The 284677-nt window shown below is 41.6% G+C and overlaps 10 protein-coding genes and 18 non-coding genes across 39 annotated transcripts; 15 read left to right on the top strand and 13 right to left on the bottom strand.

The window, feature by feature from the left end:
* The first annotated feature begins 8849 nt into the window (after positions 1–8849).
* gata2a (GATA binding protein 2a) lies at positions 8850–22050 on the top strand. 2 transcript variants are annotated; one of them, XM_073469285.1, is made up of 6 exons: positions 8850–8914; positions 13274–13704; positions 14477–15049; positions 17595–17740; positions 20055–20180; positions 20835–22050. In XM_073469285.1, the coding sequence occupies exons 2-6, from the start codon at positions 13476–13478 to the stop codon at positions 21132–21134; spliced, it is 1374 nt and encodes a 457-aa protein (XP_073325386.1). In that variant the 5' UTR covers positions 8850–8914; positions 13274–13475; the 3' UTR covers positions 21135–22050. The 2 variants fall into 2 exon arrangements, with proteins under 2 accessions (XP_073325386.1, XP_073325385.1); XM_073469284.1 differs by lacking the exon at positions 8850–8914 and adding an exon at positions 12951–13017.
* Positions 22051–83431: 61381 nt separating this feature from the next.
* LOC140997984 (inter-alpha-trypsin inhibitor heavy chain H3-like) lies at positions 83432–97909 on the bottom strand. 4 transcript variants are annotated; one of them, XM_073468082.1, is made up of 27 exons: positions 95849–97585; positions 95071–95106; positions 94671–94951; positions 94412–94535; positions 94162–94319; positions 93975–94079; positions 93734–93896; positions 93375–93485; positions 92579–92707; positions 92217–92333; positions 91962–92130; positions 91592–91717; positions 91216–91397; positions 90904–91089; positions 89554–89693; positions 89255–89415; positions 89087–89116; positions 88932–88976; positions 88655–88687; positions 88506–88550; positions 88248–88277; positions 88122–88145; positions 87603–87716; positions 87325–87526; positions 84780–84955; positions 84559–84670; positions 83432–84442 (listed from the first exon to the last, which is right to left on the bottom strand). In XM_073468082.1, the coding sequence occupies exons 5-27, from the start codon at positions 94317–94319 to the stop codon at positions 84301–84303; spliced, it is 2700 nt and encodes an 899-aa protein (XP_073324183.1). In that variant the 5' UTR covers positions 94412–94535; positions 94671–94951; positions 95071–95106; positions 95849–97585; the 3' UTR covers positions 83432–84300. The 4 variants fall into 4 exon arrangements, with proteins under 4 accessions (XP_073324183.1, XP_073324184.1, XP_073324182.1 ...); XM_073468083.1 differs by having other exon boundaries at positions 94412–94495; XM_073468081.1 differs by having other exon boundaries at positions 94412–94747; positions 94928–94951.
* Positions 97910–98110: 201 nt separating this feature from the next.
* On the bottom strand, positions 98111–110387 carry itih3a.1 (inter-alpha-trypsin inhibitor heavy chain 3a, tandem duplicate 1). The gene is made up of 22 exons (XM_073468084.1): positions 110069–110387; positions 109708–109737; positions 109047–109070; positions 108094–108254; positions 107826–107930; positions 107543–107705; positions 107314–107424; positions 106995–107123; positions 106691–106807; positions 105801–105969; positions 105577–105702; positions 105274–105455; positions 104972–105157; positions 104718–104857; positions 103268–103428; positions 103013–103039; positions 102844–102912; positions 101858–101971; positions 101471–101672; positions 101179–101351; positions 98868–98979; positions 98111–98760 (listed from the first exon to the last, which is right to left on the bottom strand). Exons 1-22 carry the CDS (start codon positions 110180–110182, stop codon positions 98622–98624), a joined length of 2754 nt encoding a protein of 917 aa, XP_073324185.1. The 5' UTR covers positions 110183–110387; the 3' UTR covers positions 98111–98621.
* Positions 110388–113005: 2618 nt separating this feature from the next.
* Positions 113006–113077, top strand: trnae-cuc (transfer RNA glutamic acid (anticodon CUC)). Its single transcript has one exon. It is a non-coding gene; the product is annotated as a tRNA-Glu (tRNA).
* A 3360-nt stretch (positions 113078–116437) lies between these two features.
* On the top strand, positions 116438–116509 carry trnae-cuc (transfer RNA glutamic acid (anticodon CUC)). The gene has a single exon. It is a non-coding gene; the product is annotated as a tRNA-Glu (tRNA).
* Positions 116510–116563: 54 nt separating this feature from the next.
* Positions 116564–130107, bottom strand: stimate (STIM activating enhance). The gene is made up of 8 exons (XM_073467469.1): positions 129035–130107; positions 126897–126945; positions 126698–126793; positions 126452–126573; positions 126005–126117; positions 123936–124013; positions 123292–123435; positions 116564–118643 (listed from the first exon to the last, which is right to left on the bottom strand). The coding sequence occupies exons 1-8, from the start codon at positions 129258–129260 to the stop codon at positions 118530–118532; spliced, it is 942 nt and encodes a 313-aa protein (XP_073323570.1). The 5' UTR covers positions 129261–130107; the 3' UTR covers positions 116564–118529.
* trnar-acg (transfer RNA arginine (anticodon ACG)) lies at positions 119683–119755 on the bottom strand. Its single transcript has one exon. It is a non-coding gene; the product is annotated as a tRNA-Arg (tRNA).
* Positions 121959–122030, top strand: trnae-cuc (transfer RNA glutamic acid (anticodon CUC)). The gene has a single exon. It is a non-coding gene; the product is annotated as a tRNA-Glu (tRNA).
* On the top strand, positions 124684–124755 carry trnae-cuc (transfer RNA glutamic acid (anticodon CUC)). The gene has a single exon. It is a non-coding gene; the product is annotated as a tRNA-Glu (tRNA).
* trnae-cuc (transfer RNA glutamic acid (anticodon CUC)) lies at positions 125643–125714 on the top strand. The gene has a single exon. It is a non-coding gene; the product is annotated as a tRNA-Glu (tRNA).
* Positions 130108–130133: 26 nt separating the features above from the next.
* Positions 130134–149168, bottom strand: sfmbt1 (Scm like with four mbt domains 1). The gene is made up of 21 exons (XM_073467467.1): positions 149078–149168; positions 143398–143455; positions 143200–143294; positions 142562–142805; positions 141401–141489; positions 140346–140598; positions 139102–139199; positions 138859–138960; positions 138375–138528; positions 138146–138228; positions 137201–137327; positions 136533–136646; positions 136338–136380; positions 136182–136243; positions 135920–136059; positions 135133–135242; positions 134544–134719; positions 133650–133828; positions 133300–133524; positions 132066–132194; positions 130134–131912 (listed from the first exon to the last, which is right to left on the bottom strand). Exons 2-21 carry the CDS (start codon positions 143420–143422, stop codon positions 131772–131774), a joined length of 2589 nt encoding a protein of 862 aa, XP_073323568.1. The 5' UTR covers positions 143423–143455; positions 149078–149168; the 3' UTR covers positions 130134–131771.
* Positions 149169–151116: 1948 nt separating this feature from the next.
* Positions 151117–172027, bottom strand: LOC140998294 (protein kinase C delta type-like). Of its 2 annotated transcripts, none has more exons than XM_073468534.1 (17): positions 171867–172027; positions 161427–161557; positions 160125–160397; positions 157761–157944; positions 156356–156387; positions 156161–156246; positions 155656–155785; positions 155425–155525; positions 155191–155272; positions 154833–154960; positions 154316–154489; positions 154004–154095; positions 153802–153864; positions 153509–153647; positions 153019–153207; positions 152713–152841; positions 151117–152574 (listed from the first exon to the last, which is right to left on the bottom strand). In XM_073468534.1, the coding sequence occupies exons 2-17, from the start codon at positions 161533–161535 to the stop codon at positions 152416–152418; spliced, it is 2070 nt and encodes a 689-aa protein (XP_073324635.1). In that variant the 5' UTR covers positions 161536–161557; positions 171867–172027; the 3' UTR covers positions 151117–152415. The 2 variants fall into 2 exon arrangements, with proteins under 2 accessions (XP_073324635.1, XP_073324636.1); XM_073468535.1 differs by having other exon boundaries at positions 157761–157941; positions 171867–171952.
* On the top strand, positions 159628–159699 carry trnae-cuc (transfer RNA glutamic acid (anticodon CUC)). The gene has a single exon. It is a non-coding gene; the product is annotated as a tRNA-Glu (tRNA).
* Positions 172028–179183: 7156 nt separating the features above from the next.
* On the bottom strand, positions 179184–213800 carry fgd5a (FYVE, RhoGEF and PH domain containing 5a). Of its 3 annotated transcripts, none has more exons than XM_073468104.1 (21): positions 213549–213800; positions 208985–211703; positions 201648–201765; positions 200303–200361; positions 199892–199922; positions 197082–197233; positions 196127–196283; positions 190930–191020; positions 190362–190412; positions 190092–190150; positions 189298–189369; positions 189049–189117; positions 186121–186204; positions 185927–186006; positions 185684–185780; positions 184738–184875; positions 184327–184429; positions 183924–184060; positions 182805–182933; positions 182294–182448; positions 179184–180757 (listed from the first exon to the last, which is right to left on the bottom strand). In XM_073468104.1, exons 1-21 carry the CDS (start codon positions 213556–213558, stop codon positions 180721–180723), a joined length of 4548 nt encoding a protein of 1515 aa, XP_073324205.1. In that variant the 5' UTR covers positions 213559–213800; the 3' UTR covers positions 179184–180720. The 3 variants fall into 3 exon arrangements, with proteins under 3 accessions (XP_073324205.1, XP_073324206.1, XP_073324204.1); XM_073468105.1 differs by having other exon boundaries at positions 182832–182933; XM_073468103.1 differs by lacking the exons at positions 179184–180757; positions 182294–182448 and having other exon boundaries at positions 182468–182933.
* On the top strand, positions 182138–182209 carry trnae-cuc (transfer RNA glutamic acid (anticodon CUC)). Its single transcript has one exon. It is a non-coding gene; the product is annotated as a tRNA-Glu (tRNA).
* Positions 183295–183366, top strand: trnae-cuc (transfer RNA glutamic acid (anticodon CUC)). Its single transcript has one exon. It is a non-coding gene; the product is annotated as a tRNA-Glu (tRNA).
* A 24529-nt stretch (positions 213801–238329) lies between the features above and the next one.
* Positions 238330–243951, top strand: uba3 (ubiquitin-like modifier activating enzyme 3). 5 transcript variants are annotated; one of them, XM_073467405.1, is made up of 18 exons: positions 238346–238404; positions 238527–238565; positions 239242–239362; positions 239465–239545; positions 239647–239729; positions 239831–239911; positions 240113–240156; positions 241081–241145; positions 241307–241462; positions 241576–241678; positions 241810–241923; positions 242243–242296; positions 242471–242507; positions 242601–242682; positions 242774–242874; positions 243018–243081; positions 243233–243287; positions 243385–243951. In XM_073467405.1, the coding sequence occupies exons 1-18, from the start codon at positions 238385–238387 to the stop codon at positions 243471–243473; spliced, it is 1389 nt and encodes a 462-aa protein (XP_073323506.1). In that variant the 5' UTR covers positions 238346–238384; the 3' UTR covers positions 243474–243951. The 5 variants fall into 5 exon arrangements, with proteins under 5 accessions (XP_073323507.1, XP_073323506.1, XP_073323505.1 ...); XM_073467406.1 differs by lacking the exon at positions 238527–238565 and having other exon boundaries at positions 238330–238404; XM_073467404.1 differs by lacking the exon at positions 238346–238404 and having other exon boundaries at positions 238431–238565.
* A 905-nt stretch (positions 243952–244856) lies between these two features.
* tmf1 (TATA element modulatory factor 1) lies at positions 244857–255968 on the top strand. The gene is made up of 17 exons (XM_073468216.1): positions 244857–245418; positions 245511–246922; positions 247974–248077; positions 248289–248415; positions 248560–248665; positions 249290–249432; positions 250595–250761; positions 251267–251423; positions 252188–252280; positions 252381–252537; positions 252647–252839; positions 253898–253967; positions 254048–254140; positions 254281–254403; positions 254498–254656; positions 254881–255006; positions 255111–255968. The coding sequence occupies exons 1-17, from the start codon at positions 245283–245285 to the stop codon at positions 255249–255251; spliced, it is 3507 nt and encodes a 1168-aa protein (XP_073324317.1). The 5' UTR covers positions 244857–245282; the 3' UTR covers positions 255252–255968.
* Positions 253519–253591, top strand: trnar-acg (transfer RNA arginine (anticodon ACG)). Its single transcript has one exon. It is a non-coding gene; the product is annotated as a tRNA-Arg (tRNA).
* Positions 255969–257672: 1704 nt separating the features above from the next.
* Positions 257673–282891, top strand: eogt (EGF domain-specific O-linked N-acetylglucosamine (GlcNAc) transferase). Its single transcript, XM_073468479.1, has 15 exons — positions 257673–257884; positions 259052–259152; positions 259456–259564; positions 259809–259903; positions 259998–260102; positions 265228–265334; positions 265559–265662; positions 266661–266753; positions 267503–267574; positions 268327–268413; positions 280055–280123; positions 280468–280529; positions 280712–280831; positions 281197–281299; positions 281485–282891. Exons 1-15 carry the CDS (start codon positions 257681–257683, stop codon positions 281629–281631), a joined length of 1578 nt encoding a protein of 525 aa, XP_073324580.1. The 5' UTR covers positions 257673–257680; the 3' UTR covers positions 281632–282891.
* trnae-cuc (transfer RNA glutamic acid (anticodon CUC)) lies at positions 260209–260280 on the bottom strand. Its single transcript has one exon. It is a non-coding gene; the product is annotated as a tRNA-Glu (tRNA).
* On the top strand, positions 261114–261186 carry trnar-acg (transfer RNA arginine (anticodon ACG)). The gene has a single exon. It is a non-coding gene; the product is annotated as a tRNA-Arg (tRNA).
* On the bottom strand, positions 261973–262044 carry trnae-cuc (transfer RNA glutamic acid (anticodon CUC)). Its single transcript has one exon. It is a non-coding gene; the product is annotated as a tRNA-Glu (tRNA).
* trnae-cuc (transfer RNA glutamic acid (anticodon CUC)) lies at positions 263449–263520 on the bottom strand. Its single transcript has one exon. It is a non-coding gene; the product is annotated as a tRNA-Glu (tRNA).
* Positions 269233–269304, bottom strand: trnae-cuc (transfer RNA glutamic acid (anticodon CUC)). Its single transcript has one exon. It is a non-coding gene; the product is annotated as a tRNA-Glu (tRNA).
* Positions 271728–271799, bottom strand: trnae-cuc (transfer RNA glutamic acid (anticodon CUC)). The gene has a single exon. It is a non-coding gene; the product is annotated as a tRNA-Glu (tRNA).
* Positions 276430–276501, bottom strand: trnae-cuc (transfer RNA glutamic acid (anticodon CUC)). The gene has a single exon. It is a non-coding gene; the product is annotated as a tRNA-Glu (tRNA).
* trnae-cuc (transfer RNA glutamic acid (anticodon CUC)) lies at positions 277414–277485 on the top strand. The gene has a single exon. It is a non-coding gene; the product is annotated as a tRNA-Glu (tRNA).
* Positions 282892–284677: the final 1786 nt, after the last annotated feature.

The raw sequence follows: 284677 nt of genomic DNA, 5'->3' as shown, positions 1-284677 counted from the left end.
AATAAAAATCGGCTACATTTGCTCTGTGACTGGTGCCCCCTTTTAAACTGGCACCTCAGAGGGACTTTCCAGCACATTGTTGCACTCCTTGTTTCAGATAACCCCACCTATCAGCCTCTCCTCCCCAGCAGTCGACCTGCCTCGATCACAGTCTGAGCCCAGGACAAACATCAGGGTCAGACTGAGGTCATCGCTTTCCCTGTGAGGTCACCAGGGGTCCTGGCAGGTCATTTCCTGCTCCATAATAACAGGCCCCGCTGCCCTCACAATGATAATGTTAACATATTGTATGTGCCATACAATAATCATTCTGAAAATACACAGCAGGGGGAAAGCAAAGACAATGTCTGTTAGCACTGATGCTCGGTGCTGGTGAAAGGCCACACAATGGCATTTTTGTTAGAGTGTTTGGACTTGAGTGGAGATTTGGAGCAATGAGAGTTTGGAGAGCCACAGAGTCTCATTCTCACAGCAGAGCACAGCAGGCAGACTGCTGCCGCTCACACACGTCCACCTCGACACCAAACCACTGAGCTCACGTCTGCTCGCCACTCAGTAATGATGCTATCAGGTCAGTCTGTGGGTTTCAATGTTGGACTGACTGGTTAAAGGCTTCCTTTGGGGACTGGAAACTCATTTAAAATATGTGGATTTGAGAGATTTTATAGAATGAATCATTGGCTTTGAAAATACTTTCTTTAAGATAATGGAGAAATTGAATTCTTATGCTTAAGCTCTCTGGCCTTCTGTCCAACTGAGGAACAACGCTGTGATGGAGACTCATAGGGACACCGCAGCAGTTTGAAAAAGTGTGATGTCACCAGGATCTTTGGACACTACTTGTGTCTATCAAATTACAAAAAAATTAAATTTTGGACTAAGATAAAAGTAAAATCTTCCGTTTTTTTTCTTCTACTCATACTCTAAATACGTAGAAAGATTAAAGAAAAATAGCTTTCAATCAAATTTCTAACTTAAATTTAAGACAGCACCATCAGTCTTGAGCTGGTTAAGAGTAGGTGGCTGCAGTCCAGAGACAGCTGAACATTCAGCTTCTGAGAAATGTTTTGGAATGACTATAATATAATGTTGATCATGATGACCAAAATGTCATCTGATTCTAAAGCATAATGTAAAATGTATAAAAAGGTAAGGAAGAATTACTCTTGTATTACCCATATATTTTCTCTGGTGTAGGCCACCCCCTCTATAAAAAGCATCGCCCCGCTTGAGTTCTTGTATTAAAAATAATTCATATTTTAAATAATGATAGACAGCAGTCACTTCAGAAACTGAACTTAAGAGACGAGGGTTTGAAATTTTAAGGCTTTTCATCAAACTGAGTGACAGATATTTCATATATAGATAGATAAACAGATACAGATTAAATTAAGCCTGTTCATAAGCATTGTCACAGTCCTCACATAAGACCTTAAAAGTTTTGAGCATTTTATCTAAACAATACAGCATAGGAAAAATACAAAATACGTTCTATTCATTTCATCAACTCCCTCATCCACATGAGCTAATGAACTAGTTAAATAAGTTTTATTTATTTATTTAAAAGAGACATAAATATCACCTTTTGGTGCCCCTTACCAGATTAGCTTCAGGTCATTCGCATCTATTCTGTAGTCCACTGGCAGGCCAGGGTAGAGAGACAGTACCCCAACAAACACTAGAGACCAAACATAACATATAAAGTTATACAAAAAAGAACAGACAAGACACACAGTACAAAAACTACAGACAAAATAAATCATTTTTTTATTAAATATATTAAGAAATGTGATTTGCAGGGAGCTTAATGAAATCAGATAAATTCCATCTAGACTGCAGTTAGCCTACTGTTACTCTGCTGAGCTAGGTTTGTTAGCTTTTAGAGGGACTGATTTGTCTGGTATTAGTATTTTTATCTATTATGATTTTGCTGTTTAATCTATATGGTACACCAAAGTGACTTACTAAGATGTTGGAGCATCAAAGTTCACAATTCAGTTACAGGAAAAAAGACAATGTGGGTAAATCAGCTTCTTAGCTAAGGCTGTCTCCCCAGCTAACTTTTACTAGCTTGACTTTAGTTACTACAGTCTGTTATGTAGCTCTTGCAAACAAACAAACAAACAAATAAATAAATAAATGTTTCTAAATGCACTCCTTTGGCATATGGTAATGTATTTTAATATGGTAAAACAGATCTCAAAAAGTCTGATAATGGACTTAAATTTGACCAAACTCATTTCTCTCCTGTCATGTGTTCCACTGCATCATGTGTGATCCCATCACAAGATGGTCTCTCGTAAATCAAGTGATCATCTTTAAATAGGAGAGAGTCACTTTATGAATGTGTCTTTCAGTGATAAACTTGTTTTTACTCCTTAGCTGTGTCTTTAGTGTGTTCTTCAGGTTACTTTTTACTGGTTAAATAAGCCAGAGAAAGGTCTGAGCCATTCAACTTCGTGAAGCCACTGGGAAATGTTAGAATGTTAGCGACTATCATACTGCTGGACCTGCTTCATGAAGGGCATCACTGAATATGGCTTGACCTTAATTCTTGTGTCATCACATATGGTAAGTTTATGCACTTGCTTCTGTGTCTTGTGTGGTACTTGTGTTTAGTTGATTGGCCTTTCAGTCTCTTCAGTTCCAGCCCTGCCCTCTGTCCCAGGATGTGATTACCCGTCGCAGAAGAACTGCGGTTTATCTGTTGGCGTAAGCCGAGCAGAATACTGTTTAAACCGGAATTCATGTGCAGCACTGTATCCTGATGTGGCAAACCGTGTGTGCGAGTGTGTGTTTGAGGTGGATGAGGGGGTTTGTGCAGGGGTGCTGGACTGGTTGGGCCATGTGGTTGAGCTGTCATGGTCCCCACTCAGGCATGAAGTTGATTATTATCTTCCTTTCCTGAAGTATAGTAAAGATGCAGAGTGTGTTCTTTCTTTATCTGCCAGGAAAATAATGAATATGCAAAAAAATGTGGAGTCAAACCAGGTATCAGTTGAAGGGGTAATCCACAAGCCCTGGGTCTTGTGACGTGGTGGTGATTGATTACATTGAGGGCTCACCTGCGGTACTCTCCCTCTTAATCTTTCTCGCTCTAAAATACACACACACATACACACAAAGAGAGAGGCAGAAGTCACCAGTCAGGGAACAATATCCTGCTTAGAAGACCCTTCACAGCACACTCTCATAAATCACTGAGACAGAGCCACCACCCTCACTGTCAGCATGTTATTATGCACGCACACACACTCAGGTCCACGTTCCCCACGGCAGACATTCATTCAATCCTGCTTCCATAAAAGGATGTCATCGAAAAGAAGAAATCTAAACTCAGAACTCTTAAACACACCTCACCTGCACTGATTCCCTCTGGCTCTGCTTAAAACACACACATCCTCCCAACAAGCCGCTCTGTGTCCCACTCCGTCCTGACCCTCCGCACCGGCCATTCCTCAGTGACAGGGTGCCAGGATGAGGGGATGAGAGGCTCTGAAGGGCGAGGTGAGGGATGGATGAAAGCCTCGGCGGGTAAGGTCCCGGGGCTGCGTCCTGTGCAGGTGGCAGGTGTGATCTGGCCGGGTGCAGGGGCGTGAGGGTGAGGAAGAGAAGGACAATGAAGGCGTCTGTGGCCCTCGTTGCAGCTGCAGGAGGCGGGGAGGAGCGGGGCTGACAGATAAGACGGAGGAAGGGAAGGACAGTGCAGGGAGCAAAAAAAGGTGGAGATGGGACTTCAAACAGAGGATTGGGCCACGGGTGCAGAGAGACACATTCTTGTCTGGCATGGACGGGGTGGGGACGGAGGGAGAGCAGGAAAGATGGATGGCACAAGAAAGGCGAGCATCAAAGTCCTCGCTCGTACTCCTCTCATGCAGATGTTTACATCATGCACACTTTTGCTGTGTGTGCGCTGCCTATATCTGTGTGCATATTGATGTCAACCTCCCTCTCTGTGTGGATTTGTATCGATGAGACAGTAATCCTCTTCCCTTGCCGCCCTTGTGTGCAACTGTCCACAGCTCCCACTAAGACCCACTGATCTCTGCCACATGGCGCTCCATCAAAGCACTGATGGTCATGCCTCTCAGGACAAGTTTTTGCCAAAAAACGCACCAGCGTGGCTCATATATGTCCCTCATTGCAGAGGATCAGCGGCTGATGAAGGTCTAACGCTACTTTAGACTTTGTATCATCTTGGATCACATGAAGGCGAGCGAAACAAAGCTGCTCTCTGTTAAAAAGCTCTCCCGTCTGAGCGCGTGCATGGACACGCACACACATTTCCTACTTTCTCTATCGGACCTGATTAGAGTGACAGGGGCACTTCCCATTGGCTGTGAGAGTGGCCCTCTCCTTCCCAGGGCAGCCAATTTCCCCTGCTCCAAAGCTGATAGGAAACTTTGATTGTCCACTGAGCTCAGGAGAGACAAAGAGATTTTTCCTCCTGCAATCCACATATCACTCCATCACATCTCCACCTACAATCTCCCTCCCCACTTGCTCCTCTCCTCTCCTCTGCTGTCTCTGCCTCTTGAATTCTCTTCCCTTTTATTTCCATGCGTTCACTTTTCGTTGCGGGCTGCTAAATGCGAGTCCATTAAACTGGCACTGACTGCTTTGATGGGCAGGAAGTCTCACTTCATGTGGTGACATCTGCATCCTGTGACACAATCCTACCTTGCACACATCATCTACTGTCTTGGCTTACCACTGTCCTCTAATAGCATTCCTATAGTTTAACACTGCGAGCGCAGGCGGATGCTGCTACAAGCATTTTGCATACTGTTTTTGGGTGTGAGGTGAACCGAGAAAGAGGGAGGGCGGACAGAATGAGCCAGGCGTCTAAACATGTGGAAAGAGCCAACAGGAAACATCACCCTCTCTCTCTCTCTCTCTCTCTCTCCCTCCCTGAGAACACACTTCCTGTCAGAGCTCCTCTTACTTCCTGTCCAGCCACCGGGAATCCCAGCTGGAACATTCCAGCTGTGCGCTGGTCTCCCTCCCTCTCTGGGCAGCTTGATTAGCACAATTACTTACTTGCTCAATCCCTCATTCATGCAAATATAAGCAGCACACACACACACAGACTCACACACACACAAACACAAGGAGGGCTGCTATTGTAGCGCTATTGCATCTTCTCGTCGCCAGGGGTCGCTACATAACAGCACATTTCCTCCTCGACTGCGCCTCTCCTGCAGTGAGAAGCCTCTCTGCTGTGAGGATACTGGGCTCCCCCATCTCCTCAGGAGCCTCTCATTTATATTACTAGTGTGTGTGTGTTTTTTAGCGCAGGAAAAATGCGCAGTGCCATTAGCGTAATGGCATCAAATGAAATGGCACATGCATGTTCATAAGTGCGCCTTGACGCGGCTCCCACACGGCCTGGAAAACAGCAGGTTTGGTGACTTTGTGTATGACCTTTTCGGAAAGAGAGCTAATCCCGAGCTATAATAGACTCCGGGACCGATATGGAAAACTGCTGCACCGTTATCTCGGTTGTCTAGGAGACCATCAGAGCACCGGGGCCGGTGGAGATGCCACGGTATTAAAAGGGGAGTGTGCGTGTGTGCGTGCATGTGTGTGTGTGTGTGTGTGTGTGTGTGTGTGTGTATTGGAAAATGTTCTCTTTTTTTGTCACAAGTGTCACTCATAAATACTGCATTGTGGACGTACAACCACTTTTTTTCCCTGCCACGTTTGGCCCGCAGCGTTGTTTCTTTTTTCAGCATGTTGAAATTATAAATTCAATTTTGGAGACATGAGGAAAAGGTCAGTCATGGGGGAGGTGGATGAGGCTCGTTATTAGCGCATTTAAACTGCATTACAATTTTAAAAATACTGAAGGTCTCTTGTGCTCTAAATTATATCAGACAGGCTGTTAACCAAACGCCACAGCGGTTGATGTTAATGATAAGACGGGCCTTAACAACAACTCAACAGGCCTACAACTTACGGTGCGTGTGAAGCGGCTTGTCCTGTTGTGAGACTGAAGATAATGCTGTCATGTTTCGATGTGTTTATTGGGAGGGAATCATGCACACAAGCACAATTATAGTTACAAATGGAGCTTATCGTGTTATCTGCATTTTATGCTGTTATCTAAAGATATCTTAAAAATATGAAGAACAAAAGGGCCCACTCAAAAATGTGTACGTCTAAGTTTGTAAATGTGTCAAAAATATAGTGGTATTTTTGTAAAAAACTCAAAATGAGCTGAATCACACAAAGGCTGGCACACATTTAAAGGAGGGCTTTACATCCCAGGGCTGTGATGGGACTAATCAGACAGATAGGCATCATATAACAGTGATGTATGTTTAATACAGCTTGTATTGATATGTAAAGTGTGTGTACCAATAATCAGGCCAATAAAGTCCCTCTAGTGCCAAATATAGAGCCCATATTGGCTGCGCCGCTGCAGCGCGTAAAACGTGTAAATATTTCTCATTCCCTGCGCCTATCTGTCTCTATCAACCTGCGGGATCCCCCCAGCCCTCCCTACAAATGATGCATTAGATGCATTGAATGTATTTGTTGTGCAAGTTTGAAAAGGCGGCGATAATCTGGGAGTGAGAGATAAGGAACACCAATTTATTCAGCAGCACTTTGGACCCCGCTTCCAGCCTCGGTCGGTGCTGACACCCCCAGCAGTTTGCTGATAACGATTAGGCCATTTATTATCTTCACAGAGAACAAAGATTGCGTGGTGCCGATGAAATATTACCCCTGGTAATAATCAGAAGGAGAAGGGCCCTGGCATCTAATGCAGTGTGCATATAATATCGTCCCTGACGAAAAGCCTGCACGCACGCACACACGCACGCAGTCTCGTGCAGAACATGCAGAAAAATGGTTCATTAAACAAGTGAACGTAGATACAAATATAACATAAGTTATAATGTTAAGAATTAATTTTACTCTAAGTGATAATCGGTTTATTTTTCATTTATAATAATAATAATAATAATAATAATAATAATAATAATAATAATAATACTATAAAATTTGGTGGTCGTTTTTTCAAGTGGTTATTGTTCCCTCACAGTGCCTAAAATAAAAATGTTGATGGAAAAATTTTAAAATAGCATTCACTTATTTGACCCTGTACTTTTAACATGATTGAAAGCTGCAGTGAATTGTTGTCAGACGGATCACAAAAAAACACATTGTCATAACTCTCAACTAATTACCTCATTCTTCTTCTTATTCTAACCAACAACTAATTTAAAAACTCAAATGTATGTATGTTTGCATAGTCTAGTATCAGTCAACTATTTTAATAGCGAGTATAGAATATCCTAAATGTTGTTAGTAAAAAATGAACCTCGTATAAATCGACCAAATAATCAAATGAAAAACTAATAACGTTTCTTTTAAAAAAATAAAAAATAAAGGAAGAATCCTACAAATCTTTCACCGTTCAGACCTTCACAACACACTGGACTTTTTTCATCTCGAAAATCTTGTAATTGTTTCCTTCATGAGTCAGAATTTCTTGAGAGACCAAAAAGCACTTACAAGTTATTCGTTACTGACACTGAACAAACTTTGCGTCCGTGGACGTCCATTATGTGCCAAATATTCTAAGCTCTCACATCTTTGCTCTGCTGATCTCAAACACTGAAACAAACGTTATTAATTCAGTCAGACTTGGACTTCACAATCCTTTTTCTTTTCTTTCTCTTCTTTTTGTGTGCGTGTGCACTCTGGGGAGCACGAGCCCCCGAGTTGCAGAGGTCCTCGCGCCCCTTGCACCTGCCTGGCTGCAGCGCCGCGCACGAGCCCTGGTCGCGTGCAGGAGATTTTAGGGGCTTTGCATGTTTTACAAAGTTGTTGTTACTGTGTGGGACATAAAGGGCACAGAAATACGAGGGAGGGGACCGTATTTTTCTTCTTTAACACGTTTAACACAGGGGGCGGGGGAGGAGCGGGGGGTGAGAGTCATGAAGCAAAATCTCCTTAAGTCAATTAGGACCCTGGCTGTCAGTCTTACACAACAATTTAGTGAAAACACAACTGAGAAAAAACACACAAGGATGACAAACATGATAAACAAGGTGTGGCTTTGCTATTATATATAATATGTAACTGATGCACGATGATCTGGACTGTTTTCGTGTTGTAAACGACAAAAGTTGGTCGTTTACAAATTACTTCTGCTGCCCACAATGATTGTGCATGTATTATCTTGCACCTGGGGCAAGAGGAGACCAAGCAGGGACACCCACTGGCCCTTGAAAGACCCCAGGGAGTCCTCAACCAAACGCAGTTCCTTAGTTTCTTTATTATTTTACATAGAGAAGTGAAAGACGTGCGTAAAAATGCGCTAATATCACCATTTCTAGCTTGTGTGCCTGCGCAATTCTGCATCCATTGATAACAAACACTCTTATCAGGAGGGTTTTGCAGCTGACTGTAAAGCTGGATGCTAAACCATAAAATGTTGAGATCCTCTCCTATGTAAGGGCCACGTTATTGATCACCTCTTGGGAACAGGTATTGCTGCCAGTTTCTGTCCATTTAACCGGGACCCGGAAGACAGGGCTGCTGGCTGACGTGCCATTACGTTGCTGTGTTGCTGCAGCCTCTCAGACGAGCCGCTGAAGTTTTTTGCTCATATTCAGAGAGGTTTGGATACAGCCAGCGAGAGAGGAGACACGGACACACAGAGCGCAGACACACACCGCTCTCTGCCGGCGGATGAGACACTGAGTACCGGTTGTTCCTTCCTTGTTGTCTCGGCAGCATCTTTAAACAGCAGCTTTAGGCTCAGTCCGGACATCTTTACGCCTCATAGGTCGGTGATTTTGCGCCGTTATTTTGGAGAGAAGCGCCGGGTGGAGGTGTGCGGTGAACCCGATGGAGCCACTTTCTCTGGTTTGACGAAAGCGCAGCCACTCTGGAGCAGGTAAGTGAATTATTGATATTTTTACACTATCTCCCATTTTTAAATATGCTTTGTAAAATGTTTAAAAAATAATAATAATACGCACCAAAATAGGCTACAGATAGCATAGGTTGTAATAATTGTTAATAATTCTGCTTATCGGGCGTTATTAACATTAATGAAGGGGAAAAAGGTTATTTTTCTGCAACATTTCTTGATCTAAATCGTTCGTGTCTGTTAAGGAATAAGATTTGTTGTCTTTCTTCATTATTTCTGTTTATATTCACCTTCATATTCAGCCTTAGCTCGTCACGGTTGTTTATTATTAACTGTATAACCTCCATGACATCTGACAAGCGGCACAATAGTGAATCAAACGTGTAAAACACACCAGTATTCAGTCTTGTACACTGTAAAGATGCAGCATTAGATATTTTTCTTTTATTCACATTCCTTTTTAGGCCTCTATTATCTTTTTTTTTAAATATATATATATAAATGAGCAAACAAAAAAATAGGACAAAAGAAAATTATAATTTACGCACATAGCAGTAATAATACTGCGCACAGGAGACGTACAATATTTCGAAATTTTCGAAAAATTCACGCGTTCACATAAATACTCAGTTGTGATTAATGTAGTCCAGTTCATGCTGCCGTGGGCAAGGTGTTCCCATTCCTGGGAAGAAGGGAAAAATCCCCGATCGCGAAATGGATTAGTGTATCATCAGCGTGATATTAGTGACGACAAAAGTATTCAATTGTCACGCTTTAAAAACGCATAATGACTCGAGCAAAAAGTCTTTCATCAGCAGAGAGAGCAATCACATGGGCACAATGGTGGAGCAGAGACAGGGGCGGGCCGGGGTCTCCACAGGCATGCAGGAGCTGGAGTGAATACATGGCACCTTTTACACCAACCTCTCCCTCCACCTCTCTCTCTCTTACCTGCATGTGCTGCTGTTGTCTGCTGGATGCTTTAATGTTTGGGGTGTGTGTGCATGATTCAAATAACATTAAATGAGTGTGTGAAGCTCTCTCATTTTCTCTCTCTCTCTCTCTCTCTCTCTGTGTGTGTGTGTGTGTGTAAACTGCATACAGATAGATTAAAGGAGTGGGAGTAAGAAAGAAACCTGTGTATTTTTAATGAATGAGTGACTGAATGAATGAACAGATTTTAACACTGCTGGCACTTTTTTTTTTAATCAAACTATCTTTTTTTTTAATCAGACTTTCCTTTTATAGCTGAGAGGTTTTGCCTATAAACCTCAGAATCATCTTGAGTGCAGTTGGTGTGTTTGGTGCTGCTCTATCCTGAAATGTTATTATTCTCAGCTCAAACTGCATAAATGGGGAGCGAGTGCTGCTCTCATCGCAGCATCCAGGCCCCTCTCCCAGCAGTTTTATGGTCTTGTGTCTGGGTGCTTGTGTCTATAAAGCCCCCCAGTGCCCTGGCTCGATCTAATTAGCCGTGAGTAAAGGGGACAATAATGCTTCAGCTGGTTTGTGTCATTCTCTTCTCTCTGGCTCTGCTTATCTTCACAAGCCCCACTGTGGCTCTTCACACTCCCCCCTACCCCACCCCTCCCAAAAAAAAAAAAAGAACACACACACACACACACATTCGCACAGCCACACACCTCCACTCTGGATAATGATGGATGACCGTGCCCAATGGGAACAAACAGGTAGATAAAGCCAATCCCATTTAATAACAGCATGGATCGGAATGATAATCTTGTTGTTCATTAGCCGCTGTGGCTGCACGGCGATACAGTTGTTGCTCACAGTTCTCACCCAGCACAGGAGGTGTTGTGAGAGGGATAGTGTTCTCCAGTCTGGGATAGCATCCCTGCATGGTGAAACAATACTGCCGTGTCCTTGAGAAAGACAGAGGGAAAGCAACGGCAGCACCCCTCCTTCCCCACCACCACACTCTCCACTAACACCTCCGTCACATCTTTTGTTCCAGCACAGATACAAATGGGATTAATGAAGGTATAAATTACAGAGGGCTAAATCCTGCTGAGTAATCCATTTGGCAAACATGCAAACAACAATGGGCATGCTGCAGCAGCTAGCCTGGGCCTGACCCTCTCTCCAAGGCCCAGTGGTGAGCACAGCCAGAAACACATGCAAGGCTGACCACTGCAGGCTATGGAGACATGCTTGGGGGAAAAAAAGTCCTTTCAGAAGAAAAGCATCACTGGTCATCATTCATGCTCAGACAGAGGCAGTCCTTGTTGTTTCAGATTCAAGCAGCATTTATTCTAAAGCATGAAATCGCTTCTTTTTATTAAACATAAAAATAGTGTGTGGTTGATGATTCGTTCATTGTGCATTATAGTACAATATTTATAAAAGGGCATGTTAAAGGTGAGCACCTTCTCACTCCATCTGAGCTCCTTCTCCTCACTGGAATCTCAGTAATTCAGGTGGCTGCTCCTCTTCTCCTCTCTGCTGCCCCACATGCACTAATTTGTTGATTTTAGGAGTTGACAAGCTCAAAGGGCTGAGCTCATCAACCCACCACCGCTGGCAACATGCCACTGATTTAATGACTGATGACTGACACACACACACACACACACACACACACACACACACACACACACACACACACACACACACACACACACACACACCTAAACACACACTTACCCAGCAGGTATAACATCAGATCAGAGCATGCTTGTCGCCCTAATGACCTGAACCGTGGAGGATGCCGTGTCATCGGAGTTATGAGGGCAGTTCATTTTACCTGCAGACAATTTGCCCAGGTATCAGAAGCTTCACGTGAGACACCCTGCAACCCTGTGATCTGTGACGTCAGGAGCAGGCGTCAGCGTGGCGGCCAGTCTAGGCTCCGACCAATTATTCCCTGTCAATCACAAACATACACACACACACACACACACACACCAATGCGTGGATTTGCGCGCACGAGGTAATCTTTTTACGCACGTACTGCTGCTAATTCTGCAATTAGATGTGAATAGAACAGAATATAATAGAAAATAATATGATTGGATTAGAAATTCTTAACTTTTATTTTGCCCTAAACGCTATCCACCATAATAGCCTTTTTTCTTAACCCACACTGGCAGATAATTACCTGCAAATTCTACAAGGCAACAATATTATTGATAACAATAATAAAAAACAACACATCAACACGCCTTTGTTTAGGTTTTTTTAAATTTGTATTGTGTTTTTTTTAAATGAGGGCGTTTGGAGACACTTTGATGATCACCAACTGGTATTCTCAGGTGAGGCCTTGCGCCCATCCCTGGTGCCACCAATTGAGAAAGAGGCGCCATTAGTATGCAAACTGTGTTTGATTGCCCTGTCCCCGAGACAAAACCACTGTTTTCACAAGAGGAATGCCCTGCCAGTAATTAAAGACAATTAGGCGCTCCCAACAATGGGGCCAATTTCGGGGTCATAAATCGACTCCTCCTCTGTTGGTTTTAGAGGTGCTGAAAACGCTGTTTATTTACATAACAGCAGTATGCGAAAAACAAAACCTACAATTATTGTTGGTGATTACAAAGCTCCGCCAGAAACTTTAATTGTTAAAGACAGAAAAAAGGTTTGAAAATGTGTCTCTGGTCGTTTATATTTTTTAAAATATTTCTGCAGATGAGTTCATACAGGCGAAAGCGACGTACAACAGCTTCTCTGTCCACAATCATTATAATAGTAAGCCACGTATTGTGCAGAGTGAATTTCCCTTCATGTTAGATGTCTGTCTTTAGGCTTATAACTGCCGCTAAAAAAGCAGATTATCAGGGCCCGATTGCTCATTCAGTGTGAGCTTCATGAGAGAGAAAGACCCCCGAGAAATTACCCTGCTGATTGATAAGTCTTTTAGTTTTTCGGTGCAGAGAAAATGGAAATTGAAAGAAGGAGAGCAGGGATGCAGCGAGCCAATTGCGGCCGGGGCTGACTGTGATTGGCTCAGAGCGAGGCCCCGCCCCACGTGGCTTGATATGGGAATTTACTGGCGCCAGCCGCATCAGTCTGCGCCACATCTCATTAATGAGCCTGAGCACTGCATGGATCAGGAGGTTTACACATCACACCGAGCTCTATGTGCCGTCAGCTGATCGAAATTGCAACAGGTATCCAGATGAGACATTTGTGTTTTTATGTTTACTTTACGCGGAGGAGGGACGCAGCGCTTCGACACTGAATCAGCTGTGCACTACTTTGTTTTCGGGCTTTAGTCACTAGGAGCGTAATGTGCGCACAGATTATTATATCATGTTAACTGTGATGATTAGATCAAATACAGAGGAAGTCTCAACTTTGCATGGTAAGAGGGGGTGAGCGGTCATGTTGTTTATGAACTAACATTTTGTTTTCGTCTCATTGCAGGCAAAACTGAGGAGAAACAGGAGACCGGCTTATTTAAGGATTCTATTTCTGAAGTAAATAAACAGGCGAGACTTTCACGGCTCAGGAACTATATTGTAAGGAGGATTTAACTCCCTTTACCTCGGAGGTAAACATAGCCTAAAAGTAGCTCGACAGACAGAGACGCCTTCAGAGGGAAAGCAGAGACGATCACAGCTCAGCCATGGAGGTCGCAGCGGCCGATCAGTCTCGATGGATGGCCCACCATCACGCAGTGCTGAACGGCCAGCACCCGGACTCTCACCACCACAGTCTGAGCCACAACTACATGGAGCCCATGGCGCCTTTACTGCCCCAGGACGAGGTTGACATGTTTCTGAACCACTTGGACTCTCAAGGGAACCCTTACTACACCAACTCCCGGGCAAGGGTCACATACAGCCAAGCACACGGTAAGATGCGCTCGAGTGTGATGAGATCTGAGAAACGAAACATGTTTGGGAAAATTGGCATTTTATTAAGGCATTATTTATGTTTTTATATAGGTGAAAATGATCAAACAGAGCGTGCATTATGTGTGTGTATATATATATGTGTGTTGTCTGTGTGTGTGGAATAGGTCTATTAATTAAGGAAGCTACAGAAACTATGAGCTTAATAATTCTTGCAATGTGTAGTGATGTGCGTAAAAAGTTCGTCTCGACTTTTCTAGGACGTTTGAGCAACATAAAAGGAATTTCTAGCAAATGACAGCGAGAGGAAAGGGAAGTATGTCATTTAACCCCTCAGTGTTGGGGCAGGGGTTTCTGGAGGGAGAGAGAGAGAGGGGGGAGAGAGAGAGAGAGAGGGGGGGAGAGAGAGGCACTTCCCGGATATAAAATAAAAACCGCAAATTTACTAATAACAATCTTTAGTCCGAGAGCTGCAGCCGATGAAAAGATACTGGGCCGACGATAAGCTACTTTAGGTGTGTTTCCAGCGGTCAGCAGGCCTTTAGAGCCTCTGTCTTAATAAGACAAGAAGCTGCTGTCATTCATGGACAACATTTTTGGATAATTGAGAAACAACATCTATTAATTTAAATTAACTATTTAATCTGCATCTGGAGCTAAATGTCGGACTCGAGTAATTCTGAGTATTTCACAGGTAAGGACTTGATGTTTTGCGCAGGCTGTTGTGTCAAGAAAAGTTTAAATATATCAAAAGCATTGTTTTGGGTTCCAGCTCGCCTCACTGGGAACCAGGTTTGCCGACCACACCTCATCCACAGCCCCGGTATTCCCTGGCTGGACCCCGGGAAAGCAGCCCTGTCCGCAGCCCACCACCACAACGCATGGGCGGTAAGCCACTTCAGCAAACCCAGCCTGCACACCACCGGCTCCGGCTACCCCTGCAGCAGCAGCACCGGCACGGCCCCGGTGTCGTCGCTCACTCCGGCGTCCCACTCCAGCCCGCACCTTTACAGCTTCCCCCCTACCCCTCCGAAAGACGTGTCCCCGGACCCCGGCCCTACCTCTCCCACCTCCACCTCGACCAGAATGGACGAGAAGGAGTCGATCAAGTACCAAGTGTCGCTGGCGGACGGGATGAAAATGGAGAGCTGTAGTCCGCTGCGCAGCGGTCTGGCCTCGATGAACGGCCAGGGCCCGGCCACGCACCATCCCATCCCGACCTACCCGGCCTACTCCCTGCCTCCTCACGAGTACGGCGGCAGTCTCTTCCACCCCGGCAGCCTGCTCGGCGGGTCCTCCTCCAGCTTTACACCCAAATGCAAAAGCAAAGCCAGGTCGAGCTCAGGTGAGTCCACGTGTGTTTCTCCCTCATATTGCAGATGACACTGATAAGGCCTAATTAAAAGGTTGTGGTTTATGTAGCTGAGCGATGAAGCGTTACACACTATAGCTCACCCATTATCAGTTGATAAATGTTTCATATAGTAATATTATCATACCCTGCTATTGTCTTATATTTCGTTTATATAAGTCTGTGGAAACTTTATAACAAACTTCAACGGGAAAAAAATTACGCAAGTGTTTCATTTAGTTTTTATTAATTTTCAATGCCAGCTCTGTCTCGCGCTGACCCAGTTCTTAAAGTGGAACTTGTTGCTCTGGCGGGTTAACTCTCCAAAAGCGTGATCATTGCCACTCAAAAGCTGACAGCTCTTATCTTTGTCCCATCGCACTCCTCGCCACTTGTAAGCTCCTCCACTTAAACGGGCTCCAACTTTAAATGAAACTCATCACACTAATCGGGGTCAACTATTTACCAAATGCAGAGCCAGGGCCATTACGCGTCCGATTAATGGAAACTTCAAATAATGGAAAGTGGGATTAAACCTAATTAAATATAATCAATAATTCATAGAGGCTATGTCTTTATTTTTTTGTTGATTTGGAGGAAAATTAAACGCGATTTTAGTTTAAATATTGTTCCACCATTTTCACAAGAACATTACATCGACTCATTCAACAGTCACCTGACTTCTTCTTCGTGCCATTGGCTTGTTTTCTTTTGAACGTGGCCTTTATTGCACTTAAAAAATGAAGGAGTCACGACGCCCTGGCTCCTGCCATATCCTGTATACCTCCAAGTGAACAAATCACGACCTCCACCCCTCCCACAGCTCTCCCCAGTACTAACAAAGCACAGGCGACAGAGCCCTGCTGTTTGTGTTTTTAAGCATGGCCTTGGCCCACTGCACCGACACGAAGTGGAGGCAACACGGTAGATCTGCCTCTATGTGCAGATGAAAGTCTGTTTCATGAAACCATTAAGCTGAATGCATCATCTCAAAGTTTGGAGAAGACTGGAAAAAACACATAATTGGTTGTACTCAAAATTGTTTATAATAAAAGGCAGTCTATTAATTGAATGTCTGGACAAGCAGCTGATTCAATAGACTGCATGTGCTGGGAGTGATATTTAGACTTTATGTCTGACATTAATGTGCAGACATTTGAAAAACAACCCAGTCTGGTAATGGCTCTGTAATTTCCCTACATTGTTCCAGCTGTTGTACTTTGAATTAATGGACAAAAAAATGACAACAAAAAACATTGTAGGCTGTTAACAAGTTTGCTCCAAATGTAGTCGTGTAATTATCCGTATTGTTATCCATTGTCTTTTTTTTTTACTACACCTGGGGAACGCTCAGTGGCTGATAATCTGAGTGAATGTGAGCTGCTGTTGTAGCAGAGAAATGTTATACTGTGACATTTAAAAGAAGCTGGCCAGACTGGGCCTGAATCAGTAACACAAACATATCAGCTCCGGCATTAAAAAGCCTCTTATCTATCAAAGTTGGTGTCCAGTGCCAGTAATGCTGATTGATTGTTGTACCAAATGCCACAATGACATTTCAGCTGTCAGCACATATACCTTACAGTAGTGTGGCTTCCTGCTGAACCAGCCTCAAAACCAGACCTCCACCTCCTCTCTAACATACCTTTCACATCAAGCTTCCCATTTCTTCTTATTTCAACACCAAACATTGCATAAGACGGAATGTATCAGTCATTGTTGGTGAATATTTTAAGTGTTAATGAGCTCGCTTTAATGTGGTCGCTGCATTGCGAAACGCTTAAGAGGAAGAGAAAGGGAGGTACAAAAAAATGCGGCGAGGTGCATTTCAAAAGGAACATAGCTTTTTGCTCAGGTCAGATTCCATTGTGGAGCGAGGGTGGGACTGTGGGTGTCGCTGGCATTATAACAGGAATAATGAGATGATGCTCTAGGGAGAGAGGGATACTTGAATTAAATGAATCGGTCGGTTTAGCAACAGGCTGTTTGAAGTCAGTCAAACCTGAAAGGGCGAGGAGAGCGTGTGGGAATAAGTTAAAAAGCAGGGTTTTTTTGTATAGAAGAGCACAAGGAAGTCGATTTCAGACTCAGTCACACTTTAAGGCTAATAGGATCAAAATAATGCTAGATTGATTACTATGTTATTAACTGACGCCAACTGGCATGCAAGCTTGTCATTAAAAGGCTGCAACACTGTTCGCCACATTTAATACCAACACCACACACTTATGTTTCCTCTCATCGGTGCCCACTGAGACGATGAATAATGTAGTTCTAATTTGATGGTGTGTCTCAGTCTTCTTGTTGGACACCTCTGGACATGTTCTGGCTGTCTCCGGCCTCCCCACTCTGGATCGGTTTACATAGAGGTGTCTGTGTCCATGACAGCCGTGCACACACCTGCACCCTGATATGAGACAGATTTTGACTTCATATTACATACTGAGCTGGACAGCTGCTATGTGTTGCATCTGACAGAGTGTGAATTTTTTAATTATATAAATTTTTTTCTCCTCTTCCCCTCTTGAACTATATGCAGAGGGCCGTGAATGTGTAAACTGCGGTGCCACCTCCACCCCTCTGTGGCGACGGGATGGTACCGGCCACTACTTGTGCAATGCCTGCGGACTGTACCACAAGATGAATGGCCAAAACCGACCGCTTATCAAGCCCAAACGCAGACTGGTGAGTCCTACTTCTTACTGCACAGCAACACTTTGAGAGAAGGCACCCAAATATGCACAAAGCACAGGCCGGCAGCACAATTCCAGGAAAGTTATATTTTCCCTATGATCTTCCTGGAATTGTTTGTCCCTCTCACCCCCTGATGATCCGCCTTCATGGCCTGTTACAAAACTGCTACTATTGCCATTGTTCCTGCTATCATTATTGCTGGTACTTCTGATACTGTTACTGATACCAATGCCCATGCTGCTTTAGTTAACACCATGCTTGAGTAAATGAAAAGCAGCGTGGACATGTAGCCTGACATTCTTGTGTTGGATGTAGCACTGCTGCAGAGCTGCACAGACACTTCTGACATTAACCCTTCTAAAGCTGGACACATTTATCTGTGTCATGATTTAACTCCTTCTAAGGATTGCATAAATTAAAGTATTTAAATGATCTATCTATCTATCTATCTATCTATCTATCTATCTATCTATCTATCTATCTATCATTATTTGTTTAAGGTTTGCTATTTTACTATAACTGCAGAAATAACAGTTTAATTTTTATTTTGTGTGTGAGGGGTTAATTTGTCAACAAACAAACACATCAAGGCACTTCTTTGTCTAAAAATTCAGAAATAGCCACGAAAAACAATAAGTTTGTGTAAATTAAAACTATTTTCTCTGTTAATGGTTCGTTAATAGTAGAAATAAAAATAAGCATTATAAGATAGTGACTGGCAGAAATAAATAACAACACAACACAACACACACAACTACAATTAATAATTATAATAAAAATAAAAAGTAGTGGCTAGATTAGGAATTAATTTAACACTAGCTTTAACACTAAAAATTAAATTAGTTTTTTGGTAGTGTAGTGCTGCCTAGTCTAACCTTTTCCCTTTAATAAAAAGGGGTCTGTGCTATCTCATTTACCCAGGCTAATTATGATTGCGCAGGCTGTAGCCCGGGTCTAATGGTCTTCATTAACATTAGCTGGTAATTTGGCTTGCAAATAAATCGTCCGCTATCAGAAGATCTTCAAGATATTTTTGGATTGGCTTTTTTTTTGTTTCAACACTAAAGTCTTTATGATGTATTTTCTGGTGATATTTTTTCGGGTCGTTCCTTGACCACCTCCACGTCTCGTCCCTCCTCGTGAAAAGTCCCATTACATTTTCCACTGGGGTCGGCCCATGTGGCTGCAGCTTTTTGCATTTTCAGCTCAAGTGTTTTTCAGAGTTGTGTTCAAAGGGGCATCCAGTTGTTTCCTATCCGGATATCTGCCCGGCCCAGATAAGGAAGTCAGGCTCCCGGCTGTTTCCGCCTTCAACCAGCGCGCTGCATTCTCTATGGCCAGACTGACATATACTGTAAAGAGATTATCACAACACTGGAGGAGCCGCTTATGTGTGAAGAGACAGAGCGTGAGGGGCGGGGATTGGAAAATAAATGGATTTATGTTCTTCTCTTGTTTGTCATTCTCTGTGCTCCAGCCTCAACGCGCAGCGGCTTTTTATTTTAAAAAGATAGACTCCATTTTTTTTTTTTTTTTTATTTCGCGAAAAAAATAAAAAATGACCAGAGTTACTGAGGCTCTCCGGGTCAACAGCAACGAGCGCACCTGAAATTAATTAAAAGAAAAACCTGGATGCTGCCTGCACAGCACAGGGCCGCGGGGTTCTTGCATGTAAAGCTAATGTTTCTTATTATGTGTGAAGAATTGATCCGCAATGGACGCAGGAGCACATTGCCAGGCAGGACACTGGGTCTTACATGACTTTGTAGTCCAGTTTCCCTGGATCAGGATAAATAGAGGGTTTACACAAGTCCTGCTTTATAACCTGTTAATACCAGTGTACTCATTTTTAATTCATTAAATATGATAATTACCGGAAGGCGTGCACCGCATCAGGCATTCTCCATAAAAATATCCCCATATCTTATTGCGCAAATTAGAAAATTTGATCATGGTTGTAGCGGTCTGCTTACATGCAATTGATTTAATAGAGGAGTTAAGTAATTTTTCCAGTCTGAGTGTCGCTTCTTTTGATGCCTCTCTGCACATGGTGCTGCGGTCAAAGTAGAAACCTCACGAAGTTCCACGTGCCGAAGTCTATTTTAAGAAAACGTTCATGTTTTGAAATCTGACATTCATAACATGCAATGTTAAAGCTGTGGCTTCAGTGACACAAATGTTACATGATTAGCCTCGTAGGTGATGTTTAGTGTTGTTTTTGCGCAGCTCGGTGTCCGCGCTGACCTCTCTGCACAACACGTGAATGGGTCATTATTCATGATGTATTTTTCTCTGCTTCCTTCAGTCCGCAGCTAGACGCGCAGGCACCTGCTGTGCAAACTGCCAGACCACCACCACCACCCTGTGGAGGCGCAACGGGAACGGGGACCCGGTGTGTAACGCCTGCGGCCTTTACTTTAAACTGCACAATGTAAGTATCCTGAAAAAAAGACAAAAAACAAGTCAAGTGCGTTTGTTTTGGGGGAGGGAGGGAGGGTGCTGGTCGTTAACTGGTCAAGTGGGCGGACAGCTCGTATCGATTTAGAAGCAGAGAAACTGTGAGAGTGTGGAGGCAAAGCCTGCTCACCCTGTCGGGCAGAACCCACCGGTCGTCTTTTTTTATTAATCCATCGTTGTTTCAATGGGGGGCGTTACTCCCCGGAGAGGCTGCAGGGTGGGACTGTCATTCAGTGTAACGGCGTCGGTTACACTGATGAGGATTTGTCTGAGGCTGCTCCTTTCAGCTCCAGCCAGCCCTCATCCCCATGTATTCATATTGACCAGGACGGTTCTGTTGGGCTTTAAATTAGACAAAAGCTCAAAAACGCCCCTGACTCCCTTATAATGGAGCTATATATGCAAAACAGCTGCTCATTATTTATTGCATATATTTCACACTGGTGTAACTCATAATATTGAGCTGAGGTGCATGTAAATCCTAACTGGTGATGCAGCTTGTGACATATTTTAAATTATAAGCTGGTTAACAAGCTGGAGCTAACATCAGACCATTATAATGTGCTGTTCACACTGTCAGTGAAGCTTTTGTGTGGTTTGCCTTGAGCTAATGTGCTGCTCTCCACAGGTCAACAGACCCCTGACCATGAAGAAAGAAGGTATCCAGACACGCAACCGCAAGATGTCCAGTAAGTCCAAGAGGAACAAACGAGGAGGGGACGGCTTCGATGAGCTATCCAAGTGCATGCAGGACAAAGCCTCTCCCTTCGGCGGAGGACCCAGCCTCACCAGCCACATGGCCCACATGGGTCACCTGCCCCCCTTCAGCCACTCTGGACACATGCTGCCTACTCCCACGCCCATTCACCCTTCATTCGGTCACCCCCACCACTCCAATCGCTCGCCGGTGTGGGCCGAGCCTCACTGAGAGGCCGCTCCACACCCAGAGCTCCTCCGCCTGTAGGAGCCACCACATCGCCATTAACACTAAATGGCCCTCTACATTGCGTCGAAAAGGTGAACAGACTTGTTGCGTCATGTACAGTGGTTGGAGGGGAGAGACTTTCAGTTGGACTTAATGACTGAAGGTCGCATCATGCCTGACCTCACTGATGGGATGCTGCAGAGCAGGACTTTAGTGGACTCTGAAGAGCTAATGTGATGAGGGGGTTTGTGAGTCTCTGTGTGACTGAGGCTTGCAGGAATGGAGTGAACGGAGACGCCTGTCGTTCTTTTTGCTTATTTTTACTAAGTCACTTTGGTACCCACCTCTCCTTGACCCTGTAACAGGAGACTCACGAGAGGTCTTAAAAAGAACCGCTGTTTTCACCTCACGACCATCTCATTATATACTGAGATACGTGCACCCCGTCCATCCCTGGGCTTTCGTCCACAACTGCTGTGGACAGACAGACAAAAGCGCTGGAAGTCTTACGACTGGCTCACAGCTACAGCACCCGTACCAGAACCAGAGAACCAGTCAGACTACAGTACCCACAAGCCAGTGCTCTCCTCACATGCTGGATTGTACACCACTGCAACGCTCACCTGTTTTTAATAATGGACTTTTATGGAAAAAAGACACAGTAAATAGAGTGTTTATAAATGCTTAATTGCTATTATTGTTGTTATATTTGATGTTATAATTATTGCTACGATAATTTATTTTCACTCTTTAAGCTTTCGTCAAAGACACATGGAAACTGTTATGATTTGAATTTCATGGTTATTACGTAAAGAAAAACACTGACCTATCTTAGATGAAAAGTCCCTGAGCTGTATGTTTTTATCATTTTTCCATCTCACAAAAAGTAAAGGAAATAAAGTTTAATACTAAAGTAAAACCTGTCACTGCCTCGTGAGTTTGGTCTGTCTCTCTTTATCAACCCTGCAGACACACACACACGCACGCACGCACGCACACACACACACACACACACACAACACTGGACTGAACTCTCCTTGTAATGAAGAGTGCTTGATTATTAACATCATAAGTGATATCAGATGCATCAAGGGAAGCTCTGTGATCCCTTGAGCGTGGTAATGCTTTGGTCAGGCTCCGCCTCTATCTGTGATGGCGCGTTGTTAAGAGAAGGCCTCTTTGTGGAGCTGAGGCCCCAGGCTGGACCATTGTACCCAGACAGCAGGCTCCAGCGAAGGGCTCCGGAGTCACACACAGTCATACATATGTTCGTACCCACATGCTCACACACACTTGGGGAAAAAAACAAACAAACACAAACCCTAATTCACACCCTTATTTAACCAAGAAACTCTTTCAAGCCCTCTAAACAGGCACATTTGTGATGATTTGGTATCTGGCAAACACTGAGTCATGGGTGCAGTTCATGCGGGAGCCTCTCTCGCTTCCCTGTGTCTGTCGGAGTGGCCCTCTCTCTTGGCTATGGTGATTGGAGTGAGAGGAAGGACAGCGGGTCTTTAGTGTGAGAGAGAGGAGGAAGGAAAGGCAATCAGGCGACCTGAGCAAACACGTGGGGGTCTGTTCAGACCCTTCGCACACAGATGTGCACGCAGCTGAGGCTGCCAGGAAGCAGGCGTCGACTCTGCTGCTCCCTCATCTCGACCTTTTTTTCTTTCGCTTTGTTTTGTTTATCTTTCTTCACTCTCCTGCTTTCTGCTCTTTATTCTGTTTGTCTTTTATTCTCCTTCGTTCCCTCTATGTTGGTCATTCTGTCTCTCCCTCCCCATTTGGACGATTACAGTAAAATAAAAAAAGAACTTTGAACAGAGCCAGCCACTAATGAGTCTGCTCAATTAGGGCCAATTTGAGGTCATCATCACCGAGTTCAGCATACCCTCACACACCCACAACACAAACCAGCCGATTAAACAGTCCAAGCTAAAAGTGGACTACTACCCCTCCCTGAACCCTCCACCCAGCTCACATCTGCTGGACTGCTGTGGAGGTTGATCTGCTGGGGTTTCCCAGAGGCTTGATCTGTTCAAATTGGAAATAATATTTGTCCAGGGATAACTATAGGTGCTGTTTTGTTATCCAGTGTGGCTGGAGCACTGTGTCGTCAGCTTATGCTACATCATAGCACCCTGAACAGCACTAACCTGGCTGCACACATGGATACAGTACTGCAGCACACTGACAGAGTGTATGTTTTCAGAGCGGGGGTGGGATCCCCCTGATCCACTTGCTGAGCACCAGTGAAAATGTAACGCTCGGCTGCCAATAAGCAGTCCAGCCATCTGTGTGTAGGGCAGTGCCGTGGGTGCTGAGCCGTGTACAGGCCACGGCTCCAGCGGGGTTGTGTGCTGCTGCTGCAGCCAGCGAGCCTGCTCGGCTGGGCTTGGCCCGACTCCCGGAGCCTGAGAGGGGGAGATGGAGAGAGCCAGCGCTCTTCAATGAGGCCCTCCAGAGGGAAGGGGCAGCCCTCCCAAAAATAATACAGCAGTCTGCCAGGCCAGTGACTCCCAGAGCTGCCCTCGCCTAAACACACACATCCAACTACATATATGCAGACATGAACATGCATGTGAACATACAGATGGCCAGAAGGATGGTGTGTAACAAGCTTCTCATGGCTGATGCAGAGGCACTGTATGTGGAAAGCAGAGCAGCCTGAAGAGACATAAGGTAGCAGGCACATGACATGTACACTTACTTAATTGTTTTGGTAGTCAGCATGTGTCTTCGTTGCTGCCCCAATAAATTCATACAGACTCTGAATTTTAAGGGGTATGTCTGCATTTTATTTCGCAACTGCTACATCGAAAAAGACACACCCTCCTAACTCGAATCATGAATTATGTGACATGAAAAGAGACATAAAATAGGATGTTACTTATCTTCACTATCAAAGTAGCGTTCCTTAGAAGTGATGAAGAGAACTTGGACGAGTTGGTGGGGTGAACATGGTGGCCACCTCGATCAGAGCACCGCAAGCTTTACGACTTCAACCTGGACCTGAATGTCATCTCCACTCCCTACCTCCCTCTTTTTCTCCCCTCTGCTTTCCGTTTGCACTCACCAGCCTCCCCACCACCTCCACCAATGCTCATTCCCTCTCTGAGCTCCATGAAACTCTCCATCTCTTCATTCTCCCCCTCTCCACAACCCCTAATACTCCCACTCCTTCCTTGTCTCCCACTCCCCCAGTGTATTTGTTTTCCCATCAAATTGAATTAGCGGAATCAAAAGGTATCCCGACCATCCCCTCACAAAGTTGAGTTAGGGAGAGAGAGACATAGAAGATGAAAGGAAGTGGAGCGCAGTTCAGATGCAGGTCTCTTCATGTGTGTGCTGCACTGGGGGTTGACCTTTGCCTGGGCCTAACTAAAAAAGAATCCCCTAGAAGGATATTAAGGCTGTGAGATGGGACAGTATTTAGATAATAAAAACACAGTATCTCTGCCTTTACCCGCCATCAAGTTCAGTCATTCAGTAAGTTACTTGTTTACTGCCATGGAGCAAAAAGAGAACTTGTGCTTTGCAATGCCATGATGAAGCTTCAACTTAGCTCTGAACTGTCTAAATTCTAATGATTACAGAGTCATAGTGAGTGTGCTATGTTAAGACCCACACGTGAACTTCCTCTTTTCATGGACAAATTCATAGAAATACCCCTGACAGGAAAAGGTGGGTACATTTAAACACCTGGTGAGCGCTATTCACAGAAACCATTTGACACTCGAATAACTCTTAACACTTCTAAGATTAATCAACCATACCACGTAGTGATGATGCGATGATGCGACGATCTGATCTGCACAGCTTTGACAGGAATAACTGTCACTCAGTGAGAAGCAGAGCTGACAGCAGATAATCAGTGATGACCTCCGTTGACAGGAAACAACCGCATCCTGACCTGCCAGAATGCCAAATCTCACTGATGATCTCTCCAAATGTCAGAAATTACCCAGAAAGAGTCAGAAGTGTTTTGATGTTGCATCCTTTTTGTCTCCCCCATGACCTATGTGGACCTTGAACGGCCTTCTGCTAGTTATAGCTGCATACCAAACTTGACTGAGGACATGGCTTTTCAAAGCAGTGAAAAAAAAACAAAAAAACAGGAAGTGAGAAGTTCAAACAGGAAATACTTATGTTGTGCTATTAGGAGCAATTGAGACCATAGAGGTCTGACAGAGACAGTAAAAAGAGATTGATTGCGGGGTTTTTACAGTATTTAAGTGTAATTCTCTGCAAGGTTTCATCCTGTATGCAGTAAGAGCCTGGCTTTGTTAATGTTAATCATTTGTTGAATTATTTGGGCTATTGCAAAGAAGGTCATGTTTTCATCTTTGTCTGTTTGGTTTTTTTTGGTGGTTGGTTTGTCAGCATGACAAAGAAATTACTGAATAGATTTCCACAAAACTTAGACGGAGGATGGGTCCTGGCCCAGAATAGACCCCTTTAACTTTTGGTGCGGATCTGGATAAAGGAATGGATACAGGAATTTTTCCTCACTTTATTTAACACTGTGATGTATGGTGTTTTTGACATTTTTATGAATTTCTCAGGGAGTAATGCATGAATCTTGAAAATAATCAGGCACGATTAGGTGGCTGACTGAGTATAATTTGATAAAAGAAAAATTTGGATTTAGTGAATTTAAATATATTTTAGTTGATATTGGCGGTCATGTCTGCTCGGTGAACACACAGAGAGCATGATCCTCCTGTACCAGTTCCTACACCGGCAATAGCAGAACAGGGAAAGCTACCAATTCCAGCGCTCCAGTGTGACGGCTTATACTACCAAACAGGCCAGCTGATGAAAAATGCTTGAAAAAAAGGAAGAGGCAAACAGAGCCTCGAAATAAAGAAAGGAGTCATGCAAGTGTGACGACGTACAGAGGAGATTGCTAACTGCAAACAACAACAGTGCTTACAGCAGCTTTAAGCTTGATTGAATTAAAGGGGAATGTTGGGCCTTGGCAGAGGTATGCGCTCTACTGAGTGCCATTCTAGTTACTTAATAATAATACATTTTACAAAAAACTTTTAAAAAATGTAAATGTCAAAAAACTCAATTTGTCAATATGTTTTTACCTTTAGAAAGACTACTGTGAATATTTTACCAGCATCAATGGGATAGCGAATATGAAAGTAGAGAAGTGAAAGAGGGAAAGAAACAGGGAGAGTGTTTCATATTAGTCATCAGTGGCTGTAGATATACCTCATTGCCACAGTTTGTGGTTTTAAAAAGGTTTCTGGGTAAAGTGTAGTAATAATGAAAGAGGTTTATGAGTGCATAGAGTTACAGGTATTTGTGGCTGCTATGTTGTACTCCCAGATGATTACGTAACATTAAACTAAGACCATTATGACTTAGCATCACTCTTCTGGCCGGTCCACACGTTCTTTTCTACGGTAGTCAGGGCATGATCTGCTAAAGAAGTCGCTGTCAGACACAGGGTGTGGACATGCAGGGCACCCCTCCCTCAACTCACCCTGAAAACGAGGTCAGTCTCCTCTCACCTGGGACAGGGAGCATTCAGGATGTTCACCTGGGACAGGTAGTGTTCAGCTCTCATTCATGCCGTGTTCTGCCGGGCTGAGGCCCTCCTGCTCACCTGCTCCGACAGACAAATTCATCCCCACTGTCTAAGGACAAATGAGCCCATTCATCTGGAGGCTCCCATTGAAAAAAGCGGGGGGCAAGTACAGTACTAATGCCTGGGAGGGCTCAGGGGAGTGGGCGTCTGGACCTGCCATCCTCTTCCGCGCCCATATAATGTCCCTTGCCATTCCCAGCCCCCGCCCCGCTCCACTCGCTTTCACTGGCAGGTAACTGGAGAAAGGCGTGAGTGGGGGAGTCAAGGGCACCTTGGCCCGTGGCCAGGAGTGAGAGGATGGGGCCCAGGTGCCTACCCCTGGATGGATCCTCTGGACACTCCCACAGGGACTGATGACCAGACAGGGAACAGGAGGACTGTGGAGGACAGTAGAAGCCCACAGAGACCTGCCGAGCCCTGCTCAGAATCTCAAGCTGTTCAGCTTGCTATTGTAGCCTGACGATGGTTGCTTCTGCGGTGGATTAAGTGACAGCGTTGCTCTCTGGCTGCCCTGAATTCACGTTGAAGCCTACTTAATTCTCATGGACCAGGTTGTTCACACAACAAAGCATAGCTGCTCTTAATGCATTGAGGTATTCAAGTGCTAGATCACATGCTTGCAGAATACACTCCTGATTATAACAAGTTTGCCTGTATGCGGAGTACAACAGCAAAATGCTGACATGACTGCTAAATCTCAAAGAAGGAGCCAGCTGGCCAGGCCTCATTTCACTTCTGTGCATCTCTTCACTCATGCAGAAACAAGGTATGAGGTGAGGGCATTCCTAAAACCCTTTTCTCAGTGTTTATCTCCAGTAGGAGTTTTTGTTGTGTCTGGCTTTGTTTATCCAATACTTGTCAGGTTACTACAGATAGGCCGACATACACACACACACACACACACACACACACACACACACACACACACACACACACAGAGGACAGTTTTAAGGAGAGGTAACAATAAATGAAACGCAGTGAATTGCATTTAAAAAAAACCTAATATGGTGAAATTATTAAAGGACCACAAGGACATTTCAGAGGGAGATGAGAAAGATGATGATGATTATTTCTTTTCTGAGGGGCAAAATTGTGGATGTGAGGAGCTTTATTAGATCCAAAGAGCTGATAAAAGAGAGAAAGAACGTTTTTGATATTAGTGAATCAATGTTTTATTCTTTTCTAAAAGTAAGCAGACAGTTAGCACTTTGTAATTGAGCCCCTCCTATTTTTTGATTACTAGGTCAGTAAAATCTGTTGCATGCATTACCTCAGTCACCTTAACATGCACGCCAGGAGAGACAACCTGCTCTTCAACCGTCCCTCCTTATTTAACTTTTGTTTTACTTTTTCAGGACAGGAGACATGTGCAGACCTGCAACCATTACACAGTAGATGCCAGAATTCAGTGGAGACAGAAATTATCAGAGACATCACACACGCATACACTCGCACACGCACTACAGGCCTATCTGTTGAGGATCGGTATGAAAAAGGCGTTGTGCTCACTCATTGGCTTGGTGGGATGTTGCAACCCCAGCGCCTAACTGGTCCTTATCTCCCCTGAGCAGACTGCGCAGCTTGATATGCATCTGTCATATTTGTCGGAAAGAAAAGACACCGCTGTGAGAGCACGATGAGTCAAAAAAAAAACGGGCCAGCGACATAAACTCACTTCCCTGCGGTTTCTGCATGACCGTGATCATTTGCTTGACGACTCCCTGGTTGAGGAGACAAACACGTCCCAACGTAGTTTTACGAACGCATGATATTACGAACTTGTCTTAAAAGTGGATATCGTAGTGCACCTGATCACTCTGTGCTTTACATGCCTGAACAGGTGTACATTTTTATTGTCCTGTAAAAAATACACAGCCAAGAGCAGATTGTCATCATTCCATCATGACTACAGATAAGGCCCTGTCCTTTCGTCGTCACAGCGGCCTTGCATCGGCTCCATCAGCTGCTGTGGCTAGCGAAGCCTCTGACTGTGCGGGTCGGAGTGTCTATCTGAGGGCTATCTGACCTGATAAGAGCTGGAAAGAGACGGCAGAGCGACACGTTCACCACCGAGCTGCTCACAGCACTAAAGGCTGCGAAGAATATAGACAGAGTCGATGGTGATGGTGAGTGTCAAAAACAGCTTCAACGTGCAGTGAACATGCAGGCAAACAACAAGAAATGCTCAAAGTGATCCTTACCTCTCCTTCCAGTGGCTCAGCCTGTTAAAGGGGCCAAAGGTCATGTGGACAGGTATAATCTCTGTTCTCTTGCTCTGGTTGTGTTGAATCTCTTTCTCTGTGCTACATTTATGCCTCTGATTGACTTTTAGCCTGCCAAACCATCATTAATTGGCATCACACACACACACTCATACAAATGCATTATATACACACGCACTGATGCATGCACACACACAAATATAGAGCATCTAATCCAGCTAATCCACCCTGCCAGTTGAACAACTGGTAACATGTTTAATCACCCATGTAAAAATAAAGACAAGACCAAATTGACTGATAGAATTATTCCATTTACCCGTCTGATTAAAACATTTCACCACTGCCATGGTTCACTGGAGATCATCTGGAAAAAAGAAACAACACATGAAAATTAATTAAAAGTCAGCGATGTAAACGGCTTCATTCAATTACTGGTGCAAGTAACAAGCTCTGTGGCATGATAACTGGCACGTACAGACGCATCAAATTAGCTTGGAAGAGAAATAGGAAATTGGGGAGCCACTTTAAAAACTTGGGGAAACTCTTTAAAAGGCCAGGAAAGACTTCTTGAAACAGGAGACACTTTCTCCAAACAAGGGAAGCACTCTCTGAAAGCGAAGAATGAGAAGTTTACGACACCCAGATATGTGTGCTGGACACAAGCCTGTTCGACCCTGGGTCATTTCCCAACAGCCTTTGCTCTCGATGTGACATCATAGGCCGTGAGGGGGGAGGTCAAAGTGAAGTGTGCTCAGACAGTAGGGTGCAGACCGAACTACGAGCGGACGGAGGCAGAGAAAGGCAGAGTGAGACAAAGGAAAAGTGTGGTGGCTGAGAGAGGGCTCTCTGATTCGTTTCCTTGGCAGGATGACAAAACCGTGCGGAATGCAGCGGAGAGGGGAAAGAGAAGTGATCAAGAGCTCAAGAACGAAAAGAGGGGGAAAAAATAGACGACAGACGAGGGGAGAGAGGCCTACTGAATAAGCCTGGATGGCAGGGCCTTCCATTCATTCATTTCCCCTTTCCCACCCCATTATCATTCTCTGTTTCTCTCTACCACTCTCTTCTGTAACCATACAGCCATTAACTACAAACCTACTGTTCCTTTCAGCATTAAAAAGCATCTTTCTGACCTTGTTGGGGGAATAAAATCAAGGTGAGTGGTTGCTCTCCTTATATTGACACATAGACGTCTGTATATTGAAGACAGACGAAATACGTACGTGCCCACATGTCAATGAAACCTACAAACAATTTAGACACACCAAAGGAGTGCACAGACTGCACACACACACAAAGACACACACAATTACAGTGGAGAGGGCAACAGGCTGCCTCTGTCAGCCACATTTCACAGTGGCGTATCATGGCCAGGCGTACCAGGCCTGCGGCCAACCGCTGCTTATGCTCTGGGTAAACACTACCACCTCGCCTACATGGAGTCGCGCACACGCACACTCCCAACAGTGCCATCCAACACGCAAACCCAGTCACACACAGGATGTGTGATTAATGGAGTGTGAGCATTAGATATGACAGCATCACTAAGCCTCTGTGATAAAGAGCCACACACAGACACTGTTTCCTTTTTGTGCCCATCGCTTGTGTCCATCCTTTGTCCGCAGACTCTGGACTCCTGTCAAGCCACCTAGGGCATTTTGCTCACAAATACCACCTTGGCATAATGTTTCATTTTTAATTTGACAGTGATGAAATGCTCTGCCTCGGCAAAGTATTTTTAATACCTCCATTATACTTTACAGGCACCATACTGAATACTGGCAGCAGATCTAAATATCGAGGACACACACACACACACACACACATAGTATCAAAGGACAGTGAGAAGTTCAAAATCTGTGTCCAAATTCCTCAGGGTGCATTAGATTTTTAATGGGTGCAACTGTTAAGCTCACATCGATATACTCTGTTCAAAGCCCTGACAGAAATGTTTCCTCTGATATGTCGGTTCGCTCAGAAGACTGAACATTAGCTCCATGTTTACACAGTGCTAAGTCAGGTCATGAGTCATTTGCGCAGTTATCCAACTGTTTGAATGTAGTTTGGCTTCATTATATGCCCCTCATGTGACAGCAGTCAGCCAGAGTGCCCCCCTCTGCGGCTCCATAGCTCCTCTTCCCTCTTCTGCATCTTCTCATGTCCGTGTCTCGCCCCCACCCCCCCACCCCCCCCACCTTCCACTGGCGCCTGTACGGTTAGTTAGGGATTGCCACAGGACATCATGTGACAAACAAGCAAACACACACAATCACGCCGCTGAGTGTTCGCGCACGGGCACGCACACACACAGCAGCAAGCATACAACCATGTAAACGACAAGCACCCACACATCCATTCGTCATTCTCCCTTCCATTGACTTTCATGTGGGCTAAGTTGAATGAGCAGTAGAGCGCTCCAACAATAGAATCCATTCTACTGGCAGCGGCGAGGCTGTGCGTCCATGAGTGTTAGTCCCAGCAGTGGCCAGACACACCTTGAGGCTAAATGTTATCACTTACTTACTGTAGTTATAGCCTTGCCAAATCTAGGATTTGTGACTTGTTTTTTTTTATGTCAGTTAATTTATGCTGTAATGAATCACTGTTTCAGAAGTATTTTTATGGTTTGTCCTTTAACGACTCCATTGCCATTAGTATTTCTGAGAAAGAAGACAGTTCAGGCTTCAAGCACTTTGATTTATTGGGGGAATTTCTCCCCTTTTTGTGACGTATGGTTGTTGGAACAACAGGAAATATTAATATCTTGAAAGGAAGCCATTATGAGGATAACACCCCCTTGATCCCCACACTCATTACTCGACCTCCTTACCTATAGTATCCAACGCGGCCTCCACCCACTACCACCACCCCTCCTCACTTTCCCTCCTTGTCTGGCAGACCTCCAGCGTCTGAAACTCTAGACAGTGCTTGTTCTGCCCTTTCTACAAAATTTAGGAAGCCATTAGCAACATCAAATCATTACTTCAGGAAAAGGGAGAGAGCAACGACGAAAGGGAGAAAAAGAACAAGGGAAAGAACAAGACACACACACAAATGGGGAGAGATATCAGATTTCTCCTGCTCTCTGTCACTCCATTACAATAATGTGTAGGGACCCATTTTACTAATACATAATGGAATGATACCCATAAAAAACAGTGAACGAAAAATCCCTGACTAAGAGGGTTACTGCATGGGTGCAACAACACACACTCCCTGAAGGTAGGCCACATGTACAAAACTAAAAATAAAGTCACACACCTCAGACGTTTTAATGGAGTAACTGCAGAAACAACATCCTCAACCTATCACAACCCTATGAAACACAAAAGAGATTAAAGTTGCAATTAATTTGAATTAATCATCAGCATAATCGCTAACTGCAGCTCACTATTTTTGGCTGTAGCTAGCTGCTGTTAGCTCATTAGCTATGGAGCTAGTGGCCTAATTAGCTGACTGCAGTTTGCCTGGACAGTGACCTTAGATCATGGGGGAGTCACCACAGGCAACAGGGATCAGCTTATCCGGGTCCAGTCACCACCCAGTGAGCGTGGCTGGACATCGAACTGGGACTGAACACAGCCTTGCAGACCAATGGATGCCAGTTTGAAGACAAATGATACAGTAAGGAGGTGATTTACAGCAGCTTGGATCAGGACTGTGACTCCTAAACTAGCAGTGATATTGGGAAGACAAACCAAGACTGTTTTGGTGAGTTTTATTACCTCTACCAAGGAGGTTATGTTTGTGTTTGTTTGATGGTTTGTCAGCAGGATTACACAAAAACTACTGAACAAATTTCCACCAAACTTGGATGGTGGATCGGTCTCAACCAAGGATAGACCCCATCAACTTTTGATGCCGATCTGGATGAAGGGACAGATCTGGATTTTTTTGTACTTTCTTTAACATTGTGAGAGAAGTCATTTTTCAACATTTTGTTAATTTCTCAGGGAATAATGCATGTATATTCATTTTGATGGAGTTATACGCTCTACTGAGTGCAACTGTAGTCTTTCCTAATATTTTAAACTACATTTTTGGCAATTTCTTACACATTACCCCTTTAAATAAAAAAGTGACAGAAACACAAATGAAACACAAAGTGATAGTACCACCTGTTACATTTACAATAAAGGCCACTGATTCCTCTTTTCATGCCCTCCAATACTTCTGCTTTCCCCGACTCTCACTCTCACTCTCACTCTCTCTCTCTCTCGTTACTGCACTGTCACCCCAACTCTAATCCAGTTCAAATGTAAACAGGCTTAGGTCTTCATTCCTCACTTAAACCGTATCAAATGTATCAAAGCAGAGGCTCAGTGGTGTCCTTGGCTACAGAGGGGTCAGACCGGGGCCACACGGGGCCACACACTCTACTCAATTAGTCCGAGAGCCAGTTAGTCTGACTGACCGACACTGTGTGCGGTTCTGCTTGTGTGTGTATGTGTGGTACATGGACACAGTACGTGAACGTCCATAACTCTGTGTGTCTACATAGTGCAATATATAAGTGTGTAATCACATGTGAGTGTGTGTGACTGAATGTAAATGGCGCTGTGTACTGGGTTAATAGGTCAGTCCACGGTTATAAGGGGCATGAGTATGTGTATATAATCGAGTGTGTGTGTGTATGTGTGTGTGTGTGAGAGAGACTGTGTGAGTCTGTGTCGAGCAGAGACATGAAGTCTCAAAGCTGCATCAACTGAAAGGGGAAAATATGTGAAAGGTTGTCTGCAGGCTAAGAACAATAATGCAGTTTGTGTCTGCAGCAACATTATTTCTCTGGTTAAGTCAGCAGCCCTGGAGGAGTCCTCGATGGCCTTGAGAGCACATCGCCTTTGTTTTCCAGCTAGCCTGATTATTCTTCTTCTTTTTTTTTCATTTTAAATATAACGCAGAATACAATCCCCTCTCAGTTGAGATACATATCATCTTACAATCTGATTACATCTTCTGCCTTTAAATTACTATTTAAAACAAGTGTCTTTAAGTAGGAGAAACCAGTTAATCACAAAGCCACAACTTGTTACCAGAGTTTACAAGTTTGCTTAAGATGCATAACCAAAGTAGTAAATATTCCATTTTGTTTCTGATTAAATCTACCATTGGTGACTCATTTTAAGAGATAATTTGGCCATTTATTTATTTTTCCTCAAGGGTAATTCTCGCTTCTCACATGAAATGGTTTTCCCAAGATAAAATCGTTGCATCTACCCTTTGACCCTTCTTATAGCATGTTGATGCATCCATGGTTGATACATACGTGGGAAAACTCTCATTATCTTGTTTTATCGTGGAACAGGAGGAGGAGAGGAAGGGTCCCAGGGGACTTTAATTACAATCAGTTTCCTTGTCAAGCTGCGATCTCATCAGCTACAAATATCTTATTGCTCACATCCACAAGCTTGAGCCAATTGGATACAATCAAACTAATTAGCAAGAGTGAAACCACAGTTCTGCTCCTCAATAAAATCCGGACTCACTGAATAAAAATAAAGTCTACATTTTTACTGAATCGTCACCAGAGCGATTTCTCCCTAATAAAATAACCTGTATCATTACACTGAACATATTTTCTTGGCTCTGGAGGTCCCTGAGGGGCCCTCTGGTATAAGGGACCCTCCTCCCAATCTCAATCCCAAACCCATCACTCTTCCTCAGGCACTCAACTGTCAATCTGACCCTGATCTGGGAACCCGGTCTTATCTGATCCCCCAGGGCTCCCTGGGGGGGTGCAGGGGTAAAGGTGGGTCGTCCCAGCCAAGCCAAGCCAAGCCATGTCTACATACCTCCCCATAAACAATTAAACAGCTACCGCAAAACTTTGACCCGGAGATGTGTGCGACCTAAATGTGAGAATGTGTGTTTAATAGATGGTATAAAGTGGAGACATCACACAAAAGATGGGCACAGGGACCAAAATATGCTGCAAAGGTCAGAAAATTGGTGTAATTTTGTTAAGAAATGTATTAGCTTCTAGCCAGTTATGCCTATGAACTATAGACGACAATTATTAACCTGATGTATGACTGTTTAAACCATGAAGAGAAAAGAAGCGGCATCATAAATATAAAAGTGGACCCCCTTTTATAGATAATATTTTCAGAACCAGAGGACAGGCATTTATCTGCTGCTTCAGAAGTAGAAACACATTTTTGATGGTAAAAATTATTTAAAGCGTTTTCTTTTTGATTGAGTGTTTTTGTTTTTATTCTTTTCAGCAAAATAATAATGCAACAACAATTCAATGACATTCTGAAACAGGTACTGATACTTCAATGCACCAGTGACTTCAGATGTGTCAAATTATTGAGACATGACTGCTTGTACTTAAAAGGGAAATTTCTTGAACATATTTTTAAGTTGCTAGCAGTTACCAGGGTAGATTCAGAGAAAACAGTCTCATCATATTAAATCCATTCTGTAGCTTTCAAATGTAAGAGGATATTCCTCAAAGGTGGAGTTTGCCGAGCTGTCGGTATCTAAAGTTTTGTTTTCTTTCATGTTGGCAGCGCATAGATTACATTTGTTTGTAGTATTTTCATGAGGGATGAAATGATATGACAAGCATAGCAGACACACACCATGTATTTCCAATGCTACAAAGTCATCTTCCTTGTTCTCTTTCCCCATTTCTCCGATCTCCTGTATCTCTACCATCAGCTGTCAAATTGAGGCAAAAAATTATCTTAAAAAAGCTGTATATAGAAACTATTCTCTTATGTGATATTGATATTTGTGATATCAGGTATAGAGCATTAATCTTTAAGTGAATGCTTTGTCAGTGTGTTTGTCCGCCTCTCAGTGTGTATGACATTGTATCAGTGTGTTGACTTGTCTCCTTCTCCTTTATCGACAGACTCCATCATGCAGAAATAAGCTCTGTCAGGTCTTGTAGCTAATCGTCCCGAGGCTCGTCCATCAGACACAGATTCAATTGGAGCCTTTTAATTAATAATGCCGTTTATCGGGGGGGTTGGGGTGGGGGCTGTAATTGGGACGTCTGATTAGGCTCCGGAGGAAGCTTTTAAGCCAGCAAGGTTATCAGTGCTCCTCCCTCCGCCTGTCATCATCTCCTCAATGTGGGCTCCCGTTTTCCGTCGCTCTTGTCTGATCACTTTTATTTTATTATCTTACCCTGCTGGTTCCTCTGTCTTTCCCTATTCCTATCTGCTCTTTGCTGGCTTCAACAGGTGTCTGACATGAAATTCCTTCAGTGTATTATACAAATCAATACATCATTTTTATACATCATTTTAGCGCTTCCCTGCAGTCTCAGCCTGAGTCCGACTTAATGCTGCAGAAAGTGAGGCTCAGCACTCAGAGAGCTGGACAGCTCCTGTCTAGCCTGATGTGAATGGAGACTTATTGATCCCAGCAGGCTGTGGTTAGGGGGCCCTAATGCATTTACACCCTGCTATACTCCCTCTACACATTCTGTTTGTCCCTCTTAATTACAGCGACACCATAACAGATCTATACAACTCCCCTGATACTCAATGACTTTCTCAGAGCTCTCCTTTATTCCCCCCCACCCCATCCTATTCTCTCCCATTTTTCTCATTTTCTCCCCCGCCCTCAGTCACTCTGTCCTCTGGGCTCCCTGGGGTATTATCTCTAACGGTAGTGTTTGTAAGGCCAGTCTGCTGTTGGCATGGCTGATGTATTTTGGTGTGCAACGATGTGTTCTTTCAAATTGATTCAAATTGACCAATAGTGCATGGCGTCAATGAGGAAACACCCACAACTGTCAACTGAAGCTCCAAGTTGTTGTGGGCTGACTTGTTTTTACTAGGTAATAAACAATATTAGATACTATGATTCATATAATAGGATTCGATTCAGCGTCTATCACATTTCACTACCATATCACACATCTTCATTTATAAACTGGCCAAGATAAGTGAGTTCAATAAACAGTACCATAATTTAAATAATCTGAATTTCATCATATAGACATTAAAGCACCCCGATGTAAACTGTGCCTAAATTTAAAGGCTGCCGACCTCTAAAGGAACGTCAGCAAGGGAACTAGAGAAGATCTATTTAGGTATCAAACTAAAAGGAAAGCGAGGCGAAGGGAGATGAAACTGTGCTTCAGTTTATTGTTGAGAATTACTGCTTCTGACAGATCAAACAACATTTTTGTTAGTATAGGACTAAAGCGTGCCTCCCTCCCTCCCTCCCGCCATCTCTGTCTTCCTCTCTCTTGGTATGCTGTGATCTCTGAGGAACGTCCCACCCTGTCTCTGTCTCCGACTCTTAACCCCACCTTTACCTCCTCGAAACTTTGTCTTAAAAACGATTTTCTGTGCTGCCCTGACCTTGCTTTTACTCCCCTCATCAGAGGAGCCCTGTAGTGCGTATATGGTGTAGCTGAATCAACAAAAGGAGAACACCAGGTACACTAGCGAGAAAAAAGTCTGATCGTTGAAGTTAGTTCTTCTTAAAGAAACCAAAAGCACACATTCAGATGACTAACAGCAATAACAAATGAATCATTGTGGATAAAAACAAACTAAGTTTCTTTCCATGTAATAAAACACTTTAATGTCCCATGTGACTAATATCTAGCAGGGAGATAATGGTGTTAGGGGTTGTGCTGGGGAGATCTGTGATCTTTGTCTGCCTGTTTAGAGAAGACATGTAAATCATCAGAGAATAGTCTTAAAATGTGACACAAGAGAGAGCCAGATAAGAGAGGTAGGGAGGGAGGTAGGGCTGGGACGATGAGAACTTACATACCAGTGTGTTTATGACAGTGATCATTCAAACACTTAACCTGACACTTTGAAATGGCTTTAATCCTCTGTAACACCCATCTCACATTGTATATAAATGCATGATTCTATTTCACTATATAATAAAGTGCTTGTAATAACTAAAAGTCCTTGTCAGTACGTTATGTACTACCATGATTTTCATGACATGCTAACAAAGAATTTCTTTATGCGTACATATATTACATTATGAACTGGCAAAATGATCTTGGTTATACTGAAATGTGGCGACTCTGAAGTAAAGACCAGTTTGGATTACACATACTTAAAGTTAAGAGAAAAGGTTGTATTTTAAATGGCTATAAATTTTGGTATTTGTTATTGTTTTGTCTATGAGGAAGCACACTGTGAAGGAAAAAAAATGGGGCTTGTAAATCTAAGGAGGAAGAAGGGGTTTTCAGGTGCTCATTTCTGTGGTGTTGTTGTACTGCACTTCCCTGAAATCATTTGCCATTAAATCATTTTGTCTAGTAATTTCACAACTTTGGGTTTTTGTGTCTTAGTACTATGTTATTTATCTGTTGAGTCAGTAGATCAGTAAATTAGATTATCTCAACTGTTCTTTTGTCAGCAAAGTAAAATCAATTTGAATACATATAAAACTTTCAAGGCCCTGACAACCTATTTCCTCAATCAACTTCTTAATATGAGTGATGAGGTTCCAACATAAATTTTGGTTATTTCATATTAAAAAATCTCTGTATTTGTGTGTCTCTCAGTGCTGGTCTCACTGGTTGGAAGTGGGCAAGGCACAGCCTGAACTCTGTCACACGCACCAATCAGGATTCAGGAACATTTAAGTCAGAATGTTTTGTGGCTAACTTAAACTTCTGATTGTAGCTGCTTTAGTTTTGAATATTTAATGGATTGTACGTTTTCTCCTGTGTAAGTCAGCATTTGTTTATCGTTCACAATCATACATAGGCTGCCCCTACCCACTTTACTTTAAAGTATGCTAACAAGAAGGGGAAAAAAAAGTGAAATAGAGAACAAAAATAATATAGCACCTTTGACTGTATGCCCAGAGGGATTTGACCAAAAGTCCAGGAAGATAGTAAGTATTTCTATGAACTCCAGGGTGATGTATGAGTTGGTGGAAACTCATGGTACAGTATTAACTCATCTATTTTTCCCCTCACATCCCACTTCTCTGTTTTGGTGTGGTGTGGTCTTAAGTGGTTGGACCAGGGAGTTCTGTCCCGCGGCCCATCCGTTGGCTGGCTCTTAATCCAGTTAGGGCTGAGGGGGTCTGGCGTTTCCCGTCTTGGCTGAGCAGGCTGCGCTAAATGAGGTTTTTACTTGCCCTGGGGGAGCCCAACTTTAATGGACCCGTGTAAATGAATACATGAAGAAGAGAGGCAGAGCAGTGCGGGGAAGGCTGCTCGGACCAGAGGAGCAGGAAGGACAGTGACAGTAATTAACAGGTAAAGTGATCAGACAATCCACTGATCAATCACATGTGAGTTTGTCTCTCAGATAATCAATGACAAAACTGCATCTTAAGGACAAGGAAGCAAACGAACGTACAATCTACCGGCAGCTATGGTTATTAAATAAGTTAAATAAGGCTGTGATGATGCAGTAAAGCTCTTGGTGACTCAATATGGAGGCAGCAGAGGTCCATACACTGCTCAGCGCACTTCCTCTCTCCCACTACTGGAAAAAAAACTATTGTGTGTATGAATGTATTTATAAGCTGTAGCCAGTGTTGCTGCTGCTCTTTGGTACAGTTAGAAAATAGCTCCATCTATATCCCTGCACCCTTTCTCCCTCACACATACACAGACTCACAAACAAACAGCCCTCTACTCCACCCTTTCCCACTGGGTCCATGGGATGGGCAGTGGACTCAGGGGAAATGAGGTAACACATACACACCCACACACACACATCGAAAATACAGTGGCAGTGTAGCGCCATTCAGGCCTCTGTTCTGCTCTGTCCATCAGAGCTGTCAATCTCAGGGCATTTCTCATCCCCCCCACCTCCACAACCACCTCCAACCAACCAGACCTCGACCCACCTTTTAAGGCCCAGAATATTTGGTCCTGTCGGTTGCCATGGGAACCATCCAGATGTTGGCCTCTGATTAGCTGGCGACGGTCAAATGAAATCAGAAGAGGTGTGATAAGATCGCAGGGCGACAGAGACTGGGAGAGCGGTGGCCGCAAGCGGGAGAGGGGTGAGGGGAGGGGGGCAAAGGAAGTCATAGAAAAGGGGGGAGATGGGCATTAGTGAGGGGTTTGCGCACACATTCACACACTTTAATGCAATTCACTGGGGAGTGCTATTTTTTCCCCACCAAACACTTCCATTTTCAGTCAGTGTAATCTCTGCTGCATGTAAAAGATTTTCACTCACGCAAAACCAAACAATCACGCTGTGTGTTTGTTTTCTGAAAGAGAATGTGTCGAAAACATTTGTACTGAGAGACAACAGAGCACCTTTGATTCTTCGTATTTCTTCTGAGAGAGTAAAAAACAGATTGGGATACAAAACATGCATCAGGGCGATATGTCGCTGGAATTGTAGCCGATAAATACACCTGATAATACGAAGCAAAGCTGCTTTCATTGACTTAAGCGCAGCATCTACACACTCTGATACAGTAGGTGGTGTGTGCATCTTTAAACTGGGTTTGTGATCCACCAAACACAGAGAAGAAGGAGAAGGAGAAGGAGAAGGAGAAGGAGAAGAAGAAGAAGAAGAAGAAGAAGAAGAAGAAGAAGAAAAAGAAGAAGAAGAAGGAAAGAAAAAGAGGAGAAGAAGTGCTCATAGTCGAACTGCTCCAGCTGGGTAGAGCCCCACAGTGTAGACTACAGAGCCAAACATGTCATTGCCAGTGTGGATGTTCTTTTACAGTTTCAGAGTAAGACAACACAATTGCAATTTACAATACATCTTTTCAAGGGTTCGGAGAGGAGGGAGAAAGTTAGGGCTGTAATCTCCTAGTCGACTGGTCGATTTATTGGTCGATACGTTCTGGCTCGACCAAAATTCTGATTGGTCGATTTTTGGCGTGTTAATTACATGCTGCTATGGCAGTGCGTAAACACGCAGCGGGTCATCACCCTGGAGTTCCATGCCATATGCTGTGTGTCCTGCATATGGCATATTTGACTTCATCAGGAGGAAAGTACCAAGTGCTAATGGGGGGTGTTTTCAGAGCACCCCTGTTTCACAGGTAACAGTGTGTCTTCAGAACACCCCCCTTGTTTTCACTATTTTTAGCCCAACCCACTACAGACAACAGATTGAAGAACGTACCAGAAGGCCTAGGTCCGGTGGTTTGTTAAATATTTATTTATTTTTAAGCGTTTCATTTACAGTCATTCCTATTCTACCATGTCAAAGACATTAGCAGTGTGGCAGCATTTTATAAAAATAGAAAATGGAAAAAAAGTTGAATGCAAAGTTTGCAAACAACAGTTTGTATATCACAGCTCGACTACAAACATGGCATATCACCTAAAAACGGTAAGCTGACTTGTCTGCGTTAGGTTGCTCCGTCCGTTTTAAGTATATGAACATATCAGAATTGGCATATTTCAATGTTTTAGTCTAATAATCATTTTATTACTGCAGGCGCACCCGCCCGCAACGGCAGCATCCCCTAGTTCGTGTCTCAGCCACGAAGCTGAGCTCCTGTGTTCAGTCTCGCTCTGTGCGAGGACACACATAGAGCAAAATCATAGCGTCTGTCAATTATTATAACATGACAAAAACAATTGTCTAAATATTCCTCAACAGTTCTTGTGCTGATATCACGAGTTGACACAGTATATTTTCGGAAATCATGGGCTATGATATTGCGCAGATGCACGTGATGCAAAACGCTGTCTACCCCCCCCATTAGTCGATTTTTAGTCGAAATTTCACGGCTTTGGTCGACCAAGGATTTCTTTGGTTGATTACAGCCCTAGAGAAAGTCTTTGAGTCTTTGTTTTGAAACAACAAATCTTACTAGAGCTATGGAATATTAAACCATCCATCTTTACTGTCTACATTTTAAGCCCTGTAAAGACCAAATATTACCAGCGATATGAGTTCTATCTTGAGCCTACTTGCTATTTGCCAGTCTGCAAAGTTCTGAAAACCTTCTAGTTCACACAAATGCGACTAGACGAGACAGTGCATCATCTCCATAGGCAAGGCAAGTTTATTTGTATAGCACAATTCAGACACAAGGCAACTCAAAGTGTTTTACAGGGGTATACAAATTACATTAAAAGAAATTAAAAATTGCATCTAAAATACATTAAAAACAAGTAGGAAGACATCAAGAAACAAAACATTAAGACAAGTTAGAAATAGAAAAGTAAGCTTAAATAGAATGGGTTTAAAAGAGACAAGACTAGAAAATAAAAGTCACAGTGCAGTTCAAAGCCTTGAAATTGCTTCAGTGAAAAGCAGTGGCAAACAGAAAGGTCTTCAGCCTTGATTTAAAAGAGGTGAGAGTTGGAGCAGACCTGCAGTTTTCTGGGAGATATGTGGCGCATAATAACTGAATGCTGCTTCTCTATGTTTAGTTTTGACTCTAGGGACTGAAAGCAGACCTGTACCTGACGACCTCAGAGGTCTGGATGGTTCATAACGTAGCCGCAGATCAGAAATGTATTTTGGCCGAAACCATTCAGTGCTTTATAAACTAACAGCAGGATTTTTAAATCTATTCTTTGACAGACAGGAAGCCAGTATAAAGATTTGAGAACTGGAATGATGTGATCAATTTTTTTGGTTATGGTTAAGACTCGAGCAGCAGCGTTCTGAATCAGCTGCAGGAATTTTTAGAGAGTCCTGTAAAGACAGCGTTACAGTAGTCGAGTCTGCTGAAGATAAATGCATAGACAAGTTTTTCCAAATCATGCCGAGACATAGCAACGACTCGTACCTCTGTTTCAACTGCCAGATTTGAGTTGCATTTCTAGCCTTGAAGGAAAAGTGAGTGAGAAAAATGACAAGATGACAGTTAGTAAAGCACTGTTCAGACCAAAGATTCCTGATGAGTCAAACTGAAACTTGCAATTTGCCCTGCTTGCAATATGACTGGCTGCTGAAATAGTTGACGTGCCTTACGTTCTAAAACCAGTCGCCAGCGACTTGACAAACAGTTGCAGGCAACATCATCATCTGCATGAGTTGCACTGAGATGGAAGTTCACGCTGCTCTTTTCCCCTGCAGCCTTCTGCAGTTTTGTCCTGTGGCAATTCTTTGGTCTTAACTGGGCTTAAGTCTTTCTACCCTCAGGTGTGCATAAACTACAGGTTCTGAAGTTTTTTTTAAAATACAAAAATTATTTGTTGTCAGTATCAGCCATTAGAGGCAGGTAATCATTAGTTATAAGCATCAACTGAAAAAACTCCCTACAAACAGCCTATTAATTCTACAGAGAGGTTGATGTTAAGTGACCTATATGACTTTGAATTGGCAGTCAACTCTGTGCTTTCTCTCCAATGAGGCTGATCCACTGATGATACGAGGGACACGAGCTGCACAATCAAATGGCCTTTACACAAACTCCAAACAGCACTTCTCTTCTCCCCTACCTGTCCCGCAAGTACCTAATCGCATCCAAAGTCCCATTTCCTGTCAATGAAATTACATTAAACATCTCCCTTTAGGTCCTTGTCCAAAGTGACCCCAAACTCGCTGAGACTGATAAGGGTGCTAACTAGGTAAAGGCTGAAGCACTTCCCAGTGTTCGCTCAGTGAAAAGAGCTACAGTGAGGGGAGCGCGGGGCAGAGGGAGGAGGGGGAGGCACTGCCCCTGCTCGCTCCATTTTCCAATAAACTCCAGCAATCAGATCAGCGCTGCTTTAAATGGACGACTTGATGGCAGCAGGCTGCATTAGCCGCTGGTGTCCTCCCAATCCGATTAGACGGAGACAGTGACAGTTTCCAGCCAAAAGAGACAGGTAACACACACACACACAAACACAGATACAGCAAAGACTACACTAACTGCAGTTAAAATATATAAGAGCTCACACATGCTGAACTTAAGTTTGAATGAAATAGCAAGTTGTGAACATGAATGGGGATCACACACACATGCACAGTGACACATGCAGGCAGGACCTCTTGTGGCCATTTGTGGTGCTAATTGGATGGTCTGTGGCAGATGTCATTATTGTTGAGCAGTCAGCCACTCGATGTTTCCAAGTTGTTGGGCAGTTATTTGGGTGTATTAGCAGCTCCTTCAGTGCAGAGGTCACGCCCTGGGGCTACATTTCGTGTCTGTGTGTGTGCTCTTGTACGGATGTGTGTGTGTGTGTGTGTGTGTGATTTATGCATGTTAAAAACGACTCTCTCTCTCTGTCTAATGGCTCCCCTGCTATGAGGACCTGCCTTTTACGGTCACATAATTACCCCAGATTGTTTTTATGTCCACAATGGGTTACTTTTCCCCTGTGCACGTGCCTGACATGAGAACCTGGCAACAAGCTGCTAAGTGCAACAGGCAGTGTCATAAAAATGGTTGCCATACCTCAGATAGCTAAAAGCTCTTTCAGGACGGCTGCTCCTCCTCCTCAGGACCTACGGCGGAGAGAATGGTCCCTCAGTGTGCTTATCAGGTAAAATAAACCTCAATGATGCAAAGTAATGGCTGGGTTATATGAGAATGCATGTGTGAGGTAGAGACTGGAAAGTCTGCTCCTTATCACAGGGCTAGACAGAGAGGAGTGAGACTGTACTTAACAGATTTAGACGGTCAGTGAAGCCCAGCACCTGGACAGACAGAAAGAGGGGAGGAGAGTCTTACTCAGGTTACAATGCAGGCAGCCCAGCCTGAATCTGGGAGGTACAGAGGAAACCTGGACATGTCAGGAGTGGTCAACAGGTCAACTATAACTGAGAAGGCAGGCTGAACAGCTGTTGGTATGTTCCCTTCGCAGTCCGCAGTTTCTGTCAAATGAAAAGCCTTTTGGAACAAAGTGCCACAAAACAGAAAAAAAGGTGGATGAAGATGGAAAGATTTAAAATTAGTTTACTCATGCATAACCTGCTGATAACAGCAGACCACCGGCTGTTTTTTAGTGTTTTATGTTGGAAAACACATTTGTGCAGCGCTGCACTACCTGACGCCTTCTGATCCCATGGCTGATGACGGACTGCGGATCAGCTAGTTAATTTAGGCCAGATAAAAGCCTCTCATCTCCGCCGAGGTAGATTACTGTAATAGCAGCCTTTCTCATCTTTTGATCTTTTTTACTGCTGCGTCGGTTCATTTGCATGTGTCAGAGATACAGCTTTATTTAGGGTGCTTATTAATGGGAACAGGAGGGATTCTAGATACTAAAACCTGAGGCAGATTAGTACTGACCCCCCTGGATCTCACATGCTGTTTCTTCACATACATTTATGAGCATATTATCTGTGCGTGCAGGTACACACTTGCCTTTCTATAATACTGTAAATACACACACACGAATATGTGAGTAATCTAATAACGCTGTGTGTGCACAAACAGTGTACAGAGAAGAACACAAACTCATACACACAGCACAACAAGACACACACTTAAGACAAACACAAATATTCCTTCATGCCTGCCCCTCACTGACAGCATGTTGGACTTCTAAGAGTTCTCTCAGGCCTCGGTCTGTCATCCTCCTGTCTCTCCCCGGCTGCTTCGCTCCGGCAGATATGGTCGATGTGGACGTGTACTTTGTCCAGATCATCCGTGAGATGAGATGAGAGGAAGTGGGAGGTATTGTTCTTCCTGTGGCGCTAAGCCCCTGGGCGATTACCCTGTCAGGAGGGAGAACTCAGCGCCGGCGCCGACTGCCACAAACCAGCGCTAAATCCCAACTGATCGCAAAAGAGGCCGATTTTACACTTTAGATTCCTCCCATCTCTTAATGCGGCCGATGAGGCAGAGGATCTTCGCCTCTCCCTCATCTTATCCGCTGCTGCTATCCTCCTCAGCCGGTGGCGTCAACCCCTAAGCTTGCGCTGCGGGGATAAGACTCAACGCCTTGTCAGGCCAGATCAATGTGATTTTACAATGCAGTCCGAGAGTGGGGCCCATATAGCCAAGCATGGCAAAACAACAGCACGTAGCCCCTTCCACATGCTCGAGCACTGCTCACAGTGACTCTTACCACCTCCGTGTATCTAACGCGCTCAAATAAGATACCACAATCTAACAACAATGTTGTACACAAAACCTGCCAACTGCATCTCCTAAATCTGACTACCTCACACATACCTGCACTATCTCTCCCCTCTCCTCTCACTATCTTTAGGTTTATCACAGGGGTTGATCTCTCTGAATGCCTCATTGAACTCCTGCATCGGTTTATCTTATCTGTTTTCTCAGAAACACTCCTCAGGACAGTTCTTCAAATTCCTCCTCAAGTCGTCAAAGCATTTCTTTTTTTTTCAGAGTGAGATCTCCTGAGGACACCTCCCCTGAAGATGACACGAAGGATGACACTGGGATGTTTATGTTGGAAAAGAATTAAAAATGATACAGCAATTATGGTATTGCACAATGCAGCCAGTGATGGGAGTCAGTAACTATTATTATTATTATTAAGGTTTTCTTATTGAATTTCCATCTGTGTAAGACTGAAAAAGAAAAAGGTTTGTTGTTGCAAAAAGGCTCGGGGGCAGATTGACTGAAGGTGAAATGAGAAATAACAGAAATATCGTTCACCATCAGAGCATCCAGCTGCATGATGACATCCTCCTCTCTGCCAAGTCCTTCGACTGATTTCCTGTTTGGGTTTGATTATCATATAGGGCCGCGCTAGTATATCATCCCCTCCCTCTCTTCTGCTCTCCTCTCCTTTACTTTTACGAGTGACAGTTGGGAATAAAGTAGAGCGTAAATCTCTGGCAGTAATAAAGCTGCTCAGACCAATGTTCCTTCCTAATGCTGGTTCGTCTCTCCCTCATCACAAATTTGTTCTTTTTTACAAGACGAGCACCGACTGCCTTTCATTGCTCCCACTAAGTCATCCTCAAGTGTCAGCTCTCCATCCAGGTTTAAGAGTATTGGGACATCCACAGTCTAGCATGTACACATCTGCAAGAGTAGCAACACACATTTAAACACATATAAATGCAGAGAGCGCTCACAGGCTAGATCCTACACACACATTCACACCGTACCCTCTGCCTGACCACATTCCTGTAAAGGGCGATCATGAATCTTGGCCAGGAATCTGAGTCCCGTGCTGGTAAAGCAGCCTGTGGCAGCACTCCTCCTATCCCCAATAAAGTCATCCCTGGGTGGGCAGGAGAGCCCCACACCTCCCTGATCTCCATCCATCAGCCAGGAGGGAGTGCTCGCCTCTGCTCACCGACTAGAACCTAAATCCATCTCCCGGCATGCAGCACCAGCCTTCACACACACACACACACACACACACACACACAAACCCAACACATGCCCTCCAGCGGCATCTAACCTGTCCTAAGCCCACAGGTGTCAAAACATGCCCTAACAGCTCCAAACACACAGCCCACAGCCGTCTAATCAGTCAACTGTTAGATAATGCTGTCAAGTGGTCAGCTATTCAACGCCTGACTTATCACTTACAAATCCCCTTTCTACTCCTAATTTATAGTAACAAATAGGGCAGATTGCTATCCATTTAGGAAAACTTAACAGAGATCACAAGTGAAGCATGTGAATGATCTTAAAAAGCAAGTACATCACATGTACTTAACGCAAAAATTCTGATTCTTGGCCGAGAGATACACAGGCATGCCCCTGCAATCAGAGGGAGCATCAACAGTCAGAGCATCCGGTTGCCAACAGGTGGGACCGAAGTAATTCCCCAAATCACTGCAGAATATAATTAATAGAAAACTGCAGTCAGATTGGTGCTAAAATTACTCACTGTGCTCAGCATTATTAAACAACACAGCAGGGTTCACTTCAAACCTGAGTTCAATGGTTCCCCAAGTCCCCAGTCGTCCTTGATCTGTTTTTCTTTGATACTTTTCATAAGTCTGCTGATCAGCAAGTTTGGCTTTAAAATTTGGCATTAACAGTGATTCAGTCAAATGCACCAAAGTATATTCAGGAAAATGGAGAATAATACACATCTTGTGTTAATGGCAAAGAACCAATAAAAGAAGAAAGGTGTCATAGGTGCCAGATCTGTTCACTCTCAGTGAATAGGCAGACCACTCCATCATCTCTCCCCCCTTAGTTTCACAGGTTATCAATCTGGGTGTTGGGAGCATCTGTTTTTTTGGTGTGGTGTTAATTAGCTAAGGTTTTATGTGTTTTCAAGGGACATTTGATTTGTATGTTAATTCAATGATTTATTTGCATGATCTTATGGTTGGACAGAGGAACTCTGTTAGCTGAGTAGAGTAATCTACAGTTTTTGATATGTGACCAGGGGTTAGGTATTAGCCAAGTGTTGATTTGATCATGGCAGAGACTGCTTCATTCATAGGTTTGTAAATGTTTAATTTGAGTTTGTGATATTCCCGTAACATTAGCTATTATAAGCCCTGTCAATCATTGTAAAGCAGCTCGAATTATAAAGGAAAAAAGAAGGGATAAAAAATATAGATTTGGCAACTTTTTTTTATTTACCAGGGTGAGCATTTCCATTTGACTTGCCCTACTGTAAAGTATGTCTATGATCATGTTTAGGTAGTATTTGGAGACCACAGCATATATACAATTGTTTGCAATAGAGCCTGACCAATATATTAGTTGGCTGACAATATCGGTGGATACTGGCCTATCACGGATGCATTGGTATCAGTTGGGCTCTAGTTTGTAATGTTTTTCCCTCAATGGAATTTCATTAAAAAATACACACATGGCATGACAAGAAAACACATAACCAACAACACAAAACAAAAACACAAATACATTTTTTTTTAAAGTACTATAAAATCTCAACAAATGGCACCTGATATCTCGTGATAATATGCTTCCTGACTCTACAAAACCTGGGAACTTCCCTGATTCACAGGCCCTAAACAAAGCCCTCACATTACCAAACTGTGATCTGGCCTAGATCACCAGTGAAAACTCTCTACCACAGTGGTGTCCCACAGTGGCTTATGCCCAGAAAAACCAAAAAAATTTTGGGAGCAACTCTATTGCCCCGAGCCCCAACAGCAAACAACATCTCACTAAAACTAGACAAAATCAACCCAGGGCCTGACAGGATTCTTTCAGTAAAAAATGGATCCCTGGAGTATAAGCATGAAAAACACTGTCTGATGGTCATTTGGCCAGTTAGAGCGTGTTAGGTCAGACAAACACAGACCCCGAGGCTGCCACAGTGTCAGAGGCCAAAGACCGAGAGTCCTAGTGGTGTGCAGGAAAACCCTCCCTCATATACTTACAAATCAACAACAGAGTGGCTCAGTAATATGGGGTTTGAATAAAAAGGAATACATAACACACACATGAAGACACACACACACACACACACACACACACGAAGACACACACACACACACACACACAGATGTCTGTGCTCCCCTAGTTGATCTGACTGTGTTTCTCACAGGGGTGGGACTGTGGGAACCATGCTGTCACTTCCTGTGCCCGCGGGCCTCGGCCAATCGTCATCAGATAAGAGCCACGTCTCTGCCAATCAGAACTCAGCCACAGCTTCACATGATGGGGCAGGGGATGCGATAAGGACATAACTTGCCAGGGAAAATGTCTTGATCTCAATTGTACCCCCCTCAACCCTACCCTCGCCCCCCTTCCCACCAAAATAGTTGTTTGGAGACAAGGTTTCTTTTTGTCTTTCGCCCATAATTACGCTCCCTTTCATCTTCCTCCCCTGTTCCCCTTGACCCCTACTCTGGGGTCAGTGGCCAGGATATCCCACTCTCCTCGGGCCAATAATGTGCCTTTTAGGGTGGATGAAGAGGGGCATTCATGCCAGGGCAGACAGGAGAGCAGCGAGGAGAGTAATCACTCCATCACACTCTGCCCCCGTCTGTCCCAGCTCCTGCCCAAACACCCAAACAGCTCGCCTCGCTTCTTACATCAAAGACCTGGACCCGGACTGCAGCCTCAGCGTCAGCCCTGTGCAGCACAGAGGGTGACTGTGTCACCGAGCAGGGAAAAGCACAGTGGTTCACCGATGGGTCTGTAATCACAGTGGAAACCCCCCTGAGAATTTTTACAATCATAGTTGCTAAAGTGGAGACGAGTGTTAAGATTCAAAGAATTTAACTCACACTTGTTTTCATGGAAGCACACTTACTGGACACACATACTTGAACACATATCCTCATCAAGCAACCTTTGATGAAAAGGGTCTGAACAGCCGGAGACCTGCACAATGAGTCATTAAGGAAGTGTGTGAATCTTGGGGAATTTTCCATTACCAGACGTCAAGCAGTCAGACCTTACATACATTAGCATTGTTTCTGAGCAGCTATCACAGGTGGTGGTCTGGCTTATGAACTGGTCCCTGGACACTGTCTGAGCTGCACTAGCTGTAGTCAGGTTATATCAACATTACAAATGTATTTTAAAGTGGAGTACCGCCAAAGGAGTGTCACCGCATGTCTGTGTGTATCTGTCTGCTTTTACTTTACTGTAAAATATTGGAGGGCCTGTCTTGACCCTGCATGCAAAGAACAATAAGCAAAATGTAGGACAGTATCTTAAAACATTCCTCAAAAAGAGCTGAAGAATGACTGGAATTCTGCCAAAATCTTCCATTCTGTCAAAAGCCCCGCACCCTCACTGATACATAGACCAACTGTACTGAAATACAGCAAACTCAACTTTCAGGTTTTACACGGCACAGAGCTAATACTTGCTTTTCCCTGTTGCATAAAAAAATTAAGTTTTATGAAGGAGATTTATTTTCTATCTTTAGATCATCTGCAATATTGTTAAGAAAAGTCTAAGTCAGAAATGGAAATAAAATACAACAGAAAGGACCACCGCACTGGCTGTGATGCTCGGCTTCATCGGCAGCCTGACCCCATGCAGCCACCGGCCTGAATAGACCTTAACCAGTCTGCCTGCAGCCTACCAGCCTTTTAGAGTTTTACTGTGATCAATAGCTGGATTAATTGCTGAAAGGGCAGGGGGAGGAGGAGGACAGCAAGGAGAAGGAGGAGGGAGGAGGTCGTCAGAGCCTCAGGCAGGGGAGGGCTTCAGAAGGTGGGGGTTAAGATGGTGCTGACAGGCAGGGAAAGCTGAAGGGATTTAAAAGGCGAGCGGAGGGGAGCTAGAGTTGGAGCAGTAAGAGCTGGAGAGAGAGCTTCAACCACCCCCCCAGCCCCTCTCCACCATCCACCCTACCCCACCCCAGGTCACCTGGCAGCGTGCAGGGCGGCGGGCCGTCAGATTAGGATCTGAGAGGGTGAGATAACGAGTTTATTGCCCCCTGGACGGGGCTGTTGGAGCCAGGGAAGGAGGAGGGCAGGCCAAGCAGGCCGGGGTGGGAGGCTGAATGGTGGTGGTGGGCGTTTGTGTTTGTTTTAACCTGGGGAGATAGATGCAGCCAGGCAGGGTCTTTATGAAAGAGCATCCCAGCAGGGCAGTAAAACACAGAGGCAGCATGGTTAGAATACCAGCAACACAACTCAACACACAGTTACAGTGGCTCATCCATCACAGCCTCGAAACATACACACACACACTTGCATATGCGCATTGCTTGGAGGCACACACACCTTATCATCTCTGCACGTGTGTGTTTTTCTGTGGCTTAGTGAGAAGTTGCACAAATTGATCGTCAAGTGCTCAGTGAATGACTGACATGCAAATAATTATAATGGTTGCCATTTCCACCACTATCCTAATTTGCGTGAGTTGAGTAAATTCATATCCGAGGGAACGTTAGGAGCTCCACTTTCTCATTGATCAACAATGTGTACTTTCATTTTATCTCCTGAGTTATTGGAACTGGGATAAGCGCGATCCCATTACAAGCAAACACAGAACAACGCATGAAATCTATATGTATTTCACACCTCTCATGAAATCTATATGTATTTCACACCTCTGATCTCTGGTCACTGAATTCTGCGCACGTATTGGGAGGCTGTATTAGCTTTGCGTGTCTGGCCCAGGCGCTGGAGGAGAGATAAGGGGAGCGGATATGAGAAATATGAAAAATAGCACTGTGATAGGATGATCAGTGAGAATGAGCAATACCGGCTGTGGTGACAAATGGGACAGGGAGCCAAAGAGGAGAGCAATGCAAAAACGGCATTAGAGCCAAGGACAGAATGATTTTCCAAGTCGAGTGGAGATGAAACATACTTTCTTAGAACGAACAGGTCAATAATAACCTCCGGATATCAGTCATTTAGTCATTTATTCTATTTCACATTTTTCCAGTGATCTGTGAGAGTCTATTTAAAGCTGAAACTGAAACACACTCAGGAGCACAGGTGCTACAATGTTGCTGCATGGATTACGGTGTAATACTCTGGATTTTAACAGTCTGCCATGTAATAAAGTTCTCAAATTAAAAGAATATAAGCAAAAACACTGGCAGCACCAGAAAAGCCCTGCTTTAACTCTTGCTTCTTAATATAATCTCATTTTACAAAGACAAGATTATGCTACATGGTATGTTTGGGTGTTTTTCAGGGAACAATCCAACCAAACAATTGAAAATGGACAGACATCCGCAGCATCAAGACAAACAGGATGAATAGCACAGATCCTCCTCAAACACACAAACCCCCACTTTCTCCTCAACACTCACTCTTGTACGCACACTCAAAGGGATTTTGGGGCCCTGTGGAGCGGCACGTGAGTGGCCCTCTGTCAGCTGTGTTTGCAGTGAGGCAGGCGAGGGGCACCCGGCACCTCCAAAAGAGAGTAGCGACCCAGGGAAATGGAAGAAAGGAGGGGTGCCCTGTGGAAAGGCCAAGGCCCTGAGTGGAGAGAAAAGAGTGGCCACAAAACAGCTTTCCTCCAGAGAGAGAGAGTGAGAGAGGGGGGAGAGAGAGAGAGACACTGTGAGACGGAGAGGGAGAGAGAGGAGGGGGGCTGTTGGAACAATGCCCCTTCAGCTGCAGGTGCAATGGCTAAGGCCGTGTGTGTGTGTGTGTATGTGTGTATGAGTGTGTGAGCAGAGAGCACTTTCTTTTTTGTGTTAATTGAGCTGATCTGTTGTCTTTTCTCTGCTGCAAGTTTAACTCACAGCTGATTAACATGTGGCCTTTTGCAGCTCCCGTGTGTGTAGTGCGTGTGTATGCAGAGTGTGTGTATGTGTGTGTGCAGAATTACAAAATGAGCTCAGTTGCCAATGTGAGCAGAGTAATGACACAGGCACTGGGTGTGTAGACACAGGCGAACACACAGTGTTAACTCGATTTGCACTTGTATAGCGTACAGAGCAATGGTTAACACATCTGAATAAAGGCTTTATGTGCTACATGTCGTACAATTGGAAGTGCACAGAGGCGTCACTCAGCCACTAGATTAAATAGCATACTCAGAGGATTAAAGGCTTTATACCTAAGAACAGTAATGCAGTATAACAACAGGGCATTCAGCTCACCTACTGTATTTACTACCGCAGAGTCATATCACTATTATAACGCTGCCATACCCTCATGATGCAGTGACTTTGCACTTTTCTTGAAAAAACATAAAAACTTTATATAGGAAGGCCGTTCTGACACAGTATGTAATTTCTGCTGCTTGGGGTCTCTAAATCGACACAAAACAAAAGACTTAACAAGCGTGGGATTGTGGGAGGTGTTTTTTTCATTGTTACACCACTACCATCTATCTACGTGACTTTGGTAGAAATGTCCACGGATGAGGTAATGTACTTAAGTTTTATTAACACTATGTTTAGTCACGTTCACCAACTTCCTTCCTCATTCTCTGATGCATCATCTGATGCTTTCCCGGAAGCTCCAGATGACTAAATGAAACGCACCATTACCTTGAATAAAATTACAGAAGTACACAAGCACACAACTCAAAACAACATACAACAAAAATTTCGACATTTTCTGACAAAAATATTGTATCTTTAAACAAAGACCACTTAAATCTTGTTGATCTTGACATCAAAACACTTTTGCGACTGAACTTAATGAGGTCCGGGGTCCTGACGCCAAGGGTCTGTCCCTGAGAGCCTCCCTATGGTGAGGCATCCTGATATTCAGCCCCCACCAGACTGGACGGCCCTGTTTGGACAACTGTTTCCCATCCTACACTAACATGAGGCATTGCGGCCACAGGATGATGGCCCTCAGGCGGCTGGGGCCTCAGCGCTAACACTCTGGCAGAAAGGTGCCTGTGTACCACCCGCCAGGTTTAGAGGTGGTCCTCACCTACACACAGGAGCAGAATCTGCGTGCGTACACAATGGACACGCACATGTCGATTCTAACTCACACACACTTAACACAGCTCAAAGTGAGAGCCCCGGGGCCATCGGCGGGGCGCTCATACAGCCCCAGTGAGGCAGAAACACAGAAACATGTGTAAGGCCTTAAAGAAGACACTTACTTCACAGAGGAGTGTGTCCCCTGTTCCTCCCCCATCCCACACCTCAGCCCATCCCTTTCATAGGAGATTATTGGGAGAGAGAGAGGAGCAGAGGGTAAAGATGGGGAACCGTGATATGGAAGAGAGCGAGTGAGAAAGATGAAGACAGAAACAGAGAGATTTGCTCTCCACCCCTCTCCGCAGATATTACTGCTTAATTAAAAGGGCAGCATGTGCTAAGTATTATTCCAGCTGAGATCTCTATCTTCAGCCTATGTAATAAGATCTTCAGCAGGCTTACAGCTAAATTTTCGAGCAAATTTCCTTCCTATTCTTTGCCCTTATTTCCTCTCGGCCTACGTCTGTTTTGTGCTGTCGCTGCAATCTTTTTTTGCGTGCCTGCGTTGCGAGTATGTATGTGTGCGTGTGAGCCGAGCGGGACTGTTTTGCATGTTAATTAATGTAATATTTTGTACACCACTCGGGAGCCTGTAAGTGTTCTCTTGAATGTGTTCCAATTAAGAAACATCCCTCAGGCACAAATTGGTTTGGACACACTGAAAGTGTTCCCATATTTTTACATTATTTGGGAGACCATGAAGAACGTGAACAAAATGCAGAGTTTACATGCCGTGTAAGTGTTGAAAAGATGTGTGGTTTGTGGAGTCTGACAGAGGAGCTCTCTTCTCTCTAACTGTCAGAGCAAAAGCCAACTCTCCTCGTCTCCATCTGCTCTATATCTCGATGATGATTCACGTCTGCTGCTAATGCTGCAAATCCAGAGATGGTGGCGGGTTGAGTGTCAGACTGCCTGCTTTTAAATGAACATTTTCAAAACCTTAGTTGTGAAACAACATTTAGAAGTATTATTAAAAACATGTACCTAAAATGCTGAACACCTTCAAATCAGTTCATCAAATGGTGAAAAAACTGCAGATTTACATACAACACAGACTTGCATATATGTACACACACAGTAAGCATGATTGCCAAGTCATTCATGTATCATGGCTACTGGAGAGGTGGGCTGTGAGCCCCTTTTGCATTTTTTCCAAGAGAGTGGCTTTGGACTCACATTCAATCATCTGGTAAATTAGTTTAATCCTGCAGCAAATCTGTCCCTCTCCTGGGACGTTTCCAGAGGTGTCAATCGGAGATAAGGCCTGTGTGACAATAAAGCCACCAAACCACAAGTTGGGGAGGGGGGCAGCAATGCTCTTTAACTCTTCCATACATTCAATGCAATTTGATTTATGGGATCAGAAAGAAAGACAGCCCTTTTCTTTTTCATTAACCTGTTAAAGGAAAGATACGATGTGGACAGTCAGTGTTACCTTTAACAAATGAGCTTCTGTCTGCCAGATGTCAGAGGAAAATCTGTTCAATTAAAATCACTGTAATACTGCCAGAATATACCTTTGGAAATATACTGAGGGTCTTCATAAGTATTTAATAATTAATTAATAGGGGCCAATAGAGTGTTTTCATATTTTGTAACTGTATTTGAAATGGTACCACTGTAGATTAATATTGTTTCTATCAAAAGATCTTTACACTTAACCACTTTACATTCATCAAAGACTAAATAGGCATATGTATCAGACCCCAAAATGACAGGCAGATGAGCACACATGCACACTGACATGGTTGAACACACACACATACACACTTTAACTGTCTCTGTCTTCCTTCCTATGAAGTCCAGCCTCTGCAGATCACTTCTGCCCTCTATTGACTATGAATGGGACTGCAGCTGCAGAGATGTGGAGTTGGAAGAAGCTGTAAAGATTAAGTTTTAATTCAGCGTGGCTTGAAATACAGTATCAAGAAAGTCAAAGCACAACCCCATTAACTGGTAAATTAGTAACGGACACCTGGTATTGAGATCATTTTAAAAGAGGAACAGAAAGAGCAAATGGAAGTTGTCTGTTTGAGCATTAAGTATTACTAAAAGCATTTATATTTATTATTGAAAGTGTATGATTTTAAAAGTGAACTGTCATCACCGTTGTTTAAATTTTATATTTTTACATTTAAAATATGACCGACAACCAAATTTAATTTCAATAATGAAACTGGGGAGCAATTCTGAAGACAGAGACAACAGATATTTAATCATTAATTAGTATTATAATAAATAATATGGATACTCACTTTCACAAAATTTTGTGTTATTAATCACAAATCAAAATGTTCTTTAAACTACAAGGTTCACATTAATCATAATAAAATCAGAATTTTGGTTCTCTTAGACTCCAAATCCACTCCAGTTTTCATCATCACAACAAATCTGAAGCAGTAACTCAAAATACTCGGAAAGCAATAAAAGAAAACTCAAATCATCAGCCACTGCATTTTTTTGTATTAAAAAAAATATTTTAAAAAATCTGTATCCTGTACGTTGTCTTCACCACTACTTCTGCTGAGTAATCCCTTATGGAAATTTTCCATGGGAATTCCTCATTTTCACACATTTTCACATATAAATTAAAATTTTAATATATGAAAATAAAATAACGTCACATATGAAGTGGGCATTTTCCCAAGTGATTGGCTTTTTTCACATTGCAATTAAGATTTCCATATAAGGAATTACATTTCCACATGTGAATTACAAATGTTTATATATAATTAGCTTTATTTAACATGTAGATTCGAATTTTCACATGTAGATTGGTGGACGCCATCAACCTCAGTGTTTCACATCGTTCTCTAGTATACAAGATCACATCTTCGCAATAAAAATACTGTATTCAAACATGCTCTGTAAACCTATAAAGGTTTCCACAAACAGTGAGCGGAGAGCTAATGCGATGCAGAATGGCATAACGGAGCGGGGGTGAGTCGACCGAGTGATTTAATGTGAGTCATTTTAACATTAAAACAAGTGGGACACAGAGGAAACAAAAAGAGCAAAAGAGGAAAGGAAACTTCAAAATGCTCTTTGAGGAACATGAGATCACAGGCTGCAATTATATAATTCTTGTCAAGTGATGGTGGCGATAGCCTAAGAGGAATGCACGCACGCACACACAGACACACATGCACAAATAAACTCCAGTGGGAGAATAGCCTCCTTGACTGCATTTTTAAATGTTGGAAAGTTATGGGGGTCACATGTGGGTCAGATACAGGAAGAGTGTGTGTGTGTGTGTGTGTGTGTGTGTGTGTGCGCGTGTGTGTGTGTGTGTGTGTGTGTGTGTGTGTGTGTGTGTGTGTGTGTGTGTGTGTGTGTCAGGCCCTGAACACTGGGCCCCTGATAAAAGCACTTCTTCTGATTTCCTCCTTTGGTTTCTCTTTTTGTCCATTTGGTCCCTCTCTTTCTAGTTATGATGAAAGTCAAAAAGCCAAGCGTTCCCAAGTGTTCCCTGATGCCAAGTGCAGATTTGAAGTGGGAGCATGACTTATGGAGTGTGTGTGTTGTATGTATGTATGTTTGTGCGCTTCAGGGTCTCTGTGCTTTGAAAAACAGTCAATCTTGATATGAAACCATCACATGGACTACAACACAACCACATAAACACAAACATACATAATGAATAGTCAGTAACAGTACAGTGTGCAGCTTCCAGATGAACACTCAGAATAAACCAGGCATTCATGCTGTTGCCTACATATCATGGACGCTACACATCTCCATATCTCCCAGTTTACAAAACCCATTTACAACACCGGGACTGGAATACAAAGGTTCCAGTCTGAGCCCCCCGTCATTCACATGCGCACACACACTCTGACACACACACACACACACACACACACACACACACACACACACACACACACACACACACACGCACACACACACACACACACACACACACACACACACACACACACACACACACACACACACACACACACACACCACAGACTGGTGGTGGGGCCAGGGGGTCTGCTGCTAGGTTCCCAGGGAGCCTCACTGGTCTGATGGAGGCACTTTGTCTGAAGCCGGGGCAGACTGCAGCAGACTCCAGAGGAGATGCCTATCAGCTACTGGCTATGCTACGGCCTGGAGGAGAGCGGGAGGGAAAGAGAGAGAGAGAGGGAGAGAAAGAGAGAGGGGGGACTACAATACAGGATGCTGAATGAAAAAAATGTCAGCATCAACACAGAAATCAAAGAAAAACCTAATTGCGCACTTAAGACAGAAATAAAAATCCCACATCAGCTTGAATTTTGAAGGAGTTATGAGTTTAAACAACTGACAAGAAATAAACATATCCGATGAGCTGTGTATGCCATATATTGACATCAGCGTTTTACTGTGCCGGTCAAGCGATTGAGATAAATCCCTCAACGGGCAAATCAAGTTAAGGAGCCCAACTGCTCTCCATTGCAGATAACGGTAGCAGTGGAGGCCATATGTGAGTGTTGACAGGCAGAGTGATGTATAGTGAAACTGAGGGTGAGTCAGGTCGGTGGCACACTAAAGGTCAACAAGGAGCGCAACCTCTCCAGGTGTGGCCTCCTTGCTCGGATCCGACAGAGCACACACACCTTCACACTTTCTTTCTTCGTCCCTGTTTTTATCCTCCTAAATGATCACTCACTGGTTTAAATATATATGCAATATACAGTTAGTCTTTCATGCTGACAGGAACTCTGACAGGCATTGTAAGGTGCTGAGCAACGATGGGAACAACAAAAAGCGGATACGAGGATGAATGCAATTCCTTTCTGTCATCTTTTTTCTCTAATCTCTCACTCTGATTACCAAGGCAGTGCAGGGATATGGATCGTAGCGGTAGACAGATCTAATGTGCGCTGTCTGCTGCATGGCGACTTCTTAGTTAGAGCGTGAGGGCGTAGGGTAGGGGGGCTGGAGGGACTCGCACCGTGACCCAAGGATCTCCACGGTCTCTGTCAGCGGAAAATTAGATTACAACAGTCGGACCAGGGGGAGGACCTGAGGAGGGGGCGTCAAGAAGTCTAAATATGGAGGCCTCAGTATGTCCGTAATCACTTTATACAAGTTATATGAATCAACAGACTTATCTCCTTCTCGCTGTCCATACTGCAGATGCTGGTGTCAAGCACATGTGTGTGTGTGTTATGAAACCTCTCTGACATAGATCCGTACATCTGCGGTGTCCTTTTACAGCGAACTGGACAAAAAAAGTGTACAGTGGAGCATAAATGTTAAAAGAAATGTCTGAATGAAAGGCAGCCAAAACAGGCCAATTGAGATGGTGCCATTCTGAGAAACAGGCACAAAACTTGTAGCAGTACGACCACATGGATTAACACTCAACATAACGAAATGATCAACCCGAGTTGAAAAAAATCTAGTTACTTTGTGTGATCTTGAAAGCCTCAGAAACTTTTTGTTTTCACTAAGTCAGCAAAGGATAAAAAGTGGTGGCTGCTTATGTGAAGAAAGATGATCAACTTTGCTTTGATATGAATCAGTCACAACACAGAAAGAGACAGAAAGAGGAAAAAACAGGAAAGAAAAGTCTGGTGGACAGACACCAGCAGTGACTGTGAATGGTGGCAGCAGACAGCAGCGGTGACGAGAAAGGGAAGGAAAAGAGCGGCGCGGGGGGGAGAGGGGGTGATGGACAGAGACAGAGCAGAAAATTGAAGTACATGTAACATGACACAAATGGACAAAAGTATTTAGCTAATGATTTATTATTAAACAGAGCAAGCAGCCCTCCCCAGCCCGATCCCCCCAGCCTTGCCCAGGCCCCGGCCCTATTGTAGGGAGATGGAGAGGCAGATAAGCAGGGCTGTAATGGTAGTCAGATGGCAGGTGGGCCGGCCGAATCCGGGGTTAATCACTGCTAAGTGCTGTGGAGAGGGGAGGACACGGGGCCTGGCTGAAACACTGTATCCTGGGGGGCATTGGGAGGACAGGTAAGTCAGCCCAGGTAAGTCACCTCAGAGAGACAGCTGGACTAATGGTGTTAACTCAGGAGAGTCGCCACAATGATATGTTACATCAATACACTCTCCTCTGTCTCACTCTCTGTCTTGTGCTTTCAAACCATGTTAGGCTCTTTTGTACGTGCTCCATCCTGCCTTATTGCTTGGAGCATTTCCGAGTAACACAAGTGATTTAATCTTTCGGAGAGGAAGGAAAGAACACTTTGTAACAGAGGAACAAAACACAAAGGTCTGTGGACCTCTAGACGGAGCTCATCTGATGCAAAATTAATTTAACATATTTTAAACAGGTAATTTTATTCACAGATTGATGAAATGAAAGGCTAACATTTTGCATGTGACATTTTGATTTATAACGTGATGATAAAATCCTCAGATTTTAAATCATACAGACAGACCAAAAACAACCTCAAAACCAACGTAACTATGAAAATCATTTAGTTTTGTCCCTCTCTGGTTTCAGTTCATTCATGTTTTTCACTGAGAGTGGCCCCTATCGGCTGCTGTCGCTACACTCTGAGCTGCGCTCGCCTCCAGCGGAAATCAAACTACAGTGGCCTCTCCTGCCACAGCATGAAATGCGGCCCGTCGTGCGTCTAAACAGCGGATGACAAACCCATAATGAAGGCAGTAATTGGAACAACATTTTAGGTCCACTGTGCACGTCTTGCTCTGGTATCCCTGCCGCCATCAGGCCCTTCTCCTAAATCATTCCCAAACGTCCGGCAAATCAAAACAAAACACGGGGAAAGGAACACAACTTTACAGAGCAGTGACTTCTGATGGGCCATTTCTGCTGGAGACTCCAGTCTGCGCAGAGGTGGGCCTTACTTAGCCCTTAACGTGAAACAGGCTGCTACTCTGGGCTACATTCAGCTGGAGCCATCGGATGTACCGGTGCACTGTTACTCCAACACACATGAGCTGTTGTTGTGTTTGAAAATAAAAGCTACGCAAAATAGAGTCTGCACTACACGCAATCTGCCCTGCGATAACAGATGTGAGGAGAAACAAATTGTGCACATACAGTACATGGGCCCCCACAATTTCGACTTTAACACACACACACACCTTAAAACACAACCATCAACCATATAGCTGAGCTTATTCCTCTGCCTGCTCCCATAAAATGGAGTCGTCGTAAACAACAGATGAAGTCATCTTGTTTTAGAAGAAGAAAAGAGGAGAGGTCAAGTTGAACAGAGAGCCTTAGTTAAATCATCTGCTTGCAGTAAACAGTTGAGAGGAACATCTATCAGCCAGGCACGTGCTGCTGACAGTATAATAATAAGGTAGCGAGAGCTGGAGCGTGCACTGAAAACAGATGAAGAGAGCCACTTCTCTCCAGAGACAGAGAGCGAATGAGGAAAGAGAGGACAAATAGAAAGAGAAAAGTAGCTCATCACCTTCTCCATCAGCATGGCGGGTGGCGCTGCTGTGACTGAACACAGTAACACTGTTCATAATCACAAGGTTACTGTTCATTGTTGGATGTGACCTGGTGGACATGAGTGACAAGGTGGGCAGCCGGGCTCTGTGCTACTGTGCGGATAATTAGCTCATGACGACAAAGTGAACTTTGATGTACAGTCTCTCTTCTGTAACGCTTTAATGACCTTAGAGCTGGTATTTGTGCACGTCTGTGTATGTGTTTGTGTAGAAAATGCCTGCACACACTCAACACATGCACACTAAATGAGCACACACACCCTCTCTCATACACACTCGGTTTCAGCCAGCCAGTAGGCTTGATGTCAATCAAGTGGGTGTCTAATTAAAAGTAACAGGAGGAAGCTGCTGGGGACAGCAATCGCTATCGGACTCACATTTTCATATGAATGGCCTTTTTTAATTAAACTCAACAGCTAATAAGCCTCAGTATCCAGACCATGTAGCAGTTTAACAGACAAAGAGCCACAAAGAAAACACACACATACACACACGTGCATAGAAAAGAATGGGGGATGAGAGGTAAAGACAGAGGGATGAATAATGACAAGTCAGAAGCAGAGTGATGCATTGCCTTTGAACCTGTTGGCTCTCCTTTGTTTGTGCAGGCGCTTTGCCAGCAGCTATTGTTGTCAACAAAGTTTATTTAGCGTTGATGGTATTAAAGAACACAGTCGGACAGAATTTGCCTTTGCCATGAGACGGGGAGAAATGAAAAAGAGGTACAAGAAAGAGCACAGAAAGAGCGCTATCTCTTCCTCAGATGAAAAGGAAGAGTCTACAAACAATTTGGGCACGTGTGTGTGTGTTATTCTGTCCCACAGCTAAAGGGTAATTATAAATGTATTTGAGTTATGGTGACTGGATCAAACAGCAACAGGACTAAACCAGCTGTCTTTATTCAAGCCAAGACAGGCAGAACAATAACAGCATTTTGCTAAATGATTTGGGGTATCATAAAATGAAATGACACAAAAGTAAAACGTCAGTGTAAAATCCAATCTTATTTCCATCAATGGATTTAGCAGCTATTGAATTGGAAAAAAAAAAATCCTGACAGCATAATTCAATGACATGAATTTAATGCTTAGCAGCGTGGTTATATGATGTTCAGAGCTTTACTGCCAAGCTCTAACAATTACATTTAGCAGCTCCAAAAAAATGCTTTGTTCATGAGCCAGACATAATTAATGTGTTGATCCTCCTCTATGTGAAATTAGCAAGACACTCAAACCCGGTAATTCTGAAAAAAACAATAAAAAGGACAGATTTTCTTCCTCGCCATCCCTCCCTTCTCATATCAACGGTGTGTCGGCAAACATACATAATCACACCAGGTTGCCAAACATGTGTGCGCAGAGAGAATAGAGACAAAAGGCTAAATAAATGGGATGTATGATTCCCATACTGCTAAAATTTCTCTGTGGAAGAGATTATGGTTCCGTTCTAACAAACACGACAAATCTCCATTTTCCCCAACCTTTTACAGCAGATAAAGGCCCTTGGATCCCTTTTCCACACTAAATCCCAGATCAACTTCTCCTTAGCTATTCAAACCACCCAGCAGGTTGTTTCTAAAAGGCTTGAAAGTGAGCCTAGAGATAGCCAGCTCTGGCATCTCAAATGAGCTCTCCGTGTCGCCGTGATGTACGTTCGGCTCACTAATTCTCCCTCTTTCTTACTTCTTCAGAAACTTTTAACATCATGACCCCGAGAAACATTTGCAAACTATAACAATAAAATTAACTTGTAATGAGCAAAATAATTGCACATCAAACGCTGCTCGATGGTGGAGCGCGAGCTTGGAAGAAAGAGCCCAATTTACAGATTACATGGCTCATGACTACCGAAGTTCAAAACACAGAAAAATTGGTTGTGAAGTGAGAAAAAAGGGCCCTTCCAAAACGACTCCGAAGCATTCTTTAAACTTGTGTAATGGATACGCTGCGGGCAACTGGGCAAATTCACCATGCAAAGAATCTCCATTCTGCACGCAGCACTTCAAAGGCGAAAAGGAACGGAGTTTCAGTGAGCCAGTGGGCACAGTGAGAGGGGGGAATGAACTCGAGATGCACATTTGTCTCCCGGAGTGACAGAAATTGGCGGGGGGTGTTCAAAATGAGAGATTTAGCTGATCTAGGGCAGAGTAGTAGCTCAGTCAACACCACAGTGCTTCCTCAATCTTCAAAAACAGAGGAAAATCATAATACAGAGAGGAGAAATGCTGAGAAAGTTAAAATGGATGGCAAAGACGCACATCAGACTCGGAGGGGACTGTGGAGATGTTTTTCTTTCCTCTGCTGAGAGAGAGAGCAACAGAAAAGAAATGAGAGATGGAAGATAGGGAGATAGATAGTTGATGTGTTATATTTTTCTCTAAGAGGCAGCAACCTTTTATGTTGTGTTGGTAGAGGAAGTAGAGCGGAGGAAGAGATTACATTAGCAATGATAAAGTGACCAATGCCATGCCGTGTCTTACCATCAGATACACATACACACAACACGGCAGATTACGCCGAAAAACACCTAAAACCCAGATACACTCTGGACTGCGGTGGACAGCTGATATCACCTCTACAAGTCCACATGTGGAGGGAAAATGTCTGATTTACCAAAATAAAAGCCTGGTGCGAAGGGCTAAAGCTACACGGTCATCTTCCTTCACAACCAAACCGAGTAAATAGTGTTTTTTATGCCTATAAAACTTGTGTATTTTGTAAGTTTTTCGCTGAAGTTGCTATCAGTTGGAGTTAAATATACTGAAACAAGGTCACAGAAGTTTTATGCTAAATTGCTTAAAGGTCAAATAAAAAGCCACAAAAGCTCCTCAGACAACAGTGTTGCTATTTATTTAGCTGTCACAAAATGTTCAAAAGAGACATTTTCTTGGCCAACATGTCTCGTGCTCATTTCTCACATTGCCTTGGCTCTCACCCCTCACTCATTCTGTCTCTCCTCCAGCCCTCTCTCCCTCACAAGGCACTCTCCTTCCCCTGTTCTGGAGCCTTATCTGATGGGAACCCTGCCACTGTTTGCATAAAACACTGTTTATAAGGGGTTGCATATGTTAAAACATTAAAACTCACATTAGAGTGCGTGCACACACACACACACAGATGCTGCACACATGCGCACACTGACAAGTTGAGCTGTTCTGACCTTGGTAAAAAGCTGTGCAAGTGACGTGCAGTGGATTTGTTTAAATAAGGATTTTCCTTTTACATATCAAGGAGAAGAAAAAAAAACTAAACACACACACACACACACACCACATTTAAGTTGTTTAACTGCAGTTTGATAGCATGACATACACATTAATAACATGATTTATTAAGCTGTCATCCTAATGTTTTAATGGTTTCAAGTTAACTGATTTACTCAATTATTATTAAGAATAACATGACAATCCCTAATATTTGTTATTAATTGGTAAAGGTATGATTTACTAGCAATATGACAGAATAAAAGAAACAGCACTATAAGAAGTCAACAAAGAAGAAGTCAAGAAACCCACAGTGTCTTCTACAACTTTTTCACTCACATGTATCAAGTTGATCAGGCACATTTTAGAGGATTTGTAACTACCAAGAGGAAACCACGTTATCATAAATAACAATCAGCTTTTTATTCATGTTTATTTATTTTGCCTTTATTTTATCAGGAAGTCCCGTTGAGACCAAAAATCTCTTTCACAAGCGAGACCTGGTCAAGGGAGCAGCCGTAGAAAATCACAACATATTAAAATGTAACAACATGATATCAAAAAATCCCAAGTAAAACAGAAGAACAGCAGCTATTCAAACACAGTGGCCTCTCAAGAAAAACAACTGCATGCCTCCTTCACCACATTCTTTATGATGACCTTTTGGCAGATTAGGGCTGCAACTAACAATTTTCATTGTTGATTAATTTGTCGCTTATTTTCTCTATTAATCGATTAGTTGTTTGGGCTGTAAAATGACGATCAGTGTTTCAAAAAGCCCAAGATGACGCCCTGTAATATCTTGTTTTGTCAAAGACCCAAAGATATTCAGTTTGCTGTCATAGAGGAGTAGAGAGACACGAAATAAATCACATTCAAGGAGCTTGAATCAGAGACTTTGGACTTTTTTATTTAATTACTCAAACAGATTAATACATTATCAGAGTTGGCGATTAATTCAATAGTTGACAACTGATCAATTAATTATTGCAGCTCTAGATTATTTGATGCCCAAGGTGCGTAGTAGCAAAATGCAGTTTTACCCAGATCTGTCAAAACCAGGGATAAATTTAAAAGAAACCGCTTGGAGGAGCATAGTTGATAACTACCAGAGCCTAGACATGTAGATAAGACAAGAGTTTATGAAGCATTTCCAGCTTGTCGGCCCCTCAGAATTTGAAGAATGAGTCCTGTTCATGTCCCGCAGTACTCCAAGCAAAGCTCTAGCTGCTCTAGAGGCAAAGCCATCATGAGGTCTGTATGTTCTTTTGCATTTTTATTTACTATCATACACTATTTAGATACTTATCTGAGATTTAACACTAGAGCATAGCACTCTTCCTTTTCATCTCCACTCCACAAGACCATCTTTAACAAAGTAAAGTGTAGTGTGATAATTGCTCTGGCAGCAGCCTACATAAACCATTAGTCTTTCCATCAGTCTCGCTTCATTTCTGCCTGGTAACTTGGCCACTATTGTGCTCAGTTAAAATCCTGCCATTTGTTTTCTCAGAAAATTAGGTTACTTCTGCAAATTTACACTAATTTACTTAACTTACCCAAACCTCAGACTCCAGCCGTTCAAAAGGCCACGCTGTTTGTTTAACATGCAACTTGAACTCCGTGACTTTTACGTCAACCCTTCCTCCACCCTCAATGCTCCACTTCTCCATCCCTCTCTATTCTTAGAGCCTAAAACATTGATCGATGGTCCACGTGGTTCAAGCCAGGGACACCTTTCCCTGTCTGGGATTAAAACTGTAAACCACAGGGGGTTTTGACCTGCGAGATACATCAAGATGTGGTTTCGATTAGTCCACCAGCACTTCCTGGGGGAAGTTTTCCTCTAAGCTCACACCCCTAGAAAATGGCTCCTTGATATCCTAATTCTGAACAATGGCTCTCTATTCTTTGGTCAGTCACGTCAGCATGTCTTTTCCTGTGTGCACAGAGCCCTTTAAACTGAGCAGCCGGGGAGTACGGTTCCCAGGAGGTTGAGGAGTGAGAGTTGTGTATAGATTGGAAAGGGTGCTGTCAACAGAGACGAGCCTTTTGCCCTGACATATGACCCGAGTACTTCCGGGTCATGTCGTGATAGCCTTCCTGAAGGTTATTCAGAGTGCCAGCGGTGTTTCACATGACCTCCAACACATCACATTCCTCAGCACTAATATCACGAAGCTCTTTTCCTTCCTCTCCCCAACTCCCCACACACACTTTCAGACACCACTTGCCCACCCGCAGCCCTGATGTCATATCCCATCATGTCAGTCTAACCACAGTCTGAGTGTGTCAATCGTAGACGTTTAATGTGTGAACATTAGACTAGGATGGGGTTGGTGTCAACAGCTGAGTCATGGGGGTTAATAGAGACGATGGTGAGTGCAGGGGTCTTAAATGCAGCACGCTCTTTCTTCGGCCACGCATGACTGAAGATCATCATCATTAGAGCTGAAGGCACACAGTGATGAGCTCATCACAAAGAGATGATGGTGCTCATTTGTCATGTCTGTGATGGGGAATAACTCATTCAATCCAGGAAAGTGTTGCAAAGGTTGTGAAATAAATCAGGCTGTACATATTTATAGAGAAGAATGTTTTTGAAGTCGACTTCTTAAAGATTCAAGAAGTGTCAGTATCTTGTCTATGCACTGAAATCAAGTAGTTTGCTGTTAAAAGGTCAAGTGGTGTGACATACAGATATCTAATAACTAATTTTGCTGATATTTTAAGGGGACTCCACTAGACTAAAAGTGAAAAACATTCAGATGACAGTCAAAATCGAGCCCAATTTTATCTATGAGGTTAAATGCTGTCCCAAAAAATATTGCGCACATTACATCTTACACTTATTGGATGCTTGTTTTTTTAATAAAGCAACATTTGACTAGGAAGACAAGGCATTTCAGTGCAAATAATGTCAATATGTACCTTAAAATGTAGATTAATAAAATAATATTAATCAAAAGTTTAACCTACTAGTATTTGTGGTGCAGAGTAGATAGGTTAAAGGTTAATGGAAGCAACATTTAATCAACTAGTCAACACATTACTAGTTTAAATATGGATTAAATCCCCTGTCATGGATTGTGTAATTTTGTATTACAAAGTGATAGTACTGTATACCATAATAGCAACTTTTCTAAAAAATTCAATTGAAAAAGTCTTTATAGATAAAACAAAATGACGTCTGATTTTGATTAACTAATTGAATTACATGAAAATCAATACTTAAAAAAATCCTGTAAATCCAGATTTCAAAAGCTGTCCTGCTCATTGATTTTCAATATGTCCTAGCAAATATAGAGATATTAAATAATACACATGAATTCTAATTTAAATAAAGAGCTCAGACGATTAAGTGATTTATCGATTAATCAGCCAACAGATTATTTTGACGATTATTTTTATGATTAATTAATTGTTTCAGCCATTATTCAAACTAAATTTTCTGGTTGCAGCTTCTCCAGTTGAGGATTTGCTCTTTTTTTATATTTTTGTAAACTGATAAACCTTGGACTGTGAGTCATGTACTGGAAACCATAAGAGACTATTTTCACTATTTTGTGACATTAAACAAATTAAATAAAAGACAAGTAAAAATAAAATACTGTTTTTAAAAGGCTTTCTTTGTATAAATGATATTACAAAATGACACCTACTGACAAATCATCTGAAGTTATATTACTTTGTCAATATTGCCTAACAACAAATAAAAGCCATAGGACCATATATTGGAGAGGCAAGCTGACAAAAGGAGCATGTTTTTTTTGTTTTTTTTTACAATTTATGGAGTAACCAGTAACTACTTAAATAAGTAGCCAGTAAAATTAAAAAGCCATTGTTTCTTACTGCAAATGTGTCAATTACATTCTGTTTTATTATATCACACTACAAAAATTACATTATATCACTTACACTTACGTATACAATGATATGTGACTCAACGTCTGCCTGTGTACAAACTTATAGTTTCAAACATTTTATACCTTAATCTGCTTCCAGACTCGCACAGAGCCTTTAAACCTTTGAGTGAACCCCGGCTCAGTACGCAACTCTCTGTGGATACACAGGGAGTTGTGTCTGGGCCCATTAGGGCAGGCTGGGGGTATTCAAAGGGTGCGCCGGAGTCACGTGACGGGTTCCCACAACTCAGAAACTCTGCTTCCCTGTAGCTACAACAGGAAGCAGAGTTTAGGGACAGACTAATGGACAGTCATTATGCTTTCTGGCTCCGTTCACTCTCATTTGTTCTACTAGTGTGAGAACATAGAGCCTCTCACCCCGCGGCACAGAAAGACAGTGATATCTGCACTTTGTTCATTATGCCGCACAAGTGATAGCCCATTTTCCCATTTCTTGGCTTTTATTCATTTTAATTCATCCTCTAGTTGAGCCATTTCCCCGGCCGTCCTGCTCTGCTCAGTCTCCTGGTCTCTACTCTATCTCTTAATTCCCCTCTGATTGGTGGAACTGAATGAAACACTGAAGAAATACAAAAAAATTGCCTCTCCAAAGTTTCCTCCTCACCAGAAGCATCACTAAATTTCACAGTCTTTGAAGCAAAAATCCTCATTCATTCTGCATTGCTAGAATCTCCCTGTTTCCTTGTGTTTAACATGTGGAGAAGTGGCGTTGACGTAGGGGACTAATCAAAGCATGTTATTCTTCAAACACAAGACAACTTTTACTCCCACCGTTCTCTTCTGAAGTTAGATAACCCAATATTGTTTATTACAATGGCTGACAGCATTCTGTCTTCCTGTCTCAGCACCTGTCCAGTCAGACTCCAATGGGCCAGAATGGATAGAAGAAAGGATGGGGCACAGGCAATATGGCTGCAATTGTTAAAGTGTGCTTGAGAGACAGCCAAAAGAGACAGACCCACCAAACTGGGCCAAAAGGGAGCTCGCTGAATGGTGTGTGCATGATGTGTGTGTATTTAGGGGGCAGCAAGGATGGGAGATGTCAACACTTTTTCTTAAGAGTGCCCATCTCCATTTGCATAATTTCCATTCCACATGGGCAACAAAGAAAAGAAGGAGATGCTCATACAAAAACCAAATTGACGAGGGAACAATGGTGGCCTGAAGGGTCATTTTCAGGGGGCTAAAATTTCCTAAATCATGGTTTAATACTTTGTCAGGCTAGTTTTGGAAAATACTATTTTGCCAAAGCTCAGTCAAACCTCTGCTTTGTATGATTTGACAAGCAAAATACATCAAACCCTGAATAGTTCTCAGACAATCAAAAAAGAAATAAAAAACAATGTCTTTCATTTCACTTGTCAGTATCCTTTGACTTTGCTGCAGACTAAAATTGAGCAGATAAAGGCACAGAGGATGGTGGACATATCAATGATTAATGCTCTTTGTTCCAAAGTTGAGTTTGTGATGCATAATTCACCACTAGCCCACAGGTCACTTTAACAGAGTGGACAAGTGGCCAATAATCCAAGGAACTACAGCTTGGATGGACGGTTGCACCAGCAGCATGTATGTTCACCAAAGGTTTGAGTTAACTGGAGATATTTACAAACTAGGTCAATATATAAAGGAGGTAATGAAAACCAGAGATGCAGATCGTTGTGGTTGCTGTATTAAAAGTTTTGTGAAAGCTCTGATGGGTAAAGGCGCACACACAGCTGGCAGAGGGGCAGGTGTAGGGAGTGAGAGGCCTGACGTGAATGAGCGGGCGAGCAGGCAAAGATGGATGATGGATGGTGTTGATACAGGAGGCAGCAGCCCGGCTTTATCTTAGCAGCACAAGCCAGACCTGCCGGGGTGATGGGTTGGCTGTCAGCCCTTTGTTTATGGACCACCACCCATCTCCCATCTCCTATATGCCCCAAAAGCCGAGATCACTCAAAAACAGCCACTTCCTCACCGCTCTTTGTCTCTCCATCTCTGACTCTTGTCTTTTTTCATTTTCCTGGCTAACAAATGGTATTTTGTCTTCCCAAGTTTGCTTCAGATGTACAGTAGCAAAGGAAGAACCTTATAAAAGTGTCTATTTAATTTGTCTCCATTGGTTGGCAAATATGACAAAATAAATATTACATTAATTGTAATAATTTTAACTGTTGATAATGAAGTGTGTCTTCCAGACATTTAAGTCCATGGAGGAGGAAAGAGAAGAAAGAGAGCAGAGGAAGACGAGACAGAGAGCAAAAGGGAAGAAGTGAACCTAATCCAACCATATCCCCACGAGTTGCACGCTTCCAATTAACGACTGGTTGGTTTATCAGTCTCCGACGGCTGATTGCTGTTTTTAATCATTTTCTTTCTCTACACGGTTTCTCCCTCTCTATCAGTTCTTCCCACTCTTATCATCTAACCCCCTCCTCGCTCTGTCTCGCTTCCCATCCCTTCTCTGCTCAGCGCTGCCTCCGTTTCATCATGTTTCTCATGGAGCTGCACTCTCACGCTGTGTCCGGCATTAGAGCCCCTTCTGTATGTTAAATTAAAACTTTGATGTGCATGTTTAAAATCCATCCTATCCTATGGTCGTTCTTCGACCACTGACATAGCACCTTCTACAACAGATTATCCAGATCCACGCACCAATCTGAATTAAAACTCCAAAATTGTTGTTTGATCAAGAAACAAGAACACTAGCCCTAATACTAGACAGTAAAGTCAAACATAAATAACACAACAGAGATACATGCATTCACCCACAGTGCTCGAAGTTAGATAAAGTTTGAGTTTTTGGGTCAGGACAACAAAGGGTATGTTTAGGCCTTTTCTCCTGACTCATCCAGGAATGCAGCTGTAGTCCTCTAGAAAAAAAAAAAAATAACCACCTCCTTTTTCACCTGCCTTTGTTAGTGTGATTGATTTGGAGACCTGAAATGTGCCTGTCACATTGATCGATCTGTCCACTTGATGGGAGGGGTTTATTCCCCCCGCCCGTTGGCATGGTAATAAATGGGGGATGACGGGCGGTTGACGGAGCAGCAGTTATGGCTTCTTTAATTTACCCGACGCCTCACACTGACAGAGACTCATAACAAGGTGACACGGCGCTGTAATGGTTACGCTCAGTCACCTCTTTGTCGGGCAGAGAGAGGGAGTGGGGGTGGAGGTGTATGATGTGTGTGTAGATTTTTAGGTTTGTGTGTGTGGAGGCTCACTGATTCGATGTTGCCTCTCCTCCCTCTGGTCAAGGTGTTATTGAGAGTGGGGCTGTTATCTCTGTCCATGAGGTCGCCCGCTGCCTTACTAACAGCAGTACACCGTCCCTACCAATCCCAGCGAGCTGAGCAGCGTGTCCGGGTGGGTCGTTGCTAGCCACATCCTCCTGGGTGGGCTATAACTCATCTCCAGACGGGGATAGGGCCTTATCTCAGTCCCCCTCCACAGGCCTGCCCCTTGCCTGCTCTGTCTTAGGGAAAAGATTTTCTGGTGCCCCAGTGTGTGAGTTATAGTCAGGGTTAAGGTGACTGAATAGGCCTGTCTGTTTGGGTTGTCTTAGTGGATTTATGTCTGTGTGGCCAGAGGAATGTGAAGGTGCATGTGTGTGTGTGTTTATACACTATATGTATGTCTGTGAAACTGAGATTTATTTACCATGCAAACTAGCTGTGTGTCTGCTCATCTTAATGTATCCTATCCCATAAGGCGAAACACTATTGTCATAAGTTATTTAATCATGTGAAGGGCATCGTTACAGTTGCATCTGAGGGTTGCCCCCCCCCCCCCCCCCCCCCCCACCTCCACCCCCTCCTTGCACACACACATACACACTCCCCTCCACCCACCTACCCCATCCACGCCGCCTCTCTCTGTCATCTTGGCCTATCAATCAAAAATGTATTAAGTCCAGAGTCGGGGCCGATCAAAGGCAGAATTCCTGGGAGGAGAGCAGATAAGGCCTATCTCATTAATAAGTGCTTTACCATCGTAGGGGCCCGTGCGCCTCGCCACACCCTGCCTGCCTCCCTTTGATATCTAATTATCCATCCGTTTCATTCTGTCAGAGAGGGAGGAGAGGGACGACTCGTAGTGTCATCACAACCAAATACTGTTGCGTGTGTGTGTGCGTGTGTGTATCAGGATCTGGGCAAGGGGCTGCACCAAAACATTATGACATGCAGCAAATCCAAACGTGCAGAGAGTGGCACATGTAAACAAATGCAAATAAGATGTTGTTGCAAAGGCAACTGGGTTCACATTTGTATGGCACCACTCCTGAAAAGCTGTCATGCATATAGTGTGAGGCTGAGATGGAGAGAGGGATCTATTTTACAGAGTGTAACAGCAAGCTGCTGCTACTGAGACTCAGTGGCGGCTTACAGAGCTACCTTTTAACAATCTGTAGGGGCAATGAGCTCTAAGAGTGCTGTAAAGAGCTGAAGACGGATAAGATAGTAGAGGGTGAGGAAAGAAACAAGATATTAAAACATCAAGGTAAGATATTGAGGGATGGGAACAATGGAAGGAGTGCAAGGGTTAAGAGGATTTTTAAGAAACGCTGGGTAAGGACTGATGGACAAAAGAGGAAGAAGAAATGAAGAAGGAAGGTAGAGGCAGACAGAAGAAATGAGAGAATGGGAAATGGGAGGGAGAGAAAGAGCAGGGCATTCTTTTCCCTTCTCTCCTTGGTTTTCTGTAAGAGTAGCTCAGGAAGATAAGGCTAAAAGGTCCGTCAGTCTGTTGTGGAACAATCCATTCTGTGTCTCTCTCTCTCTCTCTCAAGATACTGCTTTTCACTCCGTCTAATGGCACAACTCAGATTTCTAGCGATGCCTCTCGTGATATGGCTCATCTCTGGTGGCATGGTTTACTGACATCACTTGTCCAATACAATACACTCTCATCCCATAAAGAGCAAACCAGCCCCAAGTCTAATGCGGCAGTAAAATTCTGCAAACACTTTGGGCTACTTCTCTTTTTAAGAACAAACCTTCAGTGTGGCTAATATTCAAACCAGTGTCATTTATTGATATAAAGAACGACTATTCAAAGCCACAATAAAGGGCTGAATTATGTCTTCATTTAACTGAGCTGTTCAAACCCTCGTCCCTAATCGCTCAAAGCAGAGCTCGGAGACAAACACAAACCGAGGAGGATTTAGAAGAACAAAACCCAAGACAAAACACAAGCCCACGTGCCTAACAAAGACTCCAAAGTCTGCCTCCCCATCCCATGTCCCTCTTTTAAAAAGAGACCTTCATCTCTTGGCGTGCCTGTTATGTAGAGACTTTCTTCAAGAGGAGAAAGGAGGTGTGTCAAAGACATGGGTCACAATGTTTACGAAGACGACTTTTAATCCAATCACAGTATCCCACTGCTTTTATTTCCTGTTTCATGGGATTAAAAATTAAATGAAACATAATAAAAAACAAAATTAATTTATGGCTGAATAACACATTTTTCTGTTTTAAAGGCATGGGTTTAAAGACTGAGAGGAATCTACAAAGGCAATAACTAAAGTCAAAGAAGCTAATTAATTTCTTAGACTTTTTTTTCTTAAATTTTATTTTGTATTTTTATATTTCTAAAGGAAATTTTGATGTAAATCCAGCAAACAATGCCCAACATTCATTGAATATTATTCTAAAAAGGCTCCGCAAAGTCTCAGTTCTTTCTATTCAAAAGTAAAAGTCCACCTCCCCCATATGACGCCAAGACACCAGTTAATCAGTAAATTATCAGCTGAGGATACATCTCTCTCTCTCTCTCTCTCTCACTCACTCTCTCTCTCACTCTCTCTGTTTCTGTCTCTGACCTGTAGTGAAGCTGCCTGAGGGTTTGAATAACTGTCTGGTGCCAGGCTGCCTCACCCCAAGGCCTTGTGGGAGATGAAGAAGAGGTCAGAAGAGGTGGGGGTGCTGTGTGTGTGCATGTGTGTGTGTACATGAGAAGTTGTCTGCCCTTGCCTTTCCAACAAGCCTGAGAGACAGATACAAGGAAAGGCAGAGAGATGGGAAAAGTGTGTCCATGGAGAGACATGAAAATAGGTGGAAAAAGAGAAGAGTGTATGGCAGTCATGGGACCTATAAGGCTACACAACGGAGCACAAACAGAAGTAGAAAATCATGTGGATAGGACATCCAACTGGCCACTTCAACAGGATATATTTGGACCTACATTCAAGTCAATAACAGATTCCCAATAATGAACTAATTTTAATCAAATTTAGATGCCACACAGGAGCAAACCTCTTCCCTTAGCTAATATGTTGCCCTTGCAGCAGTGCTGGGTGTGAGAGAACATCTCAGACCCACGATCAGATGAAAGAGAGGTCAACCCGCTGGGATGAACCTCTTCTATGGCGGACCAGGGCTAGAGGGGCTGCCTGCCTGGGTGGGCACTGCCTACACCCCCGGACGAACGGGTCTGGTTGTGATTTGGCTCTGCGGACGCTAAGACGTAGCAGAGTCTTCCTTCATTTTCTTTCTTGTTCCCAGGATGCCTTGGCTAACGTGGGTTAGGAAGGGGTGACAGAGAGGTCAGGGGGGCTCCAGTAGACTGTGCCCTGAGGGTGAATCCTGGGGAGGGATCGCAGAGTGGTAGTTGAGAGAGAAAGAGAGAAAGGGGGGTATCCCTCAGGAGCCTTGCCTCTCCCAAATCAAAACAAACAAACAGAGTGGTCCTCTGATCTAATCTGGCTGGACTAAAGCCCTCCAAACAGACCGCCTGGAGCTGCTACTACACTGGACTGTAACTTGTCCTGTCCCTCACAGTAAATTAGAAGTACTGTAACTGCAATGACTTCATTTTACAGGATATTTCCATTGAGAGTTAACAAGCAAAAATGTAATGAAACTCATTTACATTAATGCCTGCAACATATTGGTGGGTGGCTGCAATATTCTCTGCTCTGAAGTGGAGATAATAGTTAAGACGCAGAGCATGTCCAACTTATTTACAGATGTCATATCAACTATTACTGTAAGCGCTGTACTGGATACATGAGTTTATATTTACTGACATCTATTTTACACACCAAGGAGGGGATTTCGTTGGCTACTGCCTGGGAAAGCCAACATGCTCTTTGAATTCTCGCCCTAAACATTCCTTCTGTCTCTGTGTTTTGAAGCTTTGCTTTGGTTTAGACAGTAGACTAAACTTCTCACTGGCTAACTGTTACCCCAATACAATGCTAAACAAATTCCTCTTCCTCAGCAGTGCACCCACCAATCGTAGTGCGGCGTTTTGTCAGCTGACCAGCGAGCGAAGATGAGGGCGAGATTAGCCCAATCAAGGGTCAGGCCGAGGTTATCACAACCACTCCAAAACTAAAACAGATGGAGAACGTAGTGCGGCACGACTCAACATCTACTGTCGGACTCATATCTTCAGGCCATGTATTCTCCTGCTCCACCGGACTGGAAGAATGTCAGACTTAGGTTTGAATTCTCAGTCATGTTGCTTTAACAAAACAGACTGTGGATCAGCAAGTCTGAGGCGTACGATACGACACATGATAAGACATGTTAATTTCACACATGCAGTGGTTAAAGCTCTCTGTCCCTCACAGGAACAAACAGAAACAACAAAAGAGGCTTAATAAAGCCCACACATGAACAACGTTCAAATGCCTCATGATCACGTGCATACATTTTCAGATAATTGTACTGAGGTGTATTATCATTACCATAACACACACCTAAAACAAGTTCACTCATATTTAAAGTAGACTGGGATCACCCACCTCTTTGGGTTGAGATTAACATTAGGGGCCTAATTTATGAAATACTACATAAACAACACCACAACAAGGTTATCTGAGAGGAAAAACATGTTCTAAATAATTGCTGTGGTTGTGAGTGTTTTACCCGTTTTTACATTACTCACTGATTTTATCTTGAACTCTGTTTGGGTGTGTGCATGATTTTTATTGTCTGCTCTGTTGACCTTGTTTTGCCTATGTTTGTAAAGCTCTTTAGTCTACTCATGTTATTTAAAATGTGCTATAAAAATATATCTGACATGACATTACTTATAATTATCAGGGCTATCCACCTTTTTTTTTATTAGAGTCATACAAACCTGCACTCATTATTTTCTCTTGCTTTCTGTTGACAATGTAGACCTGTCTTGAACTGGCCTCCTCAGAGTACAAATAAAAACTTGTATTGCACAAATATAAAGTTTGCCCCAAACATCATTTCTGTCGTCTGTCAGTCTGCTCTCGTTTTTTTCTCCATTTTGTCTATTTTTGCATAATTGTTTGCTTGTTTTCTTCATTATCTCTCCATCTGGAATTCAACTCCCTACAGTGATAAACATGCAGCCCCTCTCAGTCTCTTTCCCTGTCATTCTCTCTCCAACTCCTTGCACCTAGATGAGATGTAATTGTGATTAACAGCACCGTGACAGGAGGACACAAGACTTTAGTCGTGATGGAAAAACAAACAAACAAAACCGACGAGATAAAATGATGGAAATATGTACAACGTCTTATCACAGATGCTAATTGTTTCCGTGTGGGAGGGGAGGGTGGCCAACGGTGGAGGGGAGCGGTGCACGTGAGGGAGGGAAAGAGGAACTTGAGAATATCCTCCCTGTGCGTTTGGCCTGCGCCTGACTTCAGAGCTAAGCCCTCTCTCAAGAGAAGGTCAACACCAGGTTCAACTTTTCACCTCGGCAGCCTGAGAGAACACACTAAATACCAAGGATTACACCACAGTGCGCTGCAATATCGCCTGGCCTTCACTGCAGAACCGATCTACACAGCACATTTCAAAACCACAATTCAATAATGCATATTTCGATGCAATATAAATACCACAACAAAATGTCTGTTACAATAGGGTGAAACACAATTGGAACATATGTGCTGAAAAAGCAATAGTATAATCTGCCTCAATATTAACTGCAGCAGTTATGCAACAGCTGTAATTTTTAAATTATATCTAAATCATATATATCAAAATGTTTAAGTCACAATAATTGCAAACTACATTTAGATTAAATATTGGTGACATCCATCAACTCACACAGTCAGCAGAACATTAAAGGCGACACCACAGCCACATGTCAACCTCCTGTACTGAGGGGACCAGTGAACAGACTACAGTGGTCAGGAGTTGATGAACCAAAACTTTTGGGCATCATGTCTAGTAGTGCAATGTATATGTCAGTGTGTATATGTGCACGTTTTTCTACGTGTGCGTGTGTGGGTATGGCGATGTCAGCATCGGTCAGGTGTAACTGCACAGACAGAGAGACGGGCAGGCGGCTGGCTGGCGTCAGCGGCCACACGCCTGTCACGACACACCACACGCCGGGGAGCCGCATACCGCAGCACCCACACTGTGTACACACAATGAGCGCTCAGTCCCCTGCATCACGCACCAGCGGCAGCAGCAATGTGAAATATTCACACAGGGACAAAAGGTAGAGGGACAGGCGGGGGAGGGAGGGAGGGAGACCTGGGAGGTATGGCCAGAGGAAAGGGTTCAAGAAAGTGGGGTTGAAGTATCACAATGAAATAAGAACTTGTGATAAACTTGAGCGTTCAGACAAATGTCTCACTGCACAGCTGTTTGAGAGCGGGCATTTTTGCATTGTCTTGCATAAGACAAGAAAAAGGTTGTGGAATAGCTGTTTCAAATCGCAACATTAATTTTGAGATTCACCACAAAAAATATCAAAACATTTTGTCACTAGGAAGATGATACTCGTAAAGGGCTGCACAATATGATAACAAAATCATATTGTGATTATTTTAACAGCTATTATGATTGTGCTATTATTTACGATTAATGGGAATGATCATTTTAATATATTAAAATCATAATGATCTGACATTTGTTGGAGTCTGTACAAAAAAACATGTTTTCTTACATCTGGAGAACAAAACTTGTAGGACAAGCAGAGCATTGCTGCAGCACTACAGTACTTCATTATAATGCTGTTTGCCACACATTTTACCTTTATTAAGAATCATTTAAAAACTACTTAACTTTCATCTAATCCTTTGCAATGATCATAAGATAAGAGGCAACATTAAACTTAGTCAACTGGCATCAACAATTTGAAATCAAGTATCAAGCAGTAATCAAGCAATCATTCTCAGATGTGAGGATTTCCTTCTCTCCTCTCTTCTGCATAATTTTAAATTAAATATCTTTGGTTGCTGTCTGTTGGTTGGACAAAATGACCAGTCAATGTCACTTTAGGCTCTCAGGACAGTTTAAAAAAAATATATATATATTTTCTGACATTTTATAGACTAAATAATATTTTGAATAATTAAAAAGGGATCAAGAGATTAATCAAAATTGAAAATAATCCTTTGTTTCAGAAATAATCACAACTTTGATTCAGTCACCTCCTCAAAATACTGCAGTTGTTTCTATGTAGAATTGTCTAAATAAACTATTTCTCTTTCAAATGTAATTTCAACACAGTAATACATTACTAAAACATGTGATGACCTTCCTGCGCTTTACATGAACTGAAAACTGCAAAGATCCTTGGACAAAATTATTATCCCACAGTAGTCAAAGCTGACAAGACTGTGGGATCTTAGATTAGAGACAGGACAGATGTTTCACAGCTCTCTCCCGCCCTCTGGTGGAGCAGCAAGAGACCAACATCCACTCCCTGCCTGTACAGCACTATCTCCTTATTAAAACTTCCTTTAGTTCAGTCTGACCTGATGTTTCTAACCTTGTGGGGTTCTGAGGGATGAACAACAAAGATATTAATGTCAGCCATGTGTGAAGAAGTCGCTGGAGCATTTTCTGCAACCAGGGCCGAATGGAGTACAGTGGGGCCCTCTCAGCTATTGCAGACACCCTGAGCCCCGCACATCTGGTGTTAATCAGCAAAGCTTACACAAACACACATATATACACACATACAAAGAGACAGACACACATAGGCAAACACTTCAGCAAAGATCCCCTTAAGAAAATCCCTCTCAACTCCTGAACTTCCGACATGACTGGGGTCAACACACTTGCCCTGGATCTATTAGTACACACACCACAGCCATGTAATAAGAGCTGGTGAGTTGTTACAGCACAAGGAGTTCTGACACACATGCATGCACACACATACATAATACATTTCAGACTCACGGTATGGGGCAAGTGCAGCACATAACTAGCCAAGCATGCAAAAACACACATACACTCAAATGAGGGGTATAAAAGGGGGACAGAGACAGAGAAAATGTACGTTCTGAGCTGTCGATGATATAAACATAAAGATAAATCCCACCGGTCTCTACTCCATAATCAGAGGGACTATAGTAGAGTTGCCCGAATAGTTTGAAGCTTCATTCATAAAGTTGACATTCGAAATATAGATCAATGTTAGAATGCTATGCAGCATCGGGGTAAGGATCATGTCTATTCTATTCTGTTTAAATCTGGTTTATCTGCACAGTTGTTGATAAAGTGGCTACACTAATAGTATTTGTATTATACCATTTGTAGAAGCAGATTTTGGTGGTGGCTGCATATGATTGTTTGTGATTCATGTAAGCCAAACATTTCTATTAACTCCAGACTGCACCTTTAACTGGCCAATTTAGCCACAATTTAACAGTGTATGCACATCAACAAAAAATCTAACAAAAAAAGAGGAATTATTTTATTTTGGTTGATGACATCATGAGATATGATGACTGACATTTGAAGCTTTATTCAAGAACCTCAGTAGAAAGCTTTGAATATGAAAAAGTGGCATTCGGTACAGTCCTATACAACAGTACAGTGCAAAACGTCATGAAAGCTCAAAAAGAGGAGCTCCAATATTTCAAGAGGCAGACTTTCCAAAATCACATGAAAAAACATACTATTACCAATGGCATCCATGAACATCTGGTGAAATAAAGTTTAAAAAAAAGACTAGATGTCTAGTGAATGCTGAAATGCTGAAAGCTATAGTAATCTTTCAACAATTACATACTAGAAACCCAACAATAGTAACTGGTGTCTTACTATTTAATGGTCATTATGATTGGATGGATGTCCCTCTCAGGTGTTTTCATTTAGTATGTAGAGAATTTGGTAATGTCACCATACTGTCGGTACTAATATGACTGATAAAGTTCAATGCAGCAGGCAAAACAAAGCTAACAAGGAGAATGAGGAAGATGTCAGAGGACAGCAGGGATAGCACAGGTGTAAACAATACAATTAACGATGGCTGAATTCTATTTAGCTTTGTTAGTTTCTGGCTCACTTTCAAGGCTGACCAGTACACTTGAGCCATCATTAATGTCATTAGTAACACCTGTGATTTTCCCACCATTTTGAAATATAAGCTGTGAAAAAGGCCACAGTCTGCAGTCTGTACAAGCCACACACGTCCAGAGGAGACTAATCTAACCAACAGCCAAGTGAAATCACCCAACGAGGGCTTTATATTAAAACATAGCAGATCTGTTGCTTGGTTTTGAAAATAAATTAAAATAATACACTGAATCTATTTTTTATGAAGCACCCAGATGACTTTTTTTTTTTTTTTGAAAGAGAAAGCATCTGTTTCCTTTCCTGACTAACTGCATGTAGCCGTGCCTGGAGTACGTGTGTGACAGAAATGTAGCTTTATCTGTCAAAATTTGACATTGAATTTTCCCTTCAATAATATGTACACATGTAAAGTAACATAAATGAACAAACGTCTCATTAAAATAGCACAAAAGGCAGGCTTAGTAAGCATTGACACAAACAAGCATGAAGCTTACCACAGCCGAAATCACTGTAGTCCTAAACTACTGTATAGTAACATACAGTATACTATCTAAAGTGTACATTATCCAGAGTGAAAAATAACATACCTCCGTCCACACAGTAGAAGCTCGTTATTACACCTGTCCTGTGTCAGCTTCATGTCACCCGCCTCTGGTCTTCTCTGTCCAGGTGAGGAGCAGGTGCAGCTCTGTGGGCGATGACCTGCCAACAGACAGTTCACTGACCCATGAAGGTGCTTATACATGTAGGACTGCACATACAGTAAATGTGAGGTCACTGTAATATTAACCCGGCATGAGGAGTCAAAGTCATATATTATGTTTAGCTCATTTTAAAATTCGGCCGTGCGTTGTTGTGTAAGTTAATGAACATTAGCTAGCTAGCTTGTGCCAGATTAATGTTAGCTAGTAGCTACAGGATAATTGACAGTTATCTTATTTATGCAGCTGAAGAAGTTTACCTTAGGTACATTTTCCAAACTCATTGGTTCGTATTCTTGTAGTGTTTTCGTTTGTTAAAGGGAAAAATACCGCAGAAAAAAGCACAAATTTCGTCTAAGTGTGACTTGTCAATATGTTTTCAACGGCGGCATCTTCTTTACGTCGGGTTAATGACGCAACAAGCCGTAGAGAGCTCACTGCTGCCCCCTGTGGCCATAAAACTGTGGACAAGTCCCTCTCTACACCTGCCATTTCATTAAATTAACCACATGGAAAAGGTAGAAATACTCAACAAAATAAATACCAACGTGTATATGTTCAATACTGCATTTAAAGTAGTAATATGATTTCCGATATGCTGATATTTTCCATCTTATTTTGGCTGATTGTCCATGCCGATACCAATGTATGCACATATTTTTTCCACCTCGTTCCAGAGAAAAGTCAAGTCTCTCCCGTTGCAGAATTAACATATTATTTTTATATTTTATATATGCTTTTTAAAATGCATACACTGGGCAAAATAAGAAAAAACTACTTAGTCAACAGTTAGTTTTGCTGAAGTATACTTAAGGCATCATCTTAAACGGTCTGTAATATAAGCAGAAATGTTCATTTTGGACCGATGCCGATATTTCATTTAAAAGTCCTGCCCGATACTGATGACGAGCTAGTATCATTGTGCATCCCTAATTTAAAATTTGCTAAAGTAAACGTGTCAAAGGCGTAAACCCTTGCCCTCAAGGTACCAGCTCTCACCATGCTGTTGTAAATGGAGATGGTGTTGTTTCCAGCTGTACTAAGAGACATCTGGCAACTACCATGATGTCGGAGAGAAAGAGAGAGACTGGTACCCAGCAAGAGAATTAGGACTCAGAGTTCAGTCTCTGTGCCTCCGAACAAGGCTGCTTCAGTAGGTCATCAACCACAAAGCCTCAGGCAAGTCAACCCACTGTGCTTACTGACGCATTACTCTGACCTCACATTAAATCCTTTTTTTAAATTATATTATATTGATAATTTTACTTTCCCTGAACTTTACATCAATCGAACACAAACTTGTGCATTTAATATAGTCATGTACAGAAGCAGTGTAAAAGCAAGTACTGTTTAAGTTCAAACCCCTGTGGCTAGATTCAAATGGCTGCTTTAATTTCGGCTTTGAATCTAATCTTGTTTAGACAGCGTGCAAATTGTCATTAAGAAAATCACAAGATGTACATCCACAGGGTGATGTTTGTCTATCTCTGTGGTGCAAGGCCTCTTTTTTGGGGACACCACAGTTGCACAGTATACTGTAAATATGCCAACTAGTTATTGTTCAACTCTTCACCCGTGCTACCTGGAAGTGAACCAGTGCAGGGCCGTAATAATCTGAAGCGTAAAAACATTACCTTCTGTTTATAAAATAAAAAACATTAGGGAAATACTTCATGCGAGTCTTGTGTGTTGATCAGAGTTGTGATTAAAAGTCTGTGTGGGCCCTACAAGAGTTCCCAATTACAAATAGGGACGCATTATTCTTAAATTTGGGACTGGAGTTAAAACATCGACAGAAATAATCACAATAACAAATACATGCACAGAAAGGAAGAAGATCATTGAGAATCACGTATAATCCTGTGTGATATTGGTTTTATATAATAAAATTATATTTTATGCAGTGCAAAATATGAATATGAGACAGCTGAATTTTTTTTAGGTGAGTGACAAAAAAATACAGTTCTTGAAACAATAAATGAATTCATCTACAGATAATTTGTTCCCCTGTTATGTTATTGACTCCAAAAGAAGTTACAATTTTGTATTAATGACACATGTATTGCTGTGAAACACATTAAGCACAAGTCAAATTGTACTTTACATCAGACATTAACATTAGCAAACGGTGAATGTTGACCTCTAACACTTTGAAATGGCCTAGAATGTTATGTAGTGATGCCATGATGTTATGAAAACATTTTAGAGACTTATTACTGAACTTTGACACCAAGCATGACCACGTGCACCACTATTTATCAGAGTTTTGCACTCAAAGTTCACCCAGTTTCCTTCCTGCTCTGACAGAAAGCAACCATTCTTTACAGCAGAGCATTTATTTGATAGTAAAGTTTAAAGATGGTAATTTGGCCTGTGAAGTTTGCAGGCTTCACTAATTCTAATTCAATGACAGCCTAATGTTGGAGTGCTTTACCTTCCATGTTATGTCAACAGTAAACACACATCTTGCTTTACCATCCACAAAGTGCACACAGTTATCTAAAAATGCAAGACATATAGCTGTCACTTGAATCATAAGCTGTTATCTTCTATTGCCACTATATAAAAATGACATTATTCTGGTTATTATGATGTTTGTTTCTGCATGTGTGTAAACTTTGAATGAAGACACACTGCAACTTACTATAATCTGCCATCTCTCGCTGCACACCATTCTCACATAATGATATGGCCCTTGTGCAATTAAACATTTTGAATTTTCACAACTTAAAAAACAGTCTTAAAAAGTCCTGACACAGTGTAGTCTGAGGCTCTCCCATCGATAAGGCCTGCTCCATCATTGTTGATAAACCAGCAGGGAATACTTTCTCCATCCTTCACATGGCTGCTGAAGTCCTTCTGCCAGTGTCTGCCAAAGAAATAAATTTAAAAAAACCCACAATGATGAAGTGCGTATATGCCAAAATAAATGCCCTGTGCACGTTGCATGCATTAAGTGTGTTTAAACTTTAGAGGCATGTGCACCTGGTCACGTTGAGCGTTTGTCCCTTCACATACATGGTGGCATCTAGATTCTCCAGGTGAGGACCTGGACGCAGGTCTGTCACCTCAAACTCAACCCCGTGGTAGAACTGACCTGGAGGAAAACAGCTTGCTTGATATCTTTTAACTTATCAACAAAATAGGAGTTGTCGAACATGAAATTGCTACACAATCAATGCATCATGATATGAAACTTTCTCTACCTAGCAGACCATGAACCGAAGCAGACATGTGGTGGCTGTCCAGGGTGTAGAAGCCCAGGTAGTCTTGATGGTCCCGGCGTCTCTTCCAAACTTTTGTGTGTCTAATGACCTCAAATTTAACGGAGTGCCGCAGTGTCACTGTCAGGCTGCAGTTCTTAGTCAGGCTCAAGTCCATACTGGAGAAGAGACAAAAAAGTTGTGACCAATAGCTGATAGCAAAACTACGGAAGCATTGCATTCATACATTTTATTTCCTCCGTTTTCCCGTGATAACGAGTTAATTTCATTTGTTTTCTCGAGATCTCGAGTTATTATCTCGAAATAACAACTGCCGTTTTCCCGAGATAACGGGATAATTTTCTCGAGATCTCGAGATAACGAAACTTTGTTTTCCCGAGATAATGATATAATTAATTCGAGATCTTGAGAAAACAAAACGATAGTGTAGTATAGGGATGTAACGGTTACCGGTGTCACGGTAAACCACGGTAAAATTCCCGACAGTGAAGGTTACCGCTTAAGTTTTAATTACCATGGTAACCGCCGTGGTCGATATCCATGGTGTGGAAAACTCGCGAGATACTTTATCCAAGCCTCCCTACGCAGGCGCAGCGTGCAACGTGCGCTTGTTATATAGCGTCTCCATAATCTCAGGCCTATCATATCACAGTCATTATCTCAAGATCTCAAATTAATTATATTGTTATCTCGGGAAAACAAAGTTTTGTTATCTCGAGATCTCAAAGAAATTATCCTGTTATCTCGGGAAAATTGCAGTTGTTATTTTGAGATAATAATTCGAGATCTCAAGAAAACAAATGAAATTAACTCGTTATCACGGGAAAATGGAGGAAATAAAATGTATGAATGCATGGCCCTTTAGGGCTTCCGTACAAAACAGCAAAGTTGTGATTATTTTGTTTCTTTGTGATTCACAATGTCAACGTGATTTAAGTAGAGATAACGAAATAATTAATTTGAGATCTCGAGATAATGACTGTGATATGATAGGCCTGAGATTATGGAGACCCCCGGGACCTCATAACTGGTCAGCTATGTAGTTAACGATGACATCAGGCTCACTTAGATTGCGCCGCCGATATAGCTGAAGCCTTGCTAACCGTCTTTTTAGATAACGCACACTAATGTGTATATTATCTGTAATAGCAAGGCATAATGCTATTTCAGCCTGTGTCAGGCCTTGATTGAAAAGATATGTGACGCGGTGATCGATATGCTCCCGCTCCTCTGACATTGCTACACTGAATGATGTTTCCTGCAATGATTTAATATACTACACTATCGTTTTGTTTTCTCAAGATCTCGAATTAATTATATCGTTATCTCGGGAAAAAATAGTTTCGTTATCTCGAGATCTCGAGAAAATTATCCCGTCATCTCGTCAACAGCAGTTGTTATTTCGAGATAATAACTCTCCATAATCTCAGGCCTATCATATCACAGTCATTATCTCGAGATCTCAAATTAATTATATCATTATCTCGGGAAAACAAAGTTTCGTTATCTCGAGATCTCGAGAAAATTATCCCGTTATCTTGGGAAAACGGCAGTTGTTATTTCGAGATAATAACTCGAGATCTTGAGAAAACAAATGAAATTAGCTCGTTATCACGGGAAAACGGAGGAAATAAAATGTATGAATGCATGGCCCTTTAGGGCTTCCGTACAAAACAGCAAAGTTGTGATTATTTTGTTTCTTTGTGATTCACAATGTCAACGTGATTTAAGTATAGTTTAACTAAATTTTTAGGTTAGATTTGATCTTTGGTTTTTGATTTGTATGATTAGGTTTGATTAAAGTTCTACTCATATTTGGTTGTTTTTGGTACTTTTAAACGGCCCAATATTATAGAAAGTGAGATTTCAATGTCTTTTTTTAGTATAAAGCAGGTTGCTTTATAAATACTGTGAAAGCATGGAATTGGTCAGGCCACAGAGAAATGCACAGTTAGAATCTGTGCCTTCAAACAGGCTCCTTTAAGTGTGTGAACTCACAAAAATAAAGTCACCAGTCTAAGTCATGCCTCTAGCAAAGCTGTGGTTGAAAAAAAAAAATTGGCAGAGCTGATTTGGAAACACAGTGGATATTGCCTGCTCAGGCCTTTGAAAGCTGACCAATCAGAGCAGACCAGGCTTTTTGGGAGGGGGGCCTTAAAGAGGGGGGCCTTTGGAGCATTCCAACAGAAGGTCAGAGCAATGGACAGTATTAGAAAAATAATGTGTTATTTAAACAATAAAGCATATAAACCTATTCAGGCAGACTCCCAAAATAAAAGTCTAGACTTGAAAAAGAGCCTAACAGGGGACTTTTAATGTATAACAATAGAACGTTCTTTTAGATGTTTACTATGGTTACTTTATTGTGTAATAAACACAACAAGTTAAAAAATATTTTTTAACAGTATTTTTAACCTGAGACAACACAAATGACAAAATACCTATTTGAATTATTCAGTCGTTTCAGTTTAAAACATGTGTTGTTGTCCAGTTATTGTAATAATATTTTCAAAGAGGCATTACTCACTTGGTTTCTTTGCTAGAAACTGCGTCAGACCACAGCAGGTTGACCTGCTTGCCATCATAGAAGACCGAGATGTCCTGAGTGCTCACCTCCAGCCTCAACCCGAGCTTCCCGTGGATGATACCAAGACGGCCAAAGTAGGTGTTAATTTTCCCATCAGGAACCACTTTCTTCTTGCCAATGATTTGGCCATTCACCACAAAGCCTGAAAATAATGACAGGTCTGAGTTTTTTGTCTCTTCACACAATTCCTGAAAAAAAAAAAAAGACTCCAGGCTGACCTGATTTTGGGTCTCTGACCAGGTTAAGAATGGTTCCTGGTTTGTCGTTGATGTTGAAGCACAGAGCGTCATCTCTCTCTGGCAGCTCAATCATGAAATGAGGATCTCCGTCCACTGCGCAAGAATTATAAAGTATCATGTCAGACAGAAAGCATTCATAAAAGTCAAATGTCATATTAACACACCTGTGTAACAGGTGTGTTAATATGACGTTTAAACACAATCTGCAGCAACAGTAACACTATGTGGTGTGCAACATCCCTGAGCACAGCCGTTTTAGAGCCTACCCTGAGTTCTTCAGTATTAAATAAAATAATCTAAAAAACAATCTAATTTAATAACACTGATAGAAAATGAAAAAAACGGAATAAACTGAACATTCAAAACATCACTGGCATCATAACAGGGTACATGATATTGCTGAGTCTAGTACTCTATCCACCAATAAAATGGCAGTATGAATGAATGATAACATGATGTATTAGTTACACTAATGCTGTGTGAAAAAGCTTACAGTACCATTTGAACTGGACCGGGAGTATTCTGTTATCAAAAATGAAGAAAGCATACATCAGTTAAGCTGTTCAGGTCAAAATGATATTCCTAAAGTATGTCGTATAATTAAGTAAAAAGAAATGTTCGTACCCCTGTCTTCCTGTGCTGTCTTTTGCTGGCCTGAGAAACAGGGCAACAGTGAGAAAACACTCAACTCAACAGGTCAATAATGTAACAATGTGCAACACATTTGAAAAGAAAGACTAGTCGATTAATATTCAGTTGAGCAGATCACTGTCATTTTTTTCTATTCTTACAAATTCAAAACAAGCAAAAAAACATTTTAAGAAAAAGTGGCAGGAACAATGCATAAATATGATAAAAATTATGCTGTATGAAAGAGCTTACTATTTGATTGAGTAGAGGGTCTAGCAGCATGTGACCCAGAGGATCCTGTATTCAAAAATAATGAAAGCATGCTTCAGTAAAGTTGTTTTCAGCCCAAAATGAGATTTATAAAGTATGTTATATAATTAAGTAAAAAGAAATGTTCGTACCACTAAGTGTTCGTGCTGCTGTCTTTCGCTGGCCTGAGAAACAGGGCAACAGTGAGAAAACACTCAACTCAGTTAGTTTAGCAAATGTACTTACTGATTCAACAGGTCATTAATGTAACAATGTGCAATGCATTTGAAAAGAAAGACTAGTAGATTAATATTCAGTTGAGCAGATCACTGTCACTTTTTTCTATTCTTACAAATTAAAACAAAAAACAAAAAGTGGCAGGAACAATGCATAAGTATGATAAAATTTATGTTGTATGAAAAAGCTTACTATTTAATTGAGTAGAGGGTCTAACAGCACGTGACCCAGAGGATCCTGAAATCAAAAATAATGAAAGCATGCATCAGTAAAGTTGTTTTCAGCCCAAAATGAGATTCATAAAGTATGTCATGTGATAAAGTTAAAAAAAAAAAAAATTGTTGTACCGCCGTGTTTCTCTGCTTTCTGTCGCTGGTCTGTGAAACAGTGAAACAGTTAGTTGTATGTTTGCAGCACATACCCTCAGGCCTACTGATTCAACAGGTTTGTACTACAATTTTTGTCAGTTTAAGTCAGTTTAACAGATAACAACGATTTGGCTGCATTTCCCTTACCCTCAGTCAGTTTATCCGCGATGAGAGGGCTGCTTGGTCCATCCTCAGTTTCAGGCTTTGTCACCACCATGGAGGTGAGAGGGGTGACGAAGCTGTATCGCAGGGACATGTCAAGGGCCTTGGCTGTCCTGCTGTCTTTCTCCTGCTGAGAACCAATGTCACTATGAGATAAAAAAGAAAGAGGAGTTAGTTAGTTGGTTGTTTCTTTATGGCAAATGACACAGTAATCTGTCACAGTTCACAGAGAAACCTCCTTCAAATACCTATAAAGCTGACAGACAAAATTCAGAAGATCGAACCTGTTCTCCAGTAGCTGTTGGATGGTGAGGTAGGCCCACAGACGCTCTGAGAAATTCCCAAAGATGTACTCCTTTTCCGGGTAGATCACATCCAAGTTTACCACGCGGGCCTTTCCCTGCACCAAGAAGTCCTCCTCAGGCTAAAGAAAGAGGAGAGATGAAATGACAGATATTACAGACAGGATCGGAAATTAGACATAGCATTTTATAAAAATGCTAAGAGTCTACAGCCACGCTAACAGCTATTTGAGCCTTCACTGAGCTAAATGCTAACATCTACATGCTCACAATGACAAAACTAACGTGCTTAAGCTAAGCCAGTATAGTATTTACCACATTCACCATCTTAGTTTAGCTTGTTAGCATGCTAACATTTACTTATCAGCACAAACCGCAGCTGAGGCTGAGGGGTATGTCATTAGTTTAGCAGGTATTTGGTACCAAATGTCAAAGAACAGGAGAAAATTACATTTTGACTAGATGATGAAGCCTGATGACAAGTTAAGGGATCACTAAAGCCATCAGAATTCATCCCCTGGGGACCATGTGCAAAATTTCATCACAATCCATGTAATAGTTGTTGAGAAGTGATGGACCAACAATCCCTAAAAAGAGTAAAATAGGAACATCACGGCATATTGATTTTATCCAGGCCGCTTTTATCAGGAAAACAACCATATAGGTTAACCATGAAGGCAGCTTATTACACCCCTTATTTACAATTCTTGTTAGGCAGCAACCTCTAGTGGCCATAGTAATTATGGCAGCAAAGGAGGGAGTCAGGTGAAGGAGTATAAAGAGCCACAAAGTCTGAATTATGAGGAAACCTCACGGATGGACGGTTGGGTCAAACATGCACAGGACTTTCATGAAGGAGACCACTGTTCGTGTCCAGGGTGAAACCAAGAGTTAATGATGAGTTATTTTAACTTACTGAAGTAGTTAACATCACATACATAACATAACTGAAGTTACGTACATAACGCACATACGTACGTTCTGAACTGAGGTTACATATGTAGCCGTAACATAGTTCTTCAAGCCCAAACAATGTTTTTACCAAACCTAACCGAGTTGTTTTCTTGGCTAAACCTAAGAAACACTGCAGAGGAACAGTTGTACATGACGCTTTGAGAGTCACTGGCAGTTGAGCTTTTCAGTCATTTAGGTATGAGGGTGTGTTGATTTTCTCGCCACTAAGCTCAATTCAGCCATGATATCCCTCTTAGCATTCAATATTCAGCCAAAGGATATATCGATTATAAGTGCAAGTACATAATTGTCTATTCACCACCATGACTAGATGCCATTTTATCCATGTTAATTTACATATTGCTGTTTATTTCTCACCCCTTTGCCAAACACTTCCACCAAGAAGTTATCAGGGTCGTTGTTTGTCAGCTGACCGGATACCACTATCTCTGAGCCGTTAAACAACTGGCTGTAGTGGTTTTTGGTCAAGAAGTCCACTGCATTGTCAGGATAACGCAGGTCCACCTCCAAGAGCAGCGGGCTGGACACCTCCTCATAGAAACCCTGAAACACAGACACACATCAAATCATGCGATGACTTTTTTTACCAAATGTTCTCAGAAGTGCAAATAAATATCACCAAACATGCATAAATATCTTTTTGCAGTAAATCAGTATTTTTCACTTTACCTGAAGTTGAAGTGTTGCATCTGAACCCACAAAAATTCTGCGGGCCAGTCCTTTGTTTTGTCTGGCCATCAAGTCCAGGAAGGAGTAAGCCACATCATTACCAAATCCAAGACAGAACATAGACATCTTCCCCTCAACAGCAGAACGCACATTGTCCTGGATCGTCTGGAGGTTAGACACTCCTGCAAACGCACATGCATGCAGGCATACATGTGTTATATATGGGCAAAACCTTACAGTTTGAGAAGGCAGTTACTTGGCATACTACTAAGATTATTTAAGAGCTTGAACACGTATTATAATATATTATTAATTATAAACTGACCTCTGACCTTTGAGAGTGAAATATTATAATCTTAAAAATGAGACAGCTCACCATGGTTTGGCATCCCATCGGTCAGTAAAATAATCATATCTGCACTCCTCTCTGGAAGGTTGCCATCTTCTCTTTCCTTCACCAGCATCCTCACTGCTCGCAGGAGAGCATCATTCATATTGGTGGCTGAGAGGCGATGAATTAAAGAGCAGATACAAATGAACATTTCTTGAAATAACATCATAGAGGGAATCAATGCCAAATATGCTTTCTTGCCGTAAGCTAGATGAGAAGATTTCACTCTCATTTATGCTACAGCCATCAGGCGGTTATTTAAGCTTAGCATAAAAACAGGAAGCAGGCGGAAAATACATCTGAATAAGGAAGTGCACAAAACATTTGGCATAAATACCACTTGTTCTCCTCTAACCTCCTTTGTCCTTTAGTTTCTTCACATAGGCAATGGCTTGAGACACATTTTCCTTTGTTGCTTTGGTGAGAGAGTCCCTCCAGGTGACAATGTTACTGTCAAACAGGATGAGAGCAAAGTGGTCTTCCTCGTGGAGGTCTTTCAGAATGGCCTTCAATGCATCCCGGGTCTGCAAAAGTTCCCAAATTCACACATGAAGACGAAGATACAGTGATGCAGACAATATGAAGCTTACCTACACACAAACTCTTTTACCTGTTCAATCTTTTTACCACTCATTGAGCCGCTCCTGTCGATCACAAACGCCACATTCTTTGGGACTCTGGGCAGGTCAGCTGGGGCAAAGAAGTGCACAAAGTACCCGTTCACAATCTGAAGGGAAATACAGCATTTGATTAAGACTAATATGGAAATGTAGCACAAGTGCACAGCGATGCACACCTTCAAACAGCTAGTGAAATACAGCTCAGGTGGAGTAAAATACTATAGTTGAGCGCAGAGTTAATTTACTAATGTTGTAAACTACTACAAGAGCATATTTGAGGCAGTTAAAGAATATAACATTGTGCTTCAGGTAAGTCTTATGTGCTGCTGCAAAGTCTTTGTTGGGCACTGACCTGAATTTCCCCGAGGCTCTCTTCTCGCTTCACATCATACTTGATGATAAAATCTCCATCAATTATGGTGTCTTCACAACCTGGACATTTCCTCTGTTGCTCCAGTGTTGGGGAGAAAGAGATGTGTGCCTGAGAAAGAAGAGAATAATTTGAAGTGATAAAAAAACTAAAATCAGAAAGTTCTAATCATTCTTTCAAAAACAAAAAAACAAAACAAAAAAACAAAATGGCCAGGATTTTAAGTGCAGCTCCAAAACTACACGGGGCAGCATAACCGCTTACTGCTGCTCACTATACACTTTGCTTTAGCTATGTTTGGCTGCAGCATGCTGTTAGCAAGCAGCTCAGTTAGCCATCGAGCGAGTGATACAATGGGGCTCAGCTCAACCAAGACAGTTTTGATGAGTGTGTTTTTCTTAGTTTGGTCAAAGAGAGAAACTTGAATTCAGATGGTGTACAATTGTCTTTTTCTGTTTAAAAGAGAAATAAGTGTAAAAATATTTCCTTTCTTGACACTTCCTGACCTGCTGAGAGTACTAGGGCTATTGGACTATGGCCTCCTGAGGTACAAAATGGTATTAGGAGACAGGACAGGCTGGGGCTAGATGGTTACTGCTAACTGCGGTAGATATCTCTGCAACATAGTACAGAGACATCTTTGACAACACGTCAACACTGTTGTTTCTTCACATTCTGTTGACAATATTTGTTCATTTTATGAATGTTTTAAACTCAAATTCTCAAATATCTTACATATTTGCTCCTTTAAACAGAAGATGGATAGAAATCTTTTTACCTTTGCGTCTGTGACAGTTTTCTCCACCAGGGAGAGCAGCTCATTGGTGAGGAATGTTGCAGTGGCGTCAACAAAAGCAATGCCTTGGGGCTCATAGATGTCTGCCACAATCTGTCTCCACACGCACACACACACACACACACACACACACACACACACACACACACACACACACACACACACACAAATGCACACATGATCACAGAGGCAGATCATGTGTGGAATCATTGCCACATAAAAGTCTCTTTAATGTGGACACAAATTCCTCATAATTAACACTGGGGAATCAAGCAGTTTTTCAGCCCCGTCTGACCAGTATGTCTCTATACAGAATAATAAAAGAGGCAAGTGTGTTCAACCTTAAAATCCTGCACCGGCTGTTTGGCTTTAATTCGAGTCAGGATCTCATATTGGCCCAGTTTCCTCTGTAGGAGCTCCTCGTAGGTCAGAATGAAAGTCACGTTACTTTTGGCTGCAATGTTGACAGACACTGAAAACTTCTCCATCTTTCTTCCAGAAGCCCTGTAATGATGGACATGTACGAGTTTAATGTGATGACCACACCACCAACATACTGTCGCATTTTTAAGTCCAACATACTTGACCAGTCCAGCAGTCTGTCCTGAGGAAACAGCCTTCTCATACTCTTTCTTAGCTTTCTCTTTCCCCTTCACCTCACCAACATACACCTGGCCGTCAATTTTCCTGTGGGGCACAAGGGCATTTGTCAAACAAAGAGAAAGACGAGGTCTATGCTCACTGTCACAAGCACTGAGTTGTGACTGACATGCTGAAGTTGCTGATGAAGGCGGTCTTGGGCAGCTCCACTTCGAAGAAGATTTCCTGAGAGGTGTTTGCTTTGTTCAGAGCCTTGGAGGTCATTACGGTGTGGGCGAAACGAGACGTCACAGTGCAGTCCACCGTCACGCTGTACACCTCCACCATCTGAAAGGATGCATGGGGAGAGAAATTGGGGCTGCAACGCTGATAAATCACAAATTTTAAAATTTGTCATCAATGTCAACGTGTCATATTACATCAGACAAGACCAGTGGCCGAGAGGACTGGCAGCATGTTGTTGTCTCTACTGAATTCTGGATCAGATGTCGTGAGGAATGTCCCTAAATGATTCATGTCACAACACACAGAGAGGTCACTGTTCTGCAAACACATTGTCAAATGAAACTTTTAGTGGTTGTCAAACAGAATGGAAGAAAACACAGATGGACAAATCACTTCCAGGATCCACTTCCTGTTTATTGTCCTCAGTCGAGCGAAGAGTAAATGAATACATGCCTGTGGACACCAGGAAGGGAAGACGGAGCCAGTGCCATCTGGAAGCAATGAAGTTTAAAGAAAATGTGGACTTCATTCTGCAAACAAAAACAATACCGCTACTGTGAGGGAGAAACTACCAGTCCTCTTTACCATGGCCTTGTGTGTGTTGGATTAAGACATCCAGGCTTCACAATTAATATGCCAATGATACATTGTAGGAAGGGTCATACCTCTTTGCTCATCAAATGTTATATCAATATACATTTTTCCCTTACATTTGCAGAGTTTGTGCTTCTTTTCTGTAGAAAAAAGAGACAAAAAAATGCATTTATTTTCACAATCAAAAAAAAATTTCTGTAGAATAGAGGGACCAAAAGTGCTTGATATTTAACACATATAAAACAGTATAGAAGTTTACCTTTATTGACCTGCTGCCCGAAGCTCCTTTGGTCTCCTGGAACAGAACATCGTATGACTGCATGAATATTAAGGACAGGCAGGATTGGAAAGAGATGTGAACCTAATGTATGACTATTTGCCATCACTACACTTGACATTTCCCTTCTGATTATCATAAGTTACATCCTGGCATGAAAAACCCAGATTTTCAAACAATGTTGTACCAACAATGCTTCAGATGTCCCTATCTGCAGCATTCATTCCTTTGAAACTCTTTTTACGTTCCACCTCTATGTTTCACAAAATGTCTTTTGTTTTCATTTTTCAAGCAAGCTTTGCAGTGACACGTCTTGAAAGCAAGGTGTGACCCAGAACGAGATGTAGGACTTAAACCAGGCGTGGGAAAAGAGTCTTGGATGCACAGGTCACACGGCAAATGAGCCAACAGGAATTAACAGGCAGCAGCAGGTAGACAAGGGAGGCTGGTAAACTGGGTTAGGGTTGTGATTAATCACTGATAATGGGATTATGTAATCAGATTACAAAGATAAGTAACTATAATAAGCCTACATTACATTTGATGTAATGTAGTAATTCAATTATAGTTACATCATCAAGGGTTACTTGACTACATTTTCATTACGTCTTTAAATTATAGAAATGTTACAATCATGAACATTTTTAATGATAACAAATGCCTCTATTAAATCCAGCATGCATCTGACACACTGGGTTTCTTAAACAAATGCTGTCTCAAGGATGTGTGGGTACTGGAGTTTTTATTCCTTTTTATTTACATTGAAAATGTAAGATGAACATCTTGAGTATAGGTGCTCCTCTTACACAACCAAAGTCCTCCATGTGGCCATTGATTAAAAAACTGCAGCAACAAAAACGGACACAAAAGGAACATTATTCCACATGTTGTAAAATACACACAGTGCACCTGTACCTGTACTGCTTTTGTAAGGGTAATCTGATTTGACCAACTGTGATATTTGAGTATGCAAAATGCATGGTTTATGCATTAAAACATGTTTTGAGATGCTTAAGAGAGAAAAAATAAATATTTGTGGAATCATTTTTAGTCTAAGTTGCAATATTTTCAGCGTTTGATTGTGAAGTAATCTAAAAATAATCCAAAAGTATTCAGATTAGGTTACATTTTATTGTGTAACCCTGTGGATTAAATGCTAATTGCAAAAATTGTCATGTGATTTGTATTCAGCAACTAACTACATTTGAAAGTAATCTGGGCTTTGTATTTACACAACAAGTGGAGGAGTGGTTTATGGCGAGGTCTCAAATGACAGGCCAGGGTTAGTTTAACGAACTGATGCGTAGGTGGTTGGGAGGCCGCAAGAGTAAAGGAGGAACAGACAGCAAACTGGTGTCTTACTACGCCACCAAACTTACTACTTCTGTTTGATTCTGAGAAAAACAGCGCCGTGTTTTATTTTAGCCTGTCCAAGAAAATCTCAGATCTCCATCTCAAAATGGTAGCGTTAGATCTTATTGTGAAACACCTCCATCATCATCTGGTTTCAAGTTTTGTTGACGAGAGACAGCCTGAGTCCGAATGAGTTCAAGTGTGAATGGGCATTTGTGAATAAAGTTTTTAACAAAATGCTAAACAATAAAAATTGCACAAATGGATGAGGAGGGATAACGTGTCCTTTATATCCAAGAATTCATTGCAAACATCTGTAAATAGACTTCATTCCCTGATGAAGATTAGACTCGACTTGAGACTTGAAACACTTTTAAGTAAACAAATCTAAAAAAGTTGATAAATAAGTCATAAGAAGAGCACAACTTGTCGCACAGCTTTAATTATTAGAACTTGGTCTCAGCTATGAATAAAATCCTTGACAGTGTACAGCACTGTGACACCTGAAAGACTTGAATCTTGACTTGCAATATACTTGTGGACACACAACTCGGTGCTGTGCTCAAGAACAGTGGACCTGACTTTAGAGGTATGCATTAACAGGCTTAACATAGACTTGTTTGGACTGACTTGATTGGCTTTAGAAATGCTAGCCAAATCAGCTTGATCTTTTTTTGAACAGTTTTAAAGGATATTTCTTCTCAGCTCTCAATGCTTTGGTGTTGCCGGAGATGACCGGGTCACCATTGCTTTGGCATTTAATGTTCTATGGAGCTTTTCCGTTTTTCTGCGCAGCCTTTGTATTCACACCCTCTGCACAGATCTTCTTTTATTCCCTTTTCAGGGAAAAACACTGCTGCTGCTGCCAGACATGCAAAGCACATCACCATCCTGCATGCCTGGAGATTTTTCATGGGAAAGATCAACACAACTTGTGCCAACTTTTATAAACAGTGTATAGACTGATCACTAATGAGCTGTCAGTTGACCATAGAAAATAACAAAAGAGACATTTGTTTACATGAAAGTTCTGCCCATGTAGCTGAAATACCTGTGTCAAAACATCTCTGCGGGAAATGACCAGAGCTCCCTTGGCCTGAGTTGGAAGCCAGATGCAGACGCAGACCCACAGCAGCAGGACTCTCCACACCGCTGGCATGCCTGGGAAACAGAAGAGCCTCTCCTTCAGCATGGCTGAAAACAAAGTGTGGAGGGAATTCGAGGCATGTGGGGATCTAGTCTTCCCATAAAAGTTGTACTCCGCCCACACTGTGTGCTGCAGGAGGAGGGAACCTCTGTGACTCCTGCGACTCCTGCGTTTCCCGTAAACTGGTGTTTGTATATATGTGTGTGTGTGTGTGTAGGGGGGGGATTAGGTTTGTCCTAACTTGTCTGTCTAGGGATTGATGTCAGTATGCATGCAAAGGGTGAGTCATGTTTTAAGGTTATATAAATCGTGGGATTTTCCGTGAATGTATTTATTTCTTCTCCACATACTGAGATGTTGAATGAGGTTGATTGTATCATATTAAGTGTAAACCAGCAATTTAACCAACATTAATTACTGTTAAGCGTTCCTGTGGTAAAACAACAAACAACAAACAAGACAAACAGTCTTTAGAGGACTTTTCCTTCTGGACTGTTTGAGCATGAAGAAAAGTTTCACCAATTTGTCACCACTCGCTAACATTTATTTGGTATCATGTGGTTCAGGAGCCCTACAGTGGACAGCTTTTCATCAGAGTAGATCTTGACATTAGTAAACACTTAAATGTGTCAAAAGTGTCAACTTTTGGGAAAAAAATAGGAATAATCAAAGCAAAGACATGAAAAACATGAATTAACAGTCTTTTTGACGATGCAAAACTAAAATGAAATCAGTAAATCTGGATTGAGTCAATCTTTAAGAACTGTGTCCCATTTATTTCCATACAGGTGATTGCTGAGGCTTTCTCCGAACACTATTTTGGGATGATTCTACATCCAGTTCTTATAATTCCAGCTATCACACTGATAGAAAATCTTTGAAATTGTCCACACAGTGCTGTGAATGAAGCCTGCTTTCCCGTGGGTACATGATGTTAGAATATTCGTGGTGTACCTACAGGCAGATTTGAATATTTATTGTATGAGAGTGATTTGGATCATTTCTGTGGTGGACATCGATGTGTGACCTATTTTTAAACAGTCTTGAAAAGGCCTGACACAATGTAATCTGTAAAATCTCCATCGAGCAGCCCTGTTCCATTACTGTGAATGAACCAGCAGGGAACGTTTTCTCCATTCTTCACATCCCTCCTGAAGTCTCTCTGCCAGCCTCTGTGGACAGAGACAGACATGTCATGTAGACCAAGTGATATTTTAAGAGCACATATTAATTTGCATTTACATTACATGAAAACTCTTGACTGAGACACATAGTGTACCTGGTCACATTGAGCTCCCGTCCTTTCACAAACATGGTGGCATCTGGTTTCTCTGGGACTTCACCTGGACGCAGGTCTGACACTTCATATTCAATCCCATGGTAGAACTGACCTGGAGGACGAATCACCAATTAAAGTAAATATAATTTTAAAATATGATCATTCTGGCCCTGTATCTCTACACTAGTGATAACTGCAAAGTGCAGTGAAATAATCTGAGCTACTATTTTATTGTGGGGTCAGAAAGAGTGTATGTCCTTTATGTTTAAGTGTCCCTCTATTTATACTATATGAAGAAAGATGATTAACGGCTCATTTCTACACAGTTTGGTTTTGAGTCCGTAACTACAGACATACGCCCCTAGTGTTCAAGGCAAGGAAATGCATTTTTCTTTTACGGATGGATAGAAACACCACCAGTAACATGAAAGAGAAGCAGATTTTCTGTTTTAATATGCGCATGGAGCATAAATGAGACAAAAACAAGACCAATATCGCATGGTGAAATATCAGTGAGGGGGTTGGTCTGCCAGTTTTGTGAAATATTTTGTTAAATGACGTATTAACCAGTAACAGTATGCATGCACTCTTTATGTTATACACATATCATGCCAATGTTAGCTAAATATGCTGCCAAAAAATGTATAAATAAATAAAGAGCTGTATCACATTAATCAATCAGTTAGCTAATTTGTTTATGCCGACTTTTTGTGGCACGCAGAGTCTACAGTCGGTCCGAAATCCACCCCCCCAAAAAAAGGAGTAGGAGTTTCACAAAAGTATTAGAACTGTTGAACTGAACATTAGGGTCCTCTCTCTCTCCCACCCTCTCGGTGATAACTTACAGTGAAACCTTGGATCTGTAACGTTAGTAAAATAAAGTAACTTTCAAGATGTGCAGGACACAGTCTTGAATTTGAGTTGAAAAGTTAGCAGTAGCTGTCTGTTTAGTGGATTACATCGTTGGAATCTGTTCTATTTACAATGGACGATGTGCTGCTCTGTGAATGAACTGGCCAGTATTATTTCTGTTGTGCGTCCCGTTACAATGTTAAATGCCACTCTTACAACCCATCAATGTTTGTGCATATTCCCACAGTAAGGAGAATGGATGATTTCATTTCATGAATGGATGGATAGTTACGTGGCTGGATTATTTGGGAGAGACAATGACACATTGGTAAGTACAGTATTAAGTAACGCAACATTAACAGAAGGGTTTATTTTCCTGCCTGCCTTCTGTCTTCAGTGCCCTGTCCCTATCATGGACAAGGTGATGGTATTGCGTTATATAACGCAATGACTTAATGGTAGCCCATATTTTCTAACCCAGTCGCCAGAGTAATGCGTGAAAGGTATATCATGGAGTGGAGAAATACTTTAAATACTAAATACTTTTTGGAAAAATACCTCTGATGTAACGTTAGTCTCTCTTAGTCTACATTGAAAAACGTTACAGAAGTGGCCCTCAAAGGATTATGACTGACTCAGCGTATCCTCCATGCAAAATGGTGACGTAAGCCCCCACGTGGTCGGTGGAGGCTGCACAGCCACCGGCAACTATCAGAGCCAAGTTCAGCCGATAACAATAGTTTGTAAAAGGTCTCATTGGTTTAGATGAATCGGCCAAACCGATTCATCGGCCGACCTCTACTTCGTACACAGAGATATGTGAAAATTAGGTGAAAGGCAATTATTAAAATCTGGTTTTGGTTTAGTGTAAAGTCATGCTTTCATTTTATTTAAAGAATATGAAATCTTATCCTGTTTTGTGCTATAATAATGGTTGACACAGTGAACGGAGGTACTTGAGTAGATCTCACCAAGCTGTAAACATTGACATATTATAACAGCTATATGTTGCCTATTTAAACATCCAATAGAGATGGTGCAACATTTGCATTCATTTGGAGTCGTGTTTCTCGCCACCTGATGAATGTGTGTCCAATTTATAAGTTTTCCTCTTCACCAACTCATGAGAGAGTTGTCTGCCTCTTTAGATACTTGATGTGTCCCTTTCTTGCTGCTTAATTGCTAACTTTGTCTGTCTCCCATCTGGTTTTGAGCAGTGTACAGTGGGTCGGACAGCTAAACTATGAGTTCAGCGCTGTATGAATCTCTTTTCCCTAAGTGGGTGCAGGATGAGGTTTAATTCTGCCTGGGTTGGGCACTGCAATATGCAACTTTTACATTTTCACGATTATTATTTACCAAGTGTTTTATGAAGAATATAAGGTACTCCTTTGAGCATGAATATCAAATTGTCCTTAACAGGCAGGACACTTTGTCTGACATGCGTGTCATGTGGTACCTAGCAGGCCGTGAACAGATGGGGACAGGAGGTGGCTGTCCAGGGTGTAGAAACCCAAGTAATCCCGGTGGTACGGGTGACTCTTCCACACTTTGTGCAGCAGGATGACAAACTTGACTGAATCTTTCAGTGTAACTGTTAGGCTTCTATCCTTGGTCAGGAGAAGATCCACACTGCAGGAGAAGATGTTAATTATTCATCCTGAACTAGATGTTATATTTCTTATTACTCATGTTAAAGGATAGTTCTCTTTGACTACAGGAGATAAAAATGTGATGGTATAGCCACTCACTTGGGTCCTTTGAGACCAGCTGTATCAGACCACAGCAGCTTCACCTGCTTGCCATCCTGCAACACCCAGATGTCTTCAGTGCTCACCTCCAACCTCACCCCCAGAGTCTTGTGGACGATGCCAAAACGCCAAAAGTAGGTGTTAATTTTACCATCAGGGGGAATCATCTTGTCTCCGATGGTCTGGCCATTGACCAAAATACCTGAGGACACAACATGGGATTAGGGGATCAGGAAATGCTCAGCTGGCAGGGTCAAAAATCTTGGTCAACAAGGAGAATACATACTGTATGTAACTAAGACAAGGGTTTAAAGGACACCACGAACTGCATCTTATACTTGTCAAGTAGTAAGAAAGTCATGCTGACAATCAGAACTCAGAGCTCACCCGATGTTGGGTCTCTGACCAGGTTCAAAATGGTTCCTGGTTTGTCATTGATGTTGAAGCACAGAGCGTCCTCCCTGTCGGGGAGCTCTATCATGAAATGAGGATCTCCGTCCACTGCAGGTGACACCACAATGTAATGATATGGGTAAACGAAATGGACATGGAAAGAGCATCAGAATAGTTTTATGAACGCACCCGTAGTATTGGCTCAATGCTGATGACAACACTTCCACAAGCCATGCTCGCAACTCTGTGAGGTTGTAGCGTACTTAGGCACAGTGATGCTTCTAGCGAAACGCTAACATCAGCATGTTAACATGTTACAGTTTTAACACGCTAATGTTTCACAGGGGTTTTGTTTACCACCTTCACCATTTCAGTTTAGCATGTTAGCATACGAATCTGCTAATTAACACTAAAAACAAAGTACAGCTGAAGTTAAAGGGAATGTCATTAGTTTTGCAAGTATGTAGTCATAAACTAACGTATTGGACACATGATGGCGCTCGATAAAAAGTAGGACCAACAAATCAATTCAATTCATCCTGAGGGGGACGGAAGTGTCCCCCTCAGGATGAATTGTGTGTACCAAATTTCATGGTAGTTCACCTTTTGTAGTTGTACAGAAAGTCAATCTAAAATGTCAACATCATGGTGGCGCAAGAAGATAGGTATAAGTTAGGGGATCACAGTGGGATTCTTTGGGGATCATGAATATCTCTCCAAAAATTTGTGTCAAACTAAACTGTAGATGCTGAGATATTTGTCTGAAAAGGTAGAGATTTTGATCTGCTGGTGGTGCTGACTGAAAAGTCAGAGGATCAGCAAAGTCATTAGGAGTCATTCTCTGAGGACAATGGATGTCTGTACAAAATGCACTAATATAGATATGTTATACTGTATGTTATATGTTATATGATAGACTAACATAATAAACCTGACCTACAGACTGACGCTGCGATGCACCTAGCATTGCTTGTACTCACCAAAATATGTGGGTGTTGGGTAATTCTGTGCCGGGTAATTCTGTGAGCGCATTGGTACATAACGATGTGCTGCATAAAGGGAAATATGATATTCAAGTAAAAAATACAGTGAATCATCCCAGAACTCTTTTTTATGCTACTGTATATGGTAAAAAAACAAGTGTCTTACCCATTTTTTCTGCCTGTTGTCTTTGCTCTGTTAAAAAAGAGATAGACACAAACAACTACTGAATTCAAAACAGTTGAAACACGAGCAACAGCCCCTCCTGGTGCAGTCGGGTAAAGAGAAGTAATAGGCTGAAATGATGAATTCAACACTGATAGCTGCTTGTGAATATATCACTGTAAGATTTGGTTTTGGAGGCTTGACTGCAGCTGTGTTCAGAATAGCCTTGCCCTTTTAAGCCTCTCTTTCCTCCCTTACCCTCTGTCAGCTTGTCAGCGATGAGAGGGCTGTCCGGACCGTCCTCAGTTTCAGGCTTGGTGACCACCATGGAGGTGAGGGGGGTGACAAAGCTGTAAAGCAGAGACATGTCCAGGGCCTTGGCTGTGGCGTTGGCCTTCTCGTCTGCGGCACCACTCTTGCTGCAAGAAAGAAAATGCGCAGTCACATATGAAACTGGCATTCGGAAAACTACCAGGAAACCTATTAATCAATATTACAAGATTTATCGTGGGCTCTCAGATGATGGCTTAAAAGTTATTAAAGCAGCTACAAGGAACTCTCAGTTGGTGAGCTCTGTGAACAAAAGTGATATGAGACACACCACCTCCTGCGTTAAAGATCTTGGCTGGCTAGCCCATGCATTTGTTCTGGAAGTGAGTGAAAGAAAGACAAAATATATTTTTAATACTGTGTTGCAGGATGCATGACAATGAGGTAACCTATCTATTTTTGGCTATGTTAGATAAAGAACTGAAATATGACGATGGTGAAACAAAGCAAACTTTGTTTTGGTATCTTTACACATAGGCTGGATGTATGCCTACATCTAACAGATTTGGTTGTTTGGTTATAGTAACTCTATTGAGCTAAAGCTTGAGTTATCAACATTTCCTAATGTTATCAATTAAAGGAGACCGAGTAAGCTTTTTCGTTTTATTCCATTCCTTTACTGTTTTATATATGTACTTGTGCACGTAAAAGATCTTGATAGTTAAAAGGTCATAGTCTGCACCAACAGAAGCTCCTCTCTCCCACAGAAAACACTGCTCCTGAAATGCCTCGTCAGTAGTCCAACCGTTAATTCTGTGACTTTGAGCCATCATACTACATCACAAAGTCACACATTTGCATAATTTATGCCTAGCGGCTAGTTTGGCATGCAACAGTTGATTGCTCTGTTGTTGTTAGTGGTGTGCGTCAGTTGTGTATGTGCTGACCAATCAGAGGACACTAGGTATTCAGGAGGGGGGACCTTAAAGAGACAGGAACTAAAACAGAGGGAATACAGTGCTGCAGCACTGGACAGTAAGAGAAAACTAATGTGTTTTTTGAGCACTAAAGCATGTACACCTATTCTAGTAGTAACCAAAATAAAATGATGAACCTAAAAAATTAGTATAGTATATCTCATTTACTAATAATAAGCCATCAGCAAGATATAGGTCGGTAGCAAGGCCAACATAAAAGTTCATGTTATGTACCAGTTGTACTGAAATATCTACTGCCGTGCCACCAGACTACAGAGCAGCTACTTTACTCAGGCTGTGAGATGCTTTAAATCATCCTCAGCACTCCCTCATTAAAAAAAAGGTTTTAATTTCCAGTCCTCCTGTCAGACTTTTAGGAAGATTTTAATGAGACCAATGGGAAATAAAGATTTAATGATGCTAAAGGCATTCATATCTCAGCTTGATTTAATCAAACCAACCTCTTGTCCAGCAGTTGCTGGATGGTGAGGTAGGCCCACAGACGCTCTGTGAAATCCCCAAAGATGTACTCCTCTCCTGGGTAGATCACATCCCAGTCCACAGCACTGGCCTGACCCTGCACATTGAAGTCCTCCTCAAACTACAGCAGAGAGAAAAGAATGGGAAGAAGAAATGATATTGGAAAACAGTTACAAACACGTCTTCTCTCCATTGCAGTGTTGTCTCTAAAGTTCTGCTATTTCCTTATCCTCACCCCCCGGCCGTACACTTCCACCAGGAAGTCATCCAAATCACTGTCAGTCAGCCGGCCGGCGACTATGATCTCTGAGCCGTTAAACAACTGGTTAAAGTGATTGGTGGTCAGGAAGTCCACTGCATTGTCAGGATAACGCAGATCCACCTCTAAAAGCAGCGGGCTGGACACCTCCTCATAGAAACCCTGGAATAAATGCATAAAACACATTGTGATCACATATTTGTGGAAGAATATGACATAGCTTTTAACAAAAATCTCATTGTTGAGTCAAAAAACTGTTCATATCCCAGATCCTCAACCTGAAGTTGAAGTGTTGCATCTGAACCCTCAAAAATTCTGCGGGCTAGTCCTTTGTTTTCTCTGCTCATAACATCCAGGAAGGAGTAATCCACGTCGTTCCCAAATCCGAGACAGAACAGAGACATGTTTCCTCCAATAGCAGAGCGAACATTCTCCTGGATCTTAGGGATGTGGGACTCTCCTTCAAACGCACAGACACAATATGCAGAAATTGAATGTTAGACATAAAGAACATTGATCAAATGTGCCCTCACTTAAATATACAGTATACCCTTCAGTATGCACAAACTCTGCATGCTCACCCGTATTTGGCATTCCATCAGTCAGTAAAATTATCATATCGATGCTCCTCTCCGCGAGCTTCTTCGCCTCCCTGTCTTTGATCAGCATGTCCACGCCTCTCAACACTGCGCCATTGATATTGGTTGCTAGAAGGAAAACACAGAACAAATGTAAAAGAGAACATATTTCTATCATTTAGGAAGTAAAGAAAAACACTTCAATTGTCACTTGTTTTTCTGTTAACCTCCTCTGCTGTGTAAATTTCTGACGTATTGTAAAGCTTTAGACACGTTTTCCTTGGTTGCTTTGGTGAGTGATTCCCGCCAGGACTCAACAGAACTGTCAAACGGGATGAGGGCAAAGTGGTCTTCCTCGTGGAGGTCTTTCAAGATGGCCTGCAATGCCTCTCGTGTCTGCGAAGAGTTACAAGGTCAGAGGTCTAAATGTGTTTATCAATGTAGAGAATCAGACACAAGAAGAGTTTCTTCCTGCAGTACATCGCTCTCATGAACTCATGACTTGCTCAAATACTTAAATTGCATATACTTTTTATGTATAAAGGACAAATATGACAAAAGTACATACGGGAAAAAATAAATACATTTTGGGAATGGAAAAGGCTATTTCTGTGTGTTTACATGTATTCATTTCTACATTATTTATGCAGTTATTTCTGTTTGTCTTCTACATTTATGTATGTGATTTTAAATTTCTACATTTATTTATGCGTTTCTGTGTCATTATGTTATTTAAGGGGGTGGTCATAACGAGGCTTGGCTGGGTGAACTGTGACCCTGCGGGATCAATGTAAAAGTTAAAAATCAAATTCCTTGTATGTGTACACGTGTTTGGCTAGAAAAAACTGATTCTGAACCGCATTAAAGCTGCTCTCAGTGATAATTTTGAAATAAAATACACATTTAATAGCTCTATATTCCAACAGTAATCTTTTATCCAATCAGGACAGAGAACTCCATAGAGAGGCGGCCCTGTCTGCTTGTGAACATGCATCATGTGGTGACGTAGAGAGGAGGGAGGGGATTGCTAACTGCAAAATGGTAAGAAGTTAGCTAAAATATTGACGCGATGAAACAAACACTTACAGCAGCTTTAACAGTCTCAACATCCTCTCACCTGCTGCATCTTGTTTCCATACATTGAGCTGCTCCTGTCAATCACAAACACCACATTCTTTGGGACTCTTGGCAGGTCAGGTGGAGCAAAGAAGTGCACAAAGTATCCGTTCACAATCTGAAAGGAAGTAAATCATAGTGACACACATGAAGAATGAATAGGCAAAATGAGAATTGCTAAAATAGTTTTCCCTGAAATATGGTTGATGCATTTCATGTTGTTGGGCAATCTTATCACAGATTCCTTAATTTTATTTTAAACTCAACATGAAAGTAAATCTGTATAGTTGAATTAATTTGATGACCTGAATGTCCCCGAGGCGCTCTGCTCGGTTCACATCATACTTGATGACAAAATCTCCGTCGATGATTGATTCATCACAACCTGGACACTTCCTCTGCTGCTCCAGAGTTGGTGAGAAAGAGATGTGTGCCTGACAGTGGGATACAATATCATCAGTTTAGCTCACACTTAATTTTTGGGTTAGCAATTTTATTGAATTTGCAGAAAAAGGAAGTGAGACGAAGAGCATTTTGAAAATCGATAAAGGGTTGGGATTTGGAAACTGCAAGACAGGCAGAGAATCAGAGACAACTTGTTACAAGGCCTGTTTTCTCATGTACCTTTTTGTCTGTGACAGTTTTCTCCACCAGAGGGAGCAGTTCATTGGAGAGGAAGTTTGCATGGGTGTCAACAAAAGCAATCCCCTGAGGCTCATAGATGTTTGTCACAATCTGTCTCCACACAGGCGAAAAACACACAGATACAAGATTATTTATAAGGTGAACAACTCTTTTAGAATACCTGAAATCACCAAGAGCCTTGAGGATTTGTACATGAATATGGATTCACCTTAAACTCCTGCACCGGCTGTTTGGGTTTAACCCGAGTCATTATCTCATACTGGCCCAGTTTCCTCTGTAGGAGCTCCTCGTAGGTTAGAACGAAAGTCACGTTACTTTCGGCTGCAATGTTGACAGACACAGAAAACTTCTCCATCTTTCTTCCAGAAGCCCTGTGATAAAACACAGACATTATTGACAGCCTCTAATGGAAAGATTTAAACATGTAGATACAGTGTACTTTGAACGTGCTTGCAATACTAGGTTTATATGTTTCCTCTTGATCTACTCACTTGACCAGTCCAGCTGTCTGTCCAGAGGAAACAGCCTTCTCATACTGTTTCTTAGCTTTCTCTTTCTCCTTCACCTCCCCAACATACACCTCACCTTCAATTTCCCTGTGAGGTACAAAGATGCAGAACATCATGATGCAACTTAAGGAAATTGTGCTAACTGTATTATTAAGAAAAATCTGGCAAAGGAAGCAGGGATAAACACTGTCACAAACAAACAGTCATGATGCAAGTGGGAATGTGGAGATCAGAGTGGAGACAGACTGACATGCTGAAGTTGCTGATGAAGGCGGTCTTGGGCAGCTCCACCTCAAAGAAGATTTCCTGCGATCTGTTTGCTTTGTTCAGAGCCTTGGAGGTCATGACAGTGTGGGCGAAACGAGACGTCACGGTGCAGTCCACCGTCACGCTGTACACCTCCACGTCCACCTGAGACAGAAAGACAGAGAGATGAATAAGTGTGAGATCTGTTATTTTTATGTCATTTCAGACTGAATCGTGTTTTGCAGTTGGGCCCTGTCCATAGTGTGCTGTCCTGACTGGTGCCAAAGAAAACTATAACAGCATGGAAGAATGTTTAAAAAGACATTATGTCAGTTCCTCCACTTTGGGAGTGTTGTGATGAGACAGACTGGGTGTCAGCCTGGGTGCTGTATACAGGGATAGTGTGAGAATTTGAAAAACTAGACTCTTCTTTGGTCACTTCAGTTATTCTCAATCTTTTTTTGTTATCAATTCTTTGTTGAGAGTTTATTGACCTTTTCTTTTCTTTGCTGATTCCACAAATACAGGCATTGTTGTGTGTTCCAAGATTACTTGAGTCATGCAGATTGATCTTTTTGTGACCAAGAAATCATCAGGAAATCAATGAACATTCCCTCAGAACGTCGCAACCTGCCTGTTCAAGTACCTGCTACTTTAAGCTCCTTATTCCCTCTGATATCCAACTTCTCAAATCCTCATAGGTCATTTTCTATGCTTTTGTACACCCTACATATAGTTTCTAGCTTGTTTTCTTATATAATTATGCACTTATTTATGCATTAATCACCAATTTTTAAAATGTTTTCCCAGTTTATAGGCTTTTTAGTTGTTTGTTTTTTCTTTTTATACAATCCATTGTGTGTGTGTTTGCTGATCTTCATGCAGAGTTGCTGCATGAGTTAAATTGAATTGAATCATCATTGTCATCAAAAGAGATATTAAAGGTTATTTCCTTACCCTGAGATCGTTGGTACTTCTTTTCTGTAACAAACAACAAAGAAAAAGAAGATGACATCCTTTCTAGACTTGGAAAATCTCAATTTAAGAGTGAGCAGAACAATTTTGAGCTGCCACTGTTGCTTTGTGCTATTTAATAATATAAAGGCTTGGGGAGCAACGGAATACATGTAACAGGATTACGTAATCAGGATACAAAAAAAGGTAACTGTATTCCAATAAAGTTACATAGAAAAAGATATAATTACATTACAGATACATTCAGGAAGAAAGAGGATTAGTAACAGGATTACAATTTTAAAATAAAGAATGATATACTAGTGTGTAACCATGCACATGTGCACATATGACAACACTTCACGACATCACTCTGGTCTTAAATGAAACCAAATACACAGTTGTGTTAGTAACTGTATAGGAAGACATTTTTAAAGTAACCCTCCCGACCCTGATTATACGTACCTCTTTAAAAAAATACCTTTATTTATTTTATTTCAAGAGGATTTTACATTCAGTAATTGGTAATGAATGATGTTATTCGGCAATGAACACAAGTTTGGTGATTAATGTACAAGCAGACAGATGTAAGTTATTTATAAACAGTATTTTTTCACCATAACATGAAAGGACTGTCTGTCTCTGAGAAGTTTCTACCAAATACCTGCAGTGATCTGGCAGCTCCTCCTGTCTCCTGAAATACAAATACAGCAGGGTGAACCAATATGGTGCCAGGATATTAGGGGAAAAAAACACTGGCATAATACAGCATTAAACATGTTGAAAGAAAAAACTTTACATTCAGTGTCACACATATGTACATACGAAGAGGAGATGTAAAGGTAAAAGCATTTAATTAAGCACTGACTACATAAAACAGATAATTCATATGGAAAGAGACTAGTGGCTAAATCCATAACCACCAAATAAAATGAATATTGGCAAAGTTAGACTAAAATTAGACTATAAAACGATGAAATTTCAAATTAAGATGAGAGTACAAAAACGCCAGTGTGTGAAGTTACCTGCAGAGCTTCGTTGGTCCCAGAGATGATCAGAGCCCCCCTGGCCAGGCCGGGCAGCCAGAGGCAGGCGCTGCCCCACAGCAGCAGCAGTCCAACACCCAGCAGTCCAGACATGATCAAACTTCCACTGAACAGTGACTGACTTCACTGCTGAGAAAACAGCTCTCTGCCCAGGGGGGAGGGACAAAAAGTGTGTGTGTGGGTGTGTGTGCTGTCCTGGAGTGTTGACCAACAGACCTGAGCTCAATGTGCAGGAGGCAAAGGAGTACAAGTGCTTGAAAGCTCAAAGAAAACATCTGTGTTCAGAATGAACGTGTGTGATTGTTTGTGGGACTGATACCGAATTTAAGTAGACATCTGGCAGCATGACACCACAGTGTCAATTCCAATGGGAAATATCACAAAAGCACCAATTAGTGATACTATAATTGTTATTTAGTGAAGGAGATCATTCCTGATACAACCACTAATGTCACATTATTCAGTTCATATTGCAGCTATATATCTGTGTAGTTCCTCATTATTTACACTAAAAGTATAAAACCTATCAGGTGTCTATATGTTTAAATAATTATTTCAGTTTCTGCAACATAGTGGTGGATATTTTGCTACTGATGAACATTTGTTCACTGCTCTTTGAGTGCCCTTCTCCTCTTTTGGACTCACCAGCCTGTGCTGCCTCACTTACTGTGCCTGTTTATGTCTTTTCTCGCTTACCAAGGAGCAAACAGTAGAGCACTGTACGGAAATCTGAAAGACTCTTGTATGTTTTTTTTAAAGTTAAATTATCCAAAAAAAAGGAAAGCTGATTTGAGCTGAATGTAGTTTTGAGTGGACAAGTTTACTTAATGAGGTAAACGTACATTTACAGCAAACCTACATTTTAAACCCTAAATACATAATGCTACGTAGAAGTGACGTAATTTTTATAATTTGCTCCCTAGAAATAATTTTAAAAAATAGATCAATTCAATACAGGAGAAAATAATTTATTTAGGAAAAACAAAGTACAAAATGAACAAACAAGCAAATGTTTCTCACAGTCTTTGGAGGCACTGATAAATAATTAATTTACTGTTCATCAGCCGCATTATGCCAAGTCTGATTCACTGAACAAACTGCAATGTGCTTACATAACAGTAATGTCAACACACACAACTGCCACAAAATCAGCCCATTTAACCCTCTTAAACCCCACTTTATTTAAAAAGAACATAAAAACTACAGTGTGTGCGTCTTCGGTGCTGCCATTTTATCCTGCAGGGTGTCTACTTGCTGAACACACTGGCTCCAGGAGCTTTGGCAGGAGCAGACTTGTCCAGGACCGTCTCTGTGCCCGACCTCACCCCGCTGAACACAGAAGGAGCCACTTTGCCCATTCGTTCTAAAAACAGACACAGATATGTCTCGTTAGAAAAACAGATGCTTGAACCAGGTGACTGCTCATCCTAACCAAGTAATAGGAACTTCATTCAGGTGTCTTTGGGGGAAATACGAGAACAAAAATGTCTGCAACAAGTGTTTGTGTTGTATTAAATCACTTTACTGGTCTTGTGTTATGTTTCCAGCTGGCTCTGGTCCGATTCCCAATTTTAGAATTGGGATTTTCATGTCTTTACAGTAAACACTGCCTCTTGATTCCAGCTCACATGATCCCTTGAAACCATTCAAGTGAGCAATGTTTTTTAAGTTTTGTGAATTATCTAGAAGGTTGGAAAAAGAATACACGTGAATATGTCCTAAGTACATAGGATTCAAATTGCACTTTACACTTAACGAATGCCAGACAATTAATGTTGGCTTTCTATATTGACTCTTACCACACACACAAATATTGACATGTAAGACAACATTTGTGTGGGTGGGTTAAGTTGAAAGGGCACCAAAGCAAACCCGAGGCAGGTGGACAGTGTTAGCAGGAGCACAGTTTTGAAGGCAGCTGAAAATTCCTCAGCATTGGAGCAATGAGCAAGGAGTTGATTAAAAAATGATTAAATATAATACAGGCAAGAATGCTTGCTGTGTTGGCAGCTAAGTTTGTCGGAACAATTCTTCAAAACCCTCAAGGCATTACAAGATTAGCACAGCAACATTAAATCCTTCCTGGCATGGTCGTCATAAAACAATTGGCTGATATCGAAGCTGCAATAAAATCTGAATGTGGAATGTTTAATATTTGTCCAAATACACACACAATACACAATACCCTTCTGTATACTGAAGACCTAAATGATTACAAAATGGTCATATCCTGGCTCATCTATGTGACTGTAGAGTCCTCACACCTCACATCACTGGTCACCCCTTCAGTCTTAGTACTATATTGACCCTGGTTGTGTCTGGTTAAGGGTTTGGACAAAGGGACGGTCACGGTGTGGAGTAGCCTACTGTGGTGGGAGAGGTAGCTAGCCTTAAAGTAGCAACGTCACAATGTAAAAATACTCCACTTCAAGTAAAAGGGACACCTTCAAAATATTTTTGAGGTATTATCAGCTAAATCTATTTAAAGTATTACAATTAGGTCAGGGAGGATGTGTTTTATGGTCGTCATACGGTTTTAAGTAACTTAACTTGTACATTTAGCTGTCAAATAAAAGGGAGTAAGCTAACCTAAACGTTTAGCCACGACACGTGAAAGGGTTGTGAAGATGCAGCTAAGTAGAAAGTCAAAGCATGAGGAGCCCATTATTAAAATGAAATGAGTGAGTTAAAGTAGCAAGTGTAAAACAAAACTTCACCTTTGCAGTTGAATGTGGTACCACACACATCCCGCCTCCTGTCGCTGGGTTAATCGTTTGTCTTTTCATGGCAGCCAGAGGGGAAGTTCGAGTAGAGCACTTCGACATACTTCAATGGTTGTGTTTTATTACATCTAAGTCAAAATGAACTGATGTATGTTAGTTCTTGACCTGCTGTGTCGTCCCTTGCTCGCATCTGTCCCTGGTGGTCTAGTGGTTAGGATTCGGCGCTCTCACCGCCGCGGCCCGGGTTCGATTCCCGGTCAGGGAACACTGTTTTGTTATTGGTTGATCAAACCTGGCTGTAACAAACACTGGAATATAGGCCGACCACGTGCCCCTCAGTGGATGGTTGTTCATCAATATATAGCCAGATACATAAATCAACACATATTGCATCTATTAGATTAAACAAGGAAATAAAAGTTAGAATGAACACAGTGATACATTGGCAAAGAGATGAATAATTTACAACATTTATGTATTAATCTAATTATGCCTTATTATGCATTAAATGTGTGTGTTTATGCTTGTCTGTTTATTTTGGCTTAAATTTAGGGTATTGATTTGTCTTTTTATTTTTTAGTAATTCAAATGTTAAATAATATTTGTGATTATTTCAGCATTCCTTTATATGTGTGTTCATGTATCTATTGATTAATAACTGTTTTTTTTATTTTTCTTGGAAGAGGCCAAACAACCACAGCATTCTGAAACAGTCGCATATACAACATAACACAAACCTCAGTATTAGATAGAGACTCTTCTATCCAAGTTGCTAAGTTGGATAGTCAAGAAGCGTGATATTTGAGGTCTACACGCCAGGACTAAAACCAATTCTCATCAGAGAAAGATCACATTTGTAAGGATAGAGAGAGAAAATGTTAGTGTTAAGTCTGACATGACTTTACGTCACTGGTCTTGTGTTTCATGTTAGAGGAAACAACTTTAATAAAAAGCTTTACTCACCACACTCAACCATGACCTCATAGGTCTTACTCTTGACCTCGCCTTTCAGTCCCAGTTTACTGCGGGCTCCCTTCAGGTCCTCCTCCTTCATCGGGGGACGCTTCTTCTTCTTCTTCACTTCGCCTGGCTGGTGTGAAATAAAGATATTATGAATGTTAAGGGTGGAAAAAAGTAAATGGTGCCAACACTCTGTCGTCACATCTAAAGAACAATTTCTGTAAATAACAGAAACAGCAGATTTGAGCTGATGTAACTTACCTGTGACATGGTGATTGAAGTTTGTGTATTGATTCCACGGACACCTCTTTCCAGAGTGATAGATTCGCTGGTTGTTTTTCTGGTGTGCCTCTTTGTCTCCCAGCTAGCCTGAGATTATATATAGTCCTGGTCCGGACCCAGTGAGTCACTCAGACCCCCTACTTTCTATCCCACTCTGCCTGTTGTCAGTGGGTATAATTAGGTGTGACGTGAGGGATGGTACAGCTGGAATGGGTCTCCCATCATTTACGATAGGCTTACAGGCCAACAGCTGATCATTCCGTACACAACACAAGAGGCTGTTTGCCCCCTCCTCTCCTGCAAACCCTGGCAGAGATACCCTCTTTTTAAAATGTTGGTGGAACTTGGCACTAAAATGGGTATCAGGAGTGTCTACCACCCAGGAGCTTCAGGTTGGGAGTCAGGCTACAGACTGATTTAAACCTGAGGGAGTGTCTTTTTGGGTCTTGTAAAAAGCATTTCCAGACAGTTACCACATGAACCAACTAAATGAGGGCTGGACTAAGAGCAGAAAACCATCCCTCTCCGTTGTTTGTGTCACAGGAGTGCCACTGGTGAATCTTTATGTGAGTCATGGGCAACAAGGAGTCAAGTTGGGTCAAATCTGGTCCTACACAACATAAGCCCCATTAGATTGTTGTTAACTGGGTAGCTATAATAAACAATGAACCTAAATCTACAGCTTAAGTAGCAGTAATTAGTTACTTAGCAAATACAAATAAATAACAAAACTGGTACTGGAAACCATCTGAAATCAATAAAAGTTGGCCAATTCCCTAGTGTGTTTCATTTCATTTTTGACACATGTATAAATTAACATTGTTTTATTTGTTTATTTGAAGGAGACATATTATGCTAATTTTCATGTTCATAATTTAATATTGGGTTAGTACTAGAATAGCTTTACATGCCTTACTCCTCAAAAAACACATTAATTTTCTCACACTGCCCAGCACAGCAGCACTGTATTACCCCTCTGTCTGAAACACTCTGTTTTAGTTCCTGTCTCTTTATGCACCCCCCCCCCCCCCCCCACACACACACACACACTTCTGAATACCCAGTCTCCCCTGATTTGTCAGCTCACACATGCCTGTGTCAGCACCGCTTACCATGTCTCCAGCTGGCCCTGTCATGTTTTTAGCTTCCAGTTAGCTTAACTTCTGCTATGAATATAGACATCAATCATGCAAATGTGTGACATTGTGAGGTAGTGTGATGTCAAGGAGTCACAGAATTTAAGGTGGGAAGGCTTCAGGAGCAGTGTTTTCTGTGGTAGAGAGGAGCTTGGGCTTTTTAACTTTCAAGACCTTTTACATGCACAAGAACCTCCATAACATACTGAAGTAAAGGAAAAACTGAAAAAGCAGAAAGGTCTCCTTTAATGTAGGATGTGACGTGACACTCAATTTCAGATTCTCTTTTACTTAATGTGCTTTTTGTCTCTTTCATTTAGGCTGGAACAAGTCAGCACGCTGTTAAGGAAATAGTCATGAGTCTTGGCATCATACTCTGAATCTGAGGAGTTAACTGTGGGGTGATGGACAAACTGACTCACTATTTTAAAATGACAAACTCAGCGACGTAGAGAGAACCTTTGAGCTGGCTTCAGTCACATCATAGTAAGAGTATAATCTTACAATCTGAGAGAATAGCCTCTGTCCTGGTTTACAGGTTTATTTATAAAGGAATGACAAATGCAAAGACCCACAATCTGACTCCTCACGTACATGATTGGTCCCACTGAGTCTTGTCAGTGTCAGTGTTGGTATATTAGCCACCTGCTTAAAATAAAAACACGTGTGTACAGCTGCTTATTAGGCCCTTCCAAGGGCTTGACTGAAGTTAATGAGCATCTCTTTGTGCATGTGTGTATGTTTACCTACTCTGACCAGTTAATCATCTCTCCTCACCTCCTCTAACAACTTCATGGTATCACAAACTGTACTTGGAGCTGCACCAGTGGCTTTTAAAATCTAATTGGTGTGCGTGGGGATGGAGGAGAAAAACAACAAGGCGAAGAAATGATATGCTTGTGTCAGGGTGAAATCACGGCAGACAGTCAAGGTAATAGATGGAAAATTGGCGTTTGTGTGTTAATTAAAGCTGATGAGACAATATGTAATGTATTTTTTCCAAGAGCTACTGGAGGGTGACCATGAATCCAGAGCTTCATGTGTGTCTAGTATTTGTGGTGCTGGATCTATTTTAGGACACACAATCATGAGTCTACCTCGGGTGGCGTTAATGGCGACGTCACCTCTCCCCAAATCTGCGTCTACTGGTAAACATTTCATGTCAACAATTCAGTCTACTCACAAGATATTTATTTAGTGTGCTTCAACCATGTTGTGTCTGGTCACGAATAATGAGGCCATCGCCATCCCTGGTGGTCTAGTGGTTAGGATTCGGCGCTCTCACCGCCGCGGCCCGGGTTCGATTCCCGGTCAGGGAACACTGTTTTGACGTTCGGTCATAAACTGTAATAGAAATGAGGCGGCTATCAAGATAGTATATCACATCCTTTATTGGAAAAGCATTTATAATGATAATTTACCGCCATCTTCGCCTTTGTGACCATCTAGTAGTTTTACTTTGCAAATTACTAAAAGCCCTCTTTGTCCTGGTTGAGCTGAGAGTTCCCATAACTGCTGCGAGATGCTGAACTTTATTCCTTTAAAATGCACAGTCATTTATTCCTTGCCAACATGCCAAAAACATCATAATGAGATCATCAACTTTACCATAATCATCACAGTCACAGTTTATGTCACTCTCCATTTACTTTAAAGAGGACCAGCAGTCACACCGACGATGCGTACTTGACACATGCAACATGCCAGTACATACGTTAATATTGTGTATATACACTGGCGCGCACACACACACACACACACACACACACACACACACACACACACACACACACACACACACACACACACACACACACACACACACACACACACACACACACACACACACACACACACACACACACACACACACACACACACACACACACACCCTTTCTCCCGACTGTCTGGTCCACAGTCACTTAACAGTTTAGAGGTCTATGCATGTCACATTCTTAACATCAGAGCCCGCTGAATGCTGCTTCTTGCCTGAAGATCTGGAGCTCTGGATAAAACCGTCAAAGAAAAAAAAAAAAAAAGAATGAATCAAACTGACAAAAAACAAAAACACCTGCTGGTAATTTCACTCAGGCACATTATAGTAACAAAAACAAAATGAATCACACAAACGGAAAAATGAAAATTGTGATAAATGGGAAATTGTGCAAGAAATGGTTCCCATATCTACTCTCCCCACTGGATCGAAGGAATAAAGAACACTTTTGGAACAAGCATAGTCACCTTTTTGGCCCGAAAACAACACTCAAAACTCATAAAAAACCCCATAACTTAAAATTAGACAAAAGACATTCAAAGACAAAGAACACACAGTCAGTATCACATCAGTAAAACAGTCACAAACAAACTGAGACTGCAGTCTTGTGTCTACAGACAGACAACAGTAACTGAGCTGATATTAGAGGGATGTTGCAGTGTGCTGCTTGCAGTCCTGTAGGTTCAACGGTTGAGAGGACTCTGTCAAAAGATAAAAATGGAAGGTTGCTGCAAGCATTAATGTGCTCCTTTTGACACGAGTAACAATACATACGAGATATGCAGTAGTAAAGTGGGTAACTGTGCTGGAAAGTGTTAAGAGTTGCATCGATACAGTGATCCAAACACTCTCACATAATGTTCCCCTCAGTGTGTCCAGTTTGTACACACCCTCACATACACACACATACACACACATCACAGGCCATGGTGGTACGGCTACATAAGAAAACAAAGGACAAAGTTTACATGGAATCTACATCAGGAATACAATCACTTTAGAGGACATGTTAGACTAACAAAGGAAACCAACTCCTTGAACAGTTTTGCTTGCATGACTTTTGGTCTGCTGAGGCTGTTTAGATTTGTCCAACAAACCTGATCCTGAACAACTGCCCCCATACACACTGCCACTGAAGTCCAAACTGTATAAAACCAGTGTTACTGTTTTCCTGTTATACGTGCATAAAGGATTTAATAATATGTCCATTCATGGTGGGGACTCTTTTTCCCAAACTGTGTCTTTGAACACAACACTCACCCCAAGCCATGTTGAAATGCAACAGTGATCCGCAATACCTGGTTAACTGCACAAATGTCTCCCAGTGTGTTTCATTAAATCCCAGGTTAGACACAGTTTACAAAAAAGTCCTCCCGGAGTCGACAGTAAAGGGAATTAAATTTACAGTATATTCTTCTGTCATCAGAGGGCATCCTATGTTTGAAAAGACCGTGTCAACTCCTAAGGCTGATACAGAGTCTGTGGAGGTATGGGGGAATGTATTTGTGGGCCTGTGAGGTGAACAGCTACCAGAGGAAGTCGTAGCAGTTAGCTAGGCACGCAGGTCAAACAGGGATCCCCATGCGAAGCTTCTTCTTTTTCACCGTCTTCATCCCAGTGAGCCGACGAACATCATCCTCATCAGACTCATCCATTTCATCATCTGCAGAGAAAAGGATCTAAAAAAGTAGGACAGAGAGGCAGACAGACAACTATTAGGCCGAATCACAGGTGTGTACATCCTTCATTCTCAGATACTGGATTAGAGTACAGTCCAAAGCAAAAACACAGAAAATGCCCTATTTTTAGAGGTGCAGAGAAGCTGCACAGAGGAGTTCTTGTTCTTCTGCTAATTTTCTGAAAGACTTTACATCATCTGATTTCATTCACTTCCATCGAGGGTACGATGTAGAACTCCAGGAATTTGCTGTGACTAATAAAAGGGTCAAGCTCTTTGAACCTCTTTGAAGCTGCAGGTCTGAAGAGACAGATTTGATAAATACATGGAAAATGCCCAGATATCCCAACATTTAGTCCACCTGCCTGGAAAATGCCCATGTCTTTCAAACCCAGTCCCTTTAGTTCGTAAGGCATTGGCATTCGTCTTTTAAAAATGTCAAGTCTCAAGCCTAAGCCAAAATAACCCTGATGACATCATCAAGGTTATTTCCAGGCTTCAGAAAGCTCCCTCCAGAGCCACAGTATACGTAACACAGCTATTGCATGTTACACTAAATGAAATTTCTCATAAATTAAAAGCCACAATTCTTTTTGCATACACTTAACTAATCCTTACAAGTCAATTGAAGTTTATTTTAATTTTGTAGTATTACTCAGCTGTCTTGCTCCTTGACAGCCCTTTCCTCACCCTGCTGAAGGAGAAAACCATTAAATGTAAAAGTCTTTGACACACAAATTCCTACATTTTTGGCTTCAAATACTCAATAATAATTCAGTAATACTCCATTACTAATCCCCAAACAAATAACAAATATGTATTAAAACATATAGATTAATGGTGATAGTATGTCTTGTGTTGTGTCTTTGTATATAAAGTAATGCTGTGCCTTTATCGAGGAAGTCAGCAAGTGAAACTACTTTTGCCTGTGAGACTCCTCTCAACAAAGCCTGACAGAGTGAATGAAACCGCTGTATTTCATTTTGATAATCTGCTGTATTTCAGATCTGATGAAAACAGGCTCACATGAAAAAGATTCACGAGCCAGCCAGGAGTCGAACCTAGAATCTTCTGATCCGTAGTCAGACGCGTTATCCATTGCGCCACTGGCCCGTTGTGCATATTAGATGCAGCTGAAAGCATTACATGTTTCAGTACGGCTCAGCCCATCCCCCACAGTTCAGTGCTCTGCTGAAAGCATGCTCTATGAGGCCAGCTGCAGCATGCGCAGAAGTAGTGAAACAAACCGTGGCGCTGGCTTTTGTCTGCACTGCTTTGACCATTCAGATGTTAAAATGGCTTTAGAAGTAGCTTTACATTTCTGTTTGTGAAAACACTGACAAGAAATGCAAATGATACTTGTAACAGAATCAAGACCTGATCTCAGAAAGAAATAGAGTCAAAATGGCAGTTATATTTTTGTTATCTGTTAACAAAATGAAAATGAAACATGGGTAAAGGCCACGTCCTGCTTTACTTTTGTTCCCTCTAAGCTGGAGAGTCACTGTACCTCCTCAGACACAAAGTGGTCTTGATGCAGTTTGACCTTCAAGCTGAATGTGCCCAAAATAGGATGATGGTAAATCCACTATTTTTGGAAAGACTGCAGGAACATGTCCAAAGAATATAACCTGGCTTTGATTGTGGCAATCATTTGAGTAATCTCAACAAAGCCAAGAACAACAATTTTGCTAAATCTCATCATGGATGGTGTTTTGCTTCTGTCTGCTTCACCCACTTCAGTCCAACTCAGTATTTTGGGTCAGCAGATGGACAAAAAAAGTTATTCACAATCCAGCCAGGTGGCACAGCCAGGATCTTCTGATTCAGTCAGATGTGTTATCCATTGCACCACTGGCCCACTGTGTTGTACCACCGTCAGAAACCAGAGATCAGTAGCCAAAACCCAAAACTGCATACCTGATTACTTCCTCTTGACTTCTGTCTCACCTTTACTTCTCATCTATGCCTCATTATCCAACAACAGGAAGAAAGATATCACATGTCGAACAGCTTGTTCAACAGCAGTTAAAAGGGAAGTGAAGCCTGTTTCAGTTACAAATCAACACCACTGGTAACACATCTATTACCAGCTGCCGCCAACTCCAGCAACTAGGTGATGACTGACTCTTTTTATATCTGCATTTTTAACTTTTCTTTAAACTATAAAACTTTTTCCCACCTTAAGGACTATCTTTTTTATTATTTACAGTTATGTTCTACTTCCCCCTAACAGTTTTTGGGGGTTTCCTCATTGCTTCGATATTTAAAAAAATTCACCAAATCCTAATGCAGAAAATAAAAGACAGTAATTAATTTTATCACCACATCTCCTCAATGCATACAATCTTCACTTGAAGCACTCCAATATAAACTCTAGGGCATTCTGAGAGTTGGCAGCCTGAGATCTGATTTCATCAAACTTGCCTGCTCTTCCCCCAGACATAAACATGTTTAAACTGATATGAGAAAAGGCCTGGCTGGAACTGACTGCCTTGGTGAGGAATCTAGGAATCAATTGTTTTTCATTCACAGAGCATTTCACAGTAAAAGTACTCTGTGTGTTGGTGAGACACATCAGACTGCTTCACTGTTGCTAATTATAAACATGCTTTTATGTGTACAACTTAAGCCAGTGTCACACATCAAGCTGCGAATCTCACCTTCTTTCTCAAATTAATTATATCTGATTCAGTTGGTGGACCTGCTCCAACTGATTTCTTTGATTTGCCAAGTGGTGAAAATCGTGGTAAATTTTCTCCTCATGCAAGTATTTCCAGAGGATCATTTGTGTCTTTTTGCCCCAAACAGCCCTAACCCTATACTACTATGCCAAATCAGTGGCCTGCCTTATACTGGCTTTTTTGTCTGATAAAAAAAAAAAAAACCGAGCCCATGACAATGATGATGACAAGTTAACGACTGAAACACTGTCTGAAACATCGACTGAAAACATGAGAAAATGTTTAATTCAATCAGTGTGATGGTGCCCTTCTACCTATGCCTTTCATTTCTGATTCCAGAGAAAATGCCTTCACAACACAGATGTGTGACTAAGACATTCAAAACTTTGTTGTGTCCTTTGCCTGTTGTTGATTCAATTGGAAAGTATTTCTGCAAGTTGCTGAACTCCTCTGTAACAACAATGATCTTTTGTGACAACTGTGATATCACAGTTTCAGAGATCAGAGAGTCACAGGGACACCACAAGTGTTTCTGTGCACCACCACTAGAGGCAGTATGTGGAAAACATCGCCACTGTCCTGTTCAAAGGACATAAATTCGAAACTACATGCCTTTACCCCACTGACAGTTGTCCCTGGTGGTCTAGTGGTTAGGATTCGGCGCTCTCACCGCCGCGGCCCGGGTTCGATTCCCGGTCAGGGAACGTGTTCTTATGCGCCAAGAAATGGATCCTAAGTAGTGGTGGTTCAAGCACACACAGTCGCAGTCAAAAGTTTACATACACTTGTAAAGAACATGTATATCATGGCAATTCTAAGTGCTGTATCGTAGGCAACTGGACTTATGTCAGTTTCTTGAAGACATTTCATCTCTCATCCAAGAGGCTTCTTCAGTTCTAACTACCTGGAGGGGAGTTGCAGATTTTTAAACCCTGTGTGGGAGTGTCCTTACAGAGTCGTTAAGGACACGTGACCATCCTGACCAATTTTCTCAGCAGCAGGTGATAGTTCACGTTTTCTTCCTGATTGTGGCAGTGACACAACTGTGCCATGCACTTACAAACAGTTGTTTGTACAATTGATTTTGGGACCTGTAACTGCTTTGAAATGGCTAGACTTCCAGATCAATGCTGAGCTCTTTAGACTTTCGCATTGTAGTGTTTGTGGCTGAGTCTAGTGGGTGTATCAAACAAACCTATTAAAATGGGTCCAGAAAAGTCACCAGCTGTTATCAATTGGAATCACTCAGAAGAAGTTAAGAGGCCAACATTTGATTTTGATTTTCAACTTTCCAAATCACCAAAATTGATAGTTCAACTGACTGTATACATATTTTGGAGCCAGTAGATTTGGTCACATTTTCAGAAGACCTATTATAAATTCAGATTTGAAGCAAACTTCATGAATGTTTTTTGTGATAAAGTAGTTTGTGTGCCTCTCATTCCATCTCAGAAAAATGAGAGCTGTAGAAATCATTGGAAGTGAAGACTGCCATGATATACATTTTCTTCACAAGTGTATGTAAACTTTTGACCGAGACTGTATGTGAACAAAAATAATCAAATTATCGAGAGAAATCAAGGGCCTCTTAAGATGATTGTGCTGTCAAACATTTGTGAAAATCCATCTATACCAGACTGAAGTTATGACTTTGTGCGTTGTTGGCGTGTGAATGGTGTTTGTGTGTAGCAGAGCTGCGTTAGGCTCATCTGCTTTACAAGCTTATAAAAGAAACTCGGAACAATGATCTAGGCAACTATAACAGCTCTTGGACATGTTCCTCCTCAGACTGAGGGTATGCTGAATTAGTACCAAGTCAGTTTGTCCATACCAGGGTGCCAATTATTGCTGGATACCAGGAACGGATGACAGTCAGAGCATGTCATACTGAGACAAAGTTTCAGAAGCGCAGAAGAGGTCTTTTGAGGTAAAGAAAGAGATGCTGAGTGCAACGACTTGACTTACCTCTGACTCTGAGTCATCATGGGACAGAGCTCGTCTGTAGCGCACTTTGCTGTTCCCCCGTGAGTCCTCCTCTCTTTCTTCCAGCTTTGCTTTTGTCCTGTGCTTTTTCATTAGGAAGTTATCTACCACCCAGAACATGAGGGCCTAAAGAAACACAGAAAAAACTGTTGTGAATGATGTTTCCACATGAGGAACTAACAGAGGTGATTTTTATATTATTCTATATATTTTATTTTTTTTACATATACATACATATGCATATATATACATATATACACACATATATACACATACACATATATATATATACACACATATACACACACACACACATATATATGTATATACATATACATACACACACACACACACATATATATATACACACATATATACATATACACACACGCACGCGCGCGCGCACACACACACACACACACACACACACACACACACACACACACACACACACACACACACACACACACACACACACACACACACACACACACACACACAAAACAATGGCCATGGTATGAACATACAGAGCCAGAAACCAATGACAGAATGTCACTAAACACATGTAGTATTGGTGGTGTAGGACCTGTAAAGTAAGTGTACAAAGAAAAACACAGAAGACTTACGTTGACGAAGAACGGAACGATGAGCATGACGATGGCCAGTTCCAGGTCAGGGTTCTCTATGGGGTTGAGGAGGGCCAGCTGTGATACACACAAACACACAGATACACACGTAAACATACACAGCAACACAGACAGCACACCTAGCCTTAGGCTAGAAGGTAGTAGTAGTAAGATCAGTAGGGGCAATAATAAATGGTCTACATCTATTTAAATGGAAGGAGGATCGTCCCCTGGAGCACCACAACTTGGAATCTGCCAGAAGCTAGGAAACATTATTAGAAAGGGTTAGCGTTAGGGTATACCTGCTCTGTAAATCTAAACAAATTTGTTGAAGGGAATTTGAAGGTTTAAAACCAAAATGAGCTGGTTCATTCCTACTGAGATTCTAATTGCTGTATTGTAGGCAACTGGACGTGTTTCAGTTTCTTGAAGAGGTTTCACCTCTCATCCAAGAGGCTTCTTCAGTTCTAACTAACTGGAACGTAACAGGCTACATAACTTGTGAATCAAAAAGCAACTTAATAACTCTGAAGAATGCTGCAGCACCTTTTTAGTATTGAGAATTTGTCAAGAAAAAAATCAGTATGGCATTAAATGGTACCAATTTCACCTGCTGTCTCTCAAATATGGTTTGTCTGAATTAACTACAGTAATATCAAATTTATAGCTAGTGGTACTGTGTCTCGTAGGGTTTCTGTAGACCACTACTATAGGCTGGTTGTGAACAGAGGAAACCATGGCGCGAGTGTCCCTGGTGGTCTAGTGGTTAGGATTCGGCGCTCTCACCGCCGCGGCCCGGGTTCGATTCCCGGTCAGGGAACACCTTCTTATGTCACTTTCTGTACCTTTGACAGCAAACACTCACCTCTCATCCAAGAGGCTTCTTCAGTTGCGACGCTTTAGGAGCTTTCCACCTTTACTCTCCTCCATGTTACGTCGCACTCAGGGATCGACTCTTCTCGACTGGTAGGACGGCTACTGCTATTGCTAACGTGAGTTGTTTAAAAACCTTCTTTTTGAAGGTAAATCTTAAAAGTGTCTTTTTCGTTGTAATTATGCTTTTACACGAAGGTTGGACTCTGGTTCCTTCACAAACAAAGCCTAGGTTACATTTTGGCGAGAGTTTCACTTTAACATGGATGTAAACAATGCTGGGTTTAAAATACTACTTTAAAAAAATTCAAAAATTTCCCCGTTTGTGGGATTAATAAAGGAATTCTGATACGCTGTACATAACTTTTGCTTGTTTTACACATTTACATAAAAACTCCACTGGGCAGTTTGAAAGGACTGCATTTGTACTTTAACAATCAAGGGCCTGTCTTATGAAGATTGATAAGTGGGTTTGCTTTGCTGACTAGTGTTGTGTTTAATCCTGCCTGTACCATCACATAAAAGTGGCTTGCATTTTAGTGATCCACTGTCATAGTGATTAGACTGTAAACAAAATATACTACCCTGTTTCTTATTTAGTGTGTTGGATAAAAACATAATTAAACATATTTAAAGACTAGGCCTGCACAATATTCAGAAAAAAGTACAACAGGAATTGGAGAGGACAGGCCTCTCAAGCACTGTTTTTCACTTGAAAACTTCTAGTATTTCTGAGTGATACTGCCACCACTAGAGGCAATTTATGGGACTGCAACCAGTCCTTTTTAAAGTCCACAGATTCCAGACGACATGCTATTCATGCACTAACAGCTGTCCCTGGTGGTCTAGTGGTTAGGATTCGGCGCTCTCACCGCCGCGGCCCGGGTTCGATTCCCGGTCAGGGAACATGTTTTTATGTGTCTCTAATATGTTGTATTGTACACAGTGTAGAAGTTCTTCCAGTGTTTCAGACTTTAAGGACTACCCATGAAACCAGCTTACTGTGTGAAATCAGGCATCAAAACACAAAGGTATTTTTCCTTGACTAATCCTGATGTGGTCAAAAAGCAACTTTATAACTCTGAAAAATGCTGCAGCGCCTTTTTAATATTGAGAATTTGTCTAGAAAAAAAAAATCAGTATGGCATCAAATGGTGCTAATTTCACCTGCTATCACTCAAATAATTTTTTCTGACCTTCTTCCACTGGGGGATGAGGAGAACCAGCATGATAAGGACTTTCTCAAACATCATGATGAGGATGTAGAGGATACACTGGCCCAACCAGGCTGTGCACTGCACTGGCTCTCCTAAAAACACACACACACACACACACACACACACACACACACACACACACACACACACACACACACACACACACACACACACACACAAAGAAAGAGAGACAGATTACAGAGAGAAAAATCTGCTTTGGTTTTCAGATACAGCTTTGATCATTATTAGATTTCTGTGCTTCAGAGGTACACAAGCGGTCATTGGGACAAAAGAAGGCACTGGCAAGGTTAGAAATGACATTGCAGCGCTGCAGTACTGATGGCAGCTACTGCCCTCCATTGGGCATTGCAGGCATTTTAGGGATGTGCTACAGCTCCCACCTTACCACTCACACACGGTCCTCACCATATTCTCCAAAACGCAGAGACTCCCACTGCCTCCACTCCACAATAGCACTGACGGCTCTCACCCCAGCATAGATCAGCAACATGCCCAGAGAAGCATCCAACAGGAAGTTAATGAGGTATCTGGGAGAGACAGAAAATAAATGTTAACTAAGCTGCAGGGAGAGCTCTCCAACATTTTAACACAGTTTCTTGGAAATCTATTAGGAAGCTCTGTGGAGGAAGGTCAAATGCAGGATTGACTCACAGTGAGCAGGGATCCTCCTCTGTGAGGTCTGACAAGTACACATTAGCGAAGTGAATAAAGAGCATCCCGATGGCCTGTTTAGAGGTGTCCAGGAACCTGCAGAGAGACAGGATAGTTGATATCCTTCTGAGGCTCTCCCAGCGGGATTCATTTGATGCCGTTGCAGAGAAATGAATTTAAGCTGGCTCAGCTGCCTTACCAGATCCTCCAGGGCCTCCTCTCATGTTTTGGCTCCCTGAAGCGTTTCACTGTGGAGTCATAAAGATAGTGGCATTTTACAACATATCATTCATACATACACAAATTAAGACAGATTTTAATTTAACAGAATCTTCTTTGTTTCATTTAACCAAGTTACAACCCTGATGTGAGCTGTCAAAGGTCCAATAAGCATTTTAATGGTTTGATTCATGAGTTAAACTGATAATCCTGTCTTGTACTGACGTATTTATGATTTGGAAAACGAGAGCTGACATCCATTTTTGTGCAGTTAAACCATTGCACAAGCGAGACTTCAAACAGTTTGTTGTTGAAGAACCGGAACTGAGCAAGGGCGACATGCTGTTGGTCACAGAGGAAGCAGAACTAATGGTCAAGAACATGACCTAAAATCTCCTAATTCCACATGCAGCAGCTGTAAAATTATTAATGTGATACCCTTATTTTCAGCTCACTGCTAAATTAACAGGAAACAGATAAATGTTTCTCTTAAGATGGCAAACGTGGGAGAAGTAGACCAGACGCTAAATTCTTCAGTGTTTGGTAATTATGCCAGACCAAGTCAAGAAACATAGCAGTAATAAAGTGATAAGATAGGCTATTCACATCGAATCAAACTGATCTTCAGTGTGTGCAAAACAAACACTATAACTCCTGTATGTGTCTATATGATTGCTAGTCTGGGTCCTCACTTTAATTATTCCCTCGGTGTAATACAGTCATGGGGTTTTGTGCAAGAAGGCTGGACATTGAAAGCAGTGACATGTCCAACACAAATAAAGCTCTTGCTGTTCTTCACAATAGTGACTTGTTTTCCAGGACACCCCCACGACCCTCTTCATTTAACTGCTGTGATACAGAGCTGCATGAGAGGGGAGCCTCAACATGTTATATCACCGATTTACTTTCCTGACATCAAACAAGACGTCTAAATGTATTGTTCAAAGCTGTGATGCCTCAGCTGGGCTATTACCTTCTACACAAGCCCCTCAATTCATTCAAAGAGAAAACACATCAAACACTTCTCAAAACTTGCACTAAGTACTGAAGTGCTGCCTGAGCAACTACTCGAGGCTTCTTGTGTTTTCATGCAGGAAAGTTATACTGCGAGCTGTGACCTCAGTTTCTGCTCTATGCACAAGTGTGACTTCAGACCTAACACACCCTGCGTGCAGCTGGGCGAGATGTCAACATAGGCGGAGGCCTACTCCTTCTGCCTCCAGCACAAAAGTAAAACAGCACAAAAAAAAAAGAAGCACTAAAACGCTGATGATTCCAAGCTGCTGCAAAGCTGCTGGGACGTACAAAAGTGAGACTGCTCTCATTAGGTCATGCAGCCGTCAGTGCTGTGCCAGACACTGACTGAATGGAACCATGGCCAAACCCTAAGTGTGAATATTCTTTCCATGCCATGTGTCCCTGCTATCTAAATATAAGCTTTTGAAATACACACATACTAGCTCCTACAAAATACTGTCAGTAAAGAGAAATTAGCATGAATATTACCGGGAAGCAGCTGCAGGTTATATTAAGGAACAGTCCCTTTAACTAGTCTACCTAACTGAGCAGAAGTTGTCTGTTGTTTTGTTGCCTGCAAAGCAGTTTGAGAATCTCCAACACACATATTGAAGGTAAGAAATAGTCTACCCCCCTGTCGTTGCTCCCTTTATTTGATGATTTTTTAAAATAAAGAACAGAAGACTCTTGCAAAGCAAAAACATTTTGTGAAAACCACAGCAGTTTCCTGTTAGGAATTTTCATGATTAAGTTTTAAGCTGAGAGGGGCAGAATAGCAGGAAAGGTCAAACATGTGCCAGCAAGTGTAGAGTGTAGGCAGCTTTTATCATAACCACAGCCAACAAGTTCAACAAGAGAAGTCACCAGCAGTAGTGTTGTAGTGAAGAGAAACCTCTGCATTTATCTTTACAAGATACACAAAGCCTCTCTGTCTTATTATTGGTCGCCTTTTGCTGTTACAGACTTGGGCATGAGCCTCCCAGCTGAGATCAATAGCGCATCTGATTAACTGAGGGAGGCTATTGGATAATTGTCGAGTTCAATCAGCAGCTGGAGTCAGATATCTGACACACAACACGGCAGACCTCGGGTCATACTCACACATCAGCGTGCTGAAAGCCACCATAGCGAGGAGTCCTTGCAGGAAAATCCCAAACGAGTCCATCAGGGCGCCATTCTCGCACCCCCGGTTATCTGTACCTGGCGTCGGGCTGGAGGACACCGACGTGTTGGTAAAGGACACAGCGGGCAGCCCTTCTCGTCCTGGAGCCGCCAGTGCCACGTCTCCGAGCTGGGGCAGCATATTGACACCACTAACAACATCCATGGGACAGAGGAGCTGGACGAAACAATTGTTTTAAGTCGACAGAGGAGCTTCTCACACAGACTCCTTGTGCTTCCCGGTCCTCTCCAGTAGTTGTTGGTCAGCTAATCGATATGTTAAGCTGGACAGTCTTCCGTGAAAGATGGTGGCATCGTCTCCCTTCCAAGCGCACACTCATTCTCCTTCAGGCATCCATACAGCCATAGCTGTTGGTGTCATGAGAGAAGTAAAGCCGTCGCTCAAAAAGGTTACTAGAAGTTGCAGTAGCGTCCTACGCAGCTGTGTCTGGCTCGTCTGCACTCTTTAAAAACCGAACTGCAACATTATAAATCAATATCTGGTTTGGGGGTCGGTACAGCGGTGAAAACCTTTTCTGACTTGACCTGGACTCTGCGAGCTAACATTACTAACAAACACCACAGCTAACTAAACCTGTGTCATGTAGCTCGAATAGTCAAAACCACTGTTATAGTTGATTTAAAATGTGTTGTATAGCGTCAGTCAGTGAGAAGTGAAATTTTACCGACGGTCAAACGTCCATAGCAAACAAGAGATGCAGCGGTTGAGATGCTATCACCCACCTAGCTAGCCCCCAAGCTAACTACTTACTTGCATTAAGCTAACGCTAAGCTAGCAAACTCCTCTCGGACGTTAAAAACAACGCGTATACCGTTTACTCATAACTTTAACGCCAGTAAAAACGGCTTGTCTGTATATTTAAAAACTGAATATGAATAATTGCAGGTCACGGTTAGCGTTCATCCAGCTGCTTCCCTGCCCGGCAGTGCCCACTCATGTTGACAGACGTAAGGTCATGTGACCTACGTAGCCACGAAATGCACGCTGGGAAATGTAGTACAAAGACCAAGAGCCGTCTAGAATCGTTGTTTAGTTTTAATTGCAGTCTCCTCATTAAATAACAGTTATATCTTGAAACATGAGAAAAAGCTGTTCCATTGCTTCGAATACAGCGAAAAATACAAGCAAGTGAGGGAACAAAGAACCCACAGAGGTTTTACTCGCACAAAATGAAGCACATTACAGTAAATCACACTACAGGACCAAGTAAAAGAGGAAAACAATGATTTACAAAAGCCTTTTAAGAATTTCTTAATTCAAAACTGCCCATTTATCAAGTCAGTTGTTAAAAATAATTACTATTCAATGATAAGACATGGCTCAAATAATCATGTGAATTTGTTTAAACCATACACCTCATGAGAAATTGTAGGCCTATTCTGTGCAAATATACTGTATATTTAGGGCATTTACACATTGCTTATGCAGAAAGTCAGTTGCTCAATAGATTTTTTTTTTCACCCTGTTGCACTAGAAGGTATTTGACTATATACACTATATACAAACATGCACTGTCATATTTTGTTACCACAATACAGTACATAGTTTTGCTTGTGCTTGCATTACAGAATCCTTTCACTGTAAACTGAACAATGAAAAGAGATGAGATGAAAACCCCTCCCCTTTACATATGACGTTGAATAGATTGTATCGTAATTCAGCTGGATAGCGTTAGCAAATGGTGTTAGCACAGTATCTGGTGTGTACACTAAAATCAAATTCCTTGTCTTTCAAACAATTGTTTTTATCTTTACTGAACCAATGTGCCAAGTTATCTCGCTGAGAATTTGAAGAGACCATAAGACAAAGGTTCCAGGTCTAAATCAGTCCCTGCTCCAAGAAACAGCTGTATTGTGAAAACCAATGTTTGTTTTTAAGTGCTTCAGTTTAAGTGGGCAGTCATGTGTACCCTCATCCACACCAAAAATGTTGGACATCTTTTCAGTTAAATCTGACTTCAGTGTGAAATCACCAGATCAGGACACAAGGCCACCTCATTTCTTAACTCCAGCAAGCTGACAACAGATGTAGACTAGTAGACTCCAAATATTCTCATATGACAAGTAAAAGCTATGATTCAGTGGTGCTCCCTTTTAGGGACAGCAAGAGAGGCTGGAAATCATGAATGGACACAACAGACCAATGGAGTAATAACACAGGTGCTCATTCACTCTTCCTCATGAAGAAAGAGGAAATAAGAGTCTGAGGCACTCTGAAGACACAAATAAGTTAAAAGCCTTTATTAAAACATGGCTAGAACCCAAACTGTTTCAATGTAAAAGCAAGACCGTGATGATGGCTTGCATTTTTATATTTTTTCTCCCCTGAAAAACATGCTGGAATTAATAAAGGCTTTTACACTTATTTATGGGATTAAAGTGCCTTGAAACCTTTCGTTTTTCAGTCCTCGTCTGTGCCTTCCTAAAAAGCACCTGAACTATTTTGGACCTTTTGTAGCTCTTCTTTGTCCTTTTTTCAATTTTCAGAAAATGTTTCTTATGTCCATCTTATGTCCATACTCGTCTTACACAACATGGTATATGCAGGATTCTAAAGGATATCCAGTGTAAGAAAAGTCAGAATGGGAAAATACAGTGTTTTTCACAGGATTAATACACAGAACAGGATGTAGTCATGTCCATCGTTCCCCGTCAACTACGTGGCAAACTGTTGGTAAAACGCCAGCTTGACCCTCTCAATGTGGTGGCATAGCTTAATGGCTGGTCCCAGCTTCAGGTCCATACACTCTTGCACTGTTGGGAGGTTCAGCAGCAGCAGCGCCTGTCCGTCAATCTCCTATAAAAACATAACATTCATATGAGATGCATTTTCTAAAATTGGTTTTGGCTGAACTATCTGTGAAAGTGATGTTTTGTATTTGTGACCGTGGATACAAGACAAGCTTATAATGCACTTATTGCAGTAGAGTTAAGCCTGAGCTTTTCTTACCTGATCCAGGAAAATCCTTGCAAGAGGTGCACAGTCAGTGGTCCTGATGAATCGAACCACATCCGTAACGCTCCACTCCAGCGGGCTGGTGTCCAAACACAACTTCTGAGGAGGCTCAGTCTTTGAGGTCTGTAAACACACAGACAGAGTGAGTCAGACAGAGATCTCCTGGCTGAAGTGGAAAGTCTCACAGCTCATTTTAACCCTTATGATTGATGCTGAGAATAAAGACTATCAGACCTGAACATTTTGTAAAAGAAACACTTGTTTCTCATGAGCTGCTAAGAGCAAGTTTGGTTCACAGTGAAAACATTATTCAAAATGCTACTGAGAAGGAGGAGGTACACGAAGAAAGGATGGAAGGGGCAGAAAGGTGGGCTTGTGCAAAAGGAGATTTTTTTTTCTACAGATATCAGACACTTAAATCAAATGCTTTTTAAGACCTTTCTAAGATAGATTTTTAACTAAATTTAAGACAGGTTTTTGTTGTTATTGGAGTGAGTTGGGTAATGTTTACTACATTTTGCAAGTGCAATTATAAAGTAAAAAGACTAAAAAAAGTATTAGGCTCAAGGTAGGTTTAAAGATTTGTACCACCAGAATTGTGGATTAAATGCAGAGTAGTTTGACTTATTTTGACAAAAAGAAATTAAAAGATGGATAAATTAAAACATAAAATGACCCCATAAATTACAATTTAAGACTACTGACTTTTATAAAACTTATAAAATTGAATTTAAGACATTTTATTTGAATAGGGCCAATACACAACAAAAGTCATCTCATGATACTTTCCAAATTGAGCAGGGCCAAACCATACTCCTTGATTAATTAATTTACACAGACCCAACATTTCCCCCATGAGCAAGCACTTGGTGACAGTGGCAATAAAAAACTGCCTTTTAACGGGCAGAAACTTCGGAGCAGAACTGGACTCCACCGAATAGTGGGTGGCTATCTGCCTCGACCATGTATGTATGTTGTGAGAGTATATAGTATGTTTTCTATAATTTCATAATGTTCGTAAAATTGCATGTTCGGCGTGACACAATTTGATTGGGCCCTGGCTACTATCTGAGTTTCTCATGTGCCCCCTAGGAAAAATAATTGTCCACCCCTGCATGAGAGTATTCATTAAAAATATACTGTCTGGATATATATAATATAAATACCATAAGATAAATACTTTCAAAATGTTTCAGTATTCATTGGTCCTTTTTTTGACCTTTATTACCTTTGGTGAGGGAGGGCGGTTCTCATCATCAGAGAATGAGGGGGAGCGGGGTTTCCGGCGCCGGCGTGTGGGCCTGGGTGTCGCTGGCGGGGAGGGGGATGGCGTGGTGGGCTGAGACTTCCCAAACGATTGTTCTGAGTCATCCTGGAGATCGTCCTGCAGCTCTGAACCGGAGTCTTCACTAAGGGAGTCATCTTCATCCAGATCTTCTTCCTCTCCGCTGCCCTGGGAGCCAAAGATGAGGACAACAGTCCATTAGCACAGATTCACGTGAAGTGTGAGGAGGAATAAAAGTTAACACAGTGATAAATCCTTTCATAAAATGCATAATGAAGACAACGTGTGGGTACCTGTGGAGACCCAGCAGGGGTGTTGTCCACTGAAGCTGACGAGCGTCTCTTCTTATGGACAAAGAGCTGCTTCCTCCTCTTCCTCCTTCTTCCTCTTCTCTTCACTCCCCCCTCCAGGTTGGTGTGGCCGCCAGGTGGACGGCCAACACGTTTGCTCTTCTTCTTTCCATAGTAATATGCTGTTGACAAGACAGCAGGCTTATTGTGTAATGTTGCATTTGACACATCGGAAAGATTTTATTACATCATAGAGACGGAAATAAATCATTCAGAAATACTTGTATTTCCTAATGATATTTATTCTCCACAGTAATAGCATGTCTGTGATAGATATGTACTGTCTGGAGTGATATGAAAGCAGAAGAGACCAAAGAGAATGTGTAATCATCTGTCTGTTGCTATCAAATTGCATCAGTTTCTTTACCCCAACACTGCAGTGCAGCAGCAAGTAAACATATCAACAAATCAGTGACTTTGGTTCATTCAGTAGCAGATGAAAGAAGCCAATTCTGACACATACTTTCAGCAAACTGCACCTGCTCATTCAGTGCCTGTAGAAGGTTATTGCAATTTCTAAAATCACAAACTCTATCCATCTGCTTCACAGAAAGTCTGTATTCATCTGGGTTGGCATTTATGTATTCAATGATGATCTCTATTCACAAGGCACACAAATGAAAAGTGAAGGTTTCTGAAAAAAGGTGAAATGAATGACTTTGCATTGAATTAAAGTAGGTTTGAATGACAAGCAAGTAAACAGTTTTGTGAGCTCTAATAAATCCATCACAGCAATCAGAGATTATGTTCTTTGTCTTTTTTGATAAGAAAGCAGCTGACCCAGACCAGCCAATAAGTCTCGACAGTCAGCGGTCTCTACTTCTGCAAATCACCTACTGTATTTGGTCTTTGTGAGGACAGAGCAGTTCTCAGAGCAGTGGTCCAGAACCATGCGAGGTCCAAACAGGTTCGGGCAGCACTCTAGCTTGATGCAGGTTTTCCTGCAGAAGTCTGCCACACGGTCTGCAGTGCGGACTATTTCAACCGTGGCACGGTAACTCTTTCCCTTGTACCTAACATTTAAAGAAAAAGCAAGGATGAAGAGAAAATAAATCTTAAAAAAACAGACATATTTAGGTTGAAAAAACTACAGGCAAACACAAGTCAAAACATATTCAACTCCTCTCGATCACTAAAGCTTATTATTTCATGTTTGATTTTACAAAGTGGCTACGACCAGCAAAGTATCTCTTAAAAGCAACCCAGAAGCCGATGGCTAACGCGTTGCTTTAATGAAGTATCTTGGCCTGGAGCTTGTACTGTGATTCCAGTGTGCAGATATTTATTTCCACTGGTGCATTCAAGTATACTGTTAATCCAGCATGTGACCTAAAATAGGCCAGCTGTGAACACTTGTACTACTCCTGCAGGTTTTCTACAGAGCGTAGAATGACGAGCGGAGGATTTAAACAGTGTTTCCCCTCACTTGGCTTTGAGTGTCTCTCCATGGCCTTGCCAGCGGCTCTCCTGGTCCAGCTGCAGCTCTCTCAGCACACGGCTGGGCTTGTATGCCGAGTTTATCAGCAGAGTCAATACCTGGGTACAAGACAAGCATAGAATTGCAACACTTACATGTTATCCGAAGGTTGGAGAGTTGGACAGCATTTTAACGTCAACAGTCACCATACTCATTTTGGGACAAGGCTTTCAATACCATTAATGTGTGGCTGTTGAGTGGCAGTAGATTAGCACTGATTACATAATTGGTAAGGTTGCTTTGTGGTAAAAGGAGACTGCCTTACCACACAAAGTAGAGGGAGTGCTCTTCTTTTAATGCAAATGACACATGTCACATGACAGAATGAGCGAAACACTGATAGACAATGAAGTTACTGAGAAGGATGAAGGAGCACAAGTAACCTTCCTGTTTCTCTTTCTATCCATGCAACAGGACTTAAATGTTTCATTTGCTTCAAGTAAATATTCAAAGGACTTGCAACTAGTGGAACAATTAAAGGTGCAATATGCAAGAACTTTATTTTAAATCAATTTTTTTGTATATTTGTGTTCATAAAGGAAGAGTGAAATAGTAAAAGTAATGCATTTTAATAATAATTAAATGTTACAACCAAAGTTTAGCCTCATTAATTCTGCACATCAAATAAATAGCTGAACATATCACCAGCAACCTTCATGTTTGTGTTTAAGGCTTGAGGTATGCTAGTTGTTTTTTGGTTACTCACACAGTAAACAGTTGGAATAGCCCCTCTCACCTCTTTAAGCACAAGGACACAGTTTCCAGGGCCAATGAACTGAGGCAACTCTGCAATGCGTCCCTTGTTAAGGTAAGGCCCAGAGAAGCAGCGGTGGTTGAAGTAGATCTTAGGACAGCAGTATTTCCCATTCCCCTGTCCTGCACATCACACAAAATGAGACAGAAGTGATGAAACAGCCACATTCTACACAGACAGTCAGGTGATGGGACATATATCACAGTGTGGAATCCTTTAATGAGCCCTGAGACACACCACTCACCTGTCTCTGACTGGCTGCCCATCTGCTGCTTGATAGTGTCAGGTGACTTAGGTGGAGTTCGGCTGTAAAGTGATGAAAATCGAGTCAAATGTTGAATACTAACCGACCCGATCCATTCAAACCAGTCAACCTCCCCACCCTTCCTCTTATACTCACTGTTTCTCAGGCTGCACCACAGCAATCTTCCTCTCCTTTTCAACTGAAAAAAAAAAGGAAAGACTAATGTGTTCGCAGTCACACTATTACATTATGCCGCTAATGCTGAAACCGACTGCATTATTGTTTGTTACAGCATTAGTAACAGTCTTGTTAAGGCAGATGAGAGTCTACTGTGGTGACTCATGCTCATACCTGAGGGTTTGATGGGGTAGACGAGTGGATAGCCATTTGTCTCACACCAGCTGACAGGGAAAATGTCTAGCGAGTCCACATGAACAATCAGCTCTGGCATGGGCTGCTTCAGTCCTACACACACACATACACATACATACACACACAGGCTATTAGCTATTAGAAAATCACTTAGAATTGTGGATGCCAAATTTAGCTAGAGCAAATTGAAGTCACAGATTCCCCTCGTTATACCATTATATTATGTTGTATTTAAAAGAAATGTAACTTTGGTTAGAGCTATAACTCAAATCCAACATATTTCGCACAACCGTAAATCTTACCTACTTCATCTACTTGTTTAAATTGTACACATTTTGTGCATACTCTTACTTTTTATAATAAATGAAAACATTGTGTCTGCAGAATACAGACATCCAAATGTACATAAAGGCCCCCGAAAACGTATTGTTTAAACAGCTTCTTACTAGCAACACTAGTTTCTGCCTCCGTATAATCTCCAAAGCAGTGATCTTGTGTAAAAAACTGATGTAAAATAAACGTTACCATGTCCTCTCGAAAAAAACAGAAGCTCTACATGACATAGCTGTTAATGGGCTGCGGGACTGCACAGAATTTTTTTTAATTTACCTCTCAAATAAACACATTCTTTCAGTAGCCTATCTCACCTTCCAGGCTGAGCCAAACGTACTGCCCTTTGACCCTGGTGACAGTCGCCACGTGAATGTTCTCAGGTGACAGGGGGTTGACGGCCTCCAGTTTCATGGCTTCTTTGAAGCTGTGGTCACTCTGCTCCTGGCAGGTAAACAAAGAGGGAAAAAAACTCATGTGAGAGCTATTTCAAAGCAAAGGATGGTTGTGTTTTTTGTGATTTTTTGTCCATTATGAAAACCCATATATACACATTATAAATAAATACAGGCATGAAAAGTCACAGTGAGCCACCTCATCAAACTGGTTTCATAACTGGCACTCAATTATGCCGTCTGTCAAAGGGGTAAAATCTCATTACCCACATTCTGTCAAATGACATGTTACAATAAAAACATTTCTGATTGTATGGGTGGCAGAATATAAAATCTACAAAATTATTTTAAAATAACAGCTACAAGAGTGCAAACAGAATTAACATATGCTCACATGCATGTTGTGGAGAAACTATGTGTTGATCCGTTTAACCTCTCTTAGCATTGATCCGTTTAACCTCTCTTCCTGCATCAAACCCATCCATGTGACAAGCCATTTACACAAGAGATGGCCATGAGATACAGAAGGTATTACATTTTACAGGCTGCTATAGTACAAATCTTTCAGAGGAATACTGTCTAATTTATCTCCTGTCTATGCCATGAAATTAAACATAAACTGAACCTATATACAGTTAAGAGTTTATTTTACCTCAGTAAAAAAATTCTCTTCAGTAGCCTCAATTGCTTCTTGGTTAATGCAACCCAAGTAATAGGAAGGAGGCTTTAGATCTGACAGCTTGCTAATTGTAATTTCACTGAACGACCATGTATTTTTATCAAGTCACTGGACATGAGACAGCCCTTTACACTGAAGCCTGACCAGTGTGAACTTGGTGTGAAAGGGTAAAACAGAGGTCGACTTACAGTTGGGAAGGAATGCTGAGGAGCTGCCTCGGCCTCGCACTGTTTCAGGTAATCTGCCCAATCAAAATCTGGACCCTGGTATCCTGTGGGTGATTAAATGAAGACATAGTGGACAGAAAGAGAGAAGCAAAGCATGAGTGATCTAATGACTGCCATTCCTTAAGTTCTGATATCACTGATAACTGATAAAGTAAGTAGCTATGAAGAGACAAGGTTTGACAGAACAGACCTGGTGGGGGGCTGAGAGCGAGCCCATTTTTGAGGCTCCACTGAGTAGGGAAGATTCCTGGACTGTCCCTGTGACACAGAAAGGATCTTCCAGCACCCTCCGACTCCTCGATGAGGTTGTCCATCGTCACCAGGAAGTACTGCTCACTGAACACCTGAAGACAAGAGGAGGTCATTTTAGGAAATTAACAGACGCTCTAAGTTGACAGCTGTACAGTTTTAACCATCCATTTTGTTTCACCGAGTCACACTAATGTAAAGATGATCAGTTAGACTGTGCCATTAAACAGCAAAGATAAGAGCTGAAAAGGATATAGTTTCAGCTATGTTTGTGTCCTTTCAAGACTCAGAGGAGATATTTTTTTTCACTAAAGAATGATCTAAATAAAGACAGTGTGGTAATGAACATAAACAAGTCCAATAAACAGCAAAGGAGAGAAATACTGCAGCACAGGAGAGATAGATTTGATAGGAAAGTCTGTTACCTTGGTGACAGTTGCAGGCCTGATGGAAATAGGAGCAGCAGGGTCAACAGCCTCCAGTTTCATTCCTTCCTTGAAACAATGAGCAGCGATGGCAGGCTGATCCTGAGACACACAGCAAACACACCGAGTCATTTCAAAGGCTCAGCTCTTAGAATTTTTTTGAATGTAACAAGTCTGTCTCCATTACAGAATGATCAAATAGAGCGGATAAACTGTGAGAAATAAGAGCACGGCTGGCAGTACCTTACTGTACTCTGCAGTCAGAGCTTCATCCTGAGGCAGGTCGCTGATGCGCTGTCTCACCTCCTCCCACTCTTCCTCTGTCCGCAGGGCCAACAGGTCTGCAACAAACACACGCAAATCAGAAGAGCCAAACCTGACTTACTGATGACTGCTGTATAATCTGATTACCAAGACATTTTAATGAAAATAACAAATGTACATGTGATTTAATTTTACTTTTTGCTCTCTCTTATTGGAATAACTAAACCTAGACGCCTGGACTTGGCAAACCACAGTGTGTGTGTCAGTTTATTTTTTGGTCTGCACCTCAGAATAGGTCACCACAATTAATTAAACAAGCAAATAAAAAAAAAAGTTCTCCTAATCAATTCTGTAACCACAAAACACATTAACTACTACTTATCAGAGGGCGCTAGGTTCCAGACTGCCTTAAAAACAAGATGATGTGCAGAATTAATGAGGCTGAACTTTGGTTGTTACCTTTCATTACTTGCAAAAAAACCCCATTACTTTTATTACTTCCCCCTTGCAAAAATACAAGTAACATAAAAGGCTGTGATAATGATCATTTAAATGCTACACCACCGCTCACTTTGTTTGGTTATTAACTTGCAAAAGCACAGTATCAAGGTACATAACACCCTGACATACACACGCACAATTTTTACAGATATAAGCCTGGCATTAAATATCAATAAGCCTTTTCCCTCTAGCACTACCACAAGGTAGATCAGTTTCGTCAGGAGAGAGATTTAGCCTCCAGTGCTTCTTACATCTTGCATATTAACAAACTTTATTCACTTGAAGGGCACCAGCAAATGGCCCTGAAAAAAACAATGATCTGTCTAATCCTGCATGGAAATCAATTTCGAGGTTGAGTGGGATACCATCACACTTTGAATATTGGTTGCTCGTGTGCCATCACTAAGAACATGTCAAAGTATTGGAAAATACTAATATAACTCACACATTGTGTCAAAAATGAAGAAAAATGGCAGCTCCCATTGAGCAAATAGGAGCGAGCATTAGATATGATTTATATTATTATATATTGGAATAATTAGTAATAAAATATAAAGTTGGAAATGCATCTATGAATGCCCTGTGTTAATTCTTCATGTGTCCTCCCATCAGAAACTATTACTCATGCATGCTTTGGCAGTAAACCTCAAGATCTAGACATCATCTTCCCTTTCTTCCTTGTTTCTAAATATAAAAACCTGACCCTTGCCAGTAGCACTGACCTGACGGAGGCCTGAGGGTGCATCCATGCTCTTTGGCCCAGCCGGGTGGGTGGAGGCGTGGGTGGAGGTAAAAGAGCCAGAGGATTGTGGGTGTGTCTGGCAGGCCCTCAGTGCCTACCAGGCGCAGCTTCAGCCTTCCTCCGACATTCTCCTCCACCTCGGCGGCCCAGGCCAGCCCCGGGTCATTATTGTCCTGGAGCTCCACGTAGCAGCCCGCACACAGGAGCTCCACAGGGTCTCTTCCACGCTGGGGCTGCGGGGGAAGGTGGGTGAGGGGTGGTGAGTTGTGAAGCTAATAGCACACACACTTACACAAACACAAACGAACACACGCCTAGGCAAGGAGAGGAATTTGTAACTGGGAGAGAATGCAGTGCATGACTAAGTGGCAGAACTGAAGCACAGTCACTGAAAGCTAACTGATGGCTCCAAAGAATTTCACAGGCTGCTCCTACAGCCAATTTGGTTTCAGCAGCGCAGCCGTTAACAACAGCTCAGAGCCTTGTGTATGGTAGACTCGGGACTTCACGCTGGGTACGCAAGCCCTCCTTAATAGATATAAAAATCATATTTAGTTCAAGTTTGTGTTTATTCCAATGGACATTTTAGGTGAGTCTTTTTGCCATTTCAAAACATACACACCAAGCATTTGGAGATTTTAATCTTCACTAAGACAATATATACACGTAGAAAACAGTAAAACAAAACATGACAGATGTACAGCATGTGTGTGTGTGATTGTGTCAACACTGCAGAGTTACTGTTGACGATTCTGATCACCTGAGGGTAAAAACTGTCAACTTGTTGCCGACAATGTGAGTTGTATTTACCGAATATGCCTCACTACCTGAGCAGTAGCAGGGGAAGTCTGACTTTTATCATGACAACCTCAACAGTTTTATTTACTGCATTATATGTCTTTAAAGTTGTCAAATGAATCAAATCAGGAATGATAGAGTAGACTGTTCTTGGCACAGACAGACAGAGAGAAAGCTTACGCCCCTCCCTGGGTGTGAGAAGTTTCTAAGGACAGCTGCTCTGTTCTCCTGCCTTACCAATTCCAGCAGATTGGCAGGCGCGCTGCACTCCTCAGCCAAGGCCTTTTCCAGAAGAGCCTCCCAGTCCTGGTGCTTCTCACGCACACCTGAGTTGAATCATACACACACACATACAGTGTTTATTTTATTAACTGAACAACCAGGTGGGCCTCAGGATCACACATGCACTGCTCTGCCTGGCCTCTGTTCATCACCCTTAATCACAGTGATAAAATAAGAATAACTACTGGAATTTATAGAAAGCTAACAGATTATTACATCTAATGACTTTCATGCTTTATTTCAATTTCCCTAGTATTTGATTTCACAATATTTCTTTGTTTTAACACATATACTGTACATATCTAGGTGTCAAGTGCTAATTAAGCAAAAATAAACAGAATAAAACCAGAGAAATTGCTCCCGGACTTTGAGTCAAAAACTGTGAGGCTCTTGTCTATTTCCTAGAACTATTTCTAATACAACTAGAACAGCAGAAGGGTAACACAAGTGTTTTATCTGGGACTACAGTGGCACCAGTGTATCAAGAGAACAGATATATTCATTACTCCTTGCTACGCTGAACAAAAGTGCAATTACTTAGTTGAGTTCCACTTTTGAATAGAATTTTGAGAACAAGTACACGATACAAAAAATTGAGCCATCTCCACTGCACAGCCTGTCAGTCTATGGATGCACAGAGAGAAAGTAAAAGAGAAATCCTCAAGTGGAAGAAACATCTGGAATTCTTCATCAAAACTGAGTGGGAATTTCATTTACAAAATAAAATTATTCATATTTGGCATCAGGTCAATATGGCTGAAGTTTGTTGACTCTCTGCACATCAGCCATGTTTTATATAATAACTATCCAGGAAAAACAGGCACCATGCAACTTTTCTAGCATACATAGGTGAATTACAACATTCACTACACCTCTCACAGCTTAACAAAACAAAAACAAAAACCCAAACAAACAAAAATAAACAAAAACACAAAACTACAAACAAACAAAAATATGAAACCTCAAACAAACAAAACCAAAAAACCCAAACAAACAAAAATGAAGAAACAACATCAAAAAACCCAAAACATACAACCCCAAACAAACAAAAAACAAAAGACAAAAAACCCCAAACAAACAAAAAACAACAACATTCCAGCACCAGCCACTCCTCACCCTCAGGGGCCCTCATGGTCTTCCCATGCTGCTGGCTCCAGCCCAGTGGGTGGAGATCCGCCGTCATGATGTCACACCAGAAGTCGGCACGACGGTCGTCCTGGTATCCCTCGTAGCGTAGCAGCAGCAGCTGGCCACATGTGGTGATGATATTGGCCACCCAGTAAGGACTGTCAGCCTCTGAGCGCACGCACACCTCCAGCTTCATGCCTGGGGAGAGTCCTGTCTGCAGGCCCTGGTCCACCTGAGACAAAGACAGAAGAACAGAGACTTGATTGGCACAAAGAAAATATGACTTACAAAACTGCACAATGAAATTATTATTTTATGCCATTATTGGCTTATTCAAGTTAAATCTACCTGGCAGTTCCCAGCTGAATATCATGTAAAACTAAATCTATAGACGTTTTATAACTGGGGATGTTACAGTGACGTCTGCGTTTATACTTTATGACTGGATGCTTTCATAGCTGTACCCATTACTTGCGGCTTTACTAGCTGACTCATTCCATAAATTTGAGTCATGCTTTCAGATTTAATACATGGCTTGAAAGGACTTTAAACAGATGTCTAGTAATTGATAGAAATGGATTATAAACAGCTGCTGTGTGTAAGCTGTGCAGGTTGTTAGCACCCACATGTTTGAATGCGTGATGGGGCACAGACAGCGCCCCAGTCTCCTCCAGGTAGTCGTCCCAGTTGAAGTCGGAGACATCCTGAGCAGAGTCTCCATCTGGAACACACACACACACAAAATACATTTCTCCTTTCCAACCTGCTCTCCAAAACATTTGATCTTACTCATTTCATGCAGCTGTCCACAGAGTAGTTCTTACCAGACTCCAGTGACTCCTGACTCATGCTGGTGCCCCCTCAAGGCCGACACTAGGAGCTCTGAGGAGGAACAGAGGAGGAGGATTATTATCCAGCCAGAGTAAATTAACGAATGAGCGCTGGTCCAAAACACAGACGTGTCTCGCTGAGCTGCCCTCCTCAGGATGCTGTGACCATCACCCTCCCTAGATCTCATCATGAATCAATAATCTCTGAACTCGCTGTTTTCAACAACTGTTAGATGAATAAGACAGGTGATTCCTCTGTTTTGTAACAGCCCACTCAGCAGTTCACAAGCCAAACCATACCAGCCAAAAGTGACAAAAAGAGTGGGACACAGCAATCTAGACTTCCTCTAACTGCAGTATGCCAAACATGACATCTGACAGCCAACAGCTATGCAGCTGGTTAAGTAACCCAAGAAGACACCTTTGGATCAAGCTGCAGAGTCCAGAAAAACAAATTCAACAGCCTTAATTTACAAACTCCGCATCAAGGCCAAAATTCAGCTAATTTGCACTTATTTGGATGTTTTTTTCAGCCATTCTAAAATCAAGGACTCCTCAGCCTTGATAAAAGTGTTGTTCAGAAAATCCTTGGTGCTGCTATCCAAGTGCTTCTACCTGGCCCTGGACTCGATCGATTACCAAACATGTAGTGGTGAATGAAATAACAAATGAAATGCTGCATTTTTCAGCATTCATTTGGGGTGGCACAGGCTACCACCTACGTTACACACCAGATGGTACGCAATTGGGGGGAAAGATATTAAACTATGCAAATGTCATCCAGCTCCACCTCGACTTGCAAAAGTAATTTGGGCTTGTCTCTTTTATTAAAGCGTGATACCTTTTCTTGCCCTGATGTTAAGATTTCAAACAGCGCCTTGACATGAATGTGGACACACACATCAAGCTCTGACACATCAAACTGACCTTCAGCATCGTGACGAGCAGATGAAATAAGTTAATACAACAAGAGAGACGGCATGAATGAGAAAGAAGGGAGCGCCGGGCGTGACGACAGTGGAAAGATCGGTGTATGGGATGCTGCGGATAGCTGCTCTGTCACCGCAGCTGCATTCATCCGGCCTGTCAGGCCTGTCTTTGTCATGTCTGACGTCTCTATTAAAACCAGGGCCACCACCAGAAACCACCCCCTCCCGACGACCGGACTGCCACCGCGACCCCAGTGCTCCACTGGGATCAGCGCTACCTTTCACCCGCGACCCTGCCCCAGACTCCTTCTGTCTTTCTCCCCCTCCCCTCGGACACATTACATACACGCCAGAAGGCCGTATTGTCTGCGGGGGTCACACTCCAAACATAAGAGTGGAAAAAAAAGAGAGCAGTGGAGCTGCTAGATGCTGAACTTAGATATTAGATTATAAATTAATTCATGAAGGGATTTGAAGTTGATTCTGTTTTGATCTGTCTGAGTACAAACTCTTGGGACCCTCTTCCTGATTTGATTTATTCTTTAATCTTTAAAAGGATAAAGTGCTGCAACTAATGATCATGCCATTTCTACTGTTGATTAATCTGTTGATTATTTTCTTGATTAATTCATTCAAATGTTTGGTCATGTCAGAAAATTGCGAAAAATGTTGTTAGTGTTTCCCAAAGCCCAAGATGATGACCTCAAATGACTTGTTTTGCCCACAACCCAAAGATATTCAGTTTACTGTCATAGAGGAGGAAAGAAACTGAAAATATTCACTTAAGAATATTCATTTAAGAAGCTCGAAACAGAGAATTTTGACTTTTTTCTTAAAAATTACACAAACCTATGAATCACAACAAATAATTGTGGAGCTCTAATAGGATACTCCTTAGATTCCACTGAATAGTTGCTAATAGTCCTGTTGTTCTAAACATTAGGGATAGACTGATTATGGCCCTGGCCGATTATCAGAGTCGTTATTCTGCATTTTTCGGATTACCGGTGTTTATTGTGTCCCGTTGCCGATAAAATAAATTAATTCAGAAATGCGCTACTTCGGCTCTGATGCAGCATCCTTTCACCAACTGTACTCACTGCTTAATATCCTGCTCACAACACTATCTGATTGGTTTCAAGTCATAAGTGATAGCCTAGCAACATTGAATAATAGAAATCTGTAAAGTGACTTGTAACTAATGGTATCAAATTAACGTAGCGGAGAGGAAGTATAAAGTAGCAGAAAATGGAAATACTGACGTAAAGTACCTCAAAATTGTACTTAACTACAGTACTTGAGTAAATTGTAGTTAGTTACATTTCTTCACTGGTTATTCTAAATTATGACAACAAGATTTTTTATTTTCACTGCAAATCGGTTCCAAATAACAGTTATAGGTCTCCTCGATTACTAATAATCGGTATGGGCCCTGAAAACATCAAATTGGTCGATCTCTACTTAACACATTAACTACAACAAATACTACTTAAAATCACACAGTACCAATGAGACAGGACAATGGAATAATAGCCAAACGACTCTACACATGAAACAACAAAATACAGACTCTATAATATAAACAAAAAACATTTTTGATGCAACTTACCCAGAATGACCCTGAATCAGTCTTTAACAAAAGAACGTCTGTACGCCACCGCTAAAAGGTATATTGATCTCTTCTGAGAGCTATCATTCACAATTTCTAAAGACAAGTTTTTATTCTATGACTTGTTCGACTGCCTGTATGTTTGTACAACACCTTACTTCATTGAACAGCACGGCCTCTGCTCGTACAGCCAGACAGGAAGAAATGCAACTTCCCCTGTTTCACACACAGCCAGTGGTCTGTGTGGACCACAGCTAGCAGCAGTCTGCCTGAATCTTTCTGCACCACCCGAGACTCTGACTGAACCTGAAAGAGAAAGAGCACGCACACACATCCACGCAAACACACACACACACACACCCACGCAAACACACACACACACAAACAAACAAGCACTCACACACAACCGAGAACCACCCTACATCCTCTTTACAAACGCTTACTGAATCATATTCTGATCAGCACTTAGCACAAGATTGAGTATTTCTAAACAGGCCTTCCTGAACCTCTGGTCCCTGGGCGGGAAATGAAATCTGACAAGTCCACATTCACACACAGTACAGCTTCTCCAGGAAATAAAATCAAATCCAACTTTCAATAAAACGCAACTGAAACACTTCCCCAAACACTATTTAATGGTGTCTGCCGATTACCAGTAGATGACATTTCATTATAAGCCTTAATGTAGCAGAAAATAAGGCAATTAGTATGTTCTCCTTCCAGTGTCCATTTTCCAACATAAATAAACACATTTTCAAAAGAGCAATTATTTGCTTTTTTAAAAACTATTACTTGGATTGATTTCACACCATGTGTTACAAATCTCTGTCACGAAAAAACTTAAAGGTTAATTTCAATCAATGTACAGAGACATTTGTTCTCACTTAGTTTTGGTTTCAAAGTATCAAAAAAAAATTACATTTATAAATCCGACAACTATGTGCAATGTCCACCGAACTCCTGTTAATCAGCAGCTGTTGGTTTTTTAGTTTTCATAGGAACTATTTACTTGGTAGAAAGTGAGTGGAGTCATTGAACATCTTGTTTGACAGGAACATAATATCTGGAGAGAGATGCTGCTCTCGAATATTTCTTTCTTTTTAATCAATCCTGTGAGCACGACAAATATAATCCCATTCACCTCTTCTGTATTGGGGTGGTTTCCGAAACCTCATTGATTGATGTCTGAAGACTTGGCACCATAAAACCAAAACCATTTGGCTGATGTGTCAATAATGCAACAATTACTCAATTAATTGATTAGCCCATCGAAGAAAATTATCGCCAAATTTTTTGTAGAGCCCAACCAATACTTGGGCCGATGTCAATACTGATATTAGGAGGTCAAAAATTGGGATTGAGAAATTCTGATGTCAATATGCTGGCCGATATACACACATTTTTTGCAATGATGCCTCAAATGTGGTGATCAAACACTTGCGACAAAAATATGTAACAGAGGCAGGGAATTAGCAGTTGAACAATAAACTTTATTGACTAAAATGACATCAAGAGTACTGGGAATTTAATCATTATAAATCTGATATATCTGTGACAGGTGAGTGTCTGCAGATTACATCAGCCAACCAATAAATCGGTTTGGGCTATACTGTTCTGATAATCGATTCATCATTTCAGTCTTTTTCAAGCAGAAATGTCAAAATATTTGCTGGTTCCAGCTTAAATATAAGGATTTGCTGCTTTTCTTTGTCATTGATGACAGTAAATGAAGAGTCTTTGGGTTTTGGACAGTTGGTTGAACAGAAGAACCAAAGTGAAGATGCTCTTGGAAATTGTAACGCGTATGTTTCATATTTTCTTTGACATTTTATCGTCACTAAATGATTAAAACTGAAAATAGGTTAAAATCATTAGTAGCAGCCATAGTCAATGGCACTAAAGGTAAGTGAGAAAATAAAAGGGATTGTTTTTCCTTTCAAAGAGGCTGGTAAACAAAGTGGAGCTAGGTTTTCACTCCATGGCAACCCTAAACAATATTATGATACATTTGAGAACCAAATTACTGTGCAGCCCTGTGGAGGATCCCATCAGGTTTCTATGATGCCGTACGCTTACCAAAGCTATTTAAATAACTTTAAATCCCCAAATGTCATTTATATGGACATTATGGTCACCAACAAAGGGTTGCACTGAAGACCAAGCAACATGAGTTGGCCTGTTCTGTGGATGTCAAACTAGTTCTGTCAGCTGGCCGACCTGCCATAAAACTTAAGTCCAAACAGGGTGCTGAAAAAAAAAAACAAATCCACCTTTTCTCCACACAGCACTCGTTAATAACAACACCGTTCCATCCAGTTGCATTTTGCTGCTCGTTTCATTGCATAGCGGCACGTCAGCCGGAGCAGCGCTGCCTGCCAGCGGGTCACTCAAGTTGCACAATGGGGAAGTTGAGAGCCAGGAGGAAAATAAGATACAATAAGTCAACGTGGAATATGACAAAAAAAATGACAAGCTCCTGAGCATCCCCCTGTTCACCAGCTGGTAAAAGCAGCAGACTAAAGCGAGTATAAGCCCAAACGCTTTAGCTGTTTGTGGAGAGCTACACAGAAACACACATCGGCTGAGGTCGTGCAACCTTCATTATGTAAGACTTCGACATTATAAATATACGGAGTTATTCAAGGGCAAATCACTGGAAATTTCCACACAATCCCTGAACTGAAACTAGCTTAAGGGTTGCACTGCTTGTACGGACTAACCGCAGCATTCAAGAAACAGAGATGGGCCATTAACGCAACGGCTTTGCAGAGAGAGACTACGGCGCCGACGGTCTAACTTTCACTGTGAGGGGAACAGGACAAATACCGATTGAGAAAATTATCAAATTGCTATCTTATTAATAAACATGCGGTCCTAAATGGATAACGACCGTGTGGGACTCATTGGACACATGGTAAAATCGCCTGTGTCCGAGTCAAGTTACTGAACGTCACAGCTTGAGCAATAAGAGCAGGCTGACGAGCAATAAGGGCGCTTACACTCGACCGAACCCGACTCATCTTTTTGAGAGACGGGAAAAAAGACGAATGCGCCACCATAATGCAAAACACCGCTAGCAATTTGTAACTAACAACACAGAGTATGTGAATATTTAGTCCTAAAATTCGCCCCTTACCGCTAAGTAGTTTTTCCAAGTCGGTTTTTAGATGCCGTTCCTCTCCGCCTGCTCGCTCGCAGCAACGTGAAGCTAACGTGAGTGAAAACCGAGAGTCCCGGTTGAACGTTTCAAAATAAAATGCTCAACACAAGCGCGGGAGTTACGCCCGTCGCCCGAGCAACGGCGAGACTTTCTGCGTTGAGGATTAAATCGCGAGACTTCCGGTGTCGCCCCGGCAGCGCTGCGCTAACTTGACGCAGTTCTCGTTCACGACCTCATTCCAATATGGCACAAACGGCCACTGCGCATGTTCTGCCGCCTATATGCCTCTGAGCCCGGCTACATCACGCTGACTTCCATCTTCACACACACAATAAAATATCACACAACCCTGAATCGAGAGCAAAATCTATAACGCGTAGAAAATAAAAGGGAAAAAAGCGAAAGAGTTTTCGTTTGCGTTCACTCCTCACAAGGACACGAGGCTTAACGTGAGCAGTCCTTCAAGGGTTTTTATCCCCAGCGGAATCAACACTTAGTTATTGGCTGAGCTGGAATTAATTGCACATATGATCGACCCACTTTTGATAAGTGGGCTGTTTTTCTTGCCACAAAAAAGCAATTCGTTCTATAAAGAAGTAGCCTGTGAATTTTGTTATTGAAGATGACCTCGAGTTGCTTTATTTCCTTTGAATATCTGTTAAGTAAATAAAAATGCACAATTAAAAAGGCTGAATGGGCAACTACTTTTTAATTAAATTACAGCAACGCCCTATCATACATGCTGAATGTAATTCTATATGTCACTGCTGGTACAGTACTTCTGCTGCACAAGTCGGGTTTTTGGAGGAGAGGGTGGGGGAAACTGCTGGAAATATGCCTTGATACTGTGAGTGCAATGCTCAAAGTCCATATATATCGTATTAAAAATGTGCTTTCTTTATCAAATAAGCGTATTTATCGTTTGCGAAGGCGTCTCTAGGAGCCTCCAAGCCTGCCTAAAAAAGGTTTTGCCGCTCATTTGGACCATATATAGGCTACTGCCTCACTTAATCCCCCACAAAAGACCAACCCTTCACATGCCTATTATAACAAAAGAAAAAAATATCCGCGTTTTGCATGCGTTGAGGTGGAAACAGTGCAAGAACTGCGGGCTTTTTCCACAGAAAAGCGATCGGATCTTGTCTGAACAGTCGAAACAATCCGAGAGCCATCAATAAATGAAAAGGGAGCAGGCATTTACTACCAAATTCATTTTATTTAAGAGTGGAGCTGCTCTCTCTTATAGCCTTCCAATAGAGGACTGCAGCCTACAACTCATGTAAGGAAATTAGGCATGGAGGGGAAAAAAATCATGCATTTGTTATTTTGGGATTTTTATTTTTAATCTGACGATTGTGAGGGGTCATTTTATTTTTTAAAGGTCTACAACTTTAATGCTGCATTGCTTTAAGGCTTTTTGCATAAAGGCAAATTTCCCATCAACTTGAATAGGTTTATTTGCTCAGTGCATGTCACTGTGTTCATGTTCATATCTGGTATTTGTTCACTGTCCACACACTGCAGCAGGCAGCGGATTACTGCTGGGGACAGAGGACGAGGACAGGTCATGAGCCGTGCGCACTGCAGGAATGTGTCCTCGTCTTTCCTTCACACGATACACGGGGAGGTGCAATTATAACACCTGACCGGTAGATGGCAGCAAACCCTGACAGGTCTCTCTCTCTCTCATACTGAAAAACCTCTGTGGTACTTGGACATGTTTTGGTGCCCTGACAAAAGATTTAGTCTAAGGTGAGGTACTGCAGAAGATATGCCATAGTGTCCAATATACAGGATCCCTAAAATATAGCAACATAATCAATGTGAAGCATCAGCGACCAGAGGACCACACCATAACAGCAGGAATGCAATGATTAGTAGTGGAATTTCTATGGTATGCAAGTCTTTACAAAAGGATTTCTGTTTTTCTAAGAGCTTCTACATATGAAGCCTTGTGACATTCAAGTCTACAACACGTGTACATGAATTTAAAAATTAATCCAAGTGACACTGGCTGAGTTTACAATGTATTTATTCATAATCAGATGTAAAAGATGAGGAGAGTAAAAAAAGTACACCCATTGCTCACAGACAGCTCACGTTTCCATACATAATCTTTTTCCATATACAACACTATTATTTTATGTTAAAATTCCTACATTCAAGTAATATAACACATAATAACCTATGTTTACAGTAAAATGCCCATCCCTCCCACACAAAATGACACATCCTTCAACACATGTACAGAGATGTACCATTGTTGCAACTTTACAGTAAATCTGACGGCTGCCCAGAAAATTTATATTATGTATGAAATAACCGTTTGTGCATTATGCTTCAGTTTGATGTACAACAAGAGGTTGGCAAACAAAAGACTAAAAGACTGCCATTCTGTGCTAATCTTAAAAAAAGAAAAAGTAAAAAAAGATTAATTCTTTAGGAGGTATTTGAGACTCTGGGGTGTCCTGAGAGCCCCTCCAGTTTCTCAAGACAGTGCAGTCAGTGAGGGAGGACACTACTCAGTTCTGCAACAACATTATTTCAATTCAGAGGGATTCAACAACTTTGTAGCACAATTCTTTCTATGATGCTTATATCTGTCTGCAAGATACAGGCATCACACAATCAGAGATCAACTGCAGAGTTATTCAACAACAATGTTACTGACTAAAATTGCATCAATTGCTTGTAAAAAATACCATCACAAACCCACACACTTGTATGCATGTGGTAATGCAGAAACACAGCTGGAGTGTAATAGGAGGCAAATACAGTAGGCAAAGCACACAGGATGAGAAAGAATATGGTATGTACCACTCAACTTTCCTGACTTGCATATGCAATGCCGATGTATACATTTGTACAACGAATTAAGGGTGTTGGGCCTTTTCCTGTGATTAATTTAATTATTACATTTTCAGATACAGTACATTAAATTAATTGTATTGATTTAAAGTCGGATCACAAAAAATAATAACAGAAATATAAGAATAGACATCATTGACTATCTCCCACTGCATTGATTAGTTTCTAAAAATCTCCCTTAATTTCCTGGAGGTTTATACTATTTTATACACCTCTATAGTTTGATAGTTGAAACAGTATTATTGCTTTCAATGCCAGCATCCATCTGGGTTTCATCTTCTCTGATCCTCTGACAGAAAAACTAAAAAAGTCATAGTCCAGCCCAAATCTTTTTTCTGTTCTTGTTATCCATCCAGTTGAGCTTAGACCATATGAAGACAAAGGGAGGAGCCTATTTTATAAGTGCTGGGCCAAGGTCGTGTTTACAGGAGAGCCATTTTGCTTTTTTATTTGCTGATCATGTTTTCCAGTCTGGGGTTGACGAAAGAAAAGCCAGCGAAAGCTGCCTGGTCCATGGAGTCAATGAGGTTCTTGTCTGCGTGGGAGAGCCGCGGCTTCTCGCTCAGGAACTCTCGGTCAAAGTTGCTGCAGTCACTGGGGGATTTCTGTGGGTGGCAGGTCAGGGTTAATGAAACAAAGCTTACACTGGAATAAATGGTATCCTAGATGCATGCAATCATATTTACACAAATGGATTTCAGATACCACATAGTTTGTTCAGAAGCAAAATCACAGGCTCATACCACTTTGGGTTTAAAAGGAGGGTCCACTTCTCTCTTCTCCAGTGCCGGCCAGTTAATGGTTTTAAAGAACGCGTGTGTACGTACGTCTCCCACCACACCCAACCTGCGACTGGGATCACGCTCGAACAACTGGAATAATGAAGGAAGACATTTTGATTACAGAAACAACACAAAACAACTCCCTGTAATACTATGTCGTGATAGGGAGGAATGTATTCAAAGCCATTCGTGTGGATGATGTAAACGCTGTCTCTGCCTATGTGGAACAAAGTGTGCCTAATAACACATATGTATCCTGATAGTTACCAGCTCAAGCAGGCTCTTGGCCTCCTTGGTGATCCACCGAGGGTAGTGAGGGGTGTCCGACCTGATGGACTCAAACAGCTCGTCCTCATCGTCACCTTGGAAAGGTGACTGACCGATCAGCATCTCATACACCAGCACACCGAAAGACCACCAATCTACTGAGAAGGTGTACTTCTGTCCTAGCAGGATCTGAGATAAGAGATCAGAAGTTAGCAATGAGAAAAAGGACACACACTGTCTAAATGGAAGCACTCTGCTGTTGTTCACCAGTACTGCAGAGGCCAAGTGAAAAACTCTAGTTTAGTGACATGTGCAGACACAGCCAAGCCTCCTGATGACCACTAGGGGGCATATAGACTGAATAAATGTAGGGATGCATGTAAGGTGAGAATGGGACTTCACATTTAAAAAATAATATTCTTGACAAAATTGCTGAATAAAAATGTTCTCAGGATTTTCATGGAAATATAGTCAGGTCCCTGAAGCTAACCTCTGGTGCGATGTAGTCTGGCGTCCCACAAAATGTGGTGGCTCTGGCCTCTCCAAACACTTTCTCTTTGCACATGCCAAAGTCTGCTATCTTTATGTGTCCGTCCTTGTCCAGCATTACATTGTCCAGCTTCAGATCTCTGAGGGAAGACACAGGAAGAGATATCAAACAATGTACAACCAGGTCTACTAGGTTATAATTGGTTTGAAGTGAAATCAAAAAAGGGATTCAGTTCCAGTAATGGGTTGAATATAGTCTGCAGACACCAGTACAGAGTGGCTGTTGGGTCTTACCTGTAGATAATGCCTTTTGAGTGGAGGAACTGCAGTCCCACTATTATCTCAGCAGCATAGAACCTGAGGGTTGAAATGTGCAAAACAACCATTAAACACAGTTTTACTGTGATTAAGAGCTAAAGTCACAGGCCCTCCATTGTGGAAAATGACAGTTGCTGTATTACTCGTAGTTCTCTACACAGTCTCCCAGTGTACTTACGTGGCTCTGTTGAGATCGAAGCGGCCTTTGTCTTGGATGTGGAACATCAAGTCGCCTCCATTCAGGTACTCCATTACAAAGAAGAGGTGCTCCTGTGCAAACAACACATTATTGTCATCTCACTGACACAGACAAATGAGACATGAAGAGTGTGTCAGAGAGAAGGGATTCAGATAAGGGGGGCTGGGAGAGCGGGTCTTTATCAATTGGGAGTTGTCGCTCTTACCGCTGCAGCCCAAGTTGATTCTCTATCAGGGAACATGCTTTTAAATGTTTTACGAGTAGATATGTTCAGTATGTGTGAGTGCTTACTTTAGACTGGAATGTGGAGTAGAGGTGTGTGAGGAAGGGGTTCTCCCAGGCGAGGGCCAGGACTCTCTTCTCCACCATGGTGCACTCCACATCATCATCCATGAGGACGACATCCTTCTTCAGAACCTTCACAGCAAAGTACTGTCCCTTCCCCTTCAGCTCTGCCAGCAGCACCTGAGGTGTCAAAGCCACTTAGTGAGGACTCCATCAGTGTGATCACTCCAGTTTCATTGAGCACAATCATGGCATATTACAATTAAAATGAGGAGGGTATTTATATCTCTTCCTCTTTTTGGTGTTCTTTAATGCCACTTTAATGGCTATATTTGGTAAGTTCTGTTAATCTACAAAGCATCATTCACATGTGGACAATGTCAGGATTTGTTTGCCATATACAGTATTTGCCACATCCATGACATAACAAGTTAGCACAATGTTTAATTTTACAGTGTCCTCCATTCTGTGTCACATAATCATTTCAGTCAAAGGTTTTAAAGATGGGGACTACGGTTCCTACCTTGCCAAAGCTGCCTTTTCCCAGCACCTTGTGGAATACCATGTGGTTGAGGGTGAGGCGTGCACGGGAAACTGTAGGTGCGGCTGGTGCTGGGCTCAAGCCTTCATGTGCCTTTCCATTGCCATCTGCTATAAATACACATTTGCAACGATGGAGTTAATACATATGCAAACCTGAATGCAAAGATGCATGCAAACTCAACAAACATACAACAAAGAATAAAGATTTGAGAATGTAAATAAAGGTAAACAGACTATCAGTGACAATATGACATCTATTTTAGCTCTAAAGATAAAACTTGATTTTGAACAAACAGTTTTGTACTACTATGGTTTGTGCTACAATGAACACATCTTACCACTAGGGTCTGTTACATTACGGATGTCTTGGTAGACCCCAATATCTGCTGCATTGGAGTCATCAGACTTCTTCATAGATTTCTATAGATGAAAAATGTTGGGTGAAACATTATTGACATTTTACATCAACAATTAATCATTTGCTCTATTTAAAAAAAAAAAAAAAATGTTTTAACACTTATTGACAAAAATTATACACAGTCCACACAAACATAGTTTGTTACTATGCAAACCTGGGAGACTTGGGACAGAGCCTCTGCCAGTAGTTTCTGGTTGATTCCACAAAGATTGGCCACTTTCTTCTGACAGTAACTATGTACATTCATGCCACAGTCTGGTCAGAAGTGTGAAAAATGGGTCGGCCACGTAGAGAAGAGGAATACAATGAAAGAGAAAAATGTTAAAATGAGCAAGGCAGATATAACGTTGGCGATGAAGCGAAAGAAAGAACACATTAAACTCACCTTCACATTTAAGGCCCTGTTTGTATAGACCCCACAGCAGACTACCACAATGGTCGCAGAATGTGGGGCTCTTGTAGTTATAGCACTTGAAGCGATGAGGCATATCAATCTTGAAGCGCTCTTTCTGGAACTACAAACACAGAAATCCATTAAACCCACAGAAAACTGATATCTGATTATTACAATAAGCCACAAATGGGATTATGTGTGTTGCCAGTTTTAAGTGGCAGGTAAAAGTCAAAGCATGTCTTTATCAATTTACATATTAAATCTAACATTGATGTTGTTTGTAAACTTTGGTTGTACCAAAAATGTTGAGCCTCGACTTAAGGATGAATTAAATGCCTCAAACAGTAAATAGGTCATAAGTCATAAAGCAGGAGATTATTGAAATATAGCTGGGAAAAGTGATAAAAGCTAATGGTGTGAAAGAAAATGCAGTTCATAGTCTGTTCCAGATCTAAAAGCTTTTGCATTGATGTAGGAGAACATTAACTTTGCTCACCACAGTGTCGCGACTGTTGGCCGCTGTTCCAGTGCACCTGGCAATGATTATTTCGATGCATTTCTTGTGGATTGCCGCATTGCATTCTGGATGAAATAAAGGACCAAATATTGTGTTCAAGTGTTGTTGTTGAGTGTTCAAGAATTTGGAAAGATAACGTGAAAAATTAAAGATAGCAGTCAATGAAACACTCACGTCTGCACTTGTAACCTTGCTTGTTGAGCCCCCTGTATGGAAGAAAAAGAATATGATGAATTATATTATATGATTCCTGCTGGTAATATATTCAGAATGGCTTTCATAACTAGGATTGTGGTTATGACATTGATGTACTGTATTTAGCATGCAGATAATTAGCAGCATTACATCCAAGTTTACCGTTTCCTTCATGCAACAGCTACCAAACTACATCTGTATTGTCTGCAAATCTTTCTCCAAGGTAATAAGCAAGCACAAAAAGCATAGGAAAAGCATGAGAGACCTGCTATTACAGTTAGCACATCAATGACTTGTTTGTGAACAGCATAACTGAAAGACATGCAGTATGTTTCACATATTAGACCATGAGATTGAACATAAGGTTGCACAATTAATCAAAATATTATTGAAATTGCAATATGGCCAAGTGCAATGTCCAAATTGCAAAAGTCACTATTTCTTGATAGAGGTAAAATGTGACAAAACAGCATTATAATACAGTACTGTAGTGCTGCAGAGATGCCCTGGCTTACAAATCTTGTTTGTCAGATGTAAGAAACATGTTTGTTGGCTACAGACCACAATAAATGTCACATCATCGTGATTTCAATGTTTTTCAGTAAAAATTTTCATTCTCACTAATTGAAAATCACATCACAAATGTAATATTTTTTACATTTTTTTGCCACATCACGCAGCCCTAATGTACTTATGTCAAATGCTCAGATGAATGGCGCCAGTGTCTCACACATGCACACAGACTAAAGCAAATGTTACATTTTCTCCATCCTGCCTCTAAAGGGTATGGATAGTACTGTAGTTTGGGAGACAGGGGAAGAGCTTGGCTCACAGGTTATTGCTGCTGACATAGTTGGAACACAACATGACGGCCATGTGGGATTTCCCAAGACAGTGACTCATTCTCACAATAGCAGCCCTGCTGTTGTTTCTACCATTACGAACCCCCCACAGACTGCTCCATTTAGGAAATAGAACCGCTACTAATTGGTCTTTTGAGAAACACCCTTGGGGGATGGACTTTTCTGATTGGACAACGGTTATTATTTTCTCATTGTGTATCCAGAAAACATACAGTAGGTGACAGCACAAATGGTCTGGCATTATAAAAGCTATGCCAGTAGCATCTTCATAAAAACAACGGTGATAGTAATAATAATGCAGAGAAAAACAAGATGACAGGCAAATTGGCAGGCAAATTGGCTGCTTCTGGATAATTCCTGCCCAGACAGAGCAGTACTTGAAATTACTACAATAGTCTCTGTCTGGAATTCAAAAGATAGTCAAAACATACTAAAGGTCAATTGAAATAAGTATTTGATATGCTGATCAGCTACAGCACACAAACATAATAGTCACATCATTTAACAACATGGCATCTCACCATAGGAATTCTCTGCAGACGGAGCAGAAGGTGGGCTGGCCGAAGAAGGTGGCTGTGAACTCATGGTTCTTGATGCAGTGAACCTTGGGCTGCTTGAAAGCTCCTCTCCTCCTGTTGAGGGTTGTGACTCCATCCTCCGGAGTAACCTTCACTGTTGTCTTAGACACCGATGGCTTAGACGCTGCTGTGAGGAGCGATCAATTTACAAATCAGTTTATTATCTATTCAAAACATGCGCTGTTTGTCATATAGCTTTAAAGTGAATAATATAAAAAATAGACATTTTATTAATTTGACAAATAAAAATGATATCAGGAATGCAGTGTGGTGGGAGTCTTGTTAATTATTTATTTAACTGACCAACTGGGTCTTACAATCTCTCTGATGAGGTTTACTGAGGTTCCTTAAATGACGTCACAGTGGGCATTCTCATTAAGTAGTCATCAGCTATAATGGCCATGGGGTATTTAGTCAGAAAGCCCTATTAGCTAAAGAAGGTGGCCACAGTCACTGCTGCTAGATGGAGGGTAAACACAGAAGAATGCCATTTTGGATAAGTGGCTCCAACTGACGCAAGCCAACGGGGTGAGGTCAAAAGTCACCCAGAGAAGATGGCGAAAGAGGCGTGAGAGAGGTAAACAAAGCAGGCAGAAACAGTGGAGAAGATAGAGAGGGTAAGTGGGTGGATGGGAGAGAGGGAGGGGCGATTCAAAAAAGGAGTAGCCCCTAAAGAGACAACTGATAGACAGGGAAGAGTGGGAAGAGTGATGAGGTGAGGGAGATAAACTAATTTCCTCTCTGCCATTCTAGTGACAGATGTTTATGTTTGGACAGCGCTTCAGTGAGCTGTGCCAAGAAAGTGGGAGTGAGAGAGAGGGCAAGAGAAATAAGACAGACAGCGTTGAGGGCTGTTCACACATGCCTAAAAATACCCCAGGCTGCTTTTCAGGAAACCTGTGGAGTGTGTAGGAGGGAGCCGATGGAGTAATGGAGCTCTTTCATAACAGTAGACACACTCCCCTCTCATGACCCTCTCCAACACTGAGCCCCCGACTGTGCATCTCCCACGCAGAAACTCCCCCTGAATGGATCCGGTTTGTAAATCTCACAGTCGTAGACTGGGTTCCCCGTCTGGGGAGCCGAGCTGGAAGCTGAATACAGCACTGTCAGCCACTACTGCTCTCCTTCACTTCTGCTTCAAACAGCTGAAGTGAAACTAAAACAGGTTTTTGAAAGCAGATAATGAAAGCAATATGATTTTGAACTCAAGCTGCTAATGCTGTTTTGTGTGTTTAAGTGGCTTTATCATGTCAAAATAAGCAAACGATTCAAAATTTCCCCTTCATTCTTGACAGGATAGTCCAGAATGATATAAAATAATTGTAATACATAATAAAAAAAGCATGAAATAAATAAATTAAAACAAGTACAATGTATTAAGAGAAATAGGCATTAACACGTCTCCTTACATATGTTGAGCCATGTAGAGTACATACATGTTTATTATTGTGGTCAGTATCTTCGCTACTTATTCAAAGTACAGCAAGTCCTGAGGCCAGATTTCTGTGCGACCTTGACAGATTGTAACACTGCATTTGCTACACGGCCACACCTGTAGTCAGCTGACACGCTCAGTGACAGATATTTCCCTGGCATGATAGTTTATTGCAGGGCAGTTGGCCCAGAAAACTGCACTGTAATTAACATGTTAAGCTGTGGTTCTTTGTAGGTGTAGGGAAATCAACATCCTTCTTGCCAGCAGAGGGCCTTATTATCAACACTGACAGAAAATGAATTTCTGTTATATGAGAGCAGCGGGAAAAGGGAGGGGGAGGAGGTTATCCATGACACTAAGGTATTGCACCACTCCCTGGTGGTCTAGTGGTTAGGATTCGGCGCTCTCACCGCCGCGGCCCGGGTTCGATTCCCGGTCAGGGAACACTGTTTTAAAGGCTGTGTAAACATAACTGATGGGTCCAACAACACACAATTGTCTGCCAAAGTTGGAATGGTTTGAGTTATATGCCATGACAGAATTCTGTCTGGGCTGTTAGTTTGAACTGGGTTGGGCTCAGTTAGAAAAAGGTGATGTGGTGTCACAAATTTCCAATCAGGATTTAGCAATATTTGAGTCTAAATGGGATGACCATTGTGGGGTTGTTTGCTAGGCTACTGTCGATGAAATCTGATCGGACCACATCCACACGGTCCTAATTAGCAGATTAAGATGAGTGTTTACCTCTAAAGAAATATCTAAGAATGTTTTTTCCCTGAACTCTTTAGTCATGCACATCTAATGTAATAGAAAAAACAGTAAACATTTGAAACCAGGTTTTCAGGAGCTTTAGGATGCAGCAGTTTTACCTGCATCACTGTCCTCCAGGAAGAACTGTACAGCCATGTGGACCCTTCCTGAAGGATGAAGGTCCACCCAGAACTCGGCGCAACCATTAGTCTTGGACTTCTTACAGCGTTCTGCCAGTACAGACACACCCACGGTGGCCTTGGCCAATGGTTCCTCAGTGCTCTGCATGAGGACCACTTCGAGGACACGGCCCTCATAGATGTGAGCATCAAAAGTGGACTTCCAGGCTGGATACATGGTGGGCTTCCTCTGGACCAAGGTCTTTCCTCGCTCTGAGAAAGAAGATTGCGATAATTATTGACAACAACAGCTTCTTTTACTTGTCATTTCTTGGTAAAGTCACAGCAAAGGAATGGCTACAGCACAAAGCGCCTGGAGTGAGTAAAAAGTCAGTTGGATCCTCATGGATTTTTGAGCTCACCAGATAGAGCTGTGCGATATTACGATATATATCGTAGTGCGATATAAAAATGTCTACCGTAGGATATAACCCTCTGTTGTTTATATCGTAATTTTAACGTGTAGGCTACTTGTTTAGCACTGTTGCTACACTAACGTTAACGTACACTACGGTTGTGATTTAATACGCCGTGTAAAGCACAACTCAACGTCGGAATGACCATTGGATATCCAAATTTTGAGTTCAAAACAAGTTCATTGTATGAAGGCGAATGTAACTGCAGCAACGCTACTGCTTTGTGGTAGCATTTTTACGTCACCCGCAAGGACTCGTTTACGGCACCGGTCGCCCGGGAGTAAACAGAAAGCAGCATGGTGGAGACGGAGGAGAGCGCAATGGAAGTCGAAAATAACGTTACCTGTTACGTTACATCAGACGCGGATACAGAAGCAGAACCCAGCCACGAGGCCTACTGGCTGTCCTACCCGGTAAAAGATCTTTATTTTTTTATATTTACATAAAAGCTTGGAATAGTTTTTGTTTACAAATTCTTATTTGTTGTGACAGTCCTACAAAAAGTCACGAATAAAAGGAGAAAGTGCCATTCATTTGCCTTTCATTCACATGGTTATCAAAAATAGTGCGGAGATGTGATTGATTTGAATATATATATATATATAATTCTAAGAAAAAATACTATATCGGGATATATATCGTTATCGGGATATAAAATTAGCTATATCAAGATATAAAATTTTGCCCATATCGCACAGCACTATCACCAGATGGTGGCTGTTTAGGCAATTCAGTTCTGGAAAGTCTGGTCTCCCCACTTATTGTACCACTCCGCTGTCTAGATAAAATCACGACCGCATACATGTTTGTGTGCGTCTGTACATACCTGTGCTGACAGACTCCTTCATCTTGATGGCACAGATGAGAGAGTCGGACTGAGGAGCCAGTGCGCCCACGTCATAAGCAGTGAAGGCGATACGCAGGAAGGGTGCCATGGTTACTGCTCACCTCAGCCTCCTGAAGACAGACTCACAGTTAGAACATCTCACACAAACATACATACATCTTGTACTTGGATTGCTTAAGACTTAAAACAAGAAGGAAGAGAGTTGGTGGCTAATAGTGTCCTCAGATGGGAGCTACAGAGGAAGTAGGAAGTTTCCAACTCAAGTCAACTTTGGAAACTACCTGCCAGCAATGAGGAAAGAAGACACAGAGTCTGTGCACACAAGAGCAGAATGAGGGAATGAGAGAAAATCCATAGGTTCATGTTTCCAAGACAAATAGAGAGTCCCACTGTTAGGTGGAACGACAAAGTTGAAAGATGAGTCCCTTTGCTACGTAACTGTTATTGCATTGGTTTGGTGGAAGTTTTGTCAAAACCAATTATACTGTTTAATCCTGGATGTTTATTGCCAGCTGTCTCTACTTAGTCGGCTGTATATATCTGTGTCTGTGGCCATTCATTAAAAAACTTGTGAAGCACTATGTCATAGAGAACTGTTGACATCATATCAGTCTTGCTGATTTTCTATCTAGTACCGTCACATGTGTCAGAGTCAGTCTATCTGAAGGCCACATTTAAAATTAGCAGTGTTTGATCTATAATGCAGACAAGAGATAAATGTCCTACTTATTACTAAGTAATATGTAATTCATTTACCCTCTTTTGATATTTTTTGTGCTAAAATGCATTCCAAGTTAATATAGAATTCTACCCACATCATTTTGAAAGTACAAAACTGAAACAGAAAATACAGCTTGCAGAAGTGTCCACCGGCTTGCTTCATTCAAGCTGAATTGTTCCACTGACTGATTTGTTCATCACTATATTGCATGTGTTTCATACACTTCCTCTTAAAAGTGTATGAGCGCAGAATTTCCAAAGTCATTCCTAATCAGCCCACTAGACCTGGTTCCTTCTATACGTCGTTTTTGGTAGAGTTTTAAATGAATGTTTCCTCAAAGATACAATTATCCAAATGTATTGTTTGATAACATGACAGCAGGCAACATTGCTGCCTTATGTCACCTGAAAATATGTTTCTTGGAATGGGAGTCATTTTTATTTATCTGCTCTTTTATAAGTTATATTTGTGTGTGCGTACTTTAAATTACAATATTTATCTATTAATCTAATGCTAGTATGACTAATTCCTTAAGACCATTTGAAAGGAAAATATTTATTCTGAGGGAGCAGTCAGTATCAGTATGACACAACAAAGACAAAAATAATGTGTCAGGAGGACAAACAGTTTTCCTGTGTTATCAGCTTTAGGACACAGCTCACTAGGACCAGTGTTCCCTAATGCTTAACTTTCCTGCCATAAAAACATTAGCTGAAGCAAGTGTCACTTTCCTTCAAGGGGACTTGTTATAACAGATTATAAAGGGTGACATTTTCTAAATTAAGGGGGCAGCCAGTTGAAACTAAACTAACAAATACTTGAAGCTTCCATGTTATCAAGGCTGCTGAGTCACACAAACTATGTCACAAACTAGCAGGACCCAGAGGGCATATTAGTCCACATCCTAATTCCTAAAGCGGCAATAAAATCCCACAGAATTCGCCCACACAGCACTTTTTGTGAGCTCTGAAATTCCTTTACTTGATCTCTTGTAGCTTTAGTCTCTTGGCCCATTAACACAATCTTGACTTAATAGTTATGCATGGCATGCATGTTTCGATTTAAGGCAAACGGAATCTAATTCTAACTACACAATGATGTTTAGCTGTATAGTAATGTCTAGAAGCAAAATGCACAGAGACTTGCCCCTCTCTTAAGTGAGTATGAATATGTACATTAAAGTACTGAACAGAAACCTACTGTAGCCTCTCTGTTTCTGCTGAAAACGTTTAATCATTCTTAAGGAGACATGCTTTGTTTGTGTTCATGTTTCTTTTCACATTGCTGATTGTCATGCATTATGCGTGCTGTGATAGATGTACAGGTATGCTTCACAGCTTACAAAAGGTAGAGCAGATGCTATTTTGAGCTCTGGCTGCATCCGGATCAGTTTTAACTAGTCTGCTGAGTGACACCCTGAATGCAGAATTTTGGAAAGACGAGATGAGATGTTTCTAACGAATTCTGACTGCAGCTTTTTCTAATCATCATGTGGAGCTGCTTAGCAGTACAAGATGTTACTGTTCCTGCACTGAACAGGTTTCAGGTGTGAATGCATGCAATTGTATTAATGCGTGTAACTACACACAATTCTTGATAATCTGGCTCCCTCAGGATCTATAGTGTATAGTAGACAGTGGCGACCCGACAGAGGCAGGCTTGTTATCTGGAGGTAGCTGGTTTGATATCTCTGAGAAGCAAGAAACATCTGGATGGGGAAGTGAATGACTAACACTGACATCTCAGTAGCCATCACAAAGTTGCCCTTTGAGCAAACCTCTTAAAGCCCAACGGCTGCAAAAGTCAGAAGTAACTTAATAGCAAGCACACACCCAAAATGTCACTTTAACCTTTGACTTACTTTTTGGGACAAAGTATTAGTAACTGCTGGTTTCAGCTTAGAAGTACAGCATGCATTTTCAAACGTCAGTGAATAAAAGCAAAAGCCAATTTCAGAATGAGACTTAACATGTGCAATAGAGTTACATGTGCATTCTGTAGTCCATGTCTTTCTTTTCTACACCTTAGACAGGTCTCCACACAGCCCAGGCACCAACATCCTCACACAAAAAGTTCTTCAGCCAGTCCACTCAACCCCAGAACCTTTGTGTTCTGATGTGACAGAGTCATCTTGCCACCCTGTATTGTTCTGAAATCACAAATCCCAGCTCAGCTTTAAGTAGGGTCGAGATGGACCAGCACCAAAGAGGACCATCTTATATTAGGTTGGAGTAAGGACATTGCTTTCACATAAAAACAGTATAAAAACAAAGCAACAAACAAATAAAGTAGTCTAGAACCAAATGTATTCATTGACACTAGACAGTGTCTTGATATGTGAATGTGTTTACACCGTTTGGCTTATTATATTTTGTAAGTTGTGCATTTCCAGCTGTCCTACACATGTCTGTTGTTGCTGCTGAAGGCTTTGACTGACTCTGCAAGCTTGTTTGGGATCTAAAGACTCCTAAACAAGCAACAGTCTCTGAGCAAGGTCAGCCGGGTCGAGCAACTTTTAGAGCTCTAATGAAACTGCCCACGCATGTACGCACAAAAACAATATTTATCAAAGTTATGCTCTTAGTCACATGTAAAATACAAACAAAGACATACTTTTTTGGAGTCCAATTCCAATTTTCTCCCCACTTTACACACACACACACACACACACACACACACACATTCTCTTATGTACACATACACAGGCTTTGGTACATAGAAAAGACTGCCTTGTTTCCCCAGAGAGAGTGGAAAAAATGAGTACATGTAATTGGGGAAGGGGTGGGTAGAGGAAAAGACCAAAAGAGAGGGAAAGAAAAAAAGACAGATGAAACACTGGAAGGCAGGCCAGTGGACAGAAGTCCGACTCAATGATAGTACCAGATTTGCCTTCCTAGCTCCAGCCACAATGAGGCTGACTTCCACTGAGATGAATGTTTCATTTTTGTGTTCATGTGTGTGTTTAAATCTTTAGCTTTTGTCCTAGACCAAAATGTCTGCTAAGTACCAGTAAATGCACAGACTACCTGTCTGTGGTGCTCATGTTAACTTTGCATAAAATAATGTATCAATTATAGACTAACTGGAAGAAGGCACAGTATGTGGAAACATGACAACAAGATTTAAGTAACTGAGAAAAGCCATTAAATGTCACTTGACTTGACAAGGAAAATATTGTCACCTGACATATAAGCTCTGAGGAAGTGCTCCTATTCCCATAACTACAGTACACATTTGAGTGTAATTAATTTTAGAATCAGCATCTGCAACTACAAAAACTCATAAATGTAGAAGGTAATCCTGTGACGAAAAGAACAAGCAGAACCACACATTTCAGGTGGCAGCCAACAAAATAAGTAGATTAGTATTAGGCCTGCAACTAACAATTATTTTCATTATCAATTAATCTGCAGATTATTTTCATGATTAGTTTTTAGACTATAAAATGCTAAGAAAATGACTGAAATTATTAGTCAATAATCAAAATCGATCAACCAATTGATCAATTGACCAATTGTTGCAGCTCTGATTAGAACATCAAAAGAAAAATAATCTTTAATTATAATGACATGAAACCTTGATCTTCCATTAAGGTGCATGCTTTGAACAAAACACAATAATGGCGCCTGAGATGCGTGTGTCTGCAATAGATAAGACTATCATCAGAGTCAAGCTCAGTGATGTGCCACAAACTAGTCAAAGGTTTGGTATGTACTGAATTTAGTGGAGATATTAATGACTGGAAGAAGTGATCAAGCAGGTCTAGCAGGTCGGGGAGGTTCTGTGTGTCAACGTTTCATCTGCTGGGCTGAACGAAGACAGGTATTATTACACAAGGAGAAACAACAGAGTTTCCTTCACACAATACACAAGAATTGTTCCATTACGTTAGCCTTTTGTGTTATAAATAACAGCACTCTGAATCTGGCTACCAGCAAAATCCACAAATCAATGACAGCGACAGATCATTAACATAGATTATTATTTCTCTTCAGGGAAATTCTTCTTATTTTTCTGCCATAAAGCCGCCTGCAGAACAGCTAAAAGGAATTCAGAGTCTTGTTCAAACATACATTAATTCTACATTGTGAATGTTTGACAACACAGCAGCATTTATAAACGGTTAACCCTTACCCAAACTAGGCCACCCTTTTGCTATAAGGAAGGTTTGTTTACACCAAGCATGGGTGTTTACATCCTGCAGTTTAGAGCTTGTAGCCTTTTTTAAACTAGACATAGCCCCTCAATTTTAGTACATTCCAGCAGGACAACAACTTTGAACATGTTGACAGGCAACCAAATAGTTTTTTGGGGGCAGAAAGTGGAATGTTCTTGTCCTCTGAACAGTGAAGTCAGTTACCTCACCTTGATCCAACTAAGCATGTGTTTCACTTGACAGTCTCAAGGCATGACACCCCTGAAACAAGCAAAAAGTGAGTATGACCGCAGTACAGGCCTGCTAGAGAATCACGAGGAGGGGTGATTCTGGTCAGTCAAAATTGGCAGGGGAATCTGTTTAGATAATGCATGTTTAATGAAAATATTGATATTTGCGGTGTAGCATATCTCAAGAGGAGGAAGTAATATGCTATTTTGCCATATTGATATTTTGTCCTACTCTGTACTATGTAAAAGTATTAAGTCAAAGGCAATGGTGCTTGTTACTCTTTCTATAAAAGACATTCAGGACTAAAGACACTTTCCAAAGCAGACATTTTGACATGTCATAGAAGGAAATGCATAACCGCAAACGATAACCATAGCTCAGTTCCAGTAAGTGTCAGTATATCGCCCAGTAAGTCATTCCACCTGCAGAACACCAGGACCTTGAAACTGTCTCACCTAAATGGAATGCAGCCATTATTAATGTTGTAAATGACACCTGTGCTTTCCCTACTGTGACATGTCCAAGTGTAGCGAAACAATTCTATTTAAACCTAGGTCTAAATGTCCAGGTTTAAATTCTGCTGACTCAAACCCAGCAGGTCTTTTCCCAGCAAGAAAAATAGATGAAGCTGAATTCCATTTGGCTGCTTTGGTTTCAAGGTCCTAGTATTATGCATGCTGTCTCGCTGTCACATTGATTTACCAGGACAGTTGAATAGAACATAGTAACATTTGTGATTTTCCTACAGTAGAACTGATTGAACCCAATGATCCAGTACTTTGATATCTTTTGACCTGATTGAATATCCTCACAGAATAGCTCATATATCCTAATATCTTCTTTTCAATCCAGGTATGTCAGCTGGTGTTTTCCTACTAAGACAGAGCGCAAAATGAGGCAGTGAGAGAGTTCTGTATAAGTTGGAAATTATGTCTCCCTCTCCAGCAGAAGACCTTAAGCGATAAAAACCAGCCTGACAGGATGCTAAATAAAGCTATAAGATGAAAAGTAGGATGCAGGTAAAAGATCAACCTGTTCTCAGAAGATCATTCATGTAGATCTGAACTAAATACAAGTCATAGCAATGACAGAGTTAGACTACTGTGAGAATACGTCAGGTTTTGTGCTCTCAGGCAAAACCAGGAAGTCTTTTGACACATTCCCATAGTGTATGGTTTAATGTTATCGGTAATCATTACCAGGAAATATGGAGAAATGTGAGGGAAGAAAATGAAGAAAATGCACAGTGCGCCTGCAGCCTTCATGATCATCAGAAAATGACAAAATGACAGAGTAAGAGAGGGGGCGTACAAGGCTGAGTGACCGACACAAAGTTCCACAACAGACCCAGAACAGCCCAGGTCGCAGGATGTAGCTGGGATGGTCAAGGGCTGAACAAACACTGACAAACACGGTGCACACGGTCAAAATGAACATGAACACGCGTGATCAGACTCAGCAAAGCAACACTCGCGACTACAGCCAATAACCTGTGTAGTTGTATGTCTAAACATCTATTTAATTATGATACTAGTCTTTATGATAGCTTACAGAAAAATAATCAATCCACATTGGAAATTAAGCATTGATAAAAGATAACGTTTTTTTCCGATTATTGCACTGTTGATTGTAGGTATATGCTGAAATATTGTTTTCCAAGCTCCACATACATAAACTAAAAAGCACTCAGAGAGTACATACTGTACTCTGTCAATTGTTTACATTTACCATTTAAAATGATTTTCACAGCTTTATCTAGATTCAGAGCTGCATTAAAATACGCATGCTGTTTTCATGCCCAGTTTGACAGAAAATTCATGCAAGCAAACCAACACCATTCTCACAAAACTTTCCTTAATCCACAAGTCTTTCACTGAGGAAATGTGGCATGTATTATTATTACTGCATTAACGCAGTCCCCAAAGCACATAAGTGTATTTGTGCGCTCACACACACTAATAACCTTGAACAAAGCAGCCTTTAATGAATTTCAGTGGAGACTGGCTTGAAATAATCAACGCCTTCCTTTCTTTCACTAACCAAGGTTAATGTCTAACACCCCCTCCCCTCCACATACACGCAGACACACAGGTTATGTCAACAGCCAGTATATTACAGATGCTGTCTAGGGAAGACAAAAACACCTACAGGCTAAAATGTATGAAAATATGCTTTTACTGCCTTTCTGTGATGTTGAATTCTCACCCACGTGTGAACGCACACAGACACACACCCAGCGATCAGGTCAAAGGAGGACAGGAAAGGTAAGTGAGCATAGAAGAATGAGACCAGAGCTGAGATTGCTGGTTCAAGGTCACAGTCAGATGAATAGTGGCTGTTGTGATACATTTATTCCAGTGATCTCAACTGCTAAAATTTCACGTTGTGCCTTAAATTGGGCTAAGACCGGATTAAAGCTAACTGCCTATTGGATGTTTAAACTGACAGTACACATTGACGCAAACTTCAGTGTAACTATTGTGGAGTGATAACCTTTTCTGAGTTTCTCTCCCTTCGTCCTGAGTATCACTGAAGTCTTTGGCAAGGTGTCAAACCTGCTATACCACCATGGAATGAATCCTGCCACTGTGGGTGTGTGCGGTTGTGTGTGTGTGGTTGTATGAGAGAGAGAGAGAGAGAGAGAGAGAGAGAGAGAGAGAGAGAGAGAGAGAGAGAGAGAGAGAGAGAGAAGAGAAAGAGAGAGAGAGAGAGAAAGAGAGAGACTTCTCTCCACATGCATTAAGAGCGGTGTCCATTTCTGCCACGCTGACAGTTCACAAAGCCTTGGTTAAGACAGACAAAATAGCATTCGAGCAAGAAGCATGGGATAGAATGATGTAGAGTGTGTGTGTGTGTGTGTGTGTCGGGGGGTGGGGGGTGGGGTGCACACACACAGAGAGAGTGAGAGAGAGAGAGAGAGAGAGAGACAAGAAGCCAAGGGCAAGTAATGAGCCAGACTATCATCACCCAGTGCTGATTTAGCAAGTCAGGTAAATCACTGGTGTTTGTGTGTCCGCCTGTTTGTGGATTATGCTCTTTTAACTAGACTCACGTACGTCATGACTTAAGTGTTGCAGTGGAGAGACTGTACCTTTCATATTTCATGGCACGTAAAACGAATTGTACCCACAGTTTTGGTTATACTGTGGCGAAATATTGGTGTAAATGTTTTGATAGTATTGCCAAAATAATGCCTGAGTTCCACCTAGATACCAAAATCAGATCACTTTGTTGAGTATTAACAAGCCCTTTCCAGTTCATAAAATTAATCAAATTTCTCAACTGCATTAGTGTTTAATGTTGTCTCACCACAAACAGACTTGCCTAATAAAGTATAAAATCAACTAAATAATGACTTTAATCTGTAAATATTTCAATAAAATAATAAACCTGACTAATTGCTGTTGTGATTGTTTTTGACTTTTCATTCCCTGTACTTATTGAAGCTTACCCAACTCTGCCGGCTCAAATTAAATCATCAATTATTCATACAGTCCAATATCCATCCAAACATTGTCTAAATTATATGAGTCAGTGATGTGTTTATGTGTATGTTGTACTATCGAGGGATCAGTGCTGCATGGGCAAATCCTCACTGAGCAGATGTCCCAACCGTGTCCTCCGAGCAGCATATGAAGCCACAAGCCAATATTGACACACCGGTAACTGCAGGCAGACGCAGGCATATTGTGTTACCTGCGCTCACAAAGCTGTATTCCCTCCAGAAGATAAAAGCAGGATACAGGGTCTTGCTACAAACCCAACAATTGTGTTGTAGTGTGTGATACAAGACTTTCGCAAGTGATGGAAGGAATATTTCAAAATAAGATAATGTGTGGGGGAGCCGACAAGTCATGCCAGCTGCTGTGGATTCAGAGGGCTGAGTTATTTACAGCCACAATAATGCAGGCTAATCTTCACACAGATACTTCTTTTTGCCACCATAGATACACTGTTCTCATGTGGCCTGTTTTCTCAATCGCTGACTTCACCCAGAAAAGGCAATGAAGGATGGTAAGGGAGTTGCGTGATGGCAATTCTTCTTCCTTAATGAGGGACGGACCTTTGACATTTGAAGGCTCATGGACTTTAGTCTCAGCTGAACAACGCAAACCGGCTCCAGTACGAGTTAGACCACATGTGCCAAGTGCTTTGTTTTGTCTTTGTAATGACCGTGACACCGGCAGCTTTCTGTCAAACCTTACCAAAAGCCAAAGCATGAAACCTGGAAAGTACAATGTACATTTGAACTTAAAGTAATTAGAGTTATATACACATTTTGTGAATGCACACATAGTTAATCATTATAATGTGAATTAGATAGTCAGTACTGTATCAATCCGTGGGACTCAATAGTGGGTCATTATTAATAAAGCATATCTTCTCCTTCTTCTATTGTCAGTGCCCCCCTTGTTTTGTCAGTCTAACTGTAGTAGGATCACTAAGAGGACCTCTTACTCGTATACCTTAAAACACCATGGATTACATTTATTTAAGGATTGAATTTGAGCATAGATAAACAAAAATCTAATTAATTTGTCTGCTGGCTCAAATTAACTATTAAGTGGTTTAACCAGCTGCTGCTAAGTGGTTTAACCACTTAATTTAAACCACCCCAGTACATAAAATGTAGGTGTTTCAATGGGTAGCTTATCCCATAATATACGATGAGAGCAGAACGACTGTAAATGGGATAAATGGCTTAAGTTAAAGGTTTTGTTTGTCGGCTTTGGGTTCATCTTTTCATCTAGGTGGTTGTTAGCATAATGAACGCTACCGTTCACCCCCCACTTTTATTTAAGTTAGCTAACTTAACGCTAGCTACATCACAGGGACAGACTCCTCTGTCACCATAGGATACAACACTTGGCTCGAGGAATTCATGAAGCACACAGACTGACTTCCCGGTGTTGTATTGAATGTTGTTGCCCCAGTATTTGTTGGTACAAGTACGGTTTTGCAACATTAACCAGACCTGCAAGCACTGAAACATGGCTTAACTTGACTTATGTAACTTCAACTGTAACACGGCGAGAGAGGGAGACATTCCGCGACAGCAACTCCGGAGAAGTCCCACCACCACTAGTCCTACTACTACTGATGTCAACCGAGGTTTGCAGTCGAGCTTTTGCTTCTCTGTGACACAAAACATCAACCAAAGCCAGGTCGAAGCAAAGACAGGCGACTCTTGACACCATTAATCATGCAAGAAAGCCGGGAACCAAGTGCTGTTGTCCCGACTGTCAAACACCGAGCTCAAGTTTTCCAACCGCTAACAAGTTTAACCGCCTCACAACATACTGTGACTTACCTCCTCCGCCGAGCTGGAAAGTGTCTTTGCTCGAGACTTTGTACCGGGTTTGGTTGTTGAAGCACACTTCTCCCGGAGGTTTCGACTTCAGACTCTTCTATGGTGTTTGAGGAAGTGTTCAAGTGGGGGCTGCTGCTGGTTGTGGCTCTGTTTCTCTGTCTGGCTCTGTACTACTGCTGCTCTGTGGCAGCGCGCGGTGCAGAGGAGTGACCGTGTGACGTCAACCAGGTGCATTCCCAAAGACACACATGCAGAGAGGTGAGACCCGGCCTGAACAGCTTTAGATGCTTTGCAATTAAGATTTTGCACCAGAAACATAAAAATATAATATACGAGTACAGCTGAAACATTTAATAAAATGATAAACTGACAGGAAATGTCTTGGCATTTTGAATATGGTTTGAGTTATTTTTCATGCAAAAATATGGATTCCGTCTATTTTCCAATCAATTAATCCACAATGGAAATAATCAGCAGTTGTAGTCCCATGCAAAATAGTTCATAATCAGCACCAGCTACAACAGTATGATCCTGCTTTTACATTAATACATGAATAATAATAATCAAATGATTTAATATGTAATAGTTTAACACTCACAGGGGACATTTCCCTTGATTTTTCTGATTATACCTATATAAGTAAGTAACTTAAGTCAGGGCTTTTACTTTTACTTTTAAAAGATTAATTTTACAGTGTGTAATTAGTACTCTTGCTTAAGAAAAGGATTTAAATACTTCCTCCACCACTGTGAAAAAAAAAGAGGATTATTTTTTTAATACTCTGCATTTACTTAATCATTTTTGATGTCCTACACTGGCAGGACTGGACTGACAACAGTGGAAACCCAATGACGTGTCATCCTAGTAGTCAGTTTGTCTTGTAACACCTTGCCCCTGAACCTGACATTGTTTCGCACAACAACCCAGTTTTGAAAACTGTGAAGCTCTGCAGTTGCACATTGAGTGAAACACTTTTTTCCCTTGAGTAAAAAATGTGAATTTGGCAGGGGGACCAGCAAACCAGGAAATCAATGCAATGTGTATGCTGGTGACACAAAACAAAAAAAAGGTTTAGAGTGAGTACAGTTTGTGGGCTGATCCATACTGGCCCTGCCCATAGCACCTCCACATTCCCACTTGTCCTCTCCGTCACAAAGCACAGAGATCCACGTGGTGCTGAGTCATCAGCCCCCACCCACCAAAACTGTATAAGAGAGAATGGAGCGGTAAATTTAGACTGTCTGTCTCAGCTCCTAAAGGGCTATTTATAGCTCGAAAAACGATATAACAATGACGTATAGAATAGGTGACCAGGGTTGAATGCTGGTAGAGATCACTGAGTAAGACTGTAGAGTGTCTCATCATGCCCACAAACTTTTGGAACATGCAACAACAACTCAACGACAAGAGATTTTACCACAAAAATCTGTCCACACACAGAAAGCTGTGGCAACATGACCACAAATTTGCAGTCAAGCATATAATTTAATTTGTTAGCCAGGTATCCAGTATTTTAAAGGGCACTATATAGTTTTGGAGAAGAAATTCAAACTCAGAATTTTTATTTTTGCAATACTAATGAGGTAATGATATTATATTTTTTTTTCCATAACTGAATTAACAAGCTGCTCTCAGAGGAAAACAAGGTCCCCAGAACACTGTTTGAAGCTAGAGAGGTGGCAGGGTCCGCCAAATATAAACAAAGTTAAACAGTATAAAATTGCGTTGCCCTTTAAGGTCAGTTTGTTTATTCAGTTCATTCAGTCGTGAAAAACAAAGTTGTTTATTTAGTCTTTTTAGGCATAAAAACAGTCTCAAAGAAGATCTAATCTAATAATTTCTTCCCCAAAACCACATATTGCACCTTTAACACAGGCAAGCATAAAAGACTTTCAGTCATATGGCAAGAAAGACATTACTTTTTCCATTACTTCCACTTCCTGGAAAACTGTCATCTTCTTGAATGATGACCTCATGTGACACGAGTGGTTGTAAATAAAATTCAACCCAATAAAACTATTACAGACTTTTGATCTTTCCTGCCCCTCCCATCAAATAAACCTGCAGCTTGGTTTGTCAACTGATAGCCAGTGGAATTGCACTTGAGTAACCCCTTCCTGTGCTTCTTTGTCCCGCCCCGAGCATTCTGGTTTGACAGGAACTTCATCGAATTGGGGAAGCAAGATTTTCTCCTCAGCACGAGAAAGCAAACAAGACTTCCTCACCATCACCACCGTCTCAAGGAAGAAAAGTAGGACAGAGGGCTGCTTAGTTATGTTATGTGATGACATTCAGGTTCATTTCTCGTTAGCACTTAGTTAGAGGAATCGTTATCTGCTGTAAAAATTCCAGCTTGAGATAGTTCACACACTGACACAACACAATTTTATATAAAACCACTGGCTTCATATTTTCTGTGTGAATTCCATTTGTATCTGGGCAGGGGACCGAGACAGTTCCTGTTGTGATGGCCATTTCTGCCATCCCAGCAGTGCCAGGGCAAACATCACAGTGAGTAATGAGAGGAACAGGCAGACGGAGAGAGGGAGGGAAGGGAGGGAGAGATGAAAAAACAATCCCTAAATAAGGAGAGAAATGGTCCTTTCATCAAGAGACATGCCACAGACTAAATCTGCCTTTCTCTATCTGTCCTCATTTCCCGCTCCCACTCTATTTCACATATTTGCCTTTCTTCCACCATCTCTCAGCCCTTCTTCTTTCCTCTGCGCCATTTCCTTGTTTGCAGACAAAGAGAAGTGTGCAACAGGTTCTCCATTCAAATGACCCTGAGGTAAACCAGACCAGTTTGTAAGACAGACTTCGTGGCAACATGATGTCGGTAAAACATTTCGCTGGAGTGTGGGTTATCTCTAAAGGCAGCTTAACCTCACTTTCCTCTTTTAGTCTCTGTCAAAGTGGTGATAAAACTGCCAAGAAACACATCTACAAGTGTTTGTCTCTGGTTTAAAATGTTTAGCAGATAACACACGACTGGAATATCAGCAGGCTTTTTGTGCTCAGCTGCTGTCTTTCATACTTATCCTTTATTGTGCGACATATTCCACATTAATGCTCTTGTGAAAAGGAGCAGTAGACAAGAACAAAGATCTGATGGAACACTTCCCGTTCAAAAAAGCCTCAGCTTAAAGTTAGGCCAGGTGCGTGTTCAATGCACTGTAAACCAACAGCATTGCATTGGAAAAGTATTTTGTGATTACGGCATGGAAAGTTGCTCACCTGTTTACACCGGTGTTATGCAGAGGGAAAATCCCCAGCATACATTGAGTATGACTGTCTGATCGTGAAGCTCATTTAAAATGTTCTCTCTGTTCTATTCTGAACCGGTTTGCCTGCATAGGTTGGTGTTTTGACAGTGAAATGAAGGCCAGGTATTACATTTCTGACTTATTATTGGCCTCCTGGATGTTGATTTGGAACTTTTCAAGTGTGTGCAAGGAGAAAACTATCCTTTTTCTATCTTTAGAGGTCCTTTTCTTATGATTTGCAGAGACTGCAGAAATAAAAGGCTATTGATTCAAACATGCAGGTGGTTATCTAATCACTCCTGCAGCTCTGGTTCCCTGGCTACTGATGTTCACGCTCGGTGGAACAAGGTGTCTTTAACTTTCAGGTGCTTGGAGGAAATGAATAACTTTCCCATGCTTTCGATGCCTTTCTCACTTCTCTTTCTCTCTCTCCTTTGTTACTTCAAGTAAGTATTGGGTCATTGACACTCCTGGGATCATGTATCTAGAGCAACCCCAATCTTCCTATTTTCTGTTCTGCCTACTTTCTGACTGACATGCAATCACTTCATCTTCACTCTTCTAATTGGAAATGATCTGCTGGTCTTGATCTCTGTATCCAGTGACAGTGTCCTCACCAACACTCTCCCCTGCTCTCTTCCTTCCTTATTATCTGTATAGACGGGCCTTTAAAATTATTCATGAGCAAATGAAATCCTTGTTTTCAATTATCAAAGGATCTGTACTGGCCGATAAATTAAAGCCACAATCTTTTTCTTTTCTTTAGCTCGCTCTCAAATCAGGCCTGCTCTCGTTAACTTGCGGTCATTAATATTGCAGACGTTGAAAAAGAAATAGGCCAAAATGTTTTGTGCTGTTTCTTTGTCTTTAAATATTTATGGAAGCCACTGCTTTCCTGGTCGTGGTCCACCGCTGTCTGACTTGGTTGTCTTGGCTGTGTGAAAGTCTTTGGTATGACTAATTAACTTATCTGAGATGGCTAGTGTTACCCAGCAGTGTGGCTGAGCTGGGAAGTGAAAAGCCTGAAGAAAAGAAGGGCTGATTATGGTCTTTTTTATTTGGCTGAATTAAATCTGCAACAAGGCAACGCTTAACAGTAATTATTTATAATCTCTCTGGTGATACAAATATGTCACCTTAATTTGACCTTAAATTGCAGTGCCTCTCTTGGTTCAATCATTGTAGTTACAATTAATGGAATGCAGTGTTGTTAAATTCTGAATATCCAGTTAATTTCAGGCTGTATCTCGATACACAATATATATCTTGATATTTTTGAAATCTTCTCAACAGCACTTCAAAAGTGGTAGGACTGGGCGACAGAATCAAATATTAGGATCTTTTTGACCAAATACCTCGATATTGATAAGCAGACGATATTGTAGAGATGACTATTGGTACAACAAAATATTATCACAGTGAGATTTTTTATAAATAACCATCAGTAATGTGGATATAATGAATGAAGTAGATAAAGGCAAGAGAACAAGTCTGTTAAGTTCAGAAAATGACATCACTTTACTGTAATGCAGCTTTTAAAACCAGGCAACGACAACACTTATGCTGTTTTGTGATATAAAGATATCCAAAATCTAAGCTGATTATATAGTTTCACATTGTTATAACGATATAATATTGATATGTTGCCCAGCCATACATCATAGTCCTTTAAAATAATATATGTATAAGTGCTGACAAAAGACTCTAACCCTAACCCTAAACCTCAGGACATCACAGTAGGACACATGACTGTTAATGGACACAACACACTGATTGTTGTCGGATGTAAATCAGGACTATCTAATTGAATGTGGAGTCATGCTCTCTTCCCTAATTTTTCCATTACATAACATCATAGCAACAAGATACTAAAAAAAACAACCCAAAACAACACATGATGTCCAGAATGAAGTTAATTTATATCAGTTGTAATTTTGGATTCAAACTCCAGAAGTTATGCCAGGACAGTTAGTTTACTGTCACTCATTGAATTAGCGCTGTAATGCTTTCTGTTTCCCCTCTCCGTGCCACTCTTTTCATGAATTGATTTAAAAACTATTTCGAATACACATGTTATTGGTTGGATATTAAACAGTGCCATCATAATATTTACCAATTTTATTCCCAGGCAAAGTTATAGCAGTATGAGGAGAAAATTAACTGAAATTTCTAAAATATCTCATACATCTTTGTTTGTGTAGAGAGACTTGGTGTACCTTCAGCATAAAGGGGGGTGCCCAGCTGAGAAGACATGTTTGATTACTTCACATATAATAATACTCTTTCTCTTCCTTCCACCCTCTTGTTTTCTGCAACAAATACATGCCATCGATACAAGATTTATACTTCAAGTTTCTATTAATTCACTCTTTATACTGAGAAAACAACTGCTTGAACTTTAAGTTAGTGGCACCAAGACCAAGTGTATACTCATGGACAAAGAGAATCTTATAGGAGGAACTCTTCCAGTCATCAGCATGTCTGATACAGTTCAGTTGAGATCTGTTTGGCATTATTTACTGCTGCCCTCTGCTGGATGAAAGATACACTTAACTAGGCTGTGACTGTGTTAGCCAATAACACAAACAATGGAAACACACTGGTACAGTACAGTATGTACTTATTTCGGCATCAGCCCAGTATTTATCTTGAACAGGGGCTGAACATTAAATGAACACCTGTACAAACAAGTTCAATGCATAGCAACAACCCTTCAAAGAGTACAGCTTTTGCGAGGCTCATAATTATAGCTGCTAGGATTGTGTGACAATAGATTGAACCACTGTATATGGCCAGTTTGAGTGTGTAGTGTTTTTGTACTAAATTGTATGATTTTCTAATATGTTTAGGTCATTCTCCCTCATAATAATCATAGATATAGATGCAGATTAGAAAGCGTGAATTCAATTTTTAAGGCTATCTTTTTCCATGATGTGTCTTCTGTCAGACTTGGTGAAAGAAAATGTTCAAAATACACATTTAAGCATTTAATTGAGTTTTTCTGTCCTGGATGTAAATGCAAATAAGCTCATTTTAATCAGATAGTCTCACTTGCAAACATAAAACAAAATATCAGAAAACTTGTAATGTGAAGTTTTATGGTGATATCTATTAGTTATTTTACCCTATTCATCATTTTTATCTAAAAATATCTTGTGTTTATCTAAGTGTTTTTCTTAAAATGAGTTTTTTTCTCATACTCTGAGCCAAAAATCTCCACTTCAGTAGCACTTACATACACCAAACTTTCCAGTGTTACTGCTGTCCATTTCCTGAAGGCTTATGCTGAGGGGTTTGTTTATATATCAGTCATAGCCTGATTTTTATAACGTTTTTATAACGTTCCTAAACATTGCAAAAGTAGTTTAGAGAGTTTTTGTAGTTTTTCATTTTTGTTGACAGTAATTTCTGATTTATGGAATGATAATAATAATAATAATGATGATGAAAACAAAACCCCCTCTGTAAAAATCTTTGAACATGTGTTATCCAGTGTACAGAGATTTGCTCTGGAAACGTATGCAAATTAGTACATTTTAACCAGATAATGTCTCGTATGCATATTCAAAGCAACCTTATGTAACTTTGTTACTCTAAAATATCAGCTTCAAAATCTTGTAACAGGGTGGATGGTGTCTGTGTCTCAGCCACTCCGCTCCCCCATCACTTGTTTCTGCACTATGTAACTTCAGTGGGAGGGTAGGATCACAGCGTTACATACATGTTTACTTCAACATACATTACATCTGGCAAATTGTTACAGACCTGGGATTTGTATTTACGACTGTGGTGTTGCACTCAGAAACTGTGGGGGGAGGGCAAATTGCACAAAAAGCCAATTTGTACATGTTTCTTTAAACACAAAATTTCAGAAAATTTGTAATACTTGTCAATTGTCTTAATGTGAGTAGTCAACTGTGGAAGTTCCATGGTGATGTCTATTATTTTAGAAAATGATCCTATTCACCTGTAGTGTCTCCCCTAGCGATAAAGAAACACATTCACATGCAAGAACTGGCAGCACTGTACTACATTGCGAAAGGACATTAAGTGCACTTTTTAAAGGAGTTTATTTTAATATGTATCTATATACATAAACATTTACAATGCACTATATGCAAGAAGTACAATCCATAATAACACTATAGGTATGGCACGTAGGAAAAGCTGAACAGTACTGAACAAATGTGTGCTTTAGAAACAATGTAGTGTGATGGAAAGATGAAAGATCACATGTGGTACGTCTACATTCTGACTGGACTGGATAATGCCTTTAGGTAGGTTAGTTAAAACTATGCATGTGTGAGTAGAGAAGAGTGAAACTCCAGCGAAGACATGGGCGGCTCAGATGACTCTAACACTGACAGTTTTCAGGTAGTATGACAATGGCTTTTTTCAGCAGTTTCCATTAAAGTCCAAGTGGTTGCAGTGTGATTTTATCCAGCAGTGTATATACAGCATGAAAGATGTATTAATAAAAGTGGCACAATAGTATATTCTTATGTTACTGGACTGTAACCGAGCTTGTCAAAATACTATAAGATTAAAGTATATAAGAGTAGATAAAAAGCAAATGTTATCAAGGTCTCTTCTGGAGACATGACAGTGGTACAGTACTGTGATAACAAAACAAGGAGTACAATTCCATTTCAGGCACATTCATCATCAGTTGCAAATTGCACTGCATTCAACTGGAAGAAATCAATTGGCACTTAAGAACTGTATGACAAACCTACAGAATCAAATACAAAGGGAAAGTTGTAGAAATGCTGTTGAGTGGTTATCATGCCCAAGGTCATTCCATAGCTTTGTAGCTTCAATACAAGACTCCACGAGAAATATAATGTACACACACCATGATGCTTAAAATGACCTCTTAATCAGAACATTGTGTCACAACATTTCTACAAACAAGCCATATAATTCACTTAAATTTCTGCAGTGTATACTTCACAATATATATTCAGAATACCAGATATCTCTCTAAAACGGTGACCAATATTTTCCCCTTTTTTCTAGCTGCGAATACTACTGTGGAGCAAAGTTTGTTTTGGATATTCTTTGCAAAGTGATGTTTCATCCATCACAGAACACAGGCTGTCACTGTCTCACATGTATAAAAAAATGAAGGATGTGACGTTCTCCTGCAGAACCGAAAGAGTGGTTTAATAATCCAGTGGAGCCTCATAAAAAAGACATCAAAATACAGCAACGTTAAAAAAGTTGACGCAGTGAAGACTCTTTTGTGGGGTGGTCCTTGTAAAAAGTTAAAAACAGAGGGAATTAAATGTTTCTTAAAGAGTTCCTGTGAGTTCAGCCGAAAACCTGAGGAACCTTTAATCATTCTCCAACAAGAGGTTTCCACTTCTCCTCTCCACGTAGCAGCACCCCTCCCACTTTTTACTCCCCACCATTGGGTGGCAGCCTTGTCTAAGATTCCACCCGGTGATTAAATTTTGACATGATGTTCCACAACAGGTCAGACGTGATGAATCCTTACTGATAGTGTGAGTTCAGATGCAGCAGGTAGCTATGTTGTGCTCCACAGAGGAGTTCTAGCAGGGCGTGTTTGTTGAACTGAGCAGGTGCTATAAAACAGTAGCCTCCTCCATGGCATTGACCCATCTGAAATACAAGAAGAGGAAACATGAGACCTTTTAAGTGTTTGCTTAAAAACACACTCCACTGATTTTACATAGCATTGTCACTTTGCGAGTCATGGACAGTACTGTTAAGCCAAAGAAAGCAGTTACATAATGTCCTCTTTGTTCAACCAGATCATGGGGACTATATACTTGTAGCAAGAGGTAAGTTTGACCCATGTGTGCTTTTATCATGCAGCGACAGTCTCACAAAAAGATACTACTGGCTACATTACTGTAATTGAAGGATCCAGTGTTTTGGGGATCTTGACAGAGGTGGATTGTTACATTCACTTAAGTACTGTACTTAAGTACAAATTTGAAGTATATGTTTTGTGGTTTATATTGTGTCTCCTCTGTCCCTTTTACATCCTGTAAAGAACTCTTTCTGCTTTGGAAACAGCTACGTATATACATTATTTACTGAAAATCATAGTCTGACTGACACTGGGCTTTGAGCCTGGTACTAATGTTGATATTTGGTTTCAAAATTAAAATGATATGTTGACCGATTGTAAACAAACAGCCTTGATACGGACCCCTTCAATTAAAAATTAAACATAAAATATTGAAAACTATCTACTTTTCAGCGGTGAAGAAACTGTTTCTACATAACATTAAGCCTAGTTTGTGATTTCTCTTCTGCAATTTCTTGTTGCTCATTGGCCGACATATATGCCACTACTAATATATCTGCAATAAGCTAAAACTGGCTGATATATCAACCAGGCTGAAGTCTCAGTCTACTGCACTACTGTCAATAACATTTTCTCTTTTGCTACTGTGCATATGTATAAGAATATGCACTTAACACTCCTTGAGATAGTGAATCTGACAGTAAGTAACAAATGGATCAAAATAAAGTGTCAACAGCCATTATGTTAATTGGTGCCTTTTGTGCAGGTCAGATTAAGCTCGAAGAGATAAACAAAGCTAATGCCCTTTAATAAACACGTTCTGTCAACTTGAATTGTAAACCGCAGCATAACAATGCCACATATTAATCCAAACAGTTGTAATGCCTAAGCCAGTTGTCATCTTTCAAAGATACTGACTTTAAACTTTTTTTATCAAAGTATCTAAAGAACACATTTGGATAAAATCAGCAAGTGAAAATAAGCAAATACAAGAGCAGACATGAGATCACCTAAATAAATCATACCAGCATTTTAGGTTGAGATGAAACAAAAGGGCCGAGGCCCTATCACTGTCACTTAGGACAGCAATTCTCCATAAGATAAACAGGGTGTTAATATAGTGCACTATGGAGGCACAGTGCTGTATACCCCATATACAGTTCTGACAGTTCACCCAACCTACTATCAGACATACCACAAATGTCAGTCAAAATGCATTTTACAGCTCCCTGGTGGTCTAGTGGTTAGGATTCGGCGCTCTCACCGCCGCGGCCCGGGTTCGATTCCCGGTCAGGGAACGTACTTTTCAAAGACACCTCAACTCAATTGCAAAGATAAAAGACAGCTGCATCTTGTCTTATATAAACAGCTCCAGTGCTGACCTGCGTGCCATGTGTTGATCATCGGCCCTGAAGGTGTAGTACAGGGTTTTCTTGTGGTAGAGATGGAACACGTTGCTGCTTTCCTCTCCCTCCGGCCTCTCAGTCAGCTTGACGGTGAAGCCCTGCAGAGGTAGACTCTCTGAAGCCACTTTGTCCTGAGGAAACCAGAGCGAAGACATCAAGCACAGGCACACAAGTTAAAACATCAATCTTGCTGTCAGCAGTATAACAAGAATTTCATGCTTCGAGAAGAACAAAGTGAAACTCAGATGTGTACTTGTCAAAAGAAACAGAGAGAGCACAGAGAATCCCTTCATTAGTCACGTAAAGTGTTGTGCCCAGGAGGAAAGGTTGAGCAGTGAGAAATGTGAGTGTTAAACAGCTCTTTGCTGCGCTGGCCCGACATGAAGAAGAAAAAGGATAGGCAAAGGCTGTGGGGAAATGCCTTTGAGTGATCATGACAGTGTGTGAGAGTTTCGGGGCTGGTGTGGGAGACTCTGTGCCCCCTCACCTCACGGGCTGTGAAGGTGTAGAGCACCTTGTCTTTGAGGAGGAACCACAGCCGCTTCCACTTCCTCTTGCTCTTCTTTCTGCGCTGCAGGCTGCCACTTATGGTGGAGCCCTCCACGGCAAGCGCCACCTGATGAAATGCGAGCCACGTTAGATGCACATGCTACAGTAATACACGTACACACAGAGCGGGGGGCTGGATAGTATAGCTGGAGTTTTTTGCAACATAATGTAACCCAGAAAACTAAAAACTAAACTAACAAATGACCGTCTCCACCCTTTGTGACAGTTTTGACAAGAATTGACAAAATGGAAAACAATTTATTTCAGGAGTAAGATTGCAATATGTTCCTGTTATTTTGTCCAAGAAGGGTCAAAAGTAGATAGTGAACCCTGCTGGCAGCTGTTTTGCACTACACGAATCTGCAGCTGATCAGCTTTAACCAATGCCAGACATTCCAAAACACATGGTTGCAACAAGTGCAAACATCTCCCTGGTGGTCTAGTGGTTAGGATTCGGCGCTCTCACCGCCGCGGCCCGGGTTCGATTCCCGGTCAGGGAACTGACTTTTGATTGCTGGATAATAAAGAACCATAGATTTAAATGCTACATATGTATATGTAGTATTGCAGTAAGCAATTATGAGCTAAAAGTGAGTGTGTTTTCATTCGAACAAAACACTGAACTCAAATCAAACGTCACTGGCCATCATGTCCATATTTACAAGATATTTTCTCAACTGATCGATTAGTTGTTTGGTCTATAAAATGTCAGAAAATGGTGAAAAATGTTGATCAGTGCCCTTAAATGTCTTGTTTTGTCCACGACCCACAGATATTTAGTTTATTGTCATACAGGAGGAAAGACACCATAAAATATTCACATTTAAGAAGCTGGAATCAGATAACTTTGACTTGTTTCTCAAACTGATTAAAAGATTATAAGTAATCAATCAAAATAGTTGAGGTTTAATTTAATAGATGACAACTGATTGGTTTATAGATTCATTGTTGCAGCTCTGATAATTTCAATAAAAAGGTGAACTGTGTGATGTATTGAGATAAAAAATTGGGCCTGTTAGATGTAGAGGTACAGGTGGCAAACGAAGGTGTAGTCCACCTGGTTGAGAGGGGAGGTGCTCTTCCTGCTCTTCCACAAACTTGGAGGCTGCAGGCTCTGGAAGACAGCAGAGAGGGGACGGCTGGCCCGGTGAGTCCGAGGGCTGGAGTTACCGCACGCCCCCGACACGCTGCCACCTACACACACACATACAGTACAGTTAATACCATATCAAAGAAGAAGAATCAGGATCAGTGTGCTAGGTACCTCAACGGAAGGGTACTGAAAAAAACGGGATGGAATAGAATAGTTCCCGTGATACCATCCACAACTTTTTTATAATGGAAATGCAAAATGTTCTGATGTGTAACAAACTGAAGTGGAAATGAGGCTTAACATATTTTTCTTTTCCATGTTCTCGACCACAGTTAGACAATTCTACATACAGAAAGCTGAGATTCACCTCTTTTCCTGAGCTCGGCATAGCAGTGGTCACACACTTTGGCCACCCTGTCTTTGAGGTACTTCAGTGGGTATCTGTTCCTGGAACAAGCACGGCACACCACCTGCTCAGAGAGACGGAGTACAAAGATTTACAAACAGCAGAGAGAAACCATACAGTTTTAGCATTTCAATTTATGGTGACAGACATTAAAACTCTTTAATTCAATACTTCATGGAGATTAAAGGAATAACATGAACTGAATAACTCAATTGAATACTGGTTTTATTAGATGGCAATTTTCTTTTCTGTAAGTACTCCTAGTGCAGGTCAGTAATCTAAAACTTGGTATCCAGTACAGTGAAACAAAACTGGAGTAAAGACTGATCACAAACAAGCCAAAACAAATTTGTGTAGGTCTGTGTATCTAACCTTGCCACAGGCGTTGCAGTGGTGTCGTCTCAGCGTGAGGCTGAAGTCAGACGTACAGTTCATGCACATCATCACATGAGAAACTGGCACCAGTACAGGAGCAGCCTCTCCCAGGGCCATCCATAGCTTCTCTCTGGCCTGGGGACACATACAACACATCAGACAAGGTGAGAAGGATGAGATTTTAGATAGCAGATGTAACTGTATGTAAGTATCTGGGAAAATTACAATGCACATCTAATTTTTAGTCTTAAATATAGGAATATAACTGATTATTGCAGCAATCATTTCAGCAGCAAATGATTATTTTAACTAATCATACAAGAACTATTACTAGCTGTCTTTCCACATATGTTTCAAGTGAACTTGTAGCAAGCATTTGAAATGCTGCCAAAAAATATGAAAATAAATGTGAATCAAGCTTCTTTTAATCAACTGGTTTGGAGCAAAAAAACATATATAGTTTCATCAGAAGTCGGTAGTATAGGCTATGCTTTGCATTGCTGCGATAAAAAGATTAGAAGAAGTAAAGACCTGGAAACAAATCCAGTTGTTTGTCAACCAACAATAAACCCCAAAGAGGAAAAAGAAGAAAAGGAAGAAACAAAGTCAGTCATCTTGGTCTTGTATGAGAGACAAATTTAGAGAAGTCTTCAGGATTTCTTTTCAATTGGGCATACTGTAATTATTATTTCATGTCTGCAAGTATCAGACATGTTTCATGCTGTCTGGAGACAAAGGAGTGGAAACAGTTGATCAGTCATGTGAATTAAATGATCACCAGGTCAGAACTTGTTTGGGAAAGGTACATTATCTGGCAAAAAACACCTCAAGCAAGCTCGATTCTTTTTTCTTCTTTTCTAATTTTGCCGTTCCCATCAACTTTTTGTGCATGAAAATACATTGATGGACACGCAGCTACTGTTTCTCTTTTAACTTTTCCTACCTCACTGCAGGGTCCACCAAACGTACAGAGTCCTGCTGCATGGTCTGCTATGGCTCGACTCAACGTGTGGAACCAGTCCTCCCTCTCTCCGACTGAACTGAAGACAGAAACAGACAAACAATCACACCTGATTCTAATGCTTTAGACCAAAAGTCTAGAATCAGATAAGAGGAAGTGAGTCTTGTGCCAGTCATCATCAAATTCACACAGTTCATTTCAAGGTTTTGGCCGTCAGAAGCTCACCTGGCTGAGAGCGTAATAGTGATGTCAGACACCTCGATCCTCAGACAGTTCAGCACATTGTCCAGGACAGGTTTGCTCACCTGTATGTGTGTGTGTGTGTGTGTGAGGGGCAAAAACACATCAGAGTTCAGCCAAAAAACATTCAAGTTGGAGATAAGCTAAGATTTTGTCAGAGATGGGTAAAGTTTATGTACCTTCATCCCAGACAGAGAAAGTGTGTTCTTCAGCCTGTATTTTCCATCCTGCTGAGGGTAGGTGTACAGCATAATATCGTTCATCTAATAAAGAGAAAAATGAGAAGTTATTAGGTCTAATTTATTTATCATGCTCCTCAAAAGAAAAACAGTAGATAAATGAGAATCTTAGTTGTTGGTTGCAAAAATCAGCTTCAATCCCCAGCTATTCACAATACAATGCCCCCTAATGACCACAAGGTGGGGATGTTGCCATGAGAGAAATATCTAAAATTGCAGCACACACCTCTTTGTTTATTCTTTCTTTCTTGAAAGCAACTCAACTCAGAGCTCAACTACTTACATTATGTTTCCTTTCTCAGCATTCACACATGTCTGTGCAACAAATTCCCATGTATGCACAAAACAAAATAAGGCATTAAAAGTGTTTATTTGCTTGTTCAACCTAAAGTATTGTGATCCCCAGACCACACTGAGAGCCCATTGTGTTATGAGAGGTATTTCATTTTTTCCCAGACAAAAGAGGTGACATCATTGGTCACACCTAATGTGTGCTCTAAACATCCGCTGTGGCCGTAAAGGCAGCATCCAGGAATTCTCCACCCTGCTCTGGGGCTCCAGGCCTCCCCTCGCCCTCCCGGCCTTCTCAGGCTACGCTGAGAACCAGGACTGGGTGGAACCGGCCACCTTCACCACAACAACAATAACAACACAAACAGTCGCAGTTACGGGTTCGCTGGCTGGAGACAAAACAGTGCATGATAGCCAAGCCTGAGGCCTGCCTCTGACCTCTGGGCTGCAGCCACCGCAGTTCGTCTGCTCCACCCTGCACTGCTCGTTTACTCAAAGATTCCTTCCACAGAAACCCGAGCAAGTTCCAAGTTAACGACTTTCCCAGATGAGACACAACATGCACCTACTTGACCCCTTTGGCACATAAGACATTTTACTTTTTCAACAGTTGCATTTCATCTCATCTCATCACCTGCCTCTTTTCACTCACACTTTCTTCCCTCTGGCAGCTCTCTGTATCTCCATCCTCCTCCTAATCCCTTCTCTCACTCATTCACCCCATCTTTCTTTCTTCTCTGAGCCAGGCTTGTGACACGGTTGTAGCTTCTCTGTGTTGCTGAGGTGAGTGATGGCTTTCATCTTTACTGTTGTTCGGATTCTCTTTCCTTAAAAGCCCATAAATAAGAGCTGACCCACTGAAGCTGTCCACTTCAAGGGAGCAAATGGCTATATAACCCTAAGAATCACCTCTCTCCTGTTTGTAAAGATGGGCAGAATGATGGAATAGAGCAAAATAAATGATAAAGGACAAATAAATCCACACCGCTACGTTATCTTCAATGTGGATCAACTAGAACGAGCCAAAATCATAAATGCTGTTCCTGCGGATATGTAGCTCGAGTATAACTCACAACATGAGACAGCACTGATTGCTTATGAAACAATAGAGTGGGCTTCACTATTTCACATTATGTGTTTGTGCAGCACCGCCACCCCCTCCTCCTCCACCACCTCCTCCTCCACCACCTCCTCCTCCCCGCATTCTACAGGGTGTCTGGCCTTCACTTTGCTGTCAGTCCCCTCCCAATACACAGGAAGCCAGCATCCAGTGACCCACACCAAACATCCTGTGAGGAAGTGGGGCCCTGGAAAACAAGTCCTGAGAGGGGAGGAGAGGAGAAGAGCGGAGAGGGAGGCCCTTTCTTGATGGGTGTGGTGCCAAGTGGAGGTCTTGGAGCCTTGGCCTCGCGCCCTCCCCTTCTAACCTCACCTACCTTGCAGACCGACCTCCGCCCAACATTCCCCCATATTTTTACTGCTAACTTCGTTTTCACCACTGCTTTAATAATATGGCAGGTGTTTTCTACTATAGTGCATGACGTTGAATCACTGATGTGGCAGTGATTTAATCTCACTGTCATTACAAGCTAATGTTAAACATCCAATAATTCTTTAAACCCACAGAACTTCCAAAGATACCAAATATGTGAGAGCATAAAATGAAACGTAATTGGAACCTTGTTTTTGAATATGTCACTCAGTGTAAATATCAAATAGCTTCAAGTTGAAGAGTCTACATCTTTGGAGCTTCACAGCAAAACAGTGTTGCAGCATTCTCCTAAACAACTGAAGCAGATGGAGACTTGTTTTAATGCGTAAAATCATACCTTTTCACACCATTTTGAGATCTCTGGTCTTCCAGAGACATGGATTACACCATACAAGCTGTGTGGAGCCGCTTCATGTTTTCTTTCAGTTGTTTTTCTACATTTTAAAACAACTCCCCATCTACTTCAGATGTTTAGGAGAAGGCTGCAACGCCGTTTTGCTGTGAAGCTCCAGAGATGTTCTGAAACTTCACCTGACTTTCCATCGGCATGTGGGAGAGTAGATAATGACTGAATTTTCATTTTTTAGGTGAACTTTTCCTTTAAGGAGGCGCAAGTTATTCAGCTTATCTTTGCAGAGAGGCTGGAAACAGGGAGAACCAGCTAGTCTGGCTTTTTTCAAAAAGTTACATCTCCCAACACCTCTGACTCTCATTAACACATTATACTTCATTTGATTATGATGTGAGGTTGCCAAGAAAACTACAGACTCCAGGAAGTAACTGAGGCCTGCCAAGAAATGGCCTGTGCACAACTTGTGAAACCAAATTTTACACAGATGAAATATAAGGTGTTAATGAGTGAACTTGCTAGTGGCTGAATTTTTTAAAGTTAATTATCAGACAGAGCCAGGCTTGCTGTTTCCCTCTGCTTTCAATCCAATGTTAAGCTAACAGACAGATATGAGACTAGTATGGATCTTCTTATCAAACTCTCACCAAGGGCGATAACAAGCATTTTTCACTAGCTTCACAGCCTAAATATGTGTCTGAAAGTTAGAGTTATGGGGAAAAAAATGAAATATTACCAGAAACAAGTGTCTGGGCTGCCTGCTTTTCTTCGAGACCTTCATGAGTGTGCCTTCTTTGACAAACATCTGCCAACGGAAAGAAGAAAGAAGAAAAACACAGAGAAAAGGCATGAGAAAAACATGTTAGGCCATCAAATTGCTGCACACATTAACTATGTTTTAGACCCTGTTAAAGCCTTCAAATCTAAAGACTGTCATTAAAGAGCGATGTGTTGCTGTGTTTTGACAGTGGAACATGCTGCTCACCCTTCCAGGCTTCAGGAGGTCCCTCTTGCCCTTCACGCTGTACTCTATGTGGACCAGACGCAGCAGGTTCTCCTGAAGGAGGCAGAGAGATGGAGGGAGATTATCCAGTGATGGACGGAAGAGAAGACAGAGAATGAAACTGTCCCTGTTTGTTTGTGAATGAAAGGGAGGGAAAGCGGAAAAGGATGCGATACTGAAAACTGAATTGGGGAGGGGGGCAGAGATAGAGGGAGCCTGTGTTTCCACTGTCTGTCAGCCCGTGTGTGTGTGTGTGTGTGTGTGTGTGTCAGTGCATGTGCTGTGAGAAAGAGAAAAAAAAGTGAGTGTGATAAACTGAGGAGGCAAGCCAGAGTGGGGCTTGACAGTGAGAGGCGAGAAAGACAGTGGGGGGAGGGTGAATTATCTCCATGTACTGCTCATGTTGGAGGGGGAGTGTAAGTAATGTCCACCCTCACACTGTTCCCTTTGTGATGATACACCTGGGACTTTCTGATGACATCATCTTTCCTCGCCCCTTGCGTTAATCAACAAGCTGCGGAGGCCGGCGCCAAAGAGGGATAGACCTCTCCTTCACTCCAGCATTTGATTTAGAAGAGGGGTGTACACACAGGAAAACCTCAGCTGTCTGACTTCTTCACGCTTCATCTCCATCAGAAAATTGCTCTTTCATTGCCAGGCGGAATATAAAGACGTGTCTCAATGACGGCACGCTGGGCTGTGAATATGTCCGACTCAACAGGAGCTAAGCGGTCTGAATGGCATAAACACGTGGAGTGTATGCAGAGTAAACTCACCCCCTGTTTCAGATTGTCATTGGCCTGGTCTGCCACCTCAGACACGATCACCAAGGCAGCTGCAACACAAACAGAGACAGAAAGAGAGAAAGAGAGAGATTTATGCACAAGTGGATTCAATAAAGACACTCAGTGACTGTTGCTCAACAACTATGGCCTGATACAAGTCGAGCAGCTGCACTGTGTATGTGTCAGTATGTGTCTTTGACTACTGAAAAGACATCATTGTCATGGTTATGAATATCACAGAGCTCCATTCTGCAAGTTTACCTTGTGTGTCCTCGTATTCTTTAGAATCAGGAGAGAGGTTGTTCAGGTAATCTGGAGAAGACGCGAAAAATGAGTCAAAACATGATAATAAAGACATGGCACTCAAACTGATGCTCAATAAGAAAAATGGGGCCAATCTTTTAACTGGCTGTAAAGTGCAGCTTGTTCAATACACAAGGCCAATCCACAATATTATGCTTATAGTCCCATCTTCTCTAGCATTTGTGAATTTGAAAGAGAGTGTATGTCACTATTACGAGAGAAAATAACACATTCTACTTCATACATCTGAAAACATATGTTTGTTAGCAATGAAACACATTCTTGCTCACCTAAATACATTTGCTGCCACAGCTTTACTTGGTAAGGTAGGCTACGTGAGCAGTAGGCTGTATGGAAAGTAGCTAATGGTGGCTACTGTTAGTCAGTGCGCTGACTTCTCTCTATCTTTTATACTGTTTCACTGTGCTTTAGCAGCTATTATTATCCTATAATTGTTACTACTGGCCGCTATGGCTGCTATTCAGCAACAATTACTAGCCTATGTGCATGTGTGTTTGAGTGTTACCTGTGAGCAGCATTCGATATTGAAGCACTCTCACTATAACCTGCAGCAGCTGGTGTTTCAGTGGGACTTCAGCTTCCTCAGGGCTTCTTGTCTGCACACACACACACACACACACACACACACACACACACACACACACACACACACACACACACACACACACACACACACGCACACACACACACACACACACACAAAGTCACATGAATTTGATTTTTCAGAGGTAAATATACAGATGTTATAATCAAAAAATGTTTGACAGATGTCAATTCAGATTCACTCAAAAAAGTTATTTTGGAAGGCATGAACATTGCAGAACTACATCGTCTCGCACAATACGCGTCTCCAACACCAACGTGGCCGTCACTTCGGCAAATAAATAACATGAAAAAAGGTGAAAATCACAAGTCTGGCTAAGTAAGATTATAGCTATATTGACAGCTGTCATTATTTGAAAGGAGAGTAAGTCAGTTTGTGAGCTAGCTAATATGTAGAACAGGCTCTAACAGGTTTGGGTCGTGAGTTTTGGAGTGTTAAACAAGAAGGCGTCATGTATGCAACTGTTTCATGTGTAGTCGTTCTAATGACATATTTTCATCGTCTTATTCTTCAACTGTTTAATGACAAATTGAAACTGTCTCGAGTTGAAAATGTATCTTCTGAATTGACAAACATCATATGTGAAATTCATGGAACAATTTAAAACATTCTTTATCTCTCTCCATTCACCACTGTACAATGGTGGGACTTCGCCTCTCTGTACACCACTAGACCGCCTTGGTAGCCAAATGATTATAATGCCACAATCATCAGCAATTCAGCTCTAGCTGCAAATCATTTTTTGCATTTTATACCCCTCTCTTTTCTCCCTGTTTCCTGTCTATCTCATCACAGTCACTATACATTAAAGGCAAAAATGAAAAACTGAATACACTACTGCTACCTGATCTGAGTGAAATCAAAACCTTCCTCCCACAACTCTATGTGTTCTAAATGAAGGGAACCTCTGTCATACGATGCTGCAAGTCAAGGTCACAAGTGACCAAGGCAACAGTGTCGAACCAGATGACCTTCACACGACTTTCCAGCACACAAAAAACCTGAACAACTCCCATTCTTCTTCTCAGGCGAGTCATTTGCAGGTGAAAGGGGACAGAAATTGGCACAATCAAAGAGAGCTTTGGAAAATCAATCAGGATCTAATTGTCTCTGACAGGTATTTATGCCCTGAGCGGGAGAGGAGCAACGGGGGACTGGGTGCACGCACACACGCACACACGCACGCACGCACGCACGCACGCACACACACACACACACACACACACACACACACGCGCGCGCTCGCGCGCAAGCAGTCTTTTCTAATCCAATGAAGTCCTATCCTACATTAGAGAGGCACAGATAGCACCCTGCGGGAAGCAGCATCTTCATCTTATTTACACTGCACACACATACACACACGAACACACACTCAAGGACCCACGCAGACACACACTTTACTCATCTCAGATTCATTCACAAACACGAGCGATGTATTATTGATGCCGCCCTCCACACACAGGCACAGACAGACCTTGGGCTGGTGATGAGATAATGCCGATTAGGCCTGTAAAGGGGAGGGATGGGATGTGAGTTAAACACACCACTCTTTGTCTTCATTACCACAGTCTGGAGTGCAGGAGTCAAGAAGTAAAAGAGAGAGTTGGTGCCTCTTTTAATGAGGAGGCCTTCACGAATACTCACTTTCTCTTTTTGTTTCTTTTTCTGTTTTTCTCTCCTTAACTTCAGTCCCCAGCTCACTTTTCTGTCCTCCTCCTCTCTCCTGATCTGATCTCATGATGCACTGAGTACAATAATAACCCGCTCTCCATTATTAAACCCGCTTGGCTTCCAAACATCCGCTTCTCCTCGAATGTGGCTTGCAAATTGTCATCCAATTGACACTTGTTCGGAAGAAGTGGCTTTTCCAGAGATGGTAATTAGCGTGTGGTTTGTTTGGGTGAGCGAGCCAAATGGAGGAGGAGAGAAGAGGGAGCATGCGACGCCTCGTGCTGGGAGATAAACACATAAACACACACACACACGGACAAAAAAAAACACACCTTTCACACTCTGTCATGGCCAGCTGATTTGCTGCCTGCACACACACAACTGATCTAATTGGGGAGTTGTAAAGGAGGCTGCTTCTCTAATTAGCTTCTGTCTGCCTCATTGCCCAGCTGCCTTTACAAGGAATTCACTCCATCGCTCTCTTCCTCTATCGCTCTCTGTCCACCTGCCGCACAGCCTCCTCCACTCCCCTCCTGGGCTTCTCGCACATGAGAAAACGCACACAGGCTGTACACAAACACAGGCTATGACATGAATATAAATCCAAGCTGGAGTGCTTTGGAAACAGATTTCATAACCAGTTTCACAAGATCCACTCAATTTGTGCATGCACATGCCCCTGCAAAACAATCAGACACAAATACGCAGAGGCCAAAACGCTCCCAGAAAAAGAGGGGACGCACACATGTACACACACACACTCATACACACCTCACTGTGTCGGCCAATGTTTATAGATGGTGTGGTAAACAGGCAACGGGCTGTGGAGAGGAGGCTTTAATCCTGTAAGGGTCTAGCTCTGATCTGATCAGGGTCTGAGGCTACTTCATCACTGTCACCACCACATCCACAATGAAATTACTACCACTTAAACTGCTGGACTTTGGCTTGTAGCAATAAAGAAGGAGGAGCAGGAAGGTTGAGGAGAAAGAGGTGTTGAGGGAGGTAAAAATGGTAGCTATTCTTGGAGATTAAACTGTTTTAAAGGAGACATATAATGATAATTTTCAGGTTCATAATTTCATTTTGTGTTACTATTAGAATAGGTTTACACGCTTTAGTGCTCAAAAAACACACCAGTTATCTCATACACACAGCACTGTATCCTCCCTCTGTCTGAAATGCTCTGTTTTAGCTCCTGTCTCTTTAAGGCCCTGAAAACACAGTCTCCTCCGATTGGTCAGCTCACACATGCCTGACCCAGCACCTGTGCTAAATCAATTCTTACATGCCAAACTAGCAACTAGGCATAAATCATGCAAACGAGTAACACTGTGATGTAGTGTGATGTCACAAAGTCAGAGAATTAAAGGCCAGACTACTGATGAGGCGTTTCAGCAGCAGTGTTTTCTGTGGGAGAGAGGAGCTTCTGTTGGTGCAGACCTTGACCTTTTTAACTATTAAGATCTTTTACATGCACATAAACCTAACACAAACACTGAAGGAAAGGAAAAAAACAAAAACGCAAAATACGTGTCCTTTAAATGTACAAAATGAAAACTTTCAAATCAGCATTTACACTCCTGTGAAGTATAATGACTTGTGAAGCGTCACACAGCCAACAGATAAATGACCTCAGTAGTAGGTATAGTGCATCCCCTGACCCGCATGATCCTCCTTGCGCTCCCTCGGCCCTCCTTCTCCCTCATTACAGCAGGGTCTCACACACCGTGCAATTCCCATGGCAGTCCTCTGATTCAACACAGCATCCATCATACACACACAATGCCCCTGGTGTGAGAGGGTGAGTTGGACAGGCCCCATATTACAGCCTTATATGCAATATGGGAAACATAGATACATTATGGAGTGCGTATAAGCAGTGGCAGGTGGGGTGAATCTGCCAGTGGACTGAGAAAAGGCTACTGAATATGCCTCTGGGTGTTAAATTGAGAGGTGTAAGATGAATCACATGGACACAACAAGCTGAGTTTTATTCTGACCAACCTCTCTATGGAGAAAACGATATGTGTCCTTAGATAAGATGATATCCTTTCATATAATTATCCTTCTTTGCAGATTAATCCATTTATGGCTACTTCAGATAGCAATTAGTGGTTTATGATGTGAGAAAGGTGTCTAATATCTACTTCATGATGTTAAAATGAAGTGGCAAATTATTGACTTTGATCAAGGTTATCAGGGGCTAAATTATTAGCTGGCATCGACCAAGTGTGAAAACACGCTGTAATATACTAGAGGTCAGTGTTTGCTGAACACGGTGACGGTTTACAGTCCTCGTCTCTCACCTCCACTCCCTTCTGTTTACATTAACTCCAGTGGAGTCTGGCAGAGCCAAAGTTTTTCTGGGAAGGGGCAGCTGCTGTTGAATATTCATGAGCGGAGACAGTTGGTGCCTTGTCCGTTCGCTTTTCTTATCAAACGAGAAACGCCTGGAACCACTCACGGTCAACCAGAGTACAGCATGGAACTAGTAAGGTGTACATTTGGGGAGAAAGCTGAGCTGAATAGGTAACTTTGTGAAATCCAAACTTGGACATAAACTCTTTTTAATAACTCGACAAAGACTAAATTAGAATGAATCATTTCAATATTTTATTTATGGTGACCTATGTGCTGCTACACAGCAGTTTTAACTTTGTAAAATGTGAATCAATTTTATAGATTAGGACACAGCTGCACGAAAAAGAGAAATATTTTTCTGTATCTCCGTGGTCTTATATATAGGCTCCTTAATACCCCTTCTCTTTGTTTAAAATAACTAATTGTACTGTTGCCAGCTGGGACTATGCCCTCCCCTATTCAACATAAGGATATGGTGTTGATTAAGTGGACTAAGGGCACAATCTGTGAACCACTGTGGCGGATTTAGAATGGGCTTTTGCTGAATCCTGATCCCGTCACCCAAATCCCAGTTCTCTGGCCTCCAGGGAGGATAAAGGATGAAGAGATCAACGCTGGACAAAGAATGAGTATTTGGTGTTGAGTGGGAATAAAATATGCGAGCATGACAGTGGAAAGGTCAGTCCTAGCGAGAGGAGCGGGATAGAGAGGGTTTAGAAAGGCCATTATCTCCCTGTGGAAACTGGGTGACAAAATCTAAGTCGAGAGCCGCTGAGTGGGTGCCGAGGGAAATACACGGTTCGATCTCTGCTCCCTGCAAACACCCACAAGGCTTCACTTTCACTCCGCAAACATGGAACCTGAGATTTGAATATGTGACTGTCAAAATACTTCTACCAGTTCTACTTTGAAGGGGATCTTTTGGTATTGGACAGTGCAGTCATTGGAATAATAAACACATACAGACAAATGGGAACAGACAATGAGACTAACGTTGGCAGAAGACGCAATTAAGAGCTGCCTTCATCTGCTCAGGTTCGCGTCTGTCAGTTCAGTGGTTTACCTCAAACTTCTTGACGATGCTGGCGAAGGCTATGTTGTTCCTGCAGCTCTCCTCCAGTAAGGACATACTGCGATCATACTCTGAGATATATGTGTCAAACACCCTGAAGTCCTCCCGACGTGACAGGATCACATCCACCACCCTTTGGCTCTCCTCCCTACACACACACACAAAAAAAATCAGAGATTAAGACATCTACAGAAAACGTGACATTAATAGTGACTGTACTGCATTATGATCTCTGAGAGATGATCATTTGTTCCTTTTATGATAGTGAAACATCTTAAAATCTTGAGTCTAGAAAGAAGTCATTGCTGAGGGTCTCTACAACTGTTGTTTTGGTTTAAAGATAATAGTTTGACATTTCCATCTATTATGTGACACAGGCAGAAATGCTCAGGGACGACGTATTGTAGGGTTTTAAGGTTTTATTCATGTAATGTTTAGTCTTGTTCGCCGACTTCCTTCTTTCTCACTCTAACTCTCTTCCAGTTATGGCGACAGGTGACCTTTAACCAAATTACGGATTTCTCTGGGTTTAATGTAAGCACACAACAAAACATATAACCAAAGGTCTAGCCGTTTCTTAAAAAGTTGCATATCCTTAAGAATGAGAAAAGTACACCAAATGCTTTAAAGGACAAAGAAGTTTATTAATATTACAAACTCCTGGAAAAGCACTTCTGTGCAGCGGTGCTACTGTAGCTGCCACGCAAGGCCTCTTGGTTGAAGAATGACCTCTCAAATTATTATATGCATTTTAAAGCAGGGCTAGGACAGTGTGGAATAATTATTTTGACCTCAGCAGAGAATGAATTATGACCATGGTGCAAGTCGCTTTACTCTACATCCATACTGCATCAGTCTGTTTCAACTCTGTGTGTGGCTACATTTATGAGACACACCAAAATGAAAACTGAGCATCAACAACAGTAATCTCTGTCATGTTTCTTACCACTGACTGATGCGTTCCTCCAGCTCAGTAAGGATGCTGCTGTGGAGGGTGTAGACCTGTGGGAGTACGCCCAATATCTCTCCTAACCTCTGCTCCTCCAGCACAGGCTCCCCTTCCTCACCCTCCGCCTCTGTCACTGCCGACCTAAAGGCCTGCATGAGAGAGAGATTTTCAGTAAGACAAGAAAAAGAACGTAAAAGAGAGAGGAATGTGAGAGGAAGGGAGGGTGAGCAGGAGAAATGAAAGGCATGGAGGAATGAGGAATGAAGAGGGGGGGGGGAGAAAAATGGAAGGAAGGAAGGTCAGATCCTCCTAAACATCCTTCCTGCCACCCTCCCTTCAAATCACCTCAGCGCCTTCCCACCACTTTGGGCTCTGTCCAGGCATTCAGGAAAGGCGGCGTTGCTTGCACAAGAGTTACGCACCAGGTGTTGTTGCATAATGACCTTGGTGCTCAATGACACAATGCTGTTTGTACAGTCCCCACTTTTCATGTCTAAACTAAAAATTCCCTGATATACAATGAATTCCAGTCCATTCAGCGCACATAAAACATAAGCAACAGGCATTAATAGCTGTAGTCCCAGAGACTAAGAGGACTACCATGAGGAGTTATGGCACATGGGAGCGAAAAAGCAGGAGAGAGGTTATTTATCTACTTAGCAAATGAAGACGAAAAATAGAGGAAAGTAGGTGAATCGATAGGAGGTGTCATCGCGCTTTTAAAAAAAAACCTCAGCTTTCTCTGCCCGGCAGAATAACGTCATATATATATACCGTATAAAGCCTTGGTGTGTGTGTAAGGGATAAGTGTCGGGTACCCATCTATTCCAGTTCTGTATAAAGCACAGACATAAAACAAATAGAGTTGTCCCAGTCGGCTGTGAGATAATGTGGTGACGCCAGAGCTCCAGAACATGCCGTTGATCATGCACAATCGATCACGTACGAGTTAACATTCATCACATCTGCCGGGGAGAAGAACAGATACTTTAACAGCTCTGGTTGACTTGGCCTGACACACACACACACACAATCACACACACTCAGATCCATGAATGAGAGGAGCTTTACTCTCCATTTCGCCGCTCCACTCTCCACCTTATCCCTGCTTTCCTCACGTAAGGCAGGTCAAGAAGCAACGTTAAGCAGTTGGCTGAGCGGCCAGTCATGCTCGGTCATAACTCAGCACAGAGAATCTGCTCAGAGGTCCCGTGTTACCGCCAACAAGAAAAAAATAATAAGCCTGAGCCTCATATGTTAGAGGGAAAGTCCTTTAGAAGAGGAGCAGGGCCTCCCTTCCTATGTGGAGACAGGCTCTGGAAATTCTTTGTATTCTTGTTATTCCTTATCAAACAATGGAACAATAGCTCATGTGTGCCTCTCACTTAACGCTGCTCCTGTTTTTCCCCCCCAAAACTGTGTGTTTGTGTTGCTGGAGTGTTCCCCAGCTGAATTACTTGGTTTCATGCTAATTATGTCATCATTCTGCATCAAACACTAACTAATATCTCGACGCATCGCTGTTAGAAAGTTTAAGGAACAATAAGACACCTTAGCGCTTATGCATTATGCAACAGCGTGATGAAAAAGCCCTCAATGTCACCTCTGAAAGGTGGCAAAAAGATTCAATTAACTGGTGTGGTAACACAGAAGAGGAGTGCAAGCCAAGGTTACTCCGTATGCATGAAGAAAGATCATTTACGTAGAATAATAGATTGGATAGTTCAGGCTATATAAGTGACAAAATGTCACGTCTGACGCACTGATGCTCATATTGACTTGCAGCATATGTTTCTGTCTGTACTTTGGCATGCAGCAGCTAATTAGTATAATTGAGCATCATGATGAGATTGCAGATTTATGATTATTAGAGGGCTCCATTGCATAATATTTGCATTAGTTGCAATTTAATGGCATCAGATTATACATTACACAAATCTGCTGCTTTTGTACTCACGGCAGGCTTTCATAAATCACGCTGAGGGGACGCACGTCAGAAATCCAGGTTATGACCTTACTCAAGGTTATAAGGTACGGTCTGACTGATGGGCTTCTCTGGGTTCAATGAGTCTAGCTGTCAGATTTGTACAGGCAACCATCAACTTAATAGGAACCATTCTTTAAGAGGTGCGGCCTCTCCTGTGTGAATTTAATTGTTCTAGCTGTTTCAGTATCAGTTCTGTGGTATTTTTTGGTAAACATTTTTCTTTGTTCCTCGTTCTGCAGGGATGTGCTCTTATTTTGACAGGCAGTGAGTGAGAAATGATGGAAACAGATGACAACAGTTGGCTGTGATGCATGGCTGACCTCGAGAGGCTTACCACAGCTCACCTTTCAATCCTCTGCCCTGCATTAACAACACCCGTAACTATTGAGAGGCAAATTCTCTATTACATGTTCAACCTGGTCATATGGAGCTCATACGTTACATCCAACAAAGCCAGTATAAAAGCCCTCTTTGTGACCTTTAGGTGGCAGATTGCCAGCTTTATTGCAAGCGCATATCAGTGGAGTAACGGTACAAGGACAGCACTAGCGAGAGCGCCTGGCGGACGCACGCTGCGTCATCTTGCAACTGACCACACCAGAGGACAACACGTCAACTTTGTTAAGACCAGGAAGTAGATCTTGCTGCAACAACACTGATAAACCTGAGCAGAGCATTGCAATAGGGGGGGAGGAGGAGGAGGAGAGGAGGGAGACAGAGACTGGGGAGCAGACACACAAGATGTGATGTTATCAGTGGGGTTTCAAGAACGTTTCATCGGAATTGAAGCCACTCACAGCTGATGTGACAGGTTTCTTACCTCTTGAAGGTGCTTGAGGGCGCTGACATGTCTGGAACAACAAGAAGAGAGAAACATATGATTGAATTAAACTGTGGACATGACAACCTTCTTCACAACTGTGTTCGTCTTTCTACAACACTTATTAAATTACTTATATTATGCATGATGAGAAAAGTACATCAGAAGAATGGTTGAGTGTGTAGCAGGGCAAGGGCAAGGCTGAAGTATTTATAAGCTACACAGGACACATGTGTAATTGGGTGTCAGCTTCTCTGCATGCAGCTCGATGAATCAGTGTACAAGCAGGAGAGATACAGTTGGAAGGAATAGGAGAGTAGGGCCACAAGAAGACAAAATTTGGATGTCTGAGTGTGATGACAAGCGGGAGAAGTGTGCAAATGGGGGAAATCCACGAGCGCAGATGCTCACATTCTCTCGGAGTCGACGAGCTCTTTGGCGACGTAGAAGGCTCGGGATCGTCCATCAATCTGTGTGACAGGGAGGGAGATGAATGAGCACAGCTAATGTTGAAAGGCTCTCTGTAGGCACTTATTCCTCTCAAACATTAATAGGAACAGCAAGGAGAGTGGCGAAAAAAGCAAATTTTCTCTTTTGGTGAAATTTTTGCTGTCAAAATAAGACTGATTATTTCATTACAGTGCAGCGTCGACGCGAAGGCTTTCTCAGACTTTTAAATTTGGATGCATTATGTATGAGAGGCTGCGTGTGGTGACAACAATGCTGCCCATTGATTTAGAGGCTAATCACTGGGTCTCAAAACATCCGAGCCAAAACATAACATTGAAGCCATTTAGGGGGTTTACCAGCAGAGCTCCTGCGCTTTATCAGTGTTATTTTTTCCTATGTGGGGCATTTCACAAATACTACATTAAAGGCACACTGATCCTCATTTCCTAGAAATAAAACCAAAACACACTTCCATTAGATGAAACTGTTCCCAAGTCTCTCTGGTCCCCTTCCTCTTTGTTTTTCCTTTAATTCATTGTATTTTCTTTTTTATTTGAAGAAGAAAACAAGGAAATGTGTGCCACATGATGGGAGCAGGGGCCTGAAATTATTGTCGTAGCAGCAGGAAGGGCGTGGTCCATCTCTGAGCTACTGTAAAATGGCTGCCTTTTACTGTACGGAAGTCTGGGTGAAACATTTTAACTGCTATGCCACAGCAGTGAATCTGTAATATGTAAGCCCCACAATCAAATGGATCATTCTGTCCCACACAACATCTGATTATGTCGTATTTTTATGCTATGATGTCATTTCTTTTATTCAAATCGTCTGTTAGTTAATAAAGACCATTAATACGATAAAGCAGACTCAGACTCAAGTCAAGACATAAAGTGACAAGGTATTATTCCTGTCAAAATAATATTACTTTCTAATAGTAGTACTTTTTTTTACAAAACTGTTTATTTCTTTTCAATCAAAAATAGAAATCCCTACCTTTCACTTTTAAATGTAACAAGCTAACAAAACCTAAATTAAGTCATGACTCTTAAACTTCCAAGTCCAAGTTAAGCCTCAAGTCATGTATTTTCTGCCAAGTTAAGTTGCAAGTTATCAAAACAGTGACTTCGACTCGAGTCCAAGTCACAATGACTTACATGAGTCCACATCTCTGCAATAAAGCATTCAGTAGGCCCCTTGCAGCATTATTTACTCATCGTGTTGATTTGCTGGCCTGGTCGATAGCTCAAAGCATTGAATTAACCACTTTCTTCCCTGCCTCCATTTGTCTCAGTATCCTATATCTCACCTGTCGGTCATAACTTTGCTCCGCCACCCCCTCTTCCTCCTCTGAGGTACGCCCGTGGTCCTCATCCGCTGACAGCCCAGCAGAGACAGGGTTCATGGGGAAAGGCTCCGTGTAGGCACTGTCAGAGGGAAGAAAAGACAGAATGAATACAGCAAATATGAATATCAAAACTATAATAGCATCTACACTGCATGATAAGTGGATCAGCATCGTTTAAACCATAAATACAGACGCTAAATATTTTCAACTGGGAATGCAATGAGGCATTAAGGATGCACTTTTACAGTCAAAAGCTGCTGTTTTATCTTTGCACCAGCATATTCTCAGAACACTGAGCAATACTCCAACTCCCCTGTAAATACATGTTTTTCCTTTCCTGTGTGTGTCTCTGAACATTTCCACTCCTCATATAGAGTCCTCCAGTGGCACGCTGTAATCCCCCTTTCATGATTCATTCTTCTCACAGATGGCGCGGCTGTGTCCGTACACTGGTAATCCTTTTGTGTGCCGCTGTGCCTGAGGGGGCCACGCTTTAGGTCAATTCACATGTAATCCTTTTAAATGCTACCTGTGGTAATTATTAATGTCCTCTGGCCCATTAAGACCCATAAACTGTAGGATATTTGACCAAATTGACATCGCCAGGATGATACCGGGACAACAGGCACTCTCAAAGCAGTTATGTGACCACTACAGGACAGCTTGTTCTACTGAAACATGCTTGTATTGTACATGTTGGATACAAAGTTCACCAGCAGTTCAAACTTAAGAGCTGAATCTTTGTGCAGCATGTCACATAACATGGAACAGACTTACAGCGAGATGCAGAGTGAAGCAGACAGAAAATGAATAGAAATGTGCTTCTACAAAGACACTCAGACTTCTTATCCAGACTTCATAGAAAAAATCTTGCTCTTTCCTTCTAACGGACTGATTGATATAATTGATGACAAAAAAAAAAGATTTTGCTGTGACAGGTTGTCTCATTTCTTATGTTTTTGCCTGATTATCCACAGGAATATGAGGAAAATACAACAATTGTATCAGAAATGGAAAGGATTTTGGAAGGATTTTCCCTTATTGTGGTGGAACACAACCTGAATTGATTAGTTGAAAAATTGTCAACTATTTTAATAAGCAATTAATCATTTCACTTTCAATCAAAAATGCCAAACATTCTCTGCTGCCAGCTCCTCAATTTTAAGCTTTTGCTCCTTTTCTTTATTTTATATGATAGTAGACTGAATATATTTTGCTGTTGTGCCTGTTGGACAACAAGACAGACATTTGGGCTTTAGGAAATTGTGAAAAATTGTGATTTTTTTCTTTTTTGTCTAGCATTTTATAAATTATAATGAATGTTGGTCCTGATGTCTTGAACAGCCCCCTGTGTGTGCAGAGAGTAGACGGCTATTAGAAGACCAAAGGTTAACAGAGTTACCCGCTGGACTTCATCTCCATTCAGACATACTTACACTTCATGAGGTTCACACTAAACCACACACACACACACACACACACACACACACACACACACACACACACACACACACACACACACACACACACACACACACCCGTCAGCCCTATTGGGTGGGCTGAAGAGAGCACCTACAGGCCATTACTCATGGTTGACCTCAGAGTAGACAGGTCAGCCTGGTGTGGGCTCCTGGGTGATGTTGGAAAGGAAAGAGAACAGGAGTGATGGGTTTTCTTTTAACTTGTTCTGAAGCTCTGATTTATTCTATGAGTGAGGGGAATACCTTTATAAGTCCAGTATGAATGCCCCGCAGGCTCTCACCTTCACCTTTTCACCCTCCACGATCAACAGCACATTTTCTGAAAAAACACTGTCTGCGCTGAAATCTAATATTTTGTCCAATTTATAATAATGTCTCCCAGAAACGCCCAACAGACAACTAAAAAGCCATGACTATAAGTAGTTACATTTGAGTCATTTCTTCTTTAAATTGCCACTCAATTTTCTTGGACAGAAAACATTTACATAGATATTCTAATTTCTTCTATACCAGCACATTTCCTCAACATAAAATCCCCAAAATGTCGTAGTTTGGCTCCAGTCAGCTCATATTAGGCTTCAATATTTAAACCTGCCGTTATGTGATATTGTAATATGGTAATGCGTGAAGCTCTTTAACGAGACCATTAAGGCGATGCTATTATGCCAGCAGAACGCAATGCCTTTTATAACACGGCAAAGTTAAATCTACTGTGTCAAATTCAGGACACAATGACTCTGAGAAAAAAAACCTGTATTTCGCCAATCTCCTGTGGATTTGATGATGCTTGTAATATGTAATTCAATTGAGCTAAACACTGAGTATTAAGATATATATTGGCCACAATCCGACAGGCTTTTTCTCCATTTCTAATGGCACTATTATAGGAAACAGGAGCAGCTGAAGAGGTTCATTAGCCTGCTAACAATAGCAGATTGGGATACTGATGGAGGTGGATTAAGAGAATGGGAAAAGTTTAAAGTTAATTGCTGCTTTAACTGATGATGATTACATGTAGCCTGTGGCTGTTGTGCTGCTGCTGTTGTGACATGTGTGATGAAGTGATTTAGGAAGATTTGGGCACTCTGACTGCTGCTGCCTCACCTGTGATGCTGTGATGCTTGAATGCTAGGATAATGTTATGCTGCTGTTTTAAAAACATTTGATGACCCATTAGCTAACATTAGCATTCAACCACTTCTGAGCTAACATTACCATTGGATTATGTCCAGTGTGTTTTACTTCCAGGCTTAAATAGATGTGTCCAAGATGTGTGTTGATTTTATAGTTAATTTATGCCTTTCCTATCATAGCATAGCAATTTCCTTCTGGTTTTTGTCTTTTTGATTGCTGATCAATCAGGAAATGTGAAATGACAACAATTAGTCTTATTCGCAACGTTTATAGGACTTGCAACCTGAAACAAAGCAGTACAACATTTGAGCTTCCCACCCTGAGCATCATGTCAGGGGAAAATGGCCATGTGAATATGGGCTATGAACACGTACTGCCTGTCTACACAGACATCCACTGCCTAGTTTGCTGCATTCCACAAGCTCTCTTAACTTGGTAAGTCTAATAAATACATTAATAAATAACTCTGTAAAAATGCCACAATCATGTAAACACAAGCAAACTAGCCATAATGGACGTACCTCAGTCTGAAAAGGCTACCCGATGTGACAGTTACTCATTACTGCTGAAGGTGTGTGTTTTGTGCTAACTGGGTTAGCTTTGCTCAGGGACTAATGTTAGCCACTGAAGGAGGCAATTGCTGTCACCACGGCTGTGTTCTTTGGCTTCGGGGCTGTGTGCTTAGTGCTACTGAGTTAGCTAGCTGCTGAACAACAGGCTCACAGGCTATGTACTGTGAGCGCAGCACATCGTTGTCATAGCTAATCTAATGTCTCACTCACATGTAAGAAAACACCGACCATTTTCATAATGAATGTAGACAACGAACATGGCTATTGTTAGTACTCACTGATGTCAACTAGCATGTTAGCACTGGGAAACTTTGGCTGCACTTTCTCTGCCATTCTTGTACCTCTAGCTCGCTCATAGCTTTAGCAATACATCTGCCTTGCCTTGTGGAATAATGTGAATAACTTACCAACCCAAGCTTTGATTCTGGACCACATATGCAAGTGTTATAACCCCTGCTCACTTGTTTTCCGTTGATTTATCCTCTGTGTCACAAGAGTACTTTGGGGTGTATCCAGTGAAAGACTAGAGGCATTCCTGAAAAACTGGAGCAACAATAACAGCAGACCTGGCATTCCTGAGGGGACCACACCTCATCTTGTTGTTCAAGGGAGAGTCTGGGAACCTCCACCCCACCACGGTGACCCCCTTCTCCTCCGCCTCCCATCAACCTATCTGTCCTCTCCTGCCTCCGACGCCCTGCCTCCCGCCTGAGCCCCGCCCTCGTCCTGCATTTCCTGTAAACAGGCGGGTGGGAAGCTCCTAGGCTGGGCGCTTCCTCCCCGGGGATGACCTGGCAATGACCTCAGAGCGCCTGGCACCAGACCTGGCGGGCCAACGACACACCCTGTCCACCACCTCGCCACACAGCACACAGCCACCACCCAGTACAACAATGCACTTAAGATGGCTCCCTCATCACTACTAACACTAACATAACAGTGGGTGGAGGAGCTGTTTTAGAGGCCATGGCAGAGCTTTGTCATCACTCTGAGGAGGTTCATGTTGAACTGTTTGGAGTGAAAATGATGCCAAAGGGTGAGCTAGAGATGTGCAGTTTTGCATACATTAGCAAGATATTACTGACCATATCACTATAGCTCACTATAGTTAACTATGTGCAAAGGGACAGAAACATATCTGCATCACTGTTGTAAGTCTACATGGAACTGCTTAAAGTTGACATAAGGAACACTTAATGGGCACTAAGTTGAGCACAATCACAAATCCTGGGCTTTTTTCTTTTTGCTAAAAATGCCTTTTTCAACACTCATTTGTTGCAACACAGCTACTTGGCAAGGACAATTCTGCTGAGACGACATTCTCAGCTGGAACCTCATCTTTGATAAAGCAGCACTGAGTTGCAACTTAGTGTGCATGCACATATATGCACACACACACCTACAAACAAACACCTTGGTAAGCATTGCGATGAATCATTAGCATGCATTTTCTTTTTCCATTGTACATTACACGGTCGTGCTAATGAACATGTCTCTCTGCTTAGCCTGGACGCTTTTGCTGAAGTAGTGTCTGAATGGTGCTATACATTAATCACACAAGTGGAAACGAGCCAAGCCTGTGGCACAGCAGCTTTGTGAGTACCCCTTAAAATGCGTGTCTGCTACTGTAGGCACGGTCCTTTTGTGTGCAGTGCTCTGGGGCCATTCGGTCATTTTCCTCACCACAAAAATCCACTTTTTCCACTGTGGGTCTGAAACCATGTTGACTGTTGAATGTGTTCTCAATAAATCACTGCCATCGTCGGCTAGGCAGCCCGGGACGGCGGCAATGTCAGGCTTTGAACAGAGTTTAGTGTAAGATGTACACACAAAGGCAGGGACAAACATCTACACTGACTACACATGACTTATATTGTGGGCACACATGTATATACACTCACACTCAAATAAACATAGGTCTGTATAGTGTCCCCGGCAACTGAAGCATCTCTAAGGGGAATGCGGCGAAGGCTAGGTGACAGGACAGATAGGTTATTTGCGTCATTGTGGGTGGTGTGAGACCTCCAACACACAATGAGCCACATCGATAGCATCACTGGGAGAAGAAGAGCCCTCACTGAGGGACCATTGTATGGGAGATGGACGCGTTTCAAATGTTGAGGTATCTTTAGAGTGTAAGTACACTGGAAATAATGGTATAGTGTCTGCTGCTGCACAGAATGTCTGGAGGAAAAGAAAAACTCTGAGCTAATATGAGCTGCGAGCCGAACCCTTTTCTACATAGGCAAAATAGTAATGAAAGACAGTAGCTGCACATGAATAATAAAACAAATCACACTAAAAGAAGCATTTTTCCCCAAGATTATTCAAAGACTCAAGCTCTTGGTCATGGCCTGTCTCTTTGACTACACACAGGTCATCAAACACAACTATTTTATTAAGACTGGGGAAAGACTGTGGCCCACAGTGGCTGAAGCTGTGGCACAGGCAGGGGTAATTTGGTACAGTCTGACCACGTTGATTCCTCACTCTATCACACGCTGCAGTAAATCCTGTGGCCCCTCAAGGGTCCAATGAAAGAGAAGCACTCGGGAGAGAGCTACTTTAATAAAAGCCCTCCTAAACTTAACCATAAGTGTCAGGTACAGGAGAGCAATTACACCAGAGCTGCTCTTGCTCCCTTTCTCCTGTTCTTACTCCTCCTCCTCCTCCTCCTCTCTATCACGTTATCGCTATATACTCTTTGTTTCTTGTCTCTTCTACACCTTCTATTAACACATCCCCTCCCCTCGTTGTCACCTTTTTCCTCATCCATCTCAACTTCCTTGTGTGAAAAGAACTCCCCCACACTTTTTACCACTCTTAATTGCAGCCCATAATGACTATCTCTAATGTGAATAACCTGAGCTCAGTGAGCTACCCAATTGCCATTACCTGTTCTATCACCTCAGACTTGCAGAGGAAGCAGCAGCGCCAGATGTGACCTCTAAATCCACCAAATGAAAAACAGGAGTAAGCTCTCCCACAAGCATTGTCCATCTTCCCAAAGCCAGCGATGCCTGACAGAGCAGGCTGCTCATCTCTCACTGAACACTTCCCGACAAGAGGGAGATCCCATTCTACTCAGCCAGGTGCCCTCTGCTCATCTGAGATACAGTGTAAGAATATTTGTTAGCTGTTCAGGGGCCAAGATTGTCTTGCAGTGCAGATATGGCCAGGTCTCACAACTCAGCTGACTATTTTAAGAGTGGTGACAGAGATGAACAGTCTTATATGTTCTAAAGACTGCAAAATGAACATAGAGGATATGCATTTCTAGACTTTAAATTAGCAAAAACACCTGTGATCATACATAAACACATTTTGGTTTGTTGTTGAAGACATCTAATCTAAGGCTGCACAAACAACTGTGCATATCGGACAATATATATCCCGATACTAATGTATCTGTGATCGATAATATCCACTATCAGTGTATTGGTCGGGCTTTAATCCCAATTTCCACTCAAAGGTGATGTCTTCAGATAGCTTGTTTTGTCTGTCCAGTCCAAACCCCAAATATGTTCAAATTACCATCATCAACAACTAAGAAAACACGCAAACATTCACAGTTGAGGAGTCGGAACCAGGAAACATTCAACATTTTTGCTGAAAACTTTGTTTAAATAATGAAACCAATATCAAAAATAGTTGCCAACTGATTTTTCTGTCATTCAACCAATCTATCATTTGACTAATTTTGTAAGTTGTAACCACAGTCATGGATGATGTTGGTGGATAATACTTAATACACTAATGGATGAGTACACATCCAAGTTTGTGCCGTCTAGCCATGCAGAAAACCATCTGCATGGCTAGACGGTTTTATCTGCCCAGATTTTGTGATATCTGCTTCAAAAATTTCTACTTCAACCACAATACTGTGGAGGTGAATCAGTCTTTTGGGCTCACTGAAGTTATTTGGCAACAGAAATTTCATCTCAAAATCTGGGCCTGTAAAAACAAAAGTATCTGTACAGCTAAATATCACTAGAGGTAAGGTACATGTCAGGCAAGGTAAGATATGTTTTTTATAACTGTGCTGAATCAACCCGTTGATGTGTACTTGAGATGATACGAAACAATTTGACTTTATTGAACTTTACTGTACCTTTCAGTGTCCTCTTTTGATGTCTGGGGTTTGCTGTCAATCCCAGGGAAACTGTTCATATCCACATAACCGTCATTGTCATTGCAGGTAACTGTATTGCGGTTTCGGTCCTCAAAAAACTCAGTCACAGTGTGGGACCTGGTGGGTCTGCCTGGGATCTGGATATTCTCATAGTCTGAGCTCATGGCTGGGATGTTTTCATAGTCTGAGGTGTCCGCACTCGGAAAGGAGATGGAGCGGGGTTTGGTCAAAGGCAGCGGCATGGCGGAGCGCCGAGAACACTCCTCGAATGACTCCACTCTTGAAACGCCTCTGCCGTAAGATTTCCTCCTCTGTTGGTGGATAAAGGAGGATGGCAGGTCTAAAGGACGCTGCTGGGGGTTCACTATGTGGGACTGAAGCTGAGGAGAGCTGCCGGTGCTTCTGCGATCAAGCTCTATGACTCTTACTGGGCCGTGGTGGCTGGACTCGGAGGAAGAACGTGAAGAGCGGACACTTCCATCACTGAAACCCTTTGAGTCTGTCTTCCTTTTGAACTTAAGGGCCAGAAAACGCTTAAAGGAGGACGTCTTCTTCTTAGGTATGTCACTGGGTTCATGGTGGATCAGTAGGGATGGGGAACTCTTGGTGACTGGTCTTTTAGTTATGTACGCCAGCTCAAAGGGTGGTGGGATGTCTACAAGAGAGGTTGGCGTGGAAACACCACTGGATGATTGATGGCTACGCTGAGAGAAGCTTCCAGAAGAGGTTATGACACATGGGAGTGAAAGGGTATCATCTTTCCTCCTAATCCTGAAGTCATCCTTTAGAGATTGGCTGATCTCTGTGGGCGAGGTCAAGGACAATTCTGGACCCTCTGCAGATCGGGAATATAACATGAAGCGACGGGACTTCATAGACGGGATCAAACAGTTGATCGCAGGCTGTTGTGAATGGCTAAGAGGTTCATTGGTTTTATCCAAGCCCACCGTGCAGTAGTCATGAGTCTGGTACTCCGTCCCTGTCTCCTCTGGTACAGTTTCTGGGACGTAACCTGGAACTTTCCCAGAATAAGAGCGTGATCGCGTGACAATGGTCTTCCGATCAAGTGTCAAAAAGTTTTCCCCTTCTGAGTCAAACCCTGCCTCTTCGTATATATGTTCTTCACTGTCCGAGTCTGTGTCTTCATAGTAAGGCACGATATGGCAGTCCAGTTCTTCAATGTCTTCCTCAAAGGCCTCAGTGGTGTGGGCAAACACCACCCTGTTGGTGAGCTCTGGGGTGCGGCCCAAGTCTAGGTCTGTTGGCACTGTGATGTTGCACAACCTGAGGCGAGGCTGGCAGCTTGCTCGCTGGCTGTTGAAAGCCTGCTCACGTTTGGCTGTTCTCTCTTTTGCACTTTTTATTTTGATATGCTTCTTTTCCGTTTCCTCCTCTTCATCGTCATCTCCTATCTCGACGTAATCCTCGGATGAGACACACTGATCAAAGTCATCTGCTTTAGTGCAGAGCGAGTCGTCAATGTCTGCATACTCATCTGCTGACTCACTGTCCTTTGCTTTGTTATTGTGCTGATTCGACTGATCTGTGCCCTCCTCGGTCTCACCCTGTTCCAAGAGGGCTTGCTTATTCTCTAGCTTGTCCACATCATCTGATGACACATAGTAAGGTTCCTGGTTGGAAGCACCTGCTGTTTGCATTTCATTTGAAGGTTTGTCATCAGTATCATCCTGACTCCACTCTGGGTCAGCAGTGTCAGACATATCTCCTGGTAGAGCTTCAATGACTGAATAAGGCCCAAACACATCCTCAGTGCTGGAGGTAAATCGGAAACAGCCAGAGGGGTCCTTGGTGGCCCGTTCTGGTTGCCATACCTCTGTTTCAGCTTGGTCACATGACTCGCATGTATCACTAGCATCATCTGTGGGACCAATCACATCGTAGGGATACTCCTCAGTCACTGTTGGAAGCACGCTGAATCCAAATGCAAATCCTCCAGCTTCCAGCTCATCGGGACAGTGCACACAGTCCTCACTTTGTCCACCGTCCTCTTCAATAATTCCAGTATCATTGTCCTTATCACCCTGACTAAGTGATTGTGTTTGATCAAGGTTTTCATCCTCTACATGTTCATCTGAATGTCCTGTAGAGGCACAAAGCATTTCAATCTTTTCACTACAGTTCTGTTCCTCTTCTTCCGCCTCCTCTCCTGCTTCATCCTCCATGTCAGCAGGAGGTGAGGGTGTTGATGTATTCTCATCATCAGTGTGATTGCCACCTTCGGGCTGGTTCAAGTCATTATCAGTGTCCTCAGTAGTGTCAACAGTCAAATCATCATCTGCTTTGACTGTGTCCTCAGAGCAAATGCTGTCGCCATCATTATCTAATATGTTCACTTCTTTTTCTGTTTCCTCCTCAGTTTTTCCTTCTGCTAAGTCTTCTTTGTCATTAACCCCATCCTCTGGCTCACTTTCCTCCTCTTTGTCCTGATTCTCCTCAGCCATTTCATGGAGATCTTCCGTCTCTCCATCTGAGTGAGCCAGGTCTCCGTTACTCAGGCTCTGTGGGGGGCAGGGCTCCCCCTGTTTGTGAAGCTTATAAAGGGGTCTGGGCTTGGGGGCGACAGGAGGTTTTGGACCGTGGACAGGGGGACCAGGCCTCGACATCAGTTTGGACTGCACTTTGATCGTCAGATGACTTCGGACCTTTGGTCGAGGGACTTGCAGTGGATTTTGAAAATCTGTACAAAGAGAGTAAAAGTTAATAAAAACTGCTTAATAACACATTTATTTCTTTTCTTTTTACTGCTAATATCTAAGCTTACATAATGATAAATATGGTGGTACAGAATGCGAAGAGGAAGTTGAGTCACATACAATAGTCAGTGACATGCAGAAGGCTGCAGGGGACATTATCAGCAGGAAAAACAACAGAGCCACAGGGTACTTAGAGGAGGAACAATAACATCTCCCTGTCTGGGAAATGACACATGCAGGTCGGATGCTTATAGCAGAATCAGATTTAACAAATTATTGGCTCATTTTCATTAAAAACTTTGAAGATGATTTTAAATAGCAACATGAGTGATGATCAGGCAGCTTAAATCTGAAATCACAACATCCTTATTTGGATTCAGGTCTTGACTTTACTTGTAGTTAAGTGTTAAAATTGTAAAGTCATTAAAGAGGACTGCTTGTGAATTGTCATGAAACACACCCGTACCTAACAAAGTGTGTACACCCCTTGTCTCTTCCTGTTATTTAGTACCTGCCCTGACGCACATCCTATTAAACCCTGTTTGCACTTTTGGTATCTCTGAGTGCTTTCTCTCTCTCTGACTGTCATTGTCTCCCTCTCACTCTCTATATGTCAGTCCAATATGTTTTCTTTTTTGAAGAAGAAGAAAGTACCCTTCATTGCCATATTTCGCTTTCTGTCCCCACTTATACATTTTTTTCCTCGATAAATGTCACCACGCTCTATCTTTTAAGAATTCCAGGTTCATTAGCTTTTCAGCAGAGCCTCCTTGAAGGTCTCCACACAGGATGTCCAGGGGGGGAAGGCATTAACAGCACGGCCCCCATCACTCCTCCATGAGCCTCTCTAGGAGTACAGATTTTCACAACACAAATGGACTTCCTTCTCGTCATTCTTCCCTGATTCTCACGAAACTTACTCAAACTGAAATGTGCACACACACAACCACACACTTTTTTTTTTTTTTGCCTAAAAGGTCCTTTGAGTGCGTCAAAGAACAATAAAACAGGGAGAGAAAACAAGGATCCCAGTCTGACAAAGCACCCGACTGCAAACAACAGGATATGAATTATGCAACAAGAATTCAATTACAACAAATGTTTGAAAAACAAAGGAAGAGATAGACACTGGGACCTCGGTTGTGCCAACTCACAGGATATGATTTCAGTCTGTGTTCTCATCATGAAATGAAGTCTAAACTCCAAAGAGTGAAGGCTATAGAAGATAGGCATCATTTTTAAATGAAAGATTTCCTACAAAATACTATACAAGAGAACCATTTTCAACTTCTTGTGTGTAATAAATTCACAGGACACTGCACTTGCAAGACAGGTGACCTGACCACAGAACGATAGCTTTGTCTTTCACAACCATGGATTATAATCTAATCTAATTTTATTACTAATCCCGGAACAGAGCGTTTTTCTGAGTGGAGACTTTCACTGAAAGCAAATTTATCCATGGCTATTGATTTAAACTCAAAATTTCTGTATACAGAATTGACCCCACTTGTATTGTTCATTTATGGGGAACAAATCAGTTGCTGTATGATTAATCTATAACTCTGATGTTATCTCATTTAACCTATAGATGATAACTCATGTCATGCACTAAAGCTGTTAACATCACTTTGCAGATCAATTTGTAGGTCAAATATATGAAAATATTTTCTGATAGAATAAACCAATTGCATTAATTAACACTGCCTCCATCCTTCACACATAAACACACTCACGCTGCCATCACTTTTTTTTTTTTTTTTTGCTGTAAAACATTTAAACTTTGGTCTCTGGACTCTTGACCTGAACAGAAAACACGAAGAACCAACCTGCGTTCATTGTGGGACATCATCATCCACGGCGCCCGACAGTTATCCTCATGTTTCCCCGCGCACCGACCGCGTCCCTCGAAATGACGTGGAAACTTAATCCAAATGCAAACACGTTGCGGGAAAATCAAGTTGCAGAGGGAGAGCTGCAGAACATGTTGTCTTGTTCCTTTTTCTCCAGTGGAAGATCAACTTGTGGAAGACGCCTGTGCTCGCAGAGTCGCAGCTGAGCTTTCAGCCGGCGTGCATCTCCAGTGCTGCTGCCACAGTGAAGTGGTGCTCTCTGGTGCGGAGACGGGAGGTGCTGCTCGGCGCTTCCTGAGGCAGGACTACAGCAGCGCGCGGACACGGAGCGCGAACCAAACCCACTCTCTGTATGTCATGTATGCAATGCACATCATTATACCTGTGCTACTTTAGTTTTTGGAGCATGGGGCTATTATACTCACATCTGGTCGTGTTTTGTTGCAGGGCTGCTCCACAGATGTGTGGAATGGTGCCATGAACCAAAGGCAGCAGGCTAGACTGGAGTTGGGAACGACCAAATCCACTCAGAATGAGAGATTTGGACTAGAGATGTAAGCCACGTTTCATCTCCAATCTTTCATTGTGCTGACAGACAGCTTTAAAGCTACAGCTACTGTTTTTGCACGGAGAATATTCCAAATCAAATCAAATCTGCACACATCACACGTCCTTTGACTTTAGACAGCTGATAACAGTTGGAAAGACAAGACCCTCAGTCTCATGAGCTGCTCAAATATGGCACATTGTTCACCTTTTGAATGATGAAAATCAGAGAGGATTAAATAGTGTAGGTCTATGAGATACTTAAGCATCGATTCTTCCATGTGTTTTCTCCAGCATGTTTGCTCATGTATTGTTTCCTGAACCAGAGCAGCACATAGAGAGGTTCCTAAAAGCAGTTTCCAAATACAGTTTCTCTAGGACACCAAAGCTTTTGCTTTTGGCCAGGCTTCCTGGCCCGGCATCTGTTGCATGATTGAATGAATGCAACCCCTTTAAAAACCTCTCTTCATAACAGGAAACGGCTCTCCCTGTTTCCTGCACAACAGGCAACACTTCCTTAGCAACAGATGGGAAAGGTTGGCGATGTTAACCCCTTAGGTAACCTCTCACAGAGCTGATTGAGTGGTGCTGTGTGGAGCCTGATGGTTCGAGGAACAGACAAACTTTGACCAGCTTCAGTGAGGGACTCGTGGCGGGCTTTCAAGGACGGAGGCACCTTGTGCAACACAGGGGGAGGCTGGGATCGTCGCCCACTTGGGGTCTTTGATTTGACAGCTCCCAATGCTGGTTTAACACCCACACATTGAAGGTCAAACAATGGAGAATACTTGTGGGATTTTTTACTGCAGAGTTGAAGCAGATAATGAAAGAACAATAAAAGAATTAGCAGTGCTGTCTCACCGCAGGGCTCCGGTCCTGACTGCTGCAGCGGCATACAGACCAATATATTATACACACAGCAAAATTCCCATTCCAGATGGTTTGGTGCAGGAAGGATTAAGCTCTGCTGCAGGTGCAAAGCTCTATCAGACTCATAGAGAGTGTTCATGTCATGATCACCACATGTTATCTCTGCACTTGCATGAGGGTCATCTCATGAAACAATAAATATTTTGGTGTGTGCAAAGAGACAATTTCTAAATTATTAAGCAAGTCACTAAAGAGGATATTAAATATGAAGTTCTTTCTGCTGAATATGCAACCATTGTGTTTGCTGCAGTAATTAAGCTGCTTATTTGTGTTAAAAGGATGCTGAGTAATGTATTTTGCAGTACGCTACAACATCACCAAAACAATTAAATCACTCTGACTCAGTTGTTTTCTATCCCCTTGTTACAATGTGATACTGTAATAACTATTATGGAGTGCTGAAGCCAAGACAGTTTTTAATGTGTTAGTAGTAGCACATTTATAGCTGCCATAAAGTAACCTTTTGTTTTTGAATTGGATGGCTAAAGATAGCTCCCCTCCGGTCGTTTGGCAGTGCCAAATTGCCTCTCGAGAGAGCATTCCGCTTACAATCGCTTCATATGACCTTTTTTTTCCTGGTTTCATTTGTGCAAAATATGTTTTTCTTTTGCATGGTGTGCAAATAGAACCTGTCAAGAGTATTGTGTCATGTGGCCGCGGAGAAGAATGGCTTTAGGAGTAAATATCCCTCCAGATGTGGCACAGACGGTCAAAACATGTTTTTGGACGGAGGACACAAATTTCCTGGACCGCCTGTAGCTGCGTGCTGTGCTCTGTCACCCCACCTGGAACATGACTTGACTGGAAGAGTAGAGGGGAATGGAGATTATTAGGAAAAACATGCCGTACTAGCGGGGAACAAACCGACTCTATCTCCCCTCACCTCGCCTGCACACACAACGCCAAACAGGAAAGGGATCAGGGAAAGGGGTCAGCAACTTGTTCCCAGAGCTGAGACAAACCATAACACCTGCTTTGCCAGCGACTGGACGCTGGACTGAATGGATATGCTGATTGTTTTTACTCCCCTCTGAGACTACAGCTATGTGACATCACACTTTAAAGCAGCTGATTACTGGAAAGCATGTGTTTTAATGTTTGCCTCATTATGGCACAGTGTTCTTTAATGTATGACAGTGGCAGCTTTGCTACAGAATTCATTTATAAGAAAAAAGAAGGCACTTAATCATGCCGTTATGCAAACTAGCTGTAATGTATGAAGTTCAATTATTGATTTATGTGGTAATCAAGTACAATCAGGACTTACGTCTTTCACCCCTTAAAGTGACCTAAACGCCTTTGTAATTGGATGGCAAAGCGGTTGACTGCTGTAATGGATCGAGTCATTATTGACATGTTTTATTGATTCCCAGCTGTGCACAACCACAGCGCTCTTCAGAGACTTGTGTATTTGCCCCAAGCTTTAGATTCTGATTAAGGGACTTCAGAGCAGAGGATATGTATATAAAACAGGACAACAGACTTTATTAAAATGTCAGAAAACTGAAGCGTGCAGACATTATTTTAGGATTAATAGAGTTTAGTTGTTTTTGACAAAGAACTGTGGCAAGAGAGATAATGCATTATTAATAAACAGAACCACATAAACTGCAGAATGCATACAAATAGTTTTGTGTAACCTGAGTGAAATAAGAAAACCCTGTTGTCAGCAGTGTGTGCTCCACTCTCCCAACAATATGAAGCCAGGACCCTCCAGCCCCCAGTGACTGCCTTTACATTCACACACATACATGCAAACACAGCATGTAAACAGGTGGACCATGGAAGTCAGCACTTCATCAAAAAGCAGCAAATACAGGTTTAATTCCCCACAGGGCCTTCAGAACTCCACAGCAGATCAATGAATCTGGCCTGTATCATTGTTGTCATTTAAATAACAAAGACAAAACAATACAGAAAAGGTGTGTTATTGTTATAATCCTGCAGAAAGCACTGTTTCTAAAAATGATACATAACTTATTCAAACAGTGATTCAGCGGTGTCATTAGGTCACATTAAAATGTAATTTCAGAGGTTCTGTTTGTTTTAAGTCTAGCCTACTCTGAGATGATGTGTCAGCACTGCTCCCTTCGCAAAAACAAAGTATTATTGCCCTGTAGGCCCGGCTCTGAAGGCCACGGCTACGGCACAATAGCTGTCACATTGCCGTTAATTAGCCTGAAGCCAAGAGAGTAGGTCAGACTCTGATAACAGATGAATTTGTTATTCTTTTTCTCTATTGCTGCACAGACAATCCTCCGAGCTGCACTGTAAAAACACTGATTTACTGGTCCCAAATTAAATTCTCAGGGAGTCCTATAAAAAAAAGACGCATTTATGTCCTCTCTGAGTAAAGCACAATAGCACAGTCAAAACAGTAAACACTGGCTTTTTGCGTCACAGATTAACGAACACTGTCGAGGCCTGTCATTGTAAGAGATTGTTGAGTTTGTCTCTGTAGGTTTTATTGCGTTATATATTTCCTCAATCTCTGCTGCAGGTTTTTGTTTATCATTTTAATAGCCTTGAACACTCAGGTCCCATGTGGTAATATAACATGAATTCCCTGCTTTGAGCATGTAAGGTGTTTGTGTTTATGCAGGTGTGTAGTGTGCATGCCTAAATATGAGTTTACATAAAGTGAGTGTGTGTGCTGTCCTGTACTACCACCGTTCTGTTTGTGCACAGCGCTACAGGATCTGGAGGGAAAACAATAGGATCATGAGGAAAAAGCCCCGCAGCCAGAATCGACTGTGAGTGTTTTCACATTTCTCAGCCAAAGGAGAGCGGGAGGATGCAGATACTCTGCTAGTGAAACACACGTCTTTGGCAGAGCTTTTGTATAGTCTCACGCAAGTCTAGCTGAGTAGGTGTAGGCACAAGTTATGACTTATGTAACAACATGCAAGAGAAGAAACATTGTCATATAAACCTATATACAAGGCTTAAAGGGACACTTCACCCCAAAATCCAAAATACATATTTTCATTCTTACCTGTAGTGCTATTTATTCATCTAGATTGTTTTTGTGTGGGTTGCAGAATTTTGGAGAAATTGACAGTGGAGATGTCTGCCTTCTCTCCAGTATAATGGAACTAGATGGCACTCGGCTTGTGCTGCTCAAAGAGCCAAAAATATCGTGATATCGAAAAACTCAACTACTAACTAAGCTAACAAAGCTAGTTAACGTTACACCTCTGCCAAGGTGGACACCATTAATGTTTACATCCAGCGCTGTCCGGAGCCAAAGCGTCCTCGCAGACATCTCTAGGGATGATAGCTCCAAAACTCAGCAACTCACACCAAAGCAATCTAGATGGATAAATAGCACCACAGGTAAGAGTGAAAATATTTATTTTGGATTTTGGGGTGAACTGTCCCTTTAAATGTTGTCATTAGCTAGAGTGCATTCTAGGGCTGAACGATTTCTTTTGTGATATGACAGAGTTGTAAAATAAATATCACTCTTGAACGTTTGTCACATGAATAAAAAAACATTCTGCACAATGCCAGCACAAACCATCAGCCAAGCCTCTGATAAATCAGTACTATTCATTCTGGAATAGCATGTACATATATTGTGTGCGTTACAAAAACAATGATATTCCTACGCACACATCACAACAAGGAAAACATATCTGGGGGCTTTCCAACTTCTTCTGACAATGCATCTTTCATCATACGGCCCGCGTGCGTAGATATGAGTGAGCAATGTGATGCCCATGTGCATGTGTTCGCTCAGCCAGGCTCTCGGTGGTCGAGATAGCTGCACCAGAGTGTGGAAAACACAGATGGTTGTTGCTTTTGCTTCTTCCGCCAGACCTATGTGACCTTTTACACAAAGATAACAGGGCGGTCTCTTATCCCCAGGACCCCCCCGCCCAAAAAACAGCCAGGCCTGGCAGCTCAGACAGAGCACTTCCTCCCTTCGAGCTGTCTGATAGAACAATATCAACAGCCAGCATTACGACCTCCCCTTTGTGTCTCCACCAGGCTTTTGTTTTGGAATAATTAAGTCCTTTATAATCAAGACGTTGTCTCTGACAGACAGGAAATGAGAGCTGTGCATTCGAATAAGATGAGGTTTTTGGTGGTCTTTGAAACAATATGCGACCCCGTCTAATTCACTGGTCATGTATATTTAGCTCTCAGATGAGACACATTGCAAAACACATGAGACAGTCGAATCGTAAGTCTGAGCCTCTTTTGAAATTGAAATCAGAAAAATTCCATTTGTGTTCATGAAAAATTGTTCAATTAAGTTTTTAAAATGACACAGTTTTCAAGGCTTCCACTTCGGATCATTGTGTTGTTTTGTGCACTGTTATATTTAAATGTTTATTTACACTGTGCATGTCTGTACCTGGTAGCGATTGTGCATAGTGTAGATACGTTTCTTGAGTTTTCAAACTCTGAAGATAAAACCGTTCAATTAAATTTCTTAGAGGATAAGAGGAGGATTAGACTGGCATTATTGTATATTTATGTTACCATCAACAAATCAGACGAAAAGACCAAAACCAACAATGTGTTAGTCTGCCCATTAGTTCTTACTGAAGACATGCATCTTTTAACATGGGTCTCCACTGTTCACATTCATTTTCTAAAATTTCCAAATACATTTTTATAACAGCTGGGCACTGTAGTTTTTTGCAAATGTTACACAGCAGCAGTACATAATGGATTTGCTATTTTCAGTTGTGGATGTATACACATTTTCAGCATCATGACAGTATGAGTGGATCTGACTCTTAATAAACTACAGTGTCCATATTGATGGTAAAGGAAATGTCACCCAGTGCCACAGAGTGGCTCACTGCTGTGTTTTTAACAGGTTTTGGACAACAACAGAGTTCGGTTGAGCAAAAAAAAATGTGATACGTGTCATTACTCATTAGCAGTATGAAGTCATTGTTGTTGTTTTTTTTTTTTTTTGAGGGATTTGCTGAAAAACAAGAAAAATATACAACATCACCAGACATACATACTCTTTGTAAATTTAAAGGTCACGTACACACATCTTTAACTTCACTCCTGTCAAGTGATTTTGGTCTCCATATCCAATGAATGTCTGTTATGTATGCTCAGGTTTGCTTCAGGTCATTGTGAATTTTCCTTTGGCAGGTCAATTTTTCCCCGGACATTGATGTCTGTTCTGTAAACACAAGGTGACCCTATCGAAGGCTGTTAGTGCAGGAATTACAGGCTTATTTGAATTTAATTGACTGCAAACATCTATGTCTTCTCTCTCTTTCATTCTTAGTAACATCCTCATTCACGTTATGGTCTTCCTTTCTTTTATTTCTCTTTATCTCTCTCTAGCATACACACACAGTGAAATACACTCAAGGGACATGAGCGGTCCAGCTGTCCTGTCTCTGGTCAGATATTTTGCTGAGGTGGTTTCAGCCCGGCTCTGGTGTATTCTCACGCGCAGTGAGCCTCGGGGGATGACGGTTGTGGCGGTGGGGGGCAGATGCTTCATGTACAAACTGGGGGTCTTTTTCTACCAACATCAGCAGAAACAGCACGGTCAATTTTTATTTATGGAAGCAGCAAAACCACTAAAGTGTGGAATACGCTGCAGTATGTATATTCGATCATACGATGTAGGAGGGCAACAATGCATAGGTCACAACATTGCTACAGCATGAAGTTGTGATAATGAAAAAGAAGTTGACCTGTGGAGACCTTCAGCGTGCGTGCTCATCTGTCTCTCAAGAGGCAGAGGACACTTATAATTACATTATGTATAAGCAATATCTGCCCCGGGTGATGGGTGTCCATCTCAACACCCCGTCAGCTGATGCCAATAGACAGCTATCACTCCGACAGAGATGAAGTGTTTCCATGGCAACCTAGAGGTCAAAAGGGTCAGCTTTGATACAATGAACCACAATCAATCGTTACTGTCGTCGCCACACATCGGCAGGGCGATATTGCCTGAGTTGTCATTATATGGTGCAGTGAAAATCCCTCTCGCTGCGTCTCCTGGGACTCACTTTCTCTACTCACCCCTCATTGACCCAGTGGCCATTGTCTGTAACACCCGCACTTGTTATCGCGAGCCGGGCCCTGGCTCTGCTGTGTCGCATTGGTTTATGAATCCAGCACTGTGGCGCCAGTGCAATAACCAAGATTTAAATGTCAGGTGATGGAGCCACTTTGAGCTTAAGTAGGTAATAAAGACATATTGCTGTAGAGAAAGTGTCTTTGTAAGTGTTAAGTGCGTAAAGGTTGAAATATTTGTTTATATTTCATGTGTGCAAGGGTAGGCGACTTTTGTGTGTTTTTTTCATTTTCCTCTAATGAGGTTAAGCAGCACCTGGAGGTCATAGCTGGACCACCAGACAAAATAATTTGGAGCATTCATTTTTGTTATGTTTTATTCAATTGGGTTTGGTTCCTCTGTAGTGAAGCCAAATTCAACCTGTGGTACTGAGTCATAGCAAAACATATCTGACTGTTATTGAGAAATACATGTTGCAATAGAAGCAACAATTCAGACTAAGCTAATGAAATGTGGCTGATTGGATTAACTAGATGTATTCAAATGGCATCGCTGTCAGTGAACTCAGCCGACTGTCATGAAACACAACCGTCATTATCATCGTTATAGTCTCACCGGCTCTCTCTGCATCCCACGCTAAACCGATTTAACCTTGGAATAAGTCGTGTAGGACGTCAACGTTATGAGGCCAGAATGGTTTCAATACTTTTATTGTCTCATTTCAAAATGTAGCTTTGAAAGCCTCACTTTCAAAAATAATTCTATTTTGCGATTGTGTTGCAGACTATATGAAGATGAAAGAGATAAAAATAACATTCAGAGAGCACGAGCACCAGCGCTCTTGCCACTGTAGCAACAATAGGTCCCCACTGTGACAAAATCTGTACCTTCAAGCAGTATGCACATTTTATGAGCTCCATTACAAAGTTTGTGCTAACACCGACATAAACAGGCAATAAAACAGGAGATATCATCCTTGGGGCAAACCTAGCTATTGGATTCCTGTTCTCCTCAGGATGGACACATGCTTATTGTGCTAAACAAATCCCCGCTCTCTTCTGCAACATCTCCTTTCAGCAGTTTCCCTTTCAGCCTTTGGGATGTGTGAATGTATGTGTGCACACAAGGAGGTGGTCTAAATAAATCCACAGCCGCACTTTTCATTACTCTCATAAGGTGAGGTCAAGGGGTGAGGTCTGCTTGGGTCTCACAGCTATAGGTGCACAACTAGTGTCAGTGAAATGAGATGTAATATGTGGCGGAGAGGTTTTTATCAAACGGTGTGTCCTCGTGGCAGACAGTGAGCGGGGCGAGCGGTGACAGGCAGGGAAATGAAGCTTTAGGTGGCCGTTGAGATGGAACAGGAGATGTCTCAGTCAGATAGATAGCAGCGAGCTAACAGCGGAGACACTGAGCTCCCTGCAGAGACTGTCAGCCGAGCACAATGTAAATGATAAGACGGACACATTTGCACTCGTCTGCAACTTTATGCTAAAGGCGTGCACATAAACAAACATTTTCATCAGTAACATTCATGTTTTGTATCAAATTTGATGAGATTAAAGCACATTTATTTATTTCAGATTTTGTTTTATGCTTCTGTGACCAGTGTCCTCACCTGCAGAGGACAAGGCTGTCACAATCTCATCTCCGGTGTGCATCCATTACTGTGTGGAATGATAATGGGACAGAGCCACTACAAGGGCAGAGCCAAACACTAACATGATTATGGTAATGACTGCCAACAGCTACTCCTCTAAGCGCCGGGGAGATGCGCACTGAAAAGGCAATTCCTAACAATTAATCAAAACACATAAATAGACATAATGTCATTGACTTTCACTTCTGGCAGACAAGCGATTGGTGAATGTTGTTGATACCTCCAAAGCTATTCAATCACTGTGATGCATGGGGTTGGGGGTGGGGGGATTTGGCAGGCTATAATACATCATGCCAACATTCAGTTTACACTTTGTCAGCAAATGTAATTAGCCAGAATCACAGTTTTATATGTGAGAGACCTGTGGCAGATATTTCTAGCATCCATCTCTGTAATTGGGCTATGGAAATTGTGAAGAGGCTGGATGTATTTCATATTAAACAGGCCCAAAGGGTTCCTATTTTGATGACAACCCGCACAGAGCAAAACTACGATCTTTCCTCTGGCTTGATATGAAAAATATATTGAAAATAGTAATAATGCTTTTAATTATGTAAGGTGGTGATAAGTCTGAGCATGAATTGTAATTAAACAAGACGAAGACTTGACAGTCATGCAGCTGTGTGAGGATTCACTTAAAGGGGCTCTATGTGACAACTTTATGTAGCAATTTACATGCATGAGTCACTTTTTTATTGGCCATATGCGAGGAGATTGTAAGGTGACGTGAAAAACGAGACCTTCCCTATCTCTGTCGTTTTTTTAAAGTCGTTTTTAGCTTCCAGCACAACACACAAGTTTCACAGAGCCCCTTTAAGCAAAGCGCAAGCACACATTGACAATGCTAACATGCATATGCTAAGCACGCATAATGTTAACCATGTTCATCATCTTTATTTAGATTGTTAGCATTCTAATATTTGCTACTTAGCACATAGGCCTAGTACTTCTGAAGTTGATTTGAATTGAATTATTCTTTTTTACAAGTTTTGGTCTTTTGGTCTGTTTATTTTGGGGGACCTTGCAACTGGCATTAAAATGGCAAAGTCCCAGATAAAAACAGAAAAGGCAATAGCTGCTAGCTTGTTCATGTTCTTACGGAGCAGGTAAGGGTTAGGGTAACTTACCGTTTTCAGCACGTAGGTTGCTAGATTGGAGGTTGTTGTTGTGTCCCATAGAGACAGGGATTTTCAAAACGCTGACATGTAGGTAACGGAAGGGAGGAGAATGCCGACTGAAATAGTTGGCCAATGGCAGGCTCATATCCACAGTCTACACCCTGTGAGTAAGACTAAAGGATTACCAATATATTTGACATTATAAACTTTAGCGGGACCTACCAGTCCAAGAGAAAGAGAGCAACATCGACATCTCCCCTCAGTCCCTTTTCTTCTTTTAGTGCTCTCCACCTTGGCGAGGCAATACCAATACAAACTCTGGTTCTTCCTCGCTGAGGGTCGTTTTCCTTTTTAGACCGTTTGCCTTCTTCTGAACAACTAGTTGCTTTCTTTTTCTATGGAGTTGCACCTTTTTTTAAAGTTTCATCGTCCGTTGTTATCGGTCTTTTCTTTCCTTTGTTCGACCATGACCGTTGGTCATGACAGCTGCTTGTGATTTTTTCTGGGAAAGTCGCCACCGCGATCAGTGTGCATCTTTGCTATCCAAGGGCTTTCATCAGTGGGCCATAGGCTCAATCATCATTGTGCTACCTCATTCGGCGATAGATAGTGACTTAAAAGATATTTATTTTCATGAAAATCTTCGAGATTATTACCCTAAGGACTGAGCAGATGGCATCCATAGAGACAATGTGCTACTCAAGATAAGTAATTGACATTCTGTTTTTATCTGGAAAGATGAAGAGGAAGAAAATTCCCTCATCTTTACATTTGATCACATTAATATCATATGAACACATGCACTGATTACAGGATGAGCTGTATTTTAATCAGATAACATTAGATGGATTGAAATTACATGTGCAACACAGCAAGTCTATGCTAATTTCCGTGGCTAATCAGAGTCAGTGTGAGTTTTTAAAGCGCATTATAACAATGCTCTATCTGCTTGACATCCTACTGATTGGATCTTCCACTCTTCTGCTGAGGGGAGCAGCAGTCACCCACACGGTGTAAATCCTGTGAGCCACCAGCATTTCACAGGAACATCCCACCTCAGCACATTCGCTTCGTGATCTCATGTATGTGTGATCAGTCGAGCATGTGCTTAAATGCAAGTTAAGTCCTACTTTGTCCACAGACAGATGGTTACCCCCCTCTTCCAACACCACCTTTCATTGCCTCCTTTTTCAAAAATGCATGCGTTTGATTCACGTTGGCAACTTTTTCTTTTGCTCCTCCTTTCTTCTTTTAATTGCTACACTTTTTTTCTGTCTCTCACCTTCTCCTCTCTACACACAAAGGCTTTTGCTGAGGATAAGAGAAGGTGCTGCTTCTTTGTGGGGTTGGAGTAGAAATGTAGTATATGGCTGTCGGCTTTGAATCAAGAGACAAAGCCAATCTTGCGCTGATCAACCTGAGGCTGGCCCCACAGGCAGCTCTGGCCTCCCACCTGAGAGGACTTTGTTGTTTCATCTAAACTACCCTGCAATCTCTGGGGGCTATCTCTGTTTATGTTCCTGGTTTCAGGCAATATGAAAATTTCAAAACCACAATAAACAATGATCTTTTCCTTTTTACCCCATTTATGTTTTTATTGCTTTCCCTGTAACACATGGGGGGATTTTTCAACCTCAGTATCACCATGGGAAGAATATAACCAAGACAAATATACGGCTCTTATCTAACAGTAGCTTAAGGGTCCCTGTATTTCAGCAAGGGCCTGCACTCAAAAGACATACACCTTGCATTATCACGTTACGAAAAATATGCCATTCGAGCACCTGCTCTTATTTGATTTCTCACCATCCATATCAAGGCATGTACAGTATTGTTCTTCTCATATGGCAGCAGAGGATGCATCAGTTCAACACTCACTGAATTCATGGCAGTGATATGGAGCTGATAATAGCTGCAGGCAAGGCATCAAATGTTGGAGATATTTTAAGGCAGACAAAAAACACAAGATGAGCGACTGTGAAGTGTGTGATCACATCCCAAAACAGAAGCACCCCTCTGAGTTGGATCTGTGTGTTGTATTTAGTCTGTCTGCGAACATCACAAAGTGGTGAATGGTTTGTATTTATTAGCAGTGAGAGGATGGCTCAGCCATGATGGAGCTGTATTGATCCTCCATCAACATCTCACATGCTAAATCCTCATCTTGGCACAGTGATTGAACACTTCACAGATATTTGCCTGTGGGTTGTGTGTGATAAAGAGCAAATTGTCAGCAGTGGGATTGGCTTTAAAATAAAAAGGACACTTTCTTCAAAAATGCCACATGCATGAACAAAAACTGTCAATGTGCTTGAATAATGCAAATTTAGAATTACAATATGTATTTATGAAGTTCAGCTGCAGCAGCGTGGGTACTGAAGCACAGATGTGGACCAGTTAATATGAAAAAGCAGTGCACCAGTTTGTTGACAAGGCAATTAGCTGAAATTTGCAGATGGGTTTTTTTAGACCAGAAGCTTTCCATTTTTGACAGCTGTTGCCTTTACTGTAGTCATATTTTAGTTTAAAGGACACATATGATGCTCATTTTCAGATGCATCATTTTATTTTGGGTTATCACTAGAATAGGTGTACATGCTTAAGTGCTCAAAAAACACATCAGTTTTCTCATACTGCCCAGTGCATCAGCACTGTATTCCCCCTCTGTCTGAACGCTCTGTTTTAGCTCCTGTCTCTTTAAGGCCCCTCCTCCCAAATACCCAGTCTCTTCTGATTGGTCAGCTCACAAATACCTGAGCCAGCACTGCTAACGACAACACAGCAGCTGTGCTAAATCAATTCTCAGGTGCCAAACTAGCTGCTAGGCATTAATTATCCAAATATGTGCTCTGTGACGTAGTGTGATGTCACAAAGTCACAGAAATAAAGGTGGAACTGCTGACGAGGCGTTTCAGGAGCAGTGTTTTCTGTGGGAGAGAGGAACTTCTGTTGATTCAGACTTTTACCTTTTTAACTTTTAAGATCTTTTTCATGCACAAGAACATATATAAAACACTGAAGGAGAAGAATTAAACAAAGAAGAATAATAGGTCTCCTTTAAAAAGAAAGTACAGTTCCTAAAGTTAAGACCAAGAGTGAATTTCCATCTTCTCAGGTAAAGTCATTTGTTCAAAATATAGCTTGATGCTAATGACAACCATTTGTCCCCTGCTGTGCCAATAGATTACTTCACTCTGAAATCAGCCATGTTGATCGACTGTAGGAAGACAATGTGTGAAAACGCAAATTTACTACATGTTTGCTAAGTGTTTGCAGGGACATTAAAGCAGCAGTGTGTGTAAGAAGTGCCAATTCTATTTTACATACCTGTGCGCACACAAACTTTGTTGTGGAAATGGGGTAGGTAGACACCTGGCAAGCAACCTTTACAGTCTTTGAGTGTCAATCAGTGGGCTGAGCTGTATTTCGTGGGGTGGTGATGTTACGAAGTGCATGAACTGTACATACGGACACAAAGAAGAAAGCCATTTACATCCTTTCAAATATAATTATTAGGAATTATCCACTATTTATGTATTCTTGTCATATCTTAGTGGCAGATTTATCGAATTATGCCTTTAACTTTTTAGAAGATCTTGTTTACTATTTCCCCTTTAAGAGACAAACATCTGTTGGTGACAAACTGACTTTACACTTCAATAAAAAAAAGTTTTCCAGCCCCAGTGGCGTAAGATTTCAAGGACTTCATTTATAATCAAGCATTCTGGTGACTTTGTGGCAACATTTATGATCACTGGCAGAATCATTATCTACTTCTACGGAGAGTTATAAACTTAATGACTCAGCATAATCTCATTTTCTACTTCATTATTAATCTGTTCCTCGGCAGCTGTTATCAGGAGGGAAAATCTGTTCAAAATGAACGGTTTTATCATGTTCGTTGCAGTAGCCGTGCAAGCTGTTCATACTGCCTCACTAGCTAATACTTAACTGACAGCGATATGATGACTATATGAAAATTATATTACTATTCCAAAACTGGACACAAAAAAAATCCATATCTGCATTTTTCATGCTTGGTACACTATTATAGGAGAAAGACACATTTTAGACATCACATATGATTCAAATGAGCATTAATGCTGTGAACAGGCTGCTCCCTCTCATATCCACAGAACCCACTCACAGATAAAGCCAACATGCCTTTTGAGTATTGCAATGTAGCAGGGCTTTAACCAAATCTTCAGCAATTTGCAGTAAAATGTATGAAACCATCTCCAGAAATTATGACTCTGAATATCTGCGCTCAAATGACACACGACCCACGACCCACGACCCACGACCCACGACCCACACACAGCAGAGGCTAAAACGACAGCTGTAGGCAAGCTGTTTTTGGAAAAGCAGTAAATCCCCACTAGATGAGGTGTAATGAGGGAGTGCTGGGCTGTGATCCCGTCTGCCCCGGGCTTAATATGGTAATACCTGGCCCCCACAACACCCCGGCCATCAGCACAGAACACAACCAGGATTTACTCTCTTTATTACCTCGGTGGAGCATTTAATTTCCCGGGCATTTGGGTGGTTTAGCGATACAAGCAGGTGGGTGTCAGGACTGGCAATCACTCAGGGTGATGCTGGGAGACAGTGACATACGACGGAGTCATCACTTCAGGCAGGGGGGAGAGAGAGAGGTGGAAAAACAAAGGCAGAGTGAGAGAGAGCATAAGCCTTTGTGGATAAAGAGGATGTGTTGATATGAATTTGTTGGTTTCTATGTGTATAATACATACAGTGTACTGAGTCATGTGACGGCCATTACTTCGCTGAGTGGCCCACAGGAGCAGATAAACACCACTTGGCCAGCACCTTAATAAATAAGTAAGCACCCAAATTGTTTTTAATCAAGATCTCATTTTAGTTGCGCTCTAATGAATTCATTATGGTGGTTTGGGGAGAACACTGAGCCCAGCGCTGGCTCACAAGCTGCTTGCATCGGCTTAAGGGAACGCACTGTAGCGTCACCAAACACAGCTTAATCTGTGATCATCACAAATTGCACTTTTGTAATGAATTTTCCTGATGGTTCAATAATAATATATATTTTTCTTTTCAAAAATTTCGATCACTTTCTATGGTATTTAGCATTTTTCTACCACTTATGATATCATTGCACCATCAGTCAGAGCATGAAAAATGAGCAGCCAGATTTCCAGATATGGTTTATACAGACTTAGCCATATTATCTCCAACAGTAGTAGCCAGCAGTATTGGCAATAAGTTACTAGCAACTAGCAAACAGTTGACCGATATCAGCCTTCATTTGGAGTTGTGTCCACCTGTCTTAGACTCACTGTCCTTTTAGCTCTGTTTTAGTTTGTCGCTAACTTTTTCTTTGCGCCATTTAATGCTGGCCAGGGTGCATCGAGAGTGGAATATGCGTTATGCATGTTGCTTCATCAGATTTGCTCGATGCTTAATTGCGAACAGGTGTTTCTTTAATTAATCAGATGATGATTAGCGGAGAATCCAAGGTCACATTCCTCACTACAAATACTTAAAAAAGTCAACAACAAAAGGTGAATAGCCACCGAAATTCCACTTTACATACAATTCCATTTAACATGTGATAATGAGATACAAAAAATATATGTCAGACTACAAAATCTGCCTAATCCATCTACAATACTACAGAGGATGACCAGATACTGAATACATACAGTTCCATAGTACACCATGAAAAATATCAGAGTACAAAGTACATAAATATTCTTATGATAAGATACAATCTAATTCAATGTTCTTCAACCCTGGTTCTCAGGGACCCCTGCCCTCCATGTTTTAGATGTCTCCCTGCACACCTCATCCAAATGAAACAGTCATTATCAGGCTTCAGCAGAGCTTGATGAAGAGCTGATTGTTTGAATCAGATGTGCTACAGCGGGGAAACAGGATTGAAGAACCCTGACCCTGATATGCAGAGAAAAGTAGCAAAAACATTTGGAGAAAGAGGTTATAATACAAAAGTGATAATACATTCCAAAAAAATCAGGAGATCATAAACATAACTAATTGTAAGGGAGGGGAGTGAAGGGGGTTGTGCCAGGAGGGGTTTAGTGGCTAAACTTATGTCAATACATATGTCACCCGTATGCACAAGAGACAATATGAATAAGGCATACAGGTATACGTTCTTGATACATTACAAAAATTGACTTAAGTCTAATGTCTCATTAAGCCCATTTGGCTACAAGGATATGACAGTGTATATTCAATATGCTTCTTGCCACCACTGGGAAGCAGCAGAATTTTCTTTCCTTGTAGTGCCTCGCAATCCTCCGCTGATCAGCACCTGATTATTTAAAGAAACACCTGTTGGCAATTAAAGCGAATTTAATGTAGCAACACGCGGAACACGTAGTTTGCTCCTTGTTGTTTTCAATGTAATTGTTGCTAAAATAGTGTCAATCATATCCTTGTGTGTGCTGGAATATTGATATTTTGGACCACTGGGGTTTAACATGTAGCAGCACACATGAGAGAAGCACTGCTGTGCACGGGGTAGCTTCAGTTTTTTGCATAGAGAGTGGATTTGATCAGAGCGTCAACAGTGAACCAAAACAGTAAAGCTGTGGCTGTAAATCCAAAACAATGAGCAAAAAGATGCTAAAACAGTGTTCTTCAATCCTTTTCCTAGGGGACTCCTGTCAAGCATGTTTGAGATGCTTCCCTGCCCCAACACGCCTGACTCAAACGGGTGATACTCAAAGTATCACCTTTCACATCAATGTCATTTGATCCTTTTTTTAATATAAGAATATTGATTACAGCTTTCAACACTAATGGATGTTTGTGAATAGTTTTCTGACATTATTTGCCTAACTTGGGAGTTTCTTTAAAAGCTGATTGTCAGACTACTCATATTTTTGGCCCTATCATACATCTCTATGCTCCCACGTCGTAACAGGAATTAACAGGAATGATTACTAAAACAACAAAAATAAGATCCAAGTTATAATAAACTAGGAATCATCTTTTAAACTGCACTACTCTTGTCGTGGTATTCATATGTGAGAGGAATTAAAATTAAAACAGCCTTGAGCGTCCCCGACACTCAGAGATGTTAACAAGCAAACGGTCACATCATATTGTCATTATGGTTGTTTAATGTTGTGCTAAATTTGTAAGTGTATTCATGAATTAAATGACGACTCGTAATGCAGTCTGCATGCAGCTCTACAGCCAGCATAAAGATTAAAAGTCAACAGTAAAACACAGATGAATAATCTTATGATTCATTAATGTACGTGATATGTCAACATGAGTGATATTGTGCAGATTGTTCTTACAGCCAACTGTCTGTGCAGTTACGATTACGGTTGGACTGTATATAAGTCAAAGTGAAATATGAATAAAAATGTTGCTCTTTTCATTATGTGATATAGTTGATCTTAAATACCACATGTGCATATAAAAATGACTTATGGTTTGAGTGGATTGGACATTTAAATCTTGCCAGAGAGAATTGCAATAACACAAGGCTGTAACACATTTCGAAACATATTGCTGCAATGAAGTCGCTGTGACAGAGGAGCCTGTTTTCTTTTAGTTGTCACTTTTTACAATACAAATCTCACAGGCAATTTAACTCTGAGGGCTGCCGAGCTGTCAGGTGCACTGCTGTTTATTACTTGAGTGGGGATAGTGAAAGACATCAGGATGCTTTATCTCCTGTGACTGTTTCATATGCATATTACTTGTAAACATCTGAGTCCGCTGACACAGGAGATAAACTGTAAGTTTCTAGTGGTATCTGTAGTCCTATCACAGGTTCGGAGCCCGAGCCATCCCGGCCTGTAGCCTCTCTCCTCAGTCATGTTCTCGGTGGAGAGGAAGGATATACCCCACTTCCTAAAGCTCCACCCTGCCCCATGCTCTGAAGAGGAAAGAGGAGAACATAAAATGCAGGGCGAAGGAACTCCCTGGGGATTAAACCTGGGGGTGGGAACGACATAGACAGCTTCTCTATTGTAAATCAAGGCAGTTTATTTGGTATGGTATGATGTGGGGCTTGTCTTAAGGTGAGTTTGAGTTTGATTTTGTTGCTTTGACTTAACTGCGACAAATTAAAAAATCAGAGGAAAATTCTGAAGCAGTGTTCAATGTGTGCACAGTGTTGACAAAATGAGATCAGCAGTGAGTCATTGCTCTACTTTGTCACGCCAAAATTTACTGGATTAATGGGAGGTTTGAAATTTTGATGGGAAAGGAAAATCACAGACTATCATGTGCAGGGACAGGAATGATAATTGGACAGTTGGGTTATGGTTTAGGTCATTTTTGCACGAAGCTGACATGACAGTGGCACTTGATGTGGCTGTAGGGAAGCTGAAGAAGTGCTGCTGGCCAAGCAGGCCTGCCACAGAAATGACTGGGCCCCACGAAAAGGTCCAGTGAATGGGCCCCTTCCTAAAATCTGCTTGTCTCATATCAAAGAATGTATATGCTCTCTTCTCCTACATAAACCAATGCAGAGCGTCTTCCCTTTCATCAACATGATCCTCTTTCTCACCGGTGGTGATGGTTGCCTCACTGACTATCTCTTGGCAAGTAACTTTAGCCTCCTAGTTTAACATTTGCCTAATGACACACCTAATTACATTATAATTAGGGGCTAAAGCTCTTGCCAGCTCCGTCTTTTTCTTCTCCTTTGTTTTCTGACATCCGGCTTTATTTGCAGATACTGGCATAACAAGGGAATTCACTGCATTAACATTATCATCCAACATTAGCTAGTTGTTAGTTAGTTAGTAATTTTGACCAGGCATGTGCGATAATATTGGCATGTCATCTGTATCGGTGGATAAAGACTTTAAAATGACATATCAGCATTGGCCCTAAATGAACATCTCTGATGACATGACAGCCTGATAATATGATGCTTTATTATGCAAACTGTCGACAAGGTAGTTTTTTTTATTTCAAAGCATTGTATGACTGCATCTGCCAGTGGGCCATCATGATAGGAGAAGGTATAATGGCTCAAAAACAGACTCAAACTGACTGCATTTTCTGGACAGAAGGTTTTCATTTTTGAAACAGGCTGCATTTTATTAAAGCAACAATAAATTTAAGAAATTAAATAGTGAGTCATTTGGTTTCAAAACAAAATTTGGTTGTCAATGCGGTTGAACTTGATTCTTGTGAGCCTCCATTGGCCCCCTAGTGGCTGGGCCTCAGAAAGCTTTCCCCTTTTCACCCTGTTGCGGACGCAAGTGCACTTCTGCATTGTATTGCATTGTGCTTTAATCAACTGATGTGACTGAATAAAAACTCACTACACCAAACCTTTAGGAAAAAGGGAACTTTCATTTTGATATGTACCTTCTCTGTCAGGTTTGGCATCCTGCTTAGGTGGAAAATCTGAACCTTCTCTTATCTGTTGTTTGCCATTTCACTACTAGGTGTTTTTCACTCCTGTGAGGAAAATCTTGGGTGCTTGCTGACGGACTGGATGTTGTCTCCATAATGCACAATGTCTCTTTTTAGCAAGAAGGGGACAATAGTGATGGAGGAACAGTAGGAATGGCAGAGCAGGAAGCGTGCTGAGGAGGACAGGAAATAGGAAGCGGAAGCAGGAATAAACGCTGTTGAAATAGCCAGAGGGAAATTTCCGTTGCGCTGTCTTAAGGCTCTCCTGCAAGTAACTCCCCTGCTGTCCTTGAAAGACACACAGAGCGAGCCTCTCCCAAAGATGAGAGGTCTGAAAGGAGGAACATATATCAAAGCTGATATTCCCACTGATACGTATCAGCATAATGGAGACATGCGTCCATGCACTTGTTTTTCCTGTGACATTTGACACATCTGAGCAATATATGTAATCAACAGGGCCACTTGTTGTGATGTTCAGACTGTACAAGCTGCTACAAGAACAAATCCAGTGGTGTGTCTTTCAAGAACTTAAAGGAAAAGATTGACATTTTATTTTTTCTTGCCTATAGTTAGAAGGATGCCAATGTCATGTGTACACTCTAAATATGAAGGTGAGAGCCAGCAGCTGGTTGGCTTAGCTTAGCACAAAGACTGGAAAAAAGGGGGAAACAGGTAGCCTGGGTCTGTTCAGAGGTAAAAAATATCTGCCTACCAACACCTAAAAGCTCACTTATTCACATATTGTCTCTTGTTGATAGCTGTGTCCCCCTACTGCCAGTCTTTTATGCTAAGCTAATTACCTGCTGGCTGTTGCTTCATAGGCTTTTTACCATGGAGACACGAGAGTGGTAACAATTTTCTCATCCAACTTCCAGCAAGAAAGCAACTGAGCCTTCTTCCCCCAAAAGAATGAATTATTACTTCAGTCTTGACAACAGATGATGGAAATTAAAATCAGATGTGTATTTTTATGAGTCTTTGTTGGCACTGTGTTTTGGCATCTTACTGTAGTTTATTGTTTTTCTCTTACTCAGCTTTTTGCCCTGCGTGCATCCATGTGTATCTCTCCGTCTCCTGACAGCAAGTCGCGCCTGAGAACCTGACAAACGTTTGCTGGAAGATATTAGTTTTGTCACTGTAATTGTTTGCAAGGTTTGCTAAGAGCAAGGGCATTCTCAGTTGTAATCTGTAACTAATATGAGTTCAAATATAAACAGAAAATGTGGCAAAGTGTAAGTTTTTGTTACTTCTAGAGTTTCAAACAAACAGCTTTGGCTACTTTTGGTCATAGCTGGAGTCATACAGAACTATAGTGACAGTGAGAACTATCTGTTTAAAGCTATATTGCCTTTAAAGGTTCAGTTTGTAGGATTTAGCTAGAGGGGACTATGGGCAGAAATGTAATATAATATTAAGAATTATGCTTTCATTTGTGTATAATTACACACAAATAAGAATTATTTTTTGTTACCTTGTAAGCCTTTATATCTACAGAGGGAGTGGGTCCTCTTCAATGGAGTCTGCCATGTTGTGCTGCCATGTTTCTACAGTAGCCCAGCACAGACAAACTAAAACTGGCTCAAGAGAGGGCCTTTCACATTTTTTTTGCAGTTTTAGTTACCACTGTAGTTTCTCCTACAAGGTTGGAAGGGGATAGTGAGACGAGGGGTATTCAGTTGGTCGCAATCTTAAAACTCACCAAATCCTCCACACCAGACCTTTTAAGTTTAATCAAACTATAGTCAGAAAGTAATAAAAATGTATTCATGTGACATATAACTGCAGGATGAGGATCAACCTTGAAGCTATAAGACATACTTATCAATGCAGTGACTCCATTTAATAACCTGACTACTTTGGGTCATATCACTCAGTGTACTGGGACCAGTTGCTTCAAAGTCAACATGTGATCAAAACTTTCTGGTCCAATTCTTCAGCTTTTCCTTCATTGTAGAAATAACTCTTAGGAACCAATCAGTGGGGGAAAAAAATATGTGTAGCAAGATCATGAAGTCCTCCACCCCTGTAGGCAGGAAGTGCCGCGCACAAATCGTCTGTGGGGCTCTGCCCATCAGAAACAGGAAGAACAAAGTGCAAACCAGCAATGACGGCACACCCGATCATGCTTGGAAGATGGATTGTGTTGTTGAGCACCTTGGTGATATTGCAACGACCCCATGAAAGATCTGGTCCAGCCCAAAAAAAAAAAAAGCTTGGTTTTCCGCAAATTTCAGTGGTTGTTTTTGACTTGAAATAAACACACTTTAGATTGACACGCTGGCCCTCATCTGCTACTTTTTCCTCTTCTTCAGTCAAACTAAAGAGACCAAAACCAAAACCCAGAGCCATGAACCTTTAAACAAAGCATGGGCTCATTTTCACTGCAAATAAGATCTATTCATAGAGCTTCTTGGCAATAGTGAAGTGAATACACTCCGGGCAATTTCAGCTAAAGGTAAACACATCCATCACATGTTATATAATTTAAAAAATACCTCACGTGCAATGCGTTTCCTGCTTTAATACACAAAAAGTGAACAGAGGGGTGTGTTTTTTTTTCCTTGGAATCTACTCAGACAGACTTGGGAAGCATTTAGTTGAGCACCATCACAATATAATGTAATAATATATGAAGATAACCCAGGAGTTTGTGCACAAACACACACACACTCACACATATTGGGATCATATAGCAAGACAACGCTGTTTTGTTGAGTGTATATAGAGAGTCTAATTACATTGTGAGCAATGGCGATAAATCACTGGAGTCTTAATCAAAGCACTACAACAGAGAGAGTCATCAATCACTTACTACAGCACAGCACAGCACAACACAACATCAGCCTGTAGCTTCTGCTTGTCTCCTGGCTGGCAGCCCCGCTCCGTACCTAACATGGGACATATTGCTGTGACACATTATCATTAGCACAATCAACACCACTTTGGACGTCCTGACGGAAAGCCATCAGATGGCAAATGGATATGAAGATGTATGGGGCCGTAAAGCTGACAATCCCTGATTGCCATGTCAATGCACGTAAAGGAAATCTGAGAAGGAAAAAAAAACTTTCCTTCTCTGTTTTCTGGAGAACTGGATGAGGAGAGACATGAAACATCAGCAGCACCTCTTGAGGTTTTCTTCCTAGCAAAGTGTCACGTTACTGACGGGCTGCTATGATCAAGTATTTCAAGTAACATTCTATTCAACTCTTCAATCTCTGCGTGGATGTGTTAACTGTAGTTGGCTGTGATGGATGGCAGAGAGCTGGGTCACCTCAAAGGCACAGTGGTGACATTCAGAACGTCCCTGCTTAAGGTGGGGGAATGACAGATGGCATTTCAATGGAATCCATAAAAATGTGTCACCACTGGAAGATGTTTTGACTTGTGGTCCTCGGCTGCCCTACTTTAGATCCAGTGCGCCTTCAACATCACTCAATGCTTTAAAGACCTTCAAAATAACGCTGGAGGTAAAACCATTGGAGGAGACATGCTTCAACCTGAAGGGCACAATTAACTCAAGTGCCCATGAGCAACACTCCCACAGCAATGGTCCTCATTCATAATATGACCAATTTTTAAGTGTCTTCTGGGCTTCCATCTTTCATTGTTTTCGTTGAAATTCCATCACATTTCCCTGCTGTTTAACGCAAAGAGCATCGCCGAGGTTAAATGAAAGAGGACAGAACAAATAGAAAAAGAGAGAGAGGAGGGCTGAGATGGCAGGCAGTCAGCTATGAAGGACATGGCCGCAGCAGTTATTTTTAGTTATCAGTTTTCGGAGGCTGTCATTCGGAACATCTCATTAAAAATCAGAAAAAAAAAAAAAAATCTTGATGCTCCATCAAACCATTCAAATCACTGAAAGTCAGAGGAAAAAAAACCCTCTACATCCTGCTGTGCATGCTCCCTCTCCCTCTCACACACACAAGCATACACACAAAACAGTATCCTATATCAGCTTTGAGTGCCAGGCTTTCAGTGTATACATTAGGCGGATCTTCGGTGACCTCTGCAAAAGGTATCTACACCACATTTCCTTCAGGGGGTTGCGGACAGATGGATTAATTATGTTCCTGTGCCCACAGGCATGTCTCTTAACATGCAAAGAAGTCCATCCAAGGTTTATTAATCATTCTATAATGAGAGATTAAACACCAGGATTCATTAGTACAATGTGGACACAGTAAATCAGATACGTGAGGGAAATGTCCTCACTATTAAAGTCATTAAGCTTAATAACAGGATCTCAGTTTAATGTCTTATTCATGCTAAGTGCCTCATGCAGCAATTCACAATGAAAGCAAGTCAAATCAATAAATCTGTAACATATTTTTACGCTGTTTCAGCACAGTTGCTTTGTTCTGATTTTTGTTGCAAGGACGTAATAATAGCATGAGAAGAAATGCTGTAAATAAATTTAGATATTGAATTATAGATCCAGCTACAGATCAGGCCAATCAGCACAATTTGACCAATTTCAACTCTGGAAACAGATTTATTTAACTCAAATGGGCAATTTCTCTCTTCCTGTCTCTCTTTGACTGTAAACTGGTTTTTATAGATAATTGCAAAAGTTATAGGGCTGTACCACACAGTGCAAAGCAATTACCAAGTAATTACTAGTGGAGTCAATTATTTAACTCTCTTTGCCATTGTTAAAGCTACTGCTCCAGTTCCCTACATTGTTTGAGAGAGCTCAAACTCATGTTGCATGAAAAAGCGCCAACACTTGGACAACTGTGCTAAACACACCCTTTGCTCATTAACAGTTGTGACAGAAACACAGTTTGACATTATCTGCAGTGAGTATTCACAGTGGTGGATGCACTGTAGGACATTTGAGCCTTACAAATGTGTAAATGTTGCCACCTGTTGGATGTGTGGTGTGTTGCAGCCTGTAAAGTGTAGTAGTGTCAATGCTGCGTTCAAAACTATCGGAAATACGACCAGTCAACTAAAACTACATCGCTAATGCTACGTTCTTTTAATCTTCTTCAGACCCTAGCTGCAGGGCACAATAGCGCTGTTGTTCTCAAATTAAACAGTTTGTAGATCTTTGTTCATAAGGGGCATTTTGATATTATCGCCGATGAGTTTTTGTATTTACTACCGCAGACCTGGGCATTTGAAAGCAAATAAGTAGCCAAACATGGCGGACGCGGATGAGCCGTAAGTAGCTGCCGAAGAAAACAAGCAAGAAACAGTCATTAACTGCTCGAAAGATGCTTTCAAATCTCATTAACCTACGAAAGCACAGCATGAATGAACCTTCTTTTATTCTCTCTTTTTAGGGAGAAGAAAAGAAGGAGAGTAGTGGAGCTGACTGAGAAGTTAGTGATGAATTGGTAGAACTGGCGGAAGGTTTGAGGTTACAGGAGGAAGGTTAACGTTAGCTAGCTGAAGGAGCTAACCTAATACTGATAATCAACGAATTACACTGACAGCTAGGCTGCGGGCAGAAATAATGACTCGTTGGTCGTCAGTAGCTTACACGTCTGTACAGTAAAAGTGATGTAGTATCATTCACCTCTATGTAAAGTTAGAGGTCTTTACTGTACCTTCTCACTGATGACATGCTAGCTGCTCACCTAGCCTAGCTACCGGTGGCTGTTAAGGCAAGGGAGTGAGACGAGAGGGTCAGAAACGCCCACCTGTCAGAAATATGCAGTTTTACTCTATTTTGATGGAGTAGCTAAACAACTAGACGTTACACATGTTAGAGCAGCCGCAGACACAGGGCAGACATCAGAACACAAGTGAATCTGAATACACTAATCCTAGTTAGTTTCTTAGACCTCTGAGATTCTTGCATGAGCTGCTGTGAATTGTAAATAGCACCTTCACTGTGTGACAGTTAATCACAGTTTAAGTTGAGGTCTGAATTGTTTTGTTTTTTAGTTTTGTTGCATGATCTTTTCTTGTATAATATCAAACCATCCAGTTATTTTTGCCAGCTAGATTGTCAGATATGCTGCTGATTATGAATGTGTATGTTGTTGCTTTCAGGATGGTGGTTGATGGAGGACATGGACATAACTGTGAGTGGGAGGGTCGATGGAACCACGTCAAAAAGTTTCTGGAAAGATCGGGACCCTTCACACATCCTGACTTTGAACCCAGCACAGAGGTAACACTTACCAGCAGCGAAATGATGCAAGCTTTTTTGTTGCATCTGTCGTCTGCCATCTTGTATTGCTGTAATGTATAATATCTTTATCACTTCTCACAGTCATTGCAGTTTATGTTAGATACCTGCAAAATCCTGGTCATTGGTGCTGGAGGCCTGGGATGTGAGCTTCTGAAAGACCTGGTATGATTATTAACTACTATTAAGAATATTTGTAAGGTCTATTTTGTGCTTCAATGAATGGCCAAGACTTTGTTTGTTTTTGTTGTTTGTTTGTGGCTCAGGCTTTATCTGGCTTTCGCAACATTCATGTTGTTGACATGGACACCATTGACATTTCAAACCTGAATCGACAGTTCCTCTTTAGGTCAGTAGAACATTGTAATGAATTTGGACCTGTTTTATCGGTTAATGTTATATTTGAAGCGAGGAGATGTGTTCTTCTAATGTGTGTGTAATGTTGAACAGGGGAAAAGATGTAGGTCGGCCCAAGGCAGACGTTGCAGCTGATTTCATCAACAGCCGCATACCTGGATGCTGTGTAGTCCCGTATCCTTTGGATTGAACTACTATTGCAAGATTTCAGATGCTTGATATAAATGCAGTTGTTTAAAGTAACCACACCACAATTTGCATGATTAAAACATGAAGCATGTTATTTTAGGAATGTGGACAGACACCATACAGTTTGTGAATGTACACAGTCAACATTCTGTCCAAACATAACCTTTTCCTAAATGCCTTGTGCAGACATTTTAAGAAAATTCAAGACTTAGATGAAACGTTCTACAGACGTAAGTATCATAAGGACTATTCTTTCAACTTTCTTGATGTCTGTTTTTTAAGGGGTGTAACGTTTCAGTCAGTCAGTAAAATTCAGTCAGATTATGTTGTGGCAGACATAAAACCTGTTGCATCTAGTTAGGGTGAGCTGAAGAGCAATTAAAGACTCCAACACAATATCAGACTTTGTCTCTTATTCCAAAAGATCATTTATTGCTCGCAGACAAGAGCCTCCATATCTATCCGGGAAAGATGCCCATGAGACTGAAGAGAAACTGTTTTCTTTACAGCTCATACGTGATTATGTGAACATCACTCTTGTCACAAACAGGTGCATTAAGAATGTCAGAACACAGGCTATCTGTACTTTACTTCTCCTCCTTGCTCTGTGTGAGCAAGGCCACTCTCTTCCTCCCCGCCATGATCGCAGTCCTTACCTGGCAACATTTGTCATGCACTTGATATACAAATTGGGTACTTTTACATAAACACACAGAGGAGTTGTCTAATTCTCATATACACACACAGAGACACAGAGAGAAGCCTGATGTTTCTCAAGGCTTTGCTCTTTATATAATATCATTAGTCCACGGTCACTCTCAGATGTACTTCATTATGCATAAACTTCATTATGTTTTGGCAACGCATAACAGGTACACTCACAATACTTGAACTACTTGTGGCCAGAAGACACAAATTAAAATGCTGTTAACAGCTGTTAACAAGAGCCAAAAATTCTTTACGGCGCTCCATTCCCACTCTGTGCCCTCATATAGTCAGATTCAATTCAAATTATATTGCATTCCATTTTTCTGCTCTATAAAGCATATCAGCAGGTTTTTGCATCATGGCATTTTATAACACCTCCACTGCTTGAACTGTGTCATTGTCGGACATTAGATTTAAATTCATTCATCTTTTCTGTTTTCATGTAGAGTTCCATATAATTGTGTGTGGACTAGACTCTGTAGTTGCCAGGAGGTGGATGAATGGTATGCTGGTAAGTTATTCTTCTTCACTGCGATCTTTGTCACAGTCCTTTTATCTCAGTACTATGGCCAACTGTTTTTGCTCAATTTTATGTGTATTGCATTAAAAAAAGGTGAAGCTGCAAGATTGTTGTACTAAAAGGAACATGTTTCCCTCTGTCTTTCTGTGCAGCTGTCTTTGCTGGTGTATGAGGATGGTGTGTTGGACCCAGGTTCCATCATTCCTCTGATTGATGGTGGGACCGAAGGCTTTAAAGGCAACGCCAGAGTCATTCTCCCTGGTATGACCGCCTGCATCGACTGTACCCTTGAGCTTTATCCTCCTCAGGTGAGATTGCATTTTTAAATTTTATAAAATAATTCCTGCAACCATTACTTTGTGGTTTTACAGTAAGAGTATCTGGTCAGTTTGTTGTTGCTAAAATACAACTGTTTCTGTAGGTCAACTTCCCCATGTGCACAATCGCCTCCATGCCTCGTTTGCCGGAACATTGCATTGAGTATGTCCGGATGCTGCTGTGGCCCAAGGAGAAACCCTTTGGAGGTATGAAATCACACTGCAGTTACTATTGTTTCTGTAGAATGGTCTTTGTGTGACTTGAGGCTCAATAATCTCTGCAGACTGATTTATAAGACCTTTACAAGTAAACTTAAGCCCTTGTGTGTGTGGATTAGATGGTGTTGTCCTGGATGGAGATGACCCAGAGCACATCCAGTGGGTGTACCAGAGATCTCTGGAGAGGGCAGCAGAGTTCAACATAACAGGAGTCACATACAGACTAACCCAGGGTGAGCACACACAGCACATCTATCTGTCAACGCCAGAATGCAGCTACTTTTCTCGCAGCTCTGCTGGGAGATGAGCCAAAGTACATAAAACGCAGCAAGCTGTTACTGTCTGGATCATGATGATAGAAGCTTGTTACTAAGCCAGAGTCTGTGAAACACTTTCTCTTTGTGTAAGACAGATGGTAAAACAGCACTGCAAGCATATCTTATTGATGTTCTTTCTGATCAGCAGACTTTTATAGCTTTTATTTCTTTGATTGTCTAATTTTAGAAGTAAGCATTAAACATTTATTTTTTGGATCCTCTGTAAATGTTGCAGGTGTTGTTAAGAGGATAATTCCAGCCGTAGCGTCTACGAATGCTGTCATAGCTGGTGAGTGGCTAAGACTAAATAAGTGTACCATCAGGTCCATGTTTTTTATGAGAGATTGCATGCCCTGCAATATAAGTGTTAACCATTTCCAAACAGTACTGAGTATATTGACTTTATGTAAACAGTAATGTGTTCCTGGACATCAACAGTTTTTTTTCTGATTTATTGACCCAGCTGCTTGCGCAACCGAGGTCTTCAAAATAGCATCAAGGTGAGTCTGTGTGCTTGGCAGCCATATGCTCAAAGTGAAGCTCTATCTAAACAACACAGGCCTTTCTCATGATATTATCTTTTGCATCTGCAGTGCCTTCATACCTCTTAATAACTACATGGTCTTTAATGACGTTGAAGGCCTGTACACCTACACTTTTGAAGCAGAACGGAAGGTTTGTCCCTAAATTTCATCCATCAGTTTGTTTGCTACAGTGATAAAATTGCCTTTTTTGTTAAATTTGTTTTTATTCACTTGTGATGCAGGAAAACTGTTCAGCCTGCAGCCAAGTACCTCTGGACTTGCACCTTTCTCCATCTTCCAAACTCCAGGAGGTGTTGGACTACCTGACTGAGAGTGCCTCTCTGTAGGTTTACTATGATATATGGTTAATTACTACACTCTGCCATCCTACTCAAGTTCTGCTTATGGTTATATATTAATAAATGTTTGATTTTTAGTAGTGCATTACGCATCGACTTTAACAACCAACTATAATGTATTTTTCAGACAAATGAAATCACCGGCTATAACAGCAACAGTAGAAGGAAAGAACAAAACATTATATTTACAGGTAATCAACCTCTGGTTTCCCACGTTTTTTGTGTTTGCAGTTCAGTCTCTTAGTAATGCAAGTCTGAGGCGTGTCCCTATAAAACTGCGACATTGTGTAAGTGTGCAAGTTTTGGTTTGAACTGAGGTTTACTTGGTATTTTGTTTTACAGTCTGTTGCATCAATTGAGCAGAGGACGCGGCCAAATCTGTCAAAAACGCTGAAGGGTGAGATGCTTTATCATCTGAATATGTCTCCTAGAAATGGCAATGTCTACACAGCGAATATACTGACTCACTTATGTTATTAATGCGTTTTTTCCAGAGCTGGGGCTGGCTGACGGGCAAGAGCTGGCTGTAGCTGATGTCACCACACCCCAGACCATGTTGTTCAGACTCTGCTTTACCTCATAGGATGAACTCAAGCACTCCCACAACCAGTCGATGTCATTCTTGTTTCTTGGCCAACCCTGAATTGATGCAGATACAGAATATTTAAAATGGCCTACAAACTAGAACGGTTTACAGTGTATTTAGTCGCAGTGTAAATTTCATTGTTTTAATGTACTTTCTGACGAAAGTTAATGTTTTGCACTGAAAAGCCAAATCATAGTTCAAAACCTGTCATGTTTTGGTGATACATTGTCTGCTAACATGAAAGATTTCTGCATTAATGTGTTATCTGCACTACAACCTTAAGTGTGCTCTGTGCAAAAAAAGACAAGCATTTGTTACTTTGGAAAAGATTATTCTGTACTTGTTGCGGTTTTGAATATTTTGAATATTTATTTATTCCGACAGTTTTTTAGTTGCATTAACCACTAAAGTGGTGATCAGCAGACACTGATAATGATGAGTGAACTGGAATAAAACATTTTTTTCTTACAAAGTTTCTTTTTTTCTCAATGTACCTTCATGCAATATGTTCAAGCAAAATAATATTTACTCACAAGTCTAGAACCTGGGATTGAGAGGCCTTGTTGAGTAAAACTCACTTTGCTTTAGAGGCTGTCTGTATACAGACAACAGGGCCTTTAGGGTAACTTTAAAACACATTAAGGTGTGTTTACGGGTCTTGGGGAGTTCTACTGCATATGTGAAGAAAGTAATGTAAAGCTTTTTGTGGCACCAGAGGAAGCTGGATGTAATTTGAAAGTCTACTGATGGTCTGAGTTGCATTGTGGGTAAGGCTGATACCAGTTTTGAGATGCAGTCCATTCGTCTAACGTGTACTCCTATAAGACTCATTAAGGACAGTCTCAGAAGAAAAGATCAAAATTAATACAGCAGAACCAAAGATATTGCCTTTTTTATTCCACACATGCTTCCTTTTCAAAACCTGCTGCCTACATTACCCAAAATGCAACATGGCACTGAGTGACATCACTGGAGGCAATATCAGATATAATATTATTGTTATATATTTTATTTTATATTTATTAGATAACATACTGCTTCCTCTGAAGCCACAAAAGGCTTCATACTACTTTTTTTTTTAACAAGTTTTCCCCAAGACCTGTAAAACCCTTTAATTAAATGAAGGTATCAGTGTGCTCAAACATCATGTGGCTAATGGTATATAATTATTGCAATTCCATATAAATCCATACTCTTATAATTAGGACGTTAAATACTTAAAGGATTAAAAGTGCAGGTTTGTGTATTTTGGAGGTCCTCCCTCTGCTGACTGGACTGGCAGCACAGCAGCACAGTCAGACCGGATCATGACGTCATAGTGCTACGTGGAAAGGAAGTAGCGAACGGGCTAATGCTAGTCGGGCTACAAGTTGAGAGCGACCAAAACAAACGATGACGGCCGAGCAAAGGAGCCTCAAACAGCTTGGATTAACCATGGAAACGCGTTTGCTTTGATGGTTGTAGAGTTGTAGATACGGTATTAGATATGCCTGTATGTCTACATGACTGACTCAGCCGAAATTATGTGATTTTTTTTAGTGCTAGCCAGGTTGAGCTGTAACTGTATCTGGATGCTGTCTGTGTACACTAACGTTATGCTTTGCTAACTAGCTAAGCGGTCGCTAGCCGTCCAGAAAGCTCTCCTGGACAGAAGGATATTTGACATTGCGGGGTGTTGTTTCGTTGATAACTAAACATGCATGGACAGTCAAAGTAACTGAGCTTTGTGTGGTAACGCCGAATTCCCTTTAACATCCGCACAACAGTCTATGAACTTGATGATAGCTAGCTAGCATAATATACAAAATGAGTTGGTTCAACGCATCTCATCTGTCCAGCTTCGCTAAACAAGCTTTAACATCAGCTCAGAAGTCAATCGACCGAGTTCTGGACATCAAAGATGAGGACCAATGGAGTGACACAGTTGTAATGCCCTATGATGGTGAGTAATGTCACGTACTGAACAGTTAGCTAATGTTGTCATATGCAAACGTCGGATAACTGCTACAGTTTGTTCTATTCCTTCTCTCCCAGATGTCACCTTACCTGGAAAGCTGTCATTAAGTGGAGGTTGGGGTTTGACACAGTGGGAAGCACCACCTGAAGAAAAGACCACCACTCCTCCTCCTTCCTCTGAGGCCATTACTACTCCTGTCACCCGCACAGTTGTGGATGAATCCGAAAACTTTTTCAGTGCCTTTCTGCCACCTGGAGACGTACAAGGTGTCACCAAATCCCAGGTAGTGTCTGTGCCCCCTGCTAAGTCTCAAAGGCGGCCTCAGGAGAAGGAAAAGATAAACAATGAGGACGTGGTCCAAAATGAAGTGGAGACTCTGAAGTCAGCACCTGCTGATACAAGTCATGAGAGTCAGACGGTTGCCGAGAGCCAGCCAGCTGAGCTGGAGTCCTCACCGGCAGCACCTTATGCAGACACTGTCCTCCTGGAGGCAGTTTCTCCTGTCGATTCTCCTTCCAGTGATCTTCCTAGTAACTCTGACAGCAAAATAAGCATTGTAAAACCAGATGTTGGTTCCACAGATTCTGTGGACGCAAAAACAGAGGAGTCACAGATTCCATCTGAGAACCAGGCTGAGCAGGATACTACAGATTCCTCTGAACGTTCTGCCGTCACTGAACCCAAGATCTCCACCCCTTCTGATCCTTCACCCTCCCCGTCCTCTAAGGAAGCACTCACAGAGCATAAAGACTCAAAGGTAGAGGACCGTCAAAATGATACCCCCTCTCCTCCAGTCAGCGCTTTCTCCTCAGGAACCTCCACCACCAGTGACATTGAAGTGCTGGACCATGAGTCTGTTTTAAGTGAGAGCTCAGCTAGCTCCAGACAAGAAACAGGGGAGGGCAAGGCTGGCCTTCACCTGATGCAGGGCTCCTTCCAGCTCCTCACAGCCTCCACCTGTGGAGATTTCCCACGTCTGGAGGACTATTCTAAACTCACAGAGAGCTGCGGCTCCTCCTCAGACGCATTTGAGCGCATAGATTCATTCAGTGTGCAGTCACTGGACAGCCGGAGTGTCAGCGAGGTTAACTCAGATGATGAGATCCCCGGCAGTCGGACACTAGCATCTGTCACTGCAGGCCCTGCTCCTTTAACAGTGTCATCAGTGTGTCAGAAGCAGGAAGATGGAGTGGTGGGGAATGTTGGAGAGGAGGAGGAAGAGGAGGAGGAAGAGGAAGAGGAAGAGGAAGAGGAAGAGGGCTTTACTGAAACAATGAGGGAGCAGTCGATGGATGAGATGGAGGAGAGTGGACGGAGTGCAACGCCTGTTAATAGTGAGCAGCCTGAAGAGTTGTCAGAGCAGGAACAGGGTTCTGAGGCTAACATCACACTGTGTGATCCCACGTCCAAAGCTGAAGAACAGATCACTCCACCAATCACAGAAGAGATGAAAGGTTTCTCAACAGTTCAGATTTTGGAGCTTCAAAAGGTAGCAATTATATTTCTATTAGGGCTGCATGATATTGTAAAAACATCACATTGAGATTATTTTGACAGATATTGCGATATGATTCACAGTTACTGGGAATGATCATTTTTGCATCACAATTGTAATTTTTAGTGAAAAAACTATTAAAATGATGATGATGATGTGACATTTGTTGGGTTATGTACCAAACTTGTTTTCTTACATCTGGAGAACAAGATTTGTAGGCAAGGGCATCTCTGCAGCACTATATATAATTTACCTTTACAGAAGATATTGTAGCTTCTGTGATTTGGATATTGCACTTTTCCCACATTGCGATTTCGATAATATTTAGATTAACTGTGCAGCCCTTATTGCTATGGAGCTGGTAGTATCAAATGTAAAGATTTGTTTATGTACATATTGAGTTTGGTGTTCAACTTCAAAACACCCTTCCTCCAGCATTTACTGAACATCGTTGCCACAACACTTGCCACTAAACAAATATGAGGGATACTTGTTATGAATTAGTTGTGAATGTAGTGCCATGCAAAAGTCTTACACTCCTCTGAGCAAGTAAGTGATGGAAAAATAACTTTTATAGCTCTGCAGAAATCACAAAGTAACATTTATACATTTAAAAAGGAAAAACAAATACGGTTAAATAAACTTAGTACTTTGCATAACCTTCCTTGGGAGGCAAAATTGAACTAGATAGCTTTGTGAGACTGTCACGTCATATTTTCATATTGTCATGTAAATCCTTCCAAGGTTGTAGTCGAGAGAAACCATTTGTGTTCTTCTTGTCTAATAGCATTAGTCCCTTCAAAAGCATAGCAGATATGCTTTTGAAGACCATTGGACATTAGTGTATTTTAAAATATCTGCCAATACTAGAAATTTCATTCAAAAAGTTTTGTCAAGTATCAGTATTTCCCCCATAACTCCCAGAATGTGTTCTACTAATGTTATATGAGGGAGGAAACCAGTATATGTAAACACTCCTGCTTATTTTTAGGCTTTTTTGTGCAACTGGTCTTGTTAACACTTAAATGTTGTGGGCTCGTTGTAGGTCATTGATGAGCTGTCAGGCCGCCTTGAGAAGAGAGAGTCTCAGCTGCTAACAGTCAGCAAAGACAAGGCCAGGCTGGAGGAGGAGTGTGACAATCTCAAAGAGTGAGTATATGGTATATGGTGCTCAGCCAAAGCCCAGCCTTTTAAATACCTGTGTGTATTTGTGTAATTTTCTAACTCCAATATAGGAATACTGATTGGCTGGACTCTGTTTGGTGAATGCTTAAAATAACCTACTTGAGCTGTCTCGGCCTTGAGGCTGTATAGATTTTGACAATGAGCTCTCACAGTAATGAGTCTGTTCATCCTCCAGTGAAGTGGTAAGCCTGAAGGAGGAGAGCTCCACTGTTCAGTCCCTAAAGGATGAGTTCACCCAGCGCATAGCAGATGCAGAGAGGAAGGCTCAGCTTGCCTGCAAAGAAAGAGACATAGCCAAGAAGGTAACTCGCATGTTTATGATCTGAGTCTCTACTTATACTGTTAGGCATTTATTTATATTACAACTAACCATTTATCTGCTTTGATAGTAATGTGTGACATGTCCAAAGTGTGTGAGTCAAAGACAACATTTTTCTTTGCCACAGGAAATAAAGGGTTTGCGAGAAGAGCTTTCTACTAGACTTAACTCCAGTGATACATTGGAGATCATCAGAGAGAAGGAAGAGCAGATCCGAGGCCTGCTGGAAGAAGGTAAGACTAGTTGAGGTAGAAGACAATTGTTCTCCACCTCTAACAACCCACAAAAGTCACCTCTAAAAAGGCTGTACGATCAAGAACATGTTTAACATGGAGCCAGTTGTTAGACTAGGTCTCAAGTATAACTACAGCTGCTTTTGAACATCTCATGTGCAACTTTGCAAAAAGTAGCACATGAGATGTTCAATGAAGAGTTAGCATGAGTTTGGGTGGTTGCTCCTAAAAAATCATTATAAGACAGGTCATTTACCCACAGGATATATACATGTCATGACAACTAAGAAAATCTGCAGATTTGCAAACTGATTGAAATTGAGAAAAAGGCACTAAATGTAAGCTGGAGATCCTTTAAAATATTGAAAAGTAATGTTTTGACTAATGCAATTAATGGATGAAAAAGTGTCACCACCATATTTTTCAAAGTGATAGCAAAGGATTTATTAGGGCTCAAGAAATCATCCATTCATCAGTCTTGATGGAGTAGAGTGTGCATATTTCAAACAGCCCGTGACTTTGTACCATATTACCGAAATATTTCTCAGATGTACTGGGTATTGTCTCAGCATCTGTTTGTATCTTTAAGTTGTCTGAGTAGGTGTTTATTCCTACCACTTATAGGTGAAAAGCTGTCCAAGCAGCAGCTGCAACACAGCAACATCATCAAGAAACTGCGTGTGAAGGAGAAGGAGAGCGACACCAAGATCACCAAGCTACAGAAGAAAATCAAGGAGCAGGACGAGGAGCTCAGGCAGTTGCAGCAGGTCAGATTGTACTACATACATCGTTCAGAATGTCAATCTAACAACAGTAAATTTTTACCCTGCTATTTTTAATTGACTACCTTATGAGAGGTTCTTCGATCTGGAGAATCTGGGTAGTAGGAACTATTCTCTAAGTTTAAGTTTTCGACTTAGTTTGATATTTTTAGTGTTGTTGGACCTAAGTTTCGTGTTTAATTTTAAATTCAGTTTGTTAATTTTCTTAGTATGATAAGCAATTTGTAGTGGAGACTTAAACATTGGTTTGAGGGGTTAGATCTTAAGTTAACAGCTCATTCTGTCTTACAGGCAATTTAGGGCTGACTCAAGTCAACATATTCAAACTGAAATTAGATTGTTTCAGTCGGCAACATTTGAGTTCTCAAGTCTCTCCTCAGGAGGATAAAATTAGAGGACGTGAGGTTAACCAGTCAGGGTTTGGCTTTGTTAGGAGATGCAATAAAATGACTTTGAAGTCAGTTTATTGGTCCGTTGTTTGACATGGTTTCGGCTTTTCATTAGAAAAGGCAGGATGTAATGTCACTAGATGGGACTTCATTTAAAATTTTGACGTAATCCAAAAACTGTTCTTCCCACCGTGTAAAGTTGCCACCTTCTGAAATGAATCAACCATTTTAACCATACTCATGACAGTTAAGTATATGAAAACAAGCGTTTGCAATTTGACACACAAATACAGACCTAAGAAGAATATTTTTGCTGCTAGTGCTAGTTTTCTAAAGGATTATGGTAGATTTACAGGTTTAAAGTGAAGTTGGGTGGAGTAGGATAAGTCATTTCAAAGTCCATAGTGTATAATACCAATGTATTAAAGTTAAAAGTTGGTCACAAAAACAAACACAGTGTCTTAAAAACATCTCTTAAACAAACATGATGAAACGCCATGTTCTCTTGCTGTGTCATACTGTATATTGTTCAGGGAAGCTATATAATACAGGGCCTTTAAATGTTGTGTATGCGTGCCGTTGTTATTGTTTTACCGCAAGTCATGACTGTTATCTCCTTATCTTCAATCATAAATCTATTGAAACATGATCCTTCCCCTTCCTTTGTTACTTTTCATGATTATAGTGTTATAATGAACTGAAACCACTATGTAAAGTAAGATCATGGCAACAGTTCTGTCCATGTTTTATGTGTTTAGGTTCTAGATGGGAAGGAGGAGGTGGAGAAACAGCACAGGGAGAACATCAAGAAGCTGAACACCGTGGTGGAACGGCAGGAGAAGGAGCTGAGCAGGCTGCAGACTGACTCTGAGGAGCTGCAGGAGAAGAACAGGAGCCTGCAGGCTGCTCTAGACAACTCTTACAAGTAAACACTGACACACCCTGCTAACGAATTCTCCCGACCAGTGCACTTACTTTAGATGTCACAATCTCCCAAGCCAGACTTTGTTTTGTATTGTACTTAACTTTCATTTCATCATATTAATTAATAGTTGACAGAGCATATGGCGCAGACCAAGTGTTTAAAAAGTGGCATATTTATTGTGTAATACACCAGCTAATTGGATTTGAAGTGATGCAATCAAAGTGAGGTAATTTGCGGGTGTTCACATCTACATTGGGTAAACAGCGATTCTATACATAGTCCACCAGTTTTAAGGGACAAAAGTACAAACGAACATAATAAAATACTTAAAAAAAACAAATATGTAAATACCTTTCATTGTTTTGTCGTCATTGTTTCATTTTAGATCCATTGTGCTTAAGTACAAATCCAAACAACAACAAATACATCACTGTTTTTACAAATAGGAACAGCACTGTAATAGGGTCATGATGTTGATGCTCTACTTCTACATATCTGTTGTCAGGGAGCTGGGAGAACTTCACAAGGTGAACGCCAGCAGAGCCAGTGAGGCTGAAGAAGCAGCTCTTAGCAGGGACACACAGGCCAAGGAGCAGCTGAGCCTGGCTCTTGAAAAGGCCCAGGAGGAGGCCAGGCTTCAACAGGAGGCCCTGGCTGATCAGGTAACACAGGCTCAGACATGCACCATGGAACAATTTGTTTGCTATACTTGTAAGTGAAGCGCTGAAATTTCATTGGTCCTACTGGGTTTAAGCACCTGCTTATATTCACATCACGATCCATGGGATACGACCAGGAATAGCCGTGTAGTGAATGTTTACAGCATATTCTTAAAAGTTTTGTTGGAAATGCTACATGAGCCAGATAGAGTCAGTAAGTGACACGGTCATTTATTTAATTTAACACACACAGCCAATTTCTGATTCATTGCTCCACCCTTAATTTTCTACACTAGACATTAATTTAATAACTGCCAGGTTTAACATATATCTTGTATGATATGTTTCAGCCGGCATCTCTAACAGTGAGACACGATATGTGTTGGTTTCTAATTGTTTACAGAGCCCTTGGTGGTAACATGCATACCACCATACATCTTCCATATTACACTACTCCCACTGCTCAAGTGACTGGCTAATGCTTGAAGTCCTGTGTGCAAACGACTTACAGTTTTGTACTGCACACATGTAAACCATCTTACAATATGCATTAAAAGTTAACACAATTGTACGTAAAAGTGAACTCAAAGTGTTGATTACAGACTACTCCGCTCTTGAATGTAAATGCTTAAACTTTGTTTAAATCTGTGTATTCTCTGTTTTAAGTGTAGTCTTGAAAATGAGTGTGTGCCCTCAATGATCCTTCGAGATGTAAGTAAAGGTTGAATGAATTAATTCAATTGAACCCTTTCTAATGTTGTGTACAGGTTGCTGACCTGAGACTGGCTCTACAGAGGGCTGAGCAACAGCAAGCGAGGAAAGAAGATTATTTGAGGGAGGAGATTAGTGAGCTGCAGCAGGTAACATAATATGCTGGTTTGACTAGAGGCAGAAATAATCTTGGGATTGGGGATGAGATTTATTTAATGCATGCCATTTTTTTGTTGTCATCTTCCACAGAGGCTTCAGGAGGCAGAGACAAGGAACCAGGAACTCAGTCAGAGTGTTACCTCGGCAACACGGCCCTTACTGCGACAGATTGAGAACCTACAGGCTTCGTTGGGTGGACAGACGGCATCCTGGGAAAAACTGGAGAAGAACATCTCTGATAGGCTAGGTAAGAGGCAGGAGTTTAACTGGATGTTTAAAACAATCACATAAATTTAGAATTGGGCAAAGTGATCATAAAAATCTTTACATCTGTTCTCCTTTTAATCTTTCATCAGCGGACGCTCAGACACAGCTGGCGGTTGCTGTGGAGAAGGAACGGTCAGCGACAGAAGAACTGCTCTCTATCAGGTCCCAGTTGGCCTCTCTGGAGTCCCAGAATTCCCTGGTCCGCCAGGAGAAGGCTCGACTGCTGGCACAGCTGGAGGCTGAGAAGAACAAGAAAGAGAAACTGGAGGATGAGAGCAACAGGTAACAAATTACAACTTTATATCAGTATAACCAGCTGTCATCATCACCACCTTCACTGTCTGTTCTCAATTATATATCCTTTGTGACTAACTCGTGTGGGGTGAGTTAGTTTTATTTGAAGTATGACATGACTTTTAATTTCTTTGGCAAATAAAAGTCATGTCATGCTACTAAATTGTACTCTAACCACTAGACCATTCACAAAGTGTGTTGCAGTACAGAAGAGATGAACATCAATAATTACTCTATAGCAGACAGCAATGCATTTTTCCTAAATAGCATTTTTTTGTTTTGTCTACAGTTGTTTATATTTTTTAGTGTTTTGAAAAGCCTTACTTTAAAACATTAGTAGACAACTTTGTTAATTGTATGCTACATTCAATTTCCTCCTTCTGCCTAGATTTTCACCCTAAATATCTAACTTTATATACACATACGTGTGTGTGAGTGAAAATTAGTGGCGTAGATTTTCTGGGTAAGATAAAACAGGAGAGTTTGTAACCACATCCTCCCTTGTAATGCTAATGCTTCCTGGAGAGGGTGTCAACAAATGCATTTGCGGTGTTGAAGCAGAGGCCAGGGGAGTCCCCCTTAACCCCCAACAGAGGCAGTCATGCATGTGCACATGGCCTTTTGTGGGATGGTTTGATCTTTTGTGAGAAGGCTCAGTGCTGTCAACGGGCCAGTGGCGCAATGGATAACGCGTCTGACTACGGATCAGAAGATTCTAGGTTCGACTCCTGGCTGGCTCGGAATGTTTTTAGGTCATGCTGAAAGGTGTAAATAATGTATGGTGTACTGTGCCTACAATTTGAAACACAAGAGAAGAAAATACATCTCAATAATGCAATAACATGCCTCTTGAGCCTTCATAATATATATATATATATATATATATATATATATACAGTATATATATGTATGTATGTATTTCATTTAATTATTAGCATGTCAGAGGAGTATTTAATTTAATAAAGTATTTCTGATTCTGATTTCACTCATCTTTAGTGTTTGATGATGTTCATTGTAAAGACTTAACGCTTGTTCTCTCAATGTAGGGAGCACGTTGAGCTGGAAAATCTGCGAGGAGAACACAACCGGATGCTAGAGGATGCAAAGAAAGAAAAGGTACAATAATGCTCTTTCCTATTGTTTTTATCTTCTACGAAACAGCTTCCTCATGTGCATCCATTTGCTTTTATCTCCAGCTGCTGCTGACCAATCAATTAGAGATGGAGAAGATGAAGGTGGAGCAGGAGAAGAAGAAGTGCTACTTAGCACAAGAGGCACTCAAGGAGAAGGTTTGGGAGGATTTAGAGATTATTAACACCAAGTTTTATATATTTAGTCTGTTTGGTTTAATCAAAATGTCTTAATTCAGACAGTTCAGATGTTTTAAATGTGTGTGTTCCCTAATAGTTGTGAAATCTTTTCCTCTCAGGAGCGGAAGGCCATGACCTACTCTGTAGGCGAGCCCCCAGCCTCCTCCACACCCTCCCTGTCTCGCTCCAGCTCCATCAGTGGGGCAGATAATGCTGGTCTGCACACTTCTATTCTTTCCCAGGTACACACTCAAGAAAATATTTAAATCTAAAGATGAAATTAGCTGGTACGTGCATGGATATGTGTTACTTGACTTGAGTTTTCTTTGTCCACAGGATGACTCTTTAGACCATTCACTCAGCACCATGACCATGTCTGTGTCGATGAGCGGGACCAACCTGTACGAGGCCGCCAGGCTGTCTGGAGGCTCCAACATCATAGAGAATCTCCAGTCTCAGCTCAAACTCAGAGAAGGAGAGATAGCACAGCTGCAGGTAGAAATTCAGAACAAACCCACATAAAACTACTTTCTTATATATGTCAGCCCTACTTGTGTACAGACAGAAGGCTGGTCAAATCTACAATCTTATATCATATAAATCATATGATGAAAGAAATAATGTCTTGAAAAAAACAGCATGTCTCCAAAGCCAAATTAACATTTTATCAGAAAAAATGAATCATCTCCTGCTCTGCTTTGTTCCTCTTGCTGTTGCAGCTCGAGATCTCCAGCCTCGAGAGGAGTCGTTCAGTGATGGCAGAAGAGCTGGTCCGACTCACCAATCAAAACGATGATATGGAGGAGAAGGTGAAGGAGATCCCCAAGTTGAAAGTTCAACTCAAGGTAAGGGCTATTTAAGGAAGTAGAGGATGTTCATTGAAAAGTTTTTTTCAGAAAGTTCCTATGTTTGCAGAGGTTCCTCTAATTGGTGTGCCTGTGCATTTCAGGATCTGGAGCAGAGGCACAACACCATCCTGCAGATGTATGGAGAAAAGGCTGAAGAGGCCGAGGAGCTGAGACTGGATCTCGAAGATGTGAAGAACATGTACAAAACCCAGATAGATGAACTGCTGCAGAACCAGAAATAAACAGTTTTTTATTACACTGTTACTTCTAGGACATTCACAAACCAATCATTTGATCATCTTGGGCACACATGCATTCACAAGGAAATATAGGGCAAAGAATCGGAGTTCAATCACTGTGTCAAAAGAAAATTCATTTATCTTTATCTGTTATGTTATTTTAAATGATTTTTACATAATATATTTAAGTGGGGGAGTTGGGGTTTTGCATAACAAACGTTGAAGCAGTATGAAGGATAGCCACGGTCGTGATTTGGGTGTCCATTTGAAATCTTTGGGATTTAGTACCAACTTTAGACATTACTTCTCATGACTAAACCTTTCACATAGTATTGTATAGACAGTATAACTGTAGGAGATGGTGAAGGTTATTTGCACTATACAAATTCACCCTTGTTTATTTCTTAATGCGTTACAGAATTGAATAAGAAATATATAAAAATATTGTACAGAAAAATGTATGTATTGTTCTTAACTCTTTACAAATCACAGACCCGTGAGTAGTTTGTGATTAAAGTCCTATGATTGGATTTTAAACCATATACATATGTACATTAATAAACATTTATTTGGGTGGTGAAAATTATGGTCATTCTTAATTTAACTTGTGTGGAATCACAGAGGAAGTCAGGAGTTTCATTGCATTCACACAAAAAATTCTACATTATCTTATCAATGCACAAAACTCTTCAAATAAATCTCATTTTCTGAACAATTTCATATTGTTGTCCAATCTATGTTTTTATGAAAGAGGAGATCTGATTGGTATAATTTTATTAATATTGACAAACATTTTATATGTGAAACATACACTACATAGGTGTTTTGCAAACATCACATTTGGATAAAAATATATGAAAGTGTTGTAAACGTTATAATTTAAAAGTTAAAATGATCCTTAGAAAAGTGTCCAGGATACCCACAGTGTCTGGCGGTGAGTGTAATCTAAAGAAAAAGAGTGGTACACGGCGCCATCTTGTGCCTGCAGCTACATATTACACACCGGTATAAGGTTTCCGGTGTTATGGCGACCACCGGCAACATCTTCGCTACAGTGTGGAGGACAGCAAGCTGTGCATTCAGGTGAACTGCCTCTCACACAAACTCATCTTCATATCCGTTAGACCACTAGTGATAGCGAGTTTGTTGTCCGTCCGAAGTTTTTGCACCACGGAAATGTTAAATATTTCTTCTCTGTCAAGCCTTTTGCGGCCACATTGGTACGGTTGAAATGACCGTTAAGGGGCTTTGGCTTTGTGAAGAACTGACGCTACATGTTAGCCACCACATCAGTATATATCACACATTAGCCTACAGTGAAACATTCTCATATTTTCCCCCCTGAGAAAGAAAAGAGCAGCTAAGTAAGGCGTTATTACCACCACGTACCCTCAGTGTTAAGGTTCATTTCACATGTCTAGGTCACCGAGTGTGTCTGCAACGTTATCTTAACGCTTATCAAGTTAACTAACCGCTAGCTAAGTTGATTGTCGCTAGCTTAAAGTTAACTAGTTACACACTAGAGTTAATTTGCTGGCTAACAGGGAATTTGCTTCTTCTGTGAGAGCTCGGGTGCGACAAAACGATGAATGTACAACGGTATGGCTCGTCAAAACAAGAACAATTAAGTCAAGTAATTAGTAAGTAAGTAACAATCAAAGCAAACCGTATTATGATCATTTACGCTAGCTACAACTAGCTAATTCAATCAAAATACATTACGAAGCTTGTTTAGTGTTTTTCCACCGTTATTTAACCCCCTTGAAGTAGCTCCTTGAGTACACGTATAATTCATGATTTGTGATAACTGTCACCAAACCCACTGTGAAGAAAGTTTTATGATTTTGTAATACACAGCAACATCAGTCCTTCTCAGCTCCTTCAGATGTGCAGACATTTAGGAGCCATTGCTACACAACGCAGGAGCACAGTGTGGTGACTGCATTAACAGCAGTCACACTGATATCCTATGATCATTGATTTTTGCGTGTGAAGAATGCCAGTGGCTTTGGGCTGTGCAAGCACACACAAAGCTCAGACTTCACAAACTCACATGGCTCATGGAAAAATGACTCTGTGCTGTGTGTAAATAATTGTTTGGCCACCTGGAGCTGCATAGGTCACATTGTTGCCAACCAGCAGTTTACACTTACCCCTCAGACTCAGTTATGATTGCTCAGACAACAGGCGGAAAAAGGGTCAGTAATACTTCCTGCGACAGGACCTTTCCATATGTGGCGCTCAGATCCGCCTGCTGCTTAGTTCCCACACACTTGCTTGTGCCCACATGCTTGTGTACTGTGGTGTTAGGCTTTCAACCAAGATTACAGAGTGCAAGTCTGAGTCTGTGTCTCTGTCCCTCCTCCCTTCTCTTTTTCCTCAGGGTGCTGTGAAGAGAAGCGACTATCTCACATGTCTGTGTGATTCTGACTATGCTGCTCTTGGTAGCACTGGGTATCGTTTTTTCTTTCACTGTGGTCACCACTGAGAGGGTTGAGAACACCAACCACAAACCACCATCACCGCTGCTCAACTACAGCTGGATCTCCCTGCCACCAGAACACATACCCTACTTCCTCTACAACAACAAGAAGGTCGCCAAGCAATGCCGCCTGGACCCACTCTGCCCTTTTAAAGTAAGATATGCACTCTGTCAACTTTTCACTGTTCAAATATGTTTTCAGTGTGATCAGAGTGGGAGCACGTAAGCGCGTTCCTTTAAGTTTTGCTGCACTGTAAGGAAAGCTCGAACAAAACTTTTTTTTAATTGACTGTCAAGTGCCTTAAAGTTTAAATCATGACTAACAACATCATGAAAGTTGTTGAATTGTATTGTCGGTTAAGTGTTATAGGATGGTTATAATGATTTTGATTTGTCATTAAGGTTGCACTCAGATGCAGTTTAAGATGTTATTTCTGTACATGTAAACGGTCACTGCTGTCCTGTGGGTAGTAAGAAAACAAGAAAGGTTGTCCTGGCCCTTTGTCTGCGGCATCACACTGATGCCGCACACAGATGGATTTAGAAAAGTTAGAAAATGGCTGCAACACTATTTTTTAAATATCAGGATTATTTTTTGACTTTTCCCCCACCTTTCCTCTTTTCTTTTCTTTTCTTTCTTTTTTTTTTTTTACCATAACTATGATCATTATATGTCCGTTCTTCTTTATTGTAAAGCACTTTGGGCTGAATATCTAAAAGGTGCTATAAAAATATAATATATTATAATCATTATTATAACTGTTAGCACTCATGTAACTAGCATTTTGTTTTACACCATTGAGTGGGGTTTACTTCATAGTTGCAATTACTACAATGGCATTAGAGAGAAGAATGATTTAGATACTTACTGTTGTGTAAATTTTATTTTTATCCTATATTGCAAGTCCAGCACTTAGGTAGCTCAGTAACTGGATTTGAGAATATTCCTGATCTTGTGTCGGTCATGACTTGGCTTTCTTAGCATATGGAAATGATTGCATGTCCACAGAATCTGTGTTCTGGTCATAGTCACACATTGAACCCACTCCCACCATTTTAACTTTTATTTTGCATGTCAGTGTTTAGTTTTGTAGTTTTTAATTGCTTTTAGTCATCAGCTTCAATAAGTTAAAATCTGATGGTAAACTTCTTCCTTTTCTTCTGTCTGTCTGTCTGTCTCTCTCTCTCACGCACACTCACGCATGCACACACACACACACACACACACGTATATATATATGTATATACATATATATATATATATATATATATATATATATATATATATATATATATATATAAACACTTGTCTTGACAACAGGATGCACTGCAGGATCTGTCTGCCTGTTGGGGTTATGAGAAGAACTGTGATCCAGGGAAGCGCTTCAGCTATCCTGTGTGTACCAAAGCTGACTCTGGATGGTACTGTTGCTTACACCCCTTACCTTTAACACACTTTATGTTCTCACTTTGGCCTTCACAGAAGTATAATGCAGTTTACATAATTTATGCAATCGTGCATTTAGGCCGTGCGTGATGTGTCAGGTGCTCAGTAATCTTAAGTATAACAAATGGTAGTAATCTTTTATTCATGGTTTTTGTATTTACCGAACCACAGTCTCCATAATTTTTACAAAGTAAAAGTGTACTCCTTCAAAGCATGCATCATTGATGAAGCATTATGGTTTTGGCTGGGCTGATCTGCCTGAATCTCTGACCTGTCAGGACCCGTTCACTGGAGGCAGCCCGGGAGCTTTTCTGGAAGCAGGCTGACTTTGGCTACGTCAAGGAGCGTCTCTCTGAGCTCAAAACACTCTGCAAGGCCAGCAAGCCAGTAAGTCTGCTCATTTCCTTTGTTCCCACGGGCCTGCTGAGTCAACAGGAAAAAAACAACAGGTAGAAAAAGAAACAGCAGTAAACAAAAGAGTCCACAGACAATAGGCCTGAACATAATTTGAATTTCCAAAACAGTAGTATATGAAGAGTATTGTATAGAGACCACCCTCATGATATCTAAGGTACAGGGTTTATTAATATCACTTTTATACTAAATGTTTCTGCTTATAAAATTTTTCCAGGGGGACTCATCATTAAAATGTAGCAGCCACACTCGCTTCTGTAAGGCAACCAACCTTTATCTGGACCTGCGTAAGCCGCGTAGAAGCCATGAGAGGTCAGTATATTTGAAAGGGACATGTACATAAAAAAAAAGCACAAGAGTTATATAGATAAGAGCATCTTAAAACTCATCCATGTTTATGCTGCAGATACAGGGAAGACTTCATTCAGAAGGGGGAGATTGGTGGTCTTTGCAGACTGAACAAGCAAGCACTCGCTGCTGAAGGAGAGCACAAGAGCCCCTTACAATCCTGGTGAGACGGGACACACACATTCACTTACAGAGCTTTAGTCAATGACTGACTATTGGGAATTGGAGAAAACATAGGTTTATGGCTACTGAAAGGGGCCAAAAACATGTTCCCTGACCGGGAATCGAACCCGGGCCGCGGCGGTGAGAGCGCCGAATCCTAACCACTAGACCACCAGGGAGTGAAAAATGAAAATTTGAGCACAGTTTTGAAATGAATGATAGGCATCCATAGGTGACACAGGAATACATTCCAATGAGGTAGATTGTACATTACTCGTAAATGGTCTTATGTGAAGGCACAAATGACTCTGAATGATCTGCACGTCCACCCTGTGTGTTCCTGAATTTTGAGAAATTTTCTGCAAACTGACATGATTTAAGCATGACTTTAGAGTGCAGTGTCAGTAACATCCCCATCATGCAGTACGTGTCTCACCTCTTTGTTACCTCCGCCAAGGAGGTTATGTTTTCCGTTTGTTTGTTGGTTGCTCGGTTTGTCGGCAGGATTACCCAAAACTACTGCATGGATTTCCATGAAACTTGAATGGAAGATGGGTCTTGGCCCAGAATAGACCCCATTAACTCAGGGTGTGGTTCTGGATCAAGGGATCCAGGAATTTTTTCACACTTTCTTTAATATTGTGTTGCATTTTTTGGACATTTTTGTAAATTTCTCTGGGAATAATGCATGGATCTGGAGGAAAAAAATAAGGTTACTGGTATAATTTGATGCAGATCTTAGATATGCTGATGTGAAATTATGGTTGAGCAATGGATGGTTTTGAATTTAGAGTGATACAGGGCTATCCAGTTTGACTAGGCCTGACTGAATTAAAGGGGACTGTTTTGCCTTGGTATGCGCTTTACTGAGTGCCATTTTAGTTTAGATCTTGTTTTAGTTACTAAACAGGCCCAAAATTAAGTTCCCTGACCGGGAATCACTTGTCAGGAATGTGGGGGGTAGAATTCCGCTCCATGCATGCCTCTTATTTAAAGCAAAATGTGGCACAGTGGGCCAGTGGCGCAATGGATAACGCGTCTGACTACGGATCAGAAGATTCTAGGTTCGACTCCTGGCTGGCTCGTGTTTCTTTTTCCCTCATTTGTGGAGAGAGTTGTTGCTGCATAGACTTAGAAAAGTGTGAACAAATTTAGCCGCATGTGTAAATCTTGCTCATATTATGCACCTAATAGGGGTGTGACGATACACTCACCTCACGAGACGTGATGTTAAACGATATTGAGTTCAAAAGACGAGACGATATTTTAACACTTTTTAAGAAAACTTCAATGACAAAATATATGACTGGAAAAAGAGAGTCTGCAGTACAACATTTACCATTTCCCAGGCTTTTGTCAGCGTCGTCTGGCCTTTCAGTGTTTTCTTCACAGGCGCGGTTGATTTTTAGTAGAGAGCAGTGGTGGTTCTGTAGGTGTCTTTGGATAGTGCTGGTGTTAGCTGCAGTGTGCGGCACTATTTTCTTGCAGTGCTTACATATTGTTTGTGTCTTGTCTGTCGCTGTGTCTACGTTTATTGTTTCCACCGGGTACCCAAGATGCTGCCATACAAGCGATTTAAAAGGGGCGGTGGCATCTTCTATGCTAATTCCGAGTTCAATGTACGGATGTTATATTACATTGGTTCAACATCAGACTCCGTCATGCTGGTTGCTGCTCTGTTATGTACTGATATTGCGAGACAGCTTTTCACCTCGACGAGAAATATTGTCATGTTTTAATATTGCGAGATCTCGTCACACCCCTAGAACCTAATAAAAGCAATATAATAACCTGTTCTTTCATCCTGTTTTAGTTGTTATATTTAATGTAATTGCATTTGTTAAAATGTAACCCTTTAAGTGAAAATGACATTCCCTGACCGGGAATCGAACCCGGGCCGCGGCGGTGAGAGCGCCGAATCCTAACCACTAGACCACCAGGGACTTGACTTTTAGAATTTTTGCATCCTAATTAGATTCATTTGTATATTCCTCATTATGTGGATGCACTAATGACTCGAAATATGAATGAATGGTCTGCACGTCCATTACACAAGAATAATTTATGCATCCCAATGAGGTTAATTGTACATATTTCGGCAATGGTCTTATGTGGAGGCACTAATGACTGAATGATCTGCATGTCCACCCTGTGTGTTCCTGGATTTGTGAATAAACCTGAGAATGTTGAAAACTGACATGATTTGAGCATGACTTTAGAGTGCAGTGTCAATAACCCCATCATGTAGAACATGTCTCACCTTTTTATTTCCACCAAACTTGAAAGGAGGATGGGTCCAGAAAAGACCCCATAAACTTTGGGTGTGTTTTTTCTCACTTTCGTTACCATTGCGAGATATGGTTTTTCTCGACACTTTTGTAAATTTCTCAGGGAATAGTACATGGATCTTGATTAAAAAAACAAAAAACAAAAAAAAACAGGTGTATTTATGTGGCTGCTAGCTGTGAGTGAACACAAATTGATGCAGATCCTAAATCTGGTGAGCTCAAATTATGGTTATCGATGGTTTAAAAGTCAGAGTGATACAGGGCTATCGTATTTGATATTGGTTTAGTTGACTGAATTAAAGGGGACTGTTTGGCCTGGAATGGAAGGAACACACTCTACTGTGTGCCATTTTAGTTTAGATCTTGTTTTAGTTACTAAACAGGCCCAAAATTAAGATCCCTGACCAGGAATCGAACCTAGGCCACAATGAACACCAAATCCTAACCGCTAGACCACCAGGGAATGGGATATGGACTTTTGAGCACCATTTTCCGAATGAATGACAGCCACTTGGTCTGTCGGCAGGATTACACAGAAACTACTGAACAGATTTCCATGAAATTTGTATGGAGGATGGGTTTTGGCCCAAAATAGACCCCATTAACTTGGGGTGTGGATTTGGATAAAGGGATGCATCTAGGAATTTTCTCACTTTCTTTAACATTGTGTTGTATTGAAATATTTGTAAATAAAAAATCAGGTGGCTGGCATAATTTGATGCATATCCTAGATCTGGTGATCAGAAATTTGGGTTAAGCAGTTATGGATGGTTTAAAATTTAGAGTAATACAGGGCTATCGTGTTGATATTGGATTAGGCTCGTTTGAATTAAAGGGGACTGTTGGGCTTTGGTGGAGGTATACACTCTACTGAGTGCTATTGTAGTTTTGATATTGTACAGTCCTCATTATGTGGAGGCACTAATGACTGAACGGACTGCACATCAGCCCCCTGTGTGTTCATTAATTTGTGAATATAACTGAGAGCGAAAGACTGTAGATTGTAGGCCCCTTATAATTTTGACATTGTTTTAATTATGAAGTCAGCCCAAAAGCACGTTCCCTGACCGGGAATCGAACCCGGGCCGCGGCGGTGAGAGCGCCGAATCCTAACCACTAGACCACCAGGGAAACATTTACCCCTGTTCAAGCACATGTTATACTATGTTATACTTGTCACATGTGCTATTTTATAGCATATGTGACAACTGGCAGGACATGCCTTTTTGGATGTAACAACACAGACCATCACTAGGTGGTGCTTTTCACTCCACTGAGAAAGATTTTTGCTGACCAGGCATCTGCAGGCATTAATCTTCTGTACCGCTTAGGAGCGGCTAATGTCCTGTCTAGAGAAGGAACAATTACAGTATGTGTCATGTTACTGAGTCAGATCAGCTTCTTCTCCATTATAGGGAGAACAGTGTAGGATAAAATCTAAAAAGTGCAAAGCTCTTCACAGACAGCTGTTTACAGACACAAATGCATGTGGAGTAATTGTGAAGAACAACAGGCAGCCAACATGAGTAGTAGCTTCCTCTCTTCCCCTTCCTTGTTGACCGAATGAATCAAAGAAACTGCTTCCCATTGCTATTTCAAAAGATCAAAAACACAGCTGGAGCTTTGAAATATTAGACAGAACTAATGAAGCCACTTTTCAACTCACTTTATAAATAAAATGTATATCCTACGTACGTATCGTCTGACTACGGCTTTCCTTTTCCCTCATTTGTGGAGAGGCTTGTTGATGCAGACTTAGAAAAGTGTGAACAAATTTGGCTGTATAAATCTTACTCATATTGGGCACTTAATACAGCAATTCAATAATCTGTTCTCTCATCCTGTTTGAATTGTTAAATTAACCGTAATTGCATTTGTTAAAATTGAACCCTTTCTGCGCACTTTAAGTGTCCATAAGCCAGGTTCAGACCAACATGAACCCTGTGTGGAAAAGATGTTGTCTGTGAACACAGATGACAACTGGACCTTTATGATCTTCTGGATATGGCTCACCACTCATAACAATTCAAACAATCCTCTCCATCAGACCTGTGTATTATAGCATTGAAACTGGAAAACATCAACTGTGTGCCTGGTGTAGTATAATAAATTTATACATATTAATCTTGCCTTTAGCTGTATTTGAAAATAAAATATGTATTTATTATGGGGTGAACTGTCCTTTAAGTCCTCCAATGATTTAGGTTGTCAAATTTTATCATATTACTCCCACCTAATCCATACCAAAGGATGCATTACTTTCAAGTGTTCTAAAGATGTGAAAGAAGAAATGACTAAAAGTTGGCTATGATAGCCAAGTCACTTTGTTTTCTTCTTGGAGACCATCACATTATCAATCAATATCAAGCCTAATGACCTAGTCCTCTCCAAATGGTGAGCTTGGTAAAGCACAGGACTTAACAGTGGCTCAGTGGAGCAATGAATAACATGTTTGACTTAAGATTAGAAGATTTTCTGTTCGGCTCCTGGCTGCCTTGGTTTGCATTTTCCTCATTTGTGAACAGAGGGCTGCTGCGGTGACCTGGGACAGCCTGCACCTGATATTTGAATAAAGATCTGAAAAATCTGTATTGGGACCAGCTTACTTTGTCTTGAAGGATGCATTTTATTAAGTGCTAAAATTTTCAGTGACCTTTTGTATGAAATCATCAATAGTCACACCCAAAATACCACATTGTCATGTTATTATCAGGCCTAATGTACCATCAGTTTCCATGGTGTGCTTTCTGTGCCATGTCAATGCAGAATGTATGCAATTATATTTACAATACCGTAATGATGTGCTGTGCTGTTTTATTTATTTTTTGTTTTTTTTAGGTATGCTGAGCTGCAGACATACACAGAGCTAGACTTTGATCCCATAGAGGATGGACGCTGTGACATCATCATTGAAAAACCCACAGTTTTCATGAAACTAGATGCTGGTAAGTAACTAATTTATGTGACAACTGAACCAAGTAACAAAAGCTTTTATTTTTATTACAGCTTAACATTGCACAGAACACACTGTCTTTCCTGCACAATGACACTGAATGAAGATATTTCTCCAGTAGAGTCATGTGATAATATATAGAATTGTTGATAGAAAATTTGATAGCAAGAATTGTGACATGATGACAAAGATAATAACACTGCGTTTTTATGATAGGGGTGAACATGTACCACCACTTCTGTGACTTTGTCAACCTCTACATCTCCCAGCACATCAACAACTCCTTCAGTTCAGATATCAACATCATCATGTGGGACACGGTGAGTACCTGATGCCTCCTGCCTTAGCTTCAGTGACGGGGAGGGTGAAGATATTTCTGCATATGATGTTTCTATGTAAGCTTAACCAGTACATAGTGTGCAGTTGTGTCTGAAGCCTGATTGTTCTTTACAATAATTCATTACATGGTTTCAATCAGGTAGGCGAACTTATTAAAATATGCAGTAATTAATATCAGTGTATATAATGGGATAGTAGTAGCAGAATGTGCCAGGTTTCTGCAGCCAAAACCTTCCTCCAGACATCCTAGCTGGCTACTTTTCCCCTTTTGGCTGGCCACTCTATATCCTTGTAGAAAATCTTGATAAGAATATTTTGATGAACATTATTTTGACAGATGCTTTCAGCTCTCTGTCTCTATAAAATACCCAACGAAAAAAACAGACAGGTATACAAATATTTAAAGAGATGTGTGTAGACAGAAAAATGAAGAAAGTATCTGAAAAACAGAGACTGGATTTTGGACATCACAACCAGGACGCTAGAAAGCCAAGCATTAGTTTGTCAGCAGTGCACTATGGCCAAAGTTTTTGTTTAACAAGCTAGTGGCATATGTGCCTCATGAAGACATCAAGGGGAAACACCAGTTGAAAAACAGAGTGCATTTACGGACAGCCTTATCCGCCCATTGTTCCCTCCGCTGTGCACAGAGGTGAGGAGGAAAAGGGAAAGAGAGAAAGAGAAATGGGAGGGAGAGAAAACTGTCAGGGAGAAGGAAAACAGTGACCTTTCAGCTTTCAGCACAATCTGCACTCTGCAATCCAAACAGCAGCAGGCTGTCACATAGTAGTGTGATAACAGACTTTTTACAAAACCAAAACTTCAGAAAAATACAACCAGCAGAGTTTGAAAACAGATGGCTGACTCTGGCACTGCTAAAGGCTATAGTTGATTCTAATTTTACAGCTTTGTTTTTCATTTAAGGTGTAACATTAATTGAATTAACATTTGTTCCCTTCTTTTTTATGGCTTTTCCCAGAGTTTTTATGGTTATGGAGATCTGTTCAGTGAAACATGGCAAGCCTTCTCACAGTATGACATCATCCACCTGAAGACCTATGACTCAAAAAGAGTAGGTTTAATGTCACCTATGGGGTGTTCATTGTGTTTGATTGTAAAGGTGTCTAATTAATCCATTACTCAAATATGTTTGTTTCGTAATTAGAGCTTCTGCGCTTAGTGAATCAACTGATATGTCGATTGAAAGACAATTGGCTATTTTGATTCATTTTTCAAGCAAACATGTTTCTAAACAAACGTCTTAAATGTAAAATATTTGCTGCTTTTCTTTGTCCTTTATGATAGTAAATGAAGAGTCTTTGGGTTTTGGACTGATGGATGGACAAAAGAAGCTATTGAAGACGTCACTTTTGGTTCTGGAAAATTATAATGAGCTATTTTCCCATTTTTTTGACACTTTATAGACTAAGTGATTCATCGATTAATCATGAAAATAATCAGCAGATCATTCATTAATGAAAGTAATCGTTAGTGACAGCCTTCTTAGAAATATCAACCAAATTGGTTGTTTTGTCTATGGAAATAATTCCAGTACTGGGTTGTTTTTTTAAGGAATGATCCTCTGGCACACAAGACATTTTGTGTTGGGTGTATCGAGAAACAGCAACAATAGTCTTAATTAATTGCACTTGGGTGATTCCTAATAATAGCATGTTGCCCAATTGTTCATCTACATCCAATCATCTTTCCAAGTCACTTGCAGATGTCAAATAAGTATGCATACAGTACCACATGACATATACACAAACTGATACCTTTGCCATACTGTAGCTTACTTTATTTATTCACACTTGTCCATAGGTGTGTTTCAAAGACGCCTTCTTCTCCCTCCTCCCGAGAATGAGATATGGCCTCTTTTACAACACTCCACTCGTAAGTTACCCTCATGTATATGTGTGTACGTTACTGTGTTCAGCAGTACATATCTATGTGCTCTGAGCAAATTGCAGTATCTCATACATACTTTCAATGCTGCCTTGTTTGTATTTTCATTTATATGTTTTTATCTCACATGTTGAGGTAGATTTTTTTTCATCATTTACTGCCATTTTCTCCCCACATGCACCGTGATATCCGGTTTAATCATAAAGATGCAGTTCAGGTCAAATATTTATGTGATGTATTCAAATGCTCAGCAAGTGCTTTTCGTTATTTAAATGATAATTCCAAGGAGATTACTATAAAGATGATACCATGTAAATATGTGTTGTCCCGCTGTTCCAGCCTTGAGGTGTGAAATATTGATAGGTCAGCCTCAAGCTGATGCTTTTGATTGCCCCTGCAGCACATGTCATGTTTATATTCATGTGCTCACATTTACAGCTGCATAGCAGCGATGTATGTGTGAGAAATGCATAGACTCATATGATATTCATTCCAGGGAGATCAGGAGATATGTTTACAACTGTCTGATTCCCTGTGCGTTACATATTTTTCATCATATCCCAGTCCAGTGTGACCAGATTTAATTTGAGAGTAGATTTTATAAAAAATACAAATATTGTTCAACTTTATGTACAGCCTGTAACACAATAATAGTTTTATTTTTTATTTTGAATTGAACAAATCTAAAATAAAAAGCTATTTGAGTGAAATTGACACTTTCTGTGGTGTGTTGATGGCAGATTTCAGACTGCTACAGTGAAGGGATGTTTAGGGCATTCTCCCAGCATGTCCTCCATCGACTGGACATCCCGCAAGATGGGCCTAAGGTAGGAAGAATACTAATGTTACCATATAGAAATTATACTATATACTATACACACACACACACACACACACACACACACACATACATGTCTTACCTATATATATGCCTTATTATAATCTTATTAATGGAATTGTGCTCACAAGTGAAAGTTTTCTTATCTTACTTTTAGACAAGTGGCCTAGTCTCTTAAGTTTAAACTTCAGTTGAAACGTCAATGAAGTTAGTTGCTTGGTATATCCCTATCCCAACCTTAGTGAAGATTGAAATGTAAATTGCTTGAAGAAACTTTCACAGAGATGATGAATCATGTGGTATTTTTTTGTGGGCATCTTGTTGTGCATCTCTGAGTCAGTGGCAATATTTACATGGACAATATTTCTTCATACCCATTGAATATCTCACGTCAACAGTTTACATGAGATGGTATTAATAGGGTCTGGTGTAAACATGCAACAGGGAATTTAAGCAGCTTCATAACAGCTGTGTGACATGTGCAAAGTGATGGTACATCATGCATTCCTCATCCTTCTTCCATGAAACGGTTTAAATTGCCTTTCTGCAACCATTTTTTTTTTTCAGTTTGGGCCCATTCATTCAGATTGAGGTGTTTTTATGGGGCGCTTTTATTATGTTTGGGCTCTTAATCTGACTACAATCAGAATGTTACACTCTATGTAAATTAAGTTTGTAGCAACATTTCCTCTCTACCAAAGCAGTTTCCTGTAGTTTGTGCATGTTTTAATGACATTCTCAAATGCTGGTGCACTGGCCATAGCTTCAGATTCAGCTGTCACATTTGCAGACACACATAAAGTCAGCATTCCCTGACCGGGAATCGAACCCGGGCCGCGGCGGTGAGAGCGCCGAATCCTAACCACTAGACCACCAGGGAGCTGAACAGCATGATATTTGACAAATAATAATCAATGATAGGGATATGATGACTAAGTGGGTAAAACCACGTATCAGAACAAGTAGAACAGTCTAATAAGTTCTAGCCATGTCATGATATGATGATACCAAAATCTAAGACAGTATATAGTCTCATATAATGATAACATTAATATATTGCATAGCCCTAAATCTTAGTGAAGCTTACCATATAAATTTTATGCAGAAACTGTCATAGAGATGATGAGAGCACCAAAACTTAACCACTAGACCACATGGGAGCTGCACTATTTGTACCTTGTGTTAGAACGTGTTGATTCCCACCATTCCATTTCCACAGAAGGCCTTTTTGGTTAATGAGGTTGAGTCGAGGTCTTATTGATGTCTGTTACTAATGTTAGCAACAATTGTTATTATTGTTCTGGCAACTGATCAGCAGTCACTTTCACCGAATCACTGCTTTCAAGACACACATAAATTGAGCATTCCCTGACCGGGAATCAAACCTGGGTCTTGAGAGCACTGAATCCTAACCACTAGACCACCAGGGAGCTGGATACATGATCTGGATTGCAAATAGTAGACCACCAGCTGTGTTTTTGATTGGGATTGTAAATACTACCCGAACAAGTTCAGTCCCATCTGCTTGTGCCAAAATTTCTGTTTGGATAACACATAAAGGGGTCACCTCTATAACACGCAGCCATAGAAACAGTGGGAACATCATCACCTTTTATCATGGTTACGTTTATTCTTTGTTTATTGGAAAAAGGAAAAGAAAGAGAAACCCAGAATTCATTAAATCAATCTGATGTGAATGCATTGAAACTGACTATTATTGACTTGAAGCCTCTCTAAGGTGCCTCCCTGCCCTCTGCCTAGTACGTACTGGTATAAGTTCTAGCACCAGACTGAACAGGAGTAAGTCCGTATGGGTAATGCATGAATAAATTATTGAAGGCAAATTTGTCCCTTGAACACAAAACATGTTCTGTGGGTATCATATTCACCTGAGGAGGAATTTAATTTTGGCCAACACCCCAACCTTTCCCCGAGTGTCACTTTTGGAATGAAATTTCCTCTTGTAAACCTGAAATATCAAAAATGTAATTGGCAGATTGAAATGAAATGTACTATTTTACATCCATCTTGTAAAGCTCTCACTGACAATGAAGAAGAAAAGGTGGGTGACCATATGTCTGTACCTTGCCTGCTTTTGTAGAAATGTGTGTCTGATAGGCACAGGTATGTGATACTGAACAGATACAGTCTTAATGGCAAAAGCCTTAATACACTGGACGTCATCCTTCCTGCCATTGTCTTGACCCTTAGCAAAACATGAGCTACTTTCTGCCACAGACACATAAACAGACCTGACATGAGTGGAACAAAAAAACAGACTCCTCAATTAAAGAGTTTTTTAGGCTGCAGTTTTTGGTGCTAAGTGGGCATCTTATTGAGCAACTCTGAGTGAGTGTTGGTTACATAAAAAAAAAAAACAAGCTTCTGTTACAGCGCTGGTTAATTGTTGCCAGTAAGATGTAATATACACAATTTTATTTCAGCGTCAGGAACATCTCTAGTACTAACATCCTTAGTGAATCTTACCATAACATTTTCTGCAGAAACTATCAGAGATGATGAAGATGAATCATTTCAGGTTTTTCAGGCTGCAGTTCTTGATGTTGTTAAGTGGGCGGGTCTCAGAGTGCATCTGAGTTGCAACATTTCTTCTCTAACACTGTTGTCACTGTTGCCAACTCCTCAGTAAGGAAAGTCACTATTGCCTGTCCTAAAAGTTGCTAGAAGTCGCTAAATGACGTCATCACCTAATTTGCATAACTGGCCATATGCATTATTTGTAATGGACGCTGTAGGAGAGAGGAATAATGTCATGGGAGAGATAAAAACACCCTTAATATGTTTAGAACTACAAATGAACTTATCTTAGTGCAGTGATTTATTTTGGACAAAGAAAATTTTACATTTACAACCAGCCCTGACTGTAAGCCAGGGTGGGATCAGCCAGCGTCGGCTACGTGCATGCGCGACTCGCAGTCTGGACGTGAGGGGTGAACTTCTCCTGCTCTGAATGCAGCTGGGAGGGACTGTTGAGCGAGGACTGGGCTGCCTGTGAGTGCTTTGGGACGGTCCCACGGCAGCACCCGCTGCTCTTTGAATGATACGTGCTTTCACGTCAGAGTCTCCACAAGTCTCCAAATACACCAGAAAAAGTTGCTAGATTTGTCGCTAGTTGCTTTTTTGAAAAAGAGTCGCTAGAGGGGTCTGAAAACTTGCTAATTATAGCGACAAAGTCGCTAAGTTGGCAACACTGACTGTTGTATGTTTTCATGACATTGTCAAAGACAGGCCAGGAATCGTTATTGTTCAAGCAATTACTCTGACAGAAACATAAGGTGAAAGTTCCCTGACCGGGAATCGAACCCGGGCCGCGGCGGTGAGAGCGCCGAATCCTAACCACTAGACCACCAGGGAGCTGCGTCAATGTGTTCAATTGCAAATCCTAGAACAATATCTTTAGTCCCACCTGTTTATGCAGGAATGCCTCTTGGTTTTCATTGAACTTCCTTCTATTGAGATAATTGATCCTACCTGGAAAGGTCTTGTCGGTTTCTGGTTTATGCTCATCCTCAAATTCTCAGTCTATCGAACAGATGTGATTAAGTGACTATACTACTCTCTAGCGTTGCCGGTGCTGTGAAATGGAAAATGGCTCTCTGGTGGTCTAGTAGTTAGTATTGTTTTTTGTTGGGTCTGTTTTTCCTTTCCGCAGGATTACAGAAAAAACTACAGGTCCAATTTTTCTTGAAACTTAGTGGAAGGCTGTAGCATGGGCCAAGGAAGAACCCTTTACATTTTGGAGAGGGTCCAAATCACAGGGCGGATCCACATTTTTTTTTGTTCCATTCATTCCATCACAGACAAAATGAGTTGTAGAAAACTATTGGAACTCAAGACTGCCATGATATACATGTTCTTTACTGTATGTATGTAAACGTTTGACCACGTTTGAATACACTCTCCCAGAGATGATATGGAAAATGTTTGAACTTTATGCTTCACGAGAGCAAAGCAATAATATAGACTTGCATTTGTTTTCTATTGGTTGTGGTAGTGTACTTTTTTTATGGGTTACATTAACGGCATAATACTTGTTCTGTTCTTATTTAAGGGCAAGTAATGGATTTGTGTCCTCTGATTGGTCTTCAGCTGGTTAAAAGTTATAGTCCTCTTCTGGTTTTGATGAACAATGACAGTTTTCATTAAACAAGCTCAGGTGAATTTAGCTGTTTTTAGAATGAAAATGCGAAAAAGGTTAATGTTATTTGATTACAAATCAAGATATAATTAAAATGTGAAAGCCAATCGAGCACTTTTACTTTCAAGTTCCAGTTTGCCTGCCAAGTGGAAAATTAAAAAAGGAAAGTCAACTTCACGTTAATTTTCATTATAATTATGGCAGAGTTAGGTTTTGAAATGCACTGATAACTATTTGTCAGTAAATGAGTCATTTCAATCTGAATTTTGGAAATCAATAATGCATTATCGAACACAGGAAGTGGGGTTATATTTGTAAAATAAACTTGTTTCTTGTAAGCAATTAAAAGAATCTAATAATTAATTCTAAACTTGACTGGCAACCAGTGCAAAGAGGCTAAAATTGCAGTGATGTGGGATCTCTTACCGTCCTGATTAAGAGCCTAGCTGCTGCATTATGAATGAGCTGAAGAAGAGTTTGGGTAGTGTGATTGAGGCAAGTAAAAAGTGAGTTGCAGTAGTCAAGACCAGAAAAAATAAATACGTTCTAAATCTGACTTTTGCAATGTTTCTTAGCTGAAAGACACAAGACTGAACCAGTTTATTGACGTGGTATTTAAACTTCATATGGGGATCAAATATAATGCCAATATGTGGAGAATGTTATTTGTAGAATTGTTGTGGCTGATGATACAATCTCAGTTTTGTCATTAGAGGAAATTATGTGACATCAAATTATTTACAGTGGTTAAACAGTTGCAAAGAGTGTCTAGCTTGGAGTAATCATTAGGTTTTACTGGGACATAGAGCTGAGTGTCTTCCACTCTATTGAGTGTGGGAACACTTACCCTGGAATTCCACTGATTGCATGTGCGTTTTTGGAACGGCTCCGCTACGGTTTTTGCTCCATGCTCCCTCATGTGTCAACACCTACCGGCTTCGTTTTGAGTGCAGCGCAGTGCATCACTGCCAGACAGCTGGAGTGGCGAGAAAGAGGAGTTCTCATGGTAATTACAGAATCATGCGTGATCGCAATTAAACATGTATGTTAACAGACAAAAGGTTAGTGTTCCCAACCGAAGGATTAGAAGAAGAGTGGACTTGCTTGGATTTGTCTCTTTTTTGAGTGTTTTATTATGAAAATTAACAGGATGTTATGATGTTGTTTCGGTGTCTGACTTCCTTTCTGCTCTGTGCTAAATTTGGCTGAATTGACGTGCGGTGCTCCAGCATCTGGCAAAATTAGAAGCCTTGTGTATCTGCTATGGAAGGGTCTGGACTGCCAGAGCTGCAACGGAGTAGATACGCAACGCAGCGGATCCAGTGGAAGTACACACATAGACTAGAATGAAACCTATCAGCTCTGCTGCTGTGGTGGATCAAAGACGGACTAAACACAGATCTGGTGGAATTTAGGGGTTAGTGCTGAGGCCCTGCCCACACAGGAATTTCTTAAAGGTGACATATTATGCTCATTTCTGCTTGTTGACATGGTTCCTTGATGTCTAAATGGAATGATAGTAACATGCTTTGGTCGAAAAAACCGAAGGATTGAGCACAGCAGGGGTGTTTACACACCAGTTTCACAGCCCTGCTCTAAGCGGCCGGTTTGAGTGCCTTTCCCTTTAATGCTAATGAGCTACTGCGTGCGCCGCCCACCTCTTCCTGCCGGGCGGAAGACGTGAGGACGGCATCGCGTGACCATGGCAACGAGCTATACACATTTGCGAAGCAACTTTTCTGTGTCCATGCCTGCATATAACCGATAATAGCACAGCAGACATGTAGCAGCTAACCCCTGTGTCTGGCTCCAAAACAAAGTAGTGATTGCTTTACTGCAGGTAATGTGCAGGTCACTGTCCTTTAGCACAACATGCTAATGAATTAACGTAGCTCACCATCCGCGAACAACCGAGACATTTCACCCCGTCTCCTCTGCGTGTTCACGGCGGAACAGTAGCTCACCGTCCGCGAACAACCGAGACATTTCACCCCGTCTCCTCTGCGTGTTCACGGAGGAACAGCAGCTCACCGTCCGCTAACAACCGAGACATTTCACCCCATCTCCTCTGCGTGTTCACGGAGGAACAGCAGCTCACCGTCCGCGAACAACTGAGACGATTTCATACAATCTCCTCTGCTTGTTCACAGCCGAGCAGTGGTTCACCGGCCGGTTAGAAGCGATAAAATCTCAATATCCTAATTCATTTTCTCAATTCACTGTCATGTTTTAAAAGAGTGCTGATATGACAAATTAACGTTTGGTAACATTAACATTATCGTGAATACTACGGCCAGTAAGCCCAACGTTGATAACTTCACGTTAGTTCAGCCTCATATTTACATCGACGGTTAGCGTTAGCGTTAGCTCATGTGCTAAACGGCCAAAGTAACACAAACTACACTGTTTTTTAAATACTTACAGTTCCATCATTGACAGTGGGTATGGATCCATCTTTTAAGGGACAATCTTGTTGCCAGTCCAGCGTCCAGTCCTGACCTGGTTGCTGAAGCAGTCCGGCGTGAAGTGACTGGCACAGACCATAACGCTTTTGCCCACTGAAGCTGGGACGTTTCCCTGATAAATAAAATGTAGCAGCTTCGCTCTGATATCCTCTTTGGTAGGGAGGCCATGTAGCGAAACAGGAGGATCCGTGCATCCGACGACAGAGCAGCAGTGCTCGGCTTTCGGGTTGTACATGGTAGCGGTCAGGCTGTCGCGTACAAGTTAAGCGAGAACGAGAAAATGGCGTATCCTCGTCCAGGTAGCTGGCGAAGTGTGGGAGGAGATAGCCAGCGCGAGGACTGGAGTATGCAAAAGACCGGATTGTGACGTCACAATCTGGTTGAAATCCAAACGGCTCGTTTAGAGACCCAATCCCTGACTCCGGTAGTTTACGAAACATTGACTTAGTTGTCGAAAAATCATGCTTAAGGGGTGGGGAGGCACTCCGGATACGCAAATATACATACTAAAGCAAGGAAAAAGTGAGTTTTGCATAATATGTCCCCTTTAAAACAAGGCTTTTTCTATTCGTTTTGGCCTTTCATACACACTTAAATGGCATTTTAAGGCATTGAAATTGGACCTTTTTGAAAACTCCTTCCGGGGTGAAGACATTCAGGAACTCTGTTCTCAATGTTTACATTTGGATGGGCAGAAATGTAGATTTATGGAAATGATGATGCAGACACCCACGTTGACTTCCTGATTGAGTCATATTAGAGTATGAAGCATCATTAGCAAATGTGAACTCTGTAGTATGTGTGACGATACTGTGGAGTATCAGAGTTTGTACATTGATGGAAAAGAGAGACAAAAATGGCGGTTGACGATGTTTTAATAAAACATAAACAGCTTTATCCAGGTGGATTCTATGAGCAGCAGTCATGTTTAGTTGTCTCATCATTTTTGTCCTTATATTTTCTGCAACAAAGAAAAAAACCACAAAGTTTAAAATCTGGTTCATATTTACACTGGCACGCACATGCCCAGTGTACATGAGTAGCACTGTAATATGTGTTTTCAAGTGTGTTAGTGTGAAGATTATTTATGAAATGGTGCTAAAATACTTGTTTGGTTGGAGCTAGGCCTAAAAGAGCTATGTAGCCTAGGCCTAAAAGTTTGCCCTGATTTTCCAGTTGTTGTTTTTGTTAAGTTCTCGTGAACTTTTCAGGCTATAGTTTTTGGTGCTGTTAAGTAGGCATCTTCTTGACAACATTTCCTCGCTGCCATAACAGTTTTCCTGTCGTTGATTGACTTTATGACATTTTCAAATCTTTGTACAGAGACAAGCAGTTATTCTTAATCACTTACACAGTTTCTAATATGCACATAAAGGGAGAGTTCCCTGACCGGGAATCGAACCCGGGCCGCGGCGGTGAGAGCGCCGAATCCTAACCACTAGACCACCAGGGAGCTGTACATGTTACCATGTACCATGATTCTAGATTGGAATATGATTAGTTTATTGTCATTGTACATTCAGATTCAGTGTGCCGTACCAAGCTACAAAAAGGAAGAGACATAAATTGTAGAACATGTTCAGTACTGCTTGTGCAGGAATACCTCTCGGTTTACATTGCATTTCCTTATGTCAAGATGATGGATCCTACAGAAAGGTCTTATAGATTACTTGTAAATTAATTTACAAAAGAGGCTGCACTTCTCATTATCATGTTGACCTAAACAATTCCACATACTGAGAACATATTATTATGTTATGTAGAAGCACCAATACCTAAGTGCTAGCACAGCAGAGACTGTCTGCAAGTTTTCTAAACGTGTGTCCTTCAGCACATGTACCAAAATAGCAAGATTGAAAAGAGCAACTGGCACAGAGTGCAGCTGGCCTCATCAACAAGGCCTGGGACCCACACTGACACTTCACTGACACTTCACTGACACTCCAATCCCCCACATAGACATTACACATAAGGTTAACGTACAGTCTCCACATCTCACTTCACATTACATTAAGACACATCTGTTGTGTTATTATATCTGCACATATTCTCTGTCTAAAATCAGACATATTGTTGTATACAAAATGTATTTTTAGAATTTTCTAGATTAGATTTCATTGTACATTTGTCTATTTTCTATCTATGTTTTGTGACTTCTGCAGTACACTGACAAACAAGGCAGTGGACTGTTTCTGTACAGATTTGCTGTCTGAAGATACAAATCTTTGTGAGCTCAAATCACTGCATTTGAAAAGGGTCAGAAGTTATGTAGATGTATGTTGTACTTTCTAGCTAATTATGGCTTTGTTCCTGACATACAATCTATATGCTCACTCTTTTCAGTGATGCCAGATAATGGTCCAGCTCCCTGGTGGTCTAGTGGTTAGGATTCGGCGCTCTCACCGCCGCGGCCCGGGTTCGATTCCCGGTCAGGGAACAATGTTTTTTCTGCCATTCTTCCTCTAATGTAGTACTGCAGACATCTGCTGAGTGTGTGATGAAAAAGGGATTGATCCTTTCCTCCATTGTCTCTGTCTGCTAACTTTATTTAATCTCCTTAATTTTTATGTCAACCCTTGACTCTTTCTTGCAACTCTTACTCTTACTATGGAGTGTTCTAACATGCACATTAGAGAAACAGGTTTAGCTAGCATAAGGATTTTTTGGGACATTTTATACTGACAGAGTGGAACTGTGAGGTTAATTATTGTTGCTCCTACTGTTTTGATTACAAAGCTCAAAGTAATTACATTGAGTGCCTGCTCTTTCAATTCGATTGTTACAGTAAAATCAAGTCTACAGTAAAATTAGTTACAGTAAAATCAAGTCTACTATTCTATATATTAAAGTTATTTACTTTCCAGTTATTTATATATAAAGTCATGCTATGCGCAGGACTAGTATTACCAGGTGACCTCATGTGATGTAGACATTACCACCACATGTTTGTGTTTTGTGTGGTGCATTCACACGGGATGAGCAATGTCTGTATTTTACCCGTATTTACTGACATTATCTCCAGGAAATTATGTCAACGCTCTGACCAGAAGCGGAGCGTCTGTTCTTCAGCAGCCACATTATTAGTATAGTTTTGCCCACTTTCTGCATATGTTACAAGCATAGATACACATTTGCAGCTCATTTAGATCAAGTAACAGATGCTTTGTGGCTGCACTTGAATATGACAAACTTTTGTTGCTCCTAACTTTCTGTCACTCATTTTAAACATCAATATAGCCGATCTCACAGCACAGCTGCTGACTGCTGTTCAACATATTAAGAACCATGATCAAAATTTCTACGTGTTCAGTTGTTTAACAACAGAAAACACATAAAAATAAATACAACCCAAAATCACCAACATGCCAATTCGCACAGGACTTATATTATCACATGATATATTTATCAGAGGTAGTACTACCAATCCACCAATACAACCAATCCTTTCTTTTGAGGCTTAAATCAAATGCTTACTGGATCCATCTTTTGTTGTTAAGGTTGTTAAGTTGTCGGGTATACTCTGGTCCAGGGGGCCCAGGGGAAGCCATTTTGATGCTGTACAGTCAGTTAATCCCTGTTCAGCCACCCAGTAAAGTTTTAGTCCTTTGATCCCACTCCCATCAGGAAAGGCCCCGAAACCGTTCTGTATCAAAGTCTGATCCACTTGAAATCTGGCATGTGTTAGAACACAGAAGGAGTTCAATTACATGGCTGCTTTTGAAGGAGCTGTCTGATAATGCATTACCCAGTTGAATAGTGTCTACTTTGGTATATTTCAACAGACATAACATATTGTAGTGCTCTCATCATAACTGATAACTAATCCTGTATTTTGGATGTGGATTTGAGTTTGGAAACTTGTTCACTTCTTTTACTGGCTTTCCCTGCATTTCTATTAAGCAAAGATCAGGTGGTTACAGTTTGTTTTATATTGAACAGCAGAATAAGCACCCATGTTCAGCCTGACTTTACTGGTGATCTCATTACTACCATAAATTCAGAGAAAGAGCTCCTCACTGATATGAGTAGCCTTCTAGTTTTTGACAGAGTACATGAATAAGCACTGTTCGCGCACTCACACTTTTACGTACTGTCACTGCCATGCTCTTGCCTCCTCATTCATCTCCTACACCTATAACTCAGTGGCGCTCCTCACAGGTGTTTTACACTCCAGGGTTTCAAGTACTTGACTGTATCTTTATGAGCAGCAAAGGCCGATAACTTTCTTTCGTCCTGCGGAGCAGCTCATCTGGTATTCATGGCCTTCACTGGAAATATGCTAAGAGGCTTTTCAGCAAGACATGGGGCTGCTAGCGATAGCAGGGCGGCGTCTGAATGAGAGGTCTTCTCGGCCCTGACCCTCTCTCCAGCTCCTCCTTTCATCCCTAGATTAATGGCACAGCCAGAGACTGACACTGCTGCTCTCCTCTATTGTGTCCTATTCATCTGCCTCTACCGCCCCTCTCCTTCTATCTCCCCCTCGTCATAATTGGCTCCGGTCTGGTCTTTTTTAATACTTGTTTAAAATGTTTTGAAGTAGAAGAGAAGAAATTAGGCCTGTGTTGAATACTTATATGTCCAGTGCTAATAGTAAGGTGCCTAGCTGTAGTTTGGCAGGTTTATTGCGTCCTGGTTGTAAGTTGCTGAGTTGCTGTTAGTGTCATTACTTTGATTTCGGGATGGTGAGGTTATGATCATTATTGTTTATTCCCATATGTTACAGAAGTCTAAATTCTCCTTCAGAACACAAGGTGGCAGTAGGAGAACATAGAAAAAGAAGCATCTGTGTACTGTGTTAAGAGCACATCAGAGAGGAAAACCTTTTATTCCACTCAAAAATATTTTTGTAATGTGATTTAAACTAATGTGTCCTCTCCTCTGTGCAGTTTAAAAGAGACATTATAAGTGGAGGCTTTTTAGTTAGTTTGAATGAGCATCATGTTTTCCCAGCCGCCTATCTTTTCTGTCCTTGGCTGATTGATTATTGGGTGCATTGCTGTTTTCAGGAGGGGCGTGTTCGTGTCACCCTGCTGGCTCGCAGCACAGAATACAGAAGGATATTAAACCAAGTGGAGGTGAGTCCAGCAGCACCACCCTCCCTCCTTCCTTCCTCCCTCCCTCCCTCTCTTCTTTTTTGCCTCTTACTTTCTTGCACCTGCTTTCTTTCCCCTCATCCACCTGTCATCCTTTGTCTTTCTCTTTCCCTCTCCGTCTCTCCCCTCAATCTGTACGGCTCTGCCACTCCCGCAGCTCCTCCTTTCCACCATTGATTTACTGCCCACATCTGTTAAGTGCCTATTTAAAATCTTATTCGCTATAAACAGTACAAGTAAAAAAGCCTTGTGATTTATATGGTCACTGCCGATATTTGTTTGCTCTCTCATTGATCAGAGAACACGCACCTCTGTTGTTGTTACAGCTGGTAAATGCCCTCAAGACTGTGCCTTCCCTGGAGGTCAATGTGGTGGACTACAAATACAAGTGAGTTATAGGAGCACTTGCCACATTACTACAGGAGCTATTCAGTGCTGCTTAGCACTGGTTAAGGATGTAACATTGCTGTATGAGCACAAAGAAAGTGTTTAGCCTTTTAAATTGTGTAATAGTGACAGTGTTCACACAATGAAGATGACTGATGTGTGACTCCCGGTGCGTCTTTCAAGGGATGTTCCCTTCCTGGTGCAGCTGGGGATCACCCACAACTCTGACATCTTTATAGGGATGCACGGGGCTGGTCTCACACACCTCCTCTTCCTCCCTGACTGGGCTGTCATCTTTGAGCTGTGAGTGACACTTTTTGTCTGCCTATGTGAGTGTGTGTGAGAGTGACAGACAGAAGAAGACAGAGAGGGAAGCAGGGAGAGCGATGGGTTTGGCAGGGCGCTGAGCCCAAAGTGCCCCTCAGACACTTGGTGTATGACTGTGAAATACTGTCTAATTAACCAGGCATTCATCACGGCTGCTACCCTGGGCCGAGGAGGTGATTGGAAAGTGTTTCTGTGTTTAAGAGTGATTTTTTGTGAGTGACACAGAGCGAGAACCACAGTGTCTATACAGTGAAAGAGTGAGAAAGATGAAGAAAGAAAGGGTGAAAGTGAGGCAGACCGAGGAGAGCAGAAGATAAAGTGTCTGCATCTGTCCCTCCCAGATATAATTGTCAGGATGAGAGCTGCTATCGAGATTTGGCTCGGCTGCGGGGCATTCGATACGTGACTTGGCAGAAAATGGACAAAGTGCTCCCACAGGACAAGGTAGGGGAAACTCCCGTACCAGCCATTAGCTCACCGGCACCTCGGTGTGAGCTTTTTCAATCCATCTCGCCTATCCTACATATGTACGCACACACTTATGCTCTCATGCATGCATTTGATTAAATGTCATTTGTCTTATGTCATCTAATCTAAATGTGTACACTGTTCTCTATCACTTCTCCCAGGGTCACCATCCAACCCTCGGGGACCATCCCAAGTTTACCAACTACTCCTTTGATGTGGGGGAGTTCATGCGCCTCGTGCTGGAAGCAGCTGATTACGTCACACACCATCCCAAATGGCAGCGTAGGGCTCTTCATGATGAACTCTAGAGTCTCTGTGAATGTGGGACACACACATCAGGCTGTTGAGGAACTCTTAACATGAACCTGCCGTTGTTTTTAAAGTTACCTCATCCACCAGTGGATATCAGTGGTCTGATAGAGTCACCTCCTGTCTGCTGCTTTGATAGGTCAGGATGAGCAAAATGAGTATGGTGGACAAGTCGGAGGTCAGCTCCCACCAGCTCCATTAGTGTCAAATCAGTTAAAGGACGAGACGCGTGCAGTTAAAGCATCTGGAGAGCGATGAGATGTGTCCTATGTTTCTTCATTACCTCCGCTGCGTCTACTTCATTCCACACTGACAAAGTTAGCTAATGAGCAGCTGTTACGGCGTCCCTTCACATGCGACATCTTGTCACATTTGATCAGAGTCACCTTGATGCGAGCCTCTTCAGAGCTGTTGACAATCACAACGCCAGAGTTTTTGAGCACATCCAGCATACGGCAGTCTAATATGATGAGTGCAGTACTCACATGCTGGATTCACCACTTTAAACGCAGACTTAGACACTAACAACTCTAAAAATAAGAGACAGAAAGTAAAACACTCAAACTACCAAGAGGAATTTTCTTTTCTATCAGTATTAGCATGCTTGTGTGTGAAAGTTCAGGAACACTTTTAAAATAATTTGATACGAAGTACTGTGAAACGCATGTACAAGTATTTGTAAAAAAAATTCAACACTCCATTGTTTCATACAACATGATGAAAGTCATGTAAATATAAAAAACATCTGGCAGCTTTTTATATGTACCTTTAATATTTGCGTCTGTATTTACAGTTTACATTGCTAACATTTGCTATTTAAACATACAGTATGTATTTGTCTTATTGGTTTGATGCTGTCCATACTGATGTCTATTTTTATTATTCATTCCTTTGCATTTTACCAAAGGAACTGCTTTGTTATTATGGTCAAATTATGAGCTACTGCTGATGTACATTACTTTTCCTGAAGCCTTTTGAATACTGTAAGTTTGATATTTTACAGTAATTACTAGTATAACTAGTCTGAAAAGGAATGAGCACAATATGCATGCCGCCTGGTGCAATGCACAAGAATATCTGGAGCACTAAAAAGATAATTATCTTATTCCTTGGCCTCTCAGTGAGCTTGATGTTTTATTTATAGTTGAAACCATGTTGAACTCGGCCGGGCCGTTTTGGTCAGGGCTGTGCTAGACTTGTAGGCAATTTCATATTCAAAAGCTGTGTAATATTTTGAAATAAATAATTCTTAAAAATGCTGAAGCATGTCTTCTTGTCTGTGCTGGCCACATTAAACATCAGAGATTTAATTCATCTTAATTTAATCAATCATCTTTTGAAGTCTGACCTTGGAGGGGAAAAAACTGAAGCGTCTGAGTTGCCAGTTCTTGCTGATTCCAGACAGCTCTTTGCTGTGGCTTTCATTATTTTAGTGAGTTCAGGTCTAAGGAGGGAAAGGGCTCTTCGCAAAAGGGCACTGGTTCAGTTTTTTACTGTCACGATAATAAATCTGGATGACCTCAAAAGCTGGCCAAGATAACAGTGACGCATCATGGCCACATGGGGGCAGTGTAAGACCACACATGAGGCCAAATCGTCACCCTGCGCGGTGTGATCGTCCCTGACAGACTTATTCCAAACAGTGCAGAGAGTGAGAACAATTTATTCACAAATATATCAAATGGGTCACAAGAAGACAGTGTTTGTTTAAATGTATTCGCTCCAATATCACAAGTTTGATGTCAGCAGCCGCGCTCCTCCTGCCCGCTCTTTGCGGATGTTGTGTCTGAACTTTCTGAGTATTGACAGACACCGGGCCTGTCTGGGATGGACACTATTTATGGCCCTGCTCGGGTTACTGCCAGTGACCTCGTAAAGAAATGAAGAATCTCTATGCAGGGGGGGATCAAAAGCAGAGGAACCAAGATGTCTGTTCTCATTAACCTTCATGGCGGCTCCAAATCGATGACCAAGGCTTTTTTTTTTTTTCTGCGCAAAGCTGCCTGGCTGCTGGATGTATCCAAAATGGAAGACGTCAGAAACCCATCGGATCACACCACACACCTTTCGATTTAAAGTATGAAGCGTGAAGAAATCACAGTGCACAAAGTCTTAAGTGCAAAAGCATCTCCTGTGTGTGGCTTGGTCGTTTTTTTGCGCACGGTATCACCTTTACCTTGCCTCGTTGGCCGCCAGAGCTCAGCGTTATGTGCACTCGTGTAATTAGTGGAGTCTCTGGCACACTTCCTCTCACCTATCATTCCTGAACAGGCTCCACATTTACCGCCTCAGGCTGCTGGAAGTTTACCACACACACGTCCTCAGCAGCCGTGTTTGGGTGGCCTTATTTTGTCGTGCCTTAAGTAATCGTGTGTTTTCCTCCAGAAATGTTAAATTACTTATCTCGCCCTTAATGCGGGCCTGGCGGAGAGAAGAAATGGGCTTCAGAGGCATCAGGACAAGAGGGCTGATTGCGAGGTTTAATCACTGAGGTGGAAGCTGCGAGTAAAGTCATTAGATCGCGTCTGAGCCGAGATTCACACTTAACAATCAGGTTTGCGTTTGCTTTTCAAGCGTGAGAAACCTCAGCAGCTGCTTTGTTTGACTGTTAGCGTCCCATTTTAGTTTGTCTGACATTTCCACTGGAGCAACAGTATCGGCAGATATATTCTGAACTTTCTGCTCCATTATTTACACAGCTGCGCGCCCCAGAGCAGCACATATCGGCTTTATTTCTCCAGTTGTTGCCTAAAGCTAACCGTGCAACCGTTTATCTTTGTGTTTTACAAAGTGATCATTAGCATAATCTAATTCATCTCACAAAGACAAACATTTTCTCGCCACTGAACTCAGACAAATCAATCAGAAACCCGCTCGTTTTACCTTTTCCAGGCCAGGGGAAACCATGTCTTTCGTGGGGATTAAAGCAGGAATATCGATTCAGGAGAAAGAAATATTCCTCGAGTTATGAGCAGATACTTCCTTAATGTTTTTCTTTCCCCTGGCGATGATTATTGGAGGGATAATCCCAGAGAAGATCCTATA

The sequence above is a fragment of the Pagrus major genome, chromosome 6 (assembly GCF_040436345.1).
Source record: "Pagrus major chromosome 6, Pma_NU_1.0".
Lineage (NCBI taxonomy): Eukaryota > Metazoa > Chordata > Actinopteri > Spariformes > Sparidae > Pagrus > Pagrus major.
This window is presented reverse-complemented; position numbering and strand designations above follow the sequence as displayed.

Coding starts and splice junctions, on each gene's coding strand:
- gata2a (XM_073469285.1), top strand. CDS start 13,476: ATGGAGGTCGCAGCGGCCGATCAGTCTCGATGGATGGCCCACCATCAC. Junction 15,050..17,594: donor CAAAGCCAGGTCGAGCTCAG/GTGAGTCCACGT, acceptor AACTATATGCAG/AGGGCCGTGAATGTGTAAAC. Junction 17,741..20,054: donor TCAAGCCCAAACGCAGACTG/GTGAGTCCTACT, acceptor TGCTTCCTTCAG/TCCGCAGCTAGACGCGCAGG.
- LOC140997984 (XM_073468080.1), bottom strand. CDS start 97,633: ATGCTGAAGGAGAGGCTCTTCTGTTTCCCAGGCATGCCAGCGGTGTGG. Junction 89,117..89,254: donor CGCGGATAAACTGACTGAGG/GTAAGGGAAATG, acceptor ACTGTTTCACAG/ACCAGCGACAGAAAGCAGAG. Junction 88,551..88,654: donor AGCAGCACGAACACTTAGTG/GTACGAACATTT, acceptor TTTTGAATACAG/GATCCTCTGGGTCACATGCT.
- itih3a.1 (XM_073468084.1), bottom strand. CDS start 110,182: ATGTCTGGACTGCTGGGTGTTGGACTGCTGCTGCTGTGGGGCAGCGCC. Junction 105,158..105,273: donor ATGCAACACTTCAACTTCAG/GTTGAGGATCTG, acceptor CATTTATTCCAG/GGTTTCTATGAGGAGGTGTC. Junction 98,761..98,867: donor CGGGAGCTCAATGTGACCAG/GTACACTATGTG, acceptor CTCTGTCCACAG/AGGCTGGCAGAGAGACTTCA.
- stimate (XM_073467469.1), bottom strand. CDS start 129,260: ATGGATGTTGTTAGTGGTGTCAATATGCTGCCCCAGCTCGGAGACGTG. Junction 124,014..126,004: donor TCATCCCCCAGTGGAAGAAG/GTCAGAAAAAAT, acceptor TGTGTATCACAG/CTGGCCCTCCTCAACCCCAT. Junction 118,644..123,291: donor ATGATGACTCAGAGTCAGAG/GTAAGTCAAGTC, acceptor CTACTTTTTTAG/ATCCTTTTCTCTGCAGATGA.
- sfmbt1 (XM_073467467.1), bottom strand. CDS start 143,422: ATGAGTCAGGAGTCACTGGAGTCTG. Junction 138,961..139,101: donor TGACTGCAGAGTACAGTAAG/GTACTGCCAGCC, acceptor TGTGTGTCTCAG/GATCAGCCTGCCATCGCTGC. Junction 134,720..135,132: donor GGAGAGACACTCAAAGCCAA/GTGAGGGGAAAC, acceptor TTTAAATGTTAG/GTACAAGGGAAAGAGTTACC.
- LOC140998294 (XM_073468534.1), bottom strand. CDS start 161,535: ATGGCACCCTTCCTGCGTATCGCCTTCACTGCTTATGACGTGGGCGCA. Junction 156,247..156,355: donor GCAAGGTTACAAGTGCAGAC/GTGAGTGTTTCA, acceptor TATTTCATCCAG/AATGCAATGCGGCAATCCAC. Junction 154,961..155,190: donor TAATGTAACAGACCCTAGTG/GTAAGATGTGTT, acceptor GTGTATTTATAG/CAGATGGCAATGGAAAGGCA.
- fgd5a (XM_073468103.1), bottom strand. Junction 196,284..197,081: donor GAGGAACGCATCAGTCAGTG/GTAAGAAACATG, acceptor GTGTGTGTGTAG/GGAGGAGAGCCAAAGGGTGG. Junction 184,876..185,683: donor TTGGTGGACCCTGCAGTGAG/GTAGGAAAAGTT, acceptor ATGTGTCCCCAG/GCCAGAGAGAAGCTATGGAT.
- uba3 (XM_073467404.1), top strand. CDS start 238,498: ATGAACCTTCTTTTATTCTCTCTTTTTAGGGAGAAGAAAAGAAGGAGA. Junction 241,924..242,242: donor CACATACAGACTAACCCAGG/GTGAGCACACAC, acceptor TAAATGTTGCAG/GTGTTGTTAAGAGGATAATT. Junction 243,288..243,384: donor TCTGTCAAAAACGCTGAAGG/GTGAGATGCTTT, acceptor CGTTTTTTCCAG/AGCTGGGGCTGGCTGACGGG.
- tmf1 (XM_073468216.1), top strand. CDS start 245,283: ATGAGTTGGTTCAACGCATCTCATCTGTCCAGCTTCGCTAAACAAGCT. Junction 252,840..253,897: donor CTGGAGGATGAGAGCAACAG/GTAACAAATTAC, acceptor CTCTCAATGTAG/GGAGCACGTTGAGCTGGAAA. Junction 255,007..255,110: donor AGTTGAAAGTTCAACTCAAG/GTAAGGGCTATT, acceptor TGTGCATTTCAG/GATCTGGAGCAGAGGCACAA.
- eogt (XM_073468479.1), top strand. CDS start 257,681: ATGCTGCTCTTGGTAGCACTGGGTATCGTTTTTTCTTTCACTGTGGTC. Junction 260,103..265,227: donor AAGAGCCCCTTACAATCCTG/GTGAGACGGGAC, acceptor TGTTTTTTTTAG/GTATGCTGAGCTGCAGACAT. Junction 280,530..280,711: donor GTGGTGGACTACAAATACAA/GTGAGTTATAGG, acceptor GCGTCTTTCAAG/GGATGTTCCCTTCCTGGTGC.